This window comes from Crinia signifera, chromosome 4 (genome assembly GCF_055691185.1).
Source record: "Crinia signifera chromosome 4, ASM5569118v1, whole genome shotgun sequence".
Taxonomy (NCBI): domain Eukaryota; kingdom Metazoa; phylum Chordata; class Amphibia; order Anura; family Myobatrachidae; genus Crinia; species Crinia signifera.
In genome coordinates, this window is record NC_139220.1 from 239,336,580 (window position 1) to 239,624,937 (window position 288,358).

Below are 288,358 nucleotides of genomic sequence, written 5' to 3' on the forward strand. Positions count from 1 at the left end.
TCCCTCCCCCCGCCCGCCACCCCCCCACCTAACCTGACCCCCCCTTCTTACACTTACCTGTCCCCGCAGTCTGCATCTCGCCCGGCTCTCTGCCGGGACCTGCCTGACGTCACGGTCCCGGCCGGCTCCTGCTGCTGCAATGAAAACTGACTCTTAGAAAATGGCTGCCCCCATACTGCAGACAGAAAACTGTCTGCAGTATGGGGGCAGCCATTTTATAATAGTCAGTTTTCATTGCAGCAGGAGCCGGCCGGGACCGTGACGTCAGGCAGGTCCCGGCAGAGAGCCGGGCGAGACGAAGACCACAGGTAACTATACCTCCGCAGCCCCCCGGCGGCGCCCCCAATTTCTCTGCGCCCCCCGGCCACCGCGGGGGCTGCGGAGGTATAGTTACGCCACTGAGATTCCTGCCACCGGCTCCAGCTCCACGTCCGCAGCTTGCCGCAAGTTGGGACTTAACTTAATAATGATTACATTAAAATGGGGGGCGGCCAAAAATGTTGTGCCTAGGGGCGGCCTGACCCCTAAATTCGCACCAGCCTGTACCACACCCAATGCAGGAACACAGCATTTTCTCCCTGAAGGAGAGGGTCAGGTAGGCAACTCTGAATTGTATGTATCACTGAAGGTGGCCCCGGACAGGTGAGGACCCGGAGGACCTACCTGGCCTGTCTGCAGTATGTTGACACTAGACAGGAAGCATGCTGCACATGACATGTGCACTAGCCCAGTGATCATGATCACACACTCTGCCGGTGTCCTGAAGCATGAGACAACCTTCTCCCCACAGGAGAGAAGACACCTCCAGCAACAAGTGTGTAGAGCAGACAGGCTGCACAGGGAGAGGGTGTGTGAGAGCAGCTCAGGGCGGGAGGGCAGAGCCTGTTCTGGTCTCTCAGCCCTCCTGCAGCACACACACAAGCACGTCTATATTATACTGGTCTCAGCCTCCTGCAGCACACGCACACATACATTACATACATATATTATACTAGTCTCCCAGCCTCCTGCAGCACACACACATATTATACTCATCTCTCAGCCCAGTGTGCTCTGGCCAACCTGAAAGCTACATCGCTGCCAGTATTGCAGAAGCCCTATCTGGAAAGCCGGGCGTGGGGCACTTACTGAGCCATGGGCTAGAGGAGGGGTACAGCCTGGCTCACTGCTTGACCATGGCTGTGCCAACACTCCCGCATGGACCCACCGGGCGCACTCACGCTGCTGTGAGTCTGATCACTTGTGGATCTTAGAACTTTCACATTCTGTTTTGGAACTCTCCCACCACCCTGCTGCATGTTCCTGCCGGCTGCTTCATTCCTTACTGGCAGGAGGATGCTTCCTAGCTGCAGGTAAGAGCAGGGATGGTGTCCCATCATGGTTATTTATTGCCCCTTACCCTGGATTTGTGTTTCAGCCTGTTTACATGTTTAATAGGGTGTTTGCAACGGAAGTTTACTGTAAATAATTGTTCGGCTAATAAAAGTAGTTGCTAATTAATTCCTAGCTCATTTACCTCAGGGGCATGCACCTGGAATTATAATTTGCATAAATATGACCCTCCTGGGGTGTGTGAGAGCACATCAGCATGGAACTAATTATGGTGGTGACATGACGTTTATCTTCAAGCAAGCTGATACATTTCTCAATGACCAGACCTGTATTTATTTCACATTTACCCTTGAATTCTAAATGCACAACCTACCTGCAGCCTGGTGAGCTTACAATCTTAATTCTACTCTCTGTATTTGTATGCTTTTCCCTGCCTATGAAATCCACAAGGATCTCATAGGCAGGGAAAGGGTTAACCAGCAGTTGTATTCCAGCTCGTATGTTATGTGGTAATACCCACATTCACTGAGTTGGACAAGGAAAATCAGGAATGAATGAGGCAAGTGACAGCTGCTGTACTCTGTGCTGCATGTCATGTGCATTATTTGGAGATTTGCAGAGATTACCTGGGTATAGGGTATCCTTTCTAGTATGGTGCTCTGCCAAATGTACTGGGCAATAAGTCACTGGGAACATTAGTTATTCTGACACTTATCAACAAACATGGTTTCTGCTATCATTATTTATGACCATAAGAGCTGTCATTCCTGGGGCACAGTGCTGGGTAAGAGCAAGAACTGTGTTCTATTCACCACTCTGCAAGTTCATAGAATCAAAGGTTGTCAGACAGAGTTTAGGGGTATGTCAAGGGTTATCACACTTTTAATTTATTTTGTTGCCCACTCTTAACCTTTTGCAGCTGTTATAAACCACATATCTTTATCTCTCTGTCCGTTTCCTGCCATGTATTTACACCAGCAGCCAGAGCTGTTTATTTTCCTTACCATCACATATGACATTTTTGTATCCAGTGTAGAGAAAGAAACAAATCGGTGTCATAAAGCATTAGAATTAAGCAACGTAGGGGGCTGTTTCAGAGGTGGATGCAATTGCAAGTATTTATTTATTAACAGTTTCTTATATAGCACACTCATCCGCAGCGCTTTACAAAGTATAGTTGCCCATTCACATCAGTCCCTGTCCCAGTGGAGCTTACAATCTATATTCCCTACCACACATGTACACGCACACACAGACATTCTAGGGTTAATTTTGTTGGAAGCCAATAAACCTAAGTATATTTTTGGATTGTGGTAGGAAACCGGAGTACGTGGAGGAAACCCACACAAGCACGGGGAGAATATACAAACTCCGCACAATTAGGGCCATGGTGGGTATCGAACCCATGACTTCAGTGCTGTGAGGCAGTAATGCTAACTATTACACCATCCGTACTGCCCCAGTATTACACAGATGTACTTACGTGGGCCTCAATACAGCTGCAATGTCGGTTGCAACATAATGCCAGCGGCATGCTGCGCCATGTAGTGGTGGATGTGAGGGGGTATGGGTCATTGGGTCTACATGCATTGGGTCCACCACAGAAGGTCAGCACATCAAATAGGTCAACAGGGTTGAAAGGTCAACAATGGCTAGGTCAACAGTCAAAAGATTGACATGAGTTTTTCACGAAGCCAGCAATGGGTGCTTCCTGCGGTGTTTGAATATTATTGCGTATTTCCGCCCACCCCTGAATTGGGCCCTTAACCTGTTGATATTAACACATGGATGAAAAAGCAAAGAAAGTATTTACAAGATAGTCATGTGTAGCCAACGCTGCAGGACTTTATGTACGATACTTTAAGATACTGAGTTTTGAATTTGTTTTTTTTTATTAGATGTTACAATAGTTAAGCATGCAAAATGAGGGTGAGGATGCTGAATCAAGAGAGGTGGGGCAGAGAGCAGTATAATTAACTAATAGAACTGTTTATAGCTTCTGACCAGTCTATAGCTTGTTTACTAGAGCAAAAGGCGTACTCTACACAGTTGTGACTGTGGTCTGTGAGTCAGTATGGGTAGTTAGGGCCCTTTTATATGGGCCAGCCACCCACTGCCATATCTGTTCTGCACATCCCTATAGATTGTAAGCTTGCAGCAGGGCCCTCCTACCTCCAAGTCTGTCTGTCTGTCTGTCTGTTACCCAGTTTGTTTTATCACTGTCTACCATTGTAAAGCACAACGGAATCTGCTACGCTATATAAGAAACTATAAATAAAATAAATATTAGCCAATTAGTATTGCTTTGCCATTGTGCAACTGTTGCCTTGCAGGATTGCAATGCTTGAAGAATGCACAGGAGGGAGTATCTGATAAATCTGTTCCCTCTAATAATAGATGGCACTCTGTTCTTTGCATGGATGTTGATTATCCAAGTCCTTATTTTCAGTCATTATTTGCCATGCTCTGTATACACAGGATTTACCAATCACTGATTGCCTACTCTGTCAATCATGGGCACCCGCAGATAAAGGGACTTGTCTCAGTTACACTGGGTTCTCTTGCGGGACTCTCAGTTCGACTTTACTAGAGTTCCAATCAATTTGAATCGTAAAATTTGAGACATATTAAGAAATAAAGTTTGTCCAGGTCATCAAATCCATACTGTATTTCCTTTTCTGTCACACATACGGTTGTATGCCATCCCCAGTTACCGTGGTAAATTAGGCTCATTAGGCATTTAAATTATGGAAAAATAAGCAGTAGTGATAAGATTGGGATAAACATTGTTTCCTTGTTTTTTTTAGAATATGGGCAGTCCGGAAAAAAAACTGTCAGGAGATTGTAGGTCAAGTGTGTGAACTTCTAGAAAAATAGAAGAATATCGATAGGATCCTGTCCGCTCATCGCTACCCCTTGCAATAACAGTAGTCTCCGTTAGTTGTAGGACTCTAGTAGGAGGTTGAAAATCCCTGGAGAGATGCTAACGAGTCGGTATGGGGCAGATGGCTAAAATGCATTGTACAGTAGGTGTACAAAGCATTAGGGTTAATGTAGCACAGCCTGTGAAAGGACTGGTCTTTTACCTGTATCGCCTTGCTCACTACTCATCACCTGATTTCATCATTGGTGTTAAGGGAAGCTTTCAGAATCTATCATCTGGTGATTATGGGGAATCTTTCCAGACCTTTAGTTATTAAGTGCATGTTGTAGCCTGTGTATCCAATGTTTATGTTGCGTACTAACTAACCTGTGTTTTCTGTGAAAGGAAATTAGCTATTTATGTTTTAGAAACTTTACTCCTTTTTCAAATTTGAGTAATTTTGCTGCCAAAATATAAAAAAAACCCTCTGTTGTTCTGCAGACTTATCTTAATTGTCTTGGGATGTAAGGTCATTGCTCCTGGGGCTAATTGTATCCTTATTCCTAAATGAATACATTAAGCCTCCATTGTAAAGGCACAATCACTTTAAAAGCTAATGATGCATAATGTCGGTGACAAATGGTGCATAAGATGTAAAAAAAAAATATATACAATGCTAATTAGTAAATGTAATAAACTGAGGCACAGACTAGTCCTTCTTTTGTATTTTTGTGTCTTTTGGTCTAATTATAATGAGGCCGTAGGCTTTTTATAAACTGGAGTAAGGTGTTATGTTTACTTTTCTCTTTATGCGTTGACTCACAAAATACCCTTTGGACTTACTACAAAGAGGAAGGTATTGATTATTCCCATATCTGGAGGACACTGATTTCATCACAGCTGCGGTACCAAAGACACTTGGACAATATTCTCTGCCTTTAGAAACCGGTTTACAGTATAACCATTCCCTGTCTTCAATTTGCGGTGTCACTAGTCTATCACCTTTTAATACTGTATATAGAAACATAGAATTTGACGGCAGATAAGAACCACTTGGCCCATCTAGTCTGCCCTTTTTTAAAAATGTTGCCTTGTTTTTGTAAGGATATCAATATGCCTATCCCAAGCATGTTTATATTGTTCTACTGTATTTGCCTCTACCGCCTCTGATGGGAGGCTGTTCCACTTATCTGCATGTTTCAGCAGCTTGGTGGAAAATGGAAAGCACATAGGAACGGCTGCAAGATGTACAGAAGCTAGAGCATTGTATCTCAGACCCTGTCCTCATAGCCCACCAGCCTTCTAGGTACAATGGATATTCATGCATGAGCACAAGTTGTTTAATTATCCATTCATTTTGGTCAATCCACCTGTACTGATGCAGGGATATTCTTGATGTCTGGACTGTGAGTGTGCCATAAGGACTGGGTTAGGGAAACTGTGATCTAGAGCAATGGTTCTAAAATTTGGTCCTCAAGTTCTTAGTGGAACTATTTATTTCACTTGTTTTACAGGTGTCCTCACAGAATCACATGCACTGTTGGGTTCCATAGAAACAACCTACGATCTAGAGCTGGCCTGGCCAACTTGTAGCTCCCCAGCTGTTGTGAAACTGTATGTGTTCCAGCAGGCTTTACCAGCTGATCAGTGGGCCTTGGTTTGCTTAGGCGAACATTTGCACTGTTTAATTCAGAAAAGTTATTAGCAAGGACTATGAGAAAATGCTGCTGTGATTTAAGACCTGCTACTTAACAGCTTGTTCATGGTCACTGCAAAAGTACAGTGGTTAGCAGCATGGTGGCTCAGGAATACCCATTGCATGGTTGACCATTAATGTTCCTTCTACACTTCTCATCATTGACATAGAACATTAATTGTTGAAACCAGGGGAAACCATACCAGTCTGCAAGATCTACCAACAGTTTGTTTTCCGGGCTAACTGTGGATATGTACAAATGTAAATGCCCAAATACATAAGCAAACTGATTGTTCAAATTCCTAATCTTACAATCTGTTTTCATACACTAAAGATATTTACAAGTGACTTGTCAAAATGGTCACAAATAAGACCAATGGCAATCAAACATTAGCAAATGTAAGTCCAATCCATTGCAGATTGTCCAATATTTTGGAAATATGCGATGGGAATAACTTTATAACTATGATCGTCAATTAAGGAAGCCTAAAACATCAGTGATGGTTACGGGCAGTCATCAGAAATACATCAATTTGCTTCAATCCATCGCTGATGTATGGGCAGCTTCAGGAATGCACACATTTGAAAATGTGACAGTTAGTAATGACTACACCTGTGCACCAGCCAGGTGGTCTGGAAATCTTAAACTGGTGGTAGATCTTGAGGATCCGTTTGGCGAGCTCTGGTTTAAATTGTTGGTGGCTAGCACTATTTAAGGACCAGGTCAATCGACGAAAAGTGATGCAAGGACACTGAACTCACATGGGTCTATATGTATGGCACTGCTGTCTAGAAGGTGTCTCACTACCTTCTTTTCAACATGCGCTGAAAGGTGGTGGACTAGAGCGATGCACCACCACAAAGGTGGTGGACTAGAGCGAGCGATGTGTCTCCCTTTAATCAAAATGATGGATGAAATCTCAATTTATTGATTAACCAAACTGAGATTTTATCCATCATTCTTCAGACACCTATAGATGTAATTGACACATCTGTCTGCCATCAGGATGCATCATCTCGCATCTCCAGCATATACTTTTTGATTAAAAGGTGACGCACAGTTCCACACAAGTGCAGCACTTTAGTCCACCACCCTTTACTCCAGTCATAGAAGAGGTGGCAGCTAAGCTGTGGGACATATCTATGCTTTTATGCCCCCTGCACCAAGGAGAGTAATATTTTTCCAGCAATGCTACAGATATATCGTACCTCCAACATTGACCATCAGCGCCAAACCATTGCCACCGATGACCATACTGGGTAATGTGTTTGTTTACATATGGGCTTCATCAATGTGGAGTTTATATGCTTGCATGTGTTTCCTGCAAAAGTCCTACAGTATTTGTGGGATAATAGGTTTCTGATAAAAAGACTCATTAAGTGCCAATGTTGGCACAGATTATTTGCTACTGTGCATGCAAAGATATTTCTGGGAACACTGCAAATGCCTTTACCTGATGACAAACAAAAGTGCTATTGCATACAGTATCACTGGTATCAGTAATGGAGTAATGAAGCAATGGCCGCAACTGGGAGGTGGCTCAAACGCAGAAAAAGTACGCCATGTGGGAGTCAAATGAGATTGTCGCAGGCATGTCCTTGGAAGCACGTTGCGTTCCACGAGGCATAGATGATTCCACAGAGGCCATGGTCAGACTGAGACACTGCATCTGCCATAGACTGATGCAAGTGTCAATGGTAGTTGTGATGGTAGACTGTAAAACTTCCGGTGGTGATGCTGCGTAGAGAAGCAAACAAAAAATCAAGGGCTTGCACTTAGGAGCAGGAGGCCGGGATGATCTGACACAGCAGAGTCGGCAGTGCAACAGGTGGCTATGCACAGGAGTCTAACCACCAGGAGTTGGATACAGACTGCAAGCAAGTAATTCAACATCACAGCACTGGCGATTCCTCAATTCAGGGACTGGCTATATACCCCTGGTTGGATAATGACTGGCTATGGTAATTAGGTGACAGCTGACTGGTTCTGGATTAGATCCGGACCACTCAGCTGATCAGGACTGTCATGGCTGCGCCCAGTCATGGGCTTGGAGGGAAACTTTGGAACTTTGGAAAACACACAGTAACGGCGGCACCCAGCAGAGACTGGTAAATATGACAAACACTGCAGATATGTGGGAGTGCTGCTCTAAGAAATATATATCTCTATCTAGCGGACCGGCACTCTCTCAAACAATGCTGACCGTGCTCTGGTGCCTACTAAGTAATTAATGCAGAGTCTAGACAAAGAGCCATTCGAGGGCTAATAAAGTCAATAAAGCATTTACTTCAAATATGGTGCCTAGTGTGAATCCCATGTTTTGGGGTACTTGGACCCCTTTGTCCTGCACCTTGACAAAGGGGTCCATGTACCCTTAAATGTTGGGATTCACTATGCACCTTATTAGAAGTAAATTTATTGACTTTATTAGCCTCTGAGTGCCTCTTTGTCTACACCATGGGTCTTCAAACTGTGGCCCTCCAGATGTTGTGAAACTACAAATCCCAGCATGCCTTGCCACAGTTTTGCTATAAGGGAGTGTTAAAACTGTGGCAAGGCATGATGGGATTTGTAGTTTCATAACATCTGGAGGGCCACAGTTTGAAGACTATGGTCTAAACTAATATATATAATCACAAATCTAGATAAACTATAATTATGGTCATATGGCGTATACCTCTTCTGTTAAACCTAATCCTAGATATCACATTCTCTGTGTAAGCACAGCTTACATACAATATGCAAGTAAATACAAAGACAAAAATCTGTGTTTTTTATTTATTTGCGGTATAAGGAATAGCAGCGTTATGTATGCTATCTGACAGGCTATCACCGTGGTGGAATGTGGACATTTCAAAATATTCAGCTTTTTTCTTTTTTGTTTGCATAATCTCGGTAGGTGAAGAAACACTCCCATAGGGGTGAAAAGGATGATTGATATGTCTACAGAAAAATACCTTGTCAGATGTAATGGCTGTGCAAACGGACAACCTCATACATAAGATTTACATAGTATACAAATATGGGAACATGCTCTTTCTGCGTATACAATGTTACTGTCACCATAAGGCTGGCTACGTACTGGCATTAGGAAAATACCAGGGCACCACAAGTCAAATGAGAATTTATATGTTCACCCCCAACTGTTTAGCCCAGTGGTTCCCAAACTGTGTGCCTAGGCACCCTGGGGTGCCTCAGGACACTTGCAGTGGTGCCCGGGGTTAGTGGACCAGGACCAACTTAAATTTATTTATGGTCGAAGTAATAGGCAAAACCAGTTCTTGTGGCATCCAATCAAAATTTATGTGGACAAGCAGAAGCGAATCCTGTTTCTTACTACAAAATTGAACCTAGGAATTACATATAAACACAAATTACTTTTATTTAATATTTTTTCAAAATGTGTCAATAAGAAATTTTTGGCCTAAACGTGTGATGAAAAAAACTTCTGATTCTCTAGGGTGCCCTGATTCAAAAACGTTTGGGAACCACTGGTTACATAGTTACATATTTACATAGTAGGTAAGGCTGAAAAAAGACTTGCGTCCATGTAGTTCAACCTGGTATAGATATCCATTGCTGATTTGGTAGGTTCTGGTATTTTACAGACAAATTATATTTCTTATTTGTACCCATGGATGTTTTTCTCCAGTAAATGTTTGTCCAACTTTGCCTTGAAAGCATTTAATGAGCCAGCCGTTACCACCTCTCTGGGAAGAGAGTTCCAGAGTTTGACTGTTCTGACCGTAAAGAAATTCTTTCTACTAGCTGAATGAAATCTTTTTTCTTCTAATCTATACTCATGCCCTCGTGTCCTAGATTCCTTTCTAGTAGAAAAGAGGGTGTGTGACAGTTCCTGATATTGGCCCTTGATATACTTGTACATGTTGAGCATGTCCCCCCTTAAACGTCTCTTTTCTAATGTAAATAGTCCCAAATTGCTTAATCTCTCCCCGTAGCTTAAATTCTCCATTCCCCTAATAAGCTTTGTTGCTCGCCTTTGGACTTTTTCTAATTCTATGATGTCCTTTTTATAGTGTGGGGCCCAGAACTGCACTTCGTACTCGAGGTGAGGTCTCACCAATGCTTTATACAGTGGCATAATTACCCTTGAGTCCCTAGTTTCAATTCCCCTCTTAATACATGCCAGAATTTTGTTGGCCTTTTTTGTAGCTACATTACAATTGGCACTACATCCCAGTTTGCTGTCTATTTGGACTCCTCGATCCTTTTCAAGTATGGAATTACCCAGTTCCTCTCCGCTAAGGTTGTAACTTGCACACTGGTTGTGTCTCCCAAGGTGCATAACCTTACATTTATCTACATTGAACCTCATCTTCCATTTTTTTGCCCACCCATCTAGAATTGCAAGATCATTTTGAAGCATGGTGACATCTTCTGATGATTTGATGACTTTGCTAAGTTTTGTATCGTCCGCAAAGATGGATACATTGCTGAGTAACCCTATCCCAATATCGTTAATAAAAATGTTAAACAAAATGGGCCCCAAAACCGAACCCTGGGGCACTCCACTTAGTACCGGTATCATACGGCAGCGGGGACAGGACACAGTACAAAGAAGCCAGGAACTCCTTGACTCGGGGTATCAAACTCGCAAAAAGGGAATATACAAACAAGCTGACACACAACCTCACAGCAAAGGACCCTGCGGCAGTATGGAAGGGCATGCAAAACATCACAAATTACAAGAAAGCCCAAACAGTCTGAAACCAGCCATGAACTTGCAGAAGACCTGAACAAGTTCTACTGCAGATTTGAGCAGGCCGTACCTCCCCCCTCCATCCCAAAGATCACCACACCCAGGCCCTCCACGTGGACCAAGGCGAGGTAGAAGCAGTACTCAAAAGAATAAAACCTAAGAAGGCTGCAGGACCGGATGGTGTGTCGCCATCCAGCCTTAGGACCTTTGCAGCTCAGCTCTCCCCCATCTTCACAACGATATTCAACTCCCTGGACTTGTGCAAGGTTCCTGCCTGCTTCAAACGCTCTATCATCATCCCGGTCCCTAAGAAAACACCCACGAAGGACCTAAATGACTTCAGGCCAATTGCACTAACCTCAGTGGCCATGAAAGCATTTGAAAGACTAGTACTGAAGCACCTGAGAGAAGTGACAAACTCTCACCTTGACCCCATGCAGTTTGCCTACCGGGCGAACAGAAGTGTAGAGGATGCGGTCAACCTCGGGCTGCACCATATTTTACAACACCTCGACCACCAAGGCACCTATGCAAGAGTCCTATTCGTGGACTTCAGCTCAGCATTTAATACTATCGTTCCCGGCATCCTGCAGCCAAAACTCCTCTCCTTAGGAGTCCCAGGATCAACATGCTCATGGATAGTGGACTTTCTAACAGCAAGGGAACAGGTGGTCAAAGCCGGCGCCTTCTCGTCCAGCACACGAACAATCAGTACTGGAGCCCCCCAAGGATGCGTCCTCTCCCCTCTGCTCTTCTCTCTCTACACGAATGACTGCACCTCAGCTGAGCAGTCAGTGAAAATCATCAAATTCGCAGATGACACCACTATCATCGGCCTAATCAAGGATGGTGACGAGACCGCGTACAGGCATGCAGTGGAGAAGGTGACACAGTGGTGCAGCAGCAACAACCTCGATCTAAACCCCACCAAAACAGTTGAGATGGTGGTCGACTACAGGAAAAAACCAAATGCACTAGCCCCGCTAACAATAGCCAACGCAGTTGTGTCGCGGGTTGATTCCTTCAAATTCCTAGGGACAACCATGTCCAGTGACCTAAGATGGGGATTAAACATAACCACAAACATCAAAAAGGCCCAACAGCGCCTGTTCTTCCTGAGGCAACTCAGGAAATTCAACATCCCACAGGAGCTGCTGTACGTATTCTACACCGCCATCGTGGAGTCTGTCTTATGTTCCTCGATCACAATCTGGTACGGTGGCGCAAGCGAACGACAAACAAAAACTGCAGAGGGTAGTGAAGACTGCGGAAAGGATTATAGGTACCGACCTCCCCCCGATAAGGGATCTGTTCTCATCCAGGGTAAGGAAACGTGCTGAGAAGATCGCAAACGACAAGCTGCATCCTGGTCACAACCTGTTTGACATCCTACCATCCAGAAGACGGTTCAGGTCCATCCCCGTCAAAACATCCAGATCCGCAAGAAGCTTCTTTCCATTAGCCGTCCATCACCTGAACAATCCAATCAAAGCGAATGCAATCCCAATATCAACAGCCAAACAACGTGTCCCTACTTGGCGACCTGACCAGCATAGTCGTAGCTAGAAATTAAATGCTTGTAATGTCTTTATGTAATATATGTAATGTCTCCCTCCCCCCCTTTTCATCCCTGCTTGATGCTGCACTGTAATCCACAAAAAATTCCTAGTGTGCGCAAGCACACATGGCCAATAAAGTTGATTCTATTCTATTCTATATCTGATACGGCACCATTCACAACCACTCTTTGTTCTCTATTACATAGCCAATTCCCTACCCATCTGCAGATATTTTCACCCAATCCTAGGTTCTCCATTTTATTAATCAATCTCTTGTGTGGGACAGTATCAAATGCTTTAGCGAAATCTAGGAAAATCACATCTACAGCATTTCCATTATCAAGGTTTTTGCTAACCTCTTCATAGAACCCTAGTAGATTAGTTTGGCATGAACGATTTTTCACGAACCCATGTTGGTTAGTACTGAGTAGACGGTGATGGTCTAAATATTCCTGGATACCATCACTTAAAAATCCTTCAAATAGTTTACCCACAATTGATGTTAAACTAACGGGTCTGTAATTAGCGGGATCTTCCTATTTTTCCTTTTTTGAATATTGGCACTACCTCTGCTATTCTCCAATCTTTTGGTACTATACCTGACGATAGTGACTTGCTAAAGATATAATGTAGGGGGGTAGCTAGTTCATCCCTTAATTCCATTAATACCCTTGGATGAATCCCATCTGGCCCTGGTGATTTATTTGTTTTGAGTTTGCTTAGCCTCAGTATTATTTCCTTCGGCGTGAAATCCACAATGAGATCTGGCTTATTTGTCCCGTTTGTGGTAAATGTTCGTTCCACAGTCTGCTCTCCCTTAGTAAATACTGATGAGAAGAACTCAATGGTTTAGCCTATATCCATGTATAATGTGTTAATGGCGATTAAATATGACCAGAGAGACAATAAGTGAAAAGCGTTGGTTACGTAATAAGTCCGCAACCAACGTACCCTTTATACCTAGCTACGTGCGAACAAAGCGTAGCGCAGCGTAGCGTACCTTTTATTGTATTATGTATACCAAGAACCAATACCTTAATCAGAGATTCCTTCGCAGTACTTTGTCTCTAATCTGCGAATATACCTTATCGGACTGTGTCCGCAATATACCTTATCGCTATTATGCGAATAAACAGACAACGACCACTGTATAGAAATATGGAGATAAGAGCTCCGTAAACAGATTGTATTTGAGTCCCTAATGGACAAAAGGGGGTTACAGAAATAAGAATAAACAGGTATAACAAGTAATACAATATACTAACAATGAAATACTAAACAGACTCTACTAAGGGGAGAGAAAACAGATACAAGACACAATCAGCCAACAATACTTTAAGAATAAATACCGTGAAATGCAACCGTTTACCGTGGTCATCTAGTATGCGAAGCGCAGTCCGGTCAGAGCTCACTATCGTTCAGGAATGAGCGATAGTCCGGTAGGAAGGTCCAGGGAAGGTAGTTGTGCCGAAGAGACCCTGGCTGCTCTGGGTCGCCTATCTTATAGGGTCAGAAAGGGGAGGTCAAAGGCCATTCTCATTGGTCAGAGATCATATGTCCGGTCCACTGTGATTGGAGGTTAGACGCTGTACCTGGTCTGACCAGGTGCAGGGGAGTGAACTTTAAGAGTCCTTTGTTTGGTGGTTTCGGCGTCAGCAGGGATAAGAACTGGTTTCATCTAGTTTCCTTTGTTAACTACTTTCAACAGAAACTGTCTCTGAGTTATGGATTATGTCCATAACTATCGGGCAGTGTACATTGTGAAATATTCGCAATGACCGGAATACTTCGCATAATGAGCTGAACGGAACGGTACTAAACATGATACAGACAGATGTATGCGGGGCTAACTAAGCTATGTGTGGCGTTCTAAACCTTTAACTACATTTTATAGTGTCAGTATGTATTTATGAATTTATGTGTGATAGTATGGCTACTCTTCTGGTCCACTTTGTCACACATACTCGGGTATGGAAACTTTATTTGCGCAACTCTGCGAACCAAAATGGCGGCCATACTATCCTAAAATGGCGTGTGTGTAACTCGACTTCCATAGTCCACCCTTTAACAGTAAATATAAAACTGTTACAATACAAAACATTTCACACGACAATACAGAAATTCATAATCCTAACAGAGAAATTGGGATACATGAATTAAACATATAAGGGGAGTAAACCATCTGCTCTCGGCCGATCCAGGATCATGGATAAACGATGGGCCGCATTTATCGAACAATCTACTCAGGGTCACGAAGGATAATGTACAGTTTTGGGATTAAAATAAAAACAGGGGTGGTTACAACATATACACGTTTTTCAGATATGGCATCCTTTGGTAGGTATTGTTTGTGACAACAGACCCTTGAACTCTTTGTTGTCTCTCTTTTTGGTATGCTTTTGAGTATGATGGTATTATCACTATCAAACATCCGGTCCTGGGTAATGTATCAAGTTTATAGATTCTACCTTGACCTAAACTGGGATGGGTAACACACTCTCAGAACTCTGTATCGTCCGTCCAATGCCTGGCAGCAGTGCGGCGGCGGTATCCTTGATTTTGAAGATAACGGATAGTGGGGGGGGAGACAAGAATAGGACCCACAACAATAGAGAAAACTGAGAAAGGAAAAAATTTGGTTAGTGCTCCTTCCAACCTGTTACCAATGGGGTGTGTCACAGTCCCTTTTGTAGCTTGTACAGGTTGCTTGACCTTAGCTGCTCTCCAGTCCTCCCGAAATGGTGCCTCTTAGCGATTTCTTTCTTTCGCCCTCGAGTGTAAGGACCTTTTGGTTTTCTGTTCCTTTGGCAGTAGGACGAACGTACCCGAATCTCTCTCTCTGCGACTTTGTTATTGAGGTAGTGCTGGTCAACAAGATCTGGGGTGGTCCTTTCCAAAGGTCTATCAAGCAACCTGTATATGGCAAAGCAAGGGAAACAACAACAACATCCCCTGGTTCATGGTTATGACAGTTCACAACAGGTGTCAACAAAGTCCTTTTGCTGCAGTTTTCCAGGTGTGGATACATCACTTGCATTTGTAGTCTAGGATCTCCTTGTGGGATTACCATAACCTGTGGCTGTCCGCCAAGCAATGTTTCGATGGGGACCAATGAGGTGGAGTTCTGAGAGTGATTCTACTACTACAAAAGAGATTATGGGGTGTACCATCAGTCCCTGAAGGTTCATACATGACTTAAACCTTTCATATATATAAATATACTTGCATACTCAAGGGTGCTTCTGGGCTGCCATATCTATACACACAAACGTCAACATATATATATATATATATATATATATATATATATATATATAAAAATAAATAAATAACTTAAATGCTTCTAGAGTGGACTGTACAAAGCCAATTTTGTATTACCTGCAGAGGATCCTGCTGGAGGAGGGATGTGGAGATGGCTCTGTGGGAACAGCCGTTGCAGTTTGTTTCCCCCAGACAAGTAAGGCATGATTCTGTCGTCTTACCTGTCTGTGGGCACACCAGTAATTTTGGACTAATTTTTTTCCACATACCTTCCCTGTCAAGACAAGTCAGGCCATGGGCTATCTCTGTCCTGACAGTTTGGCATGTTCTTAGAGTCACTGGTTTACCTTGTCCATCTTTCTGTTCCTGTCCACATCCCTTCTCCTTCCAGACTGCTTCTCCTGCAGGGGACACAAATCTTGTATTTCTATGTGAATGTACTGACATTTACAGGGGGGACACAAACATTATCCGCAGAGCGCATGGCTCACCCAGCTGCCTTGCCAGCATGTTCATTATCAAGTGACACTGAGTCCTCATCGAAGATGTGGGCTTTACACTTGATAACAGCCACTCTGTCCGGCAGCTGTGTGACTGTCAGAAATCTTTTAAACTTACAACGCTTGCGCCACTGGAGTGCCAGCTACTGAAACAAAACATCTGAGGCGCCATAGGGCCTAAGATCTTTTGTATTATCCCAACAAACATACTTGGAGTCGGCATGAATATTGGCTGTTTTTCTCTCAGTTCGCAGTACTATTAATGAGACTGCTGCTGCTGAGTGAGACGTCCAATGGGTTCAGCCTCTACTATGCCTTTTCCATCTATTACGGTATAGCCAGTGTACAATTTTCCCTTTCGGTGTTGTGGAAAGAACGGAAAAAAAATGAATTACCTCTTCCAATGGGTTGTTACCACCCTTTGGGGGCATGCTGCAAAAGGTCTGATTCAAACATGTCATGCAATCATATTCGTCTCGGCTCCCACTAAATTCCACCATTCCAGCAACCTCAGCACCACTCCACCCTTTGTGCCTTTGGCGGGCACACCTGGTAAGAGTGTTGCTGGGTTTACAATATTACCCATTTTACATGGTAACATCAATGCAAGTTCCCATTTAGTGAACTTGGCTGATGAATATTTTTTTTTTTTTTTTTTTTTTTTTTTTCACATGTTTAGGCAGAATTTTTAGGAGTGTCCAGACTATATGAGGAGCATAAACAGTTAAAACACACCCCAACACCACATTCTCAGTTTTGTTTACCAGTAGTGCTATGGCGACTACACTGTGTAGACAAGTATGAATGTGCTTAAGTAATAGGGTTTAATTGCACACTGCAGTACGACATTGGTCAGGCTGGCATCACCAGGTTTCTTACGTCACTATATCTGTCGCCCCCTCAGCAGGTCTAATATTCTAAATCACATGGTCTCTTGTGTCAGTTTTACCCATGGCAAAAAGCTGTAATCAGGCCTGTTTCTCCTTCTTTATTGTCCACATCTGTCTGTGAAGACATGGGTATTGTGATTGCACCTATTTATATGTAAATGCATTTTACAACCCTTTTCATTCTTTGTAGAAGGGGAATGCTTTGTGCATTACTTGGACTGCTTTTCACAAGATGGTGGCTGTGGTTGCCCTGGGTAACATTAGGAGTAATGCTTAAAGTTACTGGGACTTTGTTCAAGATTTACTGAAAAATATTGTGACTACTCGCTTTATGGGGTATCGCATATTCACAATGGGTATTTTTCTCTGCTGGGAGTACGACAGATTTTTCGAACTATTTTTCTATGATTTGTGGGTTTATGGTTACTAATGTGTCCCAGATTTCCCTCCCCCTCCCCCCCTTGTTCAGGCGCAACCGCAATCCGTCCTGAGATACCTTATGTCCTGCCTCAGGAGGATACACCAGAGGTTGTCTATCGCCAACTGCTGGTGCTGTGGATGAGGAAAGGACATAACAATAGATCATTAACCCATTGTATTGGTATTTACCCATTTGTGGGCCGTAAGGACAGTGTGCGATCTTGCAAAACCCGGGGGAGGGGCTTGGTGGCTTTCTGAGGTTTCTGGAACAGAAAAGTAGGGAAAGGAGAAAAAATTGGAAAAAGAGAGAGAAAAACTCAAAAAGGGTAGAAAATATTAATGACAGTAATGTGTACATTTATTTTCAACCGAAAATTTTTCTTTTATTTTGATGACACCAGGATTTAGCACTATGGGGGAATTGGCTCTCAACTATTTGGTTCTTACCCTTTTCAACTCCTGTTCTGATTTGTAAAGCCCTCCCTTTCTTTCTGTTTCCCAGTGTGGTTGTGACTATGGGCTGTGTCTAGGGGTATTTAGCTAAAAGTTCTCCTTTGGGAACCTTGTTATTTCACTGGGTATTTTTCCATCTCAACCTCAGATTTCGAATGGTGAGGCTGTACTTTGGGGCGCTATACTTTCTGTTTTTAACAGGGTTTCTATTGAAGCTATGGTTGCCATTGATCCTGTGTCCTTCCCATCTTTAGTTCAAAGGGAACTCGGTATTTGTGCTGTAATTTCAGCTACCCTAGATGGATTTGACTCTATAACAGTGGAATACAACATTAGCCTCTGAGGACTGTCCAGCATATCTTGCACTTCTTGTGTAAGATTTCTAGGAGTGTCCAGAAATACCCCATTAGGGGTGCAATAGATGACACATCCCATTTTACATAGTAAATCTCTACTCAGGAGGTTAGTCGGGGCCGCTGCAGCCAACAGAAAAGAGTGTTTGGTATGCAGAGGCCCGATTGTAACCTTCGCTGGTTTCGTCAGTGGGTAATGTTGTATTTTTCCTGTTACCCCAATTGCTGCTACTAATTGCTTGGCACAACCTAGATCAGGAGGGAATGTTGTTAACGGGTTTGTCAGTGAAACCCAAGTGAAGAGGAGTGTTGAGAACAGATCTGGCCGCCCCTGTATCAACCAAAAAGGTTTGCCTTACTCCAGCTATATCAACCTTCACCTGAGGTTCCTCTCTAAGGTGTTGAGTTAATCTAACTGGCTGTAGGATACAGGTATGACCTGTTTCCTATTGTCTGACCTGGGTTGCCCTTAGCACAGTGTCAGCCATCAGATGGGGAGGAGGCATGTTGCGTGACCTGTCTGTCTCCTCTCATTGTCTAGGGGCTGGGTATCTCCGTGTCTCACCTTTGTGAGATTCCCATTCTCGCTTATGTGTCTGATAATTCCTGTGGTTTCCTAACCTACAATGAGCTGCAATGTGACCTTCCCCATTGCAGTTGTAACAGATAATTGGTTTTCTACCTGTGTCCCTGGTGTTTCGTTGGTATGCAGTTTTGTTTGGGGCATTAGTAAGGGCTTGGATGTTAATCATCATCAGTTTGTCAGTTTTCAGTTCCCTGTGCTTTGATATGTTTTTGTCATGGGCTACGGCAGATTCCCGTAGGGCATCTACTGTCATTCCTCGCCAATTTGGGAACGATGTTTGGACCCTGTTCTTCAATTTCTCTCTCAGCCCCTCCACTAACACAGAGACAACCATCTCCCTCAGGTGTGGGTTACCCTTAAGATCGGCGACACCAGTGTGTTTTGATACCGTCATCAAACACCGGTTGAAATATTCGCTAGCTGATTCACTATCTTTTTGTTTGATAGTGAATATCTTGCTATATTCCACTGCTGCAGGAAAATACACTCCCAACTGCAAGTTGATTAGGCGTATATTTTCCTGGTTGATCTCATCATTTATCTCCTTGTCCACCTTCAATCCACTATCCTGAATGAATTTCGGGATATCGATGTGAGTGGGGAGACAGGCCCTCAACATGATTCTCCAATCCTTGTTGGTGGGCTCATCAGAGTTTCCCAGATCCCTTACAAATTTCTGACATAATGTCAGATCTTTCCTAGGATCAGGGAAATCTAAAATGATGGACCGCAGCTCTAACCGTGTCCATGGGTTTAGCATGGTCATCTTTCTGGTAGGTATCACACCCTCTCTGTCTGCCTTACCATAGGGAACTTCCAGTGTGCGCATAGGATATGTTTGTACCACATCCGCATTACTGGGACCTGCTTGGGAGTCGTCTGTGTCCGTGCTGTGTAGTGCCTTCTTACCTGGGTCCAAGACTATGCTGTTGGCATCAGCCGTCTCCTCTTCCTGTGCTAGAGCCTCAACAGCGGGTTGAGCTTTTCCCTTAATCATATTAATTGCATGGGAGACGGCCAGTGCCAACAGCTGCTCGTTTTCCTCTCGGGTTTCCTTATAAGGGGATAAGACAGGGTACAAGTTAGCAACAGGTAAATTACTACTCAGGTCTCGCTTATTAGTCATTAACCCCTTCGGCACATATGGGGGTGGGGGAGCGGTTGCGGCTACGGTTGCATTTTTATTGTGGCTGATTGTATCTGGCACTGCCAAACATTTGATTCCCCATTGTTCCTGCCCTTCCTTCTGCCACAATTTAAGAATTTCCATGTGCTTCACTCTCTTCTTACGACTGGAGAGTAGACATATTTCATCCTTTACTGCAGATAAGATTTCTGGATCAAAGCTACCAACACTGGGAAATTCTAACTTGCTGCCTTGTGTCATTCTTCTCCATTTATTTTGATAAACAACTGCGAGTTCACCGTGCTTCCTGCACATAATGAAAGCCGCCGACCCTTTGGGTCGACTAGATTCCTCCCTAACTGACTCGGTATCCCTGTGTGAACCGTTATTACCCATAATTACAGGAATAAACGTTCACAGCTAGCAGAAACCGGAGGGCCGTTTATCAGTGAGTCACTCCCAAATCACTCCTTCTCCACAAAATGGCACTATTCCGCAATCAAGCGTGAAGCCCACTATGCGAGGTAATGTACTCAATCACCAAGTCTTTCAACTAGTAGCGAACTGCTAGCCAACTTGCAAGGTGCGGCAGTTTTTCCAGGGCACAGCAAAACTTGTTTTTCCTGTACCCCCAAAAACTGGTATTTCTAAAGTAGCTGATCGGATCACTGGGTTCCGATTTAGCCTCTTGTACCCTCCCAGTGGATCAAAATAGGTAGTTCCACGGAAGGGGCAGTTCCTATGGGCACGTCGTCACGTGAACCCGGTCCTAACTGGTCTGTCCTACACTGGCTACACTGCGCTTGAGTCGTGTCGTCACACACCCGTTCGCCTCAGTTATTTTTCACACTGGGCGCTGGTTACACCTTGGTCTTATGCATATATTTGAAATATTTCTGTACAGAAAGTCTTCCCAGGCTGATAGCTTTTCACTAGATACTTATGCAGGTATAAATCCCTTATAATACGCTATAGGAATCTATTAAAATAATGCTTGAGTTGCTTGCTTAATGAGAAAATGAACAAAAAGAAAAAAACTTATTTTCTCTTTATTTAATCACCACCTTATCCACAGTATATTGCTATACTGTTTAAATAAAGCTAGTGGTTTAATACTGTTCACCTTTGAGTTCCTATGTGTGCTGCATGTGCAGTACCAATGAACAGCCACGTGTGTACATGCGCTGTTCACAGGCCGCCGATGAATCGGCCACCCACGTGTTCTATAATGTATTTGCAAGGTTGCACTCGGGTTTCACTATACGCAGTAATTGCGCCTAAATGTGGAATAAATCCCTTAACTCCGTCCGAAAGTTACGTATCAAGATGCGAAATAAATCCCGCACTTAATCCGTAAATCACGTACAAAGATGCGAAAATTTCCCGATATGGGCACGTGCGCGCGCACCTTGCTTAATACACAATAGACGCTTTACGTTACTGCAAAAGGCCCAGGGCTTGTCGCCACGTGGCGGAGTCTCTGGTTTTGCAGTAACTAACAATAAAAGTTATAGTTTTGCACAGAGGGGATCCTCTATGTACTATAATAAACACAGACTCCACGTGTGCGAACCTTATCGCACGTGGTACATATACTGTAATAAACAAGCAACTCAAAACACTATACCCCGTTAAACTACTTGTGGCAGGCAGAAGTACAGTTTACTAAACACTTAATATATGTTTTAAAACACGTGGCTTTCACCTATTGTACTCCGGGTTCAGCGCTAGCACTTCCCGAACCCTGCACCGCCGCGGACTCGGCCTATCCAGCAATGGAAACAAATAAATACTTAATACTTCCACCCTTTTGCTGGTATAGGTCGAGTCGCACGCCTGGTACTGAGTTCTGGACTGTGGAGCGGACGGACGAGCCCTCAATTGTTAATGGCGATTAAATATGACCAGAGAGACAATAAGTGAAAAGCGTTGGTTACGTAATAAGTCCGCAACCAACGTACCCTTTATACCTAGCTACGTGCGAACAAAGCGTAGCGCAGCGTAGCGTACCTTTTATTGTATTATGTATACCAAGAACCAATACCTTAATCAGAGATTCCTTCGCAGTACTTTGTCTCTAATCTGCGAATATACCTTATCGGACTGTGTCCGCAATATACCTTATCGCTATTATGCGAATAAACAGACAACGACCACTGTATAGAAATATGGAGATAAGAGCTCCGTAAACAGATTGTATTTGAGTCCCTAATGGACAAAAGGGGGTTACAGAAATAAGAATAAACAGGTATAACAAGTAATACAATATACTAACAATGAAATACTAAACAGACTCTACTAAGGGGAGAGAAAACAGATACAAGACACAATCAGCCAACAATACTTTAAGAATAAATACCGTGAAATGCAACCGTTTACCGTGGTCATCTAGTATGCGAAGCGCAGTCCGGTCAGAGCTCACTATCGTTCAGGAATGAGCGATAGTCCGGTAGGAAGGTCCAGGGAAGGTAGTTGTGCCGAAGAGACCCTGGCTGCTCTGGGTCGCCTATCTTATAGGGTCAGAAAGGGGAGGTCAAAGGCCATTCTCATTGGTCAGAGATCATATGTCCGGTCCACTGTGATTGGAGGTTAGACGCTGTACCTGGTCTGACCAGGTGCAGGGGAGTGAACTTTAAGAGTCCTTTGTTTGGTGGTTTCGGCGTCAGCAGGGATAAGAACTGGTTTCATCTAGTTTCCTTTGTTAACTACTTTCAACAGAAACTGTCTCTGAGTTATGGATTATGTCCATAACTATCGGGCAGTGTACATTGTGAAATATTCGCAATGACCGGAATACTTCGCATAATGAGCTGAACGGAACGGTACTAAACATGATACAGACAGATGTATGCGGGGCTAACTAAGCTATGTGTGGCGTTCTAAACCTTTAACTACATTTTATAGTGTCAGTATGTATTTATGAATTTATGTGTGATAGTATGGCTACTCTTCTGGTCCACTTTGTCACACATACTCGGGTATGGAAACTTTATTTGCGCAACTCTGCGAACCAAAATGGCGGCCATACTATCCTAAAATGGCGTGTGTGTAACTCGACTTCCATAAATGCATGCTCTTGGGCAGGGCCCTCCTGTGTTTCCCGTGCACTCGCTTCGCCTCCTCCCCTCCAGCATCTCTTACACTGTTCAACTCCAGCTAGCTACAGCGAATTGAACCAATATTGTCTCTCCCAATATTGGCATTTTTGTTTTGTACATGCTGTTGTGTATTGTTTTTTTCGGCTTTGATTTTATGTCTACTTCTTGTAAGGCATGTGTACACCTTTTATAGCACCTAACGTATAAACAATGATGATGGTAAAAGGCCTACATGTGGTGCCTGCAAGTAAAAGTTGGTATGGGTTCACCGGAACCAATAAAGCCCATAACCTTACCAATAACTAAGTTTAACAGTGGCAGTTAATTTGGTGTCTCTATTGTGTGTTTAGTCATCTCAAATCAAAGCTTCACAGCCTGTCAAATACCCCCCCCCCCCCCCATCTTGCTGTTTTGAACTCTGCCACCTTTTTTTTCCCCAATAAACCCCCCTCGTGTGACTAGGGTCTTGCCCATTTCACTTTATTGAATATGTATTTCATTTCTTGTTTTGTTTTTTTCCGCAGCAAGCTTGTCAGTGGAATTTTAAAGGTTTTAAATGGTCCCTGTCCATAGGGCCTTCCGGACTTCATAGTTTCCCCTTGTCAATCATTCATGCAACAACAAAGTACAAATGTTTTTTTAAATGCAATTCATCTAGTGAGTAATCTCCCACATAAGGAACCTTTCTGTCATATTGATTTGACTCTAAGAGGCTGTTTTGACTGTGTGTCACAGGAACTGAGGTCAAACTTACTCCCACTGATAGGCAACCTGATACTTTTGAAGGACTGCATTTGGCGGTCCTCTAACCTTCAAAGGGTAGCATGTTATCTTTAATCTCCATAATAAGCTCAATCAATACATTTAATCAACGAAAGAGACCCCTATCTGTAATAATCTACAGACATGTATTTTAAACCAACATGACATGCTAAAACTGGCAAATCGGGCAAAAGCAGGAAGAGGGCTGAGGTCCATGGCTGCATTTAAGCATTTCTCATAGTGCTGATGACTTGCTTCCAGACGACCAGTACAAAGTATCAATGGCAAAATTTAGCTGATAATAAGAATTATTGTTGCAATGAAATCACTCAAAGGGGTGTATTCAATGCAGCCGGCGAGGGGGTTAAATGGCAGGGATCGCTGAAAACAAGCAATCCTCTCTGTTTAACCCCAGCGGCGGCCACTCAACCTATTCAACACACCAAGGAAATCCTCTCTGTCAGAGGACAGCGAGGATTCCCCAAACAGCGAGGCTTGTGGCTACTGCAGAGAACCTCGCTGTTTTAGCGGCCGCACACGCGGTTTCCCCCTCGATCCAAAAACCTATCGAAGGGGGAAACGGCGTGTGCAGGGGGGGTCAGTTGAATACTGTCACAGCTTGCAGAAAGCATTAAATACACCCAAAATATATAGCTAGCTTATTTTCTCTTATTATAGTGTACAGATCACCTATACACTATGGGGAAGAGAACTAGACCTGAATGAGGGCACATGCACTTTCGTGCCTCAATGATATCACTAGTTACCAGTAAATTCTCCTGTAACGCCTCTGCCCACACCATGCATGCATCTATTGTGTGCAAACAAGAAGTACATGTTGTCATAAGGTGTATTGCATACACTGCTTGCAGGAGCATAACTAGAACTTTGTGGGCCCCATAGCAAAATCTTAAAAGCCCCCCCCCCCCCCCCCCCTCTATTGACCCCAATCGAGGAAATACATTGCTGATCCAAATGCTAATGTCAGAGGTTCCCAAATGCGCTACTCAAAACACTTCAACAGGTGACTTAATTAATACTTCAGTCACTTTGACTTAACCATCTGTGCTTAGACATGGATATCCTTGATTGCCTTGAGGGTCGATTTTGGGAACCTATGGCTTATGCAGTTGGGCTGGTCCTTCAGGGTTATACACTGAGAATCCACCAAAACCAGGCTGGCACCTGGGCTGAACAAGCCAGCAATTGGGAAAGGACAAATGGGAACACATGGCTTGGGGGACTATAAACGCAAAAGTGAGATCACTTAAGATAAAATTCTCAAATTGTTTGTGGGTATATTAAATTCAATAATGAAATATTGCGTAGTAAATTTGTAACATCTTGTTAGACAATGTAGCTTCAATGCTATTTTTGGTACTTATATGTTAGTTGGGCGCCCACTAAGCTATTTGCTTAGTTTTCTGCATCCCCTCGCGGGGCTCGCCACGCTTCGAGCTCGGTGGCTCGCTGCGCTCGCCACACTACATAACATCAACTCCATGCCAACATAGATAGTGGGGGTATGAGCGTACTAACTATAGTGGGCGCCCAACTAACATATAAGTACCCTATTTTTTTTCTACAGTCTATTCTCACCTACTAAAAGTTATACATGGTCCATATCTTCATATACCCATTCTCAGGGTAAGTTAGCCTTCTTCCTGTGTTCCTAAAAGCGGGACCTAGTTATTAGGTTTACATTTGCAACGTCAACCTTCATGGTGTTATGATCTCAATGTCGCCAGTTATGATGATGATAACATTGTCCGGCTGCGGGGCGGGGGGGGGGGGTGGTGGCAATGGTTAGGCACTAAAGGGAGGATTGGGGATAGGGATCAGTACTTAACGGAATGCTGGGGGAACAGGGGCCTGTGCTGGAGCCACTGCAAATGACTGGAGCAGGTAATTGGCCCCTGGGATGATATGTCAGCATTCTAAAATGTTGATATTTCCTTACTGTCATGATGAATGTTGACATTCTCATGTTGCCGACATATCGTACCATATACCTCCATAGTCCCTTATTGAAAGATGGACTTTCAATGCCTAAAATGTAGACCAATGAGGAACAGAACATGCATCCATCCATCTGCCTGAAAAGCTCATTTTTTTATTGGAATTTAGGTACTTGTGAGTTATCCGGACGCCCGATTTCTAAATCGGGTCGGATCGGGTACATCGCATCGCATCGCATGCGACCATCGGATGCGATGCGATGACCCGATTTTTCCATAGGAATCAATGTTAAAATGGACTGAGTCCATTTTAACATGGAATTCAATGGGAAAAAGGGGTCCTTTTCATACCCCTACTATCCAAGTGGGCATGGAGTTGGATATAAACCTGTGGCGAGCGTAGCGAGCCACCGAGCCCGAAGCGTGGCGAGCGTAGCGAGCCCCGCGAGGGGACACGGAATACCGTCCCCTCGCGGGGCTCGCTTCGCTCGCCACGCTTCGGGCTCGGTGGCTCGCTACGCTCGCCACAGGTTTATATCCAACTCCATGCCCACTTGGATAGTAGGGGTATGAAAAGGACCCCTTTTTCCATAGGAATCATTTTAACATTGATTCCTATGGAAAAATCGGGTCATCGCATCCGATGGTCGCATGCGATGCGATGCGATGCGATGCGATATCGCATCGCATCGTATCTGATTGTATGCCTTAACTTAAGGCATACAATCAAAAAATCGGGCGTCCAGATAACTCACAAGTACCGGAATTTATATTTGTAATATACAAGTTGCTTTTCACTAGACTTATTGGAATTGGGTAATTATTCCACTACTGTAACTTTTTTCTCGCTCTTGAATTGATTGAAAGCCTACATATACTAAGTTCCTTTCTCCTTTCAGGTTGATATGCCGATGTTTGACTACTCTGTATGTTGTTTTGGTCCTCCCTATCCTACCATCCTTCTGCCAGGTACAGTAAATAGGTGCTTGTTTGAATAACATTGCATTACCTTATTTTTTTACTTTTCTACTACTCTTAATTCATTTATTTTATTAAAGCTTTCTCATGCTATCTGGGGCTTTTAATTATTCGTTTTTGTCCATCCAAGCATTTACAAGAAAAAATGCAGTTTAAACTTTTATACAAGCTATTCAGGTGTCAGTTTAGGTTTACAACATCCTCCTTCCGTGGTCCATTGAAACTATATGATAATATCAGAATCCACTTTATTGGCCAGGTATATATGCGTATACTAGGAATTAGATTTGGATAGCTGTGCAACGGCCAGAGTGGTAACAAGTAAAACAGTGACAGTACAGATATATATCAAACATACAGAAATGCACTAGATTAATCCTTATGAGGGACACAGACATGGGGAACATATATTTGCTGAGCTGTACAGAACCCAGACAGCCATTCGGCGGCACCACTTGGTGATTGCACCAGCCAGATAGGTAGTAAGTAAAACAACCCCCTCTCTTGGCTGATTTGCATGCCGCTGCCCCCAATGATGACTATTCTCATAGCCAGGTAATGTACACATTGCTATGCGGTATTGTCAGCATTGCAAACATTGTATTGTATGGTGACATGGTAGAGGCATCATCCGGTTTATATCTAATGGGCACATTTTTGGGTCCATCTACATTTTTAAACTGTACCATAACCAAAATAACATATTACATTGGATGTGCCATAGTATTTTGTCCCCACTTATGGAAAGCATTAATCAATATGGGGATCACTGGCTGACTGTCTATAATCTTAATACATTGGAATGAATCAGAAACTGTAGACTACTAAATGATTGATCAATCGATATAACCATCTAACTCTTCACCCTTGCATGCTGTAGTAGTGACTGCAAGTTAGGTTGTTTGTTAGGGCACATCTACTATTGGATCACGTATGCAATGCGATCTGGACGGGATCTAACACTCACAATCATATTGCAATATGCGATCCTTTCAGGAACCGCTCCCTTTGATCTGTTTTGCCAGGTGCCGGTGGGGGGGGGTTGTATGTGTATGCACGGTTAGTACTGAAACTTCAGCCCCACCCCCCCGGTGAACGTACTGTAGTCTGTAGCCGACTGGTGGTAGCCCTGGGACCTTATGTGATGATGCCCGATATTGATAAATCGGGCAGCATCGCCCCCTCCGTAGATACCTATGGAGGATGCGGCTGCCAGCAGGACGGGGGATCGCAGCAGGGAGATTCCTGCTGAAGTCCCTCCGTGATACATGCAAGGGGGTGCTTAATATTGCGGATAACCCGCAGTTGGCCACCCAATATTTAATAGTAAATTGGCCCCTTAGACCAGGATTCACATTATATTGTGTATGGGCCAGAAAAGGCTGCTATTCAATCAATATGCCTCTACCTATATTCCCTGAGAGAAGGCCTTACACAATCCCATGCATGAGTGTATGGGGAGAGGAAAGGAGGGAGGCGCTTACTCTGGCCTGGTTTTCGCGGCTGCTTTTGCTGTATTTATTACAATCCCATGCATGGTTATAGCTATCCGTTCTATTTAATTGTGTTTAGCCGTAGTGCATCAGGTGAAATATGTAACTTTTAACTATTTGCATAGAATACACAAATGCTTTCTATAATAACCTATACTCTTCTAATGACCTTGAAAATAATTTTTTTATTGCTGAGTTATTTACAATTCTATGAGTTGCCTGAGATGTGCACATGTACCCTTCCTCGTATAGCTCTCAGATGTTACAGGTAAGCACAAAGTGCAGTTAATAGATATAGGTCAAAGTCTATGGGGCGTATTCAATCTTGCCTGAGTTTAAAAAAAAAAAAAAAAAAACGGCATAGATTACCCTTTTAGTATTCAGTCATGGGCATTTTCGCCTGTTTTTGAGTATATTTTTGTCCATGCCCTGTTATTCTTTTGTAAAAACGTCCGCAAATTCGCCAAAACCACATGAATTTATGGCAGATTTGCCAATAACGGGCGAAAACTGCTGTATGGGGAGCAGTATCCTGCAGTGTGTGTGTGTGTGTGTGTGTGTGTGTGTATCGGGGGGGAAGGGGGTGTTAGGAGCTCAGCAGCACAGTGATAATTAGACTCTTTGGACATGGGCACAACATCTATTCACAGGAGACAAAGGGGCTGTGGGCATGCCAGCAGCTAACAGAAAGCTGTGCATGCCCCAAAGTGACAAAAACTGGGGAGTGGCTCACAATAGTGGCAGTCGCTCTACGTCAGCCACCAGCCTTGTCTTTGTCCCTGCACCCTGCAAATAAAAGTCCTTCTTCACTGACTTATAGTTTGCGATCCCACGAGAAATCATTCGATGCTAGGCGACCATTGAATGATTTCATCCGCTGTGGGCACATGCGGGGGGATGTGTTTTCATAACACATCCCCTTGCATGGTTGCGAGGAGATACGCCAGATGGGTGGGGGGCGGTTTTGGTGGAGCAAGCACTCTGGGACTCTTAATTACAAGAAGCTCTTTACATATACCCCTTTTAGACCTACTACCTGGACATTTACCAGGATTTTGACTGCTGGGTCATTTTCCCGGGTGCAGCCTGCACCTTTTCACGCTTGCTTATGCAGCAAATTATCAGGTGAAGCAGTTCTACCTGGTAATTTGCTGAAAAACCCGGGTTTTTTTTATGTCTGAAAGGGTCAACCTGGGTCATAAATCCTCAACCCATGTAAAAAAAAAAGGGTCGGAGACCCTGGTTTTAACACCTAGGTTGACACTCTCAGACATACCAAAATCCCGGGGTTGATGCGCGTTCATGTGCAAAAACTCCGGGTGCGCCCTTCCTACCAGCTATGTGCCCCTATGGATACCTGCATTTAGATGAGGGATCCAGGACTGCAGCCTGCTGGTGGCAGAGGTGCCAGCAGCCGCTTCTGGGAGGCACAGGAGAGGCAGAGCTGCCAGATGACTCCTCAGATCTCTAGTAATGTGAGGAGTCTGAAGTTACAGGCAGTTCAACCGATTTGTCATACTCCTTGGATCACTGATGGAGAGATTACAGAAGTCATCAGCCTGATGGTCAGCAACACGGACAGGACCGACAGTTTGAGAACCGCTGAGAGTGAAGCTTAACCGTGCCTCATGCCATTGTGATGTTCCAGATTCATAGTTACTAGATGGCCTGAGTAATGGTTCAGCCCACAGAACTGCTGATACTAGTGCAAGGAGATCCATTTGTATTACTGCCTTGCAGAAAGTCATGGACATGGAGTTTTTGCATTAGTGTTCATTCCAGCACCCGCTATCTCTGAAAACCCATGCAGTTCCTCTTCCCTGCCTGGGGTGTCGCTGTCTGCTGTAGTGCTTCTAGCACAGTGTGGTCTGTATATCAGCACTGATATGCAAACCAGACCTGTGCTAGAAACAACACAGCAGACAGTGACACCCCAGGCAGGGAAGAGGAACTGCATGGGTTTTCAGAGATAGCGGGTGCTGGAATGAACACTAATCATGTAGCTATAACCAAGAGGGGGATGTAATAAACCTTGGCGAGTGATAAAGTGGAGATAACTAAAGTACCAACGAATCAGCTCCTAACACCATGTTAATAGACTGTCTTTGAAAAACGTCAGGAACTGATTGGTTGGTACAATGAATGCATCGAATTAGCCGTGACAGCGCTGCCCCCAATTCAATTGACTCTCACAGAAAAGACTGTTTTTCATGCAAAAACACGGGTCCAGTAATAAGCCGTGGCCCTAGGTACTTTTGCAGCACTTATCACAGATTTAAATTCAAGCGGACAATCCCCACCCCTGATAAGTGTCGGTGATCGGGGCTCATAGAATCCCCGTGGTGCGATAATTAGCGGCTGCACGTAGCTGCCAATAATTGAATGCTACACTTTATCTCTCTCCTTTTCATCAAGACAAAGTACATCCGCCCTAAAATGAGATGGTCAAATATTCTGTTGCTTTAAATTCTTCATTTGTATGTATTGGCTATGAGCGCTGTTTGCAGCAAAATGGGATAATCTGAAGCGCCTGTCGCCAGGCCATTAGGCTGATCTTACAATTGTGTTATGATTATTTTACTGTTTTGGCATTTTGTTTGCTTTTCATTCAACAGATCCATGCTTTACAGGCTTTGGAAATAAAAGACAAGTGTTTTTCACTTGAAATAGATCAGGGCTGTCTGTTCCATAACACATTCTTGCCAGATACAGACACCCAAAGCTCCTTATTTACAACACTGTCTATCTAAACACACTACGCCTTATCCTATAGGGGCACTGCTGCATGCCTCCAGGCATTGACACCCCATAGCAATGTCATGGACTGAGATGGAGATTGTGTTTGGATATCATGTTGTTATAGCCAGGCAAAGCTTCCATTCTATAGCAGTGGTGGTCTCCAGTTTTAAAACAACATTTCATGTTCTACAATTACATATTTAAAGAACATCTTTTCAGTAGCTAAAGACTCCTTTGCTCAGTGTTTGCTTTCATTAGGTGCAGAGGATGCCCTTTCAAAGAGGAGTTGTAAACTGGTTTGGCCCCGAGCATAGTCTACCTCTGAAGTCCAGCAACGAGTGGGGTTCATGGCAGAGCTGGTCTCCATGCTCCCGGACATGTGGAGGGGGAGCTGCAGTGCGCCACCGGCAATGTGTTATAAGGTACGGGCATTCACCAACTTATAAACTCCACTGTTCACAGCTCTACATTTTTACTGTGGTGGGTTAAATAAAATAAGTTGTGCAAATAAAACTGTTGTTATCCAGTGTTGAAAAAAATACATCATAATGGATGTGACTAACTTAATGAATGAAATGTTGGGCATTTTCCCCCCCAAAATTGGAAATATTACAACTAATGTCTGAGTCATCATAATTGCTAAGAATCCAGTGATATTTTTCACTCCCTACTTTTGTATTTTATTTTTTCAATATTCTATGATCGAATCGACCCTAAATGTTGGTTCATGCTGAATTATGCTCAGCATGTAGCCTCTTTGTGAGCAGAGTGCTAGTTAAAATATATAAATATACATTATATAAAAATTGTCGTAAATGATGCTCTTCACACGTCATTTTTACAACTTTTTTATTTTTCAATTAAGTGCTTTTTATGTGTGTTATTTACACTTGCTGTTTATGGTTTAGATTCGTGCTGTAACCTTAGAGATGGTTGTTTGTCATTGTGACCTATAAGAAATTGCTTGGCTCGTGCACACCAAAACTATGTGTTTTTTGTAAGACGTCTGAACAAATTATTTAGGTCATTATTACGCCTTTTTTTTTTTATGTGTTAAAAACATGTCCGCTCCTGCCGACTTGTCAGCAAAAGAATTTGTGTGTCTATTCCAAAATCTTAAAAGATGTATTTCTGTAACAAGATAATGTGTTATTGGTATCTTGTTACAACATTAACCCTCATTGTTGGCTGCTGAGTTTTTTCCGGTTATCATTATTGATCTTTGCTCTTTCTAAATAGAGATTCATCAGGACCAGACTGCCCAGGAGACACGAGACAGTACCAAGTGTGTAACATGAAGGTGGGGGTCATGCTTATATATTCAATGTAGATGGTCCTAGAATCTTACGGACTCCTATTGGCTGAAGAGTGAAGGATAATGTAAATAGATAACTCTCTACCTGTACAGGACTGTCCATCGGGAGTCACCGATTTCAGGCATTTCCAATGCTCCGCTTACAACAACAAGCCTCTAATGGGAAATTACTACAGATGGGACCCTTTCCAGTCAGGTAAACCAATTATTTCCACATTGTGTTCTTATTTACTGTATACTGCTCACCAGTATGCAAGCGAATGCGTGGGCACCCGCTTGCATGCCAGTGCGGGAATTAGCATCGGGCATGGCAGCCTTTACCTACTTGCTAAGCAGCGAATTTACGCTGCATAGCAAACAGGTGTGAATCAGGCCCGTATTTCTGTGTCACAATGTCATTTTCAATATTTCAGAAATTGTTATTCTACTGAGATGATATACTGTATAAACAGTAATAGTAAATCACATACGGTAATTGTTCATTTTTAATAGAAAATTACGCAAGTTAACAAAGGTTTAATGTTTCTGAAAATGAATTGTAGTCGCAATCCCCCCCTTTCCCCCCCCCCCTTCCCCCAAACTGGTGGTCACAAGTTTTGTTATATAGGAAACAAAGTTTAGTTGTGAAAGTGTCCCAGTAGTGAGTAATAGCTTAGTAGCTGTACAGATTGAATTGACACAGAAATAAATCTTTGTGTAGAGGTAGCAATTTAGGAGTGATGGTGTAACCACCGAGGAGGCTGCAGCTGCCCCACTGATGTTTTGCCGAGTTTCCAAACAAAATAAATCTACTTCTGTCATTTAAATGATGTATAGGTCTGTACTATGGGCCAATTCAGACCCGTTCGATGGTGGGGTTTTTTGCTTGCACAAACACTGGGAGCGCACGGCTTCGCAGAGTTTCACACTTGAGGGGGCGGGCAGGGGGGGGGGGGGGCAGAGCATTTTATTGGCATCCCCATAAAAATGCTGGGCATGCCCTGGGAATGCAGGTGGGTCGATGCCTGCGCGGGATTGGGCGGCTGATGTCACATGATGTCATTGCCTGCCCCATATTCGGCTTTCAGTAGCAGCAACTTTTTGGACTCTAGAGCATCAAAATGTTTTCAAGGCACCCCTAGGCCAAATGTTTCTTATTGAGAAATTCATAAAAAAATATTACATGAGGTGCATTGTGTTTATATATTACAGTTATGTGGTGAGGGACAGGATTTGGCATTGTTTGTCCACATACTGTATGTAATGCCACCAACACTGATTTTGCCTGTTACATTGCCCAATAATATGAATTGATCCTGATCCACCAACCCAAGGCACCCCTGCAAGTGTCCTGAGGCACCCCAGGGGGCCTAGGAACACTGGTCTAGACTGACTTTTATTACCAAAGGGGAGAGAAATCATTCAATGGTCAGTGTCTATCGAATGCTTTCTCTCCCCTTTGGCCACATGCACACAGTACACACCCCCTTGCATGGTAGTGAGGGGATTCAGCAGTGCAGGGGGGGGGGGGTGTTCAGTGGGGCGGTGGACGGTGCTTACCTGTTCACTAGGCTGGCAAACTGGTCTGAATCAGGCCCTATGTACAAAATGGTGTCTGGTGTTACAGTATCTCTATGCACAATGTTGCAGAATCAAAGTTCTGTGTAATTCTATTTCCCAATAAGGACAAGGAGACTGTGAGCTGAGCTGCTTGGCACAGGGGCAAAATTTCTATTATAACTTTGGCAGAGTGCTGGATGGAACGTCATGCCGGACAGAGTATGATGGCGTCTGCGTTAATGGCCAGTGCCTGGTAAGCATGGACAAGTTCTGTGTCTCCAAACTTAAAGGTTCTCTGTCATTTAAGCTTTAGGTTCTGTGTCAGCATTTCCCACCACTGTGTCACTTTAAAGAGCAGGTTAAGCCTGTATTTAGCATTTAGTCTGTCCTAGGCTGTGCAGTACTGAGCTCAGCTGTAGCATTCACACTTAGTGGGATGGATTCAGAGTTAGTAGTAAAGTTACTAGAAATAGACCTCGCACAACGTGTATTTCCTCACACGGACGTGCTCAAGCTATGTTTCAGAGAATGAGATGTCCGTCAGCCATCACTGATTCTAAACCATTGGTTGTCTATTGCCAATACTGAATAGTTTTACCATCAATTGCAGAGAACCAGATGGTTTCATGTCATTAATGGTGTAGTTGTGGTTTTGCAAACCAGCTAGGCTGCCATCTAGCAGATCTGCACTGCCCCCCATCTTGCACATAGTGTGTGCTGCACTATGAATGGGTTGACCCGCCTTCTGGACTGGCTCAGCTGTCAGTCTTACCCCAGCTCTTACACAGAGGCCGCAGCACCATTGATGTCACCTCATGAAATAGTACATTATCATTAGTAGTTAGCGACAACATTGCCGTTGATGTAGGACACAGCGATCGTCATCCCTGCTGAGAAGTTGACCTCATTATCGGGATGTGCCTGCTCCCAAGGCCGTAGAGAGTGTGGCTGGGCCCTGAATATTTATGCCCCCTGTCCTGGCCCTCCCCCTACATTGTGTATCCCGGTCAGACACATCCTATGTAGCCACACTGCGTCTGTATACACCCGTATGTGAATGGCCATTGCTACTACTGTGCAATATTTGCACCACACTTATCCTTGGAGATCCATCAGATATCACCAGATCCCTTAGTATTCCGACTTCTGAATAGTCTGCAATACCATCACGCCTTCTGCTATGTGTGATTTCCCCATTGCCATCCGGTTATACCCATTTAATCACCAGCTGACTTATGTGTGATAGATAAATAGTACACACGGATACATATACGCATTGTGAAGACATGCCAATCAAGGTCATTTTTGTGCATCTATAAATTAGGAACACTATATTTATCCCATTGTAAAAGGTGTATATATAATGTACTGTGTAATACAGAGTTACATAGCCATTGTAGAACCTGAATGTCTACTGTATTTAAAAAAGGGGGGGGGGGGGGAAAGAACCATACTCTGCCTTGATTACCAATAACCAAACTATCGGCCTCTGCTCTCACCCTCTTGCCTGCATGAAGGGAATCTTAAGAAAAATAAAACCTTTTTTATTTTCACATCCCTGTATTTTAGCAAGTTGGCTGTGACTTCATCTTGGGATCGGATGAGAAGACTGATATCTGTGGAGTATGTGGGGGGAGAAACGTATCCTGCCGACACCATCACAATATCTACACTACAAAGTACCCGGCTTCTGGTAATTGTCATCCTGCACTTAGATGAGTGGGAGCGCAGGTCACTGCTGGCCTAGGCACCAGGGCTGCTGGCGAGATATGCGGATTACAGCGGCTGATTTATCTACTAGTGTCTACACCGAGTAACCCATGAAATAGAGCAGTCTGATTATACTGTAGCCATTCAGGTATTTTCATAATGGATCAACTTACATAGTATCACTTTGTCATATCAGTCTCCACATTGGCTGTCAATCTAATGACCTGACGTAAGGGTTTATCTGTATTTTAGTGCCTTCATCATAGCTACATTCACATTCCATCTGCCATCATTGTGGGAACCACTCCCTGACTCCTGTAAAGCTGGGGCTTAGTATTTCTGTAATAGCTTAGTGTCAGCATGTTAGACAGTATGATCTAATGTATCTTTGTGTGAAGCGAGCCTAAGGAAAGGAAATGACACATAACAATAACGTACCCTACTGTATTTCTAAGTATGGTATTCAGTTCTCAGCCCCCACATGCACATCACAGACTTGTATTTATGGTGGTAATTATAATCTGGTCCATAGGATTGATTTTATTATTGAATGCACCGTCATTGGTCCTGTCTGCATGAATGGTCAAGTAACCTTAACACATCTTGCTTGGATGTGACGGTCATATCTAAATGTGTATTGTTGGGTGGGCTTTGTATTTATCAGGTGTCACATGTGTCTGTTAGGCATGGGTGTCTGAAATACTTATTGCCTTTTTATTTAAACCAAATAAATGATGGTCAGGGAGGTCGGACGTGATCTTGTGTGCTGAACATCTGACCGCCTGATCTGGTCCGATGTGCACGGGACCGCACATCAGATCAGATCAGATGTCACACACATGCAATTTTGGCCCGAAATCAGCCAAAATTGCATAGTGTATGGCAGCCTTAAGGCATCAGAAGCTGCTTCAAGTACCTTGGGCTCTGGTCATGAAGGTCTTTGAAAGTCATTAAGCCAATCTAAAAAGCAACTCCCCATCATACAGGCAGCCAGTGAAAGGAGTAAAGAATGGGTGTAATGTGGCTTGAGAGGGGCTGGTTGTTTAATAGCCTGGCAGCTGCATTTTGTACCATCTACAAGCGGTGCAATTCATTTGTTTGGAGCACAAGGTAGAGGGCATAGCGGTAGTCTAGGCGTGGTGATGATACAATCGCATGTATGACTGTAGGCAGAATTAAGTGCTTGATTCTGGCTATGTTCATTAGATGAAAGAATGATGATTTGATTGTGGCTGCTACCTAATGAATTAGTGTCAAGCCACTGTCCAGAACAACGCCAAGATTACGCACATGTTCCGTGTATGTTAGTATTGAATGTCTAAGTGTAAGTTGTGTTGGTCGGATATGCTGCAGTCTTGTCCTGGGATTTATCATAAGGACCTCTGTTTCATCCAGGTTTAACTGCAGCCAGCTGGCAATCATCCACTCCTGGAACTCGCCTAGATATTATGGGTTGTTATTGGGTTTGCAATACCTGGGGCAAACAACAGGTACAGTTGTGTATCATCTGTATAGCAGTGGTAAACCAGGCCATGGCGTCTGATTATGTCAGTCAGTGGTAGCATGTATACTGCAAAAAAGCATGGGATATAGTATAGAACCCTATGGGTCACCACATGGCAGTGGCACTGGTGATGATGAGTATATTCTAGAAGAAACTCTTTGACCTGCCATTGAAGAAAGGGTTGAACCAGCTAAGGACTGTGCCATCCAGTCCACAGAAATTCTTCAGGTGCTCTATTAGAATCCCATGGTCCACAGTGTCAAACGCTGCTGAGAGATCCAGAAGGATTAAGATTGAACATTCAAGAAAGAAAGAAACCCCTATGCATTTGGTAAATTTCTAGGTGGGTATGTACAAGACCCTACATTAAGTCAAGGAAAGCAGAAACCACTTGTTTACCTGTGCTTTTTGAATATATTTTAACATTCCATTTCATATGACAGTTCAATTTAGTTTAAATAAATTGGTGAATAAAACCAACTATATATTTGCTTAGTGCACAGGTTCTTATGGTGCCCACACACGCACCGATTTCAGTGCTATGCATTTTTGGCTGTACAATGGTTCTTTACAATTTTTCTGCCAGAATTAAGCATGACCCAATGTGATGGTTATTTTACTGTCTGCGATGCGATGCTGTGCGATTTAAGCACATTTTTTCACTGGCTTTTTCTGACCTTTATTTTGTTCGAGTTCACATGTTTTAAACCTGCAATAAAGTTGTTGATAACAATTTGTATGTAATTATTCCCCCCCCCCCCCCCCCCAAAAAAAAAAAAACCCATCGTATAGCATCGGCTCGTATGCCTGTATAATGCTGAGCCCGATGCTATGCGATAATGTCCAAAAAAGTACCTGCTGCACATACTTTTTTGGACATCTAAAATCGCCCCCCCCCGGGAACGCGCATTACACAGCATTGCGTCGCACACGCCGCACGAATACACCCCGATAACTTTAAAAGTACAAAACGCGTTCTAAAATCGGTGCGTGTGTGGGCTGCATTAGTCTCGGTCCTCATGACCCCAACAGCACACACTTTACACCTAGCAAGTGCAAAGGTGTAGTCGTTACTCGATGACCCATTTTAAAAGATCCATGTGCACCTAATTATTTCACTTACGATTCTTTAAGGATACCACCTCAAAAACATGATGGGGTTAATTTACTAAGGTGCCATTCTATGGAAGATGAGAGGTTGCTATGGGCAACCAGTCAGAATCTACTTATTTAGTTAACACCTTATAGAAGACAATAGACAGAATCTGATTGGTTCGGGTGGAGGTGTGTAGCTCAGGAGAGGTTATGAGCCACACTCATAAAAAATGATGAAACCGGACACACTGTATATTATAACCTTTTATAAAGAATATCAAATATATAATGACAATTTACACCAAAAATATATAATACATACAATAAAATAAAATAAATTAAATTATAGAGCTCTTAATAGCGCTTTAGATTTATGAATAGCACTTAAAGGTATGGAGTCTCCAGTAGCAGATTAAATGAACCAATGTATGGTAAGCTTTCTTTATAATAGCAGTGGAATAAGCTGTTGGGGTCTCTGTGTTAGTACAATTAGAGCCGGTATATATTTGTAGCCAGTTCTTTTAGCATGTATGGTGACACGCAAAAAATGGCCAGGAGATCAATCACCGGGTGAAGCAGATAGGGTAAGTAGATCCTTGTATACTCACAGAGTGTACCCCGCCATATGACAAATGGCTGGTGTGCTTTTGTGCGCACCCACTGGTGCCGGCATATATCTCACCCACTTAGTTGTTAGGAGTGGGGAGCCGGAGGAAGGCAGCCGGTCAGAGTGTAATCACCGCAGATGGAAGCGGGCGTCCGTACTGCTAGTCGGTATTTAGGCTGGTCTGGATCAGCGCAGCTTTTAGCGTGTTAGATGCCCGCTGGCTGGAGACAGACTGGGGACTCCACAGAAGAAATGAATGACGTCAACGCGTTTCGTAACCTCGATGCACAGGAAACTTTTTCAAGACGGTTACCATTCAGCTGTCCTGTGTGCTATTTAAAGGCTGACATGCCTTGTATTGGTCTCTATTATTCAATCATTGGTCATTAAGCAGTTACTATACATAAAAACAGTGTGTCCGGTAATATAGTCCTAAATTCAAAATCGTTACATCTTATATCTAGTATCTACACTTATAGTTTAGTTTCCTTATTTATTCTGTTAGTTCATAGAGAGCTTAATTTGATTAATAATTCCAATTGTTTTCATAAATTAGCCATTAATAAAGGAAAAACCTGTTCACAGTTTTCTATTTAGCGAGAGACTGACAATTCAACGATCTAATCTGGGAATGAGAGACATAATTTGTATTCATTTATAATGGATTCTTTGTAAGTTATTTATTTATACCAAAAGATGACCTTCACAGTTCTCATACCTCACCTATATGATCACTTGCAATAGATTTTAATATACTGTGTCATATAAGAAACTGTAAATAAATATATTAACATCCACAAAACTTTTATATATATATATATATATATATATATATATATATATATATATATATATATATATATATAAAGCTATCTGAATTGGTTGCCAATAGAAACATCCCATCTTCAATAGAATTCCTATCTTGGTAAATAAACCCAAATATGTCTGGGGTCCTGAGGACCAAGTTTAAGAAACTATGGCTCAGTGAAAGCTCTTTGTGGCCTCTTGTACAGGGCCAGCGCTACCCACTCAGCAGCTCCTGCAAAGCAGGGAGGCGCCATGCTGAAAAGGCGCTGTCTCCCTCCCTGCTCTGCTAAAGATGCCTCATCCCTCACTGTCACTGCCTCCTGCACTCCTGCACACCGCCCGCAGCGCTTTTCTGACAGCAGGCGGCAGTATGGAGAGGCTGAGCAGCTCCCTGCACCGCGCACACACTGTCCTCCTCCTGCGACCTGCCCCCTCTTCCTCATGGACACTTGTGCTGAGGCATGTAGCTCTGTCTGTGAATGCCTGGATGACATGTCATGTCTGGATCCGCCCCCTACCCATTACTACCTGCGCCTGTCAGCTGTCAATCAAATGATGAACAGGCAGCAGCGCCGCCTCCCCTTCCTTCCCTCTTCTCAGTGTGCTGTACCAGTGCCACTGCCTGTCCTCAACACTCCGCCACCTCTATCTCCTCCCCTCTTGCATGCCATGCGATGCGATCTAGCCCATAACATATGCGATTCTCTTAGCGTGTATGGGCATCTTTAGTGCCTGCAACATTTTGTGGACACAGCACTGAGATGGTGTATGCATACATGTACATGCACCCGAGATCCTCCATAGGATCGCACAGAGCTGGATTAAGACTTTGGGGGGCCCGGGGTACTTAAGATAGGGGGGCCCTAAGGTCTAATATCAAAATTACAATGCCGTACCTGGAGCGCACATTCAACAAACATGGCTGTGCACTCCACAGCGGTCGGGATAGGTAATGTCAAAAGTGCCAGCATAGATGGATAGCCAATTGCCTTCCACCTATCACCATTGTAGGCGAGGCCACATTGGGTATTATTAACATACATGTCAATCAAGAAGCAGCCTATATCTGGATTCCGACCCTGCGCCCAACACTCATATCTGTCAGTGTGGCACACGGCGAAATAGTGATAAATATGTGTTCAACCTATCATAATACAGGAGGAAGATTCTCCTTACATGAATAAACATATTAGGCACATGTTTATATATAGATATATATATCTATATATAGATAGATTTTATATAGATTATCTATCTATCTATATATCTATATATATATATATATATATATATATATATCTATAGATATATATCGATATATATATATATATATATATATATATATATATATATATATATATATATATAGATGGATAGATATCGATATATATCTATATATAGATATATATGTATATACTCCAGACTACAGCAGCTACCTTGATATGATAATGTGCCTGGTGAGCGTTGGGCTGCCCCTGCCTGTTTCACTTGCGTTTCCCCGGCGGCTCCTCTGTCTGAGGCCGGACCAGAAACACGCCTCTGCAGCCTCTGCTTCATTGCAGCCTGCGTGCTCAGCCAATCCCTGAGCCGCAGGCTGCATCTACTAAAACCATTGGACAGCTGAGCCGTCGCTCAGCTGTCCTGTACTTGTACGTGCGGACACCGGGCTCCGGCGGCTGTCAATCATTTACGGCAGCCGCCGCTGCCGGGCAACCGCACTGTGTGCATCAACACCAGCCCTGAGGCGGGCCCCGGAGCGCAGCAGATCGGAGCACCGATCTGATCTGTAGCTCTAGACAGCGGTGGATTGCTCATTGCTGGTAAGAGCAATCCGGGCGGGGAACGGGGGGCCCCATCAGAAAGGGGGGCCCAGGGGCACTGACCCCTTGTGCCCCCGCTATAATCCGGCTCTGGGATCGCATGTTGCATACACTCTCACAATCGGGCTGCAACTTGTTGCAATAGCAATGTGAAAGGGCGCAAAATGTATGGTTTGCAGGAGGGCGCAGGACTCCCTAGCACCGGCCCTGCTCTTGTACACCGTTTCACTGACAGCTGCAATTATACTTATGTGATAGGTATATCCTGCTGGTAGTTGTCGCAGTCTTCTTAAAGTGCAAGAATTAATGTAACGAGCATTCATGTATGCGAAAGTACTAAATTAGCCCTTTTTTGGCATTATCAGTCCTATAAACCCTATGGGAAGGTGTATTAAGCCTTGAAGAGATTAAATAGAGAAAGATAACGTACACTACAATTGGCCTATAACTGTCATTTTTCAAACACAGGGGCAGATGTTTTAAGCCTATAAGAGATAAACGTGAGGGTGATAAAGAGTGCTAAACGTCCGTACACTTTCGCCTCTTCAGTGTGAGAGATATACGTATGGTTTGTTATAATTTTGCACAATACATATATTTTTTTTTATGTTATTGGCAAGTGTGTATGCGCTTGCTGATGTCGGCACCCCGCTGGGTCCCCGCCCATGCAGATATCTGTGTCGGCAGGTAACGCCATGTGTGTATGGTGCTCACTTATAGATTGTAAGATTATTTTTAGTCTTTATTTGACTTGCCCACTTGAGGTTTTAAACCCTTATCAGTGTCTTGCTCAAGACCTGCGTAGTGTGTTCAACTTCACAGTTTATTCATGAGAGATAAAGTCCAATGCTGATAAGCCGGTAAAGAAACTTGGCTGGTTAAAGTATATTGAAAACAGCTGAGAACAATCCAGTTCATTCCTATTGCTAGTAAATGAAATTCTTCACATTCATGTGGAAATATAACAGCTTGAGCACATTTTCCTCGTACGCAGGCTCTATATGTTATTAACCCCTATGCCCAAGCATTGTCAGCCTGTAGGAATCATTCTGGTGTCTCCAGCCAGTGACTTGCCTGAGGGACAAGCACAAGATGTTATTTTGTTGCCATGCGCTTAATGTTCTGACCGGACTCACCTTTCCTTATTTCTGTCATTTTTTAGGGCTTTTTGGATACAACGAAGTGACCATGATCCCAGCAGGTGCCACTAATATCAGGGTGACAGACAAGAGCAATAATTATTTGGGTAAGTGGAGGCTGTTGGAGAAAGTTCCAGGTGTTCTGTCCAGGGACTATGACAGGTGCATTGCCATTCCATGTCATGGAAATGTAACAGGTTTATGGTCTGTTCTCTGTAGCGTGTGCCTAATAGCACACACTTTATGTTGGTCATAAACTGTTATGGTCTAGTTCTTCATGAAAATATTTTTAATGCTCATAAAGGTTACTTGTACCCATAGAGCTTCACCAGCTAGCTTGGCAGGACATAATGCAGAGAAGATGAACTGGGGCAACAGTATGTTTACCTGAGAAAATAACTGATGGCTCCTATAGCAGGAAGAAGCTGGGAGGTAAAGCTGAAGGCCCAGAGCCAGCATTAAGGCATTGGGCCTATTGTTACCCATCATTGCTGTAGGTCTGCTTTGTCTTTCACCAATCTGGACCTGTTCAGAAATCATGGCTATTGGACATCCTTGGAGTCCACTGGTGATTGGTGAATTCATACATAGCCAACAGTCAAAACTGTTATCATGTTTTGCTATTTGTATTTTGTTAACTAAATAATGTTTAATCACAGTGTAATGGTTTTTAGGTGTTCAGGAATATCCTCAATTAACTGCAGTGATCAGTTCCCTGTGTGTAAACCATAAAAGAAAGGATGGAATACTTATTATTAAATTCCTTAGAACTATTCATGCCTTGGGGGACTGTGAATAACATTCATAAACCCTTTTGTATTTCTATGTGGTTTGTGCTTTGTGGTGGATCTATGAAGTGCTGTTGTCACACTGGCCCTTATTCTGATCGGTGCGGTCGGAGCCGATTATGCGGCCAGGACCGTGCGTGCGAAACCCCGCCTTCCATACGGATCGCCAACTCCGTCCGTATGCGGTAAGAAGCTGTCCGAACGGACCGCACATGTATTTTTCACGGAATACGCCTCCTCCATCTAAGGGAACCTCCCCCATCATTCGATGGTCGCAGACCATCGAATGCAGGACCGAGTGCTCCACCAGCACCCGCAACCTCAGACCACACGGACATTTTTCCGTGCAAAAGCAGAGATCTGGGCGGGCAGCTGACATCCGGCGATGTCATATGTCCGCCCCCTACACGTGCGTCACGGCCGCATTACCATACGTACGCCCAGCGTTTTCATGGGAACTCCCATGAAACGCGGGGCGTATACATATGGTAATGAGCCCAAATAGCCCTTCACGCCCCTCTCCACCCCCTGTTCGGAGTGTTCACATATCATGCGGAATTTCGCCGTACGCCCCGCTCGCACATGCGCAGAGACGCCTCTGCACATGCGCAGACACAAAACATTGGCGGGCCGAACGCACGCGGATATATCCGCACCGATCAGAATAAGGGCCACTATGATTATTGGTTGATTAATGGTTAAAAAAATACATGGTACAGTAGTTTTTCCAGGTTTTGTATGATGTGTTGTGGCCCTGCTTTGGCTTACCTTTCTCTGGCGGCTGCAGCTGTGTCTTCCAGGCCTGGTGGTCATGTGACTGTGATTTTTGGGTCAGACCTCCGATTATCTGGCGTTCTGGCATTTATCATCTACCCTAATTAGAGATGTGAAATTCGGTTCTTTAGAAATCCAATCCCACCCAAATTTTGCAGAACTGAAACAAGTACTAGTTCGAAGATCTTCCTGTGGTTAGGAATTCAAATTTTAAATTTGAATTTCAGGTTTTGGATTGCAAAAATATCATGGCTTCAGCTGTTTTTATCTATTTCCATCCATCGAGTAATCCAAAACTCAAGATTTACATTTTAATTATGAATTTAAATACTTGAGAGTGGTTTTGCAAAATTTAAACCGAATAATGAAATTAGAACCAAAACAAGAGACTCCAAATACATCTCTGACCCTCTCCCTGCACAGCCTAACCCTAATGCTAACATTCTTACAATGTCGACATTTCACCTGTCGACATTCTGACAATTTAGATACATTGCCATACTGTAACAATATAGACTTAACGGTACACATCGCGGTGTCAACATCCTTAACGATGATATTGTTGCTTTCCACAGCAGGTTACCTATGGTCCAGCCATATGGATTTTTACAGAGGATGGAGTAACATATATAACTGTTGTGTCATATAAAACAAGTGGTTTGTTTCTAATAGTGTGCTAAAATTACTAAATATTTCCACCTTGCCTTCTGTTCAGGAGTTTTAACATGTTGTATTCTAGGTAGACAGCATTTGGTGATCTTAATAAACCTATCCGTTTGCTTGACACTAGTTAATTTATATATTTGGTAATATCATTGATTTCCAGACAGGGGTTGCAAAAGGATGGGGTGCATGCAGAAAGTAACTTGTGGGGGACCAGTGTGTGTCTGGTAGGGGATTGTGCTAATTTGTGCACACCTGCAAAGTTTGCACAAATTGGGTATTTATTTTTAGGTGATGGGGGGTAGTCAAGCCCCCAATATTGTCATTTCTCCTGACTGCCATGTTCCCACAGACTTGTGGATAGTGATAACATCACTATCACAAGATACAGTTGTGCTCATAAGTTTACATACCCTAGCAGAATTTGTGATTTTCTGGCCATTTGTCAGAGAATATGAATGATTACTCACAAACTTTTCTTTCACTCATGGTTAGTGGTTGGGTGAAGCCATTTATTGTCAGTAAACTGTGTTTACTCTTTTTAAATCATACTGACAACAGACACTGCCCAAATGACCCCGATCAAAAGTTTACATACCCCAGTTCTTAATACTGTGTATTTATTTATTATTTATCAGTTTCTTATATATAGCACGTACATATTCCGCAGCGCTGTACAGAGTATAGTTGAACATTCACATCAGTCAGCATTGCCCCCTTTAACACAATGGCAGCTTGAAGTATTTTGTGATAGTTATGGATGAGGCTCTTTCATTTCTCAGATGGTAAAGCTGCCCATTCTTCTTGGCAAAAAGCCTCCAGTTCCTGTAAATACTTGGGCTGTGAACTACACGTTTGAGATCTCTCCAGAGTGGCTCAATGATATTGAGGTCAGGAGATGTCAGGAGATGTCAGGAGATGGAGATGTCCACTCCAGAACCTTCACTTTATTCTGCTGTAGCCAATGGCAGGTCAGCTTAGCCTTGTGTTTTGGATCACTGTCACGTTGGAACATCCAAGTACGTCCCATGTGCAGCTTCCGGTCTGATGAGTGCAAATTTTCCTCCAGTATTTTCTGATAACATGCTGCATTCATCTTGACATCAATTTAAACCAAGTTTCCAGTGCCTTTGTAGCTCACACATCCACTAGACATTAGCGATCCACCTCTGTGTTTCACAGTACGAATGGTGTACCTTTCATCATAGGTTTTGTTGACTCCTCTCCAAATGTAACGTTTATGGTTGTGACCAAAAAGTTAAATTTTGGTCTCATCACCCCAAATGACATTGTTCCAGAAGATTTGAGGCTAGTTTCTGTGCAGTTTAGAGTATTGTAAGTGGGATGCTTTGTGGCATTTGCGTAGTAATGGCTTTCTTCTGGCGACTTGACCATGCAGCCCATTTTTCTTCAAGTGCCTCCTTATTGTGCATCTTGAAACAACCACACCACTTTTTTTTCAGAGTCCTGTATTTCAGCTGAAGTTATTTGTGGATTTTTCCTGGCAGTTGTGGCTGAACTTTTTGATGGTCTACCTGACCGTTATTTGGTTTCCACAGAATCCCTCATTTTCCACTTCTTAATTAGAGTTTGAACACTGCTAATTAGCATTCTCAATTACTTTGATATCTTTTTATATCCCTTTCCTGTTTTATACTATATTTATATTATGCAGGGGTCTTTCAGGAGACCAGAAACTCACTGACCTTTTATACACACACAGATTACAAGCAAACGGATCACAGGGGAGGATGGTTACCTTTTTAGGAGGCATTCAAACCCGTTTGTGTCAACTTGTGTGCATGTTATGAGGCCAAAATCTCCATGGTATGTAAACTTTTGATCAGGGTCATTTGGGTAGTTTCTGTTGTCATTATGATTTTAAAAAGAGTAAACACAGTTTGACAATAAATGGCTTCACCAAACCACTAATCATGAGTGAAAGAAAAGTTTGCGAGTTATCGTTCATATTCTCTGACAAATGGCCAGAAAATCACAAATTCTGCTATGAGCACAACTGTATCTCCTACAATGTACTGAATTTGGGGTGAGGAGAGAACTGCTGAAATATGTTAGATGTTTATAAACACATGGTAATAATGAGATTTAGTTTTATTTATTGCAACCACCCACTGTCAACAGTATAATTTAAGTGAATGGTGGGATGGTATGTGGAAGGCAGAGGAATATCTTGACACTGCTGTAAATCCTAAAGATTTAAATTGTCATAACATATCTCTTTAAGATAAGGGCAAATGCTTCTATTTCTGTAGGGATTCAGGGACATCATTATTTTCTCCCGTCATAGAAATGTGGAGCTGAACTCACGCATTTTTAGTTTGGATATGTCATGGAAACAGAATTACATGCTTTCCAAAAATAATCATTGAGCGCCTGTGTATAATCTGAAATGAAATATCCCATTATGAGACATTTCAAAGCCCTCTGGCTTTTTAGTGAAACATATTCTTATCTGTTCATTGGACTCGCAAGGCAGACAGGTAACATCTTGCCCAGGAATCAGCTAAATGGAGACAGTCAAATGTTCTCCAGCTCCTACTGCTCCTTCTCATGCTACTCCTCACCTATTGGGAATGAGATCTGTTTTTCTGTAATCATGTGTGTTGACTGCTATGTATGGAACCTAGAGTGCCCCTAATGATGAATGACTGTCATTCATTAGATGTACATCACTGTCATTGCTCCTTGCAGGGCTGGAGTTGTCCGCTCACCAGCATCATGGCATGTTATTTGTAGGCAAATCATTAAAAAAGTGAGACATTATGCTGGAACTTTTTATTTTATTTTTATTTATTTATTTTTTGTACAAAGCTGACCTCCCCAAATGATTGTAAAGGTCCCAACTAGCAATGTGATACGTTATCGGGTGGAACGCATGTGATTTGCGTGCGATGCGATGCGATCCGCATGCTGGGAAGTGTAGTCAGGGGCGCCAAATTAATTTTTTCCCGGAGGGTGCTCCCCCCCCCCCCCCCCCCCCCCTGGACTGACATGCTGCTCGCCATCTGGGATCCTGATTCCTGCATTAATACTGCTAGTTCCCATTCGCCTAAGGGACCATCGCTGCTGACGGCATATCCGCTGCTGGGACCCCGCTGCCGTAGCCCGTGGGTGCTCCTCAATTTCCGTGGGTGATCGGGCCCCGGAGCTCCCACGGTTTCGGCGCCTATGAGTGTAGTTCAATAACAGCTGGAGTGTCAAGGTCAGCCATCACTGCTTTAGATCATACTTTGTTTTCATTTTGTAGACCCAGCTGAAAACCCTTCACACAGGCATCAGGACCCAGCTTATTGCTGGGTTGGGGATATCAATGCACACAGGTGTAATGGCGGCATTAGATGATGAGATCATCTCGAAGTGCCAGCTCTTCCTTTCCTGTAAACGGGTTCCATGTTGCATCGACCCAGGTAACCTGTTTATACTGAACATTACCGGTGTCTTGCTCACTAACTGTTGGATTTCCGGGTCGCTGGAATATCAATAAGCCAGGGTTTTCTTTTAAATGGAAAAGGGGTGTGAACAAGCGTAAGGAGAACATAAAAACGACATCTATATTTGTATAACAATCTGGTATGTCATTTTTTACTAAAGATGTGTACGTGCACATAGTACATGGCCAAAACTGAAAAAAACATAGTTTTTCCCTGTTCTTGAAGTTTATTCATATGCCATATAGAATGATCATCCATTGGCATCTATCCTCTGTACATGACAATCCATCAGATTTTATTGTGTTGTTGTATATAGTAAATTGAAACGGGAATTTGCAGCCAATTAGGTCTAAATACCTTACCTTGCAATGCAAATTGCATTGTTTATAGATCTTTGCAAATACTGACCCAGAGTAACGAATGGAATTGATTAATTCGTCATACTAGCACGCACTCTTATACATACATACATACATACCTGCATGCACACACTCACATACTCACATACTGCACCAAGGCAAAACTATTTCAAGCAATAGTTGTAAAATCAGCTGAAGGAATGTTTACTATACATTGTGTAACTGGTGTGTGTGTGTGTGTGTGTGTGTGTGTGTTCCCTATATATATGTGGAATGACATAATTGAGAAGCCAGTCAACACAAAGCGATGGAGCGATAAAACACCATTATATGAAATGCCTTCCTAGCCCCAGTGTAGCACTCCTCTTGCAGTACTGTTAAATGTAATATTCAAGTTGCATTCCTTAAATATGTATGTAATACCCTGATGGATGTGTGACATTTTCCTGTGCTGCAGTATATTTACTTTATATTCTACTACATTCTACAATTCTGTTATCTGCTCATTTCTTCGAAAGATACTGAAAGAGGTTATCTGTAGTACTCTGTATGATTATGGGTGGGAGTCTTCTATGTTATTAATATGGCTGCGCCCTCAACATCTAGAGCTTTTATCTCTAATACATTCAGGTTTTAGGAGCTCTAAAACTGTTACATAGTGTTCATTCTAGCACCCTCCATCTTTGAAAACCCATGCAGTACCTGTTCCCTGCCTGGGGTGTCGCTGTCTGCTGTGGTGTTTCTAGCACAGGTCTGGTTTGCATATCAGTGCTGATATACAGACCACACTGTGCTAGAAGCACTACAGCAGACAGCGACACCACAGGCAGGGAAGAGGAACTGCATGGGTTTTCAAAGATGGCGGGTGCTAGAATGAACACTAGTTACATATTTATTATATTCTACATTTTATCTCCAAAAAGTATCTGTAGCGGGCACCCCTTCATACTTATTGTGGGTAATTAATGCGTGTAGGAATCCCCTGAAAACATCTGAGGATATTTTTAATAAATAGGCCCCATATTGTAAATAATAACTTTACATACATAGTGTTCATTCTAGCACCCACCATCTTTGAAAACCCATGCAGTTCCTCTTCCCTGCCTGGGGTGTCGCTGTCTGCTGTAGTGCTTCTAGCACAGTGTGGTCTGTATACCAGCAATGATAGAAACACCACAGCAGACAGCGACACAACACCCCAGGCAGGGAAGAGGAACTGCATGGGTTTTCAAAGATAGCGGGTGCTAGAATGTACACTACATACAGTATGTATGGTTTGTTTTAGGTGCAGCGCCAAGTACATGTACATCGCATTGTTGTGTGTCTCCATTACAAAACTATGAAGGGAATTTATTTTTTGTCTTGTTTATTTCTATTTACTGTTGGATATGTTTTTGATGATAGCAAACTGTTTCCTACTTTCTGCATTTACTGAGAGAATGATTATTCATTAAAAATAATGTACTGTAGATGAAAGAAACTGAGATCTGTCCAGGGGAAGGAAACTGAGCAGTTCCCTCACATCTTCTTATTATAGATGCGGTTGGCACAGCAGAGTAATAATAGAGACACACGATGTACGTTTATACATATCCACTACTTTAATAAACAAGTGATTACACATCCTCTGAGCAAAGATTTCTGCAGATATTACTTGGCAACATAAATAGAATTCTGTTTAATATAGCTGGTTGGAAGCCTTCTACGGAGAACAGGTTACACCAGCAATTTATGATCAAATCTCCACTCAGTAAAACAGTTTTTTTTTTATTTGAATTGTTTTATGTTTTTTAAATGTATTATTGAATTGTTTGCAGTAAAGTATGATACTTATGTGCATTAGTACTGTACACTAGTTGCTAATAAACGGAGGTAAGGCTGCTCAGCTGGGCACTCTGTGGAGCCAGACATCATCTTGGGTCATTAAGTGGGCAGTGGAATGCATGTTTTGCAATGTCCTCTGTAAACTTGTGGACTTACCTTACACAATTCTCCTCTCTTATAGCTCTGAGAAACAGAAATTATCATTATGTAATCAATGGAAACTGGGCCATTAACCATCCAGGAGACTTCAATGTGGCAGGTACCAAGATCCAGTACAAGCGCTCTGCTGATAATAAGGAGACTCTGGAGGCAGCAGGACCAACGGATGAGGATTTGCATGTCATGGTTTGTATCTTTGTGTTTTGTATATGTATATATCATAGTAGCGGATTTTCACAACAGCGGGAATAACTGGACCCACACCGGTAGCTTAGATGAGCTTTCCGATATTTAATCCTTGAGAACGTTCTGATGAAGGATTAAATATCCGAAAGCTCAACTAAGCTACTGGTGTGGGGTCCAGTTATTCATGCTGTTGTGAAAATCCATTATATATATTGAGTGCCGCGGTTGTATATTTATAGAGATTTATATATTATTTACATAGCAAGCAATAAAAATTTTGAAGGGCCTGATTCAGAGATTGACGGAGCAGCAGCAGGTGTCTTTAGGAAATAGATAGCAAAAGCATTACAGAAGGTATCATGGTGCAGTGTCTGTAGATGCCACCTCGAGCATTTCTGTGAGTTTTGATTTGGTTTGGCAAGGCTTCATCCCTCCTATAAAATGTGGGGCGTCATGTCCCCATTTCTAGGAACGTTGCTTTCAGCACCGCAGGATAGGATAGTCGGTGCACCATACACCGTTAAAAATGTTAAATTATAATAAATAGTATAAGAGGTTCTTGGCATAATATTGGCCAATAATATGAGCCTGCCCACCACTTGTCAAGGTCCCTAACATTATCGGGGTGCACCTCCGGAGTGCAACGCACCCCCAAACTGCCCCATCCAGACCACCCCAGGGTACCACACAAATAAAAAGATAAAGTGAAGTATTGCAATGTTAAGGTGCCCACACACTAGAATGATTTTTTTGCCGATTGGGCGATTTTTACCACAAAATAGTCCAAAAATCAGCTGCAAATCAGCCTATATCGATCAGATGTGCGTACCCACGGATCTTTTGCTAAATCTTCTGATCTTACGTGCTGCATGAAAGATCAGAAGATTTAGCAAATGATTCATAGGAACGCACATCGGATCTAAGAGAAATCTTTGGTAAAGATATACACTTGCCTGAAATCTTTTGTCCAGGACGGACAAAAGAATTCAAGGCTTATTTATGCGCACGTCTGGTGTGTGGGCACCTTAAAATTTGACAAAGATTTATCTTAAGATTTCAGAAAAATTTTAACCCCTTCGGTGGTATTCCTAGAAATTTCCAAAGCTGAGCTGAGCTGCGCTGCTTTTGCGGGCGCCCTCGGAAGATTTCCATGCATGCCATTGACATGTAGGTGGCCCCACGCACACATCGCTTACCCTGTCAACCTCACACCGCCCACCAGGCCATTGATCACCTGAAAGCCTGAATACATAAACACTCAAGCGCCTCAATACCTCGAGCCTACCTAGTGCTCGAGCATGCCCGAATAACGGAGTACCTGAACAGTTGAGTATCTGAACGTGCCTGAACACACCGAATCGTCCGAACACCTAAGCACCCAAACTCACCCGACCACGCAAATGTGGCTGAGCGCCAAATGCCCGAACTCTACCACGCATGCGAATGTGCCAAACACCCGAGTGCGTGTACACCCAAATCCATGATAACCCGAACTTGCCTGATCGCTCGAACGCAGCCGAACATACTGGAATCCCTAAGCATCCGAGCACGCGTCTGAATGCACCACCTCTTAAATTCCCAACTGCTCGAACGCACCCAATTTTCTGAATATCCAAGCTCCTGAACACATAAGCACCTGATTGCCCCAACTCTCAAATACCCGAATGCACGGATACCGAGTCCCACAGATCTTTGATTGCATCTCCTGATCTTCCCTGCAGCAGGTAACCTAAAAAAATACAGCTAGAGATTTGCAGGAGTGTGCATTGGATTGTGATCGATTTGCTGTATAAAACGTACAATTAAAGGCTGATAGGCTGAAAAAATTGCTGTAGTGTGTGTGTGGGCAGCTTTTTAAAAGTGTTCAAAAAGTGGAAAAAATTGATTCGTGAAAGTGTTCCATAGCTAAAAAAAAAAAAAAAAAGATTCATATAAATTTAAAAAGGGGGTGCCTCAAAGTAGCCCAAACAAAGCAATCCGGGGCACCCCACAACCCTAAAAGTTCACCCCACATCTGACTAGCGATATAATTATAAGCATCTTACCTGTATTTTGGCTGTACAATTGTGCAGTCATCTATTCTAGGTCCCTACTTAAAACAGTCAGGACAGGTGGGAGGGCTGCTACAGTAATTCACATTTGAAGGAGTCTCTGCCTTCAGAGATTCAAGGGGGACTGCACACTGCTACTCATAATGGGATGTACTACCTGGCTGAGACATGGGGCCAAATGTAATAGGGTGAGAGTTTCAGAAAGTGAGAGATTTTGGGAGAGTTTTCCCATGTTTTTTAAAGCAGCAATCAATTACATGGCAAAATCAACCTGGTTTTGCAGTGTAATTGATTGCTGCTTTAAAAAAAAAGGGGAAAACTCTCCCAAAATCTCTCACTTTCTGAAACTCTCACCCTATTACATTTGGCCCTAGGTGTGATGCACTTTCTATTCAATCCTTATTCGACCCCTATCAAATCTGGATTGAATCGCATGGCGCTGTGTACACATTCAATTTAGACTATACATTACAGATTCGATTTTGCTGGCACAGGGCTGTGCATCGGGATCGATTCGAAAGCATTCGCTTTTCATTTGATTTTGCTTATATAAGCAAAATCAAATAGGAAAATAAAAGACAAACAAACAGCAAATCATTCCCAAGGCGTAGTTGCTCCTTTTCTGCCGAATCTTAAAATGGGGATCAACACTCAATCCCCGTGCCGGTGGTCTTAGAAAAAATGGACCAGGGGCGATGAGGAGTTGTCAACACACGTGTAATGTTCGCATTCGTGCATTTCTCATATGGATGTTATATGAAAAAGAATGAAAGATCTCAATGTGTAGACATCTAGAGGATTCTCACAGACACTCTGGAAAAGGTGCCCCGATGCGTACCCTCACTCGCACTAAAGGATGTAAATTGTGTGTGTAAAGGTTTCTTTACAAGTATTCGGGGTTCACCACGGGTGCAGTTGTAAATTCACAGGTCAATGCGTACCATACTCAATAGTAAGCTAGCCGGTATACACCTATCAAGGTATCTTTAAGATGTCCAAAACCATGGATACGATTCACATTCATGGATTTCTCATTAGATGATGTCTCACTTAGGTGCTGGCTGCTACAGGCGTATAAAGGTATCTTTTCCTTGATAAGCACAGTATTCCAAAAATCAGTTTGTCATGGATCTTTTTAAAACAGGTGTCAGTATTCCAAAAATCCATTTGTCATGGATCTTTTTAAAACAGGTGACAGCTGTCACCTGTTTTAAAAAGATCCATGACAAACGGATTTTTGGAATGCTGTGCTTATCAAGGAAAAGATACCTTTATTCGCCTATAACAGCCAGCTCTTAAGTGAGTATGGTACGCACATAATTATCCACATCAGTCACAACACAGGGTGAAACACAGATGCTTGAAAAGAAACCTTTACATACACGTTTTTATTCTTTGATGTGTGTGTGTGGGTACGCATTGTGGGATTCAGTCCTATTTGTTTCAAAATTGAAAATCGCACTCTATTGGACGATCTACATATTGTCTTTCCCATTTTTTCTTGTATATATCATCTAATGAGAAATCCATAAATGTGAATTGTATCCATGGTTTTGGACATCTGAAAGATACCTTGATATGTGTATATCGACCTTGATATGTGTATATCGGCTAGCTTGCTAGTGAGTATGGTACGCATTGACCTGTGAATTTATGACTGAACCCATGGTGAACCCCGAATACTTGTAAAGAAACCTTTACACACACAAGTTTTCATCCCTTAGCGTGAGTGAGGGTACGCATCGGGGCACCTTTTTCCCGAGTGTCTGTGAGAATCCTCTATCTAGACGTCTACACATTGATATATATCATTCTTTTTCATATAACCTGCATATGAAAAATCCACAGATGTGAAATTTACATGTGTGTTTACAACTCCTCTACGCCCCATGTCCATTTTTTTCTCCAATAGGAAAAAAGACTAAAAAGGCGTGTGTGCCCTATTAACACTACAACACAGAAACAGGATAGCAGGTGCACCATACACCATTAAAATTTTACTATATAATATATGAAGTACTTCGCATAGTATTGGCCAACAATATGAGCCCGCCCACCGCTCATCAAGAGGACTTTGGCAGACAGGTCCCTAACTTTATAGGGGGTTCACCTCTATTGATAACAAATAGATCAACAAGATTTTATTGACCTCAATCTCTGTAGGTCCACCACTTGGAATGATTACTGCAGCCACCCTTCTAGCCAAACTGTCCACAAGTTCCCGGACAACAGCAGGTGGTATGTTTTGCCATTCCACCTTAAGTACAGTGACCAACAGTGTCACAGAAGAAGGTCGAGTTGGCCTAGAATGCACCTGTAGCTCTAATTCGTCCCAGCGGTTCTCAGTGGTGTTATGATCTGGACTCTGAGCTGGCCAGTCCATCCGGGTTACCAGACTTCTTGTATTCTTGTCCATTGTCGCCCTAGAAAAATGAAAGGTTGACAGTGTAATCCTGATTAATAAAACATTGGTACTTGTGAGTTATCTGGGCGTCCGATTTTGGTACTAGATCGCATACGATATCGCATGCGATATCGCATGCGATTTGCGATTTGCATGCGATTTAGCATGCGATTTGCATAAGATTTGCTATTAATTTCATTACCCCACTATCCCCAAAGTGTGTCTATCAACGTGAACCCGAAGCGTGGCGAGCGCAGCGAGCCCGCGAGGGGCGGCGGTACGCGTCCTCCGACCTTTTCATGCCCTACTATCCACTAGGGCGTGGAGTGAGAATAGAATAGTGTGGCGAGCGCAGCGAGCCACCGAGCCCGAAGCGTGGCGAGCGCAGCGGACACCTTCACAGATATCCGCGTGCCCTTGCGGGCTTCACAGGTGTCCGCGTCCCCTCGCGGGGCTCGCTGCGCTCGCCACGCTTCGGGCTCGGTGGCTCGCTGCGCTCGCCACACTATTCTATTCTCACTCCACGCCCTAGTGGATAGTAGGGCATGAAAAGGTCGGAGGACGCGTAATGAAATGAATAGCAAATCTTATGCAAATCGCATGCTAAATCGCATGCAAATCGTAAATCGCATGCGATATCGTATGCGATATCGAATGCAAATCGCATGCAAATCGTAAGTACCCAAATCGGACGCCCAGATAACTCACAAGTACCAAAACATTAATTATTTAGAATTGCAACAATGAAGTGTGCACAAAGTTCTCTATATTTCTCAGCCTTACATGCATTATAACTAGTGGACACGTGCTAAACCAGCTGAAACAGCCCCATAGCATAACCCCACCACCTCAGTGCTTTAGTGTAGGCATTGTATACTGTATATGCTTTATTGTATATTGTTATGTTGTAAGAATTAAGAGTATTTTACCTTTCGAAAAGCCAGTTTTGTATTGACTCCACCCCCCTTGGGCATCATTGCCCTAGACTCTTGATGGCTAACCTTGACACTCCAGCTGTTTAACTACACATCCCAACATGCTCTGCATCAGATTTAGCATTGCCAAATAGCTAAACTGAAGTAGATCATGCTGGGATGTGTAGTTCAACAACAGCTGGAGTGTCAAGGTTAGCCATCAAGACCCTAGAATATCTATCAGAGCCTTTGAGCTCTAGACATTCCCTGGAAACTATTGATATCACTGTACAAACCAGTCATATTACAGCAATATTTAAGACCTCCCATTCAATTACGAATAGAAAATTTTGATTATCTATAATAAGAGTGCCCCAACAAAAAGAGAGTACTTACCTTCTTGAAACTGTACATTGTATACTGTGGCGTCAGACATTCTCCTGACAACTGCCAAACCCAAACCTGTCCATCTGATCTGAAAAGTGTAAATCATTATTTGTCACTCCATAACATTTGCCGCCATTGTTCAGTCTTTGCACTTTTTACACCAGTGGAAGCCCACTCCAGGCCTCGAGAGCTACCAACAGTTCACATTTTCCAGACAACCTAGCTACTGCAAAGGTGTACTCATTACTCACTGACACATTTTAAAAGATCCACAGGTGGAGCGAATTACTTCACTTGTGATATGGGGGTAGATTTATTAAGCTCAGTGAAAGGATAAAGTGTCTGGTTTTTATCACTGGCCAATAAGCTCTTACCTGTCATTTTTCAAACCAAGCCTGTAACTTCACAGTTAGGAGCTGATTAGTTGGTGATAAAAAAACAGACACTTTATCACTTTCCCGTTCTTAATAAATCTGCCCCTCTGTAAGGAGATCTGGAAAACATTAACTGTTGGTAGCTGTCAAGGACTGGAGTTGGCTACCCCAGGTCTACACCATCTTGAGCGCTAGGCTGCATACAGTACTTCTTTGTTATCAGAGGCTATTTAACTGCTGCTCACCTGTAATATACAAATGCATGGGCTTCCCTATGAAGTGTTAGAACTTGTGTACAATGGTATGCATGGATTGACCCCTGTTTTGCAGCTTCTTGGTTAGCAACCTCCTGTCCCTGGGTTGCTGTTTTGGTGGTCTTGCAGGGAGAGGTGCAGTCCTCCAATGACCATTCTTCCATGCATTTATGAAGAGACAGTGGATTTAGAAACCTTTCTAACCATCACAATGCTTCTCACACTCGTATTTCATTAGCAAATGAGCTAATCAGTGGCCTTCTACCCGTATTTTACCTTCATGAACACGTGTCTTGAGTGGGTGTGTCCAATCCCTTTTGTCTACAGTGTGTAATTCCCATTTATGTTACCCCCAGCGATAGAATCGACAGCCACCAGGCCCCGCCATCCATCAAAAGGTGGTGCTTGCGCACCCCATTCCGATGGAGCTCCCCGTCGTTGCCTGCAGCCCCCGCACCCCCCCCCTAACCCTGCCCGTGTCCCTGAAGCAGAGACAGGCAGGGTTCAGCCGCCCAGCCGCCGAGTGACTGGGATGCGTGTGTATCCCAGTCTAATGGAGTACCTCTCAGCGAGCGCAGGCATTGAATGAGAGGGACTCCATCTGTATCACTCATACACACTGGCCGAAGGTACCTTGATATATCGGCCTGTGTGTACACACCTTTTACAGTCACTATTTTAAGGATACCCGTGCTTGTGCACAAATTGTAAAATCAAACTGATTGATTTACTAATAAGTCATCTGTGCTTAAGCTTGGATATCCTTTAAAAACTGGACTGTTAAGCTGCCTTGAGGATCAAGTTTGGGAACCACTGGTGTACAGGAAAGATTAGACCAGGGCCTCGCTCTCACGCTCCTGAAGGTTTAGGTGACTACACTGATTTTTCTGCAACTGACATCACAATAAAGAAGTAATTCTTCAGCTTGTTTTACAAGCAGTAAAGATAATTAGGCCACATTATGTTGCACTTGTGTGATGAAGCTCTGTATTTTAAAGTATATCCTTTAGTTATTCATTAAATAGTTTTATGCACACACCGTAACACACCCTCTAGTTTTATAAGTTGCTTAGCTATGTCCCATTCTAGGTGCCATGGGGTTCAACAGGAAATAGAAATATTAATAGTGTCAGTTTAATTTCATTGAATTGCTCCATGGCATCAAGGTATTCATGACTTTGGTGTTCATTTATGATTTGAAGGACATCTTGGGATGTTTCTCAAGATATTAAAGGGAAGGAGGCGTCCAAGTTTCAGCTGATTAAGGCATTAACCCATTTGTTATTGCTTCATTGATTATTTTCAAGAGTGCCAAGTGAATTTGTCAAAATAAGTGTGAAAATTGCCAAGCAAACATTTTTCTTCATCATAATGACCTGTAATGTTTACCTTTTTATATAGGAAATATATATATATATATATATATTTTACACATTTTGTTTATTTGCATTTATATAACAAATGTGAGTGAAATTGGCATTTTTAGGGGATATCTGGCAAATCTCTCACAGAGGCACTCAAATGATTAAATAGTAATAATCTGATTTATGTCAGGCTGCCTGGACTTCCACAAAACTGAGTGAATGTCTTCCTGCAGCTGACCACCCAGCTGGTATGGTGTATATAAGCCTGAGATAGATGATGAGCCTGGCTGGAGTAGATTGTAGAACAATGAGGAAGTAAGCTTTAAAGTAGGTCTTGTAGTCAATACAAATGACTTAAATGAAACCATGTTTCTCGTGTATATTCTAGGTCCTTTTCACAGAGCAGAACACAGGCATAGAATATGAGTACTGGCTTCCTAAGGAATACTATATACACCATCAGAGAGACCGCAGCTCGTTGCAAGAAACTGTGGAGAAAGTCGTATCACCGACTGTACCTGCTACCGTACCTCCTCCACCAACAACGAGGCAGAGTGGTGAGTAGACTGTCGTCATACAGTCACATCTTAATAAGGGAGCCTTTTGCTAATATAACATTAGAAGTGGACAGGCTGCATAGGAGTCTGCGCTGGCCCTTGTTCTTAGGCATAGCATTAAACTATTATTACTGTAGTGTGAAGAGCATGTGTGCTTCTTGTGCTGTTGACATTGGGCCTTAGGATAACTGTTTATTGAATAAATGGAGGGTAGGCACTAAGGAATGCCAAAGTGTAATGCAAACTGTTAATGAAGCTGTGATTAACTGTAAAAGCTATGATTAGCTCTGTGCGGAGCATTACAGTGTAAGAGCCCATTAGCAGTGGAGTGTCTGGAAGTACCTAATTGGTCTGTAGTACCAGCGGTACATGTCAGCTCTGTCACTGGCTCTCAGAGACACACCATGTACTTTATGTAAGCAGCCACATGTACAATCAGAATCACAGACAGCGTCGTTACAAATATTTCCCTTCCAGTTGCTGTCTGATAAGCCTGATTTGAACTGGCTTTGAAGTGCTCACTATCGTATCTGCTGTGCTGTATGTTTATACATAGTGTAAATGTTTCAGTATGCCTGTCAGTAAATGGAATGAAAACAGTTTGCTGGCACACACGTTGCTTGTAGAACTATAGATATTTTAGCCGTAATTAGCAGAATCATGTACAACTGATTGGTGTCATTGTATTCCATTCTGTTCTGGCATACTGTATTAGGATTCACATTATAGTGAGATAGAATCAATGCATTTTAAAGGTTACATGCCCCGGTTTCCATCAGAGCTACACATAGACATTACTGGGCTACGCAGCGACATTTGAAAGGTCTCTGACTGCTCCAAGCATCTGCCCAGCTAAACTCTTGTCACTCCCACCCATGTAGATCTGCTTTGTCTCCACAGTGCATTTATTATACTTCTGTAAATCTGATACCAGTGAATCATAAGTACACTATTTTTTTATCACTTGCTTCCCAGTCCATCCCTGCAAGTTATTATGTAATAAATATGTTACGATCAGCGCTACTGTATTTCTACCAGGGCACCTATAGACATGGACAGTCGGTGTTCCCTATCAAACAATATAGCAAAGAGGGTAACGGCTTACAAAGGCCTTGTACTATATATAACAAGAGTAAAATCTGGTAACATGTCTAAAACTGTAAATTGTAATAAAGGTTTCCATTCCATAGCCACATAGCACAACACTGAACAAAAAAAATCAGTTCAGTCAGCAGAGGGTTAAGATATTAATGAGAGAATCTCTCTCTTATTTCTATTAATCTGGCATACAGCCTGGATAGAATTGGAGTGTGGAGATAACATCAATTATTTCGCATAATAGTACCAGTTCCAAGATTGTTTTAGTGAGTTCCAAATTAGCAATGATATACAACACAGGGAAATGTTTTCCACAATAGCACATTGACATCACTTGAGGTTCCAAAATGGAAAGAAAGTCCAGTGCCAAGCAATTAGGAGCTCCCTTACATGTAGTCTCACTGTAAGCACCACATGACGCGTTCCGCTGCTGTGCCTCATAGCTTTATCAAAGGTATTTACAGAGTAGTCCTTCTCTGAATTACTGAATGTTCCATGGAGATATTACATTGAGTTGCCTGGTTTACTGCTCTAAAATGATGGGGAACCTGCCCTGAAGGTGCCTGACCTCATATGGGTCCCACTATCAACCTCTGGAGCAGTTAGAACGGGCTTCTGTGGTTATAGTTGCACACTTGGGGCCCGATTCAGAGTCGCAAGTAACATGTCCACGAGTGCTTGCTCAGGTATGAATGCAGATCTCTGCTTGTGTTCAGAGCCAGCTTAATCTGTCTGCATTGCATATGTAGAATGTATTGATCTTGATCACACTAGGGAAATACTTTTACATTTTGTATTTTCTTTGCAGCACTAGGGTTAACAACAAAGAGTCGCCCACACCAGCCTCGGCTTGAAAGAGACAACACTGAACTGAACAGAGTTATAGAATCTAAAAGAGATGGTGAGCATTAGGATTTTACTCTTGGTCTCTATGGTACACATTTAGGAGCTGATACAGAGCATCTGTCTATAGCATTGTATGCAACTTCTCTCTGTTCAGAGCTAACTGGTTAGTAATAGGGCATTTGCATGTAGGTTAAGGAATTGGAGAGGGTGGAATTGTGGGCTGTGAAAAGTTGTAATTTCAGAGTGATCACTTGCACCAAGGATAGGGCTGGTGTAAGTGCTTGCTGGTAATGATGGAGTCAAGTATATAGATGGGACGGTCACATAGATACATATAGATCTTCATACATGGAAATATTCACATTGTTTTCATGTGTCAGTGCAAGATTAGTTGCAGACAACTTGTGCGTCGACCCCATAAACAGTATCCATACAAAAGTAGCCTGGTATTTTTAAAAAGAAAAAAAACTTTGTAAAGTGGTTTCATATTATTTGCAATCCATATTTCGATATGAAGATTTGACAATAAAAGGTTACTTAATCAAGTTTACCTATTGTTTACATAGTTTGATTTTAACAAAAATTGGGGGACTTATTTGAAAAAAATTATATAGTTTTTATATTCAACCAGGGCCGATATTTCCCACAGGTGGAAATATCAGCACTCCTATTTAATGCATTTCTAACAGCATTGAAGGCTGTCCATTTTGTCTTTTTTTTAATGACAAATCTGTTTTGCCAGAAATGGGGATGGATTGTCAAACCCACGGCCATTTCCAAAAATCTGTGGCCGTTATCTCCGATCCACATACTTTATGACACTTGAATACCGACTGTCGAGTTGACATTGGAAGATGGTAAAACCGGTCGTGATTGCGTCCTGACAGTCAGAATCCAGATTGAGATAAGCTAGATGCGTAGGGGTCTCCAAAAGTGTGAGAGAGTGAGAAAGACAGGTGGCGAGTAATGTGAGTAACCTGTAATGGCTTGGACAAGCCTGTGAATGTCCTGGCACAGAAAACAACCTTAGGGCAATGCCATTTGTGTGTCAAGGTGCCAGCCACTTCACACTTACTTCAAGTGGCTCTAGAAGAATCCGGTTCAATCTCAGGTTGGTAAGTGGGGACCAAATACCATGGAAGAGTGGTTCTCGAAGTTTCGCAGCACCTCCTAGTATAAAAAATGTTTTGCTAAATTTTGAAAATAAATATTACACTAAGCAAATTGTGCCTAACGGTCATCGTCGTTAATATGAGGACCTTAATGTGTGTCTAAGATGGGGTACACATCTGAATAATGTGCATTTTAGCCGACGGCCCTGTCAAGGTTACCAGTATAGATGACCCCTCAAATGATGCACATAACTGCGCAGTTTAGTGTACACACTCAGTGACATGAGCTATAGAGCTTTCCAATTCGCGTTTGGAGACTATGGGGGGAATGCAATGCTCCGCCGCTATTCCTGACTGGGGAAATATCAGTGGGTCCCTATTCAATGTGGTCTTTGCCGACAGCATTGAAGAGGGATCACAGCAGAATGAGCCCGACTTTAGAAGCCCGTTCTGCTGATAACAGCCGTGGACTGTCGCGATCCCGGCTGCAGATGGACAATCCATGGCCATTTACGCGGACAAGCCCACTTTTTGCCGATCGGCATGCGGGACATTAAATCCCACCTGCCGATTTACTGTCAGGCAAAACATAAACAGGCCTGGATAACGGCTGTCGGATCGACAGCCGAGATTGCACACCCCCCTATATGAGTGATTATATCGCTTAATGTGTACCCAGTCTAAGTACAACATAGAGATTCCGAAGAGGAAGCTGTGTCGGCACTCTCCGTAGCTGGCTGCAAGCATAAAGGTTCTGGGTTTGTAGGATCTGGTTAGGGACAAGTTCTCAAAAATCTTTTAAGTCTAAAAATTCTGGAGAGAATTGCAGTGGGGGCTAGATCAGGTATAAAATAAATGTTATATCTAGTCCAAGGCTTTGTGTCCTGAATCGTCTTTAGCCAGAAAAGTGTTGAAAACATTAAATATTTGTGTCGGGAGCCTGCTGTGCCCTGTAAGTATTAATACTGAAGGCAATAAAAATCACATTCCTTTATGCCCTGTCATGTGTTAAGATTTACTATGGCCTACTTACAAAAGACTATGAAAAAAAAAGTATTTATTTAATTGCCTTATCATGTATGTAGATGTATGAAACCTTTGCTAGCTTTCATGATCTTTAAATATATATATATATATATATATATACTGTGTATATATATATATATATATATATATATTTTTAGCACTGTGTAGAGTTGAATTCTAAATCTATGATTCACTTTTTATAATGACAGGGGTGGGGGGGGGGGTTTAATCCTGGATGGATGTTTGTCAAAACCGCAATTTACACCTCATTTTTAGGGCGATCGACCCTATTCAATCACCGTGCTGATTTTTCCCCTGGACAAAACTCCAGCATTGTCAAAAAACATATAAATCAGCAAAATTGCCACAAATTCACATGGTTTTGGCGTATTAGTGGCCATTTTTGCCCATTTTTGCAGCTGTTTTCGCCCATGCCTATTTGTCCCCCGAAAAAGGGAAACTTAATCGCCTAAAAATGGATTATAAAACTGGTGCCTGTGATTAAATATTGATCTGAGAATTATTGCCGATGTTTCCTCTCGCCTGGTAATTCTGCCGGGATTGAATACCTCCAAGGTATTAATAATAGTCTTACTATTTACAAGTTATTTTTTGGTAGTGTTCTGCATTGATTTTGTGATGTCAAACTCCACTACCCTCTCCTTATATGAACTCGCAGTCCTAAACCTGTTTGTGGGTGTGAATAAGATTTAAGACTTTTTTTGGTTTGTTTTATTTTTTTTAAACTTTCCTGCATAAGAAGAAACCTTTCCATATTGGCTTACATTTTCCAGCCTTACAATCCAATGAAGCTATATCTTACGGACTTTTAGAAAGAGGAAAAATAAACTCCTCTACTCTTCCCAATACTAGGCATATCTGGTGTGTCAGTGTCCACACACCCCAGGAGCATTGAGGGTCCTTGGGCAACACTACCACAAATACAATTATTTAATTATACTGTGCTGATTTTATTAGTGCACCAGGGCTGAATCCAGGCCACAAAAACACATGTAAATAATTAAACATTAATTTATAAAAAAAATAATAATAAAGAATACAATTATATTGATAGGTGGGCACCTAAAATGAATCACATATACTGTAATGCATATACACTATGGGGGTCATTCTGAATGAATACTTATGTGCAGGGTCGGAAGCAGTGCCGGACCGTTCGCACATGACAGTGCACGTGGGGGGTGAGGGGCATAGGGTGGCGGTGAGGGTCTGCACCCATGGGAGTTCCCATGTAAATGCTGGGCATTCCCATGGTGATTCAGTGATGGTGCGGAGGGCAGGCAGCCAATGTCAGCTGCCCGCCCTCTTCCCGTACTGGGAGAATGTAGATATAAGACACCAGAGAGCGTCTTAGATCTGCGTCCACTGTATAAATCATTCCATGGTTGGCGACCATGGAAGGATTTCCTTGCTGCACGCAAACTATCCATTGACATGCATGTGGGGACATTCGCATTCGTGTGGGCAGCATTTAAAGGACACACAGAGCTGCGAATTTCAACCAGAATGACCCCCTATATTCGAATTAACACAAATAAATTGTATAGTATCTCTTATTGATATAAAAGCTATAAATGCTCCATCAATTAAATCGATGTATATTCCTTTAAGGAAATATATAAACTTTCTATAGCGGTAGGTGTAATTCTATATAGAGTGGTATAAGCCTTAATACCCTTACTGAATTACTGTCCCCCATGAGATAGGTAGTAATAATCCTTATTTGCTGTCTGTTTAGGTAGCACTAGATAGTGAACATTTGGCAAGTTGCTCAATGCCTGATTTGTATCACTATCCTGTGCATGGAAAGCACACAGGTCTTTGCCCAGGATCAGGTGTAAATATGGTCCTCATCGTCCCGCTGACATTTCCCGGGGGGGAGCAGTGGGATACACTGTAGAGAGAGATCACATTCTGAAGTTTTGTGTCACTGCTCAGTTATCTATACTACTATTTTTTTAAATCTTTTTGGTACTTCTTTACTTTCACGGCGCCACTAGATTAGGACAGGTAGGATATCGCGGGCATTGAATGCACTAAAAAATCGGGTGCGACGCGATGCCCGCGATTTCCCATAGGGACCAATGTTAAATTTCTCAATTGACACGATTTTTCTGTTCAATGCCTCAATTGACACGATTTTTCCATAGGAATCAATGTTAAATGGCCCACAGAGGCCAAATAGACACCCTGAAGTGTGAAATGGCCCCCACAATTGTTAACGCCACCCCACGATCAACGTGAACCCGAAGCGTGGCGAGCGCAGCGAGCCCGCGAGGGGCGGCGGTACGCGTCCTCCGACCTTTTCATACCCCCACTATCCACGTCGGCGTGGAGTTGAGAATAGAATAGTGTGGCGAGCGCAGCGAGCCACCGAGCCCGAAGCGTGGCGAGCGGACGAGGATACCTGTGAAGCCCGCGAAGGGACGCGTTTACCTGTGAAGGTATCCGCGTCCCCTCGCGGGGCTCGCTGCGCTCACCACGCTTCGGGCTCGGTGGCTCGCTGCGCTCGCCACACTATTCTATTCTCAACTCCATGCCGACGTGGGTAGTGGGGGTATGAAAAGGTCGGAGGACGCGTACCGCCGCCCCTCGCGGGCTCGCTGCGCTCGCCACGCTTCGGGTTCACGTTGAACGTGGGGTGGCGTTAACAATTGTGGGGGCCATTTCACACTTCAGGGTGGCTATTTGGCCTCTGTGGGCCATTTAACATTGTTTCCTATGGAAAAATCGTGTCAATTGAGGCATTGAACAGTAAAATCGGGTCAATTGAGAAATTTAACATTGGTCCCTATGGGAAATCGCGGGCATCGCGTCGCACCCGATTTTTAGTGCATTCAATGGCCGCGATGCCCGCGATTTCTAGTGGCGCCGTGAAAGTAAAGAAGTACCATCTTTTTTTATACCTTGATTCCCAACTACTGCATTGTGCATTCAGCACCAACTTGTCAGTTGTTGGCCCAAACACTGGACTTTCCAGCTTTCAGGGAGATCTGGCAGAGGTCCACTTCAGTCAGTGTATGCCGTGTCTCACAACCATTATGTGTGAGACACACTCATGGCCATACACTACTGCACATATGTGAAAGTGTGCACAATGAGACTGCATCCCACAGAGAGTTAATAGGTTCCTTCAGTGCCTGGGGTACAAAGGTAAAATCCTTCCTGTTTAAAAAAAAACTATTCAACTGGTATGTTTCTAAATAATTACATATACATACTATGCAGAAAATGTTTTACATCTGTGATCTATTGAAAAAAAAATAATGGTCTTCTTCCATTGTACAGGGGGATAAGAGGTTATTTTTGAGGGGAAAAAAAATACAAATTTATGTCCCTTCAGACATCAGCCAATTTCCACCTGTACAGTAAATGTATGAGCCATGGGGAGATGTTAGTATGTACTGTATCTGTTCTTTTACTATTTCTGATTTAGTGCTGTACTCCATTTTACCTCATAGTTTCTGCTTGGCTGCCTGTAAATGTTACCTTTGATCTGTTAGCAGGATATCATTTCAGGAGTGGCAAAGCGAAGATGCAGAAAATTATCTGGAAAAAAAAAATGTCAGGATGTCAGTTATTTGGCAAAAACACCCTGGCTTGGAGCCAGGAGCACATTTCCCGAGCTCGGTTGTGTGGTGAACTCCCAGTGGTGTGGAAAGGAATGGGGTGCGTGCCTGATCGGAACCTTGTTGTGTTTTCAGACGATAGTGTAGCAGACTGATATGTGCTAAACCTGGAAATAGATGAGGTATATCTGTGTCGCATTCCCTGGCTGTGGACTCTGAGCTCTCTGTCCCTTTTCTGTGTGCTACACTGGGAGAATGAGTGTGTGCAATATTCAAACATCAGAACAGTGATTTCTCCACACTATAAGTCAGTGACTTTAAACAGTACAGGTTTTCCAGATCTCCTAGTTAGTGCCCAGGTATTACTGGCTGTGACACATTTTAAAAGATCCAGAAGTGATGCTTATCTTCACAACATGCAGTTGGGAAACGTTGCTCTACATAACAGATTCATACTGTATGCTCACAGTACAAGGGAGATCATTTTCTACATAGCTCTGCATTTCAATATTATACTGTTGTGGGCTCTAAGGACAAGGACACTGTTTTTTCTTTGTGAGACCTGAAAGAGGCTAAATCAGTGCTATCACGATATTTGCCCCACGATCTGACACGGGTGTAAATTGCAGCAAGGTCAGTAACGTAATGGTTAGCATAAAGCCGCCCATACACGTCCCGATACGGGCGTGCGTTCAGTGCTTAACTAGCACGCATCAAATCGCATTGCATTGCCTGTGCATCAGGGACGTGTAGTCAGGGGAGGCAGTGCCTACCCTGTCATTAATGATTACAATGATACAAAGAAGATTCTTGTGACACATATTCTGTGTCATAAGTATTTTATTTATATTAATCTAAACATTTTCAAAACCACATAATGTTTAAAGTGATTTTGGAGGCACCGAAAGCGATGCCTCCAGCTGTCTATTGAAAAATGCTGGGCGGGCAGGGGGTGAGGACAAGCAGATGGCTGTAAAAGCCCATTAAAAAACCTATTGGAAGTGGCACCGTTACAGGTGCCGCAGTGACAGGGACATGCTTATAGCCACTATAACAGAACGTCCCTGTCACTGAAATCAATGCGATTGGGTACAGACAGGACTGGCGGTGAATCCAGCTGTCCAGTGGCAGAACCCCAGCTCTTGTCGGCCCCCCCTCGATCACTGACAGCAGCATATTTGTCCCCATCCTGCTGTCGTTTAGGGGTTTGTTTTTTTCCCTTACCGATTTGATGCTGCCCCTCCTAGAGATGCCACAGCCTGCGCAAGAATAAAGGCGCTTGCCGGGTGCAGCAGGCAAACTCATCAGCTCCTGCACACGAGTGGCAGACCGTTGCGAAGCCCGGCACATGGAGCCCGCCACCCGGCACTTGGAGATCAGCGGAGCCCATCAGCAGCGGTGACTGACTGGGGGCTCTGCCCTGTCTACTGGTGGCAGTAAGAAAGTATTAGACGTTGCTGTAGGTGCGGGGAGGAGGGTCACCGCGGAAGCTACTGAGGAGTCTGGGGATGGTATTACAAGAAAACAGAATACCATCTTAATCGTTTAAAACTAGGTATTGCCCAAGGTTTTTTGTTTTTTTAAGTATTCATTTTTATTAAAGTTTTATGAAAAACATTTGAACCAATTGACAAGGTAAATACAATAGCAGTACAATTGATGGTCAGTATAATCACATAGTCATTGGTGAAGACTAGAGAGAGGGGAGTCAGAGAGGGGAAAGGTGAGGGAAGGAGAGGGGGGGGGGCTGGGGTAGGGGAACTACAACATACATTATGTAATAACAATCACAAATAATCGTAAAGACATGGGTGCAATCTGTCAAGAAGATGTTTTCTGATTCCTCAAACAGTATTATAGTGAATCCACTAGGGAGTAGAGGATGGTATGATAGTCGGATCTACGCTTTTATAGGAGAACCATTTAGACCATTTTCGTTTAAGAAGAGGGGATGGGGGGTTATATGGGTTTGGAGTCTTCCATTGCTGAGCAATAGCGGCCTTAGTTGCAATAAGTATATGGCCCAGGATATAACCGTCTGCTTCAGCCACTTGTGGGTTTGCATAATGGAACAGGGCAGTCAAGGGGTTCTGAGGGATACTGTGGCCCAATACTTTCGCTATGAGGTCAAAGATCATTGACCAGAGAGCCTGTATACAAGGGCAAGTCCAAAAAATATGTAGGATACTCCCAATTTGTCCACAGCCTCTCCAACAATATGGGGAGGCCTCTGGCCAAATTTTGTGTAAAAATTCAGGGGTAAGATACATTCTATGAATAAGCTTAAGAGACCTCTCCAAGTGCGAGGTACATTTTGAGATTTTAAAGGAGGAGGAGAAAATCTTGGCCCATATTTCTGAGGTAAAGGTATTGGGAAGGTCCCTCTCCCATTTAGCCTGGGATGGGTATGTCTGACTTTTGGATTTAGATATAATATAACCATACCACTTTGAGATATTCCCTCTGCTTGCTTTAGCGTGCACTAGAAGGGAGAGTGGTTTCCAATGACTCTCAGGGGGCATAGTGTCAGTATGGAAAGTAGTGAGCCAGCTTCTAATTTGAAGAAATTTATAAAAATCTTGTTTTGGGATTAGGAACTGCTCTTGGATTTGACAAAAGGATAATAGAGTACCCTGTGCTAGGATATTATGGAGGGACGCAAGGCCTTGTGATGCCCAAGAGTTTAGATTCAGGTTTGGGATTAAAGATGCAATGGCTTGTTGGAGGGAGAGATTTGGAGAAGGGCCAATAGGGGTTGTTTGTAATTTACAGAGTTTGTGCCATATAGTTAGTGAAGTCGAAGGCGGGATTGCGGCTTGTGGGAGCCCAAAGGAGGTCATATAGTTGAAAGGGGGTCATAAAACTTTGTTCCATAGCCACCCAGGGTTTAATGGTGTCTACCTGAGCCCAATCTCTAGTTTGACTTAGGATACAGGCTGAATGATACTTTTCGAGGTCTGGGTATGCCATTCCCCCCTCGTCTTTTGGATATTTCTGGCAAGTTTGGATTTCTTACCCCCCCCCCCCCCCCCCCAGACATATTTTGAGAGGATACGGTTAAATTTGTTACAAATCGACTTGCCCAAGGTTTTTCTATTTTGAGGATGGGCTGCCACTCATGGGCCTGTCCTTTGTGCATGCCCCCCAGGCTAAACTTTGCCAGCCAGCCCCTGAGTGAGAGTGAAGGTGCCCAGATTAACAGTGCCTTGGGGGGGGGGGTGTCAAAGAAAATAGTGACTAACTCGGTGGTGGCACTGGAGGGGGTGAAATGAGCCTGGATGTGGAGAAACAGGGCTAGTGGGGTAAACGTTAAGCAGGTTGAAGGAGCAGTGTTGGGTGGGGGTTGAACATAGCAGTCTTACTGTGGGGTGTAATGGGCATTACAGTGTGTGGCATCATATGTAATGGGCATTACGGTGTGTGGCGTCATGTGTAATTGGCATTACAGTGTGTGGAGTAATGAACATTACAGTATGTTGTCATGTGTAATGGGCATTATGGTGTGGGGTGTTGGCCGAGTGCCTCACCGGCCATTAACCTCACCGCACGTCACTGCTGTGCATGCGTTGTACATGCGATGCAATGTGATGAAAACTATGTGCAAGCACATACTTTTTGTACTGTGCGATGAGGTGCCGCGGGAGCGCGCACCTCAAAGCACACATCGGACAGCCCGCATCTCAGCGTGTATGGGCTGCTTTACTGCCTCACAGCGCTGAGGTCATGGGTTCGATTCCCACCATGGCTCTAACTATGCAGAGTTTGTATATTCTCACTGTACTTTTGTGGGTTTCCTCCGGGTACTCCGGTTTCCTCCCACAATCCAAAAATATACTGGCAGGCTAATTGGCTCCTACCAAAATGAACCCTAGAATGTCTTTGTGTGCGTGTACATGTGGTAGGGAATATAGATTGTAAGCTCTACTGGGGCAGGGACTGATGTGATTGTTCAAATATCCTCTGTAAAGCGCTGCGGAATATGTGTGCGCTATATAAGATACTGTTAATAAATAAATAAGGTCCTGGGTATAGTGGCCACAGCATTTGCCCAGTTAGTGTAAAGGCAATATTGTCAGATCTGACCCAATTCAGATGGGTTGGGCCAATTTATCTGACAAAATCAGATGTGCCTGATGCTGTAGGACCGAATGTGCATTGGTCTAACCAAGAGATTGATCCTCCGGCACATAGGATAAATCTTGAGTCATTCATGTCCAACTTATCCCTCAGACAAGTAGGACAAGTGTAAGGGGGCCTTAAGGCAGGGCCGAAACTAGGGTTTCCGGCGCCCGGGGCAAGGCAGTCTTTTGGTGCCCCCCCCTCCTAGTGATGCTGCTGCGCGCCGGAGGCACGTCGAAATTTTCGGGGGCGTGGCCTAATTTGGGGCGTGGCCTATAATCGCTGCTCCCCCGCGAGGCCACGCCCCCATTTTGCCGCTATGGGGGCATGACCCAGAGGCTCTGTGAGCCTCTAGCCATGCCCCCAGCCCCCTGGCTGCGGGAATAGACGCTGTGCGCATGCGCACAGCGTTTATTCCCCGCTGCTTAGTTAGCAGCTGACAGGGGGGACCGACCAAATGACGCCTTGTCCCTGGCGCCGGAGACCCCCCCCTCCCCGCACAGTCCTCTCACCGTTGAAGCCGCAGAAGCCGCAGCCGCATCTTACTTTGACTTCGTCCGTCTCCTACTAGCGCTGCGGCGGGAAGCGCTGATGACTTCAAAAAGACTTGCCGGACGCTGATTGGCTGAATTCAGCCAATCAGCGTCCGGCAAGTCTTTTCGAAGTCATCAGCGCTTCCTGCAGCCGCGCTAGTAGGAGATGGACGGAGTCAAAGTAACATGCCGCTACAGCGTCCCCGGACCTCACAGCGCCCCTCACCTCCAGCGCCCGGTGCACGTGACCCCCCAGCCCCCCCCTAGTTACGGCCCTGCTTAAGGGTGTTGTTTTTTTTGTTTTGTTTTTTAATGATCATTCTTAACTGCAGTTTCCATTGTTGTTCCTGGTACCAGAACTAGACGTTTAACCAAAAAAACTACTATTAACTTTTGCACAAACGTAACCCTCATTTGCTTGTATACCACTGACAGTAGGAAGAGGTCTTTGTGAATGACGCTGCTGTACTAGATGAAGTGGAACCATCAAAACCCCTGCATTTCTGGGGAAAGGTGGCTAGGTTAATACATTATATCTTTTTGATTAACCGCACAGTGGCCTTTGCTTCTCTAGCAACATGAACGTCGAGTGAAGGCTCTAGACAGGCAAAGAAGGGCAGTGAGATAAACTGGTGAGGTCAGTGCAGGGTAACTCCTAGAAATCACTGGATTATTTTCTAATTGCAGATAAATGTGGAAAGTGCCGGAGAGTAAAGGGACGGCAAAACAAAATCAAGCAATATTGTCGGAAGGACTTTGGTAAGTCACTGTGATTTCCCTTTATTTCTCTGCCAACAGAAGAGCCGGCTCTGTCTGGCGCCTTAACAAGGAGTAAACTTTTTTTCCCCCAACTTTTATCTTTGCAGTTTTCAGAGGGAGAATTGTCAGTAAAAAGATCATAGGAAAGGAAACTCGTTATGATGTCCTGGTTGTACTGACCTACAAGAATAACTTCCCTATCCTGAGACGCGAATACATGTGGGTCCCAAACACGTGCGACTGTCCCAACCTACTGGAGAATAGGGAATATATTCTGATGGCAAGGAGGCACGTCAACTATGAGAGGACTCTGAACAGGATATTGCTGGAGACTGACAGCTTTGTACGCCATTACAGACCAAAAGAAGACAAGATGCTTCGAGATCTCGATCAAGAATGTACCAAGACCGGATACCAAATAAACACAAATCAGAATCCGTGACCTTTCTAATAAGTGATAACATGGCACTGAGAACTCATTGCATGTACTGTGTGCGCACAATATATTTAAAATAATATTGGGACAGTTTGCTAATGTGGACATAATATTTAGTAACTGGAGGCAATGTCAGCATTGAAAAGGAACCACCTGTTGCTAATCTGCCTAAAGAGTGAAAGCCTTAAGGGGCATTATTTCCATAAACCACAGAAGGTGAAATTAGCACAAATGTACTTATCTGTATACATATATATATAGTTGTATATAGGAGTATGGATCATTAGGTCTACAAGAGAATGGTCGACAAGCATTGGGTTGACAGGTCATTAGGTTGACAAGGTCAACAGTCAAAAGGTCCACATGGGGTTTTTCACTTTTTTTTTTACCCGGATTTCGACACAGTCGACATGGACACTGAAACGTAGCACCGCATCCCCTCGTATGGCTCGCTGCTCTCGCCATGCTTCGGCGCGGTGCCTCGCTACACTCGGCACACTATTTTAGGTAGTTGTGTACTTTCACGGCTCCTATTGCAAGCCATCGCATGCCATATGTAGTGGCATGCGATGGGATGCGATTTTTGCCGTTTTTAAGCATTTTTTTTTTAAATCGCATGCGATAGCATTGCATGCGATTTGATCGCATGCGATTTTTAACAGAAATGCATCCAAATTCATTGAAATTAGTATCAAACATGTTCAATGGCCCCCAAATGTAATTTTTCAGGCTGTACCACCCCCACTATCAACGCGAACCCGAAGCATGGCGAGCGGCGGCGGTACGCATCCTACGACCTTTTCATACCCCCACTATCCACGTCGGCGTGGAGTTGAGAATAGATAGTGTGGTGAGCGCAGCGAGCCACCGAGCCCGAAGGGTGGCGAGCGCAGCGGACACCTGTGAAGCCCGCGAGGGGACGCGGATACCTGTGAAGTTATCCGTGTCCCCTCGCGGGGCTCGCTGCGCTCGCCACACTTTCTATTCTCAACTCCACGCCGACGTGGATAGTGGGGGTATGAAAAGGTCGTAGGACGCGTAACGCCACCCCTCGCGGGCTCGCTATGCTCGCCACGCTTCGGGTTCGCGTTGATAGTGGGGGTGGTACAGCCTGAAAAATGACATTTGGGGACCATTGAACATGTTTGATACTAATTTCAATGCATTTGGATGCATTTCTGTTAAAAAATCGCATGCGATCAAATTTGCTTGCGATGAGATCGCATGCGATGCGATTTTTTACTATGCGATGGACATCGTGGGAGCCGTGATTGTACACAAGTACCCTATTTTATTCTCCCACCATACCCTAGTGGATAGTAGGACATGAAATACCGACTGTCGGCTGAAAAGACAGTGAAAAACCCCATGTCGGCCTTTTGACTGTCAACCTTGTTGCCCATGTTGACCTAATGCTTGTGTCGACCTAATGACCTGTCGACCTAGCGCCCATGTCGACCTAATGGTGTCGACCCAATGCTTGTCGATAAGCATTGAGCGTATCCCGTATATGTATATTGTCTCTAATGTATTTTTTGTCTTGTATTTCATGCACAACTTACCTTTTCCTCATTTTAAGGTGGTGACACTTACTTTATCTTTGGAAGTTCTCAGACCCACCCCCCTTTCCACCTCCCCATCCAAAAAATGGTCCAAAGGCACCAAAGCTGGTGTATGCTGAACAACTTGCCAAATATTTTTTTTGTTGTATTTAAATTTTAAACCAAAAAGCAACTTCTAGACGTCCTATTTTTTACCAGCTGTATTAAATTGTATATTCCGCTTTATATTTATAGAACAAAACACAGAGATGCATATGTGGTATGCATAATTTATTTTCACATGCTTTGGAGAATGGACTCTCACTTGCAAAGAGTCCTGCACATATGTGCAAGTATTCCTATATTTATATAAGGTGATATGTACAAAAGGCGTGTGTGAGATTTGGTATGCGTGAGATTGTATGTATGAAATATGTTTTACAATGCAGTTATTAAAAACGTTGAATATACAAAAACCAGAACATTTCTGTCCTATATTTTTGTATCCATAAATAGACAATGTTTGTCTTACATCAGTTAAAAGTTAGTATTTCTTGTTTTAAGTATGGCATTAAAGGAACTATCCACTTTGGAGATTATTAAGGTTGTTGGATGTACAGTACCTAAACTTGGACCCTCATCATTTGTACAGTTTCGGAGAGAGCCAGTACTACAATTAGTGGGGCCCCCTGCTCTATAAAAGCTGCAACTTTTTATTAATTTATTTTTATTTTAATTTATAACAAATTATTCATTTTGCTTTTAATGATTTTTACATATCATCATTTTATATGTACAGTCTATCAAGATTACTGAAACAAGTAATATATGGAAGGGACATATGCAAATTATTGTTTCCCTATCACAAATTTGATTTTTTTCAGTATGGTAAGTTTCTTCTAGTATTTCACTGTATTACTAATTTACTATAATGGGGTATATTCAATGCCCTTTGGCGAGCTGCAACGGCAAGCAGTGCTGCCAGCTCACCGTCACAGCTTGCGGGTCAGTATTCAACTGATCCCTCCCCCCCTGCACTCGTCGCTTCCACCTCGCTGCCATTTTCCATTGAGGTGGAAATGGCGAGTGCGGCTGTCATAATGGCAAGGGTCGCAGCTATATTTATTTATTTACAGTTTCTTATACAGTGCAGCAGATTCCGTTGCGCTTTACAATAGTAGACAGTGATAAAACAAACTGGGTAACAGACAGACTTGGAGGTAGGAGAGCCCTGCTGCAAGCTTACAATCTATAGGGATATAGGAGGGAAACACAAGGACAGGCACCAGTAATAGCATAGCAGTCCCACCAAGTTACAAGTCCAGAAGGGAAGCTATATAATACATAAGTGCCTCGGAGGGTTATGCATGTAGAACTTAAATATGATAGGCTTGCCTGAAGAGGTGAGTTTTCAGGGAACGCTTGAAAGTTTGGAGGTTAGCGGAGAGTCTTATTGTGCGTGGAATGGCATTCCATAGGATGGGAGCAGCCCGATGAAAGTCCTGTAATAGTGAATGGGAGCAAGTGATCCGTTCAGAAAGCTATATGCAGCGGGCTTGCTGCATTAGCAGCGAACCTCGCCGTTCGGGGAAATCCTTGCCTTCCTCTGAGGGAGAGGATTCCCCCGGAACATAGAATAGGGTGAGCGGCCGGCGAGGGGGTTCGGATGGTTTGTTTTCGATGATCCTCGCTAAAACAAGCCAACCTTGCCGCAGAAACCCCCTCACCGACGGCATTGAATATCGCCTTATAATGTGATTGTGAACTGCAGTGTGTTACATATGTGTCACATTTTTCACATTTAAACCTTTCACGTGTGTGCTGCCTTGGTGGTTGGCATGTGTTAGCCTGGGGAACCCCTGTATCCTGGACTTGAACATTAGTGTGAGATACCCACCAGATGAGGTCACCTTGTTGTGGTTGATGGGCTCATATTTTTGTCCAACTATTATGCCAAGCACCTAATATTTTCTTTGTTGGATTGCAGAGTTTATTCTAATTATTATAATTAGCAGTACTTAGTACATTTGTTTTGTGGAGCTATAAGTCTCAGCATGCTAACTCATCTTTTCTAGAAAGAGGGTGTGCAGTCCAAGGCCTTATCACCAAATATTTGTACATTGTAACTGTAAGAACACACTAGTGATTGGCACAGGTTTATGTAATGTTCTTGATTTAATATCGATGTATGTTTGACACTACAATGTCCCATATACATTTGGACCAAAACCACATACAGTATCAGAACTTTGCAGAAGGGGTACCCTGCTTCCAATATCATCTACGTCTGACTTTCTGTTGCCCTTGTGTCATCACGTGCAGCCCAGTTGGTTGTGACAAAATAAGTGATTGTCTTCTGTTAAATCAGGAAATAGGTTCCAATTTAAATGCGCCTTAATTCGATTCATCTCAGGGTTAGTAGTCCTACAACTGGAAATATGGAAGGGCTTTTTTGGGAATGTGGCAAATGTATGTACAGTATATGGAAAGTTTCAATAAACAATAGGTATAAATGGTTAATACCTGCACATATGATGTATCTGTGGTTTTGCTAGTTCCTAGTGAACTGATGGGTTGCATTTACATGGGACTGGTACCGTTCCCTGTGTGCAGGCAAGAAGTGCACGTTTGGACATTGTATATGATGTGTTCTTATACTGACAATCTGAGCACCAAGTAACAGGATACATTTCCAATTTGGTCTCACATGTGGGTGGGTGGCTAAGCAGAATCGTTGTTCTTCAGTATAGATTTACATTTCACACATAGAAATCACCACCGTATTCTAAATACCTTCACGCTAATCAGATACAGTAATCATCCTGCACCGAACATCAAAGGTCGGTGACATTATTTCCACTGACTACATCTTTGCCTCTAGATTGCCTGCAATACGTTTTCATAACTAAATATGGGCCCGATTCAGTTAAGCAAGTCATTTTGTGTCTGGAACAAACAGTGTTGCTATGCAAGGGGAGAAAACACACTTATAACGTTTCTCTGTAGGGTAAATACTGGCTGCTTTTGCATGTACCCCACAGATGTTAGACAGCTTTTTGTTTACACTGCAACCTACTGTAGATTTCAATTTTAACACACCCCGCCCACATCTAAATCTCTCTGCACATGTTACATTTGCCCAGGCTTGCCTACACTCCCGCATTTAGTGGGAGGCTCCCGAATTTGACATGAGCCTCCCGCTGCCCTGCAAAGCTCCCCGTTCTCCCATTTTTTGGGGAGTCCCTGTTGAAAATATGGACTGCACATTCCTGCGTCCGGAAAGCTGGAGGCGGGGCCTGTCGCAGACTGCCACCTCGGGGTTGTGGGTAGCGGTGGGCGGCCGTGCTACTGTCAGAGAGGCAGCATCAGCTATAGCAGTGAGTGAGAGTGACCCAGCTGCCAGGAGTTCAGCTTCTGTGAGGGTAACTCCGCCCACCGGTCTCCGTGCATCAGCCCTACCTGGCCTCTGCTCTTCCTGCTCCTCTGCCTGCTGAGGGCAGCCACCCCCCACCACACTGAGTGTCGGTGTGTTCTCCGTGCTTCAGCCCTGCCTGGCCAGCCCTCTGCCTGCTGAGGCAGCCACACTGTCAGTGTGGTCTCCGTGTATCAGCCCTGCTGTTCCTGCTCCTCTGCTAGCAGATGGCAGCTTCCCCCCCACCACACTGCCCGCGGCCTGCTCCATGCTCTTCCCAGGAAGGATCCAAAAATATGGGTGAGTGTTGTGTACTGGGAGAGAAGGTGTGTGTGTGATGTAATAGGGTGGGAGGGGGGGGGGGGGGGTTTGCTGTGTATATTGTTTTATGGTACTGGGTGTTATGGGGGGGGGGGGGGCTGTGTACTTTAGCGCTATATATACTAGGTGTAATATGCAGGGGCTGTGTATAATGCTGTTTGGTGCTATGTATAATTTGGGGGGCTGTGTATAATGTAGTATTGTGCTGTGTATACTAGGTATAATATGCAGGGGCTGTGTATAATGTAGTATTGTGCTGTGTATACTAGGTATAATATGCAGGGGCTGTGTATAATGTAGTATTGTGCTGTGTATAATATGCAGGGGCTGTGTATAATGCTGTTTGGTGCTGTGCATACTAGGTGTAACGGCAAAAAAAATACACTCCTATTTATTCAATGTTTTGGGGATGTGCTCCCCTTCATAAGGGGACATACAAACACAGAATCCCACACCAATACATACAGATTTGTCTTTGCATTAGACAAAGACAGATAGATTTTACCTGCCATTGCAGGACGCACACCTAAGTGGCAATAAAAAGGTGGCACTAGACACGCCCCTTGGGCGGAGCTTGACACTGTTGCAAATGTGCGCAGCATTCGTCCAGCAGCTGGAATCTCCCTGAAACTGTTTTTCAAAAGTAGGCAAGTATGCATTGGCCCCACCTGCTGTGCAACATGGTCTTGTCTATTTGCGTGCTTTTTTTGTTTTGCTAACAAAGCTGAATCAGGCTCTGCATATGTATAGTGTCTGAATGTTACAAAATGCTTTTTAGGATTATGGGGCCTTAAAAAAGACTTTTATTTGTCTGTGACTTTGCTACAGCATGACTAAATGACCTTATTTTGGTTGATTTGCATACTGCAAATTCACAAACTTGCAACACCAGACACCTCCCTACGATTGAACACCCCCCCCCCCCCCCCCCCACACACACACACACACACACACGCACACTTCATGTTCGCAAGCACGGGCTGTGAATGGATGTTCAACATTAGCATCCTTTCGCAGGCTGTGGGGGGAACGCCCACATCATTCGAGGGTCGCCGGACATCGAGTGATGTGGAAGGCACACGCACATCTACGGTTACTCTGAGGTAACCTTAGATGTGAGTGGGCATTCAGAAGGAATTGGGCGGGCAGCTCACATCCGGTGATGTCAGCTGCCCACCCTTGGTGCCAACATCACCGGGCGATTTCCATGGGTATGCCCATGACATGCCGGGCATTCCCAATGGTGTGGCTATCGGCATATGGGCAATTATAAGCATTTGCATGGCCGCTGTGCAAACATCTTCAAGGGCTATCACAGTCGCTGAGGCGTTGCACAAGTAGGGGAGGGAGGTGGTGGGCAGAGGAACCCCCAGTGTTTTATGGGTGTCACCATGAAAACACTGGGTGTTCCCCTTGGAATGCAGATGGGTCAATGCCTGTCAGGGGCAGATGGCTGACGTCACATGACGGAAATAAAGGTCAGTTTAGAAATCATATAATGGTCTGTGACCATTGAATAATTTCTTTCATCGGCCATCCGAGGGGATGTGTCCAAGAACACATCCCCTCGGATGCGGCCGAGTTACCAAGGGGATGCAGGCGGTGCTGGCAGTGGTTGGCGTGAAGCCGCTCTCTAAGCACTGAAGGACCACTGTTTAGCGAGTGATAGTGAGTCAGGCCCTACATTCAAAAGGAAGCCTTTTAAGGCACACTGCTCCTGAGGCTGCAAAAAAGTCCACACTCTGGGCTTAAATCATGGGGTATAAAGGATATAACTGAATAGGTCTGAACCAGCAAATAGCCATGGGATAAACCCTGAGTACTTATGATGTAAAAAGATGGGGAGTAGTATTTAATTTAATATAAACAGTATGACTGTGCTCACATTATTATTGTGACTAAACCAACTACAAAACAATTAGTAAAAGTCCCTGTCTAGGTAAATACAGTGTTGTCATAACATGATGTAACCATTGTTTTCAATGTAACTATAAAATAACATTGTGATGCAAAATCATAAAATATGAGATAAAGGCCCAACATGTGACAGGCTGCTGTTTGCAGGAACTCGTTCAGGCTTTTTGATCAACTAATTTAAAGCAAAATTAGTTTTAAGGCCAAACCAACCTGGTTGGTAAATGTATTATGTTGTACTATGGCGCATGGGAAATAGTAAATAGAAAAGTATTCAATAGCACAATGGTATCCGGACTGCCTTCCTGGCTCCTTATACTGTTTGCCGACATTTTCATTGTTAATAAACCCACCACATCCCACTTTCACAATATCCCTGAAATACTTTTTAAAAAAATAGGTTCATGTGGACTATAGTACCCACCACATGCCTGCTGGGACAAACTTACTAGGACCAGCAAGGACCACCAAAATAATAACATCAATGCCTACATGACTGAGAAATGGTTCCTCTTCAGACTTATGTACTACAATAAGGTAACATCAAAGTCTGGCCTACATAGTGCTCACCTACTTACAATGAAAAGATAGAAATGGTTCATAAGAGCTAGGCAACTAGACATTAAAATGAGACAATTTATAGATAAAAAAAAAATCTAAAGATATTTCTGATATGACTCAAACATAGTAGGTAATTGTGTGTTTTTTTAGTGAAAGTAATCTACATAAGCCTTATTGTTAAAACATACAATTATTTATTATACATTAAGGAAATTTGAATAAGAACAGAATGGAATATATACATTTATCTCTGTTTAAACCACTTTTCACAATTGTAATACTATACAAACTGATTCCCTGTGCTCTACATTTTTCACATAAAAATTCTTTAACCTGTCTAATTACATTATTTTTTGAGTGTCTGTATTAGTCTTGTTTCTGTCTCCCCTATAAATCAGAGTAGGTGAAAGTCTTTCAGAGAAAATGGCCGAATGTATTAGGGTTAGGTATTAGGGATTCTGGGAAAGGTTTCCCTTTTTTTTTTTAAAGCGGCAATCATTTTCTGTGGACTGCAAAACCAGGTTGATTTTGCCATGTAATGACACTTTAAAAAGAAAAAACTTTTCCAAAATCTCTCACTTTCTGCTTCACACACCCCATTACATTTGGCCCCAGAAGGGGAGCAGCCACCTCTGGGCAAGATATATTTATCACCAGTTATTTTTATAGCGCACATATATTCCGCAGCAATTTTACAGAGAATATTTCACGTCAATCCCTGCCCCAGTGGAGCTTACCATCTATATTCCCTACCACATGTGCACGCACACACAGACATTCTAGGATTAAATTTGTTAGGAGCCAATTAACCTACCAGTACATATTTGGATTGTGGGAGGAAACCGGAGTACCCGGTGAATATACAAACTCCGCACAGTTAGGGCCATGGTGGGAATCGAACCCATGACCTCAGTGCTGTGAAGCAGTAATGCTAACCATTACACCATCCGTACTGCCCCCAGGACAATCACTATTTAAGAAAAATTGGCTGGAAACTACAAATGAATATATACCATTAGGCCTCAGTTCCGGATATAACTATTACATCCCTCATTTTTGGGCTTTTTTTAGGCAATATTATAGCAAAGATTGACAATGACCAGTATAGGGATTATCCATTCATTTTAGTCCAAAACACTGAAACTTTACTGATCATTAAAAAAAAAAATGATCCAGGGATCGTGTTCTATAAATGGCCATTGATCCTTCTGCTAGGCAATGCAAAACTCCTTTAATGTTATCTCTGGGCAGATCCAGCCTGACCTTGTAAATCAAGGTAAATCCCTCCCTGAGTTTGAGCGTGGGGATTTTATGGGACACTTCAGGTAGCTTTGACGCAGTAATCCCATTATGTATAGATGAGAGCAGAGGTATGCAGACTGCACAGCTTGTACGCAAGTCCCATTGTGTTGCCTGTAGGCGTCAGCCCGACATGGCTTGGTCTCAGCATACGTCCTCTGTAAAACTTGTTTGGCTTTTGGGCCAGAAAAAAAAAAAGAAGAAAGCTTTTTAAACACTGGAATAGTTAATAGCTCGCAGCCATTCACAGAAATCAAACTTACAACAAGCACATAGGGCAGTCTTACAAAAACAACCTTTGTAAGCAAGTGTCATTCACTTCTAGGCATTCAGTGCCTTTTGCAAGGGTCAGTGCAGGAATGTCAGTTCATTAGAGATTTTCCACAGTGATGCTTAACCTATTGAGCCTTGAGGGGACCCAGACTGCGCAGCTCATAGACTGGTCCTACCAGCACCATATAGTACATACTTCTCTCACTATAGTCTGTAATACTATCCAATAACCACTAGCTGGTGATGGACTTGGAGAATAGGATAGTAGGTTATTACTGTCCTTTGTGGATTTGTAAAATATGAACATGCAAGGAAAGTTATGAGAACTCACTACATCTTCTCCGGCCTAGAGAGTAAAGCTGTACTATTAGTATTGGGGATGGAGACCTTTCCATGCTCGTACATGGAACCAGGGTGACTAGTAAAAATCTGTAACTAATACAGTACAATGTTTTTCATTATGTTTCCTTATGCTTACTATATATGGCATAATAATGTCACATAAGATGGATGTAGAACAATTCATGTACGATACAGTAGAACTTCCTACAAGTCACCGAATGATTTCTAAGAAATTATCCATTAGCTCCAGGTTTGTGTTTTCTAAGCCCCCTACCATGTCCGTAGACAGGCCGTTTCCTTTATCCATTCTCCAATTAAATTTTTTTAATTGGGTAAAACAGTATATTCACACAGGAGGCGTCCTCCTCTGTGCTAATCCCCTTCGTTCTTGTAAATGCCTGGATCGTAAGCCCATAGCAGGTCCGATTACTCTGCCTTTGCAACAGAGAAGGGCAATGGGACATTTTATTTAGAAACTGTGACCCTACGGAATTGTCTGCGCCTCAGAACATTATGTTGTGATGGGTTGGTCTTGTGGGTTTGGCCGTTTCCAGAAAAGCAGGTTGGTGCCAAGAGTATCCACAAATAGAGGAGAACACAGGTCCAACAGGATGCCACCTTGATCCAAAATGTGGGCCAGCTGCCATGGGTGAAGATGGTCTCCAGGGATGAATTTTCATAGCTATAAAAAAAAAAAAAAACAGAACATAGTATGGAAACACACTAATCTTTAAACATTAGTCACAGTGATACTTAAACATTACTCATGTGTTTTGTTTCACAGCAGTGACGTAGCCACACAGGCAGCCGTCAGCATTGTGTGTCACCCTGTTAACAAGTCTGTGTATCACTTGTAAATGAATTGTTTTACACCCTTTGGCTATGATGGGGTTGGTCACCATAGATATTCTATTACTAGCTGAGTGACCGACAGAAGTGGAAGAATTCCTTCCACCCTCCAGATAAATAATGACACTGGGATGTGGCCAAATCCAGGAGTCTCTGTTTCTATAAGGTGGTGGGTGGGACATCATACAGTAAGTACAAGCTGCCTATAAAATGTTTTTGTATACACTCTAGGTGTGTGCACCTTATATGTGGAGGATTTTCCCAATGATAAAAATCACATAGTCCAATACAAAAGTCCAGGAAATAATTTGCAGTCCTCTTTATTTCCAGCGTGTATCTGTACATGTTATGTATCTGTACAAAGCTGGCAAATTGGGCTGTCATTGCCGCATTAAAACCCCTTCACATCTAATTGAATTCCCCACTATGCCTGGCATAGTTGGGATTCCGTCAGTCAGTACTCAGACGACGGAATCCCGACTGCACAGTGTGGGGAGCGCAATGAAGCCCCTTGCGGGCTCGCTGCGCTCGCCACCTATTTTATTCTCCCTCTATGGGGGTCGCGGACCCCCACAAGGGAGCAGTCGGAATCCCGACTGTCGGGGAGCCGTCCGGCACCCGCCTGGCAGTGTATGTACATTGTGGCTAATTCACAGCTGGAAGTAAAGAGAAAAAAAAAGAAGCAACTTTGCAGTTGTGCAAACCATGTTGCAATGCAAGGGGTGCAAATGCAATTTTTTTGCTCCCCTTGCTTTTGCGTGTCTGCCCTGTAATGCTAGGCTTTAATTTTACACTGCGATTTATAAAGACTGTGGGACAAATAATGGGCTAGGGTAGGGCACATGGGAAGTTTAATAGAATTGGGGGGAAAGTGCTGTCTCTGTGCAGCCCGCCCTTCCTCACTGGCACAGTTGCCAAGTAATCTCTGTTACTGTCACTCTGTACAGGTATCCAGGAACATGGTACCTGAGCCTCATTATCTACTGTGCATGTACAGATATTAGGGAAAATCGTAGCCATGACATTGTTTCAGTGGCACTATATATGGGTGTAGTATGTGAGGTCCAGGGGAGTCCACAACACACATCCTACACCCAGATAAGTGTTGATCATGGTATGGCAACATACATGAACTAGCAGGAGCATACACTGATGCTGCTTTCACATCGCAATACCTGCTTAGACCCGGTATTTTAAAAGGGTCAGAGCAAGGTTAAACCCCTTTCACATCGCATGTTGTAAACGGTATATTACCGGTCAATTAACGTTTTTGTACCTTCCACATTGATCACGTTTCCCCCATTGAAAGTAGTTGTGGTTGTGAGCAGTGACTTCATGCAGGGATCCAGGCTTTCACCTTCCATTACCCAGCCTATCAACACCACCACCCCCCCTCACACGGAGGCAGCCAACCACCCCGTCCATATAACCCCCCCTGGACGAAGGCAGGTCCCCCTCTCCCCCGCTGGCGGAGTCCCTGCGGTGGACGGGAACTAGTAGTGCTACTAGTCCCCCGTACTGATTCTACCAGTAAAATAGACTCTTGATATTAGTCTGTGAAGCTGCTTATCGGAGCCTCATGGCCTTATCCTAGCCTTACTTGCTCTTAGCATTGTGTCATGTAACTGTCACAGGATTTATTTACACTCTACTGTTGTACAGCCCGCATCCTGTCTTCACAGATCAGGAACAGACTTGATTGAAGTGTTTGTGGTTTTTACATATGCCATAATTATCACACACCTCATGTGCGATCCCAATCTATATTATCTTTGGCAGATGAAATACTTAGGAAAGAACACTTTGTGCCAAATGTAGTGACAACTTAAGTAGTTTAATGAAAATAGTTAAACTACAACTCCTGATAGCCATTACGGTGGTGGATGGGGGTTGTAAGTCTGGCTGTAATGGCTCCTGGTATTTCCTCACTGACATTCCTGGATGGCTGCCAGGCCATCACCAACAAAGCGATACATGGCATTAAGAGACCTATTGTATGATAAGTTGCTGCACTTGCTCAATCAGTATATAACAAGGCAATGTCAATAGGCACGATGAATGAAAGTATAAGGGCTCTCCTGGCTTCTACCTAAGCACACTGTAAATCAGAGTGAGGTATTTCTCAGCAGGCCTCTTATGCAGCCCAGCTGGAGGACTAAGCACCTGGGAATGTGCGGAATGCGCACCTGAACCAGTTGGTCAGCGTCATCATCACGTAGAGGGAGGCCAGCACAAACACAAAGTGGAAGAAGGAATAGCTGTAGATCACACGCTCACGCTCATCGTGTATCACCGTCTGTCCACCGCTGGTATCCACATCTTCCTCACAACCCCGCTCTCCTAATAGACAAGAGATTTTCATTACAGAGTATTATAGAAAACATGCGCACCTTGCAAGAGCAAGACCTTAAAGTACACCTATTATCCACACGCCACCAGCTCATTAGTCCCGGTGGGCCCCACTGCCTGGGGGGTTTTGTATGTGTTTTTTTCCCTGCGGAGGCCAATGTGCATGTGTTGTTGTTTTTTTTTCCCTCTGTAGGGGACATTGTGTGTGTGTTTATTCCCCTATGGGGTACTGATGGTGTGCCTTGGCAATCTTAAAATACTGTATTGTTCAGTGTGAGTCGAGTTAAAAAAAAGGTTGAAAATGACGGTTGTATAGAGCTTAAAACAAGGTTGAGTTTTCACCAATAGAAAAATGCACCCGGTCCTCTGGGTTATCGTATAAAGCAGTGATTCTCAAACTCAGTCCTCAGGACCCCACACAGTTCACGTTTTCCAGGTCACCCGGCAGGTGCACAGATGTACTCATTTCTCACTCAAGCTTTCAAGGCCAATTGCTCTGCTCAGTGTCTCAGAAGTAGCAGTACTGGCAGCAGGATGCCATTCCATGTACTGTGCAAGCCACATACAGGTGCCTGTAGCGGAGTGACTGTGCAATGCTCACACACCCCTACCTACGGCCCTGGAAAGAGGCTCTTTGTCACATAAATAGTTCGGAGCAGGGACACCAACAGCTCTGCCAAGGCCCCAATACTGAGATAGAGAACCTTTCCCCTTCTTTGGCGCCACTGGTTAGACATAGCACATGCAGACTGTAAGCTTTTATAGGACGGGCACTGGTGTGATTCTATATAAAGCTGCCTAATATACTGCCACTGTATAAAACGTAATAATAACAATAGCATTCAGAACACAAAGGTAGAGTTTGGCAGGCTTCAGAGTTTTGGGCAAATCATTTGTAAACTTCCTGATAAAGCTGTAAAAACAAAGTTCATAAACAAATACATAAAGTAGTTAATGGGTATCTGCAAAATCAAAATATTGTTATGTTTATGTTCCAGACCAAATACATATAAACCAGATTATTAAATGACTCTGCGACCGCAGCAGCTGGCAAAATATGATCAGAGTTATTGTTCAACAGCAGCTGTGCAGGCGGCGGTGGCATTTATTAGGCTGACTCGCAGCGCAGCCGTGAGACCCCTGGGACGTCTCTAAGCTACAGTATACAAGGCTGTACATGCAAATATAAGGGGCTGCTACAAGGTGGAAACTGCTACAGAATGTGAACATATACACTCAGTGAACATTTCTCGCTGCTAAAGGCTACACTAAAGGTGCATACACACAGAGCGATAAGAAAGAAAAGATACTGTAGCACAACAAGTGGGATTACAACTTGCAATGCCGATGCGCAGCCCCGGTGGGATCAGCAATCCCAAGAAGTAATAGAATGTGCAGGCAGCCCAATTTTGACTATACTGTATAAAATGTAATGTTCCAATGCATTAAAAATTGTCTATAATCAAAATCTCAAGTAAATGTAGTCAATATTGTATGGGTCTGGGCTCTGGGGAGTTCAAGGGAAATCACACATTCAAAATCAAACATAGCCAAAATCTCACCATGTGTATGCATCTTAAGTGCAACCAATACAAGCCAATATCCACATTCAATTAGTATACATTAAATAAAGGAAGTCCTCAAGTGCCGTTCCAGGTGTTAGTAACCAATACTGTGTGATGTTATTGCCATTCCAGGTGTTAGTAACCAATACTGTGTGATGTTATTGCGGTTCCAGGTTTTAGTAACCAGTACGGTGTGATGTTATTGACGTTACAGGTGTTAGTAACCAGTACTGTGTGATGTTATTGCCGTTCCAGGTGTTAGTAACCAGTACTGTGTGATGTTATTGCCGTTCCAGGTGTTAGTAACCAGTACTGTGTGATGTTATTGCCATTCCAGGTGTTAGTAACCAGTACTGTGTGATGTTATTGCCATTCCAGGTGTTAGTAACCAGTACTGTGTGATGTTATTGCCGTTCCAGGTGTTAGTAACCAGTACTGTGTGATGTTATTGCCGTTCCAGGTGTTAGTAACCAGTACTGTGTGATGTTATTGCCGTTCCATGTGATTAAATAACCAGTTTACTGTACTGTTATCACTCTTCCAGGAGATGATAATAACCAGTACAGTGTGATGTTATCAAAGCTCCAGGTGTTAATACCCAGTACCGTGTCATGTTATTGCTGCTCCAGGTGATAATAACCAGTTCACTGTGCTGTTATCACTCCTCCAGGTGATAATAATTACCAGTACTGTATGATGTTATTACTAATCCAGGTGATAATAACCAGTACTGTGTCATGTTATTGCTGCTCCAGGTGATAATAAGCAGCACTACAGTATGTGATGTTAATCCTGATCCAGGTAATAATAAGCAGCACTACAGTATGTGATGGTATTACTGTGCCAGGTAATAATAAGCAGCACTACAGTATGTGAAGTTATTACTGTGCCAGGCAGGGCAGCCACTAGGAATTTTGGGGCCCGGGACTGATTTCCAGTCTGCCGCCCCCTCCCCCGGAGCTGTAAGAGTGCTCCAATTTCCCCCCCTCTAACTTACCACCAGATTCAGCAGGTCCCGAAACGCATGCAGGACACCAGCGGCCAATTATAATGCAGCACCGGCTGGTGAGAGAATCAGAGCTCGTGTACGGTAGACGCTCTGATTGGGCAAAATGAGTTGCCCAGGCCCTGGTGCCAGTTAAAAATCACCAGCACTACTGTACGTGATATAAATCCTGCTCCAGGTAAGAATAAAGGTGCATACACACGTACAGATTTTCTGTCTGATCTATCTGGTGGGAACAAAAACCTGGAAATATATGGGAGCATATGACAATCAAAAATTTCCACCCAAATGCAGGAAAACAGAAAAAATATATATGTTTTGATAAATTTGGGTACTTGTGAGTTATCTGGGCGTCCGATTTGGGTACTTACGATTTGCATGCGATTTGCATGCGATTTGCATGCGATATCGCATGCGATTTACGATTTGCATGCGATTTAGCATGCGATTTGCATAAGATTTGCTATTCATTTCATTACCCCACTATCCCCAAAGTGTGTCTATCAACGTGAACCCGAAGCGTGGCGAGCGCAGCGAGCCCGCGAGGGGCGGCGGTACGCGTCCTCCGACCTTTTCATGCCCTACTATCCACTAGGGCGTGGAGTGAGAATAGAATAGTGTGGCGAGCGCAGCGAGCCACCGAGCCCGAAGCGTGGCGAGCGGACGCGGACACCTGTGAAGCCCGCAAGGGCACGCGGATACCTGTGAAGGTGTCCGCGTCCCCTCGCGGGGCTCGCTGCGCTCGCCACGCTTCGGGCTCGGTGGCTCGCTGCGCTCGCCACACTATTCTATTCTCACTCCACGCCCTAGTGGATAGTAGGGCATGAAAAGGTCGGAGGACGCGTACCGCCGCCCCTCGCGGGCTCGCTGCGCTCGCCACGCTTCGGGTTCACGTTGATAGACACACTTTGGGGATAGTGGGGTAATGAAATGAATAGCAAATCTTATGCAAATCGCATGCAAATCGCAAATCGCATGCGATATCGCATGCGATCTAGTACCAAAATCGGACGCCCAGATAACTCACAAGTACCTAAATTTGTTATATCAGAACAATTAAACAATGTGTCTGACTGATCACTGTCTGTTTTCAAGTGTTAAGGAACAATTTTTTGATTGTCAGTTGCTCGCATACATTTCCAGGTTTTTGTTCCCACCAGATAGATCAGACAGAAAATCTGTACGTGTGTACGCACCTTGAGTAGCACTGTGATAATGACCAGCAGTAGTGCTTAAAGTGGTCCTGGTGAGGTGGTGGAATTAGCTCCCCCCTCCCCATATGTCACAGCCAGGGTGTGTGCTAGGGAGTTTGGCACCCCCTGCAAGTTTAACATTTATGGCCTATCCCACACACCAATGAAAAGAATAATCCAGGCCACATAATACCCCCTAATTGAAATTGTGCCCCACAGTGCAAAATAACCCAACACCTAAAAGAAATGGATCAGTGCTCACCAAATATGTAGGGCATGGCTTTGTGAGATGGGGATTAAGCACACTGTAATGCCTATTACATATTATGCCACACACCGTAATTCCCATTACACAATATGCTACACACGGTAATGCCCATTGCATATTTGCCACATAAGTGCTGCTTACCTACATCACAGAATCTGCTTGCAAATTGTCTATGCAGAAAATGTGGATTACAACAGCCCGATGGAAATATCAATGCTTACTGCACCTGCATAAGGATTGATGGCTAAGTGGTGAGTCTTGATACAAAGGGTTCGATTCAGACCGGTTGGGAATGGCTAAGAATAAGAAGTGCATGTGCCCAAACTATGTTGAACTATTTAAAAATAATAAAATGACTGCATATGGGAGATGCACAAGTGTTGCAGTGTACACTTTTGTCCTTGGAGAGGAAGAAACATAAGTGTTACACAGCTGGTAAAGCGGGAAGCCCTAAATTATTATACCAAAGGCAGATGCACAGTAACAGATACCAGGGATGTGCAGTCAGGGTAGGCAGGGGGAAGCAGAGACCCCATTGGCACATATTGAGCTGCTAAAATTATTTCTCAAAATGGGCCAGATGTACTAAGCTTGAAAAGTGATAAAGTGGAGGGTGATAAAGTAGTAGCCAGTCAACACCTAACTGTCATGTTGTTGGCCGTGTTCAAAAAATGACAATTAGGAGCTGATTAGTTGGTGGTTTATCACTCTCCATGGCTTAGTACATCTCGTCCCAACACTGGTTCAGCCCAGAAAATAGTTTCCACCATTCTGTGTAGACCATGGTGATCTTTACATCTACCTCTGGTTTACAATTTAATATAGTCTTCAGTCAAGATGCAAAATGACTAATCTAGTCAAATAAATATTGAAGATGTATCACCTCCTTCCTCATCTTCTTCCGGGCAGCAGAAGCAGCATGATGCTTTCTACAGAAAAGGGAAACACAGGTTACTGATAAACAGGAGACCAGGGGGTAAATTTACTAAAATGTGATTATTAAAGATGTGATGTTGCCCATAGAAACCCATCTACTTATTTATTTAGCATTTTCTAGAACAGTGGTTCTCAAACTCGGTCCTCAGGACCAGGGCCGGTGTAAGGCTTCTCAGCACCCTAGGCAAAACTTCAACCTACTCCCACCCTCCCCACCAAAAAAAAAAATCATGTGGTCCTCCCAGCCCCCCGGAGGCCCTCTGCACCCTCCCCTTTGCGACCCAAACAGAGTACAAGGAGGAGAGGGCAGTAATGTAGGGAAGTGTGTCTCAAGGGAAAGTATAAAGGTGAGGTATTGGAAGTACCACAGTCGCCACCTGCATTGAGTACAACAAGGATTCTCATAGACAGATTTGATTTTTTGATTTGCAGACTTGGTGGCGCCCCCCCAGATCCCGGCGCCCTAGGCAGTTGCCTAAAGCTGCCTAATGTTAGAGCCGGCCCTGCTCAGGACCCCATACAGTTCACGTTTTCCAGGTCACCCGGCAAATGCACAGGTGCACTCATTGCTCACTGACCCATTTTAAAAGATCCACAGGTGAAGCTAATTATTTCCCTTGATTCTGTGAGGAGACCTGAAAAACATGCACTGTGTGGGGTCCTGAGGACTGACTTTGAGAACCTGTGTTCTAGAAGATAATAGATAGAATCTCATTGGTTGCTATGGGCAACATCCTATCTTCCCATCTTAGTAAATTCCCCCCCTGGAGGCTGGAGTACATACCATGCAGCTGCTGCACACTAACATCTGTATATCCAGTCCAGATCTGACTACAGTGTAGTGTAAGATTCGTCACTGTTCTCTTGCTGCTCAATTTACCGTGGTAATTCTTTCATCGAATAAGCTCATCTGAACTAGCTATGAACCTCTTAAAATACTGTGCACTGAGCACATGTAATTCTGACCCATCAGGGAGGAAACGTGAGAGAAATCTCTCTGCTATGAGCACGAATAACAGGTTACAGAAAGCATTCCTATTGTATAACACAGTTAGAGAATACAAGGGTACTAACTTGGAACTCATAGGTGTAGACCTTAATCATCCACATTGGCCCAAACATCTCTGCTAGGTAGGAGGCTTCATTACTGTAAATAATAAAAGGAAATGTACAATGTTAGGTGTTAGTACATCCACCACAGGAAATAACCTTTAGATTTACTGCAAGACACTGAATAGTTATATTGGGTACCTCGTCAGTGCATGTTTCACCCCACAGCACAATGTACTGAATATGATTAGCAATTAGCCCATACACACTAGAAGATTATATTTCCAATCTGGCTGGTTGGAATGAAAATCTGTACATTTTTGGGAGCAAATGACAATTGACCATTTGCTCCATTGGAAACAGACACAAATTGGTCCTACACACTAGAAGATATGAAAGACAAAAGATATTGGTGAACAATTTCCCTTGAGCGGATCATGAAAGATATTGTGCATCCACACATTGTTAAAGATATCAAGTCAAGTTTATTATCATCAGAATGAGAAACTCTCTCTGAAGACAAAATTGTAACATACATAAAATACCAGTATAATAAAAGCAATATCCGCATGCATGAAAAATGTAAAAATACACAACAAAAGGACATCTAAGCATTCAACATACGTACAGCTAATGGTAGGAAGCTATTATGCAAACGACTTGTGCGTGCCCTCAAAGTTCTAAACCTTTTATGCGAGGGTCATTCTCAAAAATACTATAAAAAGGATGACTCGAATCTGCTAAAATATTTTTAGTTCTCTTTGAGATTCTGGAATACATTCCAAATTAGAACACTCCTTAGTAGTGCAGTTGCCAAACCAAACGATAATACCGAAGGTCAAGATGCTTTTCATTGAACATCTACAAAAATTTGTCATAGTGGGCCTACTCAGACCAGCAGCTTTTAACCGCCTCACAAAAAAAGAGACGCTGTTGGGATTTGTGTCAGTACATTGCCAGACCATGTCAGGTTTGCCGACACCTGAATGCCTAGAAATTTTACCGACTCCACTATTTCTACATCTGCCCTGTTTATGGACACTGGTCATTTTGGTGCAGCTTGCTTTCTTCTGAAATCAATCACTAGTTCTTTAGTTTTTCCCTCATTTAACTATAAGTTGTTTCCTTCACTCCAGGCTACCAGCCTTGCTATTTCTTCTCTATAGTAGGTCTCATCACCATCACTGATCAACCCCACAACTGCTATATCGTCCGCAAATTTCACGATCTTAACAGAATCAGAGGATGATACATAGTGGTGGGTAAACAGCGAATATAATAGGGGACTGAGGACACATCCCTGGGGCACTCCCGTTTTAATGGTGATCTCCTCAGATACAGCATTCCCCATTCTAACCACCTGTGGTCTGTCAGTTACAAAATTTAGTCAGTTAACCATATGAGGCATACACACTAGAATATATTGCCATCAATATCATTCAGAAGCCGATTTCTGAATGAGATTGATGCCAATACCTTCTAGTATGTATGAGCAAACAGTCGATTGTAATTTGTTCCCCGAAATTTCCAGATTTTCATTCCAACCAGCCAGTTGTAAACTGGTTTGGGCATCTCCAGATCTGGTGGCACACTTGAGAGCAGCTCAAGGCACACTCATTGCTGCATATGGGCTTGTAAACACATGCAAGATTTGCTAAGCCAACACCATAACTCCCAACATGACCCTCTCCAGGACGGACACAACGCTCTGCTCCTTGACTTCCTCCTTAATTTTTGATTGCCATCACCTGTTCTAAACAGGTTAACTGATAAGAAAGGTGCTTCAACACATGTGATGGCAAAGACAAATTAAGCAGGAAGACCAGGAGCAGAGTATTGTGTCCCTCCTGGAAAGCGTCATGTTGGGAGTGGATGAATGATCCATGCCATCAATTGTCCCATGAGGCGTTACTGAGCAGGCCTACATGAGGAAGGATTTGGAAAGAGTCAGTAAACAGAAGCACCTCGGATAAGTCATGTCAAAATAGTTTTGCTGAAGGCAGAGGTGTGTGTTTAGCGTGCTTGGCTCATGGAAGCTAAGCTCTGGGCATTTTGATATGAACAGGAACTTGCATGTCATAAAGCACAGTGCGATGTATCCTTAGCTCACCTCAAGTCACAGATATATCCAAGCTGACTGGGAGCCTTTATCATTATCATACTGGCAGTGGGTCTGGCACAGCATATCCGAGATCATTTCTTTTAGGACATGGAAAAGGTTTATTACATGTTATGGAGGAGTGGCCTTGTAAATGCCAGAACGAACATCTAATACCACATTACTTACTTGAGTCAACGTCCACCCTTACATTAGTACATACAATAAGTAAACAAGTAGTGAAGACAAATGTGTATTAACTCCCTGTTGTTAAGTGGCAGATTACCATTTCTAGGTCCCCAAAGTTGTTGCTAAGGTTACCCCTTCTGCCTACAGTCATTTTTACAGACCTTATAAGTTATAACAGTGCCCAATAATACAGAGAACTGACTGGACAGCCAGGGAAATTACTTATCAGGGCCCAAAATAATATTTACTAACTAAAATTATAATCCAATTTATGTCCAAAATAATTAATAACTCATCAGCATATTGATATTGAATATTCTATTAAGCCATTCTTAATTTTCTAGAATCCTTTTTGGGGGGAGAAAACATTTCTTGATTTCCACACATAACTGAGAGACATTATAATCAAAATAGAGAGTGGTTCAATAAACAACCTCTCATTGTATACATTTATTCAACTCATAAATATACATACTGTATAATCAATAATGTGGCCTTGGTACAGATTATTTTTCTACATAGTCCCTATACTTGTCTAAGCAATTTGGTAAATTGAATCTGCTGATGTGCCAATTAGATAAAGAAATCTGTTCACACTTTGCCCCTGTTTGACCATGATTCCACCATCCCTGCTGTCTTAAGCAGTGTACACATGGCTGCGATAGGGGCTGAAATCGCTGGGAATATGGTCGCTGGCGACCATATTGCCAGTGATGGGAGTGTGCCCGGCGATAAATCGCCGGGTGCGCGCTCCCGTTTTCAGCCCCGTTCTAATCGCTGGTGAACAGCTGATTACCTCTGCGGCACCGCCAGCAGAGGTTCCCTTTCATCAGCGACCATCTCTGGTCGCTGATGAAAAGGAGACACAGCAATATATTGCTCAGCAATATATCTCCCCCGTGTGAACATCTGACGTTGGGATAGTATGCCTGATGAGGCACAGTGTAATGGCTGTAAGGGGAAGCAGTGGTCTACCTGTTCTGGCCTGGTGGGAATATATTATAATTTATTAAACATGTGTGAGATGTCTTCTTACAGTACCTTACTTAGTGAATCACCCACGTATTAAAGAGCTTCATATTAAAAAGAAAAAACGTTTTGGAGGTGCTAACAAGCAGTATTTTAAGTTAATAAGACAGTATAACCTCACTGAGAGGGCAGCATTTCACCAGCAAAGTTAGTTAGTTTTTAGATCTTCCACTCCAGAACTCAAACTTGTTAATTTACCTATGCCCATTGCTATTGATACAGAAAGAGCCCCAGGAATTTTCTGATGCACTACCATTACCGGGTCCCATAGCATTTGGGTAAGGGAACAGCAATGCCACTATAACCCTTGAACCCCCAAGGCACAGCAGCAGTGGCATCTGAGGGGTGACACCAAAGTGCAGACTCCTCCTCTGGGAGGTACTGCACTGTAACATTAAGTGCAGAACCCTCACAGTGTAGAAGCCTGCACTGCAGCTAAGGCACTCTCCAAAGGCAATGACTAAAACAGGGGCTTGGGCCATGAGGCCATGGCGAATAATCTGCAAGGCCATGCCTCCTTTTTTTGGTGTGCGTCCTAAAGAGGCCAAAGCAGTTGTCTCTTTTAAGCATGCATAACCCTAACTGGCAGAAGCATTGACTTGAGAATCTACGGGGAACAAAGTAGAGACATTTAGAGAAGCAAGAACCATGAAAGGTCCTCTTGTGGCCATGGTCTATGCATCCTCTTCTAGTTCTGCCACTGAGCCCTCTGCTGACCAACTGAGGTGCATTTCGCAATAGCAGTTGAACCTAGAACTGGGCTTAGTGCAGGGTTGCTCAGGTGGGCTTGCTATCCATTTCGTAATTATTTACTTTCATTACACATACCCAGTGACTTATATACAGAAAACTAAACTTGTTTCAGGTCTTATTAAATGTATAGGAAGCCATATCTCCCAACTGTCCCAACGTCTGCAGGATAGTTTCAATTACAGTAGAAGGCTCTTCCCAGCCTGTCAATCAAATATGAGAACTCATTCCAAGACAGCTAAGATTAACTTTAACAACAACTGAGGCGCAAAGTCAAACATACCAGTGATGTTCACCTGTGACCATAGCATTGAGGTTAGAACTTAGTAGAGTAGATTCATAACAGTTACTGCATAGAGCAGTGGTTCCCAAACACAGTCCTCAAGACATCATTAAGGTCCAGGTTTTAAATAGATCCATGATTGACCAAAGGTGAATGAATTAGTACCTCAGTCAATTTGATTTAACCATCTGTGCTGAGCCATGGTTATCTTTAACCTGGACTGTTAGGGTGCTTTGAGTTTGGGAACCATAGGAATGGAAGGTAGACACCTCACTAACGGCAGCTGTGGCCAAACACTCTTTGGATCTGAACCCATAGTGGTTAGTACACAGCGAGACACTCTTATTTATATCTAACTTTCCTACCTGACCCTCTCCATGAGGGAGAAAATGATCTGTTCCTGGACTTCCATGGTAATGTATGATTGCCATCACCTGTGGTGACACCTTTCTTATCAATTACCTAGCTCACCACAGGTGATGGCAATCATACATTACCAGGGAAGTCCAGGAACAGAACATTTTCTCCCTCATGGAGTCATGGAGAGGATCAGGTAGGCAAGTATGATTTATATTTATTTACAGACCTGAGTTGGATTTAAGTCCAATTCTAAATTAGGAAACTAATATCATTAAAACTCAGATTGCAAAGTACAAGTAAGTACCCTTATGAAGTATGAAAGCAGAAGGCAAACAATCAGAAATGCATTAAGTAACTTAAAAGCCAGATGGACTGGAATGACAAGGGATGAGGATGTCTGAAGAGGAATCCTGTGAGGTCAGATCCTTTGTCAGCCAACATTTATTCAGGCTTGTATAAAACATTTATTTCCCACTCTACTACCACACTGTGAGAAGGGTACAGGCATATTTATTATTTATCAGGAATTGGCCATGATAATTATACTTTCATATTGCAGCTTATCATGGCAATTAGAAATGAAGAAACCCAAGTATGTATTAATATTTATATCCATGGACCGGGTTGACCACATATGTCCACACATAAAAAAGGTTGACAGTCAAAAGGTTGACACAAGCAATAGGTCAACATGGAAAGGGTCGATATGAGTTTTTCATGTTTTTTTGTGTCTAATTAGACCAGGGGTGGGCAATAAGCAGCCCCCCAGCTGTTGATGAACTACACATCCCATCATGCCTTGCCTTAGTTTTGCTATATGACCTTGCTGAAACTAATGCAAGGCATGCTGGGATGTGTAGTTCATCAACAGCTGGGTGGCCTCTTATTGCCCACCACTGATTTAGACAAACTGACATGGACACCATATAAGTGTACAATATCCCCTCACATGGCTCGCCATGCTTTGGGCACTATTATAACCTCACTCTATGGCCCTTATTCAGATCTGAGCTCAGTACAAATTTGTTTGGAAAATGGGCAAAACCATGTGCACTGCAGGTGGGGCAGATGTAACATGTGCAGAGAGAGTTACATTTGGGTGGGGTGTGCTGAAACTGAAATCTAAATTGCAGCGTAAAAATAATGCAGCCAGTATTTACCCTGCACAGAAACAAAATAACTCACACAAATCTAACTCTCTCTATACCTGTTACATCTGCCCCACCTGCAGTGCACATGGTTTTGCCCATTTTCCAAACAAATTTGTACTGAGCTCAGATCTGAATAAGGCCCTATGTCCACTTGGATAGTAAAGTATGAAGAACCACCTGTTTTGGAATTTTTGAAAAACTCATGTTGACCTTATGGACCTAAGGTATGTTGACCTTTTTTATGTGTCAACCTATGGTCTGTGGACCAATAGTGGTCGATCTATTGACTGTCAAAATTTTTATTGTCGACCGCATACCGTTGCCACAGGGTTGCTTTTGATAATTATCATTATTATTATTATTATTATTCTGAGATGTTGATATCACCAACATATGCCATTGTGCTGTACAAGCCCACAAATTGAACATACAATCAAGAATATGGATTAAAAGACACTGGGTATTTTATCATACTTTTTAAAGTGGAGGTATTGCCTATATCAACCTTATTATAGCTAATCATTTACAGAATGTACTAGAATAATGGTAGCTACAATCTGATTGGTTGCTATATATAATATTACACATTAATGTAATTATTTGCTGACCACCCTACTGCCCTGGTGTGATTTCTCTGTCTACTTTATCTCTCTCCAAGGCTTAGTAAAAATAGACCCCAGTGTCTATTAGAAGCCAGGCAATGCCCAAGTGGCCGCTCCCTACACAGTGTAAAAGTGAAGCAAGATTTTGGACACGGGGGCATTGCTGATGGGAAGCTGATGATAATTGCGGCTGTATCTAGACAACAGATGTATGAAGATGCAGCACCATAAAGGGGCTTACTAGGTATTATCCAGAAACATAAATGAGGGAACAGGCAGACATGTGGATCCCATGAGGGCAGTCAACTAATGACTTCACATACAGAACAACAGATGGCAGCCCTAACGCTATCTTCCATAAAGCAACATAAGGATTCCATTGTATTGTGGCTCACACTTGTAAATATCAGGCTAGCTTGCCAATACTGGTGCACGTGTGGTCAGCATGCACACAATGATGTATACAGCAATGTGCTAGCATAGCTCTGTATGTATGTGTCACAGGCTCGCTATGGATCGTAAAACGCTGGACCACACCTGTCTCATAACTTACACTAAGGGGGTTATTCTGGGTCACTCGCAAAGGCTAATTTGCTCTCTAATGGACAAAACCATGTGTAGTGCAAGGGGGCAGATGTAACATGTGCAGAGAGAGTTAGATATGGGTTTTATATTGTTTCTGTGCAGGGTAAATACTGGCTGATTTATTTTTACACTGCAATATAGATATCCGTTTGAAGAACACCCCCCACCCAAATCTAATTCTCTCTGCACATGTTACATCTGCCCCCCCCCCCCTTCCCTGCAGTGCACATGGTTTTGTCCATTAAAGAGAGAATTTGCTTTTGTGAATGAACCAGAATAACCCCTAAGAAAAGAGATATCTCTCCATCCCATGTATTTTATGGGGCACAGGCTTTTTATTGCCGACACTTCCCACTTGTTAAGCAGAGTAGTAAAAGGCTTGGCTGCATAACAATACAACTTAGTGAGAAATGCTCAGAGCACCAGTGAGTTATTAGATGTCCATAAGCAGGCGTGCGTTGGAGGACAGATATCCAGAGGGCAGCTGCTGCCGGCACCTGTGTTATGAACGTCCAATATCGTTGGCTTAATTATAAAACATATTTTGCATGCCTGGAGAACCAACAGTTCCCCAAGGATCTCTTGTTGCTCTGTTCATGACCTTTCTGCATTTCCACTCAGAGCTTCATGAAGTACAGTAAGCCCCATTATTTATACCAGCTGCCAACGACTATCGCCCGTATTAAGATAACTGTAAATATTTTCATGTTTTCACCAATCATGGGCATCATCTTACATGCTGCCTCCCTCGCCTTCCCTGCACATATACCCTAATGGATATTAGGTCACAGCTGCTAATGTTTGGAACACTTAGACCACAACTCAGTCATTTGTAAAAGTTTTGTAAAGTGAAAATGTTTTTCATTTAATGGACCCTTATAGGCCCTTAGCCCCTTCGGTAGTATGCCCGGAAATTTCTTGGGCGATACCGGGCATTCCACTGTAAAGAAAGAGTGCGCCAGTGGTGCCTCCAGCGGTGAACTTCGGGTGCACTACCATCCATCCTGCCGCTTATCCGACCCCCACCCCAGTCACTGGGATTAGATCCGCTGATGCCCCTTAACTAGCAGAGGCAAGGGCAGACTTACTAAAGCTTCTAAAACAGCCAACTGTTTGCCACCCATACAACCATTAAGATTCTAGCGATGATGATAAACAGAATCTGATTGGCTACATAGGGCAACTCCAGCCCTTTTCTGCATTTAGTGTAGTTATTATTTCCCACAGTGATTGATAAACTGGCGGGAAATCATGTTCCTGCAGGGTAAACCATGGTGCTGGATGTAAATACAATGCATCACCCATACGTGTATCACAATAGAGGTGTGGGACCAGGGGCGTAATTAGATTTTCCCCATAGCAAAAGTTTGTAAGGGCCCCATATTTAGCAACTGATGATAATATATGTATGTAAAACATATTACTTAGACAGTAAAGATGGGCCCCCTTCAGCTCTGGGCCCCATGGCAGCTGCATCCCTTGCACCTATGGTAGTTACGCCCTTGTGTGGGACATATTTGGAATTAATTACGTTGCAAAAACTTTCTTAGCAAAACTCCCTGTTGTGCTTTCATGCAGTTAATGGGGGAGGTGGGGAACTGGCAAACAGCAAGAAGGTTCTGCCCTTGGCTCCTGTCTCTAGTCCACTTGGCAAAGGCTCTGTGGCCACACACACTGTGGAGGCCGGCATTGCACCTCCTTAGCATGGGCACTAAGGATTAGTGCTATCAGCGTGTAACTCTTGTGCGCTTCTGTTTAAGACACTCAGAACACAACATTGATTTATAGTCCCAATCTATGCCCAGACCCTTTATAATCAGGTTCTACCACTGCTCTTTCTTGTGTTCATATTTACATACATTACAAGGAGATGAAAGGTAGTTTCAGATGTATTGATATAGAAGTACAAATTCTGGTATCATTAAATAACTAGTTCCATTATGTTGTTTGAGGAATCCATGTGTACCTACCATGCAAACAAGACACACACATACATGATGGCGGCTCCAATAATAGCTATGGATGTGTCTTCTGTCTGCAGCCCGTCTCTGCTGATGCTGGGGAAACACACTGTAATATTCTGCCCCCGGTATTGTACTGCAGGGAACAACCATAAGAATAGTTAAAAAGACAAATAAAGGAGATGTATGAAACACAACAATAAAGATGAGATAATGATATCATTTTAGAAATAGCATTCTGCAATACTGTATTTAAAAAGTCAGAAGGATGGTATATAAATGCACAGAATATTAACTATAAGTGAATAAATGAGTTTTATAACCTGCGACTTTCTAGATATCCTGGAATCACAATCTCCAAGACACCTAAAAAATCACAGGTTGATTTACTTGCAGGACATGAGTCCTATCCATGGGCGTAAATAGAGAAAACAATGAAAGGCAATCACCTCTGGGCACCAGCCTGAAGGGACACATTGACATCCTTTGCTACAGGTTCCGTTTTAGGTGCCCCAGAGTAGGAATAAGCAGGGAGCCGAGGGGGCATGTGCTGTGGTCCTCCCAGGGCAGTGTAAACCCATGGGCAGGCCCATGGTTATCAGAACGTTTTTTTTAGTTGGGGGGAGGTAAAAGCTCAGTTTGGCAGCTGGAATGAGTGGTCCCTTGTGCACATTATGCCAGATAGAGACGCTTATGCACACATTATCCTACGTAAAGACGCTTATACACATATTTCCAGATAGAGCCTCTTATACACAGTATGCCAGGTAGAGTGCCTCCTCCTCCTCCTCATTTCTCGGCTACGGGCCCCAAAACGTTGGCCTTGTTTGCCCGCTATTTGTTTCAATATGCACCACTGAAAGTCTTAGTGTGCCTATCGCAGTTAACGCGGGGGGCGGGAAACGTGCGGCAGGATTGGGGCGCTGCTGCGGAAGGGATCGGGAGACGGGGATTTTACCGGGCATGGGGAAACAGACGGAGCAGCGCTGCAGTGGTGCAGAGTCTCCGTCCACATGCTGACGGAGACCCTGCTCCCCTCCAAATATGGCCACCGCTGTGAAGGAGACAGACACGAGGTGCTCCTTTACCTCTATCGTCTGTCATGGAAGTGCAGAGTACCCAGCGCTACTGGGTACTCTGGAAGTGCGGATTCTGGGAGCGCTGTGGACCCTGCAACCCCTGACAACGAGCAAGGAACACCACCCCCCCTGGCATGGAGCAAGTAACCCACCCACCACCCCCTGGCATGGAACAAGTAACCCACCACCCCCATGGCATGGAGCAAGTAACCCACCCCCCTGGCATGGAGCAAGTAACCCACCACTCCCCTGGCATGGAGCAAGTAACCCCCCCCCCCTGGCATGGAGCACATAACCCCCACTGGCAACAAGCAAGTAAACCCCCACTGGCAACAAGCAAGTAAACTCCTGGCAACAAGCATGAAACCCACTATGGCAATAAGCATGCAACCTCCCTTGGCAACAAGCATGTAATCCCACCTGGCTACGAGATTTTAGGTAAGCGGCACTTATGCGCCTATCAGTGTGATTAATGTGTGTGTGTGTGTGTGTGTTCATATAATGAGCCCTGCCCCTAATTCTTCAAACTGTGCTCTTTAGGATTAAATCTTATCTCACTCCCATCCTGCCTATCCCTATCAGTCCACAGACTGGAGAAGACAGACTCGCAAGATGATGCCATCATCTTGTGAGATCTATAGCTCCACAGCGGTGGAGCATAAATAGGGAAGTAATATTACCGGAGCGCAGATAACATCCCAGCTGAACTGGCCAGGTCCCAAGCTTCCAGGCAATTCGGGTCTCCTTCACTCTTTCACCCCACTACAGCTGACATTTGAAAAGCAGAGCTTATGCCATAATATACAATTTGAGAATTCACATAGACACTGATACCAAGCTGAAATAAAGACTGGAGTCCGTAAGGGTGGTGTTTCCGGACTATACAATGTCCGGGAATAGGCAGCTCGTATATTGTATAACGCCATCCCTCTGGACTTTGATTGCCGGTCTTAATTACCGGAGAATAGTGGGTACTGCTAGGGCAGGGTTGCCTACTCTCCAGGAATAGCTGTGAGGCTCCCAAAATCGGGTCGAGATCCCCAGAAAAAGGGGGGGGGGGGGAAGTCACCTGCATTGCCACTAGTCTCTCTCGCACCTTTGGCGAATCGCATCATTTTAGCCCTGCTTATAAGTATTGCCGACTTTGCACAGCAGGGGTGACTTTGTTCATGATGGCCACGCCCCCAACCAACACCTTACCCTCATAGCTCCGCCCCCACCCCTATCTCATCACACCGGAGGCCCCCCTTCCTCACGGAGCTGGCTGCAGCCAGAAAGTAGGCAACCCTGTGCTAGGAACCTCTGGAGGAGAGACTTCCTCTTCAGTGCAATCTTCCCCCACCCTAACATTCATTCTTTTTCGCAGCTGTGCAGGGAGATGACCAGTGAGTAAATGAGGCTTTAAGTAGCCTCCAGGTTGCGAAAGGGTCTGATTCGTATCTGGTTGATATATTAAGCAGAGTTGAGAAGTGGACCAGTGTAAAAGGAGTCCATCACAACCCATCAGCTTTGAGGTAGCATTTATCAATTACGTTCTATAACATTTATAGGTAGAAGCATATTGGTTGCTATGGGAAATTTTCTACCAGTGCACTTCTCAACTCCTTTCACTGCCAGTGCTAAATACATCAAATGATAGAGATATGATAGAAATCAAAAAAAAAAAAAAGTATTATGTACAAAGCAAGAGGACTTGTTTTCCAGAACATTAAATAATACTAAGAAAACAAATTAAAGAATGTGACACTTTGCTCCGACCGGGACCATCCCCAACGGCAGGATCCCATGTGATATAGCGCATGCTATTGCTTTTGCATGCAATATATCGCATGCAATCCCAGCCAAGCCTGCCCGGCTACACAAGCAATCCAAGAGAACAGCGAAAAATAGGTTTGTTGAGTGTGTGCTTGTTAGGTAAAAGAATAGCTGTATTCCAGTATGATGTGCTGACATTTCCTGTTTGATCTGTCTGGAAAACTTTGATATAAATCTCCCACGGTGAACACAATCTCTGTTATTACAAAACAATGAGCACTAGGAAAGTGTGAACTGGATTGTGATCTCACACTGGCATGTAAAACAATGCTGACAGCTCTAGAATACAATAATGGTTCAACCAAGGACACAGCCAGTATATTAAACAACAATAACAGTGACAGAAATGTTTTGTGCAATGCTGTAAATTATATTATTATTATTAGTAGTAGTATTATTAGTATTTTTCACATACTTTTTTCTGGAGGCCGGCTTGACAGGGCCGAAAATGTAAGATATGTGACATAGCAGCTGATGATGGAGGACTGGAGCAATCCCGAACGAGGCTGCTCTAGAAAACAGAACATGAATATTATACAATATTGAGACTAATGAAATAACAATAAACAGCCTTTTAAAAAGGCAATGCTATGGACTGCACTATAAACCCAATAGGTGATGTCACAGCTTCTGGTTCTGCCAATTTTTTACGGGGGCCTCATAACTGCTGGGGGTTCAAACATCAAAGGAGAAGGATACTCAGAGGCTCTGTGGGCACAAATGTCAAGATACAGGAATAGCATTCACATGCTAACTAGCCAATGTCATGCCCTCACATGGCCTCACTGACTATGATTTGTGCCAATGGAATTACTAGCGGGGTTGCTGGAGTACTACAGGCTCTTATGTGATTTAGAAGAATAGATTAAACATAAATCTGGAAAGGTAATTTATTTGATGGTCAGGAGGCAATCAGTTACACCAAGATAGACCAAAGCAGTGGGGAATAGCAGCTAAAGATAAAGCTGCCATAGTAAAAACAACAAGCAATTCCTATTATGTTATTATTATATATATATCTAGTGTTCGTGTGTAACCGAAACACTGCCGTCTGCTGGCGGTGACTGAAACTACATCTGTTTCACACATGTGAAACGCAGAGGCAATCACAAGCTAGCAGACTTGTTTTTGAAGCTTTCGCTTCAAGCGGGCGTATCTAGTATTAATATATAAAAGACATAAGATATTTGGCAGTTGAGCTCTAAACTAAGAAAAAAACACAAGTTCATTTTAGCTATGATGTGCCAGCAGTTGCCAGGTTCCTATGAGACCAGTTGGTATTGTAGGACTTGCAGTGAAATAGGTTCCCTTGGCGATGGGCTTCAAGCTTAAATGCATTGATCAATGCATGAACTAAAACCCCATTATTTATTTGTATTTTAAGGTGAGTTAGTTTATTATGCTGAGTGCTGAGCCCCCTGTATTTGTATTTACTAGAGTGTGTGGTCACAGGCCACTGCACCCCAACTTGGGAAGTGTGGGTGCTGTTTGCACCCCGTTCGTAGGAATGGCGAGTGCAGTGGTACACCTGTATCTCTCTCTCTATATATATCATTTTTAATAGTCTCCATATAAAAAATACAGAGCCGATGGTTTATGAATATGTAAATAAGCATATTATTATTGTTTATTTAAATGGCACCACAAGGGTTCTGCAGCGCCTAACAAGATATAAATGAGCAAAACAAGAAAACAGCAAGTTACAGGCATATATCGTGTACTTACTGAGCTGTACACAAGGAGTGATGGAAATGAAGGACATGATTATGCACAAGCTGACGTTAATGCTTATGAGCCCTTTGTTGAGCAGGCAGCCAGCTGGATGGGTGAAGTATGTATACAGGAAATAGAAGGCCAGGGATGCAATAAAATAGAACAGCAATGTGGTCATGAGCACAGCAATATACCAGCGCTTATCTTTCAGTGCACCAGTCAGCCTGGGAGAAAGAGAAGAGACAGGTGTTTTATGACTGTATTCATACAATACAGTGTATACATTGCAGTGAGTTTACTCTCCAAATAAACTATTCATCTATTACATGTAAGTTCAGTGTCACAGATCACCCTCTGGCATATAGCAGAAGGAGGATTTGGCAGTGACAGTAGCGTGCAATTTGGGGAGACAATTAGGGAGGTATTCAATGTTTGGTTGCGACTGTGGAAATGTTTCTGACCGTCCAAATCACGGCCAATCTGACGTCAATTCACCCGTCGATGGTCAAAAAATGCAGCGGATTCAACAATCCAGTGGCCATTTTCGACCATGCAGATAAAACTTTGTGGAAAGTTGAATCTGACAGGTTTCAATGCGGTCACAGTAGTCTTGCAATGGTAGTTGCAGAGATGTTTTTTTCACAAGGTGATTGTCAGTCAGAGACTGCTTGGAAGCGGTAACGGGGGAAAGAAAGCAAAAACACGGGGATCTCGCAATCATCCTGGGGACATATTACTGTTTGCAACTGCTATCCTGTACACAGCAGAAATAAATGCAAATAAATGCAAATCACATCATTTTAGCTCGCTCACTCTTTGAAGACCCGCAAGATTGCTGGATTTGCAGTATTGGGGTTGGGGCTTGATGACATCTGCATCAAGCACCGCCCCCAGAATTGGTGCCGGAGAAGAGACTTTAAAATAGGCAAGTATGCTTTGTTTGCAAGCAGCGGATCTGAGACATTGATTATGGCCATTTCTATACATTCTCAGAGGTGATGACATTACCATATTGTTGCACATCTGCTTTATACAAAGGGGGTTATTTTGGTTTACTCAAATGGACAAAACCATGTGCACTGCAGGGGGGGGGGCAGGTGTAACATGTGCAGAGAGAATTAGATTTGGGTGAGTTATTTTATTTCTGTGCAGGGAAAATACTGACTTCTTTATTTTTACACTGCAATATAGATCATATTTGCCTACCTTCCTGCATTCTGCAGGAGACTCCCTGAAATGACAGCAATTTCCCGCTCTCCCTCATTAGTTTAGCAATCTCCCTCATTTCACCTAGCGCACATTACACTGTTACATTTTTGGGGAAAAAAGGAGAAAGAGAGACAGATTAATTTATATTGAATCATCAGCACCATTTCCCAGCACTTTACCAAGTATAGTATCTCTTACTGGGAGGGGTGGTGAGTAACGAATTACTCCCCGGTGTGGGGGGCGCAAATAGATATGAGGTGGTTTGCCAAGCTGCAGTGTGGAGATGGGGGTAGTAAGCCCCCGTTAGGGTACAAGAGAAAACACAAAGGTACACTGCGCTAGATTATAATGAATGATAAATTGAGATAACAATACGTGCCAATAGGATGAAAAAACAATGGGATGCGTTTATTTTTTTAAAAAACATAAAGCATAATAAACCTGTTATGGAGGAAATAGATAAAAAATAGATAAAAATAGATAAAAAAAGAGGAATAAAAATAGTCCAGTTCATACGGTACCGTATACGAGTGTATCACAATTGGGTGGGTCCGTTCCTATGGTGTCTCCTGGATAGTAGTAGGTGATTTGTATCCAAATGTGACAAAAGGGGGCCTCTTTGTGGCAGGCTCTTCTGGAGTGGCGTACTCCTGGTATAACACCAATGTCCTGATTTAGGCACGTGTAGGTCCCAATTGGGGGATGCCGGTAGGTAGCCCGGGGTCACAGCGGGTTGCACACAGGAAGGAGGGGGGGAGACTGGTTCGGATCCAAGTGATGACAAGAATGGAAGTTCAGAACTGGATTGTGGTATTCCTTATAATCCACCTATGGATTACCGGGTCACCCGCTGTGACCCCGGGCTACCTACTGGCATCCCCCAATTGGGACCTACACGTGCCTAATCAGGACATTGGTGTTATACCAGGAGTACGCCACTCCAGAAGAGCCTGCCACAAAGAGACCCCCCTTTTGTCACATTTGGATACAAATCACCTACTACTATCCAGGAGACACCATAGGAACGGACCCACCCAATTGTGATACACTCGTATACGGTACCGTATGAACTGGACTATTTTTATTCCTCTTTTTTTTATCTATTTTTATCTATTTTTTATCTATTTCCTCCAGGTTTATTATGCTTTATGTTTTTTTTTTAAATAAACGCATCCCATAGTATCTCTTACTAACTGCTTTGGGGCTCATCTACATTTGGATATAAGTCATTTTAAAAGATTCCTCTCAGATGTAGCAGTACACACCCACGCTTCTAGGTGCCACATTCACAATCTCTTTTCACAATCTCTCCATATATGGAACAAGACACGCCCCTTTGGGTGGACCACGACACGCCCCCTCAATGGGGCGCTGTGCAAAATTCTACTACCAACTATAATCTCCCTGAAATTACTTTTCAAAAGTACGCAAGTATGATATAAATGTCACTTTGAAGTAAAACCCCACCCAAATATAATTCTTTCTGCACATGTTACATCTGTCCCATCTGCAGTGCAGCATGGTTTTGTCCATTTGAGAAGGAATTTGCCTTTGCGAGGGAATCAGAATAAGGGCCAAAGTCTCAGCTGCAAATGCATTTGCGCACATCTAAATCAGACCCAAAGTGTTTAAAGAATTGTCTGAAAGGCTTAAATATGTGAAAGGCTTAAATATGTGAAGTGAGAGCTGATCTGCATACTATTCTCTTCTCCAATAAAGGTGTGGCATTAAAATATGTCTAGAGGTCCTCTACTAAGATGATAACAATGGCATAAAAGGAAAGTTCATTTATCACTGGTTCATTTTGTCTTTACTGCCCCCATGTGGTGACAGTAGGGATACACACCAAACTAATTATTCGATTACTGCCATTTCTCAGTCAGAGGTCTGAAATAAGTCATCATCCGGCAAAAGTACAAAACAATCCTATGAGCAGAAGGAAATCTCACCAGTTCTTGTTCCAGGTGTGGGCAAATGCTGTTATCAGAATCAGCTGGATGAGGACAAATGAGAATCCACCGCAAACACCGACATAATGCCACACTGAGGAAACAAATGCTAGATGCTATTAAAGTACATTGGCCTAACTCATACATTGCCTTTTCTTTAAGTCTGAGATTTTGGCTTTATGCTAAATGATTTGTTTGCTGCCTGGGGTGTTGCTCCCTGCTGTGGTATTTCTTGCACAGGTCTGGTCTGCATATCAGTGCTGCAATACAGACAACACTGTGCTAGAAGTACCACAGCAGAGAGCGACACCCCAGGCAGGGAAGAGGACTGCATGGGTATGGGTATTTAAAGGTCCAGCATCTTTACTAGAATGAACACGAAACATTTGTAAAAAAAATAGTGAATTGTATGTTCTCCCTTCCTCCTGCTCCACCTCCTTCTCCCACTGTATGACGGACCCTTTCCATACTGCAGAACCCAAATTGTGTCCGCATCCCTAGAAAAGCCTGGTCAGACCCTGTCATATTCAGACCTGCCCCTGGCTGCATAACAGTATGTACAACATTCTAAAGCATGATGATGTCTTTATCTCCAGTCTACAGATTATCAGCCTAACCCAATCAAGCTAGCAGCGAAGCCACTAGCATTTTTATTTGGCATCTATTGCTTTTGTAAATGTTTGCATATGCTGAAATGGTGATGGTAGTATACTCATACTGCTTTCACACTGACAAAACATTTCAAAAACCGGTATCTTTAAACGGTATTTAAAACGGGTCTGAGCCTTCACACTGCAGTAGATTACCGTTTTATATACCGTTTAAGTACCATTCACATCAGTCAACCCGTTTCAAGGCAGAATGCAGGGTAAAGCCTATCACAGGTCTGTAATCTGTTGTTTTTACTTCTCACTGCATAAAAAACGGCTCTGAAACGTGTAGGACTCTGATTTTTAAACGTTTTGAAATACCGGTTATCTTTAACCGGTAAATCAACTCTGGCGCTTTCCCACTGCAGCCTTAAACGTTTTAAAATGGGAAAAAAATATACCATTTAACAAGTGCAGTGTGAAAGAGGTATCAGACAGTGCTGAATGTTTGGCAATAATAGAGAATAATATTTATCCCCGGCGTGGAGAAAGTGCAGACATAGCATAGATATTTGGCTTTGCAGTGTGCAGTAGATGCTTCACAAAGTATAGTTGCAACAAACAGTTGTTGGGGTAACAGGCAATCCAAAGCAGCTGATCGTCACGGTCATTATTGTGTGTGTTAATTGCACCAGCCTTCTAGTACTTCCAAGAGATACACAAATATGCTATCACTGTACTCAACCTACATATGCCCGCAATTCTTCTTTCCCCCATTCCACTATGTACGTGTAAGCAGAAGCAAGGTAGAGATACAAAATATATTATTACTAGGTGATTCATCGCGCCCTACGGGCGCTCTTCACACCGGCGTAAGGGGCTACGCCCCTTAATTTGTGAACATTTGTATTGTGAGAAATATGGTTAGAATTGTATGAAAGATGCCCTGTATTGCAGCTTCTGGCAGTGGGTGAGGGTCCAGCGTGGCAGCACAGGAGTACCGGACGGTGGCCCTGAGTCAGTGTCTCCTCCTACTGGGTGGGAGTTAGGGTGCATGAGAGCAGGAGGCTGGGATATGAGGCATGATAGGGGTATGTGGGCAACACAGCGTCAGCGATTACCCAGTGGTGGAAGTTACGGTTCAGGAGAGCAGGAAGCTGGGTAGTGATAGGGGTGTGTGGGCATACGGGGGACTAAAGAGGGTGGTGGACACTGTGCAGCTTCTGCCAGTGGGTGAGGGTCCAGCGTGGCAGCACAGAAATACAGGAGTCAGTGTCTCCTCCGACTGGGTGGGAGTTAGGGTGCATGAGAGCAGGAGGCTGGGCGGTAAAGCATGATAGGGGAATGTGGGCAACACAGGGTGAGCGGGTCTCCACTGGCGGAAGTTACGGGGCAGGAGAACAGGAGGCAGGGCAGTGTCCTCCCACATTGATGGCAAAAGTATTCAACATCGGCCATAAACCATCGATTATTTGAAAATCATTGATGGTCGATGGGCATCCCTAGAACTGGAGGAGGGTGGGGGACAGTATGCAGCTCCCGGCAGTGGGTGAGCGTCTCCTCCCACTGGGAGGGAGTGAGCGTGCATGAGAGCAGGAGGCTGTATAATAGTGGTATGTGGGCAAGACATTGATAAAAGTTGTGGCGCTGGTGCAGAGGGCAGTGGGGAAACCTGCAGTGCGGCAGCCAGGGCCGGATTTCCCACCTAGGGGCGGTACCTGCTTGTGGTGGTACAGGATCCCCCATTGTCACGGGGGTACGTGAAATGCGGGAGCGGGGGCCGCGGTGGTCCGCTGGGGGGTGGAATTGCCGGAAGGGGGTCTGCAAATTGCGGGAGGGGGGGTGGTGTGTGGGGATCCGCGGTTAGCGGGAGGGGGCGGGGGTCCGCAAATCGTGGGCGGGGGCTCGGGGGGGCTTGAATCGTGGGAAGGGGGGTCCGCAAATTGCGGGAGGGGGGTTGTCGGGGTTAGTGAATTGCGGGAGGGGGGGTTGCGGAGGTCCGTGAATTGCGGGAGGGGCGCGTGGGGTGCCGTGAGTCAAGGGGGGGTGGTGCGGGGGTCCGTGAATCACGGGAGGGGTCATGAATCGCAGGAGGCGGGGGTCGTGGGGGGGCTGCGAATCGCAGGAGGGGGGGTGTGGGGGGTTGCCGTGAATTGCATGAGGGGGGCGTGAATCAAGGGAGGGTGGGCGCAGGGGGTGGTGCGGGGGTCCGTGAATTGCGGGAGGGGGCATGAATCGCGGGAGGGGGCATGAATCGCGGGAGGGGGGGTCGTGGGGGGTTCCGAATCGCAGGAAGGGGGGTATGGGGGGTGCCGTGAATTGCGTGAGAGGGGAAAGAATCGCGGGAGGGGGGGTCCCCGAATGTGTGAATTACGGGGCGGTCGCAAATCGCGAGAGGTGCCGAGGGGGCCCGCAAATCGCGGGAGGGGGGGCGCTACGGGGGGGGGGGGGGTTTTCTTGAATCGCGGGAGGGGGGGTCGTGAGGGGTTGCGAATCGCAGGAAGGGGGGTGTGGGGGGTGCCGTGAATTGCGTGAGGGGGGCATGAATCGCGTGAATTAGGGGGCGGTCGCAAATCGCGAGAAGTGCCGAGGGGGCCCGCAAATCGCGGGAGGGGGGCGCTACGGGGGGTTCCGTGAATCGCTGGAGGGGGCGGCGCGAATTGCGGGAGGGGGGTCGCAAATCATAGTAGGGGGGGGGGCCGTGAATCGCGGGAGGGGGGGTCGCGGGGGGCCCTTTTAATGCCGGGAGGGGGGGTCGCAGGGGTCCCGCGAATCGCGGGAGGGGAGGATGCAGGGGTCCTGCGAATCGCGGGAGGGGGCTCGCGGGAGGGGTCGCTGGGGTCCCGCGATTTGCGGGAGGGTCGCGGGGGTCCCGCGTTTCGCGGGAGGGGGTGGTCGCGGAGGTCCAGCGAATCGCGGGAGGGGGTGGTCGGGTCTGGGACGGATATTAGACAGCACTTACATCGACAGCCATTACATCGACACCATTAGTTCGACAGCTCAATAGGTCGACATGGTTTTAGGTCGACATACCATTAGGTCGACATGTCATTATGTCGACAGCTCATTAGGTCGACAGCTCATTATGTCGACATGTTTTTAGGTCGACACTGCCATTAGGGCGACAGAGTCTATGTCAACAGTCAAAAGGTCGACATGGGTTTTTTCACTGTTTTTTGGCCGAAATGTCGACACAGTCGACATGGACACAGTTTGAAGTGTACCGCAGCCGCTCGCTATGCTTCGGGCACACTATTTTATTCTCCCACCACGCCCTAGTGGATAGTAGGGCATGAAATACCGCCTGTCGGCACATGTCGGCTCAATAAACAGTGAAAAAACCCATGTCGACCTTTTGACTGTCGACATAGACACTGTCGACGTAATGGCAGTGTCGACCTAAAAACATGTCGACCTAATGAGCTTAGGGCATGAAATACCGCCTGTCGGCACATGTCGGCTCAATAAACAGTGAAAAAACCCATGTCGATCTTTTGACTCTCGACATAGACACTGTCAACCTAATGGCAGTGTCGACCTAATGAGCTGTCGACCTAATGAGCTGTCGACCTAATGAGCTGTCGACATAATGACATGTCGACCTAATGGTATGTCGACCTAAAACCATGTCGACCAATTGAGGTGTCGAACTAATGGTGTCGATGTAATGGCTGTCGATGTAAGTGCTGTCTAACAATAGTCCGGATACCGGGGTGGTCGCGGGGGTCCCGCGAATCGCGGGAGGGGGGTCGCGGGGGTCCCGCGAATCGTGGGAGGGGGGGTTCGCGGGGGTCCCGCGAATCAAGGGAGGGGGGGTCGCGGGGGTCCTGGCAGAGGGTAGGGATGTGCAGGAGTAATGGTGGATGGTGGCTGTGGAGTAATGGTGGATGGTGGGCGTGTACTGTAGCCCTGGCTGGGCGGGGGGAGGTGATGTCAAGGGGGTGGAACGTCAGACACATGAAAGTGAAACTGTTCTACACAGGAACGTTCTCCACAGGGGTTGAGTGACAGATCTGGCTAAATATATAAGAGATAACAGGCATGCCCAAACTGTGGCCCTCCAGCTGTTGTGAAACGACACATCCCAGCATGCCTTGCCATAGTTTTAGCATTCCCTAATAGCAAAACTGTGGCAAGGCATGATGGAACTTGTAGTTTCACAACAGCTGGAGGACCAGCTTGCTGGCCATGCCTGCTACATAAACACATATTCATAGATATTTTGGTGCACATGCACAGCACAAAAGCATGTATTTTATGCAAGAAAACACAGACTAAAATCCTATTACAAATGATTCTCTATGGGCCTGATTGTCTTTTGCTGCAGTGGTGGCTGTGTATTTATGCTAATGTCACTGTCACTATGGCAGTGCAGGTTCTCCATCAGAGTGTGGTCTCCTATGTGAGCATATGTGAACACAGCCACTTTCAGAGATACACACAAGCCCATGTCGATTTCACCACCCTTATGTTACATCCCAGTAATGCCCATTAGAATTCTCAGGCCTGCGTCTGATCCTGTACTGCATCTCTGTGCATAGATACTAAGGACACATGCAAAATCACCATCTTTGAATCAGACCCTGTATATCATATGATATTTGTATTTAAGACATCGCATTTTGTATAATATTGTGTATGTAGGTAACGAATATGCACATACACTATACAATTAATGCAAATATAAAGAATAAAAAACAATAAACAAGTCTTGCTTGAGTTCAAATGGGAATTAAAACTTAGAAAAACAGAAAAAGAATACATTTTTCTAAAAAGGTTTCAGAATCATAATACCCTGCCTAACATAATTACCTTCTTCTGCCCCATCACACCTTTCACTAACTGTCCTACGCCCCCAGCACACCGCTGACTAACCTTACTGTGTCACCAGCACACTTTGCCCCTGTATTGTTTTCGCTAACCTTCGTGTGCAGAAAACCCCTCCAGCATACCTCCTACAAACTTTCCTGGGGATACATATGGATGACCAGAGGTGGGGGTGCCTAGCTCTAACCTAACCCCAGTAGACAGAATTTTTGATTTAACCACAGCGCAACAAAACAGCCTTCAGCCCAGGGTGACACCAAAGAAGCTTTCACCAAAAAGCTTGTGGAAACAGTGAATGGAGAAAAGATAGGTATACCTATCTTTTCTCCATTCACTCTAACCTAACCCCATTCGGCTCGCAATTTTACCATTCCTTCTAAGTCCCTAAACCTAACTCCCCACAGCCTAACCCTAATCCCCCCACATCCTAACGGAGTCCCCTGTGCCTAAACCTAACTTGAACACCTCTCACTACTATTCCTGTGTCCCAGCACACCTCTCACCAACCTTCATACAGTATGCCCCAGAATACCTCTCTGCCATTCCTGTTCCCCAGCACATGTCCCACTAACCTACCAATGCCTCCAGCACAGGGACTAAGTAAAAACCGGATTCGGACTAGACCCCGGAACGCCAGACCGGACATCAAACTCTGCATTCTGGAGCTTGCAGTGTCCAGTCTGGGTGGTGTTTTGTCTGCGGGGATACCTGTCATTGCTTTCACCAGGGACATGGGGAATGGGAGATTACAGCCTCCCCGTGTGGTCTGGACCGTTATGGTTGGCCACACCTCCCACACTTAGGCCACGCCCCCAAATTTACCGGGACCCAGCATTTCTCTCGGCTGCCCTGCTCTCAGCTTTGATACTGTCCCTGTACAGACATCACAGTATGTGTATCCTAAGAACAACTATAAGTTTCCAGCCTGAACCTGCAGCACCTTGCAGCACCTTGTACTAACCTGTGTCCCCCAACCCACCTTATTCTAACCTGCCTGTGCTGCACACTGGCACAGTAATTACCACATTTCTGCCTCACAGATCTGCGATCATAGGTTCAATATGATTCGAGCCTATATGGTCTCTTCCTGGCACTGTGGTTTCATTCCACAGTCCAAACATACATACTCGAATGATACATGGCTATAAATGGCACTAATCTAATAAATAATATTAATATCTGTACCACCCAGTCCTGAGAGACTCTACCCTGACTCTTGCCTACTACACAATACATCACGTAAGAGGATACTGGGTAAATGTTATATCTTGCCATCTAGCAGGTTCTTTCAGAGCATGGCTCCACTGTTACCATTCTTAAGGTTAGACTCACTTAGGCAAACAGTTGGTTAAAAGCACAAGTAGGCTATCTTGTACAAAACAGCTCAGGATTAAAGCACTGTAATGACATAATTGGCAGTGGGTTCAAAGCACAACAAATCCAATAACCAACACTGCGGGGGAATTTACTAAGATGTATATTCTACTTCACATGTGATGCTGCTATGGGCAACCAATCAGAAGCTACTTCGTATTTATTTAGCACCCTCTAGAAGATAGTAGACAGGATCTGATTGGTTGCCCATAGCAACATCACATGTGAAGTAGAATACACATCTTAGTAAATTTCCCCCAATAGGTGGTATATTTGCCTTAACTCTCAGAGGAATGATACAGGCCCTCCTACACCAGTGACCAGCAAGGAACCAAATCCAATGTGCGTGACCACATCCATAGAGGTTTGGTTATTTAGCAATATCTAACCCCCCCCCTCCTCTACGCCTTCCCTGTGGAGAATAATTATGCACTTTGCAATCATATAATTTAAAACACATATTAAATAATTAGTAAAATGGACCTGGTAAATGTCAGCTCAGCAGGGGTTATTTCCTATGACACATAAATCTACTGAAGACCGAATGTTGCCTATAGAAACCAATCAGACTCTATCTATAATCTTCTATAATCTTCTAGAGGGTGCTAAATAAATAATAGAATCTGGTTGCTATGGGCAACATCACATCCTCAATAGAACTCCCACCTTAGTAAGTTTACCCCAGAGTGAGTTTTTTTTTTAAACATTTCTCTTAGCAATTTAATGACTATCAGGGTTCCTTGTTTCCACTCTATAACTGCAGCCTCGTGCCATACACATATACAAGAATAAATGATACAAAATAATGAAATATACAAGTTGTGTTTTTTCTTACCGCGTATAAAAGACTCACTAGGGATAAAGAATGCAGCAACACACATTCCTACTAAGATCAGGAGCTTCAGACACCAAAACCTACAAACCACAATACAAAAAAAAAAAAATCAGTATCCACATTTTGCTTTGGGCCTGATTCATGTTTTGAAGAAAAATAAAAAAAGAAAGTAAATTTGGGCCTGATTCGCTGTCCTGTGCGTAATCGCAGCCTAACGAACAGGTGAACACTGCCCAGCCAGACATGTAACCCCACCCTTGCTTTCTCTGGGGAACACCCAGCGTTTTTATGGGGACTCCCATAAAAGGCTGAGTGTTCTGCTGCTAACACCCCCTGCCCGCCCTTCCCGGAACGAACAGCCCGGGAACAAATTCGTCCCGAATGGTTCTGAATCGGACCCTTTGGGGGAAATTTACCAATATGAAAAACCTAGTTTTTCGTATTGGTATTTCCCCTACGACTGCATACGACTGTTTCAGTCGTATGCAAAGTCGTGTTCCGGAGGGGAAATTACAAAGCAGTCATATACATCTGCTTTGTAACCCTCTGATGTCGTATTCATTCGTATTAGCTGGCCATATATACGGCCGCTAATACGAATTTTTCTAGCAGTCTGCACGGATCAGTCAGATCCGTGCAGGCTGCAGAGTGTAAAAAAAAATAGAAAAAAAAATATTTAAAAAAAACAGCGTGGGGTCCCCTCCACAGCCGAAACCAGCACCAGGCTGACAGAGCCTGGAGCCGGTAATTAAAAATCAGGGAACCCGACAAATAGGGGTTCCCTGATTTTTAACAACCAGCCCCAGGCTCCTGCTCTGGGGCTGGTTCCCAAAATATGGGGGACAAAATGACTAGGGGTCCCCCGTATTTTAAGAACCAGCCAGCAGGGTAATGCAACAGCCGGGGGGAGACTTTTTATACAAGTCCCCCCGGCCAAAGCATTCAGCCCTCTGACCAGTCAGCCTGGCCAAGTCCCCCCCCCTCCAGGACTTACCTGACCAGGCTGAAGCCTGGTGCTGTCCCCGATGCCCCTGGGCGGTGGGCATCGGGCTGATTCAAGTGTAAAAAAAAGATTAAACTATTGTTTTTTTACTGTGGCACTACAAGTGCCAGCAAGCTGGGACTTGGAGAACCACAAGTCCCAGCCTGCTGGGCATTAAAGGGCCCGCTGGCACTTGTAGTTCCACAGTTAAAAAAATAGTACACAAAACACACTGACACAAATTTTAAATAAAAGTTTAATACACACATCACACAAACACTGATACTTACCTATCTTGATCCCGTCGGTAGGTCGCTGGCTCCGGTGTCGGCGGCTCCGGGGTCGGCGTCCTGTCTGAAGAAAATCCATGGTGGACCTGTGGAAGGAAATCCTACTCACCAGGTCCTCCATGGATGGTCTTGTGTCTTCTGTCTTCTTTTCCAGGGCTTATTTCTTTATCTTCTTTCTTCTTTCTTCTTCTTTACGCTGCCGCCGGGACTTTCAGAGCTTCAGAGATGTTTCCTCCTCGACGTCTGGACTAAGAATGAATTCTAGCCAATCAGGAGCCGACTTTACTGTCTCCTGATTGGCTGCTAGGCGGCTCCTGATTGGCTAGAATTCATTCTTAGTCCAGACGTCGAGGAGGAAACATCTCTGAAGCTCTGAAAGTCCCGGCGGCAGCGTAAAGAAGAAGAAAGAAGATAAAGAAATAAGCCCTGGAAAAGAAGACAGAAGACACAAGACCATCCATGGAGGACCTGGTGAGTAGGATTTCCTTCCACAGGTCCACCATGGATTTTCTTCAGACAGGACGCCGACCCCGGAGCCGCCGACACCGGAGCCGCCGACACCGGAGCCAGCGACCTACCGACGGGATCAAGATAGGTAAGTATCAGTGTGTGTGTGATGTGTGTATTAAACTTTTATTTAAAATTTGTGTCAGTGTGTTTTGTGTACTATTTTTTTAACTGTGGAACTACAAGTGCCAGCGGGCCCTTTAATGCCCAGCAGGCTGGGACTTGTGGTTCTCCAAGTCCCAGCTTGCTGGGGAGGCTTGCTGGCACTTGTAGTGCCACAGTAAAAAACAATAGTTTAATCTTTTTTTTACACTTGAATCAGCCCGATGCCCACCGCCCAGGGGCATCGGGGACAGCACCAGGCTTCAGCCTGGTCAGGTAAGTCCTGGAGGGGGGGGACCCCTTTATTGGGGGGGTCCCCACTCCCCCAGGGCCCCTGGCCAGGCTGACTGGTCAGTAGGGATGAATGCTTTGGCCGGGGGGACTTGCATAAAAAGTCTCCCCCCGGCTGTGGCATTACCCTGCTGGCTGGTTTTGCCTGGGGCTGGTTCTTAAAATACGGGGGACCCGTAGTCATTTTGTCCCCCGTATTTTGGGAACCAGCCCCAGAGCAGGAGCCTGGGGCTGGTTGTTAAAAATCAGGGAACCCCTATTTGTCGGGTTCCCTGATTTTTAATTACCGGCTCCAGGCTCTGTCAGCCTGGTGCTGGTTTCGGCTGTGGGGGGGACCCCACGCCGTTTTTTTATTTATTTACTTTATTTATTTTTACACCGCAGCCTGCACGGATCTGACTGATCCGTGCAGGCTAAAACGAGAATACGACAGGAAAATGGTGTTCTATTTTTCTGCCGTATTCTCGTGGACAAAAGCAGCCGTAATTTCTATACGGCTGCTTAGTAAATCAGGAACCACCATTCTTTTGAATGGTGATTCCTGTCGTATTCTATCGATGGTGTAGACATTCGTATTTGTAAATACAAATACGAATGCTCCATCCCTAGGACTACGAATTGTTGTATTTTGGGGATAGAAAATCCCGAAAATACAAATTCGTAAAAAAAAGGTGTATTTCTCCCTACGAATACACCTTTTTTCTACGAATCCATTTTGGTAAATTTCCCCCTTTGTGCCTGGAACAAACCATTTTGCCATACAAGGGCAGCAGCAATTTTTTTTTTTCTGTACAGAATAAATACTTTCTGCTTTTGCATGTTGCCCCACAAATGTTTGACAATTTTATTTTTACACTGCAATTTAGATTCAGATTGAACACAGACCACCCATCTCTAACTCCCCACCTGCAGCCCAACATGGGTTTGCCTATTTGCTTGCTTTTATGCTTTACTTACAAACCTGAATCAGGCCTTGTGTATTGCAAGTCATCATTTGATACATAATACAGTATATATGCTTTCCCTGATGCGTTAAAGGACCCAAACATCAGGCAGCTATCAATGCAAATCCCTGTTTTGACAATAACTTTGTAGGAGGATTGGCATTACTGTAGTAGGCATTACATTATCTGATAGATGGGGCAAAGTGTCTTGTCCCTTTACTTTTCCGTGCTATTGTACTTCCACAAGGTGACGTTTTCAAACTCTATCATCGAAAAAATAATAATTTAAGCACACTAATAATCATCAGGTGCAGGAAAAAGAGAACAGCACCGGAAATGAGAACAGGCATTGGTGCTAAATGTAATGCCTACTGGAAATTCGACCTTTCACAAGGTGATATGTGACCATGTATGAGCACAAGGTCACAGAAATCCAAGATTACATCTAATAGTCATAATGTACAGGGAGGCATCAAAACACATAAACACCTTTTACCTTATAAACACTGACATGGTGAAATCCTACTCAACCAAATCCAACATTTGAGAGGGGGTCTAGGGTCAAAAGAGGCCAGGCTAATGCCACATCGTGCAGTGATGGGAGGGTGCCCTCCCAACCTTATAATGCTAATGGCTGGACAGTGCTTAAAAAGCAAGGCTGTCCTACTGAAACTGGGATGGTACAGTATATAAATGTATTAGCATCAACTCTCTGTCTCTATCACATGTAGAAATAGTCTGTGGTACTAGAAACGGTACAGTGTTGCACTTTACCCATTGTGGACCATAGCCCGGAACTGCTGTGTAGACTTCACATTGACAAGGAATACAGACTGGATGAAGTAAAATGATGCAGTGCCAAAGCAGACCCTGTACACAGCTGTATATCCCACCAGGATTTCACAGTCTGTACTGCCAGGCAGATGACTGCACAGGAGCGAAAACCAAGGCACCTGTATTAACGAAGAGACACAGGTTTAAATCGGTCAAGAAAGTGAATCCTGTTTCTCAAGTATCTATATTTATTAGTACAATGTAGCACAAAGGACTAGAATACATTATTTAGCTGCTGGAACCCAGCACAGCACCCTTTTCTCCATGAGAGGCAGTTCCTCTACTGCCATCACTGGTATTGTGTAACACTCCTGCCTGGAATAGATAACCAGATTCCTTCATTCCAGCTACCTCATAGACCAAGGCTTACCTGGCCAGGTTCACCTAGACCAGGCCTGTCCAAACTATGGCCCTCCAGCTGTTGTGAAACTACAAGTCCCATCATGCCTTGCCACAGTTTTGCTTTTAGGGAATGCTAAAACTATGGCAAAGCATGCTGGGATGTGTAGTTTCACAACAGCTGGAGGGCCACAGTTTGGCCATGCCTGACCTAGACCCAAAACTTTGTCATGCACAAGGTCAACATGGGAGAAAGTTCAGCACAAGCAAAAGGTGGGTATGAAAATGATAGGCACATGAAAAGGTAGACCTGCGTTTTTCATGGGGGTTTTTGGTGTCAATTAGTAGATTTGATAACATGGATCCTAAACTAGTGTACCACATCCCCTAACATGGCTTGGTTTGCACTCCATGCTCCAGGCCGCCGTACCATCTTCCCTGCGATTACGGCAGTGCTCCTGCTGCCGTCATTGGATTACGAAGGGTAAGTATCAAAAAAACATTGTCATGCGCAAGGTGGACATGGGAGAAAGTTCAACACAAGCAAAAGTTGGATAAATCACTGACTAAACAGTAAATATACATGTCTTGCAGCTGGTAAATTGGAAGGTTAGATGACAATTCCAATTGTATAACAATGTGTTGGTTGGGTTAAATGACCAAACCTAACTAAAAACAACCTGCATCCAGTGGAGTCCCTAAAGACTGGGCTCATAGATAAATGCTGAATGAGGCTGATCAGCCCTTTAAGTTCTGTAGTAAATTAAAGTCAGCCACCAAACTGGCATTTAATCCATACTAAACACTTTCTATAAGCACTGCAATTAACCAATGACATAATATTTAATACAGAGTAATTGGTGACATCACTCTGGCAGAGAACATGCTTCAGTGACTCTGGCACTTGGGCCAAATAAAGTTGTTCCTGTAGCATTAGAGACGTTTTATTGATCACTAGTAGCGAATGAGCAGTTTGCAATCAAAACAAATGGTTAAAAACATGGACATAACTGTATTGCCTGTATTCATTTTGACTATATAGTCAAAATCTAATTGAAATCGAATAGACATGGATTTGTTTTCAGACGCATTCGATGTTGAATCAATCCTGTTGTAGTGTAATGTAGTGTTGCGCATGCATAGAAGACTCTAGGGATGGGGAACCTTTGGCCTTCCAGCTGTTGCTGAATTATGCATCTCAGTATGCCCTGCTACAGTTTTAGCATGGCCAAATAGCAGCAGGGCATGCTGGGAAGTATAATTCAACAACAGCTGGAGTGCCAAAGGTTCCCCATTCCTTCTCTAACACAATGCCAAAGTCTACTGCACCGCAGAGAGGAGGGGTCCTGCATAGAATCCTGCAGACAGGCCCCCTGCTCTCTTAAACCACCTGTGACAGGCTGTTAAGATAAATTAATCTGTAACCAGACTGCACATGTTAGGCCTCATGGCATTCCCAATGGCTTTCTATGCCTAGATTCACTAGTGTCACATTTTGTTTTCTGGCACAGGAAATCCATCAAAAGCCTGTTATACTGGAGATTTCACCATATCTCTCGGCACCTTAAATGTCCCTTAGTTCCGGCAGTCAGCTACTTACATGTTCCTTAACGGTTTCTGACACCTTTTTGGAAAGCATCAGGCAGCAGACAGTGGAGGCCAGGATGTGGTAGAAGGTATAGAGCAGCCTGGTACCAGTGGACACCTTAATGCTGGGACAGCAGGACCAGCACAGAGAGCATGGAGAGGGACCACAGCAGCAACATATCTAAGGAGGAGATTAGGGCAGTAAAAGGTAATAAGAGGAAAATGTTACATTAAGACCACTCTCCTATTCTAAATACCTCACCAAAGTATGATAAGTAACCACAAACAACCCAACCCTGGTATCTAGAAAAAAAACCAGGCTTGGTCAATGTTAGACTTTACATACAGTAATGATAACCAACCTTACTGGTCCCCTTATGACTTCAAACCGGGAAAGACTGCATACCTCCCTACTTTGTAGACAGGCAAAGAGGGTCAGCTGCGTGTGCCAAAGGCCCCATGCCGAAATTAGGGGGAGTGGCTTAGTCAAAATGGGGCAAGGCCACGCCCCGTTTTCGCTGGTAAGAGGGCCTGACCAGTGGCTATGTAAGCTGCTGGCCAGCCCCCAACCTCTCTAGTGTGGGAATAGACACTGTGTGCATGCGCACAGCATCTATTCACCAGATGACAGGGTGATTCATTCATAAATGCCCCCCCCCCCCCCCCCCCCCGCGGGACAATTCCGGCACCAGGCGGGATGCAGGAATGTCCCCAAAAACCAGGTCATTCTCGCGGTAACCAGGACAGTTGGGAGTTATGAGTCTGTGTACAGGTAAAAAAATTATATAAACAAAATAAGGGTTCTATTACACAACACATTTAGTACAAGTGTATAAAACAACTAATTGGAAATGTATTTCATTTGCCTAACTTGCTTTAGTGTGGAAGCTAAGTTATGATTGGTCTGTCAATCACATCACATTTTTGCAATGAGGACAATATTATTAAATGTCCCCTTGTACTTGAACCTTGCTGTAACACTGAAATTTCTCCATTGTGAGACGAATAAAGGGATTCTATTTCTATTTTCTTTAAAAAAAAAACCCACAACAACCTTTAGAATACACAATAAAATGCAGCTCTCCAATGTCATACCCAAATATGGGCAGTAGCATTTTTGGAACTGTGGCATTGGGTAGCAGATGTTTTTCTATTAATGCCCAACTTTTACATTGTTACACCCGCCCAAAGTACAATATGCTACAGACACAGAGAGGTGAATTTACTAAGATGGTAGTTCTATTGAAGGTGGGATGTTGCTCATAGCAACCAATCAAATTCAAACTATTATCTTCTAGACGGCGCTAAATAAAAAATAAGTAACATCAGATTGGTTGCTATGGGCAACATTCCATCTTCAATAGAACTACCATCTTAGTAAATGTACCCCTAAGACACACTTGGGTCACTCACCTGGTATGAGAGAGACTTCAGCAAATCATTACATAGCCTGTTTCTCCTCAGGGCTTTGCGGACAGTCATATCATCCATTAGCCTCATAGCTGTAACGAGCTACGGTTGGGTCTCTACAATCTAAAGATCTACAGTTTAGGTGGAAACATCTTCCAGGTCCTGATCAGCAGCTGATTGGTTGTTGTCATAGACCATCGCTAGCCCCCAAAAAGATTCACTGTTATCAGTCTCCAATGACCTCTGTAGGACAAAAAAGGATCATCACCAGTAATAGTTTTAGAAGTTTTTCAGCCTTCAGCCTACATACAAAGTGTGATAAAGTCTGAAGAAATCCTAGTAGTAAGCTCCCTCTGGCCTTCTTATTTCATGATGTCGCTTGTTCTTATTGCAGATTTCACCGGGAAGACCACTCATGTTCTATAATGTCAACGGTACAAATGAGGACAAAAGTCCCAGTAGCCATCACTGTCAGCTGCAACACTTTCATCCATACCGGCATTTAAGTTATTGACCAGTTATATGTATAGTTTCAAGGAGCCATCCTGTAGATGTATCAGCCTACATGCAGTTCTATAAAACACTGATTAGTATCTGATTGACAGTGGGATCTCAGTCCACATCTTACCATCTGCACAGTAGGGGGAGGGTTATGGAAGCTCAGTACATTAAATAGGATTTGTTCAAAGCCAGTTAGTTACACTACAAAATAACAGTACATATAGCACCATGGACAACACATGAGACGCATGCCAGCAATGTTACAGTAAATAAGTAAAAGCATGGCTAGTTGACACAAGCATTTTTAATTTATTTGATAAGCAAATTATTCTTTGCCTATCATATTGTTCTAATTTCCACATAGATATCTTAGACTGTTAGCCTATTGGCCTGAACCAACTCCCATAGCAAAGTTACATGTGTTATATCATTTTTCACCATTTCAGCAAAGTTTCCAATGTGGTGTACAGGTATGTAGTTACACCATTGGTCTCAACCCAAAACATAAGTGATTATCTCATTTAGAGGGGGTGTTTGTCGTTTGGGTAGCTCTCTTTTGGCTCCACAGTAACCTAATGAATTATTATTTATTTGTTAGTATTATTTCTACATTCCACAATTCTCTATTCATGATATTTATAATAATAGTTTACTTCATTTATATATATCAGTAAGTCATTAGAATAAGTTCCTTGTCTGGGTTACAGTTATTAACACCACAAAACCCCGATGTAGCTGAAAGTCAAACACAAAATCGTACCAATATGGGTAATCTGTGTATTTCATGGATTCACATTGGTTTCCTGCGCTGAAAGGTGCTGAGCGAGTACAGGAGCAGTGCTAGAGATGTAGATAAGCTTATTAAGGCTTAATTTAGACAGGATAAGAATACAGCCATCAGCCATGGAGTGACATAAGGATCACAAACACTGACAACCTACAAATCCATCTCTATTAAAGTGCAAGATGCCCAACATCACTGTGACATAGAGGGCCAGATGTACTAAGCTTGGAAAGTGATAAAATGGAGAGTGATAAAGCACCAGCCAATCAGCATCTAACTGCCATGGTACAGGCTGTGTTTAAAAAAAAGACAGGAAGGAGCTGATTGGTTGGTGGTTTAACACTCTCCATTTTATCACTTTTCAAGGCTTAGTACAGGGGTGGCCAACTGGTCAGAGGCAAAGAGCCGAAAAATATCGTTGGTCAAGCCAAAGAGCCAACATCATGCGCGCGCCGAAGGCGCGCGCGCCAAAAAAGGGGTGTGATCGGGGGAGTGGCCAGGGACGTGGTCATATGACACAAGGGGAGTGGCCACATGACAAAACTTTATGCCCCTAGTGCCAGATATGCCCCCCACAGTGCCAAACATCATATGCCCCCCACAGTGCCAAACATTATATGCCCCCCACAGTGCCAAACATCATATGCCCCCCACAGTGCCAAACATCATATGCCCCCCACAGTGCCAAACATCATATGCCCCCCACAGTGCCAAACATTATATGCCCCCCACAGTGCCAAACATCATATGCCCCCACAGTTAGGAAGCTGGGCCCTCCAGCACAGGTGTTGCCCACAGTGCAACACCTATGCTGGAGGGCCCAGCTTCCTAACTAAAAGCCCCACCTAGAGGGACAGGAGGGCCCAACAAACAAATGAGCCACGGGCCAAGAAGGTCCGACTAATGCGCCCACAGGCCGGAAGGGCCTGAATGTGCCCACGGGCCTAGTGCCTGACACCCGGTGGTCAAGGGTGGATGGGGGGTAGGAGACCAAAGGCCCCTACCTGGTGTTGGGAGAGGCTGCAGGGGGGAGCTTCGTTAGCTCTTTTGCTTCCCACCCCCGCTGGCCTCTCCGGGAGCCATCTTCTTTGTTCTTCCAGAAGGCGCCGGAGATCTTCTGTCTTGATCCCGGCGTCTTCTGGCCTCTTCAGCGGCGCCGGAACTGTTCTCCCCGCCGCCGTCTTCTGCGCCGTCCTCCGGCGGCTTCTCGCCTCTTCAGGAGCGCTCCTGCGCTCCGCCGGCATGGAGACATCTCGCCCTCCCGCTGGCGTCCTAGTAACAGGGCGTCACAGGGAATCAGACGCAGATATGTCATTCTAAATGGGCCCCAAAGTGTTCACACTAGTAGTGTATGGCAAATAGTGGGCCTCGAGTATCCGCATCATGCACCCCAAGTGGGCCCAAGTCCCGGAGTGGCTCTGTTGTTGTCCGCATGTGCCGGTGTGACCGTTGTCCGCATGCCATGCTGTGTGTCACTATTATTGTCCCCCATGTGCCAGTGTAATGACATTATTGTCCCCATGTGCCAATGTGACTATTGTCCCCATTTGCCAGGGTGACTGTTGTCCCCTTGTGCCGGTGTGACTATTGTCCCCATGTGCCAGTGTGACTATTGTCCCCATGTGCCGGTGTGACTGTCCTGAGCCTGGGTGCACCAGTGTGACTCCATTATTGTCCCCCATGTGCTGTTGTTACGCCATTATTGTCCCCATGTGCCAGTGTGACTATTGTGCCGGTGTGACTATTGTCCCCATGCGCCACTGTGACTCCATTATTGTCCCCAGTGTGACTGTCCCGGTGCCAGTGTAAGTATAATCCCCCGGAGCCATCTGTGTAATGACCCCGCAGCCCGATGCCCTGTATACTGTCTGTGTCCCGGCCGGCTCCGTACAGCGCTGTGCCCGGGGCCGCCGGCGGTGTGACCTTATATAGCAGCACAGACGCCGCCTCCAGTCCCCGCTCAGTGCCAGGAAGACGGGAGCGGGAGGTTCCTGTGTGTGCAGCAGCAGCTACAGCCCGGTCACCGTCGCTGCCCGGAGCCCGCACTCCCCGGGTAAGAGATGTCAGACGCCGGGGCGAGGCGGAAACGGCGCGGCGAGCGCTGATTGGCTCGCCGCGGCCGTTTCCTATTGGCTGCCGATGCGGCGTTTTGAATTGGCAGCCGAATTGGCGCCAAATTCAAAACCCCGATGGGAGCCACAAATTTCAGCGTGGCGAGCCGCATGCGGCTCGCGAGCCGCGGGTTGGCCACCGCTGGCTTAGTACATCTCGCCCATAGTGTATGGTGACGTGCTTACACATCATTACCAGCAGATGAGCGGCTTTCCCAGAGATGTTGCGAGAGCGCGCAGCAGCACTCATCGCTGGGGCATACACACTGGGCGGTTTTGAGCTGAAAGCCGCTCAAACGTGCTGTATTGAGCGGCTTTCATCTCAAAGTCACCCAGTGTGTATGGGCCTTTAGGCTTAAATACTCAGGAACTTTTTTCTATAAGTGCTACAGCTGACCGTAGGGAAAGTGTGTACTAAGGGCCTGATTCAGACCCGATCAGATAGGGCCGATTTAATCCCCATTTTTGATGGTGGGGGTTTGTGCATGCGTGAATCTGCACATGTGCAAACCCCCTGTGCGAATGCCTTCAGCGAGTATCACACTTGCCAATACATTCGTAGTGTCAGGGGAGGGTAGGGGGCAGACAGGGGGCTTGCACAGGGGAACATCCAGCATTTTATGGGCGTCCCCATAAAAACGCTGGGCGTTTCCCCTGAAAACGGAGGCAGGTAGATGGATGTTCGGGGGTGCGTGGGTGGCTGATGTAAGCAGTGCAACGGTAAAGTACGAACAAGTTGTATAAAACGCATGTCGACCTTTTGCTTGTGTCAACCTTTTTTTTATATGTTTACCTTTTGACTGTGGACCTAATTTTTATTACATATTATGTATAAGGTACCACAAGTGTTTCACAGCGCCGTACAGAGGGCATACAATAGAACAGTACAGGGAGACACATTACAGTAAATAAATAACAAAAATCGAGTACAGGTAACAAAGTGCCCCACAATTCAAGACACACTACAGCTTATGCTGCAATTGCATTCGATGCCATCTCAGGTTCGATTTCCCTTTAAGCTCACCATTCTATAAATCACATGAAAAAAGCATTTTAGTGCATTCGATTTTGCATTCGATCATGCGATTTATCGAATGCACCGTTTGATAAAAAAACTGGTGGGATTGCAATATCGAATGCGATCGCATTGAATGCATTAAAAAGCACACCAGATTATCGAACAGATCTTGACAAATTTAAATAGAGGGCTGGCCAATCTGGGGGGATATAGAAACAGGTAGCCATTTTGGTACTCTTTACCTAGTACGGCGCCCATCGCGGGCATCGCGGGTACATTTATGTCTGCCCGCGACGCGACCGACGCGATGGACGCGATTTCCCATTGAAACCCATGTTAAACATGGAAATCGCGTCGGTCGCGTCGCGGCCAGCCATAAATGTACCCGCGATGCCCGCGACGCGATGCTCCCGATTTGCCATAGGAATCAATGTTAAAAGGCCCGATGGACACGATTTTACTGTTAAATGCCTCAATGGACCCGATTTTACCATAGGAAACAATGTTAAATGGGCCTTAGAGCCCAAATAGTTACCCTGAACTCTGAAATGGCCCCCCCAATTGTTTACGCCACCCCACGATCAACGTGAACCCGAAGCGTGGCGAGCGCAGCGAGCCCGCGAGGGGCGGCGGTACGCGTCCTCCGACCTTTTCATACCCCCACTATCCACGTCGGCGTGGAGTTGAGAATAGAATAGCGAGCCACCGAGCCCGAAGCCCCGCGAGGAGACGCGGATACCTTCACAGCTATACGCGTCCCTTCGCGGGCTTCACAGGTGTCCATGGCGACGCGGACACCTGTGAAGCCCGCGAAGGGACGCGTTTACCTGTGAAGGTATCCGCGTCCCCTCGCCACGCTTCGGGCTCGGTGGCTCGCTGCGCTCGCCACACTATTCTATTCTCAACTCCACGCCGACGTGGATAGTGGGGGTATGAAAAGGTCGGAGGACGCGTACCGCCGCCCAACGCGGGCTCGCTGCGCTCGCCACGCTTCGGGTTGACGTTGATCGTGGGGTGGCGTAAACAATTGGGGGGGCCATTTCACACTTCAGGGTGGCTATTTGGGCTCTAAGGCCCATTTAACATTGTTTCCTATGGTAAAATCGGGTCCATTGAGCCATTTAACCTGAAAATCGTGTCCATCGGGCCTTTTAACATTGATTCCTATGGCAAATCGTGGGCATCGCGTCGCGGCCATCGTGTGCACATTTATGGCCGGCCGCGACGCGACCGACGCGATGTCCATGTTTAACATGGTTTTCAATGGGGAAATCGTGTACATCGTGTCGGTCGCGTCGCGTCCGGGCATCTTTAGCCCGCATACGACGCGACCGACGCGATTTTTTACCTCACGATGCCCACGATCAAGATCGTGGGCGCCGTGCTAGGTAAAGAGTACCGCCATTTTAACTCCATGCACTCCTGTTTGCTTTGGTGACCGCTTCTCCAAAAGGAAGTTGAGCTCCTTGTAGGACCACAGCTGCAGAACATACACCTTGTTTGCACCCGCCCCCGACCTCTTGGACTACTCTATCTTCCTGTTTTCTTTCACAAACACAGTGCGAATGTTTGCGATTTTTTTGCGCACCCATGTCACCGAGGCGGCAAAGTATGTGGACTTCGAGTACTCCCCCAGGCGGTTGTAGGTAGCCTCCCGCTGCCTTTATTGCTGTAGTCAGGGGATGACGTCAGCCACAAACACTCCTCCTCAAGGTAAAGGCTGATAAAGCCAAACAGGAAGTCCTGCATTTCATGCGACATCTGCAGAATTTAAAATAAAAAAACAGATGTAAATATTGTTAAGAAATAACGTTTGTGTATTATAGTTGCATTTATTATACTGTTGATATTTAAAGTTTCTATTATAGTTGGTGTTGTAAAATAAAGTTTGTTTTGTAGTTAAAAATTGGTGAGGTGTTTATGATAATACATTGATGTGCGGGGTGCAGCAAGAAATAGTGTGCACATGGGCCTGCTGCAGCATAATTGTGGGCAGTGGGGCAGTAAAAACAGCGTGCACATGGGCCTGCTGCAGCATAATGGTGGGCAGTGGGGCAGTATAAAACAGTGTGCACATGGGCCTGCTGCAGCATAATGGTGGGCAGTGGGGCAGTATAAAACAGTGTGCACATGGGCCTGCTGCAGCATAATGGTGGGCAGTGGGGCAGTATAAAACAGTGTGCACATGGGCCTGCTGCAGCATAAAGGTGGGCAGTGGGGCAGTATAAAACAGTGTGCACATGGGCCTGCTGCAGCATAATGGTGGGCAGTGGGGCAGTATAAAACAGTGTGCACATGGGCCTGCTGCAGCATAAAGGTGGGCAGTGGGGCAGTATCAAACAGTGTGCACATGGGTCTGCTGCAGCATAATGGTGGGCAGTGAGGCAGTTTAATGCTGGCAAGTGGGGCAGTATAATGGTGTGCACATGGGCCTGCATGGCCAGCAACTTTCAGTGGTGCAGCATTAAAGTATACAGTATAAATGGTGTGCAGTGTGCAGTGTTGTTTACAAAATATTAAAATCATTGGTGGTCAGTGGTGTAGCCTGCCTACCTTTTCGCCCAGCAGCGTGCATCCAGCCTCCTCTCCAGTCATGTGCACAGTGGGTGAAAGTAGGGATGGCCATCGACCATTGATGATTCAAAAGCATCGATGGTTCATGGCCGATGTCTAATACTTTTGCCATCGATGGGGGAGAACGAGATGGTTTCCCTCCATTGATGGAACAGCCAATCAATCAAACAAAATGGATGACCATCGATATGTAAAAATATTGATGGTCGTCTATTGCATAGTTTAGCACTATCGATGGCCAGTTGCAGAATTGCCATTGATGGCAACTATGGATGGCAATGGCAAGGATGGCCATCCCTAGGTGGAAGAGGAGTGGCCAGGAAGTGACCAGAACTCTTCAAGATTCGCACGTCGCAGTTTAAAAAAATCGCATGCGCACAAAACAGCATTCGACCACACGTACAATTCAAGAAATATTATGTGCAGCACATAAGACTGTGAGACGCGACATTCAGCGGCGTGCCCGCACATCGCGTCAAATGGTACACATTTTGTACATACAATCATTCAATTTCTCAGCCAGATGAGGTTGAAATTGAAGGATTGTATACAATATCTCACAAGTGTATGGGCATTATTAGATGTAAGTAGCGATGGAGTAATCAACAAACTACAGTACTAGGGGCTGGTGGCCATAGATAGAGAAGAGAGTGCGGGCAAAGATGGTCACTGAGTAGGAGAGAGGTGTAAAGGTCCCCATACACTGGTGAGATATATCTCAACAATTGGTTGCATGCGTTTTATTTGCAATGTGGGCGGGAGCTTCCCGGGGGACAGGATCGCAAATGATACATTGTATGCGGTCCTTTTGCGTACAATATAACACATGCGATCCTAGCAGGGGGTACGAGCTGCGATATGGCAGCCAGTGAGATCTGCAATCGCACCAAAACCACCTGCGATTTGCCAGTTTTCATGAGATCCGTCGCAGCAATGCATCTCAATCACATGAGCCTTTAGTGAAATTTTAAGAGAAGAGGGCTAACAATCTCGTCGGATGATGTCCCTATTATGTATGCAGAGAATATATTTTATGATCTTATGTAAATAAAATAAAGTTTTGAAGAAAAAAAAAGTTACACATGTGACCTGAAAACATGCAGTGTGCGGGATCCTGCGGACTGATACTAGAACCTGTATCCTAGAGATGAACCAAATTGCCAGACTCAAAAATGTCCGCCGAGTTACTTCCCCACTGATGTCACAGGGCAGCGCTGGTGCCGGATGTAGGTTCCCATGCAGCTCAGGTCGCACAGCAGCCCGTTGACTTGACTGCAGAGACAGGAGACATGGCCGCGGAAGGGGATGTGGAGCTCGAGCTGGAAACTGAGGAGAACTGCAGCGAGCGGCCGGCGGATAAGCCCCGGAAACATGACAGTGGGGCGGCGGATCTAGAGAGGGTGACGGACTATGCGGAGGAGAAGGAGATCCAGAGCTCCAACCTGGAGACGGTGAGAGGAGCCCGGGGATGAGTCGCAGACAGGCTGGAGGCATTGCTGGGAGACATGCTGGCGCTACATATCCCGGTATCATGGGCAGCTGGTGCCCACTGAACTGGGTGAGGTGTAGGGCAGTGGTCCCAGAGGGCTGGGCAAGAGAGAAGAGAGAAAGAGACTCTCCTGTGGGCCGGTCTAATGAGGGAGTGTATATATATTAAAATATGTATAACACACAAACAGGTTGCGTGGGCAGATATGTCTTATTAAACTTGGCAAAGTGAATGACAGAAATTTGAGTTGGAGATGTGCACCCTGGTGTGGTAATGCACGAAACTGTACCAGGGCTAAATCTGGGTGTACACTAAACTATACAATACAATCCATGGGTGGCAGTCGCTAGTCGCTAAAGGAGAAATGCAGTAAAAACCCTGTTTAGGGGTTTCTTTACCACATTTCCCAGATGCATCCTGCCCCATGAACGATATTGCTGAAGTTCTCAGGCAAACAATACAGTGAATACAAACTAAACACTATCGTTCAGTGATGTCACCCGGCCCCCACTGAACATACTTAACTGCAGGGGTTTAATGACCCGTGGTAGCATGCATCATTGATCATATAGTGCAGGGCTGGGCAATTGCGGCCCTCCAGATGTTGAGGAACTACACATCCCAACATGCCTTGCATCAGTTTCAGCATGGCCACATAGCAAAACTAATGCAAAACATCATGGGATGTGTAGTTCCTCAACATCTGGAGGGCAGCAATTGCCCAGCCCTGATATAGAGCATGCACACTAGACTATATGCACGATATTGTGATTAATGTTATTATGCATATTGTTACAAAAATATCTTCGTGTGTACACACCTTAAATGTCTTAATGTGTCATTGACTCTTAAAGTCAGTAGCTTTATTATACGAGTTACATGCTACTGAAGAGCTTACACTCTATAATGTTAATTCTTTTTGTACCCCCCATCATCATTAGGCCATGTCCGTGATTGGTGACAGACGGTCAAGAGAACAGAAAGCAAAACAGGAAAGGTGAGCCTTATTTCGCCCACTTGGATTCTTCTCAGATTTATAAAGATCTTTTTATACCATAGGATGTCTGGGTCATTGAACAGTTAGGTAAAAGTTCAAACATGGGTTACAGTAACCGAACACAATTAAACTAGTAATATAACCTAACATAAGTAAACTTTTAATATCACACACAGTTTTCCAAACACTGACATTACAGTCCAGGTTTTAAGGCTAGCCAGGGACTGATTGTGGTTAATTTGGTCACCAGCGCATTCGCACCGGGGACCGATGTGGAGCCTCTGTGCATATTAGCATATGCACATGTGCAGGGCTGCTGTGCGGATGCCTTCTGGAGATTGACACAGTTGCAGAGATGTTTGCACAGGGGGAGGAGAATGGGGGGGGGCAGGATGGAGGCGAGCAGGGGGCATTCGTATGGGGATGCCCTGCATTTCCTGGGCGTTCCCACAAAAATGTGAAAGCAGGCGGGCAGCTGTCACAGGATGTCAACGCCTGCCTAGTCTGCCCAGACACTTGTAAATATGTCAGTCTAGTCCCCGTACACGCCTGTGTGAATGGATGTGTATGCAAATCATCCATTCGCAATGCGCTGGGAATGTACGCGCTGGGGGAAGGGGCATTAGGTGGCTCGCTGAGCAGAGAATTTACGCTGCTTACCTACCAATAAGAATAACCCCCTTAATTTTAGCATTTGTAATTGCAAGTTGTAATCGTTGGTTGTATGGGTATAGAGAGGCAACTCTTATCAGTTACATGCTTTATAGGAAACAGGTTCTGCAAGAGGGTTCACCGATCAGTTTGACTAGATTTTGATTGCATGCACTGACTGTGGGACCGCGCCTAGTCATCGCTCAGTGGCATAGACACGGAGAGATCTGTGCTTACTTTTTAAGCAATCTAGTCAGATCTCCTAGAAAAGAGCACAAAAGTGTTCTGTGTGTAATGCCTCTTAAGAAAGATACTGTCCTTTTTCCACTGACAATGGTGTCTGGTGCTTATCATTTTTGGGTCTGTATGTCCCTTGCTATGTAGGTATTGCTAGGTATAAACAGCTCTTCATTTTACATTAATGGTATATGCCATTTGCCCTAAATGGTTTGATTTACATTGTCTTTGCCACAGCCACTTTCCTTGCACCCTGTGTCTACAGCTACATGCCAATTCTGATAGGTTTGGTCAGTGCTGACTGTATACACAAGCATTCATAGTAAGCTCTGGATCTATGTGCATGCTGTATATCTAATTATCTCTTCAGTGCTTGCTGTAAAAGACTGTGTGCATCTACTGCACGTTTCTCAGTGTTCAATAAAGCCTAATTGTGGTAGTATGTAAGCATGTTGTATGAGCGTGTGTGAGCCCTTAGATTACATCGATAATTCTATATAAGCGTACCTGCATCATGGAAATAACTGTTTCAGAGGCAACTTATGGAGTCTGCTCTAGAACTACACATTTATAGTAATCTTTGTACATTTAATAAGCGACCTTCTTACTATTTCAGAGAAAAGGAGCTGGCAAAAGTTACCATTAAGAAGGAAGATGTGGAGCTTATTGTAAGTGTGGTAAATGTAGCTCTCCCATACGATGAAATGGTCAGTTTTACAATTAAAGCTGGGAACACACTAGAGCAGTGGTTCCCAACCCTGGTCCTCAAGTACCCCCAACAGTGCACGTTTTCCAGGTCACCCAGCGAGACCTGGAAAATGTGCACTGTTGGGGGTACTTGAGGACCAGGATTGGGAGCCACTGCACTAGAGCGATATGTATCCAGCTGATATTGCAGGCAGTGGGACCCTGCATCAGTAAGTGCATACACAATTGCTGACGCAGGGGCGAAGTGTGATGTCATGCTGACATCACTAGCAATGTCATCTGATTGACCCTGCAGCAGGGCCGAGAAGTAGACCTTGCTATCTACAGCAGCACTCGCTTATTGGGTGTCTTTACTGAATGACCTGGCCATAATCAATCTGACATCTTTTGTTTTCTAATGTTTCATGGTGTTTTTAGTTTATTTTATTTTTTTAGGAGTTATCTTGTTATAATACTAGTTATTGTGGTGGTTATATGTTTAGCTGTAGCTACTTTTCCATGCCTTTAATTGACATATATATTTTCCACTATAGTTTTTATAGCGATTACAAAGTTTATCTCCTGATTTAACTATACATGAATATGGAGTATAGAATCTCCTAGTCTAGTTGGCATTCGCTTTTGTGTTCCAGTCTGACTTGTATATTCTTTCCAACGCAGATGAATGAAATGGAAATCCCCCGCTCAGCAGCAGAACGCAGTTTGCGGGAACACATGGGAAATGTAGTGTCTGCGCTCATCGCACTGTCTAACTGAGCATCTGCTCATCACCGACGAGTGTTCTTAGACACCTTCTGCGTTAATTGGAGCAACAGTGAGAACTGCCAATCAAGGGGCCTTTCGTTATACAGAGGTGGGCAACATGTGGGTCTAGAGCTGTTGTGGAAACACAAGTCCTAGCATTTCCCAGGTATAAGCTTGTAGTTCCACAACAGCTGCTGTACCTACAGTTGCCTAAGCCTGTATTAGACCATAATGGTTTATTAGAACACATTCTGTCTGGTTCAGTACATGAACAAATGTTAGGGACACTGGAACATGCAGATGTTTTTTCATTGATTTAATGTAGAACATTGAAACCAGAGATATTCTGTGTCATAACTTATTTTGAATAAAACTAAATCTAATATGGACTTATTTGTGTAATGAAATGTTGTTCAAGCACAAGTATGCAGTATGAAAGGTATATTCTGATAACGCAAAACAATAAAATCATTTAGTGACTTACCGGTTCAGCATATCTTTACACTGTCTTTTACACATTACTATGTATTGAAAATGGAGCCAAAATGTAAAATAAATTGCATGTCAGTTGTACATTGAGTTACATGTGTTATTATTAATTACCATGATAATATCATTATTAGTGATGGTAACATTATCATAATTGTTTGTCACAGATTTACAAAGTGTCTGGAATAAAATCCTGGGTGTGGCAGGCAGAACCACTACATATAAACGCCACTCCTGTCTACTCACACCTAAATGTGTTTGAAAGAAATATACAGGGTGGTCCAAAAGTATGGAAACACCCTTATAAAAAAAGAAATGAGCAAGGAAATGTTAATCCAGTGTCTACACTTATGATATGGGAGTGGGTGAAAATGTTCAGGTTAGGTCACCAGAATGGCAGGCAACTTGGATGCAACTCAATTTATTTTTTAATTGGTTAGGTAGTCATGTGATATCCAACATACAAAATTTCAGCACAAACAGATCAGAATGCCCCCATACACTGAGCAAGAAATTGTTCAGTGTGTATTTGCTTTTGATTCCTACTTTGGGATCACAAACAATATAGCATCTGTATTATCCACCTGATCTGACCATTGCAGGAGCCTTCCAAGCATTTTGTAAGCGAATGTTCCTACATACACACTATACAATCATCTGTGCAAACAACAGGACAATTAGATAATGCAGGGGTTCCCAATCTTTTTCGAATCACGGCACCCTAGAGTATCAGAATTTTTCCCGCAATCCCCTAGGCCCCAAAAAATATATATAAAATGAAGTAGATTGGTATTATATGTGATTCTTAGCTTCAGTTATGTGTTAAAGGGCAGGATTTGCTTCTGATTGTACACACATTTTATGATTGGCAGCCACCAGCACTGGTTTTGTCCAATTGGTCCTGGACCACCAAGCCGTGGCACCCCTGCCACGGGCATCCCAGGGAGCCACGGCACACAGTTTGGGAACCACTGAGATAATGTGTACCTGGTGGCAGGAGGAGGTATTGGCAAGGAAGGTAATACAATAAACCTTATCTATCATAAGAAAAGTGGATTGAGCTATTTGAAATGGTAAAGGTTATTAGAATATAAAACCTCTGCTCTTTATAAACTAGTGTAAAGTTTCACTTTGAATGAGCTGAACTTGTCTTATTGCTCAAGTCCCCATCAGCTCTGAATATAAAGTTGCTTATTGTGGTAAGACTTGGTAAAACATGACTAAAGGAGCAGAAAATGGTTATTGTTAAACTATAAATGGATGGTAGTCCATAATTGGGCAGTTCATGTGGAAATGTAGTAGCTTCTGGCACTGTACAATTCAATAAGAAATATCACAGTGCCTATTAAATCAGTATTTTCTTTAGATTTCTTCAAGAAAAATAAGTTAACTCTTGGAAAATAAAGAAATACTAAATTCAGGCAAAAGACTGAGGGTGAGATGTACTAAGCCCCGAAAAGTGATACAATGGAGAGTGATCAACCACCAACCAATCAGCTCCTATGTGTCATTTTTGAAACACAACCTGTGACATGGCAGGTATGAGCTGATTGGCTGGTGGTTGATCACTCTCCATTTTATCACTTTTCAAGCTTAGTGCATCTGGCCCTATGTAATCTGCAAAAGAGTAAGCAACTTGTGCTACAATAAAGGTATGATTTACAATAGTATTGTGCATACATCATTCAGTGTGTACTCACTATATTGTTAACTATAACCCCGATCTTCTGAACATCCAGTCAAATCTGATGACATCAGTGACTGTGTGTTCGGTAGGGGTCTCAGTGAGGTGAATGAATGATATCGTTCAGTGTTTAACCTGAGGATTGTTTGATATGCAGCACTGTTAACTATATCGGTGGTGGTGCATATCATATAGTGTGTATAGGGCATTAGAGTAAAGCTGGCCATACATCAGAAAGATATTGTACCCAATCATACAATCTCAATTGATTGTAAGATGGATTGTATGCAGATTGTGTGCACATCTTGTGTACAAAATCATGCAGCAGATGGATTGTATGACTGATTGTATGATGGATTGTGTGTCCAAAAACCACCAAGAGATGCTGGGGATTTCAAGGGAAATTGTACACAATCATGAGTGCAATCGATCTTAAGATCGATCTTTCTGATGTATGGCCAGCTTTTTACTGAGCATTGGAAGGGGGTACAATTGTATGTTCTAGTATGGAGAGTTATGTAATTTGGTTCATTTCTAAAGCTCCAATATTTCAAGCTGGGCATATCTACAGTTTAAGAAGCAGAACAATTGAAACCAGGTAAGTATGCCCCTGTAATAAGAGTTATTTTGGGTTACACAAAGGTAATACAATTCCTTATCTAGTGTAAATTCTGCATGTACAAAATATGGGTGCTGTTTTAATAGGATTGCCATCAGCAGCAGCTTGTTACCTGTCTGGACGGAGGAAGGGTTTGGGGGCTTGCAGCCTTCTCCCTGCTTGCCTGGTGACTGACATTACTAGGGGGTGGGGCTTAAATCAGTACTGCTTATCAGGCTGGCTTCTAGTGACTGCATCAGCTGCAGTCCGTAGAAGCCAGATAGGGCTGATATTGGGCTTCTTAAATAAAGAATTACGTTTTGAACAAAGTCTACGTTGCATTGCTGAAATATTCTAATTCCACTTTAGAAAAATGAATGATTGTTAGATCATGTTTATTGGTACACTCATGTGCTAGGTGATACGCTCAGAGCGCACTCCTAACAACCCCCAACTTTGTGTTAACCTCTGTTTCTTACTAACAGGAGAAACGTTTGGGAGTTGCAGCTCACCGTTAGATTAGCGCAATACCTGAACCATATCTTGTGTGTTATATATATATATATATATATATATATATATATATATATATATATATGTATGTATGTATGTATGTATGTATGTATGTATGTATGTATGTATGTATGTATGTATGTATGTATGTATGTATGTATGTATGTATGTATGTATGTACACACGGCATTTCTGCAAATCACTCCCTAAAAAGTACTTCTTAAATTGTAAACATTTCATAAATGGCATAAATAAGGGTGACTTCCTCCCCATTTTCTACAGGTGTGGTTTGTTTCTTTTTTTCTGTATGTTCCCTCCAGTTTTTCCTCAAAACTGATCAGTAGTTCATATGTAACCCATAATCAGTAACCTTATTTGGAGCCTTTATTCTTTAAACAACAACACTGTTGTAAACCACATTAGAGAATGGAATTTTATTTACAGTTTTTCTCAAAGTTCAGTTTTGGTAGAAGGGCCACATAGTTAAAAAATGCTAAATGTCTACGTAACAGTTGACAGTCTGGCTCCCTTGTGAGCACGGACTGGTAACTATTAGTACTGAAGTAGTTGCTAAGCTACCAATCCCACTCAGTTCTGATAAGTATAATATGGGCTTTAAAGTTACTTATGTTGTTCCAGGAATATGGAGTCCAAATCCTTGAAAATATGACAAATTCAAGAAATAGAAACCTAGGCTTTTTACACTTCACTGCTGTAGTCTACAAAAAGACTTCAAGCTTTTTCAGCCCACGGCGACTATTTAAATAGTTTTACAGTAACCCTTCATGGCTGGAACAGACTGGGGACTTTTAGTAAATCTTCCCAAAAAAATATTATTTACAGAACTAGATTCATCCAGAATTTTGGAAGGTAGAAAAAAAAAAAGTCCATAAGTATAGACGCATTATGTTGTCTTTCTTTTCTTTGTAGATGGCCTCTCAAACACATCCCTAACACCAGCTGCTTTCTGCTTAAAGAACTTTGTATTCTGGGCACTCTCCTGGCCCCACGCAGAGTCAAATGAAGTTGTGTCTTGATCAACCAAATGAGTGTATTTTGTCCGACCAGAACGACCAAAGTTTTTAACCTGAAAATATAAAAAAAACTGATAAAATATACAAATTTGTGGAAAGACCACTATGAAATTGAAATCCATTTTAATATAAAACCATTCATACATCTACATTGGCTATAAAAAAGAGTTATGTTCAAAAAGCAATTTTCAAAAAATTTCCACCAATCTTTGATGGACTTGAGCCTAGAACTGTTTTTAAGAGGGGAGGTGTAGCTGAAAATGTAAAGCTGCACTAATATTCAGTGTACAGCCTATTACGCATTACTCTGAATATTAGTACCACTTTCAGTTTTTAAAAGCAGCTGCTTCATTAATATACCACCATATAGATTTGACATGGTCACTCCCCATCTTATTTTCTTTTTTTTTAAGACAAAAACTGACCATGTATTTTTCCTATATCAGATGGGTTATTGTTCTAAAGAAATACATGCAAACGTCAACTATCTTCCTCTAGACCGGTGGTGTGCTCTAGACCTTATGGCCCAAATGGAATAGCCTGCAAGTTGTGGCAAGTGGAATGATGTCTATTACGCATGGTATTTATATAGATCAATCAGGTTTTGCCTTAAAATAAATATATTGCCGCTTTCAAGTTCGCATCTAAATCACAAACTACAGCAACTCACAGGCTGTAAAGCGTAAGATAGATTATGCTTTTAACACTATTATTCAGGGAAGGATATTGTTCTTATGATGTAAAGCAACAGTACATAGCACCTAGCATTACGGATCTTAAACAGAGGTCCCACCAGGCCCTGGAACATTAAAATTACAGAGAGATGAGTTTCAATATTTTTTTTAAGTTTACTCTCAGAATTCAACTAGTGTGACCATGGTTTATTTAGTTGAATCTTAGTCAATAACTGATTAAATAATTATTTATCAGCAGAAGATACATCTTGATAGAGGTTACACTGCAGTGTTCTTTCTCTGACCAGTAGTGGTCATTGTAGGATAAATCATTATGAGCACTGTTAATCAATGTTCTAAGAGGAGGAGATTGCCACAAATGGGCAGTGCAAGAAAGACCATTAATTATATTGTAACTATTGTGATTATACAAATTCGAAAGGCACCCATCCACTATTGCGATATGGGCACTTTTCACGTGATTGTGACGGATCGCACGAGCAGGGTCATATCGCATGTACTTTTCCTGCGAATGTGCGTTCCCATGCACAACACATCGCAATTCCGATCCTGCAGCCACGACTGGATACATCGTAAGCAAAAGGACCACATACAATGTATTGCATGCAGTCCAGCCTCATGGGAGCTGCTGGTTGAGTTGGCGGGGTATTGCATACAAAGAACCGCATGCGATACCTCGCACTAGTAGATGAGGGTCTTACGTATTTCATATATGTATATAATATGCAGTTACATTTAAATATACAAATAAAAAGGTGTACAGTACCTGCATAACTTTGGGTAAAATAGTCTTGTTGAAGTGGTCTTCCAATGTGGGAGCACTGAAATCTCTCTTATACACATCCTCATCTTCATCCTGAAAAAAATGAAATATATAAAGTGTATCCAAATATAGAGTACATGCATAAGCGTTTCTGGGAGTCATTATTGGATCATTTCTTACCATGAAGAAAGCACCTCTGTGGTAGTATTTCTGCAGGAATTTATATTTCCCTTTCAGTGCTTTGTTGGTAATGACCTTGCCGTTGGCGCGGAGTTCAGCTCGGCGTTCTTCCTCGGTCATGTTCCGCATGCGTTCTATCTCCGCCTTCTCCTTCTCCATCCTGTGACATAAAGGAGACATATGTTTTAAGACAGCTGGAGGAAGCCATTTTGTTTTCATTGTAGCATATGTCCCATAACAATAGAAAACCTGATCACAGATCATTCCAATAAACTAGTTATACATAACTGGTGCCACCTCGGTGTATGCAACTATGTGTGCATAGCGTAATTACTGGGACTTTTCAATTTCATATATTTGAAAATAATAATATAAAAATAAAGTCCCGGCATGTTAAATAATGAAGGACTACTTACGCTTCTCTCTCTTCACGATCACGCTTGATGCGTTTTAGCTCTCGCACTTTCCAGGCTTCATACTCCTCCTCATCATTCTCATCATCTGTGTTCAGAGCATCGAGAGCGGCCAGTGACCTCTTGTTCTCCTCAATCTCTTTCTTGGTCTCCTCCTCTACAATCTAATGGATAACAAAGGTTGAAACAATGTCCATGTGTAAAAGCCAGAGTGTCTCATGGCTGTTGACGAGATTTACCTTTAAGGTGTATTTACGCCTCTCCTCCGCCAAACGCTTAGCTTCAACCTCCGCCTCTTTTTGTTTCAGTGCTTCAACCTCTTTTTCTTGTACAGTTACCCTGTCCTTTCTGTAGTGTTATACAAGTACATTTATTTACATTTGTTAGGTTTCAGGAATATTCAAATATTTGTACAGCACATAGAATCTCTTTTCTTTCAAATTCATTGGGGTACATTTACTATAGCTTCTAAAGCGGAAGTGTTGCCCACAGCAACCAATAAGTTTATGTCTATCATGTCATTTAGCATGCAGCAGAAAAATTATAGAATCTTATTGGTTGCAATGGGAAACAACTCATAATATTTAGAAGCTCTATTGAAAATATTCCTACAGTGTCAAAAAGGGCACAGAAGGCACGGTACTTGTGTATTATCACGGCGACCAAGTTTATTACGTACGGCACCGTAGGAAAATCGCATTGCATAGCATCGCATGGGCCATTGTAATGGCCGTGCGATGTGATCCGATTTTCCTATGTAATTTATCCACTGCTCTCTTAGGCCCGGGGGATTGAATCGCATCTCCCGCATATATAGGGTGTACAATTCCATTACATTACCTATACAATTACATCATTGTATGACATACAATGAGGTTTTAGGCACCCCCCCACTATCCACGCCACCCCGAAGCGTGGCGAAAAGTGTCCTCCGACCTTTTCATACCCCTACTATCCACGTCGGCGAGGAGTTGATTTTAAAGAGCACTGAATACATTACATAGGAAAATCGGATCCGATGTGATGCGATTTCCCTACGCAGAATAGCCCTCTAAGCCAGTGGTTCCCAAACTGTGTGCCGTGGCACCCTGGGGTGCCTCAGGACAGTTGCAGGGGTGCCCTGAGTTGGTGGCCCAGGACCAATTAAAATGATTTATGATCAATATCACAGACCAAAACCAGTGCTACCAATGATAACATTGACAAACAGTAGTAAATCCTGTCTCTTACCATGTAACTGACCCTAAGGATGACATATAAACACAATTTAATATTTTTTTTCTAAATTTATCGATAATTAACATTCAGCGTAGGGGTGCCGTGAAATTGTTTTGAGGCTCAAGGGCGCCGTGATTCAAAAAAGTTTGGGAACCACTGCTCTAAGCAAATAGCTTAGTGGGCGCCGTGATAATACACAAGTACCGAAGGCACTTAAGACATAATGGGCCACATGTATAAAGCCTGGTGTGGAAAAAAGTGGAAAGTGATAATGCACCAGCCAATCAACTCCTAACTGTCATTTTGCAAACATAGCTGATTGGCTGGTGCGTTATCACCTACTTTATCTCCACTTGGCCAATGGGCCTGATGTATGTAGCCTTAAAAAGAAATAAACATACAATCAGTTCCTAACTGCCATTTTCCAAACAGCATATAACATGACAATTATGAGCTGGATGTTTATCACCCTCGCATTTGTATTAAGCCTTAACAAGTAGTAAAGTGGAGGGTGATAAAGAGTGATAAAGAGTGATAAAGGACCAGCAAATCAGCTCCGGTCATGTTACAGGCTGGGTTTGATAAAGGAAAGTTAGGAGCGAATTGGCTGGTCCTTTATCACTCTTTAACACCTTTCACTATCACTTGTTAAGGTTTAATACATTTGGTCCGCTGCAACAAGTGGACATGTACAAAGTAATAAGAAGGAAACACTTTTGAAAGGTTTGGACTGCATGGGTAACTGGCATTGTTCTGGAGACCATGTTGATAGTATCACATAGCCAGACGTGAGGAGCATTTATGCCATTCAATCATGCACAGCGGTCATCAGCCAGGACGGACATTCATTCTGGTGTGCTCTGGCCAAAGCCATTTAAGGATGAGATTACCAATAGAGCAGGGATGGGGAACCTTCAGCCCTCCAGCTGTTGTTGAACTACACATCCCAGCATGCCCTGCAACAGTTTTGCTATTTGGCCATGATAAAATTGTTGCAGGGCATGCTGGGATGTGTAGTTCAACAACAGCTGGAGGGCTGAAGGTCCCCCATTCTTGCCATAGAGAATACAACAGCCTAAGAAAATCTTAAAAAAAAGAACGTCTGATTGAACATTAGCGGAATGTTTGCTGAAATTCACGACATAAAAAAACATGCCCGTTACAGGAGATGTATTTCCAGCATTTACTCACTTTCTGATGAATACAGGTTTCAGTCTTGGTTCCATTTCATCCTCACTGTCTGTGTATTCCTCATATTCTGACTCTGATTCGGATTCTGCCCCTGACTTCCACTCATCTTCTACCTCCATCACTTCCATTTCTTCATTCTTCCGCTCTTCGGCTTTCAGGCGCATGACACAGCGACGCCGTTCAATTTCCTGGCAGAAATACAGGAGAAAATCAGTGTAAAAGACCAGACAAAACAAATAGTAAAGAAAAAAGTTAAGTGAATGTTATTTAAGGTTGGATCATAACTCACCTCATCGTCCACCTCTTCTTCTTCCTCCTCAGTGGTCTCTTCTCGGTCCACATGCCATTCCTCACCCGGCTCGGACTCAGACTCACTTTCCCCCACCACCTCGGGCTCTACTATCTTACGGTGCCTGGCCAATCTGCAGAGAACATTTCACAACACTGTAAAACATTTCAGGTTCAAAACTACTATTCTAATTGTTTTAAAATGATTACAGATTTCGCTGTAAAACTATTAGAAGGTGGGTGGACACAGTGACCATTATTTCTCATCCATGGTCAGATAGAAATCCTGCTGAGGAAACTATCGAAGGGCGGTCGGTACAGTATGAGGAAAAGTTTATGCAACAGGAATAATAGTAACAGGTACATAATAATTGATGTGGTCACCTCTCCTCCACATCCTCATTCATACGGTTCTGCAATCGCCGCAGACGAGGGTCGCTGGTGCTTTCTTCTGGTGGTTCCTCCACTTCCACCTCCTGTTCCTTCCCTTTCTTAATGAACTGAAACTCCTCATCCTCCTCATCAGAAGATTCCATTGGTGCATAGTCTGGTCTTTTACCGGAGACATAGCGCTTCACCTTCACCTTTTCCATCGAAATTTCACCTAGAAATATTACAAGTCCCATTAACACATATAAAAATTTCACAAAGAAAGGAATCTAAACAAACTCCAAAAAAATAAACAGATATTATAACACAAACCTTCCAACTAACATAATTATCATCAAAGTAAATATATTTTTATTTTACAAAAAAGTTGAAACAAAATATGAACACTACGCTCCATTTGTTAATGCTAATTGACAGTACAACAATGCACTGCAACACCACCTTTATTTAACTCATTAACTGACCCTGACTGAAAGCAGAGTGCAGTGTGGTTCTCACTCCATAACCTACTGACTCAGCTCAGATTTGCCTGTGATATTACTGTTGATACTTCAGGTTTGCAATATATTTAATCCAGACAAATCGCTAAAATATTATTTATGGTCTCAGATGTTTTTATTTTTGCACATGCACGTTTAGTGGGGTCAATATAATTGCCCATGCCCATCCCTAGTATAGTATTTTTCCCTGCACCCAGCTGGCATGGTTAAATTTTGACAGGAAAGCACAACACACTTTCCATGCTACTTTCATGCCAACATTATACACTGCAACATGATATAGGACTGCACATTTCAGTTAGGGTGGCCAATCCCAGGATCGGCGGGATCCTGGGATTTTAGGCCAAAATAATCAGTGCTCCAATCCCAGGATTTGGCTGGCACATGTGCAGTCTTTATATCTGCAGCGTTGAGCACTAGTCTCAATCTTAGATGCTGGCCGGCTGTGTGGCGCGGAGTAACGGCAGAGGTCACGTCACGCCGACTGACAGCAGAGGTCATGCTGCACAATGCATACCACCCTCCTACCCACCCTCTGTTCCTCCAGCCCTCTCTTCCGTCCTCCCCAGCCCCTTCAGCCAGCATGCCAGCCCTTTAGCCATTCAGCATGCCAGTTATCCAGCCAGCATGCAGGTCAATTTAGCTATATAGCCAATGACCTATATATTCAGCGGGTCCCAGTAACATCACTGAACGATAGCGTTTACCGATATTGTTCAGTGTGTACAAGCAATCTCAGCCACCCACAGCCCATATTGTTAACTATATAACTGTAGTGTGTATGGGGCTTAACACCCCAAGGTACCCATAGATTGTTTTTCAGTGTGCATGTACAGGAGCTTCAGATTTTTAAATATGTGCAATGCTGCTGTTCTGCAGACATCACTTCTGGGTGTCCACCACTGAAATAATAAGTCAATTGACATCAGATGGGCAATTGGGGGAAGTGACCTATGGTTAGAAACCATCACAAACCTAGCATCGAATAGAAAAAGTACAGTATGTGTGCTCCTCCCCTGGAAAAGAAACTATTCTCTGTAGTTTCCCTTGTAAAGGAACAAGGTAAATGTCCGCAGGTGGTCCGGCATACACTGCCTGATTGTGGCAATCTTTCAAATGAGAACATTTTGCATTGCACATTCCAGCACACCTGATTAATTGATATTTTCAGAACATTTAAGCACCTCCACTGAACAATTATCTGAGCAATCTGCGGATATAGGCCTGGATTGGCCAGATAATTGTATATATCATGTACGTGTACGTGTATCATGTACGTGTATGCTCGAGTTGAGTTATGTCACAAAAGTCAGAAGTTTGGAGCTTCTGAATCACTACTAAGTATGTAAACTTTGCTCAGTAGCATGGGCAGTTAGCAAACCCACAAAGACCATTTCCAAATCTGGTATGTCTAATGCTGAGTTCACACTGGAGCGACTTGACAGCGGACCTACAGCTGTGCCCACGATTCAGGGAAGCCTATAAGTGGATTCTAACATCACAGCTCAGCAAATACTATTTTTTTTCCAACCAGCTGTGATGTTAGACTCTGGAGTCAGTGGCGCGCCCGCACACACGGCCAGATGTGGGGAAATAATATTGGGTATGGGCTGTGTACAGACATATCCAGTATAACACCCACAGACCTACTCAGTATATTCTGGATGTTTGTAGAGCCAGGCTATGTGCCTATATTGACAATGGCCTACGCTGCTATAGGCACACATCACTGCAAGCCAGAGCGTTACTACAAATCACCATAGTAATACAGTGGCAGACCCAGGACTGTTCCCTAACTAGACTACCCAGTCACCCCACAATTATTATCTGGCAGCTCGGCCACACGGTGTGAGGGCGATGTGTACGTGCACACTGGGTGTATAGCAAGCAGTACGGCCTACTATGGCCACTGGCCCGGATCACTGACTAGCCGTACACCCTGAGTCTTACCCTTCTCATTGCGGACAGGCACGGCTCCGGCCGTAGACTGTATAGGCGGCTGCTTGTTGAGAGCGTTTGCGGACGCCATGGTGCCGGTTACCGATCAGCACCAACACACGGAGCTGCTGCAGAAACGTTGGAGGACCTAACACCACAGAGACTGACGAATGTGAGTGCTTTTCCTCTATGGTCACTTCCGGGTGCGCGAGCTGTTAAGCGCGCATGCGTACAATGTCCTTCCCTTTCCGCTCGGGTCCTGGAGAAAGATGGTGAGCAGGAGAACTCTCTCCGCGCCTTATTACCTAATCCGCTCCCATCCTCAGCCGGCAGCCGTCCCCGCACGCCCCGTCCATGTACCCACCGGCACAGGGGCATTCAACCTCCTCATCGATGTGTATATTGATGGTCTTAATGACAGAACTTCGCTTGGTTTGGTGGATGGGCTTGTGGCATAGGATAGGCCGGGGATGAGGCTCAGAGGCTTCAGGTGTCCGCTCCCTGTAATAACGACCGGTGTGTGCATTAGACTTGTGTCTGTGTCACCCTGCCCGCAGGTGTACACGGCAAGACAGGCAGCCTCTGCTTATATGAAGCTTACTGTACCTAAATGTGCAGGGCGTTGTTGTTCCTAAGTTATGCTGGATGGTCTCTGTAAATCCTCATGTTATGCAAAGTGAGTGGGGTGGGGGCAACTCGTGTAACAATTCTTGCTTAGTAGTAAGTTGCTTGGTATTGTACATGTCTGCAATTCGCTCATCCCTTGTAATCTTTCATTAAGGCCAAACGCACAAAGAAGGTTGGCATTGTGGGTAAATATGGGACCCGTTATGGTGCTTCCTTGAGGAAGATGGTCAAGAAAATTGAAATCAGCCAACATGCCAAGTACACATGTTCCTTCTGCGGCAAGGTAAATACTGAATTGGAAAGCTATGTTTCTGCGAATTGTATGGCATTGGACTTCAAAAACTAATGTTTGCAATTCTGTGTTAGACCAAGATGAAGAGAAGGGCTGTTGGAATCTGGCACTGTGGTTCCTGCATGAAAATTGTAGCAGGAGGAGCCTGGACCTACAAGTAAGTGCTTGCATGACAAAGTTTAGCTGTAAATAGAATACCTACTGGTATTCAGGTAAATGTGTGAATCTAAACTTTTTGTTTGTGGAAATAATAGTTATCCTCCTACCCAATCAATACAGCAGTTATATTGAGTTATGAACAGTGAGTATTATGTATTGTAATCCAATTCATTGCACCTCTAGTATCAGACAAGTATTTTCACCCCATTTTGCTACAGGGAGCTGCAGTGGTAACTGCGTCTCCAGTATGGTGTCTGAGTTTTCTATACAGGTGTATCATACGTCTAGCCTCTGTACTTAATACAGCGTGATATGCCTGGCATGAGTGAGCACTAGCTTCTTGGCAGCTCTGCCTGACGACCAGCATCTTAATTGTTGAAAATGTATCTTAAGGTGCGCACACATTGGGTGATATATTTGTACCATCTGCCAGTGTGTATAAGCAATATAACGGTGAGGTTCAGATATATTGCAAAGGCTGTGCAACATTCAATGCTTGATATATCTAAAGATATGTGGGCACATTGTTTTGTGTGTATGGGCGATCCATTGACCACCTGTACAGCTGCGCCGGGAGCCGCTGACTGGCAGTTTACACTTCCTGATGCTGGCAGGGGAATAGGGAATGGCTCCTATTAATGATCCGCTCCTTCCTCTGTGCACTCACATGTGACGTAGGGGGACGTTAATGACAGGTGGGAAGGGGGGTAATTAAGGTGTACCCAGCTTTAGGCTTGTTTTTGGTTAATATGATACCTGGTGCAAGAGTCTCGCACAACCTGGCAAGCTGAGAGGGCTGTTGCAGCAAAGAGTTGGGGCTATATCTGTGGGTCAAGAAGCTGAGAATGCAGTAATAGGAGTTTCTGTGGAATTAGTGGTCATACCCCCTGGTATAACTTTTACCAAACAGTGTATTTCTTAATTGCAAAACTGTCACAGTAACCATGCTTAGTGTCATTCTGCTACACAATAGTATTATTATTAGGCGCCACAAGTGTTTTGCAGCACCGTACCATGCAACAGTACAGGGAGACAAAACTTAGCATAACATTGAATAAATAACAAAGTACAGGTAAAGCGGTTAGATGCACATTACAGCTTAAATATAAGTAGTGAGGACTTGATCAATGTATTACTATAGGCTTGTGGACAAAGATGGTTACTGAGTGTTTGAGTATGGGAGAGCTGTGGGTGAAATGTGAAGAGGGCTATGACAACAGGAAGGAAGAGAGGGCCCTGCTCTGAGGAGCTACAGAATGATCTGGATGAAAGAGCACAGTGTGTGTAGGGAAAGGTGTCACTGAAGAGAGATGGGCAATTGCAGATCTTTGTGGTTTATTCTTCTAGCAGTTAATTGGTTCTTATGCATACAGTTGCAAAATTTGACCAGTTATTTGCAGCAGAATCTTTGTGTTGTGTTCTTGGAACTGTTGACACAGTATGACACACTGACACATATTCCAATACTAATACACCCAGGTGTGTGTTATTTGCGACCTACAGTACTGCTGACCAAACTGAAGCTGGCAGGAGGCTTCCTAGTGGAGTCTTGTACCTCTAACAAACCGTAACTGGTATTTAGAACACTACAGCCCTGGGGCAAAACTAGTGTAAAGGTTTTCTGTGTCTTTGTGCTATCCCCTGATAGGGCAGAGCATTTCTGATGCTGGTATTAAACTGAAAATTCAAGAGGACCAAAACTAGCTAACTTTCTGTGCCATTAATTTAGCGTGTAAATAAAGTAAGGGTGCGTACACACTATTTTTAGATGGTATGCATGCTAACTTTCTAGTTCATCATATTGTCTAGCGCAGTGGTGTCAAACACGTGGCCCTCCAGCTGTTGTGGAACTACATGTCTCAGCATACCCTGCCACAGTTTTGGCAATCCATTCTCTAAAATCTGTGGCGGGGCATGCTGGGACGTGTAGTTCCACAACAGCTGGAGGTTTGACACCCACTGGTCTAGTGTGTTTGCACTATATCGTTAATGATGTGTGTGCCTCACCCTGTCCTCTGAACATTCAATCAGATTCCGCCTGCAGGTGTCAGGTTAGCCGCAATATAGATAGCGATGTTGTTCAGTTTGTATGCACTATATAGTTTGACAATGTTAACTATATTGTTCCTTAATGATATTGTATAGTGTTACCCAGCTTGTGTTGCTTGTAACTGGGGATGTTACAGACCACTAGAGATGGGGGGAAAGCGGCCTAGTTGGTCACACAGGTCTTTGTGAAATTCAGTATTGTTTTGGTAGTTTGGTTTTGATGTAGCACAGATAGCATTGGATAATGGCAGATCTATGTTCATTAAAGTGTATGTTCAACTTGCAAAGATATCATGGTAAACACTTTTGCTGGCCATACATGAAGATAAACACCCCATCAAAGGCAAATTCGCCCATACGCTATCAGATAATTTGTCTGTTTTTATAGCGAGATCACGGTTAGATCGGAACACCAGTTACATCCTCTATTTGGGTTTCTGGAAGACTTCTCATGCCCGATAATTGTTGCTCCACCTGATCTGCAATTATTGGAGCAAGCAACCAATTTTCATAGTATAAGCATCTTTTATACTTGGCAGGTTGTCCAGATAAGTACTGAATGCCATCAGCTCCGTGGTAGTCTTACTGTGCGACTGCTTTCAAAATATTCCTCTGTATGACCTGCAGTTTTCTAGCTTATATGTTTGCAATAGTTTTTGCATTTATAAGTTTGTTGCAGTAAGCAGTGTGTGCATGGCTGCAATTGAGCAATGAACATTTGGTGTTCCTTCACTTGGGATAAATGGGGAAATTGTCTCTGATCCATTGGAGGAACCAAGATACTGGGCCGTATTCAATGTTTCCAGTGAGGGGGCTAGTTACAGCCATTGTATCGGACAGTGTGCATTATGTATGCATTAACTTTTAAGTTAAAGAAGGCCTTTCTATTAAAACATTTTACAGGCAGGTATGTGAGCAAAGGTTGCACTTTGTTAATTTCAGATCACTGCATCTGGCATTGTGGGTGCATTTGGTTGCCCAGGGATACTCTTGTTTCCCACTTTGAAAATCTTACATACCTGCACTTTAGAAAGTAGAATCTTCATCCTGTGGCAGAAGCAGTTATGTCATTGCAACACAAGCAGACTGCATTTTTTTATGTGGTGTTTTTTTTATTTAATTCACTCCTCAAAGATTTGTAAGATTGTTCAGTATGATGGCAAACACATGGCGCAAAAGTACTTATGTTTGGGGGGTGGGATCAATCGTATATTGGCTTTGCCAGGTGTTTCTCTTTTATAGGTGTTTTCTGTAAAGTTCTTTTGATCTCTACAAAAGACTTGGTTGATGTGATCCACTTTTTGTTTCCCAATTAGTAGCTTTATGTGTAAACACCACCAGCTGCATTAAAACACTGACCCTATCTTGCTCTTGTTTTGTGAATTGTCTGCGCCTTATTGGGTTGCAAACAATTTTTCATTTGCTTCTGTACCATAAGCTTTAACTTGCACCAGCTCATTTGATTCACCCTCTAGAGCAGGATTCTGCAATAAGTGGCCTTCCAGCTGCTTTAGAACTTCACATCCCAGCATGCCTTTCTGCAGTTTTGCCCATATTAAGCAGTGAATGCTGGAACGTCATTTAACAGCAGCCGGAGAAGCTTATTGCCCACCACTGCTCTAGAGTTTCTGGGTGATCTGGAGGGTCACTTGTTTATAAAAAAAAAAAATGGCTCTTGATGGAATCAACTTTAATGTGGAAGTTGTGCTTCCATTTTGGGAACACAATCACTGAACATTGTTCAAAAGTCAAGACTTTCTTGGGTTATAAACTTATTGGTGAGGTGGGAAGTACTTGCTTGTCCAGTGTAAATCTAATGGTGTGTACACATGCATCAGTTCTAACATCCGCAGCCTGTGTTAGCTCCCCTTTGCCGGGTACCACATTCTTAATAATCGCATATGTTAGAGCATATGCAATTAACACACGGGGCAGCTCTTGCGATAAGACTTGTCCTTTGTGATGCAGCTCCGACGATGGACTTCCAAGAATGAGACCCATGAGTCCCTCCATATCTGCAGAGTTCCAGTGCCGACCGCAGGCCATGCTGGGAGGGATCAGTGACACATTTTTACCACCTTTCTGGTTTAGAGCATCCTGCCCAAAGTCTGTCCCCCACAGGGAAAAACATACTGGTCCTTCGCAGGAAAAAACACCTATTGGCCCCATCATGAACAAAAAATTACCTCTAAAAAATAAAATTCACATTGTCCACTATAGAACACGAAAATTAAACACATTGAGCCCCTATGAACACAGTAAAGTACAGTCTGTGCCTGGCTCATCTGCTTGAAGAATACAGGAGAGACCTTATGCCAATGCCAACTGTTTTCAATGTGGATTGCCCCAGGGTTTGGAGTTAAAACTGCATCTCTGGCGGCACGCTTTAGAGCTGCTCACGACAGTTGTTGAAAAAAGCTGCCTTAAACAATATCATTCTTCCCTTAAAATATGACACATGCACATTTATTACCAGTTATTTATATAGCGTACACATTCTGCAGCGCTTTACAAAGAATATTTGAACTTTCATAATCATCCCTGACCCAGTGGAGCTTGCAATCTATGTCCCCTGCCAAGTGACCCTTTCTTCAAGGGGATTTCACTACTTTGTTTCTTTGGAGAGCTATTCGGATATTTGTCAGCTTAGTAAAAACATCAATACCAATAGTGTTTTCTAAGCACCCAGTAACAGTCTCACATGGAATAATTAATTTGAATTAAAATTCACTGGTTTCTTTTAAATGGCTCCTTATGTAGCTAGAGTAATTCAGTGTACAACAGTTGTTTTTCATTCATAATATGTAGCAGTTACCCAACATGTTTCATTTCTACAAGAAACTTCATCAGGGTACAAAATTGATCTACAATTGTAGAATACAACAAAAACCTATTTACATTTCTGGAAACTGTTATGATGAACTTTCTGTAATATACTGGCTTTTACATTACAGACCGTGTCATTCTATTGCATTAAAGTACCTCTTGTTAAACATTATTGGTAGCTGTCTGGCAGCAATTAGTCTTGTAATTTGCAAAGCAACTGTAATTAGTCCCGATTTGACGTTTCACTCTTCATTTTGTTGTATATTGTAAGTATATAGGTATTGTGCAGTATGGAATAATAACCGCATATGCTCTTGTTCTTCCAGCACCACCTCTGCTGTCACAGTGAAATCTGCCATCAGAAGACTGAAGGAACTGAAAGACCAGTAGATTAATCCTATGGAATCTGCGCTATTTTCTCTGGACTGTTCTTTAATAAAGGATGTCTTGTAAAATGGAAGCAGCTTGTTCCTTTTATGTACTGTTTAAACAGTTAATGGTAATATTTAGAGGACACACTGTTCTCGGTTGCTAATTGCATAGGTGTAGGTTGTCAATGTCAGCTGCTGCTTTTCTAGTCTTTCCAAGAGAGGCAACAATGGCAGAAAATTAATTCTGCATTAGCCAGTAGGCTTGGTCCTATTCATCACCTTTACCTTTCTTCCTTTTGTGACTGGATTAATACAGCAATAATCTGCACTGGGTAAATGTAGGGATTCCCAGGGACACGTCTACTGATTTTTGCTTGGATTTTTAAAAACTCTTAACCCAGCGGTTCCTAATTGTGTTTGAATCATGGCACCCCCCCTAGAGCATCAAAAATTTTCAAAGAACCCCAAGGCAAAATGTTTCTTATTGAGAAATTCGGAAAAAAGTACATTGTTTGTCGCTTATATGGTGATGGACAGGATTTGCTTCTGTTTGTCCATCAACCCAAGTCACCCCAGGGTGCCTAGGCACACAGTTTTGGAACCACTTGACTTAACAAACCATTTGAGGCACAAACATGCTGTCTTTCAGATTATACTGGCCTAATACACATGGGGGGGGGTTTCATTTGACCATATTCTATTGCAATTTACTGCATATTTATTTCCATCCAATCCGACATCTGTTAAATGAGTAAGGTTGGTTGTAATATCAATTATTAGGAACAGTATATTTAAAATAATGAAAAAAATGAATGTTAAGTAAATTGAAGTATAACCTAATGATGGGATAATTATTAATGTACAAAAGTTGGTACTCGCCTATCTTTAAAACGTACTCTACTTCAGTCTGATTTTGTGAGTAAATATTTGTCTCCTTACCAGACGTTGATCCAAAGTGAAGAGTGAGATACCCACATGCGGACTAGTCCAGACGTAGCCCGATGCATAACTCAAACAATACTGATTGTGCATGCCTCTGTACATTGGTTTTGTATTGCACACAGTAATCTTGTTCAAGATGCGTTTAGGATGTGTCTCATCCTTATGGGCCCCTGTATTCATTTTATATTTTTTTTAAATAAAATGAATCGTCACATGGTTGCTCCCTAGCTAGCGACTTCAAAATGACCAATGTCCTATTAGGTAATCAAAACTAAAATGTCAGGACTGCTGTAGTCACATGAGGATATTTGTTTAGCAACATCATCTGTATTATGTCTCATAAATTTGGTTACGTCTCATATTAGGCAGTAAACACTTGTGCGGTTCACCCAAGTCCCAACTATTGCTATTCTTTTACAGCCACGCTGTATACACTGACTGCAGCAAGTGACTCGCTGCTGTGAGTGTTCTCTTTTTTTTTTTTTTTGTAGCTTATTACAGCGGTATCGTCTGGACCAGCAAATCTATAGATGTGTAATAGACTACTGGGAAATCTCCAGGGTCGGCTTGCTCCCTTGCTTGACAATAGTCCTACCTCTCATGGAGGAAAAGCCTAATCAAGGGGTACGAGAGAGAAAAAGGTTGGGAACCACTGATCTAGAGTTTTGGCATTAGCAAGATTGTCACAAATTCACCAACATACTTCCTAATCACTTTCAATCACTTTCAGATTGGATCCTCCAATGCTGGGATTTAGTTATTGACCTGCACATGTGTATTTCATCCCTTTTTATGCCGGGCAGTGCGGATTAGCAGCCACTGCCAGGAAAATGTGCAGCTGTACAGTGATAGAGGTCAAGCTGCCTGCCAGCCATGCCTCCGTCCACCTTGTCTGCTGCCTTCACACCCTGCTTCAATTGGTCCCTCTCCCGGCCTGCCCACTGAAAGACTCCTAAGCAGTTTGCAGCGCTGCATCATGTGACCTATCCTGTGATTGACTTTTTATTTTATTTTTTATCCTGAATCCCAGGATTTAAAAATATAGGCCAGGATTGCCCACACTACAAATTACCGAATGTTTCTAAATCCTCCCTGCATTGTTTTTGTGTGGTCACTGTACCTGTGCCACAAACTACCCTGCAATGATAGACTTACTGGCTAAATGAGTTGTCCTTGATGACATTAAATTGATGTCCGTTCTTTACATTGACAGTAATTCACCTCAGCAGTCGTGAAAGGAATGTTACCATCTTCACACCAGTTGCCTGATGATGCATTTTTACTTTTGCTTGAAAGTTCTTCACATTACATTTCCAGATAAAATGCGTGCGAAAATATTGGCATACAACCTTTTCTACACTTAAAGTTGAATAAGTCTTTTCCTTCCTGAAGCACATATGTGCCACCCTGCTGGAACAGGGATCAATGTATTGTGACAAAAATGTAAAATTTTTTCATGGGCAAGAGACAATTGTGCACTGGCTGCTGTGGGTCTGCAGCATGTGCTCAGCTGCAGATAGGGCTGGTTCCTCTGCTTGGCGCATGATAGAAGTTGGTATGAGCCAGTGCAAGCAGGATATTATAGAAGGGTCAGCTAGAGAGATAATAGGCAGTTGGCAGTAGGGATAGTTATCTGAAGAGCTCCATAAAATGATGGCTGGACAGGTGCTATTGAATCTTTTGATGCATTTTATTTTTATTTATTAACAGTTACTTATATAGTGTACACAGATTCTGCAGCGCTTTACAGAGAACATTTGAACATTCACATCAGTCCCTGCCCCAGTGTAGCTTACAATCTATATTCCCTACCACATGTACACGCACACACATTCATTCTATGGTTACTGACCATCGCATCAAAATAATTCGATAGAAAAAAATATATATTTTATTAGTGCATGTGCAAACATCTGCGTGTGGCTGGCTCTGGGGTTAGAACTATTGCAGAACTACCATAAGATGGCCAACATTGATGGTTTAGAACCAACGCAAAGCGATGTCCATCCCTAGTGTACAGTAGAAAATGGACAAAGTGGGAGTCTGGCGACACCTGAGCACCAGAGCACCATCGACCATTACAGAGAATACTGGGAGGAGGAGGCACCACCACTGCAGCGAGAGAGGGCAGTGTCTATGGTTTAGACTGTATATGGTCATTAGGTCAACAAGGGGAAATTCGTTAGTCATCAGGTCGACAAATAAAGGTTGATATGACTGAATGTTGACATGGGGTTAGGATGACAGGGTCATTAGCTCGACATGGGGATTTTCACTTTCTTTGGAGCTGATGTGCCGCCAGGCGGTATTCATGCCCTACTATCCACTAGGGGCGTGGTGGGAGAATAAAATAGTGTAGCGAGGCACTGTGCCTGAAGCATGACGAGTGCAGTGCACTTTCTTAGTGTCCATGTCGACATTCGGGTAAAAAAAACCCATTTTGACTGTTGACCTAATGACCTTGTTGACCTTCAGTGGTTGAATTAATGACTGTCGACCTTCCAATAGTTGGAGGACCCCTGTTCTATCCTATGATCCATGCCTGTTTTAGACAGGAAGAAACACAGGTGCGTGACAGCAGGAGGAGGAGGGAGAGTGAGAGCTGGGCGGTGTGCAGAGATCTTCCAATGTCAGTCAGACTGTAGCAGAAGGGCAGTCGTCCGTTACACACAGAAGCACCTGTCCTGTAAGGAGGCATTGCTGCTCTGAGAGCTTGTCCGTAAGGATCCTCCCTGCATTAAAAAAAAAACACAAACCAGGTATTTCAGCACTAAGCAGCTACAGGAGCGATCACTACTGCAGTAAATATAAAATGTGGGTGCAATAATAGACACTGCAGCTCCCATGTATTACCAGCCAGGTTTATGCCGCTAGCATGTATTCCTCACAATTGGTTTTTCAGTTGCGGACATTTATTGTTAATAAGTGATAAAGGCAAACTCTATTGTTCTCCTTCCGGAAATTCACAAAAAAGCATCTAGAGTTAATTTCTCTTTCAATGGTCCTGGTGACACAGCTTCACATTGGGATGTAGGAGGGTCCGCAGGAGCCAGGCACCTATCCTAAAGCTTTTGGAGGGTAGGCTCCTCCCCTACTGCATCCCAGATTCCCCAGTTCGTGTTAGGTGCCCACTGGAGTGGGTGCTATTCTAAAGGGCTGCTGGAGCAGCCGAAGGAGTAGTGTTAGTTAGGGTTTTTATTATTTTATTAACTTTTACACTAGCTAGGTAGGCACAGTGTGAGGATTCTCATTAGTGAATCCTCACACTGCTAGCGCAGCAGGAGCTGACGGAAGCGAGTCCTGTCAGCTCGCTGTGCACGAGGGAGACGCTGTCTGGCCTCCCTGTGCAGCGCTTACAGCATCTTTTAAGAAGCTGCCTGGGCTCCGGAGCGCTCTGAAACCGGCTTCACGCTAGGTGGGGATCATGGGGGACAGGCGCTCCGTGATGGCGGCGGCCATTTTCTGCGGAGCTTACACACTGAGCTCCTGATATGAGAGGACAGCAGTGTTGTTACAGGCATGTTCCGAGTGGTCCCCAGCTGAGGGGGGAGAAACTGGAACTAGGAGATCCTACAATGGGAGCGGCTATCTGGGGGTAGTTGGCGCCAAAAGTCACAGACCCCGCAGCAGCAGGGACTTGGTCCCTTCCCTCACTCTGTTTTGGCGCCATTCAGAACGCTTGCAGCGGAGCTGAGCTGGCTTACAGATCCTGACAGAGTGATTGGATTTCCTGGGCATCGCTTTCCCCATTCTGAAGACTACAGAAAGCTAAGTGACTGAGTACATTGGTTCTGTATATAATGCCTGTACATTTAATGCTGTGACTGTGTTATTGAGAACATCATGTCTGAGCAACAGTCTGTAATTTTGGGGGAGGGAGCCTTTAATGCATTGAGCGCTTGCAGTGGTTGTACACTGAAGTTTGTCCCTGAGCAGATAAGGGGGGCTTATGTATTGTTGCGCTGCTGTGAAACCCATGGGGAGTGAACCCCAGAGGGTAGTGCATCGGAACTTGCGAGGGCTAAGTCCCTGAGGCAGGTCTGAAAATGCTTTGGTGCATTACTGGACAGGCAGAGTGATGGCTGGTAACTTCCCTAGACCATTGCCATTCTCTCAGCAGTCCGTCTAGCTCTTTGCCTCGGACCCAGACAGATCCTGACTTATACAGGTCATGCAGGTTACTGCTATGGGAATCAGCAGGTTTAAATTACTTGTTTGACAAGCTTTATGGTTATTCTGGGGGGACCCCTAAAAGGTCTTATTCAGTGCCATTATTAGCTGCTGATTAGGAGGGAGAGTACACAGACATACCCTGGGTTCAGGGTGATGTTTCTGAAGAGTCCTCATCCTCAGGGGTGGAGGATTTGATTACTGCTGTTAAACAGGCATTGAATTTGTCTGTGAAGTAAAAACTCCTACTAAGGTTGTTTTTAAGAGACAGCGTGAGGGAAATGATATCTCTCTGCAGACAAGGGTTTACAAGATTTATTGGAAAACCCCTGCCAAAAGGCTTTAGATGCCTAATAGATGGTTAAGCCTGTATCCCATGCCTGAGGATCATGCAGACCTCTGGGAGAATGTTCCAGTGGTAGAGGCTTCTGTGGCATACTTGTCAAAAGCCACTGTGCTACCAGTGCAAGCCTTCAAGCAAGGCAATGGTTAAAAGGGTGGACTACACTCCGCCCTCTGATTGCTTCAGTCTGGGTCTCTAAGGCCAGGATTGGTGGGTCAGTGACCTGTGCTCTAGTTGACATACTGTTTTTTTGTGTGTTGTTACTATGCAGAGAAGTCTAATGCTGCTGCAGAAATGTGATCCAGGCTGAGCAGGAAGCTCTCAAAATGGCTGCCAGAGTTTCCTCAGTGTCTGTGAATGCCAGGAGAGTGCTCTGGCTTATAGTTTGGAAGGCAGATAACAAGTCTAAAAAGGCTTAGAGGCATTAGCTTTTAAAGGAAAGCTGTTATTTGTTTAGAACTGGAAGAGATTAATAAGCAGGCCACAGGTGGAAAAAAGCATTTCCTGCCTACCCCTGCAGCCAAGCAGACATCAAGGTTTTCTGTTTTCAGGCCATCTTTTCGGCCCTCCCCTAGAGGAGGTGCGTCCTTTTGAGGACAGTCTTTTAAGGGATAGTCTCAGTCCTCCAGGGGCAAGGCCCCAAAGTCAAAATTTGGTTCTTTTTATAAGAAACCAAAGGAGAGGAAAAATCCTCTGCATACTGCCAGGGGTTTTGCCCGGCGGTGTTTAAGGAGGGGGGACGTCTGTCACTGTTCAAAGACGCAGGGGCACTGTTAGACCGGAACTCTTGGGTTAGAAATATAACCCAGGGTTAAAAGATTCCCTTTAAAGTTCTTCCACCAAGAAGGTTCATTCCTACACCACTACCAAAGGAGGCTCAGCTCCGTACAGCTCTCTTGGGAGCGGCTCATTCTCTTTTAGAGAAGGGTGTGGTAGTCCCGGTCCTCAGAGCGGAAGGAAAAAAGTCTTTTATTTCACTCTGTTTTTGGTGCCCAAACCAGACGGGTCTTTCAGCTGATCCTAAACTTAAAGGCATTAATAGCCATTTGTGGGTAGACCATTTCAAAATAGAGTCTCTACGGTCTGTGCTGCTAAGCCGGGACCAGGGAGAATTTTTAGCGTCAATGAAGGTCCAGGATGCATACTTGCAGGTTCCTATCCACCCGGAACATCAGGCACTATTGGGGTGTGCAATAGGAGACCTTCTCCTGTAATTACAGGCGTTGCCTTTCGGCCTGGCCATAGCGTCAAGGGTATTCACCAAATAATGTCAGAAATGGCGGCTGTGCTTCGACTGAGGGAAATCATGGTGATTCCATTTTTGGACGACCTGCGGTTTAAAGCGGAGTCAGCAGACAAGTGAAGAGTCACTTGGCAGAAACCATAAGGTTTTGCAGAGTCACGGCTGGCTTTTAAATTTACAAAAGTCTCAATCGGTGCCGTCACAGAGACTCCAATTCTTGGGGATTGTTTTGGATACCCAGTTGCATCGGGTGTTTCTACCAGAGGCATAGGCCAGGGATCTGGCTGCCTTGGTACAGGAGATCCTCGGGTCTCAGAGCACATCAGTATGGAGGTGCCTCAAACTGCTGGGGAAGATGGTGGCGTCTTTCGAGACGTTACAGTTCGCCAGGTTCCACTCTAGAGTGTCCCAGTGGAACATTCTGACAGGCTGGTCAGGGAACACTCAGACCATGAGGTCAGTACAAATGGTGTTGTTTTCAGAAACTCGATCCTTCCTAAAATGGTGGATGGAGGTGGATTCCCTTCGGGGGGGTCGGTCCCTGCAGTCCTGGAGCTGGTTGGTAGTCACTACCGACGCCAGTCTCAGAGGCTGAGGGGCAGTAGTCGTGGACCTGCGTCTGCAGGGCTTGGGACTTTAGAGCAGAAAGACTGATACTTTACAGTCTGCCTTACTGATCAACATCGTGGAACTGAGGGCTGTGTGGAAGAGGTTTTCTCTGGCGGGAGAAAAGATTACAAGAGCTCCCTTTTAGGCATTCAGACCGACAACGTCACAGCTGTGGCGTATCTGAATCACCAGGGAGGCACACACAGCAATCTGGCCATGTGGGAGGTGTCCCGAATCTTCTTGTGGGCGGAACAGAATGTTCTAGCATTATCAGCAATATTCATACCAGGAGTGGAGAATATAGAGGCCGACTTCCTGAGCAGGGAGAAACTGATGGAAGGGAAATGGAGGCTGAATCCACAAGTATTCCACTAGATTACAATAAGGGGGGAACCCCGGATAGGGACCTGAGGGCATACAGGTTCAACCATCAGGTACCCAGGTCTTATGACAGGACGTGGGATTCACTGGCAGAAGCAGTGGATGCCATGACTATCCCCTGGGAGGGGAATCTTCTTTATGATTTTCCGCCAGTTCCAATGCTGGCAAGAGTGTTGAAAACAAAACAGGCCCAGACAATTCCAGTAATTTTAGTGGCCCCAGATTGGCCAGGGAGATCCTGGTACTCGAGGCTTCAGAGATTCTCTGTGGACTCGTGGCGTCTACCTCTGAGGTCAGCCCTTCTAAAACAAGGACCGTTCAACCAGCTGGATTCAGCTCGATTGATTTTGACGGTCTGGCTGTTGATAACGCCATTTTGAGGAATATAGGATTCTCAGAGGCGGTGGTTAACGCAATGAGTAAAGCCAGAAAGTCAGTGTCTTCTGTAAATTATTTTGGGGCCTGGAAGACCTATATTTGGTGGTGTGTTAGACAGAGGTCACACACATAGAGATTTGAAATGGCTAAATTGTTGGAGTTCTTTACAGGAGGGCCTTTCCTCTGGGTTAGGCCTTCAGTCACTCAGAGTACATATCTCGACCGTGGCAATTTCTTTCCGAAGAAGGATTGCGTTAGAACCAGAAGTACAGGCCTTCCTGCAGGGGGTTTCTCTATTGAAACCTCCCTACAACCAACCAGTAGCGCCAGGGGAATTATCTCTGGCTCTGGAGTACCTTAAAAAGGCGCCTTTTGAGCCGTTAAGGTCGGATGACCTTAGTTTCCTTACAGGGAAGCTGGTATTTTTGTTGGCGGTGGTGTCAGAGTATCGGAGTTGATAGCTTTGTTCTACAAGTCTTCCTCCCTTATATGTCATGATGATAGGGCTGTCTTTCGGACAGTACCCCTAGATTTTTTACCAAAAGTAGTCTCTGCTTTTCATCTAAATCAGGAGATTGTTCTGCCTGTGTTTCATCCCCCAGAGGGTTGTTAGGAAAAGGGACAAATTGAGGAATTTGGATGTTGTGCGCGTCCTGCGCGTTTATGTGGACAGAGTTAAGAGTGTCAGAAAGACTGATACTTTACTGTTTTTGTATGACATACACAAACTTAGTTGGTCTGCTTCTAAGCAGACCATTGCTACATGGTTGCGCTCTGTTATTGCGTTTGCATATACTAAAGTTGGTAGGCCTGTACCGGCCAGGATTAATGCGCATACCACCAGGTCGGTTGCCACCTCTTGGGCGGTTCGACATGGGGCAACAGCTGAGCAGGTTTGCAGGGCTGCCACTTGGTCATCTGTTCATACTTTTGCCAAATTCGATGGGTTCCATGAGTTCGCGTCGGTGGACGCATCATTCGGGCGAGCAGTGATGAAAACTGCAGACCTGAGCGTACCCACCCAAAAGGACCGGCTCTGGAACGTCCCAATGTGAAGCTGTGTCACCAGGACCATTGAAAGAGAAAAAGGGATTTTTGTAAGAACTTACCGTTCGAATCCCTTTCTCTGATATGGTCCTGGTGACACAGCGATCCCTCCCTTACGCTCAGTAAGTATGCCAGTGTTCATGATGGTTCATGTTATAATTGGTTGAAAAGTTAAATTTAAAATTGTGCATATAATATGTGCAGGTGTTTGTGCTGAGTTAATGTATTCCAGTGGCTTTGAAAGATTGAACTGAGGAATCTGGGATGCAGTAGGGGAGGAGCCTACCCTCCAAAAGCTTTAGGATAGGTGCCTGGCTCCTGCGGACCCTCCTACATCCCAATGTGAAGCTGTGTCACCAGGACCATATCAGAGAAAGGGATTCGAACGGTAAGTTCTTACAAAAATCCCTTTATTAAAAAGCCCCGGAGAAAGAGATTTATTCAACAGGAAAATAAAATCCCTGTTACGAGTAAAGCTGGGTACGCAACCTCGCCAGCACATGGCTAATCATGTAAACTGTCCCAATCAGCCAAGCACTGTGTCCCCAGCCTGACCTCCTGCAAACCCCGTATACACTGTGCTAGAAGTAGGTGTGTGGGTCCATAAATATTAAACAGTATACGGTCCAGACCATTGCAGAAGCTTTATAAGTCATTTTGGTTAATGTTCCTTCAACATCTATACAATTAAAGGTGCGTACACGGGCGATATATTGCCGGGCGATATATTGCTCAATGCCCCCTTTTCATCGGCGACCAGAGATGGTCGCTGATGAAAAGAAACCTCTGCCGGTGGTGCCGCAGAGATAATCAGCTGGTCGCAGGAGCAAGCTCCTGTGACCAGCGATTAGAACGGGCTGTAAACGGGAGCGCGCACCCGGCAATTTATCGCAGGGGCACACTCCCATCACTGGCAATATGGTTGCCAGCGACCATATTCCCAGCGATATCAGCCCCTATCGCAGCCGTGTGTACACGACTTTACAGTCAGTTCACCCGATATCAGTTGATCAGGCCACAGGTTTAAGTCCCATACATATTACCCGACAGCTGTCCGATACCATTCAGTGATGTCACGTTCGGGTCATTTGGCTTTATTGCCAAACTGACCAGCATGTTCGGTATATATCAATCATTGTTAACGACAGGCTGGAGTGTGCATCGTTAGTGATATTAAGCCCCTTTTTGATATTGTTAACAATGTTGCCTAGTGTGCATATGGGGCATTAAGCCCCTCACACACTAGAAGATAAAGAGGCAGATGTATTAAGCCTGGAGAAGAGATAAAGTGGAGATAAAGTGAAAGACGAGAAAGCACCAGCCAATGACCTGTGTTTGAAAATGACAGTTGGGTGTTAACTGGCTGGTGCTTTATCTCTTTTCACTTTATCTCCACTTTATATCCAGTTTATCTCTTCTGCAGGCTTAATACATCTGCCCCAAAGTGAGAAATATCTTTCAGAAAGCCCTTTCTAAATTGACAATACATCTTCAATTGGACACTTGTGTAACTTTTTCATGCTATATGATCACAATATGTGTGTTTATGTTTGTTTGTTTGTTTGTGATTGTAACCTCTCTGTTTTCACTGTTATTTCCCAAAGTACATTATATCTGAAATAAAATTTACGTTTTAATTTCATTCCGTGTGTCCCCATAACAGTTCTTTTTCTCTCCTACAGTATATATTATAGAAAGCCCTTTCTGAAAGATATCTTTCCATTTATCTTCTACTGTGTATACTCAATATTGTTAACGATGCGCGCTCCCTTGTGTCGCTAACGATGATTGAAATCTACTGAACGTACAGGTCAGTTTGGCAATATAGCCAAATGACCCGTATGATCGGCAGGTCCTATTGACATTACAGAACAGTATCGGCGACTAATACTGTTCAATCTGTACCGAAAATATAGGCCGGCCGTGGGCAATATTGTTGGGTAATGTGTTTGGGGATTAACACTAGAATATCTGATGGAGTCTACAAAAAACTTGGTACTTATGTAGTATCTGGGCGCCCGATTTTTTTGATTGTATGCCTTCAGTTAAGGCATACAATCAGATGCGATATCGCATCGCATACGACCATCGCATGCGATGACCCGATTTTTCCATAGGATTCAATGTTAAAATGGACTGAGTCCATTTTAACATGGAATTCAATGGGAAAAAGGGGTCCTTTTCATACCCCTACTATCCAAGTGGGCATGGAGTTGGATATAAACCTGTAGCGAGCCACCGAGCCCGAAGCGTGGCGAGCATACACAGAATACCGTTCGCTCGCCACGCTTCGGGCTCGGTGGCTTGCTACGCTCGCCACAGGTTTATATCCAACTCCATGCCCACTAGGATAGTAAGGGTATGAAAAGGACCCCTTTTTCCCATTGAATTCTATGTTAAAATGGACTCAGACCATTTTAACATTGAATCCTATGGAAAAATCGGGTCCATCGCATCCGATTTGGTCGCATGCGATGCGATGCGAGGTGCCCGATCCGACCCGATTTCTAAATCGGGCGCCCAGATACTACATAAGTACCAAAAACTTTTATATCGTTATACATATCTTCGTAGTTTGGATGAATTATGTTGGTGTACATTGTCAAATATATACACAAACTGCGCTGTCCTTACTGGAGGAAGTGGTGTCCGTGTCTGTCCATCTGCGCTGGTAAGAGGAAGTGGTGGTGTCCATGTCTGTCCATCTGCGCTGGTAAGAGGAAGTGGCAGTGTCCATGTCTCTCCATCTACATCTGTGCTGGTAAGAGGAAGTAGCGGTCTCTCCATCTACTACTACTAGTGCTCTCCCTCTGTCCACCATTGCACAAACACTGGGAACACACTGTGATCTGAGCGCTTAAGGTACCCATACACTTTTAATTTTGGCACTTGTTACCCAATTTTGATCAATTGGGCAGATGAATTGGATGAAAAGTGCGGAAATCGTGTGTGTGTGTCTATCCTCCAAATCCGATGCGCAGTCCCATCACTTATGATACATCAAGCTGCTGGATGAGTTGGCGATGTAGTGCATGTGAGGTGCTGCACGGGATCCCTCCCACTAGTGGATGGGGGCCTTTATAGTTGGTGTGGGCATAGCAGGTAGTTAGGTTGGCGTTTTTCAACAATTATTCTTCTGCTCCTCAGATTCCAGTGCCAATAGTGAGCATCAGTCAGTGGCATCAAGCTGGTCTACCACGGGGAGTGCCACATCTGTATAAATATATATCTCTATAAATCATTCTTAGCCTTTCCAGGCCTGGCAGAGGGGGCACTTGTACCGGGCCCCAGGCATTTGAGTTGCCCCAGACCCTCAGAAATCTCAGAAGATTAGTTTCTATGTGCCATGCTGTAGGAATGGGGAAGCACAGAGGGTTGTGCTGAACAGGAGGTGGTTGATGGGAATGAAAGAGAAGGAGTGAAGAAGAATGCAACAGAGGAGAAGACTGAGTGGCACAGGGGAAGAGGTAGTCTGAGAGTCCGCACTGGGGAAGGTTGAAAGGTACAGTGGAGGCTGAAAGACACAGGAGGATGAGGAGGCTAAGGTGGGGTACACACCAGGACGATCCGCTCAAGATGCACATCGTGAGCGGGTCGTCAGTGTTTCTTCTGACCCGCTCACGATGACGCGGGGGAGCACGAGTTTGATCCATGGCGACCCGCACCCGGGAGTATTGTCGTTCTTCAGATCCTACCTGCAGCAGGTAGGATCTGAAGAACGACCGACCGACCCGCGGGGCCGTGCATCGGATCGGTATCGGTCCACACCAGGACAGAAAAGGGCCCAATCACCACACAATCTACATCCAATTGGTCGGAATTGGATCTAGATTGATGGGATCGGACCCTTGTCATCCTGGTGTGTACCCAGCATAAGAGACATGGGGAAGTTGAGATGGAGACCCAAGTGAGTGGAGGAGAGAGCGAAATTGAGAGGGAGGGTGAGAAAGTAAGAAAAGAGTAAGTTAAAGTAATACCCCTTTTATACCAAAAGGTCGGGTCGCACCCAGCTTCAAGCCATGTGCGACCCGGCGTTTGGTCCCTTTTACAGCGGCACCCCCCTCCCTCCCAGCGCAGGCAGTTCCTGAGAGCCAATTGGAGATGACATCATCTCCAAGTGCCGACCGCTGCTGCCGGGACCGGTACCGCTGCGCTGGGGGCAAGCCCAGCACTAAGGTAATCTGCTGGGCTGCCCCCGTGCACCCTCAGCCCTTGTCCCGGAGGTGAATGGATGCCGCACACAGGCATCCATTCATCTCCTCCGCAGCGTAGGCTGTCTGTGCCCCCCCCCCCCCCCCCGTCCAACCTGCGGAGTCCGCGGTCCGCAGGTTGTACGTCCCCCATTGATGCAAATGGGAGCCGGGTCGGATGACCCGGCGTACCTATTTACACCGCCCTCTACCCAGGTCCTAGCCGTGTTCTACCCAGGTCAGGACCTGGGTAGAATTCCTGGGGAAAGGGACACGGCGTGTCCCATTTACACCGCCGCTGATCCAGGTCTGACCCGCCGAAGTCCTGGGGTTTGCGGTGGTGTAAAAGGGGTATAAGGGAGAGAGAGAAAAATAGGGATGGGGGCAGAGCTGGAGAAAAGCTCACTGTATCACTGCTCCCAACCTCACACCACAGCCCCATAACTCCCTGTGTGACCACAGCACTTTTGGAATGGGCAGACTGTATAACAGACCCACATTATGTAGGAAGATGCAGCTCACTGGAGTCCCAGCTGCACAGTGCACACAGGGGCATGGAGTGCAGACACCAGCCGCTGACAGCCATTAATCTGAATCTGCAATTTGATGCAATCTAGTACAAAAAGTGGGCAGCACATACTTTTTGTGCTGTGTGATGTGCTGTGCATGGGAGCGCGCATCGCACCTATTAAATTGTACCGTGTATGGGCACCTTTAGTCAACTGCTGGTTAATTAATTATCTCAAGCATGCCAACAGATTTATTTTCCATCACTGGTCCTTCCGGGAACACCAAATACCTCAGATCTGACACAAGGATGAAGCTGGGAAGATACAGGTCAGGATTGGAGAGATGGGGGCGAGGATAAAGAGACACAGGGGATGACTCAATGGTCATCTGGCCTGTACCTACTGGGGCCACCAAAAACATAAAAATACAGTGCCCCAAGATTTCTGTTTCCGTTCCTACAGGTTGGAAACGGGGTGTGGCTTCGCAATTGAGGGTCATTTCATGAAGCTGCACCCCCTTTCTTGAAAATGCACCCCCTTTTCAGGAACATGTGCAACTGGGCCATGCAGGAGTCCCGACTATGATAAAACTGTTGGGAGGTATGCTGTATAGTTATTTGAGTGTGCTGAGAATTACCTGCCTGGTAAGGATCTTTTGGAGAACCTGTATCACAGTCCAGCCTTCCCACCTCATCAGCTTCCTGATCATAATTAAAGTCTGTTGAATAGGTGACAGCTCCAAAGGGACACAGAGCCCACCTCTTACCTCCATGGTGTGACGGTGGCACTGCCGAAGTTTGCCTTTCAGGTGCCTCTTGAAAAACAGAGGGAGCTGATAACATGAACAAAGTAGATTCCTTGGTTATCAATTCAATTCAAATCACCAATAAATACCTCCCCTGGTGAGGGTACCATCTACACCAAATGGCACAGTTGCATGCAGAGTTTAAAATCCAGATATTTAGATATAGTTTTTATTTGTCTGTTTATTATTTTATTAATATTGTCATTATTTATGTGATTACATAGTCATGAATACGCACTAACAATTTTACTGAATAATTTGTCTATATTTGTAAGCATGTCTAATTGTGGGTTTTTTCTGGTATGTAACTCAGCAGCACCCACTGTACTGTTTAATATTGTCTGCTTTTTGTAGAAAACTCTCACCTCTCTATACAGTAAGTAGGCTGCTGTGTGTTTTTTAGTGATTGGCTTGAAGCAGGCGTCTGGACAATTGATTTTATTTGAAGTTTCCTCAGTCATGATCAGCCTGCTAGTTTGGTGCAGATTTTCCTCCATGAGCTGCACTAGTACCTGAACTTCTTGTAATCGATGTTGGGCTGTCGAACCTGGTGACAGTACTAACTTGGATTTTTTTTATTTTGCAGTGGTTAACAAAAAGTGGTCCACAGAAAGCCAACCAATGGACTGGAAACATCCAGCTCAGTTGAATTCTTGTTTACGAATGAACACACCATCAAAGAGAACTCGGTTGCATATAACCATGATTTCTATGATGGTGTGTTCATTAACTATCATTCATACTGCTTTATTCGGCCAGGAACATACTTGTATTTGGCTAAAGCCTGCACGGATCAGTCAGGGTTCTCTTTGTAACCCTCACCCAGCTCTAACCAGTTTGGGGCTGTCCCCATAACCCCTGGCCGGTGGGTTGCGGGCTGAAACCATAAATGTGTAAAAAAAAATAGGCTAAAGTATTGTGTTATGTTGTGATACAAGTCCCAGCATGCTTTCTATGCATGCAGGGACTTTGAGAACATCAGTCACCGGCTTCTTCCGCAGCCAATCAGGAACAGCCTCCATAGAAGCCCATATTATGAATTTAAGATGGGTTTCTATGGTGGGGACTTGCAACTTAACCCAAATGTGACCCCATTGAGGGCATGGTATTCCCTTGATTACGTGTTGCCGGCCCCATATTCTGGGAGTTACAATGCCAAGCACTGTACCACGATGCGCAGTTTTCTTGGCCTTGCAAGCTACCCTGCGACAGGCGTCCTGAGTAAGAATAGACTTACTGATGGTCACGATGTTCCTATAACATTGCAAGCAGCTAATCATATACGATCCATGCTGAATCAGGTCCATTGTTGGGCGTCATGGGCTGGTTGGGGAGTTTTATCAGGAATACATACCCTTGCCATTAAAAATACATTGCTTAGATCTTGCCCTTTAGAAGGATCAGGAATGATAAAAGAGCCATCATCCCCTGGGACAAAGGATGCATTTTCTAAATCCATTTTATGGTTAATACTTTACCTCTACAAAGGTACAGATGTTACATATGATACTGGAAAAGGTCAGTACTAGAAAAGCAAATGCTCTATCTAATATCAGTGCTGAACCTACTGCATTTAGATATCTGGCTTTAGAAATAAAAATAAAATAGGATTATATATTGATGGCTAGCAGGGGCGTGCGTGCATATGTAGTCACTGTTGTACATTTATCCCTGAGAATTCTGAAGACATATTTTATTACGCCAACAGATGAGAGAATCTGCTGACAGATAAATAATTCTTGGACTAATTGTATGGTTCTTGAACATTAGGTTCTCAGGTATTACATGGTATTGATTTTCTGTATGGGCTTGTTGTAGGACTATACTTGCTTATTGCCTTTTTAAATATGATGGATGATAAAATCAATCAGTAAACTGCAGCTTTGACAACTTAGTTTAGTAATCGAGTTTACATGATTTACCTGACTATATAGTAATATAGTCAGGTAATATATATATATATATATATATATATATATATATATATAGTATATAGTAAAATATATACAGTAAGTAACAAGGACATTCTTAAATCCTGTACACAGTAGGCATGTTTTTAAAATATATCGCTCAAAAGGGCACTTCTGAGCGATATCATTTAAAAACACACCTGGACCCTTATTCTGATTGAGTCGGGTGGCTGCGCGTTCGGGCGGGAGATTTATTGTGTTTGCGCATGGCGTGAATTCCGTGCAGAAATTGATCGATCGGAACCATCTGAGTAGGGGTGGAGAGGCGCATGAAGGGCTGTTTGGCCTCATTACCATATGTGTACGCCCCACGTTTCATGGGCGTTCCCTTGAAAACGCTTGGCGTACATATGGTAATGCAGCCATGATGCACGTGTGGGGGGGTGGACGGCTGACATAGCCGGATGTCAGCTGCCCGCCCATATCCCTGCTTTCACACGGAAAAATGTCCAAGTGGTCTGGAGCACTAGGGGCTGCCTGATCGCTCGGTCCATCATTCGATGGTCCGTGACCATCGGAGAATGGGGGAGGTTCCCACAGATGGGGGAGGTGTTCGCATAAAACATCCAATCGCGGTCCATTCATTCGGCGTCTTACCGCATTCGGACGGTGTCTGCGATCCGTATGGTAGACGGGGCTAAAAAAACTTGGTGGCCATCCGAAACACGCATCCGTCCCAGTCAACTATAATAAGGGCCCTAGTGTGAATACTCAATATACCCCCCTCCCCTGTCACCTGTGCATGCAGCTCAATCTGACAATATTGTCAACCACTGCATGCACCGCGATGTGGCTCAGTGTGTATGCGCTATATCGTCTGCCCCGTGGCACTGCTGATAATTTGCTAGTGTGCGCGTGGCTTTATGCAATGGTTTTCGAGAGCTGAGCACTATGCAGGCATCTTGTTTCCTGTCTATTTGGTTTTTGTAGTGAAACATTTCATACGCATTATGCTAATAATTAGATCATGTTCAGCACAGACCCTCCATTGGGACTGCGGCATGAAGAGTCTATATGAGGAATTCTATGGTAGGGCCCCATGCTTAGGGAGGAGCTGTGGCAAACCACTACAGATGGCTAACCCTAACGGTTAAGACGCAAATTTTAGTGGTTCTAAATTCCTTAGAGGGCTAAAGGACCTTTCATAGTAGGAAAAGACAAGGTGGGTATGATCAAATCTGCAGCAGCTGATGTGGGGTCACAAACAGGAGTGTTCTTCGGCACTCCTAACAAACAAGTGGTAATGGTGAGGAGATGTTTGTACCCTTCACCAGTGCATACCTTATATATGAAGTAATTTCTGTAAATTCCAGTAAATTTGATCTAGAAGATCTCAGTCTTTTTTTCCATAATAAATATATAAAATGGGCACCCACAGGTGTTGCACCTTGTGTTGGCGGTCCCCGGCGAGGTGCGACACCTGTATGCTGCTTCTCTTACTGGCGATTTGTGGACCAGAGCTTATGCTGCCCGGGCTGACGCCCTGCTTCGCTCAAAGCGCTTATGAACTGTTCTTTCATTAGACGGTTCCATCCAATCTGGTAAAGAACTTCACAGCTGCCACCTTAAAGGGGGGGGGGGGGGGGGACTTTTATGTTTGTGTGCCTATCATTCATGTTTTTATCTTGTGGTCGTTTTTATCTGTATTAGGGACTTTTTTCATGAAATAACTGTATTACACCAGGATTGCCAATTTTCTCTTTTACATGTGGATACCCATGTGATATATTTGTTATGGAAAAAAAGACTGAGATCTTCTAGATCAAATTTACTGGTATTCACAGAAATTACTTCATATATAAGGTATGCGCTGGTGAAGGGTACAAACATCTCCTCAACTTTACTAAAGGACCTTTCATGTCCAGGGGAGGAGCAAGGCCGGGGGGCTTGCTCCTTCACTATCCACGCCATCACTTATTGACTTTAGTAACCAGGTGGTGAACGAGCCACCATACCTGAAACGTGGAGCGCGACGCAAGCCTGCAAGTGTCCATTTGGATCCCCTGTTCCGACCTTGCTCCTCCTGTCTCCTCCCCTGTCACGTGACAAGGTCCCTTAGCCCACTTGAATTAAGACCTAAGGCAAATCTAGGTGTACAGTAATTTCGATAGAAACAAACGAAGGACCCATGTTTATCAGGGACCGGCCTGTATTAGGGGTAACTGACCCTTTAATAGAGTAACAATGTACAATCTGAGGGCACAATCTGGAACATAACAACTAAAGAAGTGGATGAGCTCTCACACATTGGGAACCAACAAGGATTTACCCTGTACCCTATGGCCAGATGGATTGGATGTCATTGTAGCATGTATTAAACAGCAAGTGGTCTTCTATGATGAATTCAACTGAATGTTGTTTTCAATAAAGAAATGTATTGTCATTCCACATGCTAGGTTATCTCAGACCACTATTGTTGAAGACAGAAAATATATCTCTATGCATACACTCTATACGATAAGCAACACTGCCAACATCATGAAGGATATAAACAGTGCCGCAGGCAGAACGATCTAGTGGTAAAACACTGATCAATATAATGCAGTGACATCACAATAGGGCTGGCGCTACCCATTTAGCAAAGGATGCAGGGCAGGGAGGCGCCAGACTGGAGAGGTGCTCTCCCTGCTCTGCATCCCCGCTAATAGCTGCTGCTACTGGCTGGTGCGCCTGTCACACACTGTCTGACAGACCACAGTAGCAGCATGAAGCTCCTCCCACCCCCTGTGATATATAGCACAGCCTATTAGGGCCTTAAAGGGGGCGGAGCTACATGGACTTCAGGGGGCAGAGCCACACGGGAGTCAGGAGTCTCAGGACAGGATGAGCTGCCAGCCAGAGTTAGGTAAGTGTAGGGAAATCTAGGGGGGGAGTTTAATAGTTGCACGTAAACATGTGTTTAACCCCTGCCGCCCCATCACCCACTCTACGCTGTACACTTACACATCTGTACACAAGCACCTGGACAGATGAAAAATCATTTGATGGTTACTTACCATCGAATGACTTTTCCTCTGCACACAGCCAAAGGGTAGCCCAAGACTTACTTTTCTGCTGCACGGTCTTCTACGAATTGGGGGTGTGCGCTGATGTCATGTGATGTCATCTGCCCTCCCCAACATGCAAAGGAATGCCTGCATTCCCTGGGGCACACCCAGCATTTCTATGGGTGGCCCACCATTTTTGTGGGCATGCCATGAAATGCCGGGTGTCCACCCCGGAATGCCCCCTGCCTGTCAATGTGTGTAACCAGCACTACTTATGATGGCATAATGTGTAAAAGAGGCGCTCCTGCAGGCATGATGTGTATAAACATAGTTACATAGTAGGTAAGGCTGAAAAAAGACTTGCGTCCATCTAGTTCAACCTGGTATAGATATCCATTGCTGATTTGGTAGGTTCTGGTATTTTACAGACAAATTATATTTCTTATTTGTACCCATGGATGTTTTTCTCCAGTAAATGTTTGTCCAACTTTGCCTTGAACGCATTTAATGAGCCAGCCATTACCACCTCTCTGGGAAGAGAGTTCCAGAGTTTGACTGTTCTGACCGTAAAGAAATTCTTTCTACTAGCTGAATGAAATCTTTTTTCTTCTAATCTATACTCATGCCCTCGCGTCCTAGATTCCTTTCTAGTAGAAAATAGGGTGTGTGACAGTTCCTTATATTGGCCCTTGATATACTTGTACATGTTAAGCATGTCCCCCCTTAAACGTCTCTTTTCTAATGTAAATAGTCCCAAATTGCTTAATCTCTCCCCGTAGCTTAAATTCTCCATTCCCCTAATAAGCTTTGTTGCTCGCCTTTGGACTTTTTCTAATTCTATGATGTCCTTTTTATAGTGTGGAATAATGTGTGGAATAATATGATATCGGATTTACGGTGTGTGGCATATTATGTAAAGGGCATTACCATGTGTGGCAGCTGCATAATATGTAATGGGCATTACAGTGTGTGGTATGTAAGGGGCATTACGGGGTGGCATATTGTGTAATGGGCATGATGGTTTATGGCATAATGTGTAATGGGCATTACAGTGTACAGCATATTTTGTAAGGGGCATTACGGTGTGTGGCATAATGTGAATGGGCATTATGGTGTATAGCATAATGTGAAATGGGCATTATGGTGTATGGCATAATGTGAAATGGGCATTATGGTGTATGGCATAATGTGTAATGGGCATTATGGTGTGTGGCATAATGTGTAATGGATATAATGGTGTTATTGGTACCATTACAGTATATCCATTTTTGGGGCCCTCTCGGCGCACGCTATTTTGGTTTTGTGTATATAGGGCACCAAAATGTCTAGTTATGGCACATAACATCTTGCAGTGTAATTTGAATAAGATTGTGGCATTATTTAGGGCAATACAGACGGTGTAATGGTTAGCATTACTGTCTCACAGTACTGAGGTCATGGGTTCGATTCTTACCATGGCCCTAACTGTGCGGAGTTTGTATATTCTCCCCACACTTGCGTGGGTTTACTTCAGGTAACCCGGTTTCCTCCCACATTCCAAAAATATACTGGTAGGTTATTTGGCTCCTAACAGAAAAAAGAACTAAACCTAGAATGTCTGTGTGTGCATGTCTGTGTGTGCGTGTGCGTGTACGTGTGGTAGGGAATATAGATTGTAAGCTCCACTGGGGCAGGGACTGATGTGAATGTTCAACTATACTCTGTAAAGCGCTGCGGAATATGTGTGCACTATATAAGAAACTGTAAATAGTAGTAATAATAATAATTTCAAATGTGTGGCCACACACCTATGTGAAACCACACCTCTTTCTTTCTGCACTCACTGTTCCTTTGTAAAGTATGGGAGGGCACACATTTATAGTTTGCAGGGGGGGCCCTAAACACCCTAGCACCAGTCCTAATCACCAGTACTCCTGCAGTTGCTGACAATATAGTTAGATTTTGCTGCATGTTCAGACGACAGGGGGATCAGTAACGACCTGGTGGAGCGCACATTGTTAACAATATAGTGGGTACACACTGAGGGTGAGATGTATTAAGCCTTGAAAAGTGTTAAAGTGGAGAGTGATAAAGTACCAGCCAATCAGCTCCTAACTGCCATGTTACATGCATGTGTGAAAAACAATATGAGCTGATTGGTTTGTCATTTCTCACTCTCCTTTTTATCATTTTTCAAAGCCTAGTACAGGGGTGTCAAACACAAGGCCCGCGGGCCAAATCCGGCCCACCAGACCTCTTCATGTGGCCCGCGCAGCCGCCGCCAGCCTTCACCTTTTATTCTCGATTTGTTTTTTTTTAAACAAGAAAGCCGCCTCTTCAGCGCATGCACGGCAGCCTACAAGCCAGAGAACGTCTGCCCTCTAGCGCAGTGCCGCCGGTCGGCAACCCCTCCTCCGCTCCCACCTGCTGTATAGGAGCCAGAGAGAGGAAAAAGCAGGTCCATCGTGGTGAATGGTGCTGCTGCTGCTGTGCGCTCCAGGTCACTTACTGCTGAGTGTGCACTGCAAAGTGACCGGGAGCATGCTGCCCCCCACTCCTGGATAGATAGTGCGAGGAGCGCTACTCACAGGAGGGAGGGGGAAATGCGCCTGTGTGAGAGCGCAGCTGTGTCCTTGGTGGTGGAGCAGCTCAGACTGGAGTGGACACATCAGAGTGGGTAAGTGTCAAACTCTCTGCCTATGTGTGTGTGTGTGCACTGGCACATTGCAGCCCATCATTAATTGCTGTGTCCCATGATAATAAGCAGGACATATGCCCTAAGACTGAGTGCTGCCCCCCTGTGCAGGCAGCGTGTGCCCTAATGCACTGCAGTTCACAGCAATAGCAGGAGGGAAATGCTACTGCTGAGTTACAGTGGTATTATTTGGGACATACTTGTATGAAGGGCACTATTATGATAATAAAGAGTGGACACATAGTCCTACAGATACAACCGGCCCTTTGAGGGTGACCAAACTGCTGATGCGGCCCCCGATGAATTTGAGTTTGACACCCCTGGCCTAGTACATCTGGCCCTGAATGATATGCATGATAATATAATTAACAAGCATATTGATTGTATTTATCGCGTAGTATATGCCCAGCTTTTTACGTTTGGTTTGTTAAATTTCAAAGTTGTTCCAAGGTTGTTTTATTAGTCCATTTATTTTTATATTACTTATAATAATAGCTAAAGCGATTACAAGCATGTTTTTCCATCCTACAGGATTGCAGATATCTAATTCCATTACAACATGTGCATCTTAGATGTCGTAGTTTAAATAGATGTTCTGGCAACCCTACGAAGTACTCCAGCACTTTTAGACATACTTAATTCAAAAGTCATCAGCTTAAAAGGATTTCCAGCAATTTAATCAGCATGCAATAGCTTTTCACACCCTTTAGATGTTTCTTATGTGCGTTTGTGTCTTTGGGTGATATTTTCTAACCGGTTTCCCACTGATTATATTCTTACTACAAGAGCTTTGAAAGGAAAATCTTTTGACTTTTGAGTTAACAATATACTGTATATGTATTTTTTTTTTACAAGTATTAGGGATTTCATTGCAACTGTGCTATTAATAGCTGTCTTCTTTATGCAGTAGCTACATGACCTGTTCTCTGGGCTGTGTTTACTCGCAGTCTAGCGAACAGGTCAGCGCCACCCCAGCGAACACCCAGCCCCCCACCACCGCCAGCGCTGTCCGTGTTCGAGAACATATCCCCCCACAAAAAAAGTCAGTCTACTCTACACTGACTCTTGTTTGTTTGTTTATTTATATGAGGGTGTGGCCACTCCCCTCCCCTATGCCCCATCCCCACTGGTGACCACGCCCCCTTAATTTTTCCAGGGCCCGGCCGTCCTCTTGGCCCTGGACATAGGCAAGCAAGTGAAATGCCTAGGGCTTTTCAAATTCCTAGGGGAGCATTCAAACCTGTATAGGGCCAGTGTAGCTCCCTACTCCAATTTAGCAACTCAGCTGGGAGCTATAGCAGCGGAACCTGAAGGGAGAGGAGCAGTTACTGACACAGAGGGCAATGTAGAGCTTCAAAAATGGCCTCGGGAGGAGGGGAACAGACCTTTCTCCTCCCATGGACCCTGGTCATCCCCCCTACTCCACTTCCTCCCAGCCCAGGCAGTAATTTTGACAACTGCTGGACTTATTGATGGCAATTACATGCTGCTTTTCACTCCAGGCTCCTTCTACTCAGTCTCAACTCCTCACAGCAATAATCGCAGCCCACAGGTAAGGTGGCTGCACAAAGTCGAATTCGCAGCCTAGTAAGTCCACCAAACCCCACCTTGTGAATGATTGGCTGGGGCCACCTATTCGCAAGGGCAACTTGGTCACAGAGGTTTGCGAATGGATGTTACACTGTAACATCCATGCGCAAGCCAACCATCGAAAGACGTGGAAGGTGCACGCATGTAAAAGTGTCTTTCAAGTCACTTACATATGCGTGCATGCTGGGAAGGAAATGGGCAGGGGCGGGCTGGGCCGGGGGGCAGGGTGCCATGTAACCCCCGGGCCGCTCAATCTATTGTGTGCAGGCCGCCTGTTTGTTTCTGAGGCTGCTGCTGCAGCCACGGCTGACCAGTCTCCGACTGGTCTTCAGAAACATGGCCGCCGGCCTCCTGCACTGAGGACGTCTAGTGCAGGAGGCCGCTACAGAGAGTGGGGCTGTGGACTCTCTGAGGAGATCAGTCCTCTGTGGCTGCCAGCAGCTGCTGCGCCTGTATCACACTGCATTACAGGCAGCAGCGTGGACAGCACAGAGGATCCCTCCCTACTCCTGGTCAGCGTTCCTGTAGGGATCGAAAAAGGGGCGGGGCTAACGCCAGGAGGGGGCGGAGCTACACGACCGTCTATTGGAAAAGAAGGAGATGATGAGCTGCCAGCCCGAAGTGCCCTGAACCAGTTAAGTAAAATGTGAGTGTACTTTAACTGGTGTGGGCATGTGTACAAGCAGCGCTACTAGTGTCGGCAACTGGTGTGGGCATATATACAAGCAGCGCTACTAGTGTCGGCAACTGGTGTGGGCATATGTACATGCAGCGCTACCAGTGTCGGCAACTGGTGTGGGCATATGTATAATCAGCGCTACTAGTGTCGTCAACTGGTGTGGACATATGTACAGGCAGCGTTACTAGTGTCGGCAACTGGTGTGAGCATATGTATAATCAGCACTACTAGTGTCGGCAACTGGTGTGGACATATGTATAATCAGCGCTACTTCAGTCGGCAATTGGTGTGGACATATGTACATGCAGCGTTACTAGTGTCGGCAACTGGTGTGAGCATATGTATAATCAGCGCTACTAGTGTCGGCAACTGGTGTGGGCATATGTACATGCAGCGCTACTAGCGTCGGCAACTGGTGTGGGCATATGTATAATCAGCGATACTAGTGTCGGCAACTGGTGTGGACATATGTACAGGCAGCGTTACTAGTGTCGGCAACTGGTGTGGGCATATGTATAATCAGCGCTACTAGTGTCGGCAACTGGTGTGGGCATTTGTACAAGCAGCGCTACTAGTGTCGGCAACTTGTGTGGGAATTTGTACAAGCAGCGCTACTAGTGTGGACAACTGGTGTTGGCATATGTACAGGCAGTGTTACTAGTGTTGGAAACTGGTGTGGACATATGTACAAGCAGCGTTACTAGTGTCGGCAACTGGTGTGGACATATGTACAGGCAGCGGTACTAGTGTCGGCAACTGGTGTGGACATATGTACAGGCAGCGTTACTAGTGTCGGCAACTGGTAGGGGCATATGTACAAGCAGCGCTACTAGTGTTGGCAACTGGTGTGGGCATATGTACAGGCAGCGCTACTAGTGTCGGCAACTGGTGTGGACATATGTACAGGACGCGCTACTAGTGTTGGCAACTGGTGTGGACATATGTACAAGCAGCGCTACTAGCGCCGTCAACTGATGTTGGCATATGTACAGGCAGCGCTACTAGCGTCGGCAACTGGTGTGGGCATATGTATAATCAGCGCTACTATTGTCGTCAACTGGTGTGGGCATATGTACAGGCAGCTTAAGAAGTGTCGGCAACTGGTGTGGGCATATGTATAATCAGTGCTACTAGTGTCTGCAACTGGTGTGGACATATGTACAGGCAGCGTTACTAGTGTTGGCAACTGGTGGGGGCATATGTATAGGCAGCACTACTGCTGTTGCGTCTGGTGTCAGTGTGGGCGTTACGTATAAGCAGCACTACTACTGTCAGAAACTGGTGCTGGTGTTATGTATAGGCAACGCTACTATTGTCGGCAACTGGTGTGGGTGTTACGTATAAGCAGCGCTACTACTGTCAGCAACTGGTGTGAGCATTATGTATAAGTTGTGATACTGTGTGGTATAATGTTTTATGGGCATTACGATGTTACTAGTACTTTTATAGGGCCACGCCTCTTCCCCATGAAGTATCGCTCCTACATTTTGCCGCGCGCCTTCGCCGCGCACTCTCCTGTTTTTGGTGTGGTGGTGGGACAAGCACCAATTTCCTTTCTGGCACAGGGTACCAAAGTGGCTAGTTATGCCACTGGTTCTGGCATAACTAGCCAGGGGAAGCATCCTGTGGAGCTCCTGATATTATACAGGGGAGCAGCCTGTGGTGTCCTATTATTGTTTTTTTTTTTATTAAACATATACGAAAAACCTCCATTTAATGATGCGCTGTTTCTTATGGGCCGGTGCTCTGGACTTGCCCCCCAGGCTAAAAGTTGCCAGCCAGCCCCTGGAAATGGGTGATGTCAGCTACCCGCCCCCCGCACCCGTGTCATGGCCTCATTAGCATGAGAATGCCCATGGAACACTGGGCATTTCCATATGCTAAGCAGAGCAGCGGTGGGCAGGGGGATTCCCAGCTGCTGCCCCCCCACCACCACCACCGCGGGACACTGCCGGTCCCGAGTGGGATGCGGTACAGTCCCAAAACAATAGGACTGTCCTGCGAAAAAATCTACTACCGTATTACTGACAGTGAGTCCTGTTTTTAAACTTGTAGGAGTAAGGTAATAAAATGCATAGTGATTAATGTGGTGAAGCCTTGCTGCTAGATGGCAGTGTTGCTGTAAACTGGAACATGAAGCATTGCTGTGTTGTAGCATCAGAGGTCTGCTGTTTTGTTCCGTTTTTGTTTATTATATATATGTAAATTAGAACTAATGCCTGAAGCACACCTGGCATTTAAAACAAAGTGACAGAGATTGGGTAAAAATGTGCTTTAGAACCCAGCCGTGTATTTGCAGCAATCTGCACGGTGCAAGCAGCGTTTTGCTAAACACAGAATTTTCTTATCGCACTCTCAGCATTACCTGACATTGGGAAGTTTCTGCAGAAGTATGTGTATGATAATATGACAATCTCTGGGCATTTTTGGTCAATTTAAATTTACCAAATACATTTCTAGTACACAGCTTCAAGAAATTATTCTTCAAATGAATAATTAGAAAAGGAAAAATCCTCTAATTCCGTATTGCATCTGCTCATAGTATAGCAACAATTGTAGGACTACACTATGGTTTATGTCAAGGGTTCTCAAACTTGGTTCTCACGACCCCACGCAGTTCGTGTTTTCCAGGTCACCCGGCATGTACTGTGTGGGGTCCCGAGGATCTGTGGTTTATGTCATCGCACAAATAATATTTCCAGATGCCTTGCCTTGTTTAATTTGATAAACTTAATGATTTTATTGAAATCTAAAGCAACCTGATCTGGTCTGTTGTTAATTGGGTTGTGAAGAAGGCCAATATTTACCTTATTTATTGTCCAGCCAATCTAACCGCTCCAATATGTTAGAATTGACAGTGACCAAACTGGGCCGTAATCCTGCTGCGGAGCGTTTCCTGACTGGGCCCAGTGACCAGATTAATAAATGGAGTTTGTCTAATATTTGAAATAGGAATAGAAGTGGAGCACTGGGTGCCAATGAATTAATCAATCATTATTAAAAAATAAAACTATTTAATAAACAATAAGCATTAAGTCCTGCACATACAAAGTTTTCCAATACAGGGTGCTCCTGCAAATTCAATACCCCTTTCAGACCGCACTAAAAAACTGGTATTTTGCCGATTTTTAACCGTTTTGAAACTCTAATCTGTGCGGTCTGAAAGGTGCAAAGTGATTTTACCGTTTCCAAAAACCTGGTTTTTGGAAACGGTAAAAAAGCAGGGTCATACCCGGTTTTTTTTTGGTGTCAAAACGGATCTGAAACGGGTTTCCTACCCCCTCTCCCCCCTGGGCAGCGCAGGGAGGGGAATAATTGCGCTGGGGGCAGGTGGTCCCTACAGTGTATGTTATATCAGTGGCGGGGTCCCTGCAGCTACTAGTTCCCATACACTGCCACTGATATAATATACACTGTAGGGACCCCCTGCGCTGCCCAGGTAGGATCCCTGCTGTGGGGCAGCCTCTCTCCCCCCTCGCCCCCCCCCCCCGTCGTGTCCATACCTCCAGCGTCGCCGGACAGAGACGGAGTGCTCCTGTCCTGCGGTGAGTTCTTCGGGGGAGCCCTGCTCCCAGGCTCACATTCAGTCCTGCTCCCACTGTGGCCGGTCCAGGCTCGGGGGGGGGGTCGCTGCAGGACATTGCTCAGTACACAGCGCTGCAGGACGTTGCTCAGTACACAGCGCTGCAGGACGTTGCTCAGTACACAGCGCTGCAGGACATTGCTGAGCTTAGTAAGTGCCAGGACAGTTGCGTTACTTGTGTGAGCTGGCCATTCCGTGTACAGTGGCTGCGGCATTAGGCTCTGTGTATCCTGCGTGTTCCCCTTGTGACTGTTCGCTCCCTGCAAACATATGCTAACTCTCCCAGGCTGGCGTGGGTGCATTGTGTACGGGGATCTGTGCTAGTCATTACACTTGTGTACAAGTAATGTGGCGCTACTACTACATGAGTTCGTCTGTAATGTAACTTGCATTGTACACCATAACATTTCCTAGGATGCATAGTTTGGGGTAGGTGGGATGTCAGGTCACAGCCCGGAGCCTGGACCAGCCACAGTCGGAGCAGGACTGAATGTGAGCCGTTTTCACGGTCGCTTTCACACCGCAAACCTGCTTTAGACCAGGTATTTAGATGCGGTGTGAAAGGGGTAAACTTCCTCTGACCCATTTAAAAAAAACCTTTTAAATACCTGGTCTAAAGCAGGTTTTGCGGTCTGAAAGCAGCATCAGAGAGCTGGTTCCCGTACTCCAGGTATCGCACACTGCCCAGCGGGGCAGCAGCAGCAGGGCGATGCGCTCCATTTGTGAGGATGCGCCGCTGGATGCCTGTCATTTAGCATTGTCCTCAATACCGGCGTGACTGCTCTACTGCCGCCTGCGGAGCTTGTCATTGTTTGTGCAACTGCTGGGAGAAAGCACTGACTAGGGGAGTGGCAACTCTCCGGCCGTGTCTGTGAATAAGTGGCTGAATTGTGTTCCTTGCCCACAGCAAAGGCCAGGCAGGTTACTAGAGTATCCAGCTACGTGTCCTGTTGGGAATTGTCCCAATGGATTACGCATTACGCTGCACGCAGGGCGGCTTTCTCAAATCAGGGATGGCTTTTGTCTGATATTTGCCTGTTTATAGAATCAGAGTAATGATCACCTGATACCCGTTTCACACCGCACCTCAAACCTGGGTTATGGCCGGATTATTTCCGGGTCGACCCAGATCGAGGTGCGGTGTGAAAGCAGCAAACTTTATATCCTGGGTGGACCAACCCAGGAATTGGAACCATGATATAAGAAGGGTTAAACACGGATCCAGGTGGGATCTGGGAACAAGATCCTGGGTTCAACCCAGCAATGCGATCTAAAAGCTGTATAATTATATTCAGCAGGGCCCTTATCATCCAGCCACTCACTTAAACACTCAGGGGTTCTAAAATGCTGCATGTAAAAATAATCTACATTCACCGGGTGTATATCAGGTATATATATATATATATATATATATATATATATATATATATATATAGTACTTGTGTCGTTTCACGGCGCCGTGCGCCTGAGTCCCCTTGCGGGCTTGGTGGCTTGCTACGCTCGCCACGCTATTTAAAATCAACTCAATGCCAACATGGATAGTGGAGGTATGAACTATCCATGTTGGCATGGAGTTAAGTTACTTTTTTGGACATATTTCGTGGCGAGTGTACACCCGGAAGTAGCACGTGCTGGCGCCGTGAAACTACACAAGTACCATATATATATATATATATATATATATATATATATATATATATATATATATATATATATATATATAGCTACGGTGCAAACACCGGGCACCCGGGTAGTTGCACCATTTGCATATAGAGTGCCGTACTGACCATCACCAATATATATATAAATATATATATATATATACTTTGGAAGAAGAACCGCACTCAGTCCATTAGCAGGAGATACAGGGCGGTGCTCCACTTTAGAGGATTTTAATCCCAAAGAAATTGAAGAGAGGCAGGCACTCACCAACACTGAGATTTTGTGCAAAAGCGAAGTAGTTTATTCGTCACATCATAGGGACATCAATAAGGAATCCTTATTGATGTCCCTATGATGTGACGAATAAACTACTTCGCTTTTGCACAAAATCTCAGTGTTGGTGAGTGCCTGCCTCTCTTCAATTTCACGGCGTAACCCTTTCCGATTATTACAGAGACAAAAAAATCCCGCGGGGTTTTCGGATTAAGAATATCCCTACAATTGGCAGGTCCAACCCCGATTTCTGTAGACGGTGGACGCAGAATCCATCCTGTTTAAGGACCGTTTTGCGGAAAAAGAGGACTCTACCTCCATTGACAATCTCATCACCCTCCTCACTCGCCTGAAAAAACGCGAGATTGACTTCTACTTGCATGGGGTTACTCTCTCTGAGTATTTCAGAGAGAAAAAAATTCCCCGCGGTTTCAGGGTAAAGAACATCCCTACTATTGGGAGACACAACCCAGAGTTCTGCCGCAGATGGACTGCAGTCCTTAACAAATGTTCTCTGGACCTCATCCTTCTTGTGATCGAGGAATCCAGGAGAGAACTTGATATTGTCAAAGACAAAATTTCAACCTTTGAGGCTACACACCTTCCAACCATCAGATCGGACAAATCTCAAGATTGGCTGAAGAACCTCACCTCCACTATTGACAAATACCGACAGGAATTGTACACCTTCAAAAAGGCTAAATTGGAAACGGTCAACCGGGACTACGCGGAATACAAGGTCTATAGCTGGGCTTACGGTGGCAACCAACAACAAGATCGGCGCCCCAGATACAGACTCCAATACAAACCAAAGTTTGATACGGACCACTCCAGTGAGCCCTCATCCAGTGACGCTGAAACGTCAAAAAACTACAGGGGCAACAAGGGCCGAAAACCCCCCTCGGGAGTTTCTACCCGAGCAAGAGGACCACCCCCAGTAGAAGACCAACCCGCAGAGGAGGCCAATGCTTCAGGCAAAACAAAAAGGAAGGTGGGCAAGAGAACATAGTGTTCAACCTCTCCAAATGTTCCTTAACTGACTCTGAAATTTCAGTCCTTAACAAAGGTCTTTCATTTGTCCCGACACACTCCCCAGACCTATTTGAGGACAGAGTGGACATGTACAAACTGGGACGCAGACTCCGCCTGAAGGAACACTTTGGCTGTCAACCCTCTCCCCAGACGACTTTGCCTTCCCTGCACAAACCCAGCACCTTCGACCCCACATCTGCCAATTTGGGCATTAAAAGCTTTTTACAGCACATGGATCAACAAATCGCCACAGTGCATTCTAATAAATCCACTACACCTTCCAACCTCAGCATGGATGAAAAACTCGCACTGAAATCCCTCAGTACCCGCACTGATGTGATCATCAGATCTTCGGACAAAGGGGGTGCCATAGTGGTACAGGACCTGAAAGCCTACAAGGATGACTTATACAGCCAACTGGCTGACGAGAGAACGTATCGCAGGCTTCCTGGGGATCCCACCAGCTCGTTCAAAAAGGCTTTGGACAGCTTACTCAATGATGCAGTGCTATCTAACTTCATCCCGGAATCCATAAGATCTGTCTTAACCACTGACTTTCCAAAAACTCCCATCCTATATTCACTGCCTAAAATCCACAAGGATCCAGTTAACCCTCCGGGCAGACCCATCATTGCTGCCCGTGACTCTTTGTATTACACTGTGGCACAATTTCTAGATCTGTTTCTGCAGCCCATTGTGCAGAACCAACGGACATATCTCAAAGACACCACTGCCCTTCTGCTACACTTGCGGGACTTCTCTTCCACCAACAAAAAACATTTGTTATGTACCATTGATGTAGTGTCTTTGTACACCAGCATTCCCCATGCCAGGGGTTTGGAAGCCGTGAGACGTGCGGTACAGAACAGTGGCATCTACTCAGGCCCTGACTGCACCTTCTTTACAGCCCTTCTTGATTTGGCCCTGATGAACAATTATTTCATTTTTGACAACAAATTCTATCTGCAGCACTCGGGGGTGGCGATGGGGTCTTGTGTGGCCCCCAGCCTGGCAAATATCTTTATGTTCGAGACAGAAAACGATCTATTCTTCACGGAACCTGCCGACTCAGCAAGAATTAAATTCTATTACCGGTACATTGATGACATTATCCTGCTGTGGGATGACACAGAAACCAGCTTCATTTCCATGATGGACCGCATCAATACAGCTGACAGTGACATCAAATTCACCTATAACTGCAGTTTCAACAGCATTGACTTTTTGGATGTCCACATTGAACAAACGGATGACTTACAACTCATCACCACTGTACACCATAAAGTCACAGACAGAAATACATCGCTTCTGGGAAGCAGCTTTCACCCCTCAGCTACCAAGTGGTCACTGCCCTATTCGCAGTTCCTCAGGGCTCGTAGGATCTGCTCCAAAACCAGCGACGCAGCTACAGAGATTAAGGATATGGCCATGAAGTATGCGGCCAGAGGATATCCTATCAAGTTGCTTAGACGCACCATGGATAAAGTCCTTAAGATGAACAGAGACTCGCTGCTCATCCCCAAGACCACCCCCACTCTGGATAACCGCATTGTGTGGACCCAATGCTTTTCTACATCCAGCACTGAACTGGTTAAGGCAGCCAGAAGAATCTGGCCCCTCATCGCCTGTAACCCGGAGGCACCGGCCCTGAAAAATAGCACACTCATGCCTGCCTACAAACGTAGCAGGAACATAAAAGACCTGGTGGTGCATAACGACATTTCTAAGCTTAAAGCAGATAGCCAGCCGACCTTTCTCAAAAGGAAGGATGGCAATTTCCGCTGCCTTAAATGCGTGACCTGTGGTGGTCTGGAGATTGGGGACCACTTCTTCCACCCCCATACGGGGAAGAAGATTCCCATCAAACACCCTCTAACCTGCTCAAGCCGCTACGTGGTGTATTACATCAAATGCCCCTGTGGCTCCATGTATGTGGGTAAAACCATTAGACAATTTAAAGAGAGGATGGCCCTCCACAAATCCAGTATTAGAGCCGCTCTGGGCCCCAAGGGCTCTGACCAACCGGTGGCCAGACACTGGCGAACCTTCCAACACAGCCTTCCTAGCCTGAAATACAAGATGATCGACCACATCCCTGAGAACATCCGTGGTGGCGACAGGGGCAGAGCCCTCCTGAGATGTGAAGCAAAATGGATTCACAGACTGAACACTGTGCAACCCTGTGGACTTAATGAAATTCTTCCCTTGTCCTGCTTTTTGTAAATCTGGACTGCTTACACAGTCCCTTGCCCTAGCCCCTGATGGACTGCCTTCCCTGCTGGACTTTTGTCCCACTTATAGCGTGGGCTCATTCCCCACATTCCATTGATCTCACCCCAGCGCTTTTCAGTACAGTGTTTGCATCATATGTTTTTATTTTTTGACTCTCATCAGCATTTTCATTTTTATTTCTCTAGGCTTTCGGGTGCACTCAGAGGCTTTTTTCACTAGGTGGTGGGCACTTAACTAGCTCTGCCCACACTTTTCATTATGTCCACACCAGTGACCGCATTGTGGTCCGTTTCTCAGCCCCATCACACAGTGTATCTGTGTGGTTGCGCTTCTCACACTACCACATCCAGCTCACACTCCAGCACACGCAGGGTGGAGGTCAGGTGCATCGTGTTGCTGATCTTTCAGCACCGTGGTCAGAGTCCTCCCTTCTCACGCACCTCATGAGCACGTAGGTTTGAACACTTTTTTTTTTTTGCATGCCGCACGTTTATATTTCACACACACTTCTGTTTGGACACACACACTCCGTGATAGACACCCGCTCCCTTGCCTCACACTGCTTGTCACCCGCACGCGCTGAACAGTATACTTTTCCGTTGCTATGTTGTTTCAGTCCGTGCCGCTTGTACACTGTGCTAACGTATTTATTTATGCTGTTTATCCTGATGTCTCCACAGCTCCGACTGCAGCTGTCATCTGTGAGCACCCCAGCGGTCCCCTAGCTCGCTCCGTTCCTTCCCTCACTACACGCGACGGTGTTCCCTGCTTGGACGGAGACACCGTACACAGCGTCCTTGGTTTCCATGGACACCAGCCCTGATTTCCACAACCACGCCCCCCGGTGACCCCGATTCCCCGACTGCGGGGTTGGGATGACGTCATCTACTACTCGCCGGGTGCCGTGCAGGTGATGGCTGCACGAGGTGCTCCTGCCCCCACACTTCCCTATAAATGTGAGTATGTATTCTTTCACCTGTTATGTCTTGATAAAGGGTTTAATTTCCCGAAACGTTGACACACAGACCGACTTTTGTCTCTTTGACTGTTTGATCTGCCGCCGTGCAGTTTCTATTTAAAACCTCCAGAGTGCCGTCTACCTATCCTGGTTATAAATATATATATATATATATATATATTACTTATTGATGTCCCTATGATGTGACGAATAAACTACTTCGCTTTTGCACAAAATCTCAGTGTTGGTGAGTGCCTGCCTCTCTTCAATTTCACGGCGTAACCCTTTCCGATTATTACAGAGACAAAAAAATCCCGCGGGGTTTTCGGATTAAGAATATCCCTACAATTGGCAGGTCCAACCCTGATTTCTGTAGACGGTGGACCGCAGTGTTAAATAAGTGTTCCTACGACCTTATACTATTGGTCATAGAAGAATCCAAAAGAGAACTGGACATTACAAAAGAAAAGGTCACCGCATTCGAAGCCACACACTTGAATTCGATCAAATCAGACAAATCCCAGGATTGGTTGGGTCGTCTCAGCGCAGAGATTGAACAATACCGCAAAGACTTGATTCAATTTAAAAAATCCAAACGGGAAACCGTTGACCGTGACTACAGTGATTATAAAGTCTACAGCTGGGCATACGGCCGGAGTCAACCCCAGGACCACCCACGTAGATATCGACACCAACACAGGTTCGACACAGAAAGGTCCAGCGGCGCTCCCTCCTCTAGCGATTCAGAATGTGCAAGGCCGCAGAGAGGAAGGGGACGGGGAAGCCAAAGACCCCCTTTAGGGGTTCTCACCAGGGCCAGACGGGGTCCGACAGATGTACTAGAACGCGGCGAGGAGGTCAGTGGGCGAGGATCCAGAAACAGGTCCAAATCCAAGAGGACATAACATTCCATTTATCCTCCAGGACCCTGACTCCAACTGAAAGCGATGTCCTCAATAAAGGTCTTTCCTTCGTGCCGACAACCTTCCCTGACCCCTTTGAAGAGAAAGTCGACTTGTATAAAATGGGTAGACGCTTGCGTCTAAGGGAGTTCTTTGCAGACAGCACTGCTACCCCCATACCTACTCCGACATTGACCACCAAATCCACCTTCGATCCCAATTCCAACAATCCCGCCATCAAATCGTTTTTAGACTGTATGGACACTGTGATCTCTAGTCGTGAGCATGCCGTCCACACGGAGAGGCACAATCTTACAATCTCTGAACGCAAAGCCCTTACTGATCTGGGGTCCTACAAGGATATTGTTATAAGAACTGCTGATAAAGGTGGTGCCCTGGTAGTCCAGAACACCAGCGATTACAAATCTGAGATATATCGTCAGCTGGCGGTGACTTCTGTATACAGAGAACTCTGTTCTGACCCCACCAAGCAATTCAAAACTGAGTTAGATTCTCTATTGGCAAGTAGTGTGCAGGCATCCATCATTCCGCTTAAAATCTGCGAAGCCCTAACTGTACACCATCCTAAGATCCCCCTGCTTTACACTTTGCCAAAGATCCACAAGGATCTACAGCACCCACCTGGTCAGCCGATAATATCGGCGAGAGACTCTTTGTACTACATTGTCTCGCAATTCCTTGACTTATTTCTTCAACCTGTTGTGACTACCCAATCCACGTATCTGAAGGATACTAACACCTTTCTTATTCAACTCATGAAACAACCCGCTCTACCAGACAACCACCTACTATGCACCATCGATGTCGTATCATTGTATACTTCAATCCCCCACCAACGCGGCATTGAATCCGTGAGACGAGCGGTTATCTCCAGCAGTTTGTACACTGGTCCTGATACCAATTTCTTTATTCAACTTCTGGACTTGGTACTATCCAGGAACTACTTCTATTTTGACAATAAGTTCTTCTTACAATGCTCGGGGGTGGCGATGGGATCTTGTGTCGCCCCCAGCCTTGCTAACATTTTCATGCATGAGGTGGAACGTGATATTTTTTTCTCTAATCCCACTATTGCTGATGCTATTAAACTCTATTATCGCTACATAGACGACATATTCGTAATTTGGGCTGGCAGCGAAACATCCTTTCATGATCTCATGCATATGGCTAACTCTAGTGACCCTGATATTAAATTTACCTACACCTGCAGCCCCACTACTACCAACTTCTTAGATGTGGCAGTAAGCATTTTACCCAATCGCCAAATTGCCACCTCTTTGTACAAAAAACGACCGACAAAAACACCATTCTCTTAGGTTCCAGCCATCATCCCCCCTCTCTTAAATGGGGCTTACCCTATTCCCAATTCCTAAGGGCTCGGAGAATATGTAGTGACCCCATAAATGCTGATATTGAAATCTCAAAAATGCTGTCTGACTTTTTATGCCGTGGTTACCCCCATCAGCTTCTGAAAAATACCAAAGAAAAGGTGTTGAGTCTTGACAGGACAGCAATACTTAGCTCCTCCCAGAAACAACCCCTTGATAACAAAATCATTTGGACACAAAAATTTACAACAGCTAGTAATAAACTTATGAAAGCTGCCCGTGAATTCTGGCCAGTGATCTCCTGTAATAAAACCCTGCCTTCCCTAAAAAACAGTTCGATTCTACCCTCTTTCAGAAGAGGAAGGAATATAAAGGACATGGTTGTCCACAATGACATTAGCTCATTTACCCCAACCCCCAAATCGTTTTTTCCTACCCGCAAAAACGGTAATTTCAAATGTATAGGCTGCACTACTTGTTCCAGCTTGGAAACGGGAGACCACTTCTTCCATCCACACACGGGTGAAAAAATACCTATCAAATTCCCCTTGACATGTAGTAGCAAGTACGTGATATACTATATAAAGTGCCCCTGTTGGCTACTTTATATAGGTAAAACCATCACTCAGTTTAAGGAAAGAATCGCCAACCATAAAACTAGCATAAGAGCAGCATTATCTGATAAAGGTTCTGACCAGCCAGTGGCTCGCCACTTCAAAGCCCACAATCACCCACTTCCCTCTATCAGATACAAAATGATAGACTGTATTCCTGCTAGCGTCAGAGGCGGTGATCGTAACCGTCTGCTTCTGAGATGTGAAGCTAGATGGATACACCGTCTGCAGACGGTATCCCCGCTTGGACTGAACGAGCAACTCTCGTTCACTAGCTTTCTTTAACTTGCCCCATACCCTGTCAGCATTTCCATTTAGCTGTATGTGCCACGCATAGTGTTTACATTTGGCATACCACCCAGGTGGATCACCTTCCCTCTGATTAGCCTCATTAATTGTTTCCGTGCACTTAGCATTCATTGTTTCCTCCTCAATTGGCTAATTAATTGGAAAGGTACTGACACGCCTTTGTATTACTATTACGTTGCTGTTTCCTTTGAGTTCTGCATTATTGAGTCTGTACCATTTCTTAAGTCATTAACATGATGTTGTATTGCATTTTTTTGCACAATTGGTACCATTGGCTCATGTCTCATTTTCCCGTGTTTCAGATTTATTTCACTATGGTTACGGATGCACGGTTGATCGGCGCTGAGGCGCAAAGGTGACGTCATAGTACTCCAGGAGGCCAGCGCGAGCCTGAGCACTGGGTGGGTTAATCACGATTGTCACCTATAAATGTAAGTACTGTATTCTATGTTTGTTATGTCTTGATAAAGGGTCAGAGACCCGAAACGTCGACTGCACCTCCGTGTGTAGACTCTTATTTGACTGACTACTTGTGTTGTGATTGCGAGTGCCGTCCAGCATCCTTGGTTCTTTATGTTTCCCGTTGGGGAGGACAGGACACCGCAGAAGCTGTTATTTGATTGCGCTGAGTGCCGGGCATCATTTGGACTATATCTTCCTGAGTACGTGCCATTACGGACTGGGAGCCAAGGCAACTGCCTATCTTTTTCAAGTGTGACTTTATCAATTGACACCACCGTTTGTGTTCACTTTCCCTGCACCCCCTTCACATACCCGCACCAGGGATGTCAGAGCATGAAGCTACACCTGGCTTCAAAGAAGTAAATCTTCCAATTGGAGATTCTTTGATTCTTACAGACTCTGATGCAGAGCTGATCCTTTTCACGGACAAACTTAAGGATGTCAGCACTACGGACACAGCAGACCAGCTCACCCTCTTATTAACTAGATTGAAAAAGCGGGAAATCGACTTCTTCCTTCACGGCGTAACCCTTTCCGATTATTACAGAGACAAAAAAATCCGGCGGGGTTTTCGGATTAAGAATATCCCTACAATTGGCAGGTCCAACCCCGATTTCTGTAGACGGTGGACCGCAGTGTTAAATAAGTGTTCCTACGACCTTATACTATTGGTCATAGAAGAATCCAAAAGAGAACTGGACATTACAAAAGAAAAGGTCACCGCATTCGAAGCCACACACTTGAATTCGATCAAATCAGACAAATCCCAGGATTGGTTGGGTCGTCTCAGCGCAGAGATTGAACAATACCGCAAAGACTTGATTCAATTTAAAAAATCCAAACGGGAAACTGTTGACCGTGACTACAGTGATTATAAAGTCTACAGCTGGGCATACGGCCGGAGTCAACCCCAGGACCACCCACGTAGATATCGACACCAACACAGGTTCGACACAGAAAGGTCCAGCGGCGCTCCCTCCTCTAGCGATTCAGAATGTGCAAGGCCGCAGAGAGGAAGGGGACGGGGAAGCCAAAGACCCCCTTTAGGGGTTCTCACTAGGGCCAGACGGGGTCCGACAGATGTACTAGAACGCGGCGAGGAGGTCAGTGGGCGAGGATCCAGAAACAGGTCCAAATCCAAGAGGACATAACATTCAATTTATCCTCCAGGACCCTGCCTCCAACTGAAAGCGATGTCCTCAATAAAGGTCTTTCCTTTGTGCCGACAACCTTCCCTGACCCCTTTGAAGAGAAAGTCGACTTGTATAAAATGGGTAGACGCTTGCGTCTAAGGGAGTTCTTTGCAGACAGCACTGCTACCCCCATACCTACTCCGACATTGACCACCAAATCCACCTTCGATCCCAATTCCAACAATCCCGCCATCAAATCGTTTTTAGACTGTATGGACACTGTGATCTCTAGTCGTGAGCATGCTGTCCACACTGAGAGGCACAATCTTACAATCTCTGAACGCAAAGCCCTTACTGATCTGGGGTCCTACAAGGATATTGTTATAAGAACTGCTGATAAAGGTGGTGCCCTGGTAGTCCAGAACACCAGCGATTACAAATCTGAGATATATCGTCAGCTGGCGGTGACTTCTGTATACAGAGAACTCGGTTCTGACCCCACCAAGCAATTCAAAACTGAGTTAGATTCTCTATTGGCAAGTAGTGTGCAGGCCTCCATCATTCCGCTTAAAATCTGCGAAGCCCTAACTGTACACCATCCTAAGATCCCCCTGCTTTACACTTTGCCAAAGATCCACAAGGATCTACAGCACCCACCTGGTCGGCCGATAATATCGGCGAGAGACTCTTTGTACTACATTGTCTCGCAATTCCTTGACTTATTTCTTCAACCTGTTGTGACTACCCAATCCATGTATCTGAAGGATACTAACACCTTTCTTATTGAACTCATGAAACAACCCGCTCTACCAGACAACCACCTACTATGCACCATCGATGTCGTATCATTGTATACTTCAATCCCCCACCAACGCGGCATTGAATCCGTGAGACGAGCGGTTATCTCCAGCAGTTTGTACACTGGTCCTGATACCAATTTCTTTATTCAACTTCTGGACTTGGTACTATCCAGGAACTACTTCTATTTTAAAAATAAGTTCTTCTTACAATGCTCGGGGGTGGCGATGGGATCTTGTGTCGCCCCCAGCCTTGCTAACATTTTCATGCATGAGGTGGAACGTGATATTTTTTTCTCTAATCCCACTATTGCTGATGCTATTAAACTCTATTATCGCTACATAGACGACATATTCGTAATTTGGGCTGGCAGCGAAACATCCTTTCATGATCTCATGCATATGGCTAACTCTAGTGACCCTGATATTAAATTTACCTACACCTGCAGCCCCACTACTACCAACTTCTTAGATGTGGCAGTAAGCATTTTACCCAATCGCCAAATTGCCACCTCTTTGTACAAAAAACCGACCGACAAAAACACCATTCTCTTAGGTTCCAGCCATCATCCCCCCTCTCTTAAATGGGGCTTACCCTATTCCCAATTCCTAAGGGCTCGGAGAATATGTAGTGACCCCATAAATGCTGATATTGAAATCTCAAAAATGCTGTCTGACTTTTTATGCCGTGGTTACCCCCATCAGCTTCTGAAAAATACCAAAGAAAAGGTGTTGAGTCTTGACAGGACAGCAATACTTAGCTCCTCCCAGAAACAACCCCTTGATAACAAAATCATTTGGACACAAACATTTACAACAGCTAGTAATAAACTTATGAAAGCTGCCCGTGAATTCTGGCCAGTGATCTCCTGTAATAAAACCCTGCCTTCCCTAAAAAACAGTTCGATTCTACCCTCTTTCAGAAGAGGAAGGAATATAAAGGACATGGTTGTCCACAATGACATTAGCTCATTTACCCCAACCCCCAAATCGTTTTTTCCTACCCGCAAAAACGGTAATTTCAAATGTATAGGCTGCACTACTTGTTCCAGCTTGGAATCTTCCATCCACACACGGGTGAAAAAATACCTATCAAATTCCCCTTGACATGTAGTAGCAAGTACGTGATATACTATATAAAGTGCCCCTGTGGGCTACTTTATATAGGTAAAACCATCACTCAGTTTAAGGAAAGAATCGCCAACCATAAAACTAGCATAAGAGCAGCATTATCTGATAAAGGTTCTGACCAGCCAGTGGCTCGCCACTTCAAAGCCCACAATCACCCACTTCCCTCTATCAGATACAAAATGATAGACTGTATTCCTGCTAGCGTCAGAGGCGGTGATCGTAACCGTCTGCTTCTGAGATGTGAAGCTAGATGGATACACCGTCTGCAGACGGTATCCCCGCTTGGACTGAACGAGCAACTCTCGTTCACTAGCTTTCTTTAACTTGCCCCATACCCTGTCAGCATTTCCATTTAGCTGTATGTGCCACGCATAGTGTTTACATTTGGCATACCACCCAGGTGGATCACCTTCCCTCTGATTAGCCTCATTAATTGTTTCCGTGCACTTAGCATTCATTGTTTCCTCCTCAATTGGCTAATTAATTGGAAAGGTACTGACACGCCTTTGTATTACTATTACGTTGCTGTTTCCTTTGAGTTCTGCATTATTGAGTCTGTACCATTTCTTAAGTCATTAACATGATGTTGTATTGCATTTTTTTGCACAATTGGTACCATTGGCTCATGTCTCATTTTCCCGTGTTTCAGATTTATTTCTTCTACGATCCCATGGCAGCCTTAACATTGGGATTTCATCCCTCCTCCTCGTAATTAGACAGGTTACTTTTTTCCCAGGGACCTCCCCTTCCTGTATAAATCCCTGCTCCTCCCAGACCCTGGTGTCTTTTTTTCCTGTCTCCTTGTGTAGTTAGAGGCAGGAGTGGTTACTTTTATTTTAGGCTCACTTCATAGAGGCAGGGGGTCACTAGGGGAAGAGCAACATGGAAGCGTGGCTTTAAGAGTACTGTCCATGTAAGGAGGTCAGGAGCAGATGGGTAAGTCTCCTTAAAAGCATATATGTATATCACCTGAAACCGCTGCAGAAATTCAACCAGCATGGTACTGCTACAGAGAGACGCGGCGTCCAGGACAGCGTGTGCGACTACAAGCACCAGGATTCAGAGCGCCGGAGGCTAACTTCCGCCGGCGCCAGGCTTTGAGATTGGCGGTGACGCGCTTCCGCTCGGCAGGACTACAACATCCACTATGCATTGCGGTACGCCGTTTCCGGCTATAGCACGCTCAGGCGCGCTCTGCACAGTTAAAAGCCGCTGTACTAGCGGCACTATGGCAGCTTGGAGTAAAGCAGAGGGGTCTCTGAACAAGCGGTGGTGCAGCATTACTAAGAGTCCAGTGGCAGTGACTTCTTAAAGCCGGTTTAAGGTAGGACACGTTCCTTACTATTTGGAGCCCTCAGATGCTTAAAGGACCGCTCTTATAGGAATATGTTCATTCAGGTCCTCTGACAGTATGGAGCAGCAGAAACTGCCTTCCCCCACTAGAGAAGAAAGTGCCCCTGTGAGGTGAGCCTTGATTTTTTTATGCTAATAGGAATAGGGTTTTTGTTATAGCATAGTGACAGGCTTTCTTTCTCCATAGTGTGCCGGAGTGTGAGGTACAGACTGGAGCTAGAAAGAAAACAATTAAGAAGAAGCATAGAGAGATATGCTGCATGAACTGTGACAGAAAGTTTGAATTCATACAAGGCAAAACACTATGTGAACAGTGTGAAGTGCAACCTAAGCAGGACTCAGGATCAAGTAGTGACAGTCATACCAAAATGCTTAAAGATTTGATGGACTGGATGAGAGACTCTTTTGTTTCTAAAGCTGAGTATATGGAACAGCAGGGCTCTAAAAGGCCTAGAGACCAAGCAGGTCTGTCATATGATGATCCCAATACTTCTGATGAGCCTGACGGGGCACAGGTTGCCGATGATGAGCCTGGGGAAATTAAGGAGGACACTGGAATATTCAATTTTGAGACAGTTGAGATTATTCTGAAGAATATATATAAAACCATGAATTATAAAGATCCGGTAACACCTGTGGAGGGGGCGGATGTATTATTTGAGGATAGGTCGAAGAAGACAAGATCCTTTCCGGTACACCGTGTAATCAAGGAGGTCATTAATAAAGAATGGACAAATGTGGAGAAAAAACAGGGCAAGTTGTTCCGAGTCGACAGGATGTATCCCATCAAAGATGATGAGTTTATTAAATGGTGCGGATTACCAAGAATTGATGCAGCCGTGGCGGAGGTTACATCTCGCACTACCTTACCGTTGGAGGACGGGGCCTCCTTCAAGGATCCAATGGATCGAAGAATGGAGAATTCATTAAGGAAACTACACTTCTCCACGGCTGTATCTTTGAAGGCGGGAGTATCTATGGGATCAGTAGCCAGGGCCCTTAGGGTATGGTGTACCACTCTTCATAATGACATTGAGGAGAAGATCTCCAGACAATATCTGTTGAAGAATTTAGAGGTGATCCAAAAATCGGTGGAGTTCTTATGCGAAGCCTCTTTGGATGTGACAACATTTGCAGCCAGGGCTATGTCAGCTGGAGTAGCCACAAGAAGAGCTCTATGGCTAAGGCCCTGGGCAGCTGACTCCAATTCTAAGAACCGTCTAGTATCATTGCCTTTTGAAGGAGCATTTCTATTTGGGACCAAATTGGATGCGCTAATTCATAGGCTCACGGGAGGTAAATCCTTGAAATTACCTCAAGATAGGAAGACTCGTTTCCAATACCCTTCAGGCTCAAGACAAGCGTTCAGAGAAGCCAAATCTTATAGGCCGGGTAGGCCATACAGTCAAAGAGGGGCTTTTGCCTCTTCTCGCCAGTCCTTTCGTCAAAACTTCCGAAGAGGTGGCAGGCAATGACAGTCAGCAGTTTCCTCCTGTAGGAGCCCGGCTGTTACTATTTGCCAGCATATGGGGGAATTCAGTTCAGGACATGTGGGTTCAGAACATAGTGTCCGAGGGTTATCAGCTGGAGTTTGCTCAGACACCGATCAAGAATTATTTTATGGAGTCGAGAGATCCAAAGTCAAGATTGGAAGAAAGAGAATTGAAGAAAATCATAGTCAATCTGTTACTAATAAGGGCGATAGAACCGGTTCCATCAGAGCAAAGGATGGAAGGGTTTTACTCCAATCTTTTCCTGGTAAGGAAAAATACAGGGGGTTTCAGAACTATAATAGACCTGAGGTGTCTGAATCAATACCTGGAGGTAAGGAAATTCCAAATGGAAACGATGAAGACGATCACAGCAGGAGTAAGAAGAGGAGACTTTATGGTGTCTCTAGACTTGAAGGACGCCTACTATCATGTGCCGATCCACCACAGTCACAGGAAATTTCTCAGGTTTTCAATCAAAGGAAAACACTATCAGTTCACGTGCCTCCCCTTCGGGTTAGCCTCATACCCGAGGGTATTCACGAAAGTGCTAATAACAGTGATAGCGAATCTCAGAAAGAAGGGGATTCTGTTATGGCCCTATTTGGACGATATTTTGATAGCTGCTCCCTCCTAGCAGATTCTAATGGGACATCTCAAGATAGTCATGGAGCACTTGCAGTCTCACGGATGGCTAGTAAACGTAGAAAAGAGCCAGCTGAATCCAACACAAAGAATAAAGTTTCTTGGAGTGATGATAGATTCCGTGAGGTTCAACATTTCCCTGTCAGAGGAAAGATGTATGAAGATAAGAGACCTAACAGTCGCCTTAGCAGGAAGAAGAGTTGTGGTTCTCAGAGATTGGGTGAGGCTTCTGGGAATGATGTCATCCACGATCGGGATAGTTCCATGGGCTCAATGGAATATGAGAGAATTACAGTGGGCAGTGTTGCCATACCTAAAGAGAAAATGGGCAAAAACAGAGAAAGTGTCAATTCCAGACAAGGCAAAGAAATCTCTGTCATGGTGGAGCAAGCCAACCTTGACGGACAAGGTGACGTCGTTGCGGGTGCCCAAGTTTGTAGTCATTACAACAGACGCGAGTCAGTAGGGCTGGGGAGCCCATTCCGAAGGAGAGGCAGTACAAGGGCTATGGACAGAAGGAGAAAGTCGGAATTCATCCAATTGGCGAGAGGCCGAGGCGGTATGGAGAGCAATCGAATTCTTTTCTCCAAGAATCAGGAGGTCAGATTTGAGAATCTTCTCAGACAATACTTCAGTCGTGGCCTACCTAAATCATCAGGGGGGTACGAAGAGCAAGTCCCTGATGAATGTAATTGCGAAAATAGTGTCATGGGCAGAAGAGAATCTGAATTCCCTAACAGCCTTATTCATGCCCGGGAAACAGAATGTGCTGGCGGACTTTCTCAGTCGAAAGCAGATCCTCCCAGGCGAGTGGGAGTTGAATGGAGAGACCTTCAGGGAACTGACCAGTCGGTTCAGGGTTCCAGAAGTAGACCTCATGGCAACACACTTGAACAGAAAGGTAGAGAAATTCTTTTCCAGATACTGGCTACCCCAAACATCGGCAGCAGATGCCTTATCAGTCCAGTGGACGTTCCAGCTAGGGTATGTGTTCCCACCAATTCCATTAATTCACAAAGTGCTAAAGAAAATAATGGAGGATCAAGTGGAGGTGATAATAATCCTTCCTTTCTGGCCTCGGAGAGCCTGGTTCGCAACAATACAGAGATTGGCGATTCTAGGTCCATGGACCCTTCCACTGAGACCAGATTTGTTAAGACAGGATCAAGTGCTTCACCCGGATCCAGCCACTCTAGCTTTGACGGCTTGGAAATTGAGAGGAACTCCTTGAAGCAGAAGGGTCTGTCAGATCAAGTGGTGGCGATCCTACTACAAGCAAGGAAGAAAGTTTCTTCGAATATCTACTATAGAGTATGGCGTACCTTTATCAACTGGAGAGGGGTAACTTTACCAATCCAAGAGACATCCACAGCAGAGGTTCTACAGTTCCTGTGTAGAGGGTTTTCCGAGGGTCTGGCCAACTCTACATTAAAGGTGCAGATCTCAGCCTTGAGCGTTCTGGTGGAGAGGAGGCTAGCGGAAGAACAGTTGATTATAAGATTCTGTAACGCAATTAAAAGGATGAGACCTCCAAGTAGCATCATGGGATCTGAATTTAGTTTTGACGACCTTAATGAAACCTCCATTTGAACCTTTGTCCGAGACTTCATTGAGATATTTAACATGGAAGACAGTATTCTTAGTTGCCATAACATCGGCAAGAAGAGTCAGTGAACTACAAGCCCTTTGGGCTGAAGAACCTTATCTAAAGATACTTCCAGGAAGAATTGTTTTAAAGACAAATCCACATTTCGTTCCGAAGGTGATTTCTGAATTTCACCTTAATCAGGAAATCTCACTACCTTCATTCTATCCTGACCCGCAGAGTGAAGAAGAAGAATTGTTACACAAATTAGACGTGGTAAGATGTATTACCATTTACCTACAAAGAATGGAGCAAGTTAGGCAATCAAGAAGCCTGTTCATCATTCCGGAAGGAGCCAGAAAAGGGCTTACACCTACCAAGCAGACCATCGCTAGATGGTTGAGAGAAGTTATCTCATTTACATATAAATTGGAAGGACGAGAAGTTCCGGCAATCATTTCGGCACACTCCACGAGGGCTACGGCGACGTCCTGGGCTCTGAAGGCGAATGCATCAGTCAAGGATCTGTGCGACGCTGCCACTTGGTCCTCAGTTCATACCTTTTCAAGGCATTATGAGCTAGATGTATCAAGAACTCAATTCGGGGGTCAAGTTTTGCAGAGTGTGTTTCAAAAGTAAAAATCTATAGAACATGCTATTGTGTCCCTCCCTTTCTTGTTGGCTTTGGTATTTTCCCAATGTTAAGGCTGCCATGGGATCGTAGAAGAAAATGTCGGATTATACTCACCGATAATTCCTTTTCTTCTTAGAGACCATGGCAGCCATGGTTTGCCCTCCCTTTTGTGTTCTTTTTTCCCAGGAATAGAAGGAGACACTCGAAAAGACACCAGGGTCTGGGAGGAGCAGGGATTTATACAGGAAGGGGAGGTCCCTGGGAAAAAAGTAACCTGTCTAATTACGAGGAGGAGGGATGAAATCCCAATGTTAAGGCTGCCATGGTCTCTAAGAAGAAAAGGAATTATCGGTGAGTATAATCCGACATTTTCACTATCGTTACAAATGCACGGTTTCGGCACGCCCCCTGTGATGACCGGACTGATCGGCGCTGAGGCGCAAAGGTGACGTCATAGTACTCCAGGAGGCCAGCGCGAGTCGGAGCACTGGGTGGGTTAATCACGATTGTCACCTATAAATGTAAGTACTGTATTCTATGTTTGTTATGTCTTGATAAAGGGTCAGAGACCCGAAACGTCGACTGCACCTCCGTGTGTAGACTCTTATTTGACTGACTACTTGTGTTGTGATTGCGAGTGCCGTCCAGCATCCTTGGTTCTTTATATATATATATATATATATATATATATATATATATATATATATGTATGGTAAATCAGTTGCTGCCGCACTGCACTCTTACACACAAATCAGCACGCTTAGCATGTAGTCGGTGCCCTCCGGGGGTAACGCCATCAGGCGAGTCCAATATACTTCTTTGTAGACGGCGGCACTCGAATAAAGAATAAAGCCAAAGGCAGTGTTTGCCAACGTTTCAAAACTTGTATTGTTTTTTCGTCAGGGTGTGAACCAATGCAAGTTTTGAAACATTGGCAAACACTTCCTTTGGCTTTATTCTTTATTCGAGTGCGGCCGTCTACAAAGACACACACACATATATATATATATATATATATATATATATATATATATATATAAATAAGCACATGGGTCCTCAAACTGCGGCCCTCCAGATGTTGTGAAACTACAATTCCCAGCATGCCTTGCCACAGTTTTAACACTCCCTTATAGGAAAACTATGGCAAGGCATGCTGGGATTTGTAGTTTCACCACATCTGGAGGGCCGCAGTTTGAGGACCCATGAATAAGCATGATAAATGAAGACATCACTTATCATTGTTATAAGAGAATACACAATCAGTCAATCAGAATTGCCTATTTGCACCAGGTACTGCAAGTAAAATAATATATATATAAATACTAAATAATATAAGCCTTTGTAGCAGTCTCCATCTATTCCCAGTTATGCAAACATCCTGTTACTCCTGTGGCGGCTCCAGGGTTGGGGCTGCAGCACAGTTACAAATTCAAATAGGGGAGCAACACCAACTACCAGTGAGCCAGATTGAAATGGGAGTTGATGGCAGTTGGTGTGGCTCCCCTATTTTAATTTCCAACTGTGTTGTCGCCCCACCTCTGGAGCCACCACTGTCTTAAGGTGGCCATACATCTACAGATCGATTGTCAGATTGCGCTGGTTGGATCAAAAACCTGGTAATATCTAAATTATAGTTTTTGGCAGTTTTCCAGCATTTCAAAGCAAATGGTCACCTGCCATTTGCTCTCATCCATTACCATGATTTTGTTCCAACCCACCCAATCTGACGATCGATCTGTAGATGTATGGCCAGCTTTACTCTTCTTGCTCTGCATTAGCTCACCCCTTCTGTTCCCTATTCCACCTTTCCAAGGCCTTGAAAAGAACTAGACCTGTACATAAACATAGGTGTACATCTTTTTGTGGGCATACGCAGTGCAGATTTCTGGATTCTTCCTCAAACAGCTGGATCTGTCCAATTTGTCTTCCTATACATACTATATTTGTCCATATTAATAATGGTAACACGTCCTGGAATTCACATTTCTTCTCATTGTTAAAGGAAGCTGCTAAATCTTTGATCACATCACGCTGTTACCTAGTGCCATGGTACATACAGAATCTTCAGCAGGACCTCACAGAAACATAACTGCTGTTTCAGCAACAGAAGCTTTATGAGTAATGAATGCTGATCAGGAGAGATGCTCACAAACCATTCGTTGAAATGTCAAAGTGATGAGCCACAGGTGCAATTCCAGCCATTGATTTCGGCAACCTGCACTGACAGAGCCATATATATACATTTCCTCCATCCCACTGCAGAGCATACGACTCCCATGTACTTATCTTGTCTGTACAACGGTTTAATAAACGGTTGAATCTAACATTATTTTTATCATAATTGCTCTTTACTTTTTTTTTTATACTACCAGCATATTCTCCTGCACGGCTGTACATAGAATATATACATGCAGATGCTACAAATGCAGACTACTACACCCATGCTCCTGTGTAGCCGTGACAACATGCTAAAATGATCAGATACTGTACATCATTTATAGTGACATTGCAGTGTATAATGTATGCTCTTATCTGTTCTAGAGAACAGATGTATATGATGCGTTCAGCCTGCGAGCAGTTGCAGTACACATCCTTAGAGAGGTGACACGCTGGCGTATTAAAAGCATTCTCAGCTTGAAAATGAGTCAGTTTTACACCACGGCCAAACCAGCTAATGGCTCTCTATACTATTAGCAGAAGAAGTCATCTATGACCACTTAAATAAAAGACATGTCGGGGTGCATGAAATGAGAATTTTAATGTGGTTGTGTAGATACAGGGAATTCTGCATCTTCAAACTTTATTACATGCACATACCTTAAATCCATCCGTCCTACACATACATCCCACCGGTGCACAAACACTTATCATATTAACCCTACTTTGCACTGGACTAGTCCTGGAATTTATTACATAATCCCCCTTGAAACAACTGTAGTTCGTGAAGATTAAGAAGAGTTGTTCTGTCTGCAACAGACACTGTAAAAAGGTACCTACACTAGTGTTGTTGCCCTGCAGTCATGTAGCATGTTACAGACAACATACTGACATGAGACATATGTCCATCTGTTTATGCTTTAAATTGGACCAGGCACCTTTTGTTCTATAGTGTCAGAGTGTTCCGCAGCAATCTTGTTTATTATAGTAACAAACAATTGGGGCAGATGTATTAAGCTTTAACAAGAGATAAATGCAAGAGTGATAAGGAGAGATAAACGTCCAGCCAATCACCTGCTAACTGCCATGTTACAGGCTGTGTTTGAAAAAAGTCAGTAGGAGCTGATTGGCTGGACATTTATCTCTCCTTATCACCCTTGCATTTATCTCTTGTTAAGGCTTAATACATCTGCCCCAAGATCTGATATTATTAGATGAGCAGGTCAGATGGAACTTTCTGACCACAAGGGACGACAAGCCAAGGAGCAGTGAGTGATTGGTGCATTAATGCAATAGCTGCAAAGGGGTGGAACTTTCTAAAGTCAGAGGCGATGACCAGCCAAGGAGCAGTGGACGATTGGTGCATCACTGATTTGTTCTGCGAGTGGGTATCTGTTTTTATCAGTTTAATATCCAATAAGGCCACTATCTGGCTTGATCGTGTTTACCACCAGCCAAGGAGCAGTGGGTGATTGGTGCCGCAATGCAATAGCTGCAAAGGGGTGGAACCTTCTGATGTCAGAGGCCACGACCAGCCGAGGTGCAGTGGGCGATTGGAGCAGCAATGCAATAGCTGCAAAGGGGTGGAACCTTCTGACCACAGGCGACGACCAGCCGAGGAGCAGTGGGCGATTGGTGCAGCATTGATTTGTTCTGCGAGTGGGTATCTGTTTTTATCAGTTTAATATCCAATAAGACCACTATCTGGCTTGATCGTGTTTACCACCAGCCGAGAAGCAGTGGGCGATTCGTCAACCTTCGGCAGGCAGTGGCAGAATGGCAAAAGTGTCCAGCAATTTTGTGGGCCAGCACAAGCATCTCCTGCATGCTCCTGTCACTTTTTAGGCCGTCTTCCGATGGCGTCTGGTTGTGTGATGCAGGGTGAGAGCGGCAGCGGTGGGCTCGAGGAATAATATATGGAATATCCTTATCTGCATTACAGTGTCTGTGAATGTGACACAGTCATGTATATGTTATCTGTGCTTAAGGTACAGTGCCTCCATTAACAACACTGCAGAATGGCTTCCCGGAGACACCTGTAACACCCTATCTAAGGCAGTAGATGCACCAGCAGAGAGGTATTATATGTACGGCAGTAGAATGGAATGGAACCTACTGACCAGACATAACCAGGCGATGACCAGCCGAGGAGCAGAGGGCGATTCGTGCAGCAATCAATGACTCTCAGCAGTGGGATTGGTCAGCTCTGTGATTATCACCACTTGAGCGCAAACAGTTGTATGTGATTAAAGACGAGTCCACTTATCTCACATATCAATGACTCTCAGCAGTGGGATTAATGAATGGTGATGCAAGATGGAATTGTCCTTGGGCCCTCCCACCCACCCTTATGTTGCAGAAATAGGACATGCACACTTTAAAAAACCAAACATTTCAGCGACAAGGCCTACAAAACTGTGGCTGAAATGATTGGTTGTTTGAGCCCCCACACAAAAAAAACCAATTCATATCTCCCTGTAGAAACTGGCTCTACAGAGACATGAAGTCATCGTCACTCATCATCCTCCTCCTCTGATTCCTCACCCCCTTCAGTGTGTACTTCCTCATCCTCACAGATTATGAATTTGTCCACGCTGGACTCCACAATCACAGGTCCCGTTATAATCTCTGGAGGCAATTCCTGGTCTTCATTGAATAATTGATCATTCATTTTTATAAACATCATCTCCACATTTTGTGGAAGCAACCTCCTTCGCCGCTCACTGACCAGGTTCCCCGCTGCACTAAAAACTCTTTCAGAGTACACACTGGAGGGGGGACAACTCAGGTAAAATAGAGGCAGTTTGTACAGGGGCTTCCAAACTGCCTTTTTTTCTTGCCAGTACAGGTAAGGACTGTCTGACATGTCTATTTGGATGCTGTCACCAAAGTTATCCTCCACCATTTTTTCAATGGTAACAGCATCCAATGCAGCGACAGTAGACGTGTCAGCAATCGTTGGCAGGTCCTTTAGTCCAGACCAGATATCCAAACTCCTTGCTGCCTGCCCTGCATCCCCGCCAGCGGGTTGTGTGGGAAATCGCAGCTGTTTCCTCGCAGCCAAGGCGTGGGAGAAAATGAAGGAGGAGCTGTGGCCGTGTCACAGTCCCCTTCAGATGACAATCTCCTGACCAGCAGGTCTTTACACCTTTGTAGACTTGTGTCCGCCGGAAACAGAGACACAACATACGCTTTAAACCGAGGATCGAGCACGGTGGCCAGAATGTATTCCTCTGACTTTAACAGACTGACCACCCTTGTATCCTGGCATAGCGTATGGAGGGCTTCATCCACAAGAGCTACATGCATTGCAGAATCGCAACGCTTTAGCTCCTCCTTCACTTTCTCCAGCTGGTACTTGTGTATTTTGGCGGCGCTCATCGCATCGTATACCATAATGCATGCGATGGTATGCGATGCGACGCGATTTCGTTGGTTAGTGTACGATGGCATACAATTTTCAAATTGTATGCCATTGTACATGGCATACAATGCCATACGATGCGATGCAATGCGATTAAACATTGTATAAGCACCCTAATGGGTGCTTATACAATGTTAAGCACCCTAATGGGTGCATACAATGTTAAATGCACCCCCACGCCACCCCCCCCCCCCCCACACCATAAACGTGAACCCGAAGCGTGGCGAGCGCAGCGAGCCCGCGCGGGGCGGCGGTACGCGTCCTACGACCATTTTATACCCCCACTATCCACGTCGGCGTGGAGTTGAGAATAGATTAGTGTGGCGAGCGCAGCGAGCCACCGAGCCCGAAGTGTGGCGAGCGCAGCGAGCCCTGCGAGGGGACGCGGATACCTGTGAAGCCCATGAAGGGACGCATTTACCTGTGAAGGTATCCGCGTCCCCTCGCAGGGCTCGCTGCGCTCGCCACGCTTCGGGCTCGGTGGCTCGCTGCGCTCGCCACACTAATCTATTCTCAACTCCACGCCGACGTGGATAGTGGGGGTATGAAAAGGTCGTAGGACGCGTACCGCTGCGCTCGCCATGCTTCGGGTTCACGTTTATAGTGGGGGGGTGGCGTGGGGGTGCATTTAACATTGTAAGCACCCATTAGGGTGCTTATACGATTTTTAATCATATAGGGGGTCAAAATCGCGTCGCATCGGGTACATGGCATGCGATGCGATACGTTCATCGTACGATGTACATCGGGGGCGCCGCTATAATACACAAGTACCCTCCAGCTGCTTCAGCAACAACCTGATCATGGGAATCACCTGACTCAAGCTGGCCGTGTCGGAACTGACTATACATGTGGCAAGTTCAAACGGCTGGAGAACCTAGCACAACACGGAAATCAGCCTCCACTGTGCTTGAGTCAGGTGCAGCCCTGCTCCTCTGCCTATGTCGTAGGTGGCCGTGTAGTCTTGAATGCCCTTGTGCTGCTCCTCCATCCTCTGCACCATATAGAGGGTGGAATTTCAGTGCGTCACCCCCTCTTGTTTAAGCTGATGGTAGGGCAGGTTGAGGAGTTTTTGATGCCGCTCCAGCCTTCAGCAGGCAGTGGAAGAATACCGAAAGTGTCCGCAAATTTTGCGGGCCACCGCAAGCATCTTCTGAACGCTCCTGTCACTTCTGATGAAATACTGCACCACCAAATTTATTGTGTGGGCAAAACATGGCACGTGCTGGAAATTGCCCATGTGCACAATGTTACTGGCGTTGTCCGACACCACAAATCCCCAGGAGAGTCTAAGGGTGGTATGCCACTGGGAGATGATTTCCCACAGTTTCTCTAACAGGTTGTCGGCGTGGTGCCTCTTCCTGAAACCGGTGATACACAGCGTAGCCTGCCTTGAAGGAGCTGGTGTACAGGAGCTGCTGCTGCGGAAGGCGATGCATCTACCCAGTGGGTTGTCACAGTCAAATAGTCCTTAGTTTGCCCTGATCCACTTGTTCACATGTCCGTAGTTAAGTAGACAGTGGGTACAGCCACATTTTTCAGGGCACTGAGGACACTTTTTCTGACGTCCCTGTAGATCTTGTGTATCGCCTGCTTAGTGATGTGGAATCTAGACAGGATTTGGTACTGGGGACACAATACCTCCATCAACCGTCTAAATCCCATTCCACTGATGGCGGACACCGGACGCATGTCTAACACCAACATAGCTGTCAAGGCCGCAGTTATCCACTTTGCCATAGGATAACTGCTGTCATATTTCGTCCTCATGGCAAACGACTGTTGGACGGTCAATTGCTTAGTGAAAGATGTAGTGGTCTTACGACTTCCCCTCTGGGATGATGACCGACTCGCAGCAGCAACAGCAGCAGCGGCAGTAGTAGGCGTACCGCTGCAGGATCCTCTGGAGTAATCCCGGATAGAAGAGGAGTCAGTCATGCTGGTGACATGGCCTGCAGGACTCCCCCAATCTGGATCGAGGAGGAAATTGATGAGGAGGGAGTTGGTGGTGTGCTTTTCAGGCATTTGGCTCCAACAGAAGGACCAAGGGATTTAGGTGTCCCTGGACTGCTAGCCACAGTTCTTGAACTAAACACTGATTTATGAAGGGTCTTCAGATGATGTATAAGGGAGGATAAAAAAATTCCAGACCATAGAGGTGTATTTATTGTTCCTCTGCCCAGACATGACGATGGGCTTTTTCATCCCATGGAGAACAACTGTTCCCCCCCCTGGTGCCTCATTTAAGCAAACCACCTCAGCATCCTCCTTGTCAACTTCCTCCTCAGTGCCAACTACATCAATATCCTCCTCTCTGTCTACAACATTGACATCTTCATTATCTAAATCAGGAACTGCGCTGTGGGTGATCCTTCCAGCATATGCAGAGGGAGTGCTGAAAATGGTGGAAGGAGCCACCTCTTCCCGTACAGTGATGGGAAGGTCAAGCATTACAACCACCAACACCCTTGGACTCTCCTTGGAGGTTTGTGATAACATATCTTCTTTAGTAGACAGAGATGTTTGCTGTGTTTTTGATAACAGCTGAAATATCTTCAAATTTCTGAAGGGAGGAATAGGAGGGCTTGCATGGTCATGTGTAGTTGAACCACCAGTCATGAATACAGGCCAAAACCTTAACTGATCCTTGCCACTCCGTGTCGTAAATGGCACATTGACAATTTTACGTTTCTCCTCCAATGATTTGAATTTATTTTTTTTGGTCCTCCTTTTACTCAACTTTGGCTTTTTGGATTTTACATGCCCCGTACTTTGACACTGGACATCGACCTTGGCAGATGACGTTGATGGCATATCTTTGTCTATGTCATCATTAATACTTGCATTAGCAGCAGATTCAGAAGTAAGAGGAAGTGGCCCTTCATCTTTCCCTATTTTATTCTCCATATTTTGGATCTCCATTATTTTTGTAGAGTTATGCAATATAGTACACCACAGGACAGTACCACTGGAGTGTAAGTATATACAGCAGTAGATGCACCATTAGAGAGGTATTATATAAATAGCAGTATATGCACCACCAGAGAGATATTATATATACGGCAGTATAATGAATTAGGCACCAGCAGAGAGATATTATTTTTATACGGCAGTATAATTATTAATTATGCACCACCAGAGAGATATTATATATATGGCAGTATAATTAATTAGGCACCAGCAGAGAGATATTATTTTTATACGGCAGTATAATTATTAATTATGCACCACCAGAGAGATATTATATATATGGCAGTATAATTAATTAGGCACCACCAGAGAGATATTATTTTTATACGGCAGAATAATTATTAATTATGCACCACCAGAGAGATATTATATATACGGAAGTAAATTAATTAGGCACCAGTGGGGAGATATTATTTATACCGCAGTACAATTATTAATTATGCACCACCAGAGAGATATTACATATATGGCAGTATAATTAATTAGGTACCAGCAGATATATTATTTTAGGTACTTGTGGATTATCACGGCTCCCATCGCATGCCATCGCATGCCATATATAGTGGCATGCGATGGCATGCGATTTTTGCCGGTTTTTACAGGTTTTTACAAAATCGCATGCGATCGCATCGCATGCGGGGACGCGGACACCTGTGAAGCCCGCGAGGGGACGCGTATACCTGTGAAGGAATCCGTGTCCCCTTGCGGGGCTCGCTGCGCTCGCCACGCTTCGGGCTCGGTGGCTCGCTGCGCTCGCCACACTTTCTATTCTCAACTCCACGCCGACGTGGATAGTGGGGGTATGAAAAGGTCGTAGGACGCTTACCGCAGCCCCTAACGAGCTCGCTGCGCTCGCCACGCTTCGGGTTCGCTTTGACATTTGGGGGCCATTGAACATGTTAGATACTAATTTCAATGCATTTGGATGCTTTTCTGTTAAAAATCGCATGCGATGTGATCGCATGCGATGCGATCGCATGTGATGCAATGCGATTTTTTCAAGTGCGATGGCCATCGTGGGAGCCGTGATACTCCACAAGTACCTTATTTTATTTAGTAGATGCATCAGTACACTTTTCATTTATTAATATTTATATATCAGACTCAGTACAGTAGATGCACCAGCAGAGAATATGTTTACTAGTTATATAAGGCTGTAAAAAATGCACCAGCAGGGAGGTAATATACAGCAGATGCACAAGCAGACTGGTAACCAAGTGGTTAATAAGTTTAACAACAGTGCACATTGAACAGTCATATACACATGTCTGATTAAACTGGCCAGGTAGAGGTACTACTGCTGACTGGGGTGGCAGTGCAAAGCACACACCACCAGAGAGCAGAGCAGACAGTTGCACTAGTAGACAGTGGCAGTCGCCCCAGCAGCAACAAAAAAACGCAGCTCCCTAACCTAAAATAACAAAGCTCCGCACACAGACTCTCCTACTCTCTCTAACCAGCTCAAATCACAAGTGACAAATGTATCTGGATGCTCGCTATTTATATAGCGGTCTGGATCTCGCGAGAGTCAGACTGGAAGCTCCGAGCGCCACTCGGATCCGGGCTCGGATTGATGACATTCGTGCGGGCTCGGATCTGGGCAATCCGAGCCCGCACATCTCTAATATATATACACACACAAAATATAAATGTGTGTGCATGTATATATTTATTGGACTGTTCACAATATCACCCAGTTGCATATGCAGTATTCTAATCTAAATCAAATACCTTCTGGCATATTCATGTAACTGTAGGGACATGTGGAACTATTCAATAAAATATCCTTTTCCTCACTCTTAAAACTGGAGATTACTGAGTGGAAACTTACTGATTCCACGTAGAAGAAATAAGTGGGAAATATCCAATTAGCCGCATTTATCCTATGCATGAATAGTGTAACAAGATGTGAAATACCAATATCTCCAGGCGCAATGCAGCCTTGAAATATTACATCCCAAAAGACGTCACCACATCTTCAAATAATGCAATACAGGAAAAAAGGAGTGGGTAGTAATATAATGCAATGTGGCTGTGAAATTGTGATAAAATAACAAATAATACTGTGAAATTATGACCATATAACAAATAGTTCAACAATGTATATGGAGCGTACCTTAAAACCTCAATACAATTTTCTTTCCAAGGTGGAGGCAGTTCCAATGTGTATACACAGTGTTTTCAAAGTATTTTTTCACCCATGAAGGCCTTAAATGTTAACATTATGGGGGGTATGCAATCTGCTGCCGCTATTTCCGACATGGGAAATAGCGGCAGCTCCCTATTCAATGTTGCCATTAGAGACAGCATTGATGCGGGATCACGGCAGAACGGGCCCGACTTCTGAAGCTGCCGGGCCCGTTCTGCCGATAACGGCCATGGATTGTTGTTATCTGGGCTGCAGATCGACAATCCACGGCCGTTTTCACGGCCACGCCCCCTTTGCGCCCATCGGCAGGTGGGACATTGAATCCCGTCTGTCGTTTTGTGGTCAATCTGACCGCAAACAGGCCCGGATCACGGCTGTCGGAGGGGATCGACAGCCGTGATCCCAGATTGAATATCCCCCTATGTTCAAAATCGGCTCAGTACGTAAAAGAAAGAAAAAACAGATATGTGTAAAACCTATTTAAATCTATCTATATAAGTATAATTGAACGATGTGTGTGTGTATATTCTGGTCCGTTCGCTTCTGCACGGGGGACTGATGTTGTGCGTATGCGCATTTCTGTGCATGTGCATACGCCGGGTGCGTTGGGCCACGTCAAACCCACTGTTTGCCGGGCACACACACCCAAGACTGCAGGCGTGGGGCGGTGGCGGTTAGTCGCGCCCATAGGAACGTTCCCATGAAAACACTGAGCGTACCCACGTTAATCGGCCCGTGACGTAGGTGCTGGGGGCGGGCAGCTGACATCACCGGATGTCAGCTGCCCATCCAGTTCGAGTGTGTACGCATATCTAAGTGACCTTAGAGTCACTTTAGATATGTGTGCACTCCCCACATCATTCAATGTGGTTTTATGGGAACACCCTTTGGGACTTTGTACCTCACATACATATGCAACAGATTATAATGCACTTAATGGTTTCTTTAGCATAGATATAATGGCTCAGGAATATAAGCGTACCATTACTCACAATGGGCGAGTTGTACTAAAGGGAAAATGCGGTAAAACCCCTGTTTTACCACATTTTCCTTTGTATCAATACCCGTCCGCCCTGTTTTCGCAAGGCAGGGTATCGCCACCCAGAGGGTGGCGATACCCTATAGAAGCCTATGGGCTTCTTTCGCCGCCCGCCGTACGCCGTCCGCGCACCCACCCCCTCCCGTCCTCCTTTGATCTCCTCCTCCCCCTGGTGTCACAGCCGGCAGGACATCCGGCTTCAGGGGGGAGGAAGAGACGCAGGGGGACGCTGGCAGCCGCCGGGAGGTGACGGTGACCCCCGCAGACTACATCACAGGTATCGCGGGGGTCTCCGTTACCGCAACCCGATGCTGGCCGCATATGTTAGTACATATGCGGCAGCATCGCGGCGGCTGCCATGCAAAGGGCGGCGATGTATGTTAATACATCCCGCCCAGAGAGTGTAGTATTGCCAGACACATTAGGGTTTCTCTGTAATATAACCGTGAAACCATTCTCTAATCTTTGAAAAAAGATCCATATGACGGATAAAATTTCCCAAAAATTTAATAATAAAAATGTAATACTAAAACACACTAAAAAAAACTCCCCCCAAAGTCCATAAAAACAAATGCAAAAATAGAATAAAATTGTCTGCTTACACTCCTCAGGAACTTGTCAACGCGTTTTGGTCATTTGACCTTTCTCAAGACATGACTGAGGAGTGTAAGGAGCCTTCTTTGAAATGATGGGTAGGGTATCTTGGAGAAATATACCCTGATATGTTTTCTCGCTCCTCAATGTGAGGTGAGCAAGGTACGAAAACAATTCACAAAGGAGAAAAAGAACACTTTATTGTTGTTTCCATCACTATTTTTTATTTATATTTATTTAAGGTTGCTTTTTCTTTCATTCACATACTGAGCTGATTTGGAACATAACGTTCACAATGGTGGACTCGATTATGAAAGTAAAGGCCAGAAGAAAATGTCAAAATTGGGGTCGCGCACAGGAAAAACCCTTTAAAAACAGGTGTAGGAAAAAGGTTATGTTATTAAATAGCTATTCCCTGCATCGAAGGAATTTTAGCTGGCAGCAATGGTATAAATCCTGCAGCTGATTGTATATCACCCTGAAAATTCCCCCCGATTGTGCAGTTTTTACACAGACATTTCTTCACAGCTGCTGAAGCTGCGAGGAATAGTACACCATTGTGATTCATGCGTGGGATAATCCTCTTTAATTGCTTCAGACCTATGCAGCAATTAGCCCTGATATGCCTGCTTATGTTTAATGGAAATATACAGGAAAGAAATGCAGTCCACTTAGAGGGTGCTCAGGCAATAAAACTATGGGGTCTGTTATTTACCTCTCCCCTTGTATTCCTTGTGAATTCCTTGGCAAGTTTGCTTCCAGGCTCACTCACAACCTCTCTTCTTGCATTTCCTCCATTATCCATTGCAGCATCCCAATCGATATCTCTACAAAATACTCTTCTTCTAAACTCCTTAACCTCACATCACCGCTTGGTCCCCCCTAGTGGACTTCATCACCGTCCCATGTAATTCGGCACTCACTTTACCTGGTCTTCCCTTACCTTTGTAATATTTCTCCAACTCCCCATATCCTCTCTCTGACCACCACCTGTTCTCCTGTAACTTTTTGCTTTCTGCTTTTCTATCTCTACCTCCCGAGGATACCATCACTAGGAATAACATTGAGTCTATCACCACCAATTACTGTACTTATCTTTCCTGCTCAACTCACTTCTCTCTCCTAGGGCGAGATTCTCTATCACAGAAATGCGGTAAAAACCCCGTTATCGGGGTTTTTACCGCATTTCTGTATTCTCTAACCTCCCTCCGCAGTGTCACCGCTGCGGAGGGAATCGCCAGCAAAAGCTGGCGGTTCCCTGCAGAAGCCTATGGGCTTCTTACCGCAGCGGTGTGTGAGGGATCCGTCACGGATCCCTCCCAGCATGCCCTGCGGCCGGCGCGTCAGTCTGCGCATGCGCAGACGGACTCCCGGGTCATAGACCCGGAAGTCCAGCAATGGCGCCGCATCGCAAGGGACAGCTCTTATCGCAAGAGCTGTCTCTTGCGTTAATGGCCGCATATTTTAGAGAATATGCGGTAATTAGAAATGCGATGCCGGGCGAAGAGGGCTGCGGATTTTAGAGAATCCCGCCCCTATTCTCTCTCTCTCCTGTGCTGAACAAGCCACTGCCATATACAATGCCTCCTTTAATTCTGCTCTTGACTCTGATGCTCCTGAGACTACTGTTCACCTTAACCCTGGCACACCAAATTCTGCAAAAGTGTTCACATATAGCAACAGTGGAGGAAATCATCCTATAAGGCAGACTTCCTCCATCTAAAATGTATGCTCTCATTCTACAGTGCTGCCCTTTCCTGCCCCAAACAGTCATTTTTCAAGAAACTAATTTCCTCCCAGTCCTTAAATCCCTGTTGCTTCTTTGCCACTGGCAACTCCCTCCTCTGCCCACCCCATTATATTAAGGGTTAATGAAATACATACCAAGCTAATAATATTGCTTTTGCCTATAGAGTGGGACTTTGCCTACTATGTGCATTAATCACACTTTATATGATGTGTCTTGGTATATGACCAGCGCCAGCAGTCTCGTTTGCATGTAGATTTTAGATAGTAATGTTTGTAATAGATGAACAGTTTCTCCCTCAGGGCAAGGCGGGTTGGAATCAATTTCCCCCCTTTGCATATATGTGATGTTGCCTTGTGCAGGACTGTACAGCTGTAATATATTCACATTAAAGCCCCATACACTGGGCGATATAATGAGTGAAATTTCTCATTTCAGCCCACCTGAGAAGTATTGCTCATTATATTGCCCGGTGTGTATGCTTCCATTACAGACTACTGATGCACACTCCCACGGGTCATTAACAACCCCTCTGTTTGTGCATGTACAGACAGGGCCGCCAAGAATCCTGGGCCCGGTACAACAACTTCCCAGGGCACCCCTGGAGGGGATGTAAGTAAATGTGCAGGATGGTTGGTGTGGGGGGACAGGCGTGTTTTTATTAGGGATGCCAATCCCGGGAATCCCAGAATTGAGCATTTTTCAATCCCAGGCCCCGGGATTGATAAAATATGCCCTAGGCTTGGCATCTCTACCTGTACCCCCTGCCCCACACTACATCAATGCAACCATGCACATCACTCTCCCCACACACTACACAACTTCTGACACCTTTACACGCCATCCCTGCACACACTACCACCACTACCCTGCAGCCTCTTCCCCACACATATCGCCGCTACTCCTTGCACACACTACACTATTGCTTATTGCCACCACCCTGCACCCGCCTCCCTGCCCATACTACACTACCACCACTGCTCTGGTACATTAGTACATTACCGCTACCCTGCATCCATCCCCGCACATTACATTGCCCCTGCTCTGCACCCTACTCCCCACACACACTACACTACATTCACTACCCTGCTATCCTTCTATGCACACACTACACTACCTCCACTACCCTACACCTCCCTATCGTGCCCTACAACCCCCACACACATAAACTGCTGTTACCCTGCTCCCCTTTTCCTGCATACTACAACACTGCTACCCTGCAAACTAGACTGCTGCTGCCCTGCACCCCCTTAACTGTACACTACACCATTATTAGCCTGCACCACCCTTACTGCACACTACATTGCTACTACCTGGCATCTCCCTTCCTGCAAACTAAATTGCTGCTGCCCTACACCCCCCTCCCCCCCTTCTGGCACACTAGATCAGTGCTACCCAGCACCCCACTCCCTGCCTAGACTATGATTACAGCTGATTTGGTGGTGAGAGGATGCAGCCACCAGGAACAGATGACAGTGGAGCATTGCAGCAGGTAAGTATTTGCTCCTCACCCCATCCCAGCATGCATTAGTAGGACACTTCCCTCTTTAAATATTAATACACCCCTCTCCAGCACCAATTAATACACCACTAACCACAGCACACATTACAATGTCACCCCCTATCCCCAGCACACATTACTATGTCACACACTACCCCCAGCACACATCCACATGCAACCCCCCCCCCCCCCGCATCATTACCATGTCAACCACAAACCCTGCCCCAGCATACATTTACATGTCACTACCCTCCCCAGCATACATTAAAATGTCACCCCCCCTCCCCAGTACACATAACATACCTGACACTGAGGCTGGCTGTAGTGCTGCTCCTCCACATGCCCGCCCTGGCCTGCTGGCTCCTCAGCACATGTGCACTATGCTGCCCCCAGGCCCCAGATACTGCTATATGGGAGGAGAAAGAAGGAGGTGGGGTGGTGCTTCTGCATGTCATTTAACTGACAGGAGCAGCGGGGCAGAGCAGGGAGGGGAGGGAAGGGCTCCGACGCAGGAGATCTTGCCTCCGCCGCCACTGCCTGTCGCACACTTTGACAGGTGCAGACTGCGGCAGCTGGCAAAAACACTACACAGCAGATAGGATACTGAGCAGGGAGAGCGCCTCCCTGCTTTGCATCCTCTGCTGAGCGGCCACTACACAGCTGACCTAGCTCTTCTTTGGTTCTGGTACCCGGCCGCACTGCCCGCGCAACCGCCACCAACGGCAAAAAAAATTGTGTCTGTCTGTGTGTCCCCAGACCAGGGCTCCCTGACATGCCTGGGCCCTGGTAAATTGTAGCCAACCCCCACCTCTCGGCAGCCCTGTGTACAGATGAGAGAGAGATTGAACCTTAACTAGGGTCCTCCCATGCCTGGCAGCATCAGCAAGTGTGTATGCACTTGCAGATGCCGTCACCCTGCTGGGTCCCCGTGGCTGCAGAGTAGTGTCTATGTCTCCCTCCTGTCTCCAATACAAAAAACCTTTGCTGGTTCACCGAGCAGAGTTTGAAATGCTGCAAATACTCATCTAAAGCACACGCCCATCTATATCCATTCTGACATCTGTTCAAGGGACAGGAGTGCATATTCTCTGGGGATGTAACAATTTCTGCGGTGTTCCTGGACTCCACTGGCCGAGGGGTGGGTAATATTTGTAATATTAAAGAGATTATGGTAATAAGTTGTTTCTCAGATTGATGGAGGGTTTGGGGTCTCTGCTCAGTCACAGTGGGGGATAGGGTATTATTTGAAATATGGTGGTTTGTGGTGTGTCAAAGCAAAAGGTTGAGGGGCCACCAGACTGCCAAACATATTAAAACCTTCAGCTTCCACACAGATGTAGTCATGTGTTAATCCCGGCTATTTTGGTTTTGGTTCCACCTACATTTGATATGGTGCCACCCACATGGGGCCACTTCTAGAACTTATTCCAGGGCCACTTTAAGTTCCTAATCAGTCCCTGTTCTAGACAGTGGAGTTTTAACAGGCTATAAGGTTACAGTATTTCATGTAAGTGTTTACAAGTTCGGATAGCCTACACAGGCATGTCCAAACTATGGCCCTCCAGATGTTGTGAAACTACAAGTCCCATCATGCCTTGCTACAGTTTTGCTCTTAGGGAATGCTAAAACTATGGCAAGGCATGCTGGGACATGTAGTTTCACAACAGCTGGAGGGCCACAGTTTGGACATGCCTGGTCTACACTATGTTGCTGTGCATTGAGTACTTACTGTTTGGTACAAGATCTGCATACTTTAGACACCTTAGTACTTAGTATCTTACGATAAAAGCATATGGTGTCTTGAAAATCCTCCAGTGTAGATCTCCTGCTAAGCAGACAAGAAACGTGGCCACATCTAAAATCAGGATAAAACCAATTCCATAGTCTGGAGAGTTTAATTACGGAGATTTATAAGAATCTTAAGAACAGTGGACAGAATGTAATGCAGTACTTAGGACAGGAACACCTCTGTAAATTAGCACGACAGAAATAGACTACAGTTTAAAGTCCCTTCTAGAGCCTGATAAAATGATTTCTCAAGAGGACCAGCATAGCAAGCGTGTGCAATGTTGTAACGTTTTAGCTAAAGTATCACGAGTTATCCACAAGCATCTACTAAAATGTGTTTTTTTTTGTTGTTTTTTGCTTTTTATGCCGGTGAAAGGCTGCTTGGGAATATATGGTCAATTTATAACATGTAAAAAGTTGATTACCGTATCCTGGAGATTTTTGCTCAAATAAAAGCCTCCAGCAGAGGTTAGACCATGGCCTGAGATGGAAGTATATATTTTAGAAAAACTCCATTATTACAATGTACCCCTAAGCTTAACTATAGAGCAGAGCAAGAAATAACCATAAATCTCTATATGCCGTGTGATTGTAGGAAATTCTAGCAGTAACAATTTTCTACCCAGGCATTTTTTTATTACAGCTATTTTTCTGGCTAGATACGGATTTAGAAAGAAATTACTCCTGCGCAAAGGTGGATTTAAATAGCTGAAAAATAATACACAATAATCCTCCCTGATATCAGCCATAGCAAGGTATGTGCAGCAACCTCTGTCATTAACATTTACTATTCATTTAATGAATATATATATCATACACAAGTCATCCTATAATATGTTACATGGTCTATAGTTAATATATAATTAATATAGAAATTGTCCGTTCTGATATAATTGCCTAAAATTGGTAAATTCTCCTGTTATGTTCATTAGTAAAACATGTTAGTGGCCAGTTATTACAGATTTCCATGGTCTGTGTAAAAGCCTACAGTCTGCTGGTTAATTATTTTTTCTTATAAAACTGGAGATTTGATACTCCGGAAAGGTCGGGAGGCTCCTGAAATTTGAGTCCCTCTCCTGGCCCCCCAGAAGGATGGGTAAGCCTCACGCCTTCTTCTGCACCCCCCCTCCTCCCCAGCATCCTCCTAACCTGCTGTTTAAATACCGCCATTCTCAGTTGTACACGGAGGGGTAGGGCAAAAATATGCAACCTTTTAGCCCCACCCCTCCATGTACACCCACAAATGGTGGTGGTTTATGGTGCACTAAGCAGCATGGCTGTCACTAGCTATATACTTTGTCCTCCTGCATGTACAGATGACGGAGGAGGTCTCTGACTATATTTCTTTTTTGGGGTGATATTTACATTTTGTCATTCTGACCCATCGAAATCAGCAAAAATGTCATCCACTTTGTACCCAGCTTAAGAGTAAAAATACTGTATGTTACCATTTGTATCTCTTGTCTAGGCTGATCCACACTGATTATATTTCATAGAAAACCAAATATATGTATAGAGGTCAGCATACCACAGGATACATACAGGTCTGCACAGGGGAGGAAAGCGCCTCCTATTGGAGAAAGAGCATTATATAAATTAAATTCTTATTATATACACAGTTTTTTCCCCCAGAAGTGCAAAGTGGGAGCATATGCGTCCAATACGTCTAACCCTGAGGGAGAACCTATTAATTTCTTACAAACAATACTATCTACAATCTACTTTTAAATGAAAGCACAGGTGCTGGTCATACACCAAGACACATCATAAAATTTTGATTAATACACGTAATTAACATTCTATAGGCAAAAGCAATAAGAATATTATTCATTTTGCATGACAAATATTTATTTAACCCTTAAACATGATCTGGTACAGTCCTAATGTGCAGTCCATTAGAGCAGGGAGATTTGCAGCAGTAGTAACAGCATCATGTTTGGGAATCTCATGGTGTTCCGTCCAGTTTTTCAGTGTACCTTCAGCATATCATCAGCAACTATTTAAACTAGCAGAGGGGGGCAGTGAACCAAATAAGAATGAAGAAATCTGCTCCCCCAAGCTAGAGGTATTGTCTCTGCAGGCAAATGGATCAGGAAGCCTATCCACTGCAACAGAAGATAATGCCGATCAAAACCGAATAGAAATATGACAGAAAGATGAACATAGCTAGCACCAGGAGAAGCACAAAAAAACTTAAGCGCTATATGTGTAAATGCAAGGAGTTTAGGAGATAAAATCCCAGAACTAATTGCAATAATGACAAGGGATGAACTGGATATTGTGGCTATTACAGAGTCATGGTGCAATGAAAATCATGCCTGGGACATAGCTATACCAGGATATACTTTATTTAGGAAGGAAAGAATGGGAAGAATCGGAGGAGGGGTTGCAATATATGTGAAAAAAAAGCATAAAGACTACCTTAATACAAAGTATTGAAGAAAAAACTGAGGCCCTTTGGGTGACCATAGAAACAGGTGAGAAGGCGATTCTTCATATAGGGGTGATCTACAGACCGCCAGGTCAGGAAGAGGAACTTGACAAGAGCCTATTGCAGGACATCAATAAAATGGCATTAAAAGGAGAGGTAATAATTATGGGAGACTTTAATCCACCTAATGTGAACTGGGAGCTGCCTGTTGCAAGTTCCACCAGAAGTAGGGACATTCTGATTTCCTTGCAAGGAGCATCCCTCCATCAATTGGTGAGGAAGCCCGCTCATAAGGACACAAAATTAGACTTAATACTTACAAATGGTGACAGAATATCTGACGTAAATGTGGGTGAAAACCTGGGATCCAGTGACCATCAAGCAGTATAGTTCAGAATAAAGACAGAGACCAACTCATTGCATACAAAAACAAAGGTGTTAGATTTTAAGACGGCTGATTTTGTAGAGATGGGAAACTCTGTAAGCGATTCTTTGGCAGAGTGGAGGAACTTGGAAGGAGTGCAGGAGAAGCGGGAAAAATTAAAAAGTGCAATACTAACAACAGAACTTTGGCCCTTATTCTAGTTGACTCGGACAGATGCGTATTTTGTACAGCCACCGAGTGTTCTTAGCCCCGCCTTCCATACAGATCGCTCACACCGCCTGAATGCGGTAAGATGCCGAGCAAATGGGCCGCGAGTGGATGTTTCATGCGAACATCTCCCCCATCTGTGGGAACCTCCCCCATTCCTTGATGGTCGCCAATCATCAAATGATGGAACGAGCGGTCAGGCAGCCCTGAATGCTCCAGACCACTCAGACTTTTTTCTGTGTGAAAGCAGGGATATGGGCGTACTCATATGGTAATGAGCCCAAACAGCCCTTCACGCCCCTCTCTACCCCCTGCTGGGATGGTTCCGTACGATCCTTTTCTGCACGGAATTCACACCATGTTCAGACATGCGAGGTGTTCGCACATGCTAAGAAACGCCTCTGCACATGCGCAAACACAATACATCGGCCTCCCGACCGAACACGTAGCCAACGACTCAATCAGAACTATGGCCTTTGTGTCAAAAGAGAAATGATGTGTACACACTTGTACAATTTCGAATATATTACAATTTAGACTATCTGCATACAATTTAGACTATATAGTGCAGATCTGCACTATATAGTCTATGCAGCCAAGACTTTCTGGCTGCGATACGGGAGCGCGCATCAGGATCGCAAGGGTTAAAACCCATGCAATCTGCATGCGATCCCGATGAGATTTTGACTATATAGTCAAAATCTCATGCACATTGTACAAGTGTGTACACACCATTAGGAAAAACACACGGAAAAGAAAGCCTGTGTGGTTTGCAAAACAAGTAGCAAGTATTGTGAAAGCAAGAGGGGTGGGTAATATTTGTAATATTCAAGAGATTATGGTAATAAGTTGTTTCTCAGATTGATGGAGGGTTTGGGGTCTCTGCTCAGTCTCAGTGGGGGATAGGGTATTATTTGAAATAAGGTGGTTTGTGGTGTGTCAAAGCAAAAGGTTGAGGGCCACCAGACTGCTAAACATATTAAAACCTTCAGCTTCCACACAGATGTAGTGATGTGTTAATCCCGGCTATTTTGGTTTTGGTTCCACCTACATTTGATATGGTGCCACCCACATGGGGCCGCTTCTAGAACTTATTCCAGGGCCACTTTAAGTTCCTAATCAGTCCCTGTTCTAGACAGTGGTGTTTTAACAGGCTATAAGGTTACAGTATTTCATATAAGTGTTTACAAGTTCGGATAGCCTACACAGGCATGTCCAAACTATGGCCCTCCAGATGTTGTGAAACTACAAGTCCCATCATGTCTTGCTACAGTTTTGCTCTTAGGGAATGCTAAAACTATGGCAAGGCATGCTGGGACATGTAGTTTCACAACAGCTGGAGGGCCACAGTTTGGACATGCCTGGTCTACACTATGTTGCTGTGCATTGAGTACTTACGGTTTGGTACAAGATCTGCATACTTTAGACACCTTAGTACTTAGTATCTTGGCAAAAAATACGATAAAAGCATATGGTGTCTTGAAAATCCTCCAGTGTAGATCTCCTGCTAAGCAGACAAGAAACGTGGCCACATCTAAAATCGGGATAAAACCAATTCCATAGTCTGGAGAGTTTAATTACGGAGATTTATAAGAATCTTAAGAACAGTGGACAGAATGTAATGCAGTACTTAGGACAGGAACACCTCTGTAAATTAGCACGACAGAAATAGACTACAGTTTAAAGTCCCTTCTAGAGCCTGATAAAATGATTTCTCAAGAGGACCAGCATAGCAAGCGTGTGCAATGTTGTAACGTTTTAGCTAAAGTATCACGAGTTATCCACAAGCATCTACTAAAATGTGTTTTTTTTGTTGTTTTTTGCTTTTTATGCCGGTGATGCCCCTTTCAGACCGCACTTTTAAAACGGTAAATTGCCGTTTTTTTACCGTTTTAAAACGGTAATGTGTGCGGTCTGAAAGGTCCAGTCCCACTTAACCGGTTAGAAAATGCCGTTTTTTCTAACCGGTTAAAATGCAGGGTCCTACCCGTTTCTGAACCGGTATTTTAGCGCAAAAATCGGCTCAGAAACGGTATTTAGGACCCAGCCAATGAGCTGGGTCCTAAATTCAGCACAGTGAATACTTAATGAGCGCTCATTAAGTATTCACAGCACTGGAGCCCCCCCCCCCGCGCGTGTCGACACCCCCCGCGCGCGTGTCGACGCCCCCCCGCGTGTTGACCCCCCGAGCGTGTCGGCGCCCCCCCCCCCTGTCGACTTACCCCGTGCCGGTATCTCCGTTGTGGTTCCCGGCACTGCAGCTCAGTATGCTCGGAAAGCACTTATGAAAAAAGTGTCTTTCAGAAAATGGCTGCCCCCCATACGGAAGACAGTTTTTTTAAACAGGGTTTCCTATGGGGCAGCCATTTTCTGGAAGACACTTTTTTCATAAGTGCTTTCCGAGCATACTGAGCTGCAGTCCACAACGGAGGTACCGGCACGGGGTAAGTCGACACGGGGGGGGGGTGGGGGGGGGCGTCGACACGCGCGGGGGGCGTCGACATGCGCGGGGGGCGTCGACATGCGCGGGGGGGCGTCGACATGCTCTCGGTCGACACGCGAGAGGGGGGGGGAGCTGCACGGAGGGGAGGGCTGAAGGCTGCACTGGCTTTGACCCTGTATTTGGAAAGTTTCCAAAAACGGGTCTGCCAGTGTCAAAAAATCGGCACTTAAACGGTAATATACCGTTTAAGTGCTGCGGTGTGAAAGGGGTTTTATCTGGCAGACCCGTTTTTGGAAACGTTTCCAAATACAGGGTCAAAGCCAGTTATGCGGTCTGAAAGCAGCATGAAAGGCTGCTCGGGAATATATGATCAATTTATAACATGTAAAAAGTTGATTACCGTATCCTGGAGATTTTCGCTCAAATAAAAGCCTCCAGCAGAGGTTAGACCATGGCCTGAGATGGAAGTATATATTTTAGAAAAACTCCATTATTACAATGTACCCCTAAGCTTAACTATAGAGCAGAGCAAGAAATAACCATAAATCTCTATATGCCGTGTGATTGTAGGAAAATCTAGCAGTAACAATTTTCTACACAGGCATTTTTTTTATTACAGCTATTTTTCTGGCTAGATACGGATTTAGAAAGAAATTACTCCTGCGCAAAGGTGGATTTAAATAGCTGAAAAATAATACACGTTAATCCTCCCTGATATCAGCCATAGCAAGGTATGTGCAGCAACCTCTGTCATTAACATTTACTATTCATTTAATGAATATATATGTCATACACAAGTCATCCTATAATATGTTACATGGTCTATAGTTAATATATAATTAATATAGAAATGGTCCGTTCTGATATAATTGCCTAAAATTGGTAAATTCTCCTGTTATGTTCATTAGTAAAACATGTTAGTGGCCAGTTATTACAGATTTCCATGGTCTGTGTAAAAGCCTCCAGTCTGCTGGTTAATTATTTTTTCTTATAAAACTGGCGATTTGATACTCCGGAAAGGTCGGAGGCTCCTGAAATTTGAGTCCCTCTCCTGGCCCCCCAGAAGGATGGGTAAGCCTCACGCCTTCTTCTGCACCCCCCCCCCCCCCCCCCTCCTCCCCAGCATCCTCCTAACCTGCCGTTTAAATACCGGCATTCTCAGTTGTACACGGAGGGGTAGGGCAAAAATATGCAACCTTTTAGCCCCACCCCTCCATGTACACCCACAAATGGTGGTGGTTTATGGTGCACTAAGCAGCATGGCTGTCACTAGCTATATACTTTGTCCTCCTGCATGTACAGACGACGGAGGAGGTCTCTGACTATATTTCTTTTTTGGGGTGATATTTACATTTTGTCATTCTGACCCATCGAAATCAGCAAAAATGTCATCCACTTTGTACCCAGCTTAAGAGTAAAAATACTGTATGTTACCATTTGTATCTCTTGTCTAGGCTGATCCACACTGATTATATTTCATAGAAAACCAAATATATGTATAGAGGTCAGCATACCACAGGATACATACAGGTCTGCACAGGGGAGGAAAGCGCCTCCTATTGGAGAAAGAGCATTATATAAATGAAATTCTTATTATATACACAGTTTTTTTCCCCAGAAGTGCAAAGTGTGAGCATATGCGTCCAATACGCCTAACCCTGAGGGAGAACCTATTAATTTCTTACAAACAATACTATCTACAATCTACTTTTAAATTAAAGCACAGGCGCTGGTCATACACCAAGACACATCATAAAATTTTGATTAATACACGTAATTAAAAGTCCCATTCTATAGGCAAAAGCAATAAGAATATTATTCATTTTGCATGACAACAAATATTTATTTAACCCTTAAACATGATCTGGTACAGTCCTACTGTGCAGTCCCATAGAGCAGGGAGATTTGCAGCAGTAGTAACAGCATCATGTTTGGGAATCTCATGGTGTTCCGTCCAGTTTTTCAGTGTACCTTCGGCATATCATCAGCAACTATTTAAACTTGCAGAGGGGGGCAGTGAACCAAATAAGAATGAAGAAATCTGCTCCCCCAACCTAGAGGTATTGTCTCTGCAGGCAAATGGAACAGGAAGCCTGTCCACTGCAACAGAAGATAATGCCGATCAAAACCCGAATAGAAATATGACAGAAAGGTGAACATAGCTAGCACCAGGAGAAGCACAAAAAAACTTAAGCGCTATATGTGTAAATGCAAGGAGTTTAGGAGATAAAATCCCAGAACTAATTGCAATAATGACAAGGGATGAACTGGATATTAAGGCTATTACAGAGTCATGGTGCAATGAAAATCATGACTGGGACATAGCTATACCAGGATATACTTAATTTAGGAAGGACAGAATGGGAAGAATCGGAGGACGGGTTGCAATATATGTGAAAAAAATGCATAAAGACTACCTTAATACAAAGTATTGAAGAAAAAACTGAGGCCCTTTGGGTGACCATAGAAACAGGTGAGAAGGCGATTCTTCATATAGGGGTGATCTACAGACCACCAGGTCAGGAAGAGGAACTTGACAAGAGCCTATTGCAGGACATCAATAAAATGGCATTAAAAGGAGAGGTAATAATTATGGGAGACTTTAATCCACCTAATGTGAACTGGGAGCTGCCTGTTGCAAGTTCCACCAGAAGTAGGGACATTCTGATTTCCTTGCAAGGAGCATCCCTCCATCAATTGGTGAAGAAGCCCACTCATAAGGACACAAAATTAGACTTAATACTTACAAATGGTGACAGAATATCTGACGTAAATGTGGGTGAAAACCTGGGATCCAGTGACCATCAAGCAGTATAGTTCAGAATATCGACAGAGACCAACTCATTGCATACAAAAACAAAGGTGTTAGATTTTAAGAAGGCTGATTTTGTAGAAATGGAAAACTCTGTAAGCGATTCTTTGGCAGAGTGGAGGAACTTGGAAGGAGTGCAGGAGAAGCGGGAAAAATTAAAAAGTGCAATACTAACAACAGAACTTTGGCCCTTATTCTAGTTGACTCGGACAGATGCGTATTTTGTACAGCCACCGAGTGTTCTTAGCCCCGCCTTCCATACCGATCGCTCACACCGCCTGAATGCGGTAAGATGCCGAGCAAATGGGCCGCGAGTGGATGTTTCATGCAAACATCTCCCCCATCTGTGGGAACCTCCCCCATTCTTCGATGGTCGCCAATCATCAAATGATGGAACGAGCGGTCAGGCAGCCCTGAGTGCTCCAGACCACTCAGACTTTTATCTGTGTGAAAGCAGGGATATGGGCGTACTCATATGGTAATGAGCCCAAACAGCCCTTCACGCCCCTCTCTGCCCCCTGCTGGGATGGTTCCGTACGATCCTTTTCTGCACGGAATTCACACCATGTTCAGACATGCGAGGTGTTCGCACATGCTAAGAAACGCCTCTGCACATGCGCAAACACAATACATCGGCCGTCCGACCGAACACGTAGCCAACGACTCAATCAGAACAATGGCCTTTGTGTCAAAAGAGAAATGATGTGTACACAATTGTACAATTTCGAAAATATTACAATTTAGACTATATATACAATTTAGACTATCTGCATACAATTTAGACTATATCGTGCAGATCTGCACTATATAGTCTATGCAGCCAAGAATTTCTGGCTGCGATACGGGAGCGCTCATCGGGATCGCAAGGGTTAAAACCCATGCGATCTGCATGCGATCCCGATGAGATTTTGACTATATAGTCAAAATCTCATGCACATTGTACAAGTGTGTACACACCATTAGGAAAAACACACGGAAAAGAAAGCCTGTGTGGTTTGCAAAACAAGTAGCAAGTATTGTGAAAGCTAGAGGGGTGGGTAATATTTGTAATATTCAAGAGATTATGGTAATAAGTTGTTTCTCAGATTGATGGAGGGTTTGGGGTCTCTGCTCAGTCTCAGTGCGGGATAGGGTATTATTTGAAATATGGTGGTTTGTGGTGTGTCAAAGCAAAAGGTTGAGGAGCTACCAGACTGCCAAACATATTAAAACCATCAGCTTCCACACAGAGGTAGTGATGTGTTAATCCCGGCTATTTTGGTTTTGGTTCCACCTACATTTGATATGGTGCCACCCACATGGGGCCGCTTCTAGAACTTATTCCAGGGCCACTTTAAGTTCCTAATCAGTCCCTGTTCTAGACAGTGGTGTTTTAACAGGCTATAAGGTTACAGTATTTCATGTAAGTGTTTACAAGTTCGGATAGCCTACACAGGCATGTCCAAACTATGGCCCTCCAGATGTTGTGAAACTACAAGTCCCATCATGCCTTGCTACAGTTTTGCTCTTAGGGAATGCTAAAACTATGGCAAGGCATGCTGGGACATGTAGTTTCACAACAGCTGGAGGGCCACAGTTTGGACATGCCTGGTCTACACTATGTTGCTGTGCATTGAGTACTTACTGTTTGGTACAAGATCTGCATACTTTAGACACCTTAGTACTTAGTATCTTGGCAAAAAATACGATAAAAGCATATGGTGTCTTGAAAATCCTCCAGTGTAGATCTCCTGCTAAGCAAACAAGAAACGTGGCCACATCTAAAATCAGGATAAAACCAATTCCATAGTCTGGAGAGTTTAATTACGGAGATTTATAAGAATCTTAAGAACAGTGGACAGAATGTAATGCAGTACTTAGGACAGGAACACCTCTGTAAATTAGCACTACAGTTTAAAGTCCCTTCTAGAGCCTGATAAAATGGTTTCTCAAGAGGACCAGCATAGCAAGCGTGTGCAATGTTGTAACGTTTTAGCTAAAGTATCACGAGTTATCCACAAGCATCTACTAAATCGTGTTTTTTTTTTTTGTTTTTTGCTTTTTATGCCGGTGAAAGGCTGCTCGGGAATATATGGCCAATTTATAACATGTAAAAAGTTGATTACCGTATCCTGGAGATTTTCGCTCAAATAAAAGCCTCCAGCAGAGGTTAGACCATGGCCTGAGATGGAAGTATATATTTTAGAAAAACTCCATTATTACAATGTACCCCTAAGCTTAACTATAGAGCAGAGCAAGAAATAACCATAAATCTCTATATGCCGTGTGATTGTAGGAAAATCTAGCAGTAACAATTTTCTACCCAGGCATTTTTTTTATTACAGCTATTTTTCTGGCTAGATACGGATTTAGAAAGAAATTACTCCTGCGCAAAGGTGGATTTAAATAGCTGAAAAATAATACACGTTAATCCTCCCTGATATCAGCCATAGCAAGGTATGTGCAGCAACCTCTGTCATTAACATTTACTATTCATTTAATGAATATATATATCATACACAAGTCATCCTATAATATGTTACATGGTCTATAGTTAATATATAATTAATATAGAAATGGTCCGTTCTGATATAATTGCCTAAAATTGGTAAATTCTCCTGTTATGTTCATTAGTAAAACATGTTAGTGGCCAGTTATTACAGATTTCCATGGTCTGTGTAAAAGCCTCCAGTCTGCTGGTTAATTATTTTTTCTTATAAAACTGGCGATTTGATACTCCGGAAAGGTCGGGAGTCTCCTGAAATTTGAGTCCCTCTCCTGGCCCCCCAGAAGGATGGGTAAGCCTCACACCTTCTTCTGCACACCCCACCCCCCCCCCCCCCCCCCCTCCTCCCCAGCATCCTCCTAACCTGCCGTTTAAATACCGGCATTCTCAGTTGTACACGGAGGGGTAGGGCAAAAATATGCAACCTTTTAGCCCCACCCCTCCATGTACACCCACAAATGGTGGTGGTTTATGGTGCACTAAGCAGCATGGCTGTCACTAGCTATATACTTTGTCCTCCTGCATGTACAGACGACGGAGGAGGTCTCTGACTATATTTCTTTTTTGGGGTGATATTTACATTTTGTCATTCTGACCCATCGAAATCAGCAAAAATGTCATCCACTTTGTACCCAGCTTAAGAGTAAAAATACTGTATGTTACCATTTGTATCTCTTGTCTAGGCTGATCCACACTGATTATATTTCATAGAAAACCAAATATATGTATAGAGGTCAGCATACCACAGGATACATACAGGTCTGCACAGGGGAGGAAAGCGCCTCCTATTGGAGAAAGAGCATTATATGAATTAAATTCTTATTATATACACAGTTTTTTTTTCCCAGAAGTGCAAAGTGGGAGCATATGCGTCCAATACGCCTAACCCTGAGGGAGAACCTATTAATTTCTTACAAACAATACTATCTACAATCTACTTTTAAATGAAAGCACAGGTGCTGGTCATACACCAAGACACATCATAAAATTTTGATTAATACACGTAATTAACATTCTATAGGCAAAAGCAATAGGAATATTATTCATTTTGCATGACAAATATTTATTTAACCCTTAAACATGATCTGGTACAGTCCTACTGTGCAGTCCCATAGAGCAGGGAGATTTGCAGCAGTAGTAACAGCATCATGTTTGGGAATCTCATGGTGTTCCGTCCAGTTTTTCAGTGTACCTTCAGCATATCATCAGCAACTATTTAAACTAGCAGAGGGGGGCAGTGAACCAAATAAGAATGAAGAAATCTGCTCCCCCAACCTAGAGGTATTGTCTCTGTCTGCAGGCAAATGGAACAGGAAGCCTATCCACTGCAACAGAAGATAATGCCGATCAAAACCGAATAGAAATATGACAGAAAGATGAACATAGCTAGCACCAGGAGAAGCACAAAAAAACTTAAGCGCTATATGTGTAAATGCAAGGAGTTTAGAAGATAAAATCCCAGAACTAATTGCAATAATGACAAGGGATGAACTGGATATTGTGGCTATTACAGAGTCATGGTGCAATGAAAATCATGACTGGGACATAGCTATACCAGGATATACTTTATTTAGGAAGGACATAATGGGAAGAATCGGAGGAGGGGTTGCAATATATGTGAAAAAAATGCATAAAGACTACCTTAATACAAAGTATTGAAGAAAAAACTGAGGCCCTTTGGGTGACCATAGAAACAGGTGAGAAGGCGATTCTTCATATAGGGGTGATCTACAGACCACCAGGTTAGGAAGAGGAACTTGACAAGAGCCTATTGCAGGACATCAATAAAATGGCATTAAAAGGAGAGGTAATAATTATGGGAGACTTTAATCCACCTAATGTGAACTGGGAGCTGCCTGTTGCAAGTTCCACCAGAAGTAGGGACATTCTCATTTCCTTGCAAGGAGCATCCCTCCATCAATTGGTGAGGAAGCCCACTCATAAGGACACAAAATTAGACTTAATACTTACAAATGGTGACAGAATATCTGACGTAAATGTGGGTGAAAACCTGGGATCCAGTGACCATCAAGCAGTATACCACCTTGTGCAGAACTTTGCTACTTGGTGTCAGGGGAACCATCTTCAACTCAATACGAGGAAGACTAGGGAGTTGGTAGTTAATTTCAGGAAACGTCAGCATACCCACCCAACTCCTGTGAGTATTCAGGGAATGGATATTGAGATCATAAGAACTTACAAGTATCTGGGTTTTCATCTGAACAATAAATTGGCCTGCTCTGATAATTCTGCTGCTTTGTATAGGAAAGGGCAGAGTAGACTTTATCTGTTGAGGAGACTGAGGTCCTTTGGAGTGCAGGGAGCGCTCCTGAAGACCTTCTTTGACTGTGTAGTGGCATCAGCCATATTCTACAGAGTGGTCTGCTGGGGCAGCAGTGTTTCAACAGCCGACAATAAGAGACTTAACAGGCTGGTAAGGAAGGCCAGTTCTGTCCTAGGAATGCCTTTGGATTCTGTAGAGATTGTGGGTGAGAGGAGAATGATCAGCAAGATAACATCATTATTGGATAATGCTTCACACCCTCTCAAAAATATTTTGATGGATCTGTGTGGCACTTTCAGTGATAGTTTGCTTCACCCTCGATGCTCAACGGAGAGAGGTACCGCAGGTCTTTTCTACCTGCTGCAATCAGAATGTACAACTGTCATGGTCTGTAGAGACCTACATGTTCTTAGATTCTAGATTTATATTGTTTGGACTTCTTATCTTATTTGCTATTTTCACCCTTATCTGTACTTGAACCTTGCTGTAACATTGGAAATTTCTCCATTGTGCGACGAATAAAGGAATTCTATCTTCTATCTATCTTCTATCTTCTATAGTTCAGAATAAAGACAGAGACCAACTCATTGCATACAAACACAAAGGTGTTAGATTTTAAGAAGGCTGATTTTGTAGAGATGGGAAACTCTGTAAGCGATTCTTTGGCAGAGTGGAGGAACTTGGAAGGAGTGCAGGAGAAGCGGGAAAAATTAAAAAGTGCAATACTAACAACAGAACTTTGGCCCTTAATCTAGTTGACTCGGACGGATGCATATTTTGTACAGCCACCAAGTGTTCTTAGCCCCGCTTTCCATACGGATCGCTCACACCGCCTGAATGCGGTAAGATGCCGAGCAAATGGGCCGCGAGTGGATGTTTCATGCGAACATCTCCCCCATCTGTGGGAACCTCCCCCATTCTTCGATGGTCGCCAATCATCAAATGATGGAACGAGCGGTCAGGCAGCCCCGAGTGCTCCAGACCACTCAGACTTTTTTCTGTGTGAAAGCAGGGATATGGGCGTACTCATATGGTAATGAGCCCAAACAGCCCTTCACGCCCCTCTTTGCCCCCTGCTGGGATGGTTCCGTACGATCCTTTTCTGCACGGAATTCACGCCATGTTCAGACATGCGAGGTGTTTGCACATGCTAAGAAGCGCCTCTGCACATGCGCAAACACAATACATCGGCCGTCTGACCGAACACGTAGCCAACGACTCAATCAGAACAATGGCCTTTGTGTCAAAAGAGTAATGATGTGTACACACTTGTACAATTTCGAATATATTACAATTTAGACTATATATACAATTTAGACTATCTGCATACAATTTAGACTATATAGTGCAGATCTTCACTATATAGTCTATACAGCCAAGACTTTCTGGCTGCGATACGGGAGCGCGCATCGGGATCGCAAGGGTTAAAACCCATGCAATCTGCGTGCGATCCCGATGAGATTTTGACTATATAGACAAAATCTCATGCACATTGTACAAGTGTGTACACACCATTAGGAAAAACACACGGAAAAGAAAGCCTGTGTGGTTTGCAAAACAAGTAGCAAGTATTGTGAAAGCAAAAAAGTTGGCCTTTAAGAAATATAAGCAGATGCAGAATAATGAAGTCAAATTCAAGGTGTATCTTGTTAGACAGAAGGAGGCTAAGAAGGTAATCAGAAGTGCAAAAGCGCAGGCTGATGAGAAAATGGCCTAGCTGGGGAGTTAAAGGGGGGGGGGCACACTTTTTTTTTAGGTATATAAGTGAAAGGAGAAAAACAAAAAGTGGAGTAATAAGACTAAAGATAGAGAGTGGAAGTCTGTTTGCGGGGGACAATGTAATAGCAGATTATAATAATAGAGGTGAAGGGCAGGGCCATCTATTAGTATGGGCTTAATGGGCCCCAGGTGTATAAGGGCCCTATGCTGATAGCTAAGGATCCCCTTTGTCCAGGGATACCAGAATTATGAAAATCGGCCCTGGGGAACTGGAGATAGCCAACTTCAAAGCAGCAGTCCACAACCGACCTGTTAATTGCAATTCCCAGACATATTTCTCAGGTTCTCTCTGACTTAGAGAGTTTTTCTGAGAGTATATTCCAAAAGCTGGGACTCTCCCCTTTCTGTCGACACTAGCGGCTTGTCTCTATCATGTCCAGAACCAGAGATATCAGCCTTCCAGCAGCCGGTCCCTGCTCCAGCTCCAAACATCTGGTGTACAGTTTTATATTTTTGTCAATGGATTGCTCCGGCTCCTGTTTTCTGATCCCCAAGTTCCCAGCACCTCCTGAAAGTTAGGACTTTAGGTTTTTATACTATTGAAGGCTAAGAATTTAAATAGAATTTAAATGGATTTAAATAGCTGAAAAATAATACACGTTAATCCTCCCTGATATCAGCCATAGCAAGGTATGTGCAGCAACCTCTGTCATTAACATTTACTATTCATTTAATGAATATATATATCATACACAAGTCATCCTATAATATGTTACATGGTCTATAGTTAATATATAATTAATGTAGAAATGGTCCGTTCTGATATAATTGCCTAAAATTGGTAAATTCTCCTGTTATGTTCATTAGTAAAACATGTTAGTGGCCAGTTATTACAGATTTCCATGGTCTGTGTAAAAGCCTCCAGTCTGCTGGTTAATTATTTTTTCTTATAAAACTGGCGATTTGATACTCCGGAAAGGTCGGGAGGCTCCTGAAATTTGAGTCCCTCTCCTGGCCCCCCAGAAGGATGGGTAAGCCTCACGCCTTCTTCTGCACCCCCCCTCCCCAGCATCCTCCTAACCTGCCGTTTAAATACCGGCATTCTCAGTTCTACACGGAGGGGTAGGGCAAAAATATGCAACCTTTTAGCCCCACCCCTCCATGTACACCCACAAATGGTGGTGGTTTATGGTGCACTAAGCAGCATGGCTGTCACTAGCTATATACTTTGTCCTCCTGCATGTACAGACGACGGAGGAGGTCTCTGATTAAATTTCTTTTTTTGGGGTGATATTTACATTTTGTCATTCTGACCCATCGAAATCAGCAAAAATGTCATCATCTTTGTACCCAGCTTAAGAGTAAAAATACTGTATGTTACCATTTGTATCTCTTGTCTAGGCTGATCCACACTGATTATATTTCATAGAAAACCAAATATATGTATAGAGGTCAGCATACCACAGGATACATACAGGTCTGCACAGGGGAGGAAAGCGCCTCCTATTGGAGAAAGAGCATTATATAAATGAAATTCTTATTATATACACAGTTTTTTTTCCCCAGAAGTGCAAAGTGTGAGCATATGCGTCCAATACGCCTAACCCTGAGGGAGAACCTATTAATTTCTTACAAACAATACTATCTACAATCTACTTTTAAATTAAAGCACAGGCGCTGGTCATACACCAAGACACATCATAAAATTTTGATTAATACACGTAATTAATAGTCCCATTCAATAGGCAAAAGCAATAAGAATATTATTCATTTTGCATGACAACAAATATTTATTTAACCCTTAAAAATGATCTGGTACAGTCCTACTGTGCAGTCCCATAGAGCAGGGAGATTTGCAGCAGTAGTAACAGCATCATGTTTGGGAATCTCATGGTGTTCCGTCCAGTTTTTCAGTGTACCTTCAGCATATCATCAGCAACTATTTAAACTAGCAGAGGGGGGCAGTGAACCAAATAAGAATGAAGAAATCTGCTCCCCCAACCTAGAGGTATTGTCTCTGCAGGTAAATGGAACAGGAAGTCTATCCACTGCAACAGAAGATAATGCCGATCAAAACCAAATATAGAAATATGACAGAAAGATGAACATAGCTAGCACCAGGAGAAGCACAAAAAAACGTAAGCGCTATATGTGTAAATGCAAGGAGTTTAGAAGATATAATCCCAGAACTAATTGCAATAATGACAAGGGATGAACTGGATATTGTGGCTATTACAGAGTCATGGTGCAATGAAAATCATGACTGGGACATAGCTATACCAGGATATACTTTATGTAGGAAGGAAAGAATGGGAAGAATCGGAGGAGGGGTTGCAATATATGTGAAAAAAAAAGCATAAAGACTACCTTAATACAAAGTATTGAAAAAAAAACTGAGGCCCTTTGGGTGACCATAGAAACAGGTGAGAAGGCGATTCTTCATATAGGGGTGATCTACAGACCACCAGGTCAGGAAGAGGAACTTGACAAGAGCCTATTGCAGGACATCAATAAAATGGCATTAAAAGGAGAGGTAATAATTATGGGAGACTTTAATCCACCTAATGTGAACTGAGAGCTGCCTGTTGCAAGTTCCACCAGAAGTAGGGACATTCTGATTTCCTTGCAAGGAGCATCCCTCCATCAATTGGTGAGGAAGCCCACTCATAAGGACACACGCCCACTCATAAGGACACACAATTAGACTTAATACTTACAAATAGTGACAGAATATCTGACGTAAATGTGGGTGAAAACCTGGGATCCAGTGACCATCAAGCAGTATAGTTCAGAATAAAGACAGAGACCAACTCATTGCATACAAAAACAAAGGTGTTAGATTTTAAGAAGGCTGATTTTGTAGAGATGGGAAACTCTGTAAGCGATTCTTTGGCAGAGTGGAGGAACTTGGAAGGAGTGCAGGAGAAGCGGGAAAAATTAAAAAGATCTGCACTATATAGTCTATGCAGCCAAGACTTTCTGGCTGCGATACGGGAGCGCGCATCGGGATCGCAAGGGTTAAAACCCATGCGATCCCGATGAGATTTTGACTATATAGTCAAAATCTCATGCACATTGTACAAGTGTGTACACACCATTAGGAAAAACACACGGAAAAGAAAGCCTGTGTGGTTTGCAAAACAAGTAGCAAGTATTGTGAAAGCAAAAAAGTTGGCCTTTAAGAAATATAAGCAGATGCAGAATAATGAAGTCAAAGTCAAGATGTATCTTGTTAGACAGAAGGAGGCTAAGAAGGTAATCAGAAGTGCAAAAGCACAGGCTGATGAGAAAATGGCCTAGCTGGGGAGTTAAAGGGGGGACACTTTTTTTTAGGTATATAAGTGAAAGGAGAAAAACAAAAAGTGGAGTAATAAGACTAAAGACAGAGAGTGGAAGTCTGTTTGCGGGGAACAATGTAATATCAGATTATAATAATAGAGGTGAAGGGCAGGGCCATCTATTCGTATGGGCTTAATGGGCCCCAGGTGTATAAGGGCCCTATGCTGATAGCTAAGGATCCCCTTTGTCCAGGGATACCAGAATTATGAAAATCGGCCCTGGGGAACATATTTCTCAGGTTCTCTCTGACTTAGAGAGTTTTTCTGAGAGTATATTCCAAAAGCTGGGACTCTCCCCTTTCTGTCGACACTAGCGGCTTGTCTCTATCATGTCCAGAACCAGAGATATCAGCCTTCCAGCAGCCGGTCCCTGCTCCAGCTCCAAACATCTGGTGTACAGTTTTATATTTTTGTCAATGGATTGCTCCGGCTCCTGTTTTCTGATCCCCAAGTTCCCAGCACCTCCTGAAAGTTAGGACTTTAGGTTTTTATACTATTGAAGGCAAAGAAATCAATTTCCAGATAATGACAATATCTGCAGTCAAACAAGCTGCCCTTCCACCAGAAAATGACAAATATTAAGCCCACTCCATTATCCAACCCTTCCCTGTGTATAAAACACCCCCTACCTCCCTGGAAGTCATTTACAAGGGACCCTTCATTCAGCTCAGTGCCAGTGAATAAGTAGACCACTGTGGCCAAATGGAATAGGGTGTGAGAACTAGGAAGGGAGAGATTTTGGTAGAGTTTTCCATTTTTTAAAACGGCAATCAATTACATGGCAAAATCAACCTGGTTTTGCATTGTAAATGATTGCCGCTTTAAAAAAATGGGAAACTTCTCCCAAAATCTCTCACTTTCTGATTCTCCCACCCTATTAATTTTGGCTCCGGATCTGACCTTACTGCTTTCTTATTAGAAAATGAACTCCCAGACCTGATATCCCCTTTCTAATATAAAATCAGACCCCAGGGGTCAAATGTAATGAGGCCTTATAAGAGATTTCTCCTTTAAAAAACATCTGAGTTCAGCCAGAATCCCACATGGCCGAAGGTCTCATGTGGCATTACAAAATTGGCATTATATCTGACAGCCCCCTCAAATATAATCATAGACTCCAAATGCAAATGTGATAACCCCCTCCTCAATTCCTGACAATTTCCCCCACTTTCCTTAATTATAATCCATCTGAAACCTGACCTAAGTTGTGACATTGGTGAGTGGTGGTAAGCAAGGGATATTTCTGTGGGTGAGGTGTGGCGTTGGTCAGTGGCGGAAAACGAGAGATATTTTTGTGCGTGAGGTGGGAAATTGGTGTGCAGTGGTAAGCGGGGGATATTTTTTTGAGTGAGGTGGGACGATTTTGAGTGGTGGTAAGCAAGGAATATTGTTGTGGGTGTGGTATAGCATTGGTGAGCAGTGGTAAGTGTTGGATATTCCTGTAGGTGAGGGTAGACTTTGGTGAATGTTGGTAAGTGAAGAATACTTCTGTGGGTGAGGTGTGACATTGGTGAGCTGTGGTGAGGGATATTTCTGTGGGTGAAATGTTGCGTTGGTGAATGTTGGTAAGCGAGGGATATTTCTGTGGATGAGGTGTGACATTGGTGAGTGGCAGTAAGCAAGGGCTATTTCTGTGGGTGAGGTGGGACATTGGTGAGCAGTGGTAAACGAGAGCTATTTCTTTGGGTGTGGTATGCCTTTGGAGAGTTTTGGTAATCGAGGAATACTTCTGTGGACTTCTGTGGATGAGGAGTTTCAATGTTGACCAAGCTCTTTTAAGAAAGGTGATCTCCTCCCTTCCCACCCCCCATACCACTCTCAACAGTCACTCCCCATTTCTGCCTCTAGTCCGAAGGCGCGCTGCAAAATTTTACACTGTAATGCCACACACCGTAATGCCCATTCCACATAAAGCCAACACCGAAATGCCCATTAAACATAATGCCACACACCGTAATGCCAATTAAACAATGCCCATTACACATAATGCCAACACCACAATGCCCATTACACATATTGTCACACACCGTAATGCCAATTAAACATAATGCCACACACCGTAATGCCAATTAAACAATGCCCATTACACATACAGCCACACACCGCAATGCCCATTACACATATTGCAATACACTGTAATGCCCAATAAACATAAATTTGCCTGCTTTAACCCTTGGAGTGCCACTGTTTGTTCATTACCGGTATGTACACACACACACACACACACACACACACACACACACACACATACACACACACACACATACATACATACACACACACACACACACACACACACACCAGAATATCTATATGTATAAGTCTAGGTAGAGCAATGTACTTACAAGACAGGCAGTTTTTTGTAGCACGGTCATGTCGAGCTCAGCCTCCATGAGCTCCTCCAGGGCCCCCTGACTACATGCAGCTTCCCCTGGCAGACCTGGTGCAGTGTCACCCGCGCTCCCGCCGACGGCCTCCGCAGGTAAACTGTTCCCGGCCGCCCCCCCTAGGTAAATGCTCGTTGCCTAGGGGTTCCTTATAAACAGCGCGCCAGCGTTACCCGAAGTCGCACTTCCAGGTAGCGCTGGCCACGTTGTCATCTTCTGACAGACACTAGAGGTACAGCATTACCTCTAGTGTCTGTCTCCTCCAAGGCGGCGGCCATTTTTGAAGGGGCTGTCGCCATACATGGAGACCTGTGTGTGGCAGCAGGACCCGGAGACAGCTGCAGCAGCAGTCGGGCAATCCACACAGATGGCCCAGGCCCAGCCACTACATACCGGCCTGGGTGGGCATGTGGCACCCTGCCCCCCCGGCCCAGCCCGCCCCTGGATCCAGTAGATTAATTCTGCAGCTGGTGCAACCTGCAGGCTCTGGTGTGTTGTGCACAGGACTGCACATCACACCTCATGTCAAATACTTGTGATTTGGATGCTTCTCATGTGATTGATTGCTGCAAACAGCATGATAATCGCCTGGTGTGTGTGATTTGTTGAGAGTTTATCTTTCTCCACTTTATCCATACCTCCTAACTTTTGTCCCTTTGAAATCTGGCTTAGCATTGTGACCCCCTTTTACATAATTTTTGGGAGTGTGCTCAGCACTCCAGTAACAATTGGGCAGCCCCAGGCCCCCTTGCTCCTCCCTGCACTGAAGAGATGCCATGCGCACAGCATCTCTTCAGCCTTGATCTCCGGCTCCTCCTAACTGCCCCCCCATGGACATTGCCAGCCATGGGAAGGACAGAGGGACAGTCTCCAAATAACAGGACTGTTCCGCTGTAATCGGTACAGTTGGAGGGATGCTTTATCACTCCCCAAGGCTTAGAATATCTGCTCCTTAGTACTTTCTTATAAATCCAGTTTTTCTATACACCCATGAGAGTGTACGTCAGTTCATAGGTTATATATGCACTGCTCAAAAAGTTATAGCTGTGTACACACTTGGTGAAAAATCCTTAACAATATGAACGATATCAATATTGTTAACAATGCGAGCTGCAGTGTTAATGACCCCCCCCCCCCCCATCTTCTGTACATGCAGCTCAATCTGACAATATCATCAGCAACTGCATGTACGGAGTGTGTGTGTGGGGGGGGGGGGGTTGTGATATCACTGACCGATATTGTGGATGAAATCAGTCAGTGTGTATGCACTTTAACATTTTTCAGTGGGAATCGCTTCAGTGTGTACCCAGCATATGAAATAGTTGCATGGTTCCACTTTGTCATATTGTTAAACTGGAGCGATAAGTCCTGCAGCTTTTGCCACCCTGCCCTCAGGATATTGCGGAATTTGTGACGTGACATTTGCTTTGGAACACGAGTCATCCCATACCTGCCAAGTGAAGGACAAATAGATAGATGATCACCTGGCAGCTACAGGCACAAGGAGAGCACGGAATACAGCTTTAGCCTCATTTTGTAAGGCACGGCCAAGGTAATATTACATTTCTGCAAGATATTATTGTCATGTTTCATAGAATTATGCTTTATGTATTATTATTATTATTATTATTATTATTATTATTATTATTGCACAGTGTATGTATAAAGCACAATACACTTTCCCCTCATTCTTTATATCAACAAATATATCTGACATGTGAGTATTTTACTTGTGTTTGGGAATTCATTAGATGCAAGCTGTGCTTGTAATAAGACACAACTCTGCTACAAAGACTCGATTGCTAGAAACATGACATGCGGCTATTGGGTCATTGGAAACAATTGTTTCAGTTAAAGATGCTTTCTTTTCTTTATACTAGCATTATCAGTTGTGGCTCAACGCACAACATTCAAAATTGTGTCCAGTGTGTATCTGTTGCAGGTTACTTAGAAGGCCTGAAGAAAATACTGGCTTATACAGACATGTATGCATACTGTACCTCCCAGTGTTTGTGATTCTGAAATCGGAAACCTGCTGCAACAAAGGCATGGCTGGCCTGAAAAGGGGGTGGAGCTATCTAGCGAGCGTAAGCCTCAGGCAGAAGGCATGGCCTAGCGCCGCAACTACCATTTCCAACATAGTCATGGGTGCGCCCAGCACTCCCCTAGCAGCTGGGCAGCCCCTGGCTCACCCTCCTTTCAAGTTGGAACTACATCACCATAAGTATTAAACATTTATTTCTATTTTATTCCCCAAATTATGCAATTTTATGTATTTAGGGAGAGAGTGGCCCTGGATCAGCGCTCGCCCACTTCTTAATGTAGGCCATTAACTTGGTCAAGGTCATGTGACTAGGGGCTGGCTGGCAACTTTTAGCCTGGAGGACGAAGCAAGAAACTGGCCCTGGCTAACCACAAGCACACCACAATGGAAATGGGTATGAACCAAGGCCCTAATTCAGGTTGGTTGGGTAAGCTGCGAACATCGCTGCTTACCGAGAGCCTGAGACACCGCCCGCCACTCGTCTGAATTGCCACCGCCCCCTGCCACCAAATCCCCCCGGTACTATGCAAAGGGATGTGTTTAAGAACACCCTGTGATGTCAGCCAACCACCCCCAGCAGGCATCAGTGTCGGGGTTGTAAAAATGGGCATGCGCAATCCCCGACCATCGGGGCTGTTGATGAATTCTGATCGCTGCAAATGATCCTGAATTGGCCCCCACATGTGCACATGTACAAAAGATACAAAGTCATTCATATTTCAAACACATTTGCTTGATTGTAATTCATAGCAAACCAAAAACACGGATAGAGGTCAGCATAGTACAGAGTGTATGCCGCTCTACACAGGGCAGAATATACACATCTTTAATCATATATGCAAAGCGGCATATATGTTTCCAAGCCGTCTAGCCCTGAGGGAGAAACCGTTAATCTCTAACAGACAATACTATCTAAAATCTACATGCAAACGAGAGTGCTGGCGCTGGTCTTACACTAATGGCCCCCACACACAGCACAATTTTCAGGCACTTTCTGAGCGATTTTACTAAATCGCTCAGAAAATGCCTGAAAATGCATGTAAATCGCTGTGTATATAGCCCACACAGCGATTTACATGCGCGCCCCCGCCGTTCTGAATCTGCACAAGATTCAGAATGGCCCGGTCAGTCAATTCATAACAGTCGCTCAGAAGCTCCTGCTCATCTCCCGCATGTGTGGCGCGGGGATGAGCAGGGCCATCTGAGCGACTGTCATGCCGGTGACTGTGACTGTCAAGCCCCGCTGCCACCGACCTGGAAGCCCCGCCGCCGCCGCCTGGAAGCCCCGCCGCCGCCGCCGCCTGGAAGCCCCGCCGCCGCCGCCTGGAAGCCCCGCTGCCGCCGCCTGGAAGCCTCGCCGCCGGAGCCCAGCAGAGACGCTTCCTGGACCTGCCGGGTGCCGCGCCCGCCCTCTGCAGTCAGATGGAAGCTGCAGTGAGAGGACGCGACGCTGGAAGACAACGGAGATGGTAAGTATATTCTTTTTTTTTTTTTTTACACTGTGCCACCAACGGTTGAGGGGAGAGGGGGATGCCACACTATACCACCAACGATTAAACTTTTTATATGGGGGACTAAAACTATTAAACTGTGTATGCATATATATATATACTGTGTGTGTATATATATATATATATATATATATATATATATATATATATGTATATGTATATGTATGTATATGTATATATATATATGTATATATATATATATGTGTATATATATATATATATATATATATATATATATACACTGTGTATGTATATATATATATATATATATATATACTGTGTGTGTGTATATATATATATATATATATATACTGTGTGTGTATATATATATATATATATATACTGTGTGTGTATATATATATATATATATATATATATATATATATATATATATATATATATATATATATATATATATATAGCGCAGTCTGGGCAGGCACATCCAGAGTAGCCAGCTGCACAATGTCCAGTCGTGACAGATTTGAGATCTCCCGTGCTGAATCTCCCAATTTGAATCTCTGACACAAATCTCTCTGTATGTGGCTCATTGTCTGAAATGAGCCAATTAGTGAAATCTCTTGTGCTGAATCTCCCGTTATGTATCTCTGGCACACATCTCTGCGTATGTAGGGCCCTTAAGACACATCATATAAAGTGTGATTAATAGACGTAGCTAATAAAGTCCTCAATAGGCAAAAGCAATAAGAATATCATTAACCTTTGTAAAAACATTTCTTTTTAACCCTTCAATTTTCCAACTTTTTCAACAAATAGGAATTACTTTATACTCGTGAAATAAATAATAAATCATTCCCGAAGTTTGATTACTTTTACATGAACAAGTAGAAAAGGAATTCTAACATCGACAGAATCAGACCGCAGTTCTTAGGGGCCACACTTAGGGGTCACATGGGCGTGTCATATCAGACACATTTGTTTTCCGGCCACCAGCCAGGAGAGGATGCTTTGTAATTGATGTGATCAAGAAAATAAACTTGGTGAAAAAAAAAAAAAACAGGGTAAATCCCTTTTGTTTGCCTTTAATAGAATAGTGCAAGTACTGTATGTGTCTTCTAATGTCCAACAAACTCTTTACTGAATGCTCCAGTAAGTTCAGTAACAATGCATTACACTCTGTTCTTCAGGTGCAGGATTTAAAACACTTCTGTTTGTCTTTACTTGTGGCAGTTTATTTTAAACATGAATTGGTCTGAAAAACAGTTTTGCATCTCCTATGCTGGGAATATGAAAGGGCTGCATTACGGCATATAGGCCCTTATTCTGATCGGTGCGGATATTCCCGCATTCTTACGGAGCGGTCCGCACGCCACGGTGTTTTGCCGCATGCGGCCATCGTCCGTAGAAACGCCCACGTGTCCTCCGCATTCGGACGGACTGACTCTTTAAGAACAGGGCGTGTTTACGGACGACATACAAACCATGCGTGTGCGGGAGAAACACTCCGATTCTGCACGGTATTACAGAGTATTACAGAGTATGCTCGGAAATACCGCATCCGAACGGGAGCCAAGCGGTGCTACCGCCCGTAAGCGGAGTATTTACGCCAAACAACCCACTATGAAGTATCTTCTGCAATACATCACATGACCCACTTATTCAATTACCTATCCTCATAAAAAACAGCTTATTTGGAATTGGAATCAATTAGATGCCAATATATCCTTACAAGCATGCCTAACACATGCATTGCACACATTAACCCTTACAGCAATTGAAGCAGCAATGGTTTCAATTAAAGCACTGACAAGCGTCCTATTAGTGAGTAATGAGTAAAGGAGTCGATTCTATTGGGTTCAGGTGTTAATGCTTGTAGTCATTAGGCGTACGTTCGCCTACCGCATGAACGAGTGGTGTCCGCAAAGCAATAGTACACTTGTGGACACCGCACATTTCTGGCCTTTTTGATCGCGTGCATTCGGAGTGGTTTCCGAATGTACGCCCCCCAACATAAGTGTACTCCCCCGTGTCCGCCCATGTTTCCGCCCCGTTTTGCCCACTTTGAAACTACGCCCATGTGTCATTCCGCATGACGCCCATAATACGCCCCTATTTCCCGACTGATAGCGGTGAACAGTTTTGGACGGGATTTGGCCGAACTGGTACCGAGTCAAGGCGTGGCACATGCGCGTAGCGTTCTCCACGCATGCGCAGACGCCGTAAAGACGCGATCCGTAAGTATGCGGTAAAGTCCGCGTCAATCAGAATAAGGGCCATAGTTATGCCAAAGATAAGCCAATATATTAACAGTTAAATACGTTGAAGTGTATTATGATGTTATAAACACATACATCTAATGTTTAGTGATATTTAAAATGATACATTAAACAGTTTACACTGTTACTTGTAATACTTATTGTAACAGATACTGTTTTTCAATAACAGACTGCAACAGTTATTTCTTATTAGCAAGATCTGACAACCAGACACACTTATTGATAAGACACAATATACCACACTCACAGTGCTCCAAACAATGCTAAATTGTTTGTTGGACATTAGAAGACACATATGTGCACTATTTTATTAAAGGCAAACAAAAGGGATTTATCCTGTTTTTTTTCCACCAAGTTTCTTTTCTTGATCACATCAATTACAGAGCATCCTCCCCCCCCCCACTCCCCCCAAAAAAAAAAAACACAATCCAGAGAAAACACCATATTAACAATTTAAACCATGAAAATGGATCATTTATCAGGGATTTTTTTCTCCCGCCAAAGTCAGTCACTTTGCACTAGGACAAGCTCTTACTCTCTTTTACTAAAGCTAAAGTATATTAATGAACCACTCTAAGACATCCTGACATCATTTTAACTAGATCGGAGCATCTTCATAGTTTTCGTCATTTTCACCAAAAAAGTGAAACTTCAGGCCTCTTGCCAGAACAGAAGATGTTGACTCAGATCAAAAAGCTTTCGCACGTTTCTTATTCAGGTCAAGTCACAACTTTCCCACACTAGCCGATTTTGAATTTCTCAATTTCGGTTTTTTCACTCCGCCCTAATAAATATATATATATATCCAACAACAGTTTATCCTCAGAAGCGCTGATCACTGTAGGAAAAAATAATGTCCCAGGTGTATTTATTCAGACTGGTGCAGCTCTCCTGTATGGGCCCTTCCAAACAGCCCGATCTGTAAAGTTTTAGATAGGAAAAAGACAAGAGGCGCACAATAGTGTAGTATTTTTGAGTTTAAAAAGAATCAATCTTTACTTAGAAAAAAATCACTCACAAACGTACAGGTGTTATCATCACAATAACACAATTGCGCATAGATATATCACCAATTGGGGCTTTCTAGAACGTAGCACGCTGTACAACAGTCTCTTTCCTGGACCCAGCCGCGTCACCACGGGTCACCGCGTCACTGCGTCACCACGTGTCACCAGCTCCTGTCCTTCAGCTCCGCCCAAACGCGTTTCGTCCTTGTCGGACTTCGTCAGACACCCACTGACGAAGTCCGACAAGGACGAAACGCGTTTGGGCGGAGCTGAAGGACGGGAGCTGGTGACACGTGGTGACGCGGTGACGCGGTGACACGAGGAGACGCGGCTGGGTCCAGGAAAGAGACTGTTGTACAGCGTGCTACGTTCTAGATAGCCCCAATTGGTGATATATCTATGCGCAATTGTGTTATTGTGATGATAACACCTGTATGTTTGTGAGTGATTTTTTTCTAAGTAAAGATTGATTCTTTTTAAACTCAAAAATACTACACTATTGTGTGCCTCTTGTCTTTTTCCTATCTAAAATATATATATATATATATATATATATATATATATACTATATATATATATGTGTATATACTCCAGAGAAAGACCGCACTCACACTGGGGGTGATAGATCAGCTGTGGGGTGCATGCGAAGGAGTCCAGACAGGAATCCGTCCTCCAATATGTAGCTAGGGTTCTCTCAAAGAGACGCAAGCACTCTCCACTTTATCAAAGAATAATACTTTTGATAAAATTAAAGGTAGTTTATTTTCAACATAACATGTCAAGTAAATCCTGACTTCACCATAGCCCCGACGTTTCGGTCCTAAAGAAAATGGACCTTTATCAAGGAGCGTTTTAGTGTTGAGTAAAGGTGAGGGTAAAGCTTCAGGAGCGATGTGTGTACACCAGCATAGGTGCAGTGGGTGAGACACAGTTATTCCACATGGTGAGGGGTTGGAAGTAGTGAGACACACACTGAATGATCCCACACGTATAGGTCCACCCACTGAGTTCCTGGTGGAACTGACCTCACTTGTATTGACTAAAAATTATTTTTTTATACAAGGACAAGTTCTTTTTACAAGAAATGGGCACGGCTATGGGGTCCAATTTGGCCCCAGCCTACGCCAATCTGTATATGTCGAAATATGTGAATCAGTACATCTTCCCGGGTTACTCTTCTAAAATATTCTACTACCGTCGCTATATCGACGATGTATTTCTTATCTGGCTGGGCACTGGGGAGGACTTTGAGGACATGGTTTTTTCTTTGAACGGCCTAGAGACACCCATCCGCTTCACTTTTTCTTTTAGTTGTTTAGATATTAATTTTTTGGATGTCACGTTGTTCTGTGAAGGACACGGACTGGGCTCAAGACTGTATCGTAAAGACACAGATAGGAACTCATTACTTCATGCCACTAGCTTCCACCCGCCCCATCTGAAAGAAAATCTCCCAATTTCCCAGTTTCTTAGGGTTTTGAGGAACAATACCTCCCCTATTACCACTGAAGAACAACTCAACGAAATGCACTCAAGGTTCCTATGCCGTGGCTATTCGGATCACATTCTCAAATGGTGCCTGGTTAAAGCCAGACAGAGGTTCTCGACTGGTACCAATCCTCAGGTTGCTGATGTACGCCCGAGGATGATTTACACCAACACGTTCGATACAGAGGCACACAGTAGGAAAAAGAAAATGACCAAACACTGGCCGATCATCGCTACTGATCGATTGTTTACCAGCATAAGCCCATCGCCACCAATGTGTGCCTATCGACGTGGACGTAACCTAAAGGACCTGTTGATGCGGCCGTTAATACAACCAAGTAAGACAACCGATACCTGGCTTCCATCTGCCAAATTAGGCTGCTACAAGTGTAGCGACTGCATAACTTGCAGATCCCTAAATACCGGTTCTGCTTTCACTCACCCACACAGTGGGAAGAAGATCCGTATCAAACACCGGCTACACTGCCGTATGGACCATATAATTTATATTCTTATATGCCCGTGTGGGCTGTATTACGTCGGTTTGACAAAGAGAAGTTTTCGCGAGAGAATGGCGAATCATCGCACCTCGATCCGAGCAGCACTGGAGACTAGAGTATCAGACAAGCCGGTGGCTAAACACTTCCTGACCTTGGGACACAGTGTGGCTAGCTTCCGCTGCATGATCATTGATTTCGTCCCCAAACCGATCAGAGGAGGCGACCGATACTTGATGCTTAAGAAAAAGGAATCAAGGTGGATTTTCGATCTAGATACAATATCACCTCGTGGACTTAACGAGTACAATCCACTGTCGATCTTTCTGAGATAAAACCTGAGGTGTCAACAGTGATGTCAACTCTCCTTTTCCCGTTTTTTGAGTTTTATGATTAATTTTTCCATTGCTTCAGTTTGGATTTTTTTTACTTTTTTGAAGCTAGGATGGTACATGCTTTCTTTTCTACACCAACAACTTTCTACATTATTCTTAAATGATAGAACTAAAAATAGAAAAAAATTTGGTACTCTTTATCTAGAACGGCGCCCATCGCGACCATCGAATGCACTAAAAAACGGGTGCGATGCGATGCCCGCGATGGCCGCAATTTCCCATAGGGACCAATGTTAAATGTGAGATTGGACGCGATTTTAGTGTTCAATGCCTCAATGCCCGCAATTTTTAGATAGGAAACAATGTTAAATGGGCCACAGAGCCCAAATAGTCACCGTGAAGTCTGAAATGGCCCCCACAATTGTTAACGCCACCCCACGATCAACGTCAACCCGAAGCGTGGCGAGCGCAGCGAGCCCGCGAGGGGCGGCGGTACGCGTCCTCCGACCTTTTCATACCCCCACTATCCACGTCGGCGTGGAGTTGAGAATAAAATAGTGTGGCGAGCGCAGCGAGCCACCGAGCCCGAAGCGTGGCGAGCGGATGCGGATACCTTCACAGTTATACGCGTCCCCTCGCGGGCTTCCCAGGTGTCCATGGCGACGCGGACACCTGTGAAGCCCGCGAAGGGACGCGTTTACCTGTGAAGGTATCCGCGTCCCCTCGCGGGGCTCGCCACGCTTCGGGCTCAGTGGCTCGCTGCGCTCGCCACACTATTCTATTCTCAACTCCACGCCGACGTGGATAGTGGGGGTATGAAAAGGTCGGAGGACGCGTACGCTTCGGGTTGACGTTGATCGTGGGGTGGCGTTAACAATTGTGGGGGCCATTTCACAGTTCAAGGGCACTATTAGGGCTCTGTGGCCCATTTAACATTGTTTCCTATGGCCAAATCGCGGGCATTGAGGCATTTAACAGTAAAATCGCGTCCAATCACAGTTTTAACATTGATCCCTATGGGAAAATCGCGGGCATCGCGGGCATCGCGTCGCACCCGTTTTTTATGTACCCGCGATGCCCGCGATTTTTTACCCCCGACGCCCGCGATGCTAATCGCGGGCGCCGTTCTAGGTAAAGAGTACCAAAAATTTTGTCCTAAGTATATGTTTATTATTTTCTTTTATTTTTCATGTTAACACATGTACTATTGATATTGTATATAGGTATGACACTAACACTGTCAAGATTTTGATTGACCGCAACAGTGTGTTTTTTTCATCATTATATTTTTTTGTGTTTTCATATTGTTGGTTTAGGTTCTTGTTAAGAGTTCTTGGGGTCAACAATAGTGCTGCCGTCCGGGCTGACCTTTGTACTATCCTTGACCCTATGCATGGCATCAGTGAAATGTGATTTTGAATTCACACCAGTATTACATGACATATATTGATTTTTTCTATCCATTAAGAGCATTCTTAACCAATCATGATGATGGTCCGGTTTGGACCGAAACGTTACGTTGGTATGTCAGCATTTACTTACCTTATGGAATAAAAACCGTTTGAAATTTTTATCAAATTGGTGAGTGCCCTTTTTCTCCAACATATATATATATATATATATATATATATATATATATATATATATATATATATATATATGCAGCAAATAACGGGCGTCACTCGGAGACTTTTGATTCAGCAAAAAAAGTGTATTGGTACACACATTACATCATCTACGTTTCGGGGACGTGCTCCCCTTCGTCAGGATAACAGAAAAGTGTTACAATCGTGCATTAAATAGGGTCTTACCGTCAGTGTCAGATCACGCACCTTGTCCAGGGCAACGCCGCCCGCAGCTCCGTCGCGTCACTTCCGTTTCCGGTCTCTGTGTAGCGTCAGCAAGCTCGGCGGCGCTGTCATGGAAACTAAGGAAACATAACAACACAATCTGATCAGCTGCTGCGTGAAAATAACTGTGTACAAGAAGGATCTTCCCGAACATGGGGGATCTAAAGTGCAATGTGCAAACGTAATAACAATAATACTAATAACAACCAACTGATCGGTGATTCTATGTGTTATGCGAGTGTATACATATGTGCAGATAAAATGTGCAGATTAAAACATATATGCAAATTCATTTTTTTTTTAAAAGAGCAATACTGCATATCATACAAATATGAATAAAATGAGAGAGAAGCGCACTGTTAACCACTGTAATTGTCCTCAGCTATGGTATAGTAAATGCTGTACTATATCGTGGGGAAACTGTCCCCAATTAGGCAGTGTGTATTGAAACACCCACTGTCATCGTTTTTTAGACAGTGTGTGGGGCAGGTAATCTTTCTGTGACTGGGGCTAGATAAAATTTATCAGTCCCAGAGAGTCATTTAACCCCTTGGGGCGTAAAGTGTCCAGACGGAAAATCCATCTGGACTCTAATTGAAGCAACCTTTTTGAACGGTCGCCTCCCCTTGGGGACTGGGGCACATGATCTATTATTTTATGTTTTAATGTTGCCATCCCATGCCTGGCTTCGGCAAAGTGGCGTGCCACCGGCTGATCACCTGTGCCATTTTGTAACGCTGTTCTGATGGCTAGTCTGTGTTGTGCCATGCGGGTCTTGAAGGCACATTCAGTTTTGCCTATGTAATATAAGCCACAAGGGCACATAATTGCATAGACAACGTATTTGGTACTACATGTTAGTGCCCAGTTTATGGGAAATTTTTTGCCTGTGAAGGGATGATTGATGGAATCACCTGTGGCCATGTAGTTGCACGTAGTGCAACCCAGGCATTTAAAACATCAGTTTTTCCGGGACAAAAAATTAGTTGTGATGGCGGGCTTGGGTTCAGTGATGTTAGTTTTTACTAGATAATCCCTGATACTCTTCCCTCTGGTGTAACTGGGTAAGAGGCGGGAGTCCTTCAATGAAGGCAGATCAGGGTCACTGGAAATTATGGGCCATAGCGTCTTAGCTACTTTGGTGGTGTGTTTGCTGTTAGGGTTATGGGCATTGACCCAGGGGAAGATCTTGTCCTTTTGCTGTTTCTTAGGGAGATCTTGTAATAAAGTGTCCCTGGGAGTCTGTTCTGCCCTTTTTCTAGCTGGACTGAGGACCTGTTCTGGATACCCCCTGCTACGGAATTTCTTAGTCATAGTGTCCAGTTGTTTATCCCTTTCTGAGGTCTCACTGTTCGACCTACAGACTCTCAGATACTGGGAGTAGGGTAACCCTCTAGTGGTGGGCATGGGGTGGAAACTGTTATACCGCAACATGGTGTTTCTGTCTGTTGGCTTTGAGTATAGGCAGGTTGAAATTCTGCCTGCTATCAACATGATACGTAAATCAAGAAAACAGACTTCAGCGGCATTACATGTCAATGTCAATTTAACAGGATGATTAGACATATTCTGTGTGTTGACTATGTTCCCTAACATGTCACCACTCTTCGACCAGATTAAAAACACATCATCTATGTAGCGGACATATTGCACAATGCCCTCTGCCACACTCGGTTCCTGGAAAAAAATTTCTCTCTCTACCTGCCACATATATGAGTTCGCCAGGGACGGCGCCACTGGAGAACCCATAGCACAGCCAATGAGTTGTAAATAAAATCGGCCGTTAAACAAAAAGTAATTGTTTTTTAGAGTAAACTCCAACAAAGACAGGAAAAATGAAATGTCAGGCCCTGAATAAGCTGTGTTACCAAACAACAATTGCCTGACTGCCTCTAACCCTGCTGAATGGGGAATACAGGTGTACAAATTAGAAACATCTAAGGTGGCTAAAACCATGTTATCACCAATGAAGGAATTACTCTCAAATCTTTGTAGCAGTGACTTGGAGTCCTTCAAATATGTGGTAGTTCGTTGAATGCACGGCTGCAGAAAAGAGTCCAAGTAACAAGCTACAGGCTCACACAGAGACCCCCGGGCCGCAATAATCGGTCGTCCAGGAGGCCTCTGTGTGTCCTTATGTATCTTGGGGATGCTGTAGAACACAGGAGTGACTGGGTGTTCTACCAGTAAACCCCGATGGATCTCAGCTGTAATAATTTGATCATCCACTGCTTTCTGTAAAATCAGATTAAGGGCCTTCTGGCAATCCTTAGTGGGATCATGCTGTAGACATCGATAGGTGTCAGAATCGCTCAATAATCGGTCACACTCACGGATGTAATCTGTGGTATTCAGTACCACCACGGCTCCCCCCTTGTCCGCACTTCTGATGGTGATGTCATCTCGTTTAGACAGTGACTTGAGTGCAAGAAATTCAGGTCTAGAGAGGTTGTGCCAGGTGGGTGGGGGTTTATTGTGACCAGATCTCTCCAACATCCGAGAGAAAGTCTTAATTGACGCGTTCGTTGAGATGGGTTCAAACCGCGATTTCTTCTTGATCTTTTTGGGTAGACCCAGGGGGTGCTCTCCTTTCTGAGGTGCAGGATGTTTATCAAAATGTTCCTTGATTTTTAAGCCGCGGTTTAATCTGAAAAGGTCAATTTTCCATTGAAATGGATCAGGTCCGTGAGTGGGGATAAACGATAAGCCTTTGTTCAATACGCTGGCTTCATCTGGGGACAATGGGATAGAGGATAAATTGTAAATTAAGTCCTCTTGCTCCTGGGGGGTCTGCCGCCCCTTTTGCCTTTTTGCTTGGCCCCCTCGCCTCGTGGGTTTCTGCCGCGGCCCGATGTTGTGGCCCGCGTCGCAGCCCCTAAAGGGGAGAACTGACTATTGGGGATTTGTTGCCTGTTGTCATCAGGTTCACTTGCTGATGTGCTAGAACGATTATCGTTTCTGGCAACCCCAGTAGGTCTCCAGCGGTAGTGTGGGACTCGTGGTTGAGATTTCGGGACAGGCATATTTAACCAGGAGTAGACTGTATGTTGTGCATAATCTTGTTGCACACGGACAAATTTACTTTTTTTCGTTCTAGCACATCAGCAAGTGAACCTGATGACAACAGGCAACAAATCCCCAATAGTCAGTTCTCCCCTTTAAGGGCTCCGACGCGGGCCACAACATCGGGCCGCGGCAGAAACCCACGAGGCGAGGGGGCCAAGCAAAAAGGCAAAAGGGGCGGCAGACCCCCCAGGAGCAAGAGGACTTAATTTACAATTTATCCTCTATCCCATTGTCCCCAGATGAAGCCAGCGTATAGAACAAAGGCTTATCGTTTATCCCCACTCACGGACCTGATCCATTTCAATGGAAAATTGACCTTTTCAGATTAAACCGCGGCTTAAAAATCAAGGAACATTTTGATAAACATCCTGCACCTCAGAAAGGAGAGCACCCCCTGGGTCTACCCAAAAAGATCAAGAAGAAATCGCGGTTTGAACCCATCTCAACGAACGCGTCAATTAAGACTTTCTCTCGGATGTTGGAGAGATCTGGTCACAATAAACCCCCACCCACCCGGCACAACCTCTCTAGACCTGAATTTCTTGCACTCAAGTCACTGTCTAAACGAGATGACATCACCATCAGAAGTGCGGACAAGGGGGGAGCCGTGGTGGTACTGAATACCACAGATTACATCCGTGAGTGTGACCGATTATTGAGCGATTCTGACACCTATCGATGTCTACAGCATGATCCCACTAAGGATTGCCAGAAGGCCCTTAATCTGATTTTACAGAAAGCAGTGGATGATCAAATTATTACAGCTGAGATCCATCGGGGTTTACTGGTAGAACACCCAGTCACTCCTGTGTTCTACAGCATCCCCAAGATACATAAGGACACACAGAGGCCTCCTGGACGACCGATTATTTCGGCCCGGGGGTCTCTGTGTGAGCCTGTAGCTTGTTACTTGGACTCTTTTCTGCAGCCGTGCATTCAACGAACTACCACATATTTGAAGGACTCCAAGTCACTGCTACAAAGATTTGAGAGTAATTCCTTCATTGGTGATAACATGGTTTTAGCCACCTTAGATGTTTCTAATTTGTACACCTGTATTCCCCATTCAGCAGGGTTAGAGGCAGTCAGGCAATTGTTGTTTGGTAACACAGCTTATTCAGGGCCTGACATTTCATTTTTCCTGTCTTTGTTGGAGTTTACTCTAAAAAACAATTACTTTTTGTTTAACGGCCGATTTTATTTACAACTCATTGGCTGTGCTATGGGTTCTCCAGTGGCGCCGTCCCTGGCGAACTCATATATGTGGCAGGTAGAGAGAGAAATTTTTTTCCAGGAACCGAGTGTGGCAGAGGTTATTGTGCAATATGTCCGCTACATAGATGATGTGTTTTTAATCTGGTCGAAGAGTGGTGACATGTTAGGGAACATAGTCAACACACAGAATATGTCTAATCATCCTGTTAAATTGACATTGACATGTAATGCCGCTGAAGTCTGTTTTCTTGATTTACGTATCATGTTGATAGCAGGCAGAATTTCAACCTGCCTATACTCAAAGCCAACAGACAGAAACACCATGTTGCGGTATAACAGTTTCCACCCCATGCCCACCACTAGAGGGTTACCCTACTCCCAGTATCTGAGAGTCTGTAGGTCGAACAGCGAGACCTCAGAAAGGGATAAACAACTGGACACTATGACTAAGAAATTCCGTAGCAGGGGGTATCCAGAACAGGTCCTCAGTCCAGCTAGAAAAAGGGCAGAACAGACTCCCAGGGACACTTTATTACAAGATCTCCCTAAGAAACAGCAAAAGGACAAGATCTTCCCCTGGGTCAATGCCCATAACCCTAACAGCAAACACACCACCAAAGTAGCTAAGACGCTATGGCCCATAATTTCCAGTGACCCTGATCTGCCTTCATTGAAGGACTCCCGCCTCTTACCCAGTTACACCAGAGGGAAGAGTATCAGGGATTATCTAGTAAAAACTAACATCACTGAACCCAAGCCCGCCATCACAACTAATTTTTTGTCCCGGAAAAACGGATGTTTTAAATGCCTGGGTTGCACTACGTGCAACTACATGGCCACAGGTGATTCCATCAATCATCCCTTCACAGGCAAAAAATTCCCCATAAACTGGGCACTAACATGTAGTACCAAATACGTTGTCTATGCAATTATGTGCCCTTGTGGCTTATATTACATAGGCAAAACTGAATGTGCCTTCAAGACCCGCATGGCACAACACAGACTAGCCATCAGAACAGCGTTACAAAATGGCACAGGTGATCAGCCGGTGGCACGCCACTTTGCCGAAGCCAGGCATGGGATGGCAACATTAAAACATAAAATAATAGATCATGTGCCCCAGTCCCCAAGGGGAGGCGACCGTTCAAAAAGGTTGCTTCAATTAGAGTCCAGATGGATTTTCCGTCTGGACACTTTACGCCCCAAGGGGTTAAATGACTCTCTGGGACTGATAAATTTTATCTAGCCCCAGTCACAGAAAGATTACCTGCCCCACACCCTGTCTAAAAAACGATGACAGTGGGTGTTTCAATACACACTGCCTAATTGGGGACAGTTTCCCCACGATATAGTACAGCATTTACTATACCATAGCTGAGGACAATTACAGTGGTTAACAGTGCGCTTCTCTCTCATTTTATTCATATTTGTATGATATGCAGTATTGCTCTTTTTAAAAAAAAATGAATTTGCATATATGTTTTAATCTGCACATTTTATCTGCACATATGTATACACTCGCATAACACATAGAATCACCGATCAGTTGGTTGTTATTAGTATTATTGTTATTACGTTTGCACATTGCACTTTAGATCCCCCATGTTCGGGAAGATCCTTCTTGTACACAGTTATTTTCACGCAGCAGCTGATCAGATTGTGTTGTTATGTTTCCTTAGTTTCCATGACAGCGCCGCCGAGCTTGCTGACGCTACACAGAGACCGGAAACGGAAGTGACGCGACGGAGCTGCGGGCGGCGTTGCCCTGGACAAGGTGCGTGATCTGACACTGACGGTAAGACCCTATTTAATGCACGATTGTAACACTTTTCTGTTATCCTGACGAAGGGGAGCACGTCCCCGAAACGTAGATGATGTAATGTGTGTACCAATACACTTTTTTTGCTGAATCAAAAGTCTCCGAGTGACGCCCGTTATTTGCTGCATGTACGTGGACTCACCTCCAGGGAGGGCACCGGAGCACAGTATCCCCGTGGGGGAACCAGAGAGCCGGAGCATTATTCGTATATATATATATATATATATATATATATATATATATATATATATATATATATATATAGAGAGAGCAGGGGGATGGCACTCCAGTAAATATGCAGTGGATGGCCGGGGTGCACGCTCAAGGGGTATAGACAGAGGGGGGAGCGGGCGGCACACACTAATTGAGACAACAAGAAAGATGTCATGGGTTGGGTCAGGTCATACAATACAGCTGACACTCAGATCACTTCACTCTCAAGATCTCTGTGGCCTGTGGTTCAAAAAGACAAGGACCTCCGGACACTGAGGAATACACACCTCATGTCCTGCTATACCCGTGGCAGGAACATTAGAGATTGGGTAGTAAGAACCGACATCTCTACCCGCACTGTCTCTGGTACCCAAGTGAAACCTGGCGGTTGCTATCGTTGTACAGGCTGTACAACATGCAATGCTATGACTACCACAAAGTTCTTCTCTCATCCCCATTCCGGCAAGCAGTTCTCCATCAAGCACGCCCTGTCATGCACTAGCACCTTTGTGGTCTACCTTATCACCTGCCCTTGTGGCCTAGGCTATGTCGGCAAGACGATTAGGACCTTCAAGGAGCGGATTGCCAATCATCGTACTGCTATCAAATCGGCCCTCAACAATAGAGCCAACGACCAACCGGTCGCCAAGCACTTTGCATTGGCTAAACATAGCCTTGCCAACTTAAAATATGTCATCATTGACCACGTCCCCCCAGATTTACGTGGGGGTGACCGTAACAACAAATTGCTACGTTTGGAGGCCCAATGGATCTTTCGATTGGACACGGTGAACCCCAGGGGCCTTAACGAGCAGCTGTCCTTTAATATGTTTCTTTAAAAATGTGATGCTTCTTCAGCCTTAGTTTTTCACTATATATGCATATTCATAGCATGTCCTATTCACGCTAGTGACTATTGCTCCCCTTCTGCTGCTCCCCACAGTGCCCCGCTTGTTCTCTGTGCTTTGTACGTTACTGTTTTGCCATTTGCATTTGTACTTTTTTCACTTTTTGGTGCTTTATTATAATTGTGTGTCGTTGTGTTTGCAGACTGCCGGCTGACTACTGTGACCCCCGCAGCTGTAGTTGCCTAGCAACGCGCGAAGCTTGGTGTCTTCCGGAATGCGTCCAGATCTGTGACAGCTAACCGGATGTGACGTTCTCCAGTGTGTGCAGAGCGGTGACGATCGAGCTGCAGGAGGAGTCTAACGGAGTTCAGCTTTGGCGTGCAGGTATTTATGTGAGTATACTTCTTGTGCTTCTTGTTCTTAGCTTGACAACGGAATAAAACCCCGAAACGTTGCTAACAGCACCTAGTGTCTGTTATCTTTCTTCAAACAAGTCCGAGTGTGTGCCGCCCGCTCCCCCCTCTATATATATATATATATATATATATATATATGTTGGAGAAAAAGGGCACTCACCAATTTGATAAAAATTTCATATACATTATTTGGTATTGCAGTGCTGTTCAGTTTGTAAACTGTGTAGAAGGTCACAATCCTGTGAAGCATTGATTTGGTTTACTAATATGATCCAATGATCTTGTCAGATATAGAACACTTTAATAAGGAGTCATTTTGCTTGGCAGAAAAATGTCAGGCATCACCACTGGGACTAACCTGACTGAGGAAAAGGAAGCTAAAGATGTTAAATTGGTATGGGATTCTCTCTAAATATGTTGGTCCAGGGAGTGGTGCTTTACACATTATATTGCTGTCCTGCAGTAATAGGAAGAGACAAGCCTTTCTATTCTAAATAAGAAAATACGCTGTAAACCATGGGAGACGCCTAGACTGTGGGAAAGGAAATAAAGAAAAATTCACATAACATCTTTATAAAGCTCAATATTTATAGCAAGATATATATAACCAATTTATTTTATTGTGTTGGAATCCCCTTTGCTACCACTGTTAGATGATGATCTATCCTTCTCTTTGCATTTTTCAGTCGGGTGGGCCCTTAAATCTAATAAATATTGGACTCTTATCTGTACCACAGATTTATTTCTATACTGACTTCCTGACCACTGAAACTCTATCTATGTCTTGTAGGAATCCACTGTATCCTGACAGGATGTAGATAAGTGCCTTGCTGCTGCGATGGAGGCCATAGAGAGTTACATATTTCACAAAGGAGCTGGAAGCAGGCTGTAACCGACAGTATCTGGTACCAGCACACTGCCTGAGAACTGATTGATTCGGAAGATTGCTGCAAGTGGACTGACACTTGCTGAGGCCAGAGGAATTACTGATCAAGGCCAATCGCATCTATTCTGCACCCACTGGATAAAAATACAAATGATTAAACAACAATCCTCTCAATCTTCCCTTGCTTCCACTACAAGGACGTGCTGGAGCTTTTGTATGGAGGAGAACCAGCCAATTAAATTGTTGGATACATTTCCCAGGCTGCACTAATTGCAGGAATGTAACTGTGAAAGAAAACAGGGGAAAATGTGTCTCTGTTCTGTCCTCTTTTCCTCTAAATTTATGAGACTTGATAAAAAAAAATGTATTAGTCATTCCTTAAAAGGGTGTTAGGTCAATATGATAATGTCGACATTCAGCATTTGGACATGCTTAGGAAGATAGCAATTGGTAAGTGGTAATGGCATAGGACTATATTGTTAAATAGAACAACATTGTGGGAAGTAAGTTGGTTAATAGGTCTTCTCAGGGCCCAACTATAATAATACAAAGGTTGTATACAAGTTAGTAGCAATGAAAACAATGGTGTCCCACATCCTGTACATGTGGGAGGTGGAAAGTGTAATCTAATACATTGAGATGTTTGGGCTGCTCTAGCATATTTGAGTTAAGTACGGAACCTCCATGATTTAGGAACCAACATTTGGAACCATTATATCAGCATTTTGACAAATCCTGTTGGTCAGTTGTGTCATCATTAAAAGCTTTAAATTAAAGCAGAAATTAGGCCAGTCAGAGGACAGCCCTGTCTTGTGGCTTTGTGAATGGTGAAAGAAGATGACTTAAACTCATTAGCAAGGATTAACTCCATCAGATTAAAATCTAGAACACCAACTCCTTTCAGGCCTATTGCACATAGGCCGTGACGTGCAAAACCCAATCAACTCTTGCAAATACCTTTTCTGGGAAATAATAAGAGATGAAAGCTTATGCTTATTCGCTAGGTAGATCAGAATAATCACCTGAATGGTCTCATCAGAAGCTTATCTACTAGGTTTGAGTCCTAGCTTTCCTGGATGGCCAAGGGAGGTGGGCACTGTTTGCAGTCTATGAGTCAAAATATTGCAAAACAGCTTGAGCTCTCCATTCAATACTGAATTGGTTTGACAGCAGATGGGACAACCCTAATGTCGACAGACAGGAGCTTGCAACCATGCGTACACATTAGATGATGTATACGATATGTCACTCCAAATTGCGTGATCGGACAACATTTAGACTGATGTACAGTATATTCAGCCCTAACACTAATTCCACATAGTATTTTCTTACATTCTAATGATGGTAATGCCAACAGTTATATACAGTGGTATATTTATAATGGGTTCATTTTTTTTTATATTAACCCCTCAGGACTTCCACAATGAATGCAGCAGCACTGCTGAAATCACCCCAAAAATGGCCACCGTGACATTTTTCTGAATGATCTGTGCATGCACAATAGAGTCTGAGCCCTCTAGTGCTCAGACTCTATAGTGGCAGAGAGGAAGGGGCCCGAACAGAGGAGGCGGTATACAAGCCACTCTTATAACGACCCTGGTTATAAAGAAAGGAATACATGGGTCCCTGGGGCCACAGATCAGTTATGAATTTTCTAAGAACCATTTTTCTGTATGGTCTTTAAGATACAAACATCCTTCCTGAGTTATGAATACAAAAGCATTCCTTTCACATACTATATATATATATATATATATATATATATATATATATATATATATATATATATATTGTTCAGCTGTAATTCACAATGTTTTGTTTTTTTAATGTATAGATTTAGGGCATGATTCAGTATGGATCGGCCCCCAGCATATTCTCTCCGGGAACCGATGGTGTGGCTCTGCGCATGCGTATAGGAGAATATAGCCATGTGCAGGGCAGCTGTACAAATGCCTTCGGTAACTATCAAATAATTTTTTCCCCTTTACACTCGCATGCAAATGACTGTGTTAGCATACACCTCCATTCGCATGGCACCACTTATATTCATTGGGCGACTGGTGTTCTTTCACCTGGAAGGCGCGTTAGCCCGCTTGCTAAGCAGCAGTCTTTTGCTGCTTAGCGAGCGGGCTAACGCGCCGCTCGCAGGCCAGACTCAGCACCGTGCGGCCCATCCCTGTCACCACTGCACCCTTCTCCAACAGCAGCCGCAAAAAGCAGCTCCGGAGTACTGATTCATGAAGGCCCCAGCTGTCACTCTTAGAGCAGGTCCATCTGTCCGCAACTCCGTGACACTGCTATTTCAAATGATGCGCTGGGCCCGGCTCACGGCCGTGCAAGTAATTTTAAATAGGACCAGTACTGATCACGCACAGGGCCAGCGTTAAGGCACCACAGACCATCCTTTATGTATGTCCAGCCACGTGTATCCTCAAGGAGAGGAGAGGGGACTTTACTGCACTACAGGAGCCACCAGGGAGCTCAGAGGCGACAGATAAGAGCACGCAGGACCCGTCAAGGTCACACAGCAAGAGGCTTCGGAGAGAGAAAGCTGTGGGCCCTGACCATCGGAGCAGACAGAGGTGCCACAGGAGACCAGTGCGTGAGCCGGGGAGGAGACGATGTGTAATCTGACATGCTCATCTACACCCGCTGAAGCAGCCACTGCGAGAGAAGGAGGAGAGCAGACCAGGCACGGCGGGTTCCGGCAGGATGGCGCCTCACGCAGCGCTGCAGCATCACAGGCCTCAGGTCAGTGCTGGTGTCCCACAATGACACAGGTCCCGCAGAGTGGGGACAAAAGAGGAGCCACAGGTGTCTCCTTTATAGCCAGAAAAGCAGGCTGAAGGCAGGGACAGACACAGCGGGGCAAGGTGGCCAGACAGAGGCGGAACCGTTCCGCCTCCAATATGGAACTGACGAAACACTTTATTGGCCAGGTATACTTGTGTATACTCATAGGTGTGCGCACATTGAGTGTTAGAGGTGCACAGGCACCCCCTAATGCCGTGCCCCACCCTTATGAACACCTCTGCCGCTAACAATACCAGCAATACCCTTAACCAAAGACTTTCTTTTTAGAACTGTATTCCATTTAAAGAAGCACCCATCAATCAATTATATGTATATTTGCATTGTTAATTGTACTAGACCATTGTCATATCACTAAATACCTGCATCATCCATATATGTTTGTGACTGTATGTGCATGTACTGTTAGACAGAGTAATTAGAAGATTAAATAGGCAGGAGATTTTGGTGTGGCTGAGAGACTTTATGTTGTAGTGAGTGCCACTAGATGATGGAAGACACACCTGATTGGCGGTGTTAGACACGCCCAATAGGTGGAGCAATGCACACTCCTTTGATGGTGCACCCCCTAATAAAATGTGCTGCGCACGCCTATGTGTATACTAGGTATTTAAATGCTGTAAAACAGCCAGGGGTAAACCACTGTTTGTAGTTAACTTGCATCCATCCAGCATCTTTTGACATTAAGGGGTAGATTTATTAAGCTTAGTGAAGCTCCTACCTGTCATTTTTCAATCCAAGCCTGTAACTTCACAGTTAGGAGCTGATTGGCAGGTGATAAAAACCAGACACTTTATCACTTCACCGAGCTTAATAAATCTGCCCCCAGTTAGGTAACAGTGAAACAGTGACAGTACAGATATACATAACACATACAGTATATGCTATATGTACCCTGGGGATTATAGACGCAGGCCAAGCTGCCCAGCAGCCTCAGGGAGAGACAGTACAGTTATAACACAGGGAACGCATACCCGCTGAGCTGCACAGCACCTAGGCAGCCATCAGCGGTGCCACTGGTCACTGCAGCAGTCAGATAGGTAACAATATAGGTAGAGACAGTACAGTTATCACACAGGGAACGCATACCCGCTGAGCTGCACAGCGCCTAGGCAGCCATCAGCGGCGCCACTGGTCGTTGCAACATCCAGGTAGGTAACAAATATACAGAGACAATACAGTTATAGGTTGCTATGCAGTGTACGAAACAGGGGAGACATGGGGTACATGTGGCTGAGTGGCACAGTTCCTAGGCAGCCATATCGCGGCGCCATCTTTGTCATGCTGGAGCTGAAGCTGGGGGAGGAGCCAGCATGCAGGGAGAGTCAGAAAGTAGCTGTGGGCCAGGAGTTGGAGCTTTGGCCCCCTGGGCTGAGGTCCACCATTGCTGCCCAGGAGCAGGAGCCATACCTCCTCTAGTGGCTGTCCAGCCGGGGTTCCTGCTGTCCTGGATGTCCAGGTGTCTTCCTCCGGGCTGACTGGGGGGGCACAATGCCTCTGCGGACTTCAGCCCACGCTGGGGGGCCACCTGTTTCCCTGCTCTGTCCATCCACTCACGGGGGGGGGGGGGGGAGCAGTAGCAGTAGCATCTTGCCTCTGGGGGCTGCAGCCTGCGCCGGGGACATTCATGAGCGGGAGCCACCAGGAGGCCGCCAGAGTGGTGGAGCGGTGCTCAGTCCCGGTCAGCTTGTTTCGTATACACATACACAAATGCAGCAGGGGTGCTTCATAGTGCTGTATCAATGTGAGTGGTTGTGTAGGGGCCCCCCTGCACTGCTTCACCCGGGGGCCCATAGGTTGTGGTATATTATCCCGACAGTCGGGATTCCGACAGTCATTAGTCAGATGTCGGAATCCCGACTGCACAGCGTGGGGAGTGCAATGAAGCCCCTTGCGGGCTCGCTGCGCTCGCCACCTATTTTATTCTCCCTCTATGGGGGTCGTGGACCCCCACGAGGGAGCAGTCGTGATTCCGACGTCGGAGGAATGACTGTCAGAATCCCGACTGTCGGGGAGCCGTCCGACACCCGGGGGCCCATAATGCTGTTAAGATGGCTCTGGAATCAGGCCTTTAATTAGCTCTTGGAGAAAACAAATGTTTCCTATATAAAAACTAAGTAACTTTAGGATCAATTCACAGGATATTGCCTAAACTGCTGAATAAAACTAAATAAATGTCTGGGTGTAATTAAAAGTTAATACAAATGTTTAATTCATTACATAAGAGAGTTATTTTTACTGATTATAACATAGGAGAGTAGAAGCTTTAATACATATTTTATGAAGCATCTTCTTATTTATACACAGCTATGCTACAAATCAGTCAGTGCTCTTTCAGCCTGCACAGAGGCTTCCTCGCCCTTATCTCGCCGGAGTGGAGAATTGGGGTGGTATTACTTAGCACTGATAAGGGAGTCTTTTGGGAGATGAAAAAAGCTGCAGCTCCAAGATAACGCAGCTCACACTGCGCAGCCAGGCTGACTTCATACAGGCCTCATGACACAGCTGCTGCCTTTGAGATGGCAAGTGGGAAGTTACTGGCCCTTGTCCCTGTAATGACAGCCTCATAGGCAGCTCTGTACCTTGTTTTCCCTGCTGTTAGAACCTCAAAGTCATATAAATGAGAGGAAAACAGAGGCTTTGTTATGTTCTAATCCAATATAGCTTTTGCTTGTCCTGCATCAGGACTTAAATTAGTGCAGCAATTAAGTATTCATTTATATAAGCGTCTCATACCACTATTGTCTTCAGGCAATAATTCTTCTTCATTGTTATCAGTTCTGTTCATGTCAGTGGGTTATTATATTTTCACTGATGTTATCTATAAGCAAATTTCCTGTGTCTCATTCAGCAAATATATATGACCACAAAATGTAACACATAAGTAAAGAGAGGAAACAGAACGAATCACAGAGGCAAATGCAGGATTTCTGCATTGAAGAGCCTAGTGCCGTATCAATGTGAGTGGTTGTGTAGGTAGGGGCCCCTCTGCACTGCTTCACCCGGGGGCCCATATTCAATGGGGTTGGGATCTACAGCAAGTTGGTCGACAAGCATTAGGTGGACACCATTAGGTCGACATGGGGACAGGTTGACATGGTACTAGGTCGACGTGGCACAATGTCGACATGGGTTTAGGTCAACAGGTCAATAGAGCGACACAAGTGTTAGGTCGACAGTGTCGACATGGGGGTTTTCACTGCTTTTTGACCCCGAATGTCGACACAGTCGACATGGACACAGTTTCCAGTGCACCGCATCCCCTTACATCACTCGCTTCGGTCGCAATGCTTCGGGCACACTATTTAATTCTCCCACCATACCCTAGTGGATTGTAGGGCATGAAATACCACCTGTTGGCACATTTTCGGCTCAAAAAACTGTGAAAATCCCCATGTTGACCTTTTGACTGTCGACCTAACGCTTGTGTGTACCTAATGACCTGTCGACCTAAACCCATGTCGACCTAGACCCATGTCGACCTTGACCCATGTCAACCTAAACCATGTCTACCAATCCCCATGTCGACCGAACCGTGTTGACCCAATGCTTGTTGACCAACTTGCTGTAGACCCAATGACTGTATCCCATTCAATGTAGGGTCACGACTGTCGGGCTGGCCCGACAGCCATGACTCTGTCCCGTTTCGGCCGGCTCGACATTGATTTTGCAGGCGGGATTCAATGATTGAATCCCGCCTGCTGAGTGCCAAGAAGGGAGCGTGGCTCAACAATTCCCAGCCGTTCTCAGCAGAACGTGCTTGACTGCTTGTGAAGACGGGCACGTTCTACCGAGACAATGCTGTCGGGGAAGACAGCATTGAATAGGGCCCCACCACCATTTTCCCCATCAGGAATGGCAGCGGGAGATTGAATATCCCCCTATGTATTACTGAAAATTAGTGGCCTATTCCCCCAAAACACCAATTTTCAGGGGATACAGGCACACATTTCTAGTATCCCCATATGTATGAAGGAGGGCTGAAGCAGATATCTCAGTTTCTGCCCCAGTCCTTCGATTTTCAACAATAGCCAGAGCCACTATATGTTTGGGGGGGCTGCAAAACTATTAGATATACCAAGCTTTTGCAGTTTAGACCCGGTAGCTTAATGTCATCTGAAGGTGGCCTTATCGACTATAGCCCATGGGCTACATTCTACATAACTCACCGGAAGAGGGCTCCAGGTAATGACTTCTGCACATAGGTGGTCAGCAGACCACTCGTGAGCAGAATCCTGAAGTAGAAGTGAAATAATCTCATTTGTGACCATTTCACTTGTTAACACATTGCAGGGTCTCTCCCTGCATGCGAGGAATAGTATGTTCCAGCAATGAAAATTTAAATATACTCAACTTCGTAAACATTTGTTTGTAATCAGGGGAGGATAAAGAGGTAGGGCTGTAGCACACCAACAGGGGAGCCACATCAACTACCACCAAACTGACTCCCTGACAGTTGGTGCTGCTCCCCTATCCCCCCCCCCCCCCTCGAGCCACCACTGTTTGTAGTTAACTTGCATCCATCCAGCATCTTTTGACATTAAGGGGTAGATTTATTAAGCTCAAGGAAGTGATAAAGTGTCTGGTCTTTATCACCGGCCAATCAGCTCCTATCTGTCATTTTTCAAACCAAGCCTGTAACTTCACAGTTAGGAGCTGATTGGCCGGTGATAATGCACCAGCCACATTATCACTTCACCGAGCTTAATAAATCTGCCCCTCAAAGTCTTGTCATCCCTTTCAGGTCTCTCTTACAAGTTACTGTCCCTCAGCTACAGATCCAGACAGACCTGGAAATAGACAATGTGTTACAGTAGGTAATCTCCATACTGTACCTTCTGAGTCATCCTCTGGAATTTTTCCTCTTTTTCTCCTCCTTTTGAAGTCCACAAAATCAATTTTGTACTGTACTCTCCACCTTTGTTTCACTGTCATTTGTTGTTCTCTACTTACTGTATATCTTATTGGCTCACTTATTTCCTGTTCATTAACCTACTCTTATTCTGTATGGAATACAGCCTATGGTATTTTGTGGTCAATGATCCAAAACTGCTTTCTTATCAGGAGAGCTGTCCTTTGTACTAATAATTGTTAGATACATAATGATGATGGTATGTACCTGATACGTGGCGGGATGTATTGTATCACAGATGCAATGAGTAGTACATCCAACCCTTTATGAGACCCAACCTTTCCATTAACAACCCCACAGTCTTTGCTGCCGCAAAACATTTTTTGGTCTCTCCCATGAACTTGATCCCACCCCACTCAGACCTTGTCTTCTCCAACTTGTGTTCCATCTCTAGTTTCTACATACATTCTACATACTAACAAAAACAAAGAGATGTCATTTACATACATTTCCATGACCTGCAACAACAAGACATCAATGTTCTAGTGTCCATCACAGGTGTAATAAGGGATGCTCTAATCTAGACAAGCAAATTCCCCCACACACTTCAGTGGACCAGCAAAAACAGATGTATATCCTACATGAAACAGTAAAGATGGCCTTTAAATCTCTGTAAATACTATGTGCCAGCATGCAATGTTTGCAGCATCTTCAAATTAATCCCATCCCCATCTATTGTAGCAAATTTAATATCTTGAGCGCTATTGAAATCTTATTTTGGAAGCTTTGCACCACAACTACTTTTTTATCTAGACCATTATGTAAGCTTAATACTTAAGCTGGTCATACATCAGAAAGATCGATCTTAAGATCGATTGCGCTCATGATTGTGTACAATTTCCCTTGAAATCCCCAGAAGTCCTTGGTGGTTTTTGGACACACAATCTACACACAATCCATCATACAATCAGTCATACAATCCATCTGCTGCATGATTGTGTACACACGATGTGTACACAAGATGTGCACACAATCTGCATACAATCCATCATACAATCAGTCATACAATCCTTCTGCTTATTGATTGTATGATTGTGTACACAAGATGTGCACACAATCTGCATACAATCCATCATACAATCAATTGAGATTGTATGATTTGGTACAATATCTTTCTGATGTACAGTATGGCCACCTTTAGACTTGCCCATCTCACTTCTGCAGGCGTCTTCATGTGCTGGCATATTGGCGCGCAGAGTTATGTGCACTTGTACAGAGGGAGGCACACTACCTTACCAGCTTTTCTGTAGAGTTATCCTTAATGACCTCTCTGTCCATTAGTCTGTGATCTTTTCAAATGAAAAAGGTAGAAGGGGAAGACAATAACTCCCCATTAACAAGGTAATAAATGGTTAATTATGGCATATTTAAACGTTACCTACAACAATGTACTATTCCATTGCAAAACACTTACCCTTACTTTAGCAGCACTGGGGAATGGGGAATGCTCATTGCAGTTTCAGCTGGAAGCACAAAATGTATTAGCATCTATAATTGCTAATAAGGTCAGATATTTAATCATCCATTAGACTGCCACTGTCTCAATAGACCTTTCATCACAGCCCTGGATTCACATGTGCTAAAAGGGAAATTATCATGGAAAAAAAGTATAATAATAGCATCTCCGAAGGACTGGAATTAGCACAAGCACAAGTAATATTAAGCTTTATTTATAAATCAGTAACGTATTCTGTTCCACCAAGAAATGCAAATTATATACTATCCAGTGAAGTCTAAAGCAAACCCATAGAAGGTATTAGTAATGGTTACTTCTATAAAAGTGCAATCTAGGTGTAATACAATTTTGTAAGGCTACTATGTTGCCAGTAAATAATACAACATTTCAAAAAGGGTCAAACTTTATTGATACACAGGTATAGAACAGATACCAGAATGTAAGAAAAACTTTTATTTTTACATTTTATTTTACTGCTGGTTTTCTGGATAGAAGGCAGCCTCGTCATCCAACAAAATATAATTTATGATATAATATCAATAGGAATTTGAATGAGCTGCATTAACCGATGAAACTATTGATTTCTGAATGTGAACCAGTTTCTCGCTGGTTGCATTGAGTTCAAAGCCAAGGGCATTTACATACAACGCAGGATCGGCATGAGTTTAGGTATATTGGTAACGCATATTCATAAAAGATAAAAAAATATTCTGCACGGATGTGTAGCTGACAGAAGTCAACACGAGACTGACCTGTAAAAAAAGCTTATAAAACAGGAGTTTAACAATGAAAGCGTTCTAAAAGTGTAAGATGCAGTACGGATGTATTGATTCAATGCACAATGCTCTAGATTTTTTCTAAATGCTCTGTACTATTTTATCAAAGAAATGTGCAGTAAAACTGAAGCAGGCTTCCACAAAGACCTTTATAAACAACATGACACTAATGTTATTCTTTGTGAGATAACATCATTCTGAAAAGAAAAAGAATAAAAATCATTATTTAGCCTTATGTGTTCTCTCATTTCAGCTATTGACATTGAAGCTCAATTGTGGGTTGAAGGGTCCTATTAAACATCTACCAGTCACCAGTATACTGTGCCTCAATGCATTGATCTGTGCTGGCAGTCCTGCTCTGCAAGTACCGGGTGTGTGCAAGCTCTTCCATACAGCAGGCGGGCAGAAGCGATACAGTACATTATGCTGCACAGATCCAAATTTAGAGCTCAAATAAAAATTATTGATAGTTATAAAGATAAAACAGTTGGGAACGTGTGTGATTTTTGTGGCTTTATATAATTAAAGTTTAACTGGCCACATAAAAGAGTTATAATTCAATAGCACAGTACAGTCCTGCTATAAATCAAGCCATTTCCAGAAAGGCACATCTTTTTTTTTTCCCATTTCTCTCTCCATTCTTCTGCCAAATGCCTATGGCTATATATGCAAATGAAAAGGAGGAGTCAGATTTATTAATAAAGATTATGCTCAATGTAGCATCAGGGAGAGGAATGAATGCATAATATATATGTATATATGTTATACTAATGGTTTTATATAAGTGGGTGACACCCACCTTTAACAGTAGTGACCTCAATATAAAAACATTCTAATGGATCTGCAGAATGCCCTTCTGTGCCAGTCTAATGTGGGGTACACACCAGGACGACCACCGTCGTTCACGACCGATAGACGACCATGGAACGATTTCCCTTGGACTTCCCGGGAGCTCCCAGGCAGTCCCCAGCAAACGATTAGCAAAAATTGTGTTTTTTTGCGGAACGATCTAGATCCGATCCCGATGCGCCCGCGATGGTCGTTAAGACGGTCGGATCGCTGGTTTTTGTTTTTTTTGCAAGAACACATGCGACCGTCGTCAGATGGGCCTTTGAAATTTGAATGAAGGGGCTGGACTAGCAGAGGGGGAGGACTAGCAGAGGGGGATAGGAATAGCAGCAGCCATTTTAAACCAGTGTATTTCTGCTTTGTTACTAGTGAGGCTTGGTTTATACCTGCTGAACGCTGGACATAGCTATTTACACATTACTTTGTTTTGCCTGCCATTACAAAGTGTCTTTTAACCCTGCACTATGGAGAATGCAGTGATGGGTAGTCACCAGCAACAGTACCTGCTCTATTATGCAGTTTTGAAGCTCAGGCGTCAGAGAGCCCAGCGCAGGAGAGAAAGATCATGCTGGACAAAGCAGTGGCTACTTCAGCGTCAGACTCGTTCGCACATGCCACTGCTCAGGGACATCAGGGAGAATAACCCAGACGATTTCCGTAACTTCTTGAGGATGGATGATGCCACATTCCAGGAATTGCTGCGTCTGGTGACTCCCCACATCGAGAAGCAGGATACCAAGTATCGCATGGCTATCCCTGCTGAGGAACGGCTGGTGGTCACCCTGAGGTTTCTGGCGACAGGACGGTCTCTTGCTGACCTAAAGTTTGGATCCCTCATCTCCCCGCAAGCTTTGGGCCTCATCATCCCGGAGACCTGCAAAGCCATTGTGAAGGTGCTGCAGTACCAGTATTGCAAGGTAAGGATGAAATATACACTGTACACTTTATTGTGCAAACAAAATATTTTTATTTATAATTTAGGCCTAGGACAGAAACAGGTTTTTTAGGCCTTTCATGGTTAAAACATGTAAAATAGTAAATAGATTGTGTCAACAAAAATATATTATAATACCATATATAAAAGATATTGTACAAAAACACACACTATATATAAAGATTTAAGTATGTATGACCCAGTTTAAACTTTCCCAATAAGTACGGGCTACTGTGTGGCAGAGGATGTCTGCCGCAGATAAGTAAAGGCTGCGGCCCACATGGCGCATGGCGCAGATGCAATGGTCCCGGCCCCATTGATGTGCGCCATACGCCATGTGAGCAGTGGCCATCACATACCTGCAGCTGAGACCATGTCTGCCGCACAGTACCCCATACTATTGGTAAAGACAAAAGGGCAATAAATGGAGTTTGCTATCCAGATTGAGGAGAATCCTGTTCTCCCTCTGGTAATGCAGGTACAGGTAGCAGCATATAAAAAAACAAAAAACACACTCTGGTAACTTCTGGAACAGGCACTTACAACAGTAGGGATAAGGTACTGTGTGGCAGAGGATGTCTGCTGCAGATATGTAAAGGCTGCGGCCCACATGGCGCATGGCGCAGATGCAATGGCCCCCGCCCCATTGATGTGCGCCATACACCATGTGAGCAGTGGCCATCACATACCTGCAGCTGAGACCATGTCTTCGGCACAGTACCCCATACTATTGGCAAAGAAAAAAGGGCAATAAATGGAGTTTGCTATCCAGATTGAGGAGAATCCTGTTCTCCCTCTGGTAATGCAGGTACAGGTAGCAGCATATATGTAGAAAACCAAGACAAAAGACACTCTGGTAACTTCTGGAACATGCCCTTACAACAGTAGGGATAAGGTACTGTGCGGCAGAGGATGTCTGCTGCAGATATGTAAAGGCTGCGGCCCACATGGCGCATGGCGCAGATGCAATGGCCCCCGCCCCATTGATGTGCGCCATACGCCATGTGAGCAGTGGCCATCACATACCTGCAGCCGAGACCATGTCTGCCGCACAGTACCCCATACTATTGGCAAAGAAAAAAGGGCAATAAATGGAGTTTGCTATCCAGATTGAGGAGAATCCTGTTCTCCCTCTGGTAATGCAGGTACAGGTAGCAGCATATAAATAAACAAAAATACACACTGTGGCCCTTGTGTGGCAGAGGATGTCTGCTGCAGATATGTAAAGGCTGCGGCCCACATGGCGCATGGCGCAGATGCAATGGTCCCGGCCCCATTGATGTGCGCCATACGCCATGTGAGCAGTGGCCATCACATACCTGCAGCTGAGACCATGTCGATGGTAAATGATAAAGTAGCCTATTTTTTAAGACAGATCCTCAAAAACAGGACACTCTGGATCTTCTATCAGTAAAGAACTGTAGAATTGACGGTACTGGGGGGGTTGAGAAGGCTGTGTAGGTGTTGACTGGGTATGTGTTGGAATTGTGCTCGACTGGCCTGCTACGGTGGCAGGCGGAGTAGGCACTGGTGATTCTAATGACAGTGGTGTGTCTGGTGCACTACCAATGCCAACTATTTTAGTGCCACTGTTGAGATACCCTAAACTGCCATTATACACCAACTCCATGCATAACTTTTCAAAAGTAAGTTGCTGGTCAGGAGCCATGTTGCGAACACACTCTGCCACATAAGTGAAGTAGTTGTCATGTTTGTCCGGGTTTCTTTGCAGGACTTGATGTGCCCGCATCATAAATTCTTCATGTGCCGCTGCTTCTCCTTTTTTTCCTTTGCCACGCATTTTTTTGGCACGGGGGAGTGGTGGAGTGGGTTCCAGGGTGGGTGGCGGAGTGCGTGCCGGAGTAGGAACTTCGTTAGATGTGCATGCATTATCAGATAGGACAGATAGGTCTGGGGTTGCAGGTGGGTAGTCACCAAGCTGTAAAAAAATTGAACATGTTTACTAATCAATTCTATTTACTTCTAATTTCAGTTCCCTACCAGCGTGAATGAATGGAAAGTCATCGCAGAGGAGTTTGAACAGCGATGGAACTTCCCAAATTGCGGTGGAGCCATTGATGGCAAACATGTCCGCATAGCCCAGCCTATCAATAGTGGTTCCTACTATTTTAATTACAAGGGCTATTTTAGCATTGTACTAATGGCTGTGGTGAATGCCAACTATGAGTTTATCTTCCTGGATGTAGGAAGGAATGGCCGTGCATCGGATGGTGGCACTTTCAAGGACACAAAGTTCTACGAAAGGCTCATAGCGAACACCCTTCACTTGCCGTCTGTCCAGGAAACTAAACAGGGGCTTAACTTTGTTTTTGTGGCTGACGAGGCTTTTGGCCTGCACGAGCATGTCATGAAGCCATATGCGCAAAGGGGCCTGAACCATGACAAAAGGATCTTTAACTACAGGCTATCCAGGGCACGGCGTGTTGTGGAAAATGCTTTTGGCATCCTGGCAAGCCGGTTTCGCATTTTTCACACTGCCATTAACCTGAGGGTGGACAAAATTGACTGGGTTGTCACGGCGTGCTGTGTCCTGCACAATTTGCTCCGCAGAAAAGCCACACAGCAAAGGGCTACAGGCACAGCACTCCAAGAAGACCAAGAACTGCCAGAGGAGGTAGTGCAGATATCCTCCTTGCAAACCCCAACACAACGCTACACAGGGAGTGCACGAGCCAAACAGGTGAGGGAAGAGTACATGGCCTACTTTAATGGGGAGGGCGCTGTGGATTGGCAGGAGGAATCAATTAGATAGCCAAAAAAATAGACTCACCGATGCAGACTGCGAATTCTCCTCCTCCTCCTGCGCCGCGACTTCTTGGTTTTCCTGTTCGACCATAAGGACTACTCCTGTCCTCATCGACTCCTGGCTGAGGGTGAATGTCAACCGGTCATAGTACCAGAGCGATGTTTGATACATCTCGTCGACTCCAGCACCAGACTTCTTTGCAGCCTCCATCTTCTTGTGTTCCTTTAAGAACACCGTGCGCATATTCTGGATGCGTTTCCTCACCCATTCAACATTGGCCTCTGGGTGAAATGGAAGACTGTAGCGTGCCAACTCCTCCAAGGCTTGGTTTCTTTTAATTTTGTTTGAATACTCCTTGGATTTGGTTCTCCACAGGCATTCGTGTGTACGATATTTTTCAATAAACCCTTCCAAAAACTCTTGTTCCTTTGCGTTGGACATTGGGACTGTAAAAAGATAAAACCATTTTAGTTGTTATAGTTATACCCATGTTTTGTTTCATATTTAAATTTTTATAGTTATAGTTACCAGTTTACCTAGTTCTTATGTTTTAAGTATTTAAAATGTTAATAAACTTTTATGAAAACCACTATACATTTTATTGTGCAGATTGCTATTCACACACACAGGTGAATGGGGCCTAGCAGAGAGGAGTGCATGGAATACTGCAATGGTGGACAATGGTTTATGTATATATATCTATATATACACAAACACACACACACACAGGTGAATGGGGCCTAGCAGAGAGGAGTGCTTGGAATACTGCAATGGTGGACAATGGTTTATGTATATATATCTATATATACACAAACACACACACACAGGTGAATGGGGCCTAGCAGAGAGGAGTGCTTGGAATACTGCAATGGTGGACAATGGTTTATGTATATATATCTATATATACACAAACACACACACACAGGTGAATGGGGCCTAGCAGAGAGGAGTGCTTGGAATACTGCAATGGCGGACAATGGTTTATGTATATATATCTATATATACACAAACACACACACACAGGTGAATGGGGCCTAGCAGAGAGGAGTGCTTGGAATACTGCAATGGTGGACATTGGTTATATGTATACACACAGACATGGGGCCCACCCAAAAAAAACAGTGACATGGTCGGGTGCACGGTTGCCAAACCAGTGCTTTATACACACTATATACATTGGTGGCAACAGTGGGCATGCATAGAAGAGCATTGGGAGTGCAAACATACCAGGTTGTTGTTCTGGGAGATGAGACAAGAAGGAGAGTCCAACTGCTGCGCCAGCGCTGTTTGCTATGTGGAAAAACATGGCGCCGGGGGAGTGTTTAGGAAATGCCACTCAAATAGGCTGGATCAAACGACGGACGCACCGACGGACGGACGACGGAGGCGGCAAAAAACACTCACGATCTGCATACGATTGACGGTCGGTCGGCCTGGGATTGACGGATCCTACCTGCAGCACGTAGGACCAAAGATGCGACCAAACGAGCGGCGTGAACGCGCATTTGATCGGAATCGGATCAAATAAATGTCAAAAACACACGATAGTACATACAATCTGCATACAACCGGTCGGAATTGGATCTAAATTGACAGAATCGTGCCCTAGTCGTCCTGGTGTGTACCCAGCATAAGGCTTCGACTAATCTGCTAAAATCAGGAAGTGGTCATCGCTGATGTCAGAGACCCACCCCTAAAATGCCTTGGCACGCCTGTGTTTTTTTTACAAACATACCCAGAACACCCCATGTTACCCACAAAAAAATGCTGTCTTCCTGTCAATCAAACTACGACTGCTATGCGTACAGATAATTATTCACAATATTTGAATGACCATTCACAGTGCAAACGCTGCACTATTGTTCAATAATCGTCCAGACTGTGAATTCTCTAATTAGTGATCCATGATGAATTAGGCTTGGTATCTAAACCTGAACCCAGGACCAGATAAACAATGTTGTAGATGGATGAAGTGACAGCTCCAGTCCTCCACATAAAATAACTCTCTCATCATGCAGCATGACTAGCTGTCTAGTCGGCTATAAGATAATTGGCTATAAGTAACAAGTATTAAAAAGTTTTTCTAGACTTCCGGTTCCGGCTCCGACTGAGGTGGTGGCGTGAGGACGGAGCTCCATGAGCGGTGAGTGGGGCGGCACCCCTAGACCAACGTTACACGGTCCCCACACCCACAGATGGGAGGCAGTGCCACAGGGAAGCCGGCGCTGTGCATGGAGAGGTATTGCTCTCCCATGCCGAAGCGCCAAAACCGCAAATCTTCTGCAAAGCAGCCCAAGATGGCGGCCACACCATCAACCTCTCTGACACACGGGACCCCCGCAGAGGCACCCAGGTCACCCGGGCTAAAGCCACGGCAGACAGGAGCTCAGCTATCCCCAGGGAGCACTCCAGCCTCACCAATACCTACATATACAGGTACCCCAAGCTGCTTTATACAGGGGCAAGATGGTGGGGACACAGGCACTGATACAGCAGCCTACCAGGAGATGGTGAGGGCTACTAAAGCCACTATGGCCCCCATGTTTAGGGAACAGGCAGAAGCATTTAAGCTCAGCGTTGCTGAACTGAAGGGACATATGGCACATGTTTCCCATAGGGTTTCCCAGAATGAAACACAGCTGGGGTCTGTTTTCCATGAGGTACAGGAGCTCAAGACCCATAATGATGACCTTCAGAAATCTGTACATGTATTAACCAACAAGGTAGATGACCTTGGAAATCGGTCAAGAAGGTGTAATTTGAGGTTGGTGGATCTCCTGGAGTCACTTAAGGGACCCGCTTTGCACCATTTTATTTACTGCCGGCCCTGTTGGGGGGGGGACAATGGACAACGAATGTGCTGATATGGTTGTGGAAAGAGCCCACAGGCTGGGGCCTGAAAGGGAAGGAGTTAATGTAAAGCCGAAGGTTACATATTTAAATGCTTCAATTACTTGCATAAAGAGACATTGTGGACAGCGTCACATAAGCAGAAGTCGTTGCAATGGGAGGGCCACAAACTGCATTTGTTCCATGACTATTCTGCAGAAGTGACCAGGGCAAGGAAGAAATTTACTGGAATATGCTCCCAATTGATTGCAGGAAAACGCAAATTTGCATTGCTTTACCCGGCCGCCTTAGGGTTTTTTAGGGTGACTAATTTAAAGAGCAGGAGATGCTAGAGCATATCTCAGGATGGAGACTCCAGTTACCACCCGGCCGTGAGGATAACCTCAAGCTCCTTATTCTTAGTAATTATACTGTCATGCCTGCATATGTTGTGATGTGAAGGATAGCACTCAGCAAATTATTTGAGTGAACTCTTTCATGGAAAGGAGAATTGGGACAGTCGTACTAAGTTTCTTAGGTCTTGTTGACAGGCCTTTTTGGTTTAGTATATTTTACTGTCTTGCATATTATTATGTGGGGAACGTGGTTTTAGAAGTATATGCTTTAGCTAAATACTAGGGGTGCTGACCCATTTATGCAGCTCGTGAGAATTAGTTTGGTTTAGATACTCCCATTGCGGAGAGGTAAATGGAAGTCAGGTAATCCACACTGAGTTGTGCTGGTGGAGGGGTGGCTTATTGTTCGGGGCTAGCCCTCCATCATTTGTAGTTTGTAGTTAGTCCTAAGGTTTATGAGGGAGTCGTCTCTCTCTAGGGAGGTTACTGTTTTTTTGGGGGTGGGGGTGGGGATGGTTTCGGGGATTTGTTGTTGTTTTTTGGGATTGCAGGATTACCAGTGATGTTTCGAATCATATCCAAATGTACCAGATGTGATGTCACAGTTGAAGATATTGGGCAATATTGGTAGATAGTAGCGCTCAACCTGGGTGCTGGCAGCTTGGTCGAGTTGTCCAGGCTCAAAGGAGTGCAGATAAATAGATAGATAATGACCAGCGCACTAGCTCTATAACTGTGTCCCAAAATAAGTGGGATGGTGTGTTATGTCGGCGGTAAGAAAGATGCAGATATGAGTGGGTGAAGCACAAAGAATTTATTGGTATTGGACACAGTGTATAGGTACAGTTGAAGATATGTCCGTGGAATGTGGGCGGAGTTAATTCTCCTGTCAAATGCAAAAAAATGATGCTATATCTTAAACAACAAAAGGCAGATGTGGCTATGCTTCAGGAGACACATCTTATGGATAGTGAACATGTTAAGATGGGAATTTTGGGATATACAGTAGTAGCTTATGCATCCTTTTCTTCTAAAGCTCGGGGTGTAGCTATTCTGGTCAGGTCAGCCCTGGCCGCAAGGTGTTCCCAGTTATATGTGGACCCGGTGGGCCTGTTCGTAATTGCTGAGATCTCTGTACATCAGGAGTCTTTTATTGTTCGTAATCTTTATGCCCTGAACATTACCTTAAAGAAATTCTTCCATAGAGTATTAAATAAGCTTTATCCACATGTAGACGCCCAATTGCTGGTGGGGGGTGACTTTAACATGGTTGCAATGACTTCAATGGATAGGTCTTCCTCTGCTCCAAGATGTCCCCAAAAACAAGCTATAGATATAAAGTTTTTTGCTAGTTAACATCAACTCCTTGACTATTGGAGGGTGATACACCCAATTGAAAGGGACTACATGTTTGTCAGCGGCTCGCGGCACGCTGTCCCGTATAGATTATTTGCTCCTCCTCCGTATTATTTTCTAAATTACTAGATGCAGGCATAAACCCAATATGCATTTCTGACCATTCACTGATCTGGTGCACATTGGATGACATGTTGTTGTTCGCTTCAGACTTACCTACATCTATTTCAATGGTCCTTACCTTAATTAATGAATTTGGTTCCATTGCAAGATTCAAGGTCAATTTTAACAAATCAGAGGCTCTTATAGTACCCCCGGCTGCCTCACATGACTTAGTGATCACTTCCCTTTCACACTTTAAAATTAATACCCACTTCATTAAATATCTTGGGATCAATAATATCAGCAAATTAGCCCAACTATATAGCTGTAATTTCGATCACATCATAAACTAGTGTTATACGACAGCTTGAGGCATGGAAATCTCTTCCTCTCTCGCTGCTAGGGAGAAAAAAGTGAATGTCATGAAAAAAGTGAATGTCCAGGATCCGCTCCATAGTATTTTCATTCTTAGTTCCACTGGCCCGTATAGACTTCGATATATGTATTCAGGTTTGCTTCCTGGTGAAAGACCCAATTGCTAGGATGTTTGCTAACTTCTCAGTATGGGATTTGGGAGGGAAAAAGAGGAAATTGACTCCCTTTTTAACCATAGTGGTTACAGTGTCAAAGAAGGTGATACTGCGGTCCTGGACCTCTTCTTCGTCTCTGCGCCAAACCTTAACCCCGGTACTTATCCCCAGCATCTTTTGGGATTCTGCTGTTGTGATCCTGACTGCTGGGATCCTCACCACATCCCATGCCAACCTGCTTTATCTGGTACTACTATCACAGGGACTAACTATTCTCCTAGGCAAATATTACAAACACACCAAGAACACCAAAATGATCAGGATGCCAACACTGGACCACTAACAGCGAGAATTTTGCTGGGCGAGTTAGTTCAGGCTAGGGATGGGTTAAGTTTAGCCACTAGTGGTTTAGGCTGCAGGGGAGGGGAAGGATAGGGTTAGGCTATAAGGAGAGGGGTTCAGTTAAGGCACCAAGAAGGGGGTTGGATTTAGGCAGTTGGGTACAGTGGTTAGGGTTAGGCACTAGCTGGGTCAGGCTGAAGGAGGCGGCTTTGGGTTAGGCTAAGGGAGGGTTGGGGGGGCAGGAGGAGGGTAAGTAGACTTACCTGTCCCCTGTCAGGATTCCCTCCATTGGGATGCCAAGGTCAGAATTCATACCAGCAGCATCCTCACCGCTGGTCATTCATATCCTGTCCATCATCTGGGTCTACAGCCTGGAGGTTCCCATCATCTGGGTCTACATCATCAGCCTGGAGGTTCCCATCATCTGGGTCTACATCATCAGCCTGGAGGTTCCCATCATCTGGGTCTACATCATTAGCCTGGAGGTTCCCTGCTGCTAAGAAGGCAGTGGTCATGCTGGGATGTCAATCCAATTTTGTGTTTCACACAACCAAACTCCCCAATCTCCCCATAACACCAATCACAACCCTACAATGACTACAGATTCAAAACATACGTAAATGCACATTACAACTTAATATACAGTACCTTGAAAAGCCTCAGATTTCTTTTACAAGACATAGACCAAATACTGCAGGAACACAAAACCCCTAGAACCCCCATTAACCCCACACTGTGTCACTACTAATCTAATTACTGTAACAGCATGCCTATACATTTCATACTCTGATTTAAAAAGATTGTGATATATGTCTGGATTGATCACTTTGTTGTTGAAGAATGACATGAGTCTCATATTGTAGAAAAGTACCCTGGTATCTATCAGTAAGAGGAGACAAAGAACGTGTGTCTTGCACATTTTGCTTAGGGACTCTGGGTTGGTAACAAATGGTAAAAGTGAGGGCTGCTTGTTTCATTACACCTAAGCAGCTGCACAATAAATATAGGGAGCGTCTGAACCTCTCCTGAGTCATTGCCAGCTCAGAGATTTGATTTAGCAGAGCAGGATGAGTAATAATTGCTATTACTGAGATAAATAATGTCCTTTATGAGCCTCATGCTTTCAGTGTGTCAGCATCTTCCATTCCTGACAGTAAATACTGTGCTGTGGAAAAGCTCAAAATCTCTTAGCTATAGAGTATATTTCTCTGGTTACATTCATGTGTATGTAAGCTGACACACATACTCATGAATGTATGTATGTCAGCATACGATTTGTAGTAGACGGGGCTCTTATGTGGCAAAAAGGGGGCATGGCCTAACATTATACCACACACCATAATGCTCATTGCACATTTGACACATAAGTGCCACTTACCCCCCTCCATAATGCACCTTACACAATATGCCACTCACCGTAGTACCCCTTACACAATATGACACACTGTAATGACACATCTCACATATGTGTGTGTAAATTGTGCATGTCCTGCCATGATTCTTGTTTCTGTTGGTCATTACCACTTTTAATGGCAGCCACCAGCCATGGATGGGGGAGTCACAGGTACACATGAGGAGGTCGCAGATGTACAGATGGGGAAAGGAAGAGGGGTTCCTTGATGGACAAATGGAGATTGTAGCAGTGGTAAAGATGGCATGGAGAGCAGGGACACAGAAGAGGAGGAAGTATCAGAGGCACAGATGGGCAGGAAAGAGGCATGGATATAGAAAGTACACTCACTGTGAGCTGTATCATGCTGCAGTGCTCACTCTACTTTAGCTTGCGCTGGCCTGTCAGCTGTTTGACAGGAGCAAGCAAGCAGCAGAGCGGGGAAAGCGCCTGTCCATGGCAACACTGTGTACAATGCAGGTAAGCTTGCCTGAAAGTCAGACCGCAAAGAGCGGATGTGAGGTTGGGAGGGGTTAAAGATCGGGAGAGTTTACGCTATTGGAGCAGCTGATTGACAGCTTGCAACAGCGCGTCCCGAATCCCTGCACAGCGGGGTTTTTTTTTGCCTGGCACTCCCTGCAGGCAGCATAGTTACACCACTGAACGGGCATGCTGAGGGAGCGGGCAAGCAGGGCGGGGGGAGCCGGCGGCAAAGTGCACAGTTCCTGAGCCTGGTGAAATTTCGGCCTCGGAGCCTGTGCTCCACCAGCTCCGCTCTAGCTACGCCTCTGATGGGGAGCTGCCCAATATTTTTATATCTGAACTAAGTTGCAAAAAGGAAAGATCCACGTTCCAATTCAAACTCTATCTTTAAAAAATAATAAAAGAATAGCTCAGTGCTATATCAGGGCAATTCAGTGCCATGGACCGCCCCCACGGCAGCCACCTGAAGCACACCGGACACCATCATGTTACAAAAAGGGGGCTGCAGCTACCCAACAAACTGAAGATAGGTGCAGCAGGGACAACCTTACCCCCACGGCCTTGTGCAGGGGCAGTAGAAATTATCATACCACCGACAAAGGGGGGGGGGGCTACCAATTACATGGGCCTGGCTTATGTAAGGGACCTGGAAGTCCAGTTGTGCAGGGGAAGAATGCATTCCTTCTCAACGGAGCGCATTTAAATTTTCATCTATTTTTTGACCAGGTATGTCCACACCCCCAGAATTTTCTCACGCCTCTCCTCATTGTTCCTTACTAATCCATCATTGCCCTTTCTTATTTGCAAATTGTAAGGCATCTACTAATTTTAGGGTGCTTTCGCTAACTCACAAAGTAGTACCAGTGTTGGGGAGCTTACAGAAATGATATATTTTTAAATTGAGGATTAAACAAGATATACTCAAACCCTCCGGGAGTTAATACAATCGTTAGAGGGCACACCAAGGAAATCTGTTGACCACTCAATAACATTACCAATTAACGGCGAATATTGTGTTTTCTTGTTTTCAGAACTTTTTGACAACATATCTTTGCATAACGGATCCAAGTCAGTTTTTCCCTTGGTTTATCGTATAATTGCAGTTGTGCTATTTTGTTCCATTAATTAATTCGAACATTGGGGCCGATTCAGAGCTGTTTGCTGCAAATATTAGCAATGGCCAGCGATCAGGTAAACGCTGTTCCGCTATGTGGGTGTGAAACTCCGCCATGTGAATGATTGAGCTTGCTGTGCAAATAGATGTTTACGGCTACTAATCTGTTCGCAGCAGACCAAATATGTCTAAAAACATTAGTAAGCCGCACACCATCAAATGATTTCCCCAGTGATCAGCACTGATCACAAGCTCTGACGAGCCAGCGACTTACTCAGCAACTGCAATGAAATCAGTCTAGTTGAGGTTGGAGCTAATGTCACACACCCCAAAACGCTTAGGCACACCTTCATTTTCCCTAGGCACACCTACATTTATCCTGGCACGCCTAGGTTTTTTTTTAAACATGCCCATTAAATGCTGGTTACCACCCCCAGATGCTGGCTTCCTGTCAATCAACTTGCTAACGAAGAAAAAAGTAGCTGGATTTCATCGCTTGATGGCATCTCGCACGCGCATTGCAGCCCAGACACATGAGCAGTACATCGATAATCGGCAGCTGTTCGAATTCGCACAGCAGTGATCAGGTCTGAATCGGGCCCCTTGAAATCAAAACCACATCAGAAGCAAAAGAAGCAGACATTTCAGGAAATCCACCAACGTACACAATAACCTCAATGTTCATTTTCCGCTAAAGGTTCACCCAAGTGAGGGAGAAATTCTGTTAATGTTATCTAGAAAGGCGCATTTTTTTTTGGCCTAGGTTTTTTCACTTACTGAGTGACTAATTTCCTTGCAGAGTTCACACTTATATTTCCTTTTTAAGTGCTGTTGATTACATCTTTAACACCTATCAACCATGTTTTATATGAAACTAAAGGGTTCCGTTAGGAAACAGGTGAGTAGCTGATGATATTTTTTTTTTTTTTTTTTTTTCTAGATGGGAAATTCTGCAAAGATAACATTTAGCAATGTTCTATAAATGACCACATATGCCCACCAGTTAAAAAAAAAAAAAATTCAACTGAGAAGAACTGTAAGCACTGACAGCAAGGCAGAGAGCCGGGAGGCTGCGTGGCTGTATTCACAGCACTGCATGTCCCGGCTATTTGAAATTCTGCGCTGCGGTCTGCTGGGTTTGGCAAAATAATCAGGAGCCACCACTGCCGCTCCTGAGACCCGGCAGGTGGCAGCGTGAGATTTCAAATAGCCAGGACGTGCAGCGCTGTGAATACAGCGGGGCAGCTCCGGCTCTCTGCCCAGCTGTCAGTGCTTAGAGTTCTTCCCAGCTGTGGCTGTCCCCTCTTTACCAGGAGCATATATTCCCCCTTGGCAATGACCATGTAACCCCCCATGGCAACAAGCATTTATTCCCACATGGCAACAACCATGTAACCCCCATGGCAACGAGCATGTATTCCCGACTTGGCAATGAGCATGTATTAACCACTTGGCAACGAGCATGTATTCCCCCTTGGCAACGAGCATGTATTCCCCCTTGGCAGTGGGCATGTAATTGTACATGGCAACAACCATGTAACCCCCATGGCAACGAGCATGTATTCCCCCTTGGCAATGAGCATGTAATCCCACAAGGCAATGAGCATGTAATACCACATGGCAACGAGCATGTAATCCCACATGGCAACGAGCATGTAATCCCACATGGCAACGAGCATGTAATCCCACATGGCAATGAGCATGGAACCCCTAGAAAGGAGCATGTAGGTAAGCAGCATTTACTGTATGTAGCATAATTTGTAATAGGCATTACGGTGTTTGGCATAATATATAATGGACATTATGGTGTTTGGCTTAACTTGTAATGGGCATTACGGTGTTAATTTTTGAATGTCTCTGTTTATGGGATTTATTGTGAATTTTGGCTTAATCTGTGTAGCATTATGTGAATTTTGGCTCAATCCGCATGGTATTATGTGAATTTTGGCTCAATCCGTGTGGCATTATGTGAATTTTTGGCTCATTCTGTTTGGCATCATGTGTAAGGAGCAAGTATAATGGGGTCTACAATTTTGTTGCATACTGTATAGAAGTGCTATAAGGTGTGATACAATACACTCAAGGACACGCCCCTTTTGGGTGGCCACACCCCCTTTTCTGGAGCGCGCATGCACAACTTCATCCTTCACTTTTGATGCCAAGCTGGGCCAGTGTGCTTTAAATGCCAGGTCTTATTTATAATCCTATTCCCGTCCTCTCTCTGCTCTCCTCCTCTCCCTCTCCGCTCTCCTCCTCTCCCTCTCCGCTCTCTGAGCGGACACACTGGCACCACTAACACCCCCCTTCCCCCCCATCCCATCCCCTCCCCTATCATGGTGCCCCCCCCTGTCATTTTCTCCTGGATCTGCCCCTGGCTGATGACACTATACTATATACTATAGGGGCAGCGGGGCGGTGTTTCAGCAGGGGGTCATGATGACTGCAGTTTTGCTTTGGCATTTTGAAAGCGATGGTCAAAGGTGGTGGGGCAACACAACCTTTAATAAATTCTATGGTTGTAACCTTTAAACCTTTGTTGATTCGCCATGGGTTCCAGGGCTGATTTGTGAAAAAACCTTTGGATGTATAGTGTACCTTGATGCATTTTGAAGTTATTTAAATTATCTTTAGATTACTGCCATTACTATTTAATTTCATAAAGGGCCATCTGTGAAACTGTGGGAGGCAGCACACCTGAATTTGCATTTATAGTAGTCTTTAGACCATACTTGCCTACCCTCCTGGAATGGCCAGGATGCTCCCGAAAATCAGAAAGGTGAGCAAATCTCCAGCATCACCCCCGCAGCCCCTGCACCCCCCCCCCCCCCCCCCCTGCTGCAACAAGTACTGAATTTTGCAGGTCCGTGTCAAGGGGGCAGATCAAAATGAAGTGAATAGCATCGTTTTAGCCCCTCCCCCAATCTGCGGAACCACAAATTGCCACATTTGATTGGCAGGGGGTGGGGCTTGGTGACATCAGCCTCGTCCCACTCCCCTGACACGGGCTTCTCCCGTAGGGGTAAAACAAAAAGTAGGCAAATATGCTTTAGGTATATTTACTAAAGCTTCCGGCGATTTTTGGTCACGAAAAATCTCACTGATCAGTCATGGTTCTGTCAAACTTGCCAGGCTGGATTTGGTCTATTTGTTTTGCAATTTTCTGATCATTTTAAGAGTGCAAATTGGAAACTTTGCACCCTATTATTTCTATGAGAAAACACCTGGATGTAATTTTTAAAATGTGCGATATCAGTAGTTTTTTTAACAAAAAATCACGCATATGCAACATCAGACCCTGTTATATTTCCTCCAGAGAGTCATTTCTAAAACCGCACAGATAATTCTGCAGGCACAGATACATTACACAGGTCATTCTTCTGACAGACATACAACACCAAACATTCTGTTGATAGAAATACAGACCATATGTCATTTTGGGGAGATATAGTCAAGAGAGCTTTCTGGTGACAGATATAATACATAGGTCCTTATTCTGGTTGGCTTGCAAGGATGTGAATTCACACCCTTGCAAGTCCACCAGAACCAGCCCTGAGAATGGCAGGCTGCCCGCCCCCATTCGCAGGGAGTGCACGTTCGCGCAGCTTGCGAATGGATATTTTACATAAACATCCATTCGCAGGCCAGGGGAAACTCCCATATCTTTGTGGTGCCTGCACGCATTAATAAAGTGACTCTCAGGTCACTTATATATGTGTGCACATTCAGGAGGAACTGGGCAGGCAGCTGACATCAGCCCCCGGCGCCCACTTCACCTGGTGATTTCCATGGGAACGCCCAGTGGGGTACGTGCCCATGGCCCACCTCCACAAGCTCCCCCCTGCCCACCGCAATGTTGGGTGCGTGCACCCGGTGAACACCCGGCGGATGCGCATGCCTCAAGGGCAGCTTCCCTGTACCGAGATGGACACTAAGGCAAATACTGAGCATGTGTGGCGTTACCTTGAAACTGTGTTCAGCCAAAATGGAAGACAGTATCCTTCCACTAATCATTTACCTGCAGTTACAGGAGAGTTTCCAGCATTCTGCACCACAACTCAGTACCTACATACACTCCCTAGGTGTTGAGCTGTACGACAGCCTGTTCCGCTCAAGCTTCACTCCATCTACCAGTGTGTATGACAGTGAGTATGGCTGTATATGGTTGGTCAAAAAAAAACCTTCACCAGTAACTGAAAACTTGCCTATTCTCCCAGACTGTCCAGGAGGCTCCCAAACATTTGGTGGTTCCCCCACAATGGTAGGCAAGTTTCATCCCCCACTTACTCATGTACTTGCCCTCAGCTGTCCTTGAAAGTTGGAAGTCTGGTCGGGCCGATGACAGGATTCATGCTGAATCATGTAATCGTAGCTCCAATCCCCACTATACATTGCCTGTAATCTAGGCACTAAGTAGCAAGGGGCGGAGCCACATTGACTCTTTTGCGCATTCATGCAGCGTACTGCTCACCCATGATGAGGATACACCTCCTGTTGTACGGAACTGGCTGCCCCCTACCAGATGGTGCAGCTGGAAAGTTAGTAAGTATGAGTAACCGCTCTGTTTTTAAGGAATCTGCTGCTGTATAAAGAAACCCCTGCTATATCCTTAAGCCTGTACACACATATTTTGAACAAACGATACTATACATACAGCATTTGTTAACAGAGATACAATATAGACAGCATTCTGGTGACCAATACAATATTAGGGCATTCTGGTAACTAATACAATACACAGAGCATTCTGCTGACATAGATACATTATAGAGAGCATTATGGAAACCGCTACAATACACACAGCATTCTGCTGACAAAGATACAATATAGACAGCATTCTGGTAACCAATACAATATTAGGGCTGTCACAGATCTGCTTAGTCAAGCTTACCTGTATGGTGATTCTGCTCTGTGTCTCAGTCTGACTCCATTCATGCTGCCAGACAGTCTGTGCATTGCTGGTTCATTGATTGATTGCACCTGATAGAAATCCTGGCAGAAGCTGGAATCACCTGTAACCCTTTGCTCTCCTGTGCCATGTGGCTCACCTGTTTAGTTCAGACTGAAGTATTCTGGATTCCTGCCTCAGATTGCAGATTGCCCTCTGTCATTTCCTCCAATCAATACAAGGCAGGGGGGATAAATATCCTGCTAACAGAGGCAGAACTGACTTCAGCAACTTGTCTTCCTGCTGCATGTGCTGGATGTTCTGTGCAGTTCAAGCCTGCTTCCTGGAATCCCTGCGTGAGTCTTCAGCGTTCAGCTCCCAGAGGCTCTGCTTGTCCGGCTGGTCCAGCGCTCCCGGTCTGGTCCACAAATGGTCCAATTCCTGCTCCAGTTCCTGCTCATCTAGTTCCTGTGTTTATACTCGGTTTTCTTCAGTTATTTGTTATATGCCAAGTCAGCCATTTCAGTTCTGTTATCTCCGTCACCTGTTCCTGTGTCAACACCAAGTCGCTACCCTGTCCTGATACCAGTTTCCTGACCTGCCTGCTACAAGCTGCATCCAGCTATTGTGTGCTACGTCTCTGCTGTAATCTTCCAGTAATCCTGTCATTCAGCTGTATCCTGATCCCAGCCATCCAATCTGCAATCATTCAACCATCCAATCTTTAGTCATCCAGCCATCCAATCTTCAGTCATCCAGCCATCCAATCTTCAGTCATCCAGCCATCCAATCTTCAGTCATCCAATCGTCCAATCTTCAGTCATCCAATCGTCCAATCTTCAGTCATCCAATCGTCCAATCTTCAGTCATCCAATTGTCCAATCTTCAGTCATCCAATTGTCCAATCTTCAGTCATCCAATTGTCCAATCTTCAGTCATCCAATCGTCCAATCTTCAGTCAGCCAATTGTCCAATTTTCAGGTATCCTTTTCTCTAAACTCAAATCCTGAACATTGCCTTATCCTCCCAGAACTACCGGCACATATCTTGTTTATTTTGAACGGACTGCCATCTTGTTTATTTTTGCAAAGGACTGCTATCTTTTGTTACTTGTTATTTATCAGAGACTTGCATCTAGTTATTATTTGTCCAATCAAGAAGTATTGATCCTGGTTACATTATCTGTTATATGAGTTCCTTCAATAAACCTGTTTGTGTTAACCCATCTCCGGCTGGTCACGCCTCTCTTCCTGAGATCCGCACCACTCCATCAATCCACCATCTGACCACTCCAGTCACGACTGATTCCACACACCCATTTCGTGACAGTTTGCTGAAGTCACATGGACTTGGTCAGTGATCAGAGTGTGAGAAGTGTGGGTTGTCTAGATCACAGTACCAGCATGGAGAGACAGATTGATCTTCAGTTCTTACTCACAAAGTTCTGGCAAGACTTATCTGGTTGTTCTTGCAAGCTGCAGCAATCCTTGCCGGCTAATGAATCCTCACGTGTCACATCTGCAGCCGCATGTCATTTGGCCTCTTCACCCCCTGACTACCTGGCTACTCCAAAGGAGGACGATGAGGCTTCTGCGGACAGTGGGTCTGTCATAAGTCCGTTACTTTGCCATCTGCAATCTGGTTCTGCTTGGACCTTTAAAGAGCCAGAATCAGAGACATTAAAGGTTTTACACCAGTTACTGAATCAACTACAGGAATTACCATCTAAAATTTTTTCTGTAGTCTCCGCCATATTGGACAGTTCTTTGGTACCCCTTTCCAGTGGAACTGTGCGCAAAGGAACTTCCACTACACTTCCAAGTACTCCTGAGAAGTCCTCTCATAAGCCTTGTAAGGACATACCACAAAGCAGACCACGAGCCCAGCTGTCTGAGGAGGAACGTCAGCGGCGCAGGCAGCTAGACCTGTGCTTCTATTGTGGTGGTTCAGACCATTTCATAGAAGATTGTTCTCTCCGTCTGCCCAGAAATGGGGAGATTCCTCCCGTTACAGCTCAGAAAGAAACCCGAGTTAATACTTGGGGCCCTAGAACAAAGATCATCTTGGCCAAACACGGTTTTACTGCTGTCCACAGAGCTCCTGGGAAGGTTCCTGTATCCATTACTGGAGGTGGAGTCTCAGGATTTTCTGCCCAAAAGCATGTGTCCGTCTCATCAACCTCAGGAGGGTTGTCCAATACCGCAGCCCCAGCAGAGGTATCTTGTGCTAAAGATTCAGAACGAGTATCCCGTCTCCAGCCCCAAGAGGGGGTTCAGCCTTTTCAGCCCCAGAGGGGAGTTCAGCCTCTCCAGTCTCAAGAAGGGGTCTGCTGTATCCAGTCCCAGAAGGGGGTCCAGAATCTTCAGCCCCAGGAGGGGGCTCTCAGTCTCCAGCCCCAGGAGGGGGCTCTCAGTCTCCAGCCCCAGGAGGGGGCTCTCAGTCTCCAGCCCCAGGAGGGGGCTCTCAGTCTCCAGCCCCAGGAGAGGGCTCTCAGTCTCCTGCCCCAAGAGGGGGCTCACAGTCTCCTGCCCCAAGAGGGGGCTCTCAGTCTCCTGCCCCAAGAGGGGGCTCTCAGTCTCCTGCCCCAAGAGGGGGCTCTCAGTCTCCTGCCCCAAGAGGGGGCTCTCAGTCTCCTGCCCCAAGAGGGGGCTCTCAGTCTCCTGCCCCAAGAGGGGGCTCTCAGTCTCCTGCCCCAAGAGGGGGCTCACAGTCTCCTGCCCCAAGAAGGGGTTCAAAGTCTCCTGCCCCAAGAGGGGGTTCAAAGTCTCCTGCCCCAAGAGGGGGTTCAAAGTCTCCTGCCCCAAGAGGGGGTTCAAAGTCTCCTGCCCCAAGAGGGGGTTCAAAGTCTCCTGCCCCAAGAGGGGGTTCAAAGTCTCCTGCCCCAAGAGGGGGTTCAAAGTCTCCTGCCCCAAGAGGGGGTTCAAAGTCTCCTGCCCCAAGAGGGGGTTCAAAGTCTCCTGCCCCAAGAGGGGGTTCAAAGTCTCCTGCCCCAAGAGGGGGTTCAAAGTCTCCTGCCCCAAGAGGGGGTTCAAAGTCTCCTGCCCCAAGAGGGGGTTCACAGTCTCCAGTCCCAGAAGAGGGCTTCCTGTGTCCAGCCCCAAAATGGGATTTCAAGTGTCCAGTCCCAAGTAGGGGTGAATCCAGGCAGGGGCGGATTGGGATGTAAAACCAGCCCGGGAAATTTATGGAAGCAGCCCAGGGGGCGGGGTCTGCTAAGGGGGTGGAGTCTGGCAAGAGGGGGAGGATCCCTACTAATAGAATCTGATTCAGCGTTGCATGCAGTTGCAGCCTTCCTTGTACTTTTTTTATGCAGTTGCATATGTAACTTTATGCTAATGCTGCAACACTGCCACCATTGGCTGCATTATTGAAACATTCACCAGCCCTATCCTAGGTGCAAATCATCCGTCTCGGTATGGCCTTCAATGCAAGCAAATCAGCTTCTTTGTATGCAACCACTTTCAGCAACTTGCCCATATCACTCTGATAAGTCACCCATACTGTGAATAGCTGACCCCCTAACCCCAAGGAAAGTAGAACACATTTAAAATACACTTGTTAGTGCCT

The 288,358-nt window shown here is 44.5% G+C and overlaps 5 protein-coding genes and 1 long non-coding RNA gene across 7 annotated transcripts; 3 read left to right on the plus strand and 3 right to left on the minus strand.

Moving 5' to 3' along the window:
• The first annotated feature begins 773 nt into the window (after nucleotides 1-773).
• Nucleotides 774-73,014, plus strand: LOC146075152 (ADAMTS-like protein 5). 2 transcript variants are annotated; one of them, XM_083184102.1, is made up of 13 exons: nucleotides 774-1,352; nucleotides 26,478-26,547; nucleotides 31,047-31,210; nucleotides 32,028-32,088; nucleotides 32,197-32,299; nucleotides 33,768-33,895; nucleotides 35,212-35,335; nucleotides 42,348-42,431; nucleotides 50,366-50,529; nucleotides 58,666-58,834; nucleotides 60,741-60,833; nucleotides 71,846-71,917; nucleotides 72,025-73,013. In XM_083184102.1, the coding sequence occupies exons 1-13, from the start codon at nucleotides 1,297-1,299 to the stop codon at nucleotides 72,357-72,359; spliced, it is 1,623 nt and encodes a 540-aa protein (XP_083040228.1). In that variant the 5' UTR covers nucleotides 774-1,296; the 3' UTR covers nucleotides 72,360-73,013. The 2 variants fall into 2 exon arrangements, with proteins under 2 accessions (XP_083040228.1, XP_083040229.1); XM_083184103.1 differs by lacking the exon at nucleotides 774-1,352 and adding an exon at nucleotides 1,581-1,715 and having other exon boundaries at nucleotides 72,025-73,014.
• On the minus strand, nucleotides 54,541-66,659 carry LOC146075153 (uncharacterized). Its single transcript, XR_014473511.1, has 3 exons — nucleotides 66,427-66,659; nucleotides 56,295-56,373; nucleotides 54,541-55,003 (listed from the first exon to the last, which is right to left on the minus strand). It is a non-coding gene; the product is annotated as an uncharacterized LOC146075153 (long non-coding RNA).
• Nucleotides 73,015-80,318: 7,304 nt separating the features above from the next.
• SERINC4 (serine incorporator 4) lies at nucleotides 80,319-124,478 on the minus strand. The gene is made up of 12 exons (XM_083184104.1): nucleotides 122,921-124,478; nucleotides 121,521-121,688; nucleotides 119,522-119,700; nucleotides 115,632-115,711; nucleotides 108,006-108,099; nucleotides 104,860-105,071; nucleotides 103,550-103,645; nucleotides 100,250-100,376; nucleotides 91,257-91,329; nucleotides 90,130-90,175; nucleotides 85,052-85,205; nucleotides 80,319-82,698 (listed from the first exon to the last, which is right to left on the minus strand). Exons 1-12 carry the CDS (start codon nucleotides 123,005-123,007, stop codon nucleotides 82,482-82,484), a joined length of 1,533 nt encoding a protein of 510 aa, XP_083040230.1. The 5' UTR covers nucleotides 123,008-124,478; the 3' UTR covers nucleotides 80,319-82,481.
• Nucleotides 124,479-131,092: 6,614 nt separating this feature from the next.
• Nucleotides 131,093-135,304, plus strand: HYPK (huntingtin interacting protein K). The gene is made up of 4 exons (XM_083184105.1): nucleotides 131,093-131,356; nucleotides 132,336-132,391; nucleotides 133,896-133,947; nucleotides 134,648-135,304. Exons 1-4 carry the CDS (start codon nucleotides 131,195-131,197, stop codon nucleotides 134,741-134,743), a joined length of 366 nt encoding a protein of 121 aa, XP_083040231.1. The 5' UTR covers nucleotides 131,093-131,194; the 3' UTR covers nucleotides 134,744-135,304.
• A 3,130-nt stretch (nucleotides 135,305-138,434) lies between these two features.
• MFAP1 (microfibril associated protein 1) lies at nucleotides 138,435-146,821 on the minus strand. The gene is made up of 9 exons (XM_083184106.1): nucleotides 146,638-146,821; nucleotides 144,182-144,401; nucleotides 143,799-143,931; nucleotides 143,510-143,697; nucleotides 141,340-141,448; nucleotides 141,104-141,264; nucleotides 140,688-140,847; nucleotides 140,511-140,600; nucleotides 138,435-139,102 (listed from the first exon to the last, which is right to left on the minus strand). The coding sequence occupies exons 1-9, from the start codon at nucleotides 146,714-146,716 to the stop codon at nucleotides 138,920-138,922; spliced, it is 1,323 nt and encodes a 440-aa protein (XP_083040232.1). The 5' UTR covers nucleotides 146,717-146,821; the 3' UTR covers nucleotides 138,435-138,919.
• A 4-nt stretch (nucleotides 146,822-146,825) lies between these two features.
• RPL37A (ribosomal protein L37a) lies at nucleotides 146,826-153,038 on the plus strand. Its single transcript, XM_083184107.1, has 4 exons — nucleotides 146,826-146,897; nucleotides 147,407-147,535; nucleotides 147,619-147,701; nucleotides 152,905-153,038. Exons 1-4 carry the CDS (start codon nucleotides 146,895-146,897, stop codon nucleotides 152,966-152,968), a joined length of 279 nt encoding a protein of 92 aa, XP_083040233.1. The 5' UTR covers nucleotides 146,826-146,894; the 3' UTR covers nucleotides 152,969-153,038.
• Nucleotides 153,039-288,358: the final 135,320 nt, after the last annotated feature.

Coding starts and splice junctions, on each gene's coding strand:
- LOC146075152 (XM_083184102.1), top strand. CDS start 1,297: ATGTTCCTGCCGGCTGCTTCATTCCTTACTGGCAGGAGGATGCTTCCT. Junction 32,089..32,196: donor ACCAAGTGTGTAACATGAAG/GTGGGGGTCATG, acceptor CTACCTGTACAG/GACTGTCCATCGGGAGTCAC. Junction 50,530..58,665: donor ATGAGGATTTGCATGTCATG/GTTTGTATCTTT, acceptor TGTATATTCTAG/GTCCTTTTCACAGAGCAGAA.
- RPL37A (XM_083184107.1), top strand. Junction 147,536..147,618: donor CATGTTCCTTCTGCGGCAAG/GTAAATACTGAA, acceptor ATTCTGTGTTAG/ACCAAGATGAAGAGAAGGGC. Junction 147,702..152,904: donor GGAGGAGCCTGGACCTACAA/GTAAGTGCTTGC, acceptor TTGTTCTTCCAG/CACCACCTCTGCTGTCACAG.
- MFAP1 (XM_083184106.1), bottom strand. CDS start 146,716: ATGGCGTCCGCAAACGCTCTCAACAAGCAGCCGCCTATACAGTCTACG. Junction 144,402..146,637: donor GCCTGTCCGCAATGAGAAGG/GTAAGACTCAGG, acceptor TAATATTTCTAG/GTGAAATTTCGATGGAAAAG. Junction 143,698..143,798: donor AAGAAGAGGTGGACGATGAG/GTGAGTTATGAT, acceptor TATTTCTGCCAG/GAAATTGAACGGCGTCGCTG.
- SERINC4 (XM_083184104.1), bottom strand. CDS start 123,007: ATGAGGCTAATGGATGATATGACTGTCCGCAAAGCCCTGAGGAGAAAC. Junction 119,701..121,520: donor CAGAAACCGTTAAGGAACAT/GTAAGTAGCTGA, acceptor TCGTTAATACAG/GTGCCTTGGTTTTCGCTCCT. Junction 82,699..85,051: donor ACGCTGACCAACTGGTTCAG/GTGCGCATTCCG, acceptor TTTTTTTTATAG/CTATGAAAATTCATCCCTGG.
- HYPK (XM_083184105.1), top strand. CDS start 131,195: ATGGCCGCGGAAGGGGATGTGGAGCTCGAGCTGGAAACTGAGGAGAAC. Junction 132,392..133,895: donor CAGAAAGCAAAACAGGAAAG/GTGAGCCTTATT, acceptor TTACTATTTCAG/AGAAAAGGAGCTGGCAAAAG. Junction 133,948..134,647: donor AGGAAGATGTGGAGCTTATT/GTAAGTGTGGTA, acceptor TTTCCAACGCAG/ATGAATGAAATGGAAATCCC.